This window comes from Mustela lutreola, chromosome 9 (assembly GCF_030435805.1).
Source record: "Mustela lutreola isolate mMusLut2 chromosome 9, mMusLut2.pri, whole genome shotgun sequence".
NCBI lineage: Eukaryota > Metazoa > Chordata > Mammalia > Carnivora > Mustelidae > Mustela > Mustela lutreola.
The window spans coordinates 92,027,266-92,294,045 of NC_081298.1; the positions used below are offsets into that span (position 1 = coordinate 92,027,266).

Genomic DNA, 266,780 nt, shown 5'->3' on the forward strand with positions numbered 1-266,780 from the left:
TCTTTTATTATTCCATTTATGTCTCCATGTAACATCTAGAAGGAAAAGTAGGTTTCAGGAAGTAACAATGTTGGCATTGGAAACCAACCAACCAGCCAGCCAGCCAACCAACCAACCAACCAACCAACCGTTCTTTGAAACTTAAAAGCACAAAACTAGGCTTGGTACTATAAAAGGCACTCATGGAACCCTTCAATCATAGGAAGATCTGACTTAAGAAATAATACAAAATATAAATCATTTACTTTTATTAGGTCCATTTTAATAAAGTGTATAAGAGTTTACAACTCAAAACAATTACTCATAAAAACTATCTGATACATAAGATAGATCACACGAAGAGTGCAATAACATAAATCCAATAGTCTGCAAATAAGAGGTATCACAAAAACTGTTAAGATTGACTTTATAAATGTCTTTTTCCCTTCCTTTCCCATGTTCACAGCCCTTAAGATTGTGTGCACGTACTGTTTCCTGGGGTCTGATGACCGCAGTATTCCTTATAGCTGGGTTGACTCCCTCATTCAGTCAACTCAAAATGTCTTGTCAGCAGAGTTCACCTCTTTTCCATGGAAGGAGCATTGTCCTTGGCCATCATTTGGTTTCTGTGCCCTAACAAATGACAGCATTTTCTCTTTCAAAGGAACATCTTGCAGGCCTTGTGCTGTTCTGGTCACTACTGCCAGTCCAACACCACACATGAGCCAGGGATTCAGGTCAAACCCTACTGAGTTACATCCTTGTGGATGAGAAGAGCATGCTTAATGCGGAAACAGGCTAAGGCAATGGCTGACTTTGCCCACCTTTATCTAGAACTCCAGTTCTCTGAGTTGTTGGCAAATGGGGCTGAATTCACTCAAGCCAAATGCCTACTGTTACCACTTGGTATTCTTTGGATGCCTTCATAAGGAGGTTTTAACACCATGGCAGAAAGCATGAGGACATGAACACACACACACACACACACACACACACACACACACACTCCCTCTCCATTCACAATCCTCAAACAGGAGTCTTTGATAGACCCAGAGAATACAACTGTTTTGCCATTTCAGAGTGAAAAAGCTACAATGTCTTCGCTCACTCCCAAAGTCTCACTTTATAACTGACATTGCTAAAAACCATTTCTGCAAAAAAACCACAAAAGCCATTTCTGCAATTCCTTGCCAAAAGGAATCAAACAGATCCCTTTAACACGTATATACAATTCTCGCATAATGCAATGGAGAGAACTTTGACTTGATTTCAAGAACATTACTATAAACTCTTGAACAGTGTCACCCATATTGAGACTGCTGGGAAGCAGCTCGGACTAAATTTCTTACATAATTACAAGTTCTGGGAATACTAAACTAAGCCGCCGGTGTGCTGGTTAACAGTTAGGTATTTTTACAAGTTATTCCAGAGTCCTTTCATACCTAAACTTACCCCTGCATTCTGGGGCACATTGGGCCTGGGTTAGATCATGATGGAGAGATGCCTTTGGGTTGTGTCTCCAGGGTAAGGCTGGACTTCTGCCAACTTTTCTTCATCTGTTCTTCTGGTCCATAAGAAATGGGGATGGTGAGCCATTTCAGTCATATTTGGAATTATTCCAGTGTGGTGAGATTACCATAGGTTAAGCTGAAACTTGGGCAGAAACTGTTTACAATAACAAGGCACATAAAAATTGACACGATCGTCCAGTTGTACCTCTCATCATTCATTTATGGGTAGGGTTGTAGTAGGGGAATGTTAAATGAGGAAATGAAGTGGGAGCAGGAACAAGGAAGGTGAGCCAGAAAGACCTGCAGGAGTAGAGAAGCAGCAGAAAAGAGCTGTGTCTGGCAGTGTTTTAGTGATGGGATGTTGGAGACCACATGAGAGGCCTGTTTCCCAATAAAGGTCAAAGTACAAATGAGGCAGGGAGGACCAGGAAGTGGGAGAACAAGGCGGCACCTGGGGAATCAAGACACTGCCAGTGTGGGTTCTCACATCTAAACTGAGGCAGCTAGTTGTTTTCAGCAACCTGCAAGACTTGTTCTGTAGCAGAAGAAAACAGGAACAATTCCCAACCAGATAACACTTTTTTTTTTTTTTTTTTTAATTTTCAAGCATCTTGAAACCTTTAAGTGAACTTCACAAGTCTGCAAGGGCTCTGATGGTTTAAAAAAACAAAACAAAAAACAAGTAGCTGTTGACTAAAGCACAGAAAAATGAAGAATTTAAAGTACATGATTCCATTTAAAATCCTCATGTTTACTCCATCAGGCAGGATTGGATTAGAACCCAGGGGTGACTGGGCATTTAAAGTGCTTCTACCTCTAGAAGCTGCAGTCTTTCCAGCAGCAATCCTATGTACCTTTTATCAAAATGATCCGAGTTTCAAATTTCTCAGATAAGACTGCATCTATGCGGCCAGCAGCTATTCCAGAGTTGATTGGTATGTGTTCTCCAATTTCAATTCCAAAGACACAGCAGATAATAACATTTTTCCTTATTAAAAGCACTCAATTTGACTCCATTTTAAGTTGTATCCTTCCTGCTAGAGAATGAGTTGGATCTCACCCTTCTGCAGTTTCCTATAAAATCCTATTTGATAAAATGCAAACATATTATATGACATATGTTCTGATGATTTTTCTTTATCAGTGTGATTGAATTTGTATTGTCAGGTCACTCTGGAGATTACATTTAAGGAAAACTGAAATCTGCTCTTTATGAGTCGCTGAAATGTCCACCCGATAGTTTGAAGTACTGATGGAACTGTACTCTAAAACTTACTAAATAAATAGTGGGCCAAAAAGATGCTGGTATTTTTCTCGAAAATTTCAAGAAATGTTGGTTGCCAAATTAAACTCAGACCTAACACAGGCACGTGGACATGTACACACATCTACGCATACCAAATTTTCAACTCAATAATTATGGAGCCCAAAATGACATTGAATTTATGACCTAGATTCACTGAGGTCCTGCCCAGCATCTGCTTCTGCATCAAGTTTTTGTTCATTCCATCTCCCAATCTAACAAGGACTGGGAGCCTAACAGGCCATATGTGAGCTCAAGGTGAGTATTTTCCACTACACATAATATAACTTCATTAATTCAATAGTGCCTGTTAGTCATTTAACACAGATTCTTTAAAAGAGTTCATCAGTGCATGTTGTGGGTTCAACACTTTGTATCTAAAATAGATTCTGGCTCATTGCCCTCCACTGAAATGAAAAGTCACAAGTTCTTGCATTTCCTATCAGATGTGTAAAGCAAGTAACATATAAAAGTAAAAGGTGTAGTAGCATTTTGCTGACTATATATCTTCTTTTTCTCTGTAATGTTAACCTGTTGCAGTATTACTTGTTGGAAACATGCATTTGCTACTAATTCAAAGCACCCTGAGCGCTCCTAATTCCCTTAACACTAAATTTTCTAGAATTCCAGATTCAGAATGGCCTCTGGCAGGAATATTTTATCTTTAAATGATGCATTTACCCTATATGATCCAAAGATCAGTGCAGAATTTACTAGTTATTGGCTGACAATTAATGTAATATAGTCAAAAGTTTTCATGCATCAGTCAGTAAGAACACAAGCAATTTGCATGGATTTACGTTTACTTCTATTCAAAGAATGTACTTAGAGTATCTACCCATCATACCTCTCCAGTGAGAATAAAAAAGGGTTACAAGCCCATGCCTGACAAATGATTCAATGATGTGATAAAATCACCATGATTTTACTGATTTTACCTCAAGAGCTAAAATGGCTGCTTGATCAGTTAGAAGTGATTAAATAACCAAAGGAAAGACATTTTGCAAGGCTGTTACAGAGGTGATCCTGAATATTTGATAGAGGGAATGAGAATGACCTTCCACTTGAAGAGTTCCTGACTCGGGGTGAGAACTCTCCCTGAATATTCTTATCCTCTTAGCTCCTGCATTGGAGGGCTTTACTTGATAATGGCCAAGGGAAGAGGCTGGGATGCAAAGTTCCATATGCATTAGCCCGAATTATTTATTCAACTGGAGAGAGGATTTTGCATCCATCGTTACACAAAAGAAATCAGAAATCATCAAGGGGAGAAAAGCAGAGTCTTAGAAGGGACATTTAACATTCATCAAAGTGAAAGACTGGAGTGGTTGAAACCTCAGGTGTAAAGCCATCGCCAGTAGCCCTGATCCAGTGCCAAGTACTTTTCTTTTCACCTGGATGTTTGAAATAGGTGGAGACCAAACTAGAAAATGTCTTGAGAAGTTGCTGTTCATATTCTACCCCCAAGATTCCTGAATTTCAAATCTAAAGTATACGACACCTATTCAACTGCAATAGAGTTTGGCATTCTGGCTTGATTCTTGGATGAATTTCCAACTCTTAAATCATTCATCTGTTTTGGTAAGCAATTCTCACAACTTCTCCAGCTAATGGAGACATCACTGACATCGATTACAAGTCAATGGAAGATTTTAGGTTGAAACACGGTGGAGCAGCTCTTTCCAGTAAGTTGAACTTCCTCAGCACAGATCTTCCCATTGAGACAAAAGTTTCACCTTAAGGCACTAATAATAACGGGTATGGAAAGAGCCGGGAATGAGTCAGATCTTTCCAGAAATAGATGACATTTCAAAAACACAAGTCAGTCACCTATCTGGCCTACTTTAACATCTACAGAGGACAGGAAATTGAAAGATTTTCAGGGACAATTGATTAAGCTCTTTTCTCTCCAACTGATTTACATGTCTCAGATTTATTTTTCCTCAAGAGGCAGTGGAGAAAGGTAGCAAGGAATCAGAAAATACAAACAAGTATGCAACTCTAATTTGTAGTCTCATGATTAATTCTAGGAGGACAGCCTAGAGTGCTCAGAGCTAAGGTTTTTAAGTACTTTAAAATATTACTAAGACCACATACCCAATAGTTCAAATTGGGACTAGATGCTCTTTTCTATTGTTCTGAGAGGAAAAAAAAATCGTAATTCTTTAAAGCCATGTACATGGAATTTGTTAAGAGCAAATAGCAAATTCTGGAGGAAAACATCAGCAGGATTCTCCGACACCTTCCAATGGATTTGATTTTGCCACAAGACAGAACTAAATAAAAACAGGGCTCAAATCAGTTAGGTCAGGAGACAAATGCCAGTAAATGAGTGGTTGTGGAGGTAGGCATAGTGAGACAGGATTTACCTACAGGAAAAACGCTCCCTGTGCGCGCGCCAAAACACACACGCACACATGCATACCTGTGCACTCAAGAGTGATTTTAAAAGCATGGGTGTGGGAAGGCTCAATACTGTTCAACATGAGCACAGATATCTCATCTGTTCGAGTTTCTCCATAGGAAAGGATCTGATGCAGGTCACACACCCACAAACACTCGTGTGTGAGAGGCTAGCCCGGCTCGCAAAGACTCAGAAATGGATCCAGAGAATCCTTTGTAGAGCTGCTGGTTTTACAGGAATGATTAGTATCTGCAGGATTACACTTCCTCTTCATTTGCAGGATTTTCATCTTGGATTTCTTTCCATAAATATCCCTTTACAAGAGCATTAAGTCGAGTCCTGAAGGAACTAATCTTGAGTCCTCAACGGACAAGACTCAGAGCAGGAAGTGCAGGAAAAAAAAAAAAATCGCAGTAACATGGCCCCTCTGGGGTTGGGATGAAGTTATTTCTGGATTTAAACAGTCTTGGGGCCAAAAGAGACAGCAGAGATGTGGGTGGAGGTGGAGATGGAAATGCCTGGAAGTCCAGAAATCAATACAAACAAAAGAAGTGAGCATAACTTAAAGGGGTTTCAACTGAGTATCACTGCCACGGAGTTCGTTGCCCGCAGGAATCCTGCTCGGACGCGGGGAACGGAGAGATAATAACTGGTGCACTTCTTCTGAGACAGGCTCAGCTGGGAGTGATGTGATGAGTACTGAGGGTGTGGTAGAGACAGAGGCTTGAAGGCTCAGGTAGCGCTCCTAAGGTTTCTGCTTGCCTGATTTGGAAGGAAAGGGTGCTAAAGCAAATGGATCCACCGCTGGCAACTCCGTAGTCCTGGAGGAAAGGGATGTGATGGAAACAGAGCCAGCTATGGACTGTCTGTTGGTCTGGGAAACAATTTTGTAGGCAGCAATGGGCTGGGCTTCTGGACTTGGCTCATCTTCTGGGCTATAGTGACGGGAATATTTGGATAAAGACTGGGGGCGGAATGGTTTGCCAGCCACTGGGCCTGAGATAGCTTCTTTCTGGGGCTGAGTTCCTTTGTTTCTGTCATTAGGATGGCCCCCAGATTCCAGGCAGGATCCCCTGGGAGAGATGCTGTCAAGATGGTCTGCCGCTTGCACAGAATGGGAGGGAAGGTTAGATTGCTGGACAAAAGCAGCCGCGGGATACTGAGCTCGGACAGGGGCATACACTGCTCTCTCAAGGCCTGGGAGCAGAGGGACATCATCAGTCTGACTGAGGAGACTGGCCTGCACAGGCAACTCCTGGGGGGCACTCTGGGCAACTGTTAACTCCTCCACGTTCTTCTTCTTGGTAAAAGGAGCTCTCAAGAATACGTCCGATTCCTCTGGCTGGGAAGGAGCCATGCTGCCCTTGGAGACAAACGGGGCTTTGGAGAAAATATCCAGGTCATCAGCTGGAACCCTTGAGCTCCTGAAAGGGGCTGTAGCAAAAACATCTGGCTCCCCGAGACCGTCTGTGGCTGGCTGTGGGAGGGCTTGGAACTGGTTCTTTCGGCCACCCTGGCCTGCCTTTGCTTGCTCAGTAGAGACTTCATGCTGAGCGAATGGAAGAGCTCCCCCCAGCTTCCCCTGGGGAGGCTTGCAGCTCTCGTCCTCTTCTTCGGACTCCATGAGGAGAGGTCGAGACCCACTGCAGTCCAGCATGTCCCCCTCGAGATCAGTCCCTTCCTCTTCACTGCTGTGGAATGAACTGTTGCTTGAAGGGCCATCTCGGGCCAAGTAGTCCGATTCTAAATTGTTCTGTGTTTTCGTGCCAGGTACTCTGGAGGGATCTGGATACAGGGGAAGGCCTTTAATGCCTGCTGAGTCTTTAAAGTGCTCTACAGTTATTACAGGACAGGGATTGGGCTCTCTCTGGAGACCTAGAAAAGCACAGAACGCAGAATTAATGCACAGATCAGATCAGCTCTCCTCGGAACACTTAAAATGGTCAACCCATGGCAGAAACATCGTGGGACCAAATAAACAAAGGTTGAAATGGAAAAGGAAAAACAGAAAAATAAAAGTCAGGCAAGGAAACGGCACACAAACTGGAATACAAGCAGTCACTGTCTCACATTTTGAACATGATAGGCACAATGTACAGGAAAGGAGATGAAGATGTTAGGCACACAGACATTCAGCATAACTACACGAGGCTCCTACTCGCGGGGCCAGGCACAGCCACCTGCTCTACCTGGCGCTGGCTCAGGATGGAATGAAAACAAACCCGGTTGCTCAGTTCCACATATACCATGGAAGTTCTGGATTATGCAGAAATACTGTCTGGGGACAAATGCAACTGAGTATCTGACAAGTGGTTGTCTGCTCCACACTGCCTGTTTCTGAGAACAGATTCTCAATCCCAAACCACACCCCCATCCCTAACCCCAAGAGCAGCAGAGCACGGCTGCTTGATAAATGCAAGATTTATACCAGAAGCACTAGTCAAAGAGCACAGGAGTGCCCCAAATGCCAACACTGAAGGTGCCTTCTAAGGGGAGGAGACATAATAAAAAATCATATTAAATAAGTCACCTTCAGCTGGAGTTGGTGCGGAATTTTGTTTTCAGTCTTTTCAGTTAGGGAAGATCTCCTCTGCTTAAATGAATCTATTATACAGTTCTTTAAACAGAAGGAGTAAAATACATGGGTTAACTGCAGAAATATTTGCAAACGCTAATACACTAGTCTACTTCTAGCTAGATGGACGTGCTTCAGGGTGCTCTGGCTTTTAAAATCAAATAGACAAATTATCAGAATGCAAGAGAGCTTACCTTCCAAGAAATATTAGCAGGTTAGAAGTATGTCATTGGGCACATGTTAGCAAGAGGGCAGGAAAAAGGCATATGTAACTAAGCAAGAAGAATCCAGAGAAAGGGTGGTTGGGGGTAAAGAGAGCATTTCATCATGGGTTTCCCAACCCACCAGGCATTTGGTACCGTGGTTTGGATTCTGTAGATGCCCTGGAACCTCTGTACTGAGGTAATTCCATCAACCCCTCCCCATGTTTCCCTCTCCCCTTCCAGGCAAATCATTAGCTAGTAGAAACTTCTGTTAATGATTATCCCCTACCAAGGTTTCTGCTTGAATTAAGCACACAGAACACAGCAGAAGCGGCATCAAAATCAGTTTATTGGGAAACCAGTCACTTAGAGACATTACATTGTAAAGAGATGTTAGAGAGAGATTGGAACATTTTAGAAGATCCTGTACAAAAATACTATGTTTCTCGGAATCCTAGAACTTTTTAGCAATGCTTCTTTTTAAACAGCTCTGATCTTAAATACAGTTTCCAGAAACAAACAAACAAAGGTGGGTGTCCCCCTCATTTTCTGAGTTTGAATGCATTCAGTGAATTTTCAGTTAGGAGTCTTTAAGTGAAATTCCGTACTGGTGCCAAACAGCTTTCTGAGTAGTGTTTGAAGAATATGATTTTGAAGAGGATACTTTTTTTTTTTCTTGGCATTGCGGCTTTGGTATGTGCACCCACGTGGCGATAGGAAAGCGTTAGTCAGCTGTTAGGAAGCAAATGGAACATCTTCTCTCTTGCAGTATATGTGCATAATCCTAAGACATAATCCTAAGCTCTCAGGCCAGTATAATATTAGTTCTACCACTGTGATTCTTAGGTGGTGATTTCTGGGAGGAAATTCAAATGAAAAGGGGCAAAGAGGTTTTCCAAAATAAGATTTGCCAAGCAAAGGGGCATGGAAGCTCCCCTCCCGCAAGACTCCTTGAACCACGTTCTAACACAGACTCAGCTAGACAAAGTTTTCAGTTGCCAAAACTAAGTCACAATTTCTCATCTGCCAAAACTACCCCTAGGGCTGTCATTATCAAACTGGTTCTGTGGGAGTGCAAAATATCTTTTAGGGGAAACATGGTAAATTTAGTCAAGCCAATGACCAATTCTGGCACCATACTGATCAATAATGAAAACCGGACACTAGTTTGACTGGAGTCAGTGCTTTTGAATTCAGCCTGATCTGTTTGTGTGCAGAGAATGCCAAAAAGCAGCTGCCTACAGAATCGGGGGCACTCTGGATGCCTGCAATGTTGGGTTACATTTTGAGAACTATCAGGTACCAAGTGGAGGGGACCATATCCAGAGCTGGACAGGCCAGAAGAATGTGCTTACCCTATCTAAATTACTTAAAAAGTGGGTTCTTGGACAACTGGAAACCTGCCAAATTAGCATATTCTAGGACCCTGATGATAACAGGAAAACCATACCTAAAATTTCGAGAACTTTCAAAACCTCACAAGCCCAGTCACAAAAACCCTGTGACATTGAGTTTGAAGGGGAAACTTGTTTCCTGTTCTTCAAAACAAGGCCAGACCTGTTTCTATTTTTCAGCATGAATCTGCCTCCTAAGGGTTAGAAAACTACATTTAAATGATTTTCCTGAGAAGGCCAAGTCTCTTAACCTCTTTCCTCTTTTTTGAGAAGGTGTACTGTGACTACAGCAGAGAGCAACCACTCTTTGCTGCTCTCCCAAGCTGGGCAAGAATGCCAGTGGGTTTGGAAGAAACACAGACATCCATACACCCTCAGCACAAGACACAAAGGAGTCAAGGAGAGATCCTAAATAACTTACAAGCAGAAGATGGACATTAAATCTTGTTGGCAATTAGAGGTCTTTTTTGGAATACGAGTATGTATGTTCTTATAAGGAAAGCATGTATTTTCAAAGTGAACAATCCTTGTATATGAAAATGGCCTTACCCTATCAGGTAAATGTGTTTGAAACAGTCTGACTACTAGCAAAGAAGGATTTGCACTACTTTAAACCCATGTCTTGGCCCCATTCCTCTGGCAACCAACAGCACGCACAGCAGATGCCCCAGGACCACACAGCTCAGTGAAGCCAGCTAGTTGTTCCTGAGGAGCGGAGGCCTGCAATCCAGGCTCTGGTTTCACAGGCTGCACAAGGGTCTTTCTTATCATGAAGCCTCAAGTAGGGCATTTGGTTCTAATCCCCTCAAACTGGGTTAGGTCTCTTTTCATTCTGGTTTAGTGCATTAAACTAAATAAGAAGGCAGGACACCCTTCTTTTTCTTCCTGTCATGGAGGACTGTGTGCAAGATTAAGGGTCTGCACACTTTTTTAGGAGTTCTAAGAGTCTATTTCAAGGCTCCAAATTCATGCAGATTCAGTCAGAGTTCATGTGCTTGACAGAGCAGGAAAGGGGTCCCCAAAACTCTTGGATGACCTGTTCACTAACAGCCTGTTAACTTTCAAAGCAATCCTAAGTGCTGAGTGATTCAGGGTGCGTCTACTCTGGGGATTTTATCTGATGGACATAGTGAAGGGGTCATCAGAGCGCTTTCAAAAAAATCAGAATCTGGGTGCCTGGGTGGCTCAGTGGGTTAAAGCCTCTGCCTTCAGCTCAGGTCATGATCCCAGGGTCCTGGGATCGAGCCCCACATCGGGCTCTCTGCTCAGCAGGGTGCCTGCTTCTTCTTCTCTCTCTGCCTGCCTCTCTGCCTACCTATGATCTCTGTCTGTCAAATAAATAAATAAAATTAAAAAAAAAAATCAGAATCTGAAGACTTAAATTCCAGGCTGGACATTCTTTAGTGCAATATATCTTGCACAGCCAGAATTTTACTTTCCCCCATATTGTAAACTGAAATAACAGTTACAAGCAGTATCGAAGACCTACTTCTTGCCCCAAACTGAAAATGAAGACTTGGGAGTACTGAGAAACCTTCACATATATCTGGCAAATAGAAAGCAAACTGTCCCTTCTCAAGAATGTCAGAAATGCAGCACCAATTGAAATTCACACTCTCGGAGCCGAATCAGGGAATTAAGAGATGGACATCAAATTAATAATTGCCATGACCTTCAGCTTAGATGATAAAATTAAGGGTTTGGTTCTACCCTATGCTATGCAGTGGTTATTAAAGCCCAGGACTGGGGAACAGGGATTTGGTAGGAGCCAATGCAGGCCAGTGATGCTGCGCCTCTCAAGGCAATGGAGCAATTAGAGAGATTTCTCCCTGGGCATCAAACTGCTGTTGCCAGCATCAAACGTTCAATTAAACTGGCCTGGGTATATGAAGGATCAAATTAGAGGAGGGCAGCTGCAAATCTGTGCTCAATTTGCAACCCCGAGTCTAGTCACACCAAATACAGGCTCACAGGGTTTTTTTTCTCTCTGACAGCGAGGGGAAACCTCAGTAGCCGCACTCAGTAAGTCACTCAACAATGGGTTCAAGTCCTTTTCGCACAAGTGCGTTTTCAGATGAGGAAAGCGGCAGTTACTGTAAGTTATTTACATCTGTGAACATCAGGCTCCTGTTTGAACAGATAAGTCTTTATTCCCCTGTATGTTTACATAATAAATTGTTTACAGACCTTTTTTTAAAACACAATACTTGCGTAGCAATGTTTAAATTTCATATTTTTACTGTAGAAGGGAGCTTCGCGTACCTCTGTTTGCTCTGTCTTCTTGGGGAGGACATGGTAAAGACCTGTGGTAAGTACGCATCCACGTGACGAGGCGATGTGCAGTAGGGGGAGGGAATACTCACAGGAAAGAGAGGAAAGTCAGGACACTACATCCAACTGGGGACCCGGAAAGTGTCTTCCGTTCAAGCAACCGTTCAAGCAACTGCCACCGTTTGGTAACTCTGCCTAAGTCAGCATTACCCAAAGAACCTCCCTCCTCCACCTTAGTGAAAGGAAACCCAGGATAAACAAAGAAATATCTTGTTACAGATTATCTGAAAGGGAGGCCATCTGGGATTCATTTTGACTCAAGAAACCCAAGTATATCCAACTTCAGGAATATGACTAGGGTGGAAAATGAAAAGACTAACATTGTGTTGGTAAAATTATAGTCTCTAGAGAGGAATAAAAGATAGCTTTGTATAATCTGGAGGGTTTCAGTAAAGATTTCATTTTAAATATCCCTCTGATAGTTTCTCTGTTCTGGCTGGCAGCCTCTAATTTGCTTAATTTTGTACGTTGGGCAATCTTGTCATTTTTTTTGTTCCCAAACTCTAAGTTAGTGGCTACATGATCCTGATAATGTTACAGCCAGAGAAAGTTAAAGACTTCTGGAAATTTAGACAAACATCATCGTGGGAGACTTGACTTTGGCCCAAGGTATCTACAGTATGAATTTATGCAGCTGAACTCAGATCCCTCCACACTTCTGGGCTGAGGTCAATCCCAAAGGTCTCCTCCTTCCTCTAAAATTGCTGAAGGCAGACTGTTCCTGACCTGGAGAAAACTGTGTTAGTTCACATCAAAATGATCAATTACCTGCCAGGACAGCAGGAAAGAAAAGTATTATAAGCAAAACTAAAATTTCACCTTGAGAAAAACAGGTTCTTTTCTTGAGTATGTTCCCCTGTAATTATTAGCAATCCAAGTTCTATAAATCTAATACAGGAAGAGCCAAGTTCAATATCAAATGACACTGAACAAAGTGACAACCTCTTTTAGAGGTTATTTTAAAATCTGCATCTTTCCATTTTCTAAACCACCAAAGACAGGTGAAATTATGGCAGTTCCCTTATTCAGAATATTAAGGAAATTAAGACTGATTGTTGTCACTTTCCACTATAAGGTCCTCTCTGGGAATTTTCTGTGGATTATTTTTTTTACTGTCCTCAATAGTAACCATGTTTCATGGCGGGGAGTGATTTTGCTTTTTGGAAACAGCTAAATGTGACCCAGAATCAAGAGTTATGGGAAAAGATTAATAAGACAGAGAACATACTTCTGGCTGCTAAAAGCAATACTAATTAGATAGTAATTCAATGGATTTTCTTATACCTTATTACTGTCCTTGACAGTGTTTCTAAGGACGGGGGTGGTTTCAGAATTAACTTAAATGAAGCCAACACCGTTAGAGTAGTATTAGCTTCCCAAGTAAAACCAGATGCCTTTGAGGGGGAACAACACTCACTGAGCGGCCAAAATTCTGACAGGTCTGCTAAAGAAATCATTAATTATGACTGTAGCTAAAACTGTCCATTTAAACCTTATCTCCTCTGAGTCCTGTGTTTTTACAAATATAGGGACTTAAATTTGGTGATCTAGTTATTTGAATGCTGTAAGGGGGAAAAAAAAAAACTTGTGATGTGTTCTGGTATAGTTACCACTCTTGCACAGTTGGATTAAAGCAAATCAGAAACATATGCTTATAGTATCTGCCCATTTTTAAGTGCCAAATCACTGATTATATATTTTTAAAGAATTGTAGTCTTCTGATACTGTTTTGTTGGAATAGGTAGGGCCATTAAAAAACAAAACAAAATGATACTTAGATACTTAAAAAAGAAAAAATCTATGTCCCAAACTGTCCAATAATGTAGGCTTCTATTCGGATAACCAAGGAAGAGCCACTCCAGTAGTAAAGAGCTATTATAATTCTCTAAAATGTAAATGCTGCTCCAGTAACACTAAGAACTACAGAAGGGAACTTAAGAACATCAGGATTATACAGATCCTTCATAGTCCTTCCCAAGCATCATAATATGTAGGTAGAATGCTAGAACTCCACAAACTTAAAGACATCCAGTCTAAACTCATCACCATATACCTAAGGAACGACCGCTCTTAGAACTGGAGCACCTGCTGACAGCTACTTGGCCGGTAACTGGCAAAGGTCAGGGAGTGATCCCAGGGGGCCTGTCCTGCCCAGGCCTCTTCTCCCACGGCTCAGCCTTACATCCCACACCTGTGAGATGAAGTGGACGGACTATAGGTTGGTCTCTCTTAACTCACTTGTGGCTCAGTCTAGAGTTTCGTGTGTCTCCCAATTATCAGACGCTGTCGTGTCTCTAGTGTCCTATCAATAAACCCTTTTAGCTCAGGGATGAAGCTATAAACTAACGGAGGTCCCATTTACCGAGTCACTCACATGGATTCCTAACTTAACAGAAAAATAGTTCTCCCCTTTGGGGTCCTATTCCTAAAGAATAAACCCAAGATGATTTCATGTCATTATTTCCCTCAGACTTCCTCCATCCAGTCTAGTCTGTTCATTTTCATTAACAGTCTCCATTAAGCTTTCATGAGCCAGATGACTAGGGAATACCTCTCAATGTGATTATGGGTAATACAAGAAAGGAACAATTTAGAGATACCAAATTTCTAAACTGTACTCTTCACTTCTTCAATTAAATCGAGAAACTAGATGTTCCATTATATTTCTAACATGTATATGTGTGAACAAAAATCAAATTGGAAAATATAGGCATAAAACATTGTTCTTATTTAAAAATAAACATTTCCTTCGTTAGTTTATACATTCTTTCTATGTCCAGGAAAAAGAATACAGTTTCGATCTTCAGTAATATTCCTGTCCATAAAGGGGCAAACCGAGTCCCATTTTCACTGCTGTCCAATCATGGAGAGCTCTTCAAGGACATCTTTTTTTATCTTCAGCAGGAAGGTTGTGCCTCCCTCAATTTTGGAAATGATCCATTATCCTAATAGAGGGTTTTACTTAGCTCATCTAGTTTCAGCTGGCACAGGAAGTATTTAAAGTCAGAAGGAAGACTGAAAGATTCAGACTTTTCCTCTGATGCCTTTCAAAGGCTGTTCTCACATTTCTGGGGTCAAAGCTTGACCTCCAAAGTGCCGTGTTTTGTAGGCCGTTGTTACCTGCTCAACTTTCTTCCCCACCCCCCTTAAAGTGCACGTGTGGAAAAAGGAACAAAAGTACTAGATAGAGAAACAAACAAATGAGCGTGGAATTTTATTTGTACAAATCTGATCAATTAAGAGTTTCCCCTTCTGATCATGGAAAGTGGCACTCAAGGAAGAGAACCACAACCGGCTTCTCCGTGCCCACCTCATTTCTAAAGGGCAATTTTATAAAATTGCTTTCTATGGGAGAAAAAAAAAAGACACTCCAACGAGTAAGGACATATACAGAGGGTGACCATGAGGCATGTTGTCATGTCAGTGCAGGGTCCTTTATTCATTTTATGAACAATATTCTAAGGTTAGTGAGGAACTACGCTTTGTTTTGCTTTTTAATCTAGGAAGCCAAGGAAAACCACCTGGACATATTTCACTGGCTGCATCCTTCGATTCAAACATCAGAGAGAAAGAAAGGTAAGTAGCCAGAATCAAATTGTGTCTACCTTATCAGCACACTTATTTCTGATTATCTGAAAATAAACAACATGCTTATTCTACAAAGACAGAGGACCTGCTGAAAGCTTATAGCAACACACAAGTCTACTCAAAATGATTCCATATGTTACACTGTAGGATTGCTGTGTAGTTATACAAGGGAAAGAGATCAAAACCCTGTACAGACACCTGATATCAGACTTGAAACGCCAAGTGGAAACAGAACTATTCAGCGTCTTCATTTATACACAATTTACAATATTTGATTCAAAATAAAAATCACAAGAAAAATACATCTGTTTCTGCTACAATTCCTTCCCCTCCCCCATCCACCCCCCAGTGAAAAGTCTTCTAATAAAAGGTATCATATTACCACCATTGTCTCATTTTGGTCTAATTCTGAGATCCCGGCTCGGGACAGTTAACATAAAAAGGAATGGCAATACTTGGGTTTTATATAACGTACACATTTTATCCAAGGATCTCAAGTACTTGCAGTCACGTCTCCAGATCTGAGAAATCACGGTTCAATGGAAGCCAGAATGCTGGATGAATGCTGGGCAGGTTGCATGGGGTGTAAAATCCCCTGCCTAAGTCTACGATCAAACAAGGTCGGAGCTGGTGGGCTAGAGCTGGGCTCAATTGCTCTTTTCAAACACATCCCATCCGTCAGTCAGTTTTACTCTCTCTTAAGTCACACACCCATCTCCAGGCTACTGCCCAGAGTCAAGACCAACTGAAGCAGCCAGGTTCTCATGATATAATGCAGCAGCGTAAAAAGCAAAAACAGAGAAACACATTCATCAGCATCTGGCCAAAGGAGACAGGGGCTAGGAGGATTGGTCTGGGAGGCCATTCCTAGCAAGAATGAGACAGGGTGTCAATTCACTAGTTTCAGTTACAGTTAAGCTTTGGGTGGAGTTGATTCCAGCAGAGAAGCTCATGGCATCTAGCGCTTGATTTAAGATAATGCTATTGAAGAAGGGTAATGAGAAAACACAGCAAACTAACAGGAGGAATTGGCCAAGGAATATCTGGAGGGCCAAAGTGATTTTCTTTCCTTATCGTTTCTACAGGAGAAGGCAAGGGGTAGGAGATAAGGGCTAGAGGGCCCTTTATTCGTAGATTTTTAAAAAAATCCTTTTTTCTTATAACTCCGTAATGAAAACGTGTATTACGGTGGGAAGGTTACAGAATTGCCTCTGCTACTGGGTCCCGGCTACAGGTCTATGAGCTGATCCACCAACAGTAAAGACCTGGCTAGGTTGGGAAGACTGGACTCAGAGCTCCCACTGCTGTTTCTAGAGTGCCCACCTGGAAGTGGAAAGATAGGAATTCAGTACAAAACACAGAGGGTTAGGGTTTAGATGTGCAGAGCAAGCAAAGGAGAAACCAAACCAAACCAAACCAAACCCTAGAGAAGCAACAGTTTACATTTGCAAACTCTTACATGTTGATTTTTAAACATACAAGCTAGGTATCCACCACCTCCCACCAAAACTCCAGGCATACCATACTAGAGGCAGAACACCTTGCAAAGAGGATGCTATTTTCAAATGAATAGACATTCTGCCTGAGAACTGCTGGCTGGACCCTAACTTCCTGATAACATCAAATCATCTCCCTGACAAAGTAAAAATCCACAGTTTTTGCTTTGAGGAGAAATTAGTTACTAAGACCACTGCAATAGAAATGGGCTTTAAGAAATATATAGATGGTCCCATGGCCATTCAGGGTCTCATGGCACATTGAAATGATTTTAACCCATCAGAGAGGATAAAGGATGCTTCACAAATGTCCAAAAGATGCAAATGGTATCTAAGCAGCATCCTTCATCTCTTTGGGAAGAATATTTATTACAGATTATTCTAATCATGCTCAAGAAATGTTCCATGCTTTTTAAAAAATATATGCCTTCTGGTTTTCACTAAGTTTCCACTTTATTTTTCTCTTGATAACTTTGTAAAAACCAGATTTTGGTCAAAGTATTAAATACATTCCTTCTAACGAAATACCGTGGCCAAGGTTTAAGATAACTGTATCTCTGTCTATCCCTGTATCTCTATCTTATGCTGCTTCAGCCCCACGGCCTGCCATTATCCCAGTTTCCTTTGTTAAGTGCAGGCGCTTTTTTCCCCTCTTGGAGATTACATTCCTATTTTGTAGTGAGCTGTGATGTCCAGCTCTTCTCTTTTCCACATCCTCTCTTTCTTACCTTGTGGGTTTTTGGTTATCAATACAGGAATAGGGTCAAACTCATCTTCTGCCACCTTGTCCGAGCCCTCAGGGACATCAAAACCTGAGATGAGATTACTATCTTCTGCAGCTTAATACAGAATGCAAGTACACAAGCAGAAACAACAGAGGTAGAGATTAGCAAATGAGAGAACATGTAAGGGCACCAAGTTCCCCAACTATACAATTGCTGTTGTTTTTGAAGGTGAAAATGCTTATTTTCATGACTTGAAATAAAAGTAGCAAAACTGGAAAATAGGGAAACAGAAAAAAAATGGTTTCGAGCTGGCCATGTTCAGACTTTCATAAATGGTCAGGGAGAAGGGTTAGAGGATGAATTCTCCACTACCGTTTTAAAACCACTCATTGTAGTTAGTGTGAGGGATCTCTTCAGTGCCAGTAATTCACAAAGGCCCAGCAATTAGTCATTTACCTTCCTTATTAAGCAAACAGAGGCCTGACTAACAAACAATACTCAAGAAACTCAAAGCCAGGGGCAGGGGGTAGGTAATTAGTAGCTCTTGAAGAAGCAACTGCTACCTACACTATATGTTAATTAATTGAATTTTAAGTTAAAAAAAAAAAAAAGAAGAAGCAACTGCTGTATACAGGGCAAATAAAATACTTCTGAAAGGACTTGCTGCCCCGTGACTTTCCATCAACTCTGATGCCTCAGGGAACGCTGGGGCCCAGGATCACATGCCCTGGGATTTCAAGTGTAAGTTTGTTAGAATATTCTCCTCCATTCTAAGATTACCCTACGGGCAAGTGCTAGCTGAGCATCTATTTTGCAAGTTATGTTTCTCTGTAATTACATATCGCAGCTGACATACTCCTGTGCCAGACATAATTGGTTAAACACACACTCTATAAAAACATAATCATTTTAATGCCATCAAGGGTAAAAACAAAAACTCAGCTATTACCGCCATAAACCATAAACTAATTATTTTCAGACTTCTTGGGGAGGCTTCCTTCTCGAATTTCTTTCAGAATAAACTTACATTGTTCCTTTTCCATACATTTGCTCCTTCCAGAAAACCAACTTCACTACCCCCAGTAGAGAAAGAAGTTTAGTGAACGCCTGCATCCCGTGCCTGTCACTTTTATAAACAGCTCACTGAAGGGAACTCATTTCAAGCTACTTCTGTCCAGCAGCCTTTCAAACTGGTATCAACCCAGGACTAAGAAATGAAAATGGCAGATGAGAAAGAGAAATCCAGTAATCAGTCATGACTCAAAATTTAAACCTTTGCTAAGTTCAGTCTTTGAAGACTGACTTTTGAGGACTTAATGCCTGCTGCTTTATTAAGCAATCACTACCCAAAAACTTGGAATCAGATTTAATGAACAATTTTAAGGTTCTAAGGCTAACAAGCGTATTAATGACAATAGTCAGTCAGTGGACAGTCAACTGAACCGTCTACTTGTGCTGAATGCGAAGGCACAGAGCTCTGCCTTTCACGGAGAACAGGGACTATATGCTGTCCCCATGACAGCCGGAATGCAATGGCTCCACCAATCCATTGTCTAAGCCTTATGAGGCACTCTTCCCAAGAGGGATTTTAACAGAGAGGCTAAGTACAAACTCGGGTTTCCTACATGAAGGAGGGGGTGAGACCACTTCACTGGCAAAGACTTTCGGTAAGGAAAATTCTCAGGACTCATTCAGTTCTCCTTGAAGGACACATGAGAGCCCGAGGACAGGAAAGCATTTTACCTTTATGGGCTGGAGCAGAGATCGCTATGGGGGCAAACTCTTCCAGAAGGTCAGTAGTAGGGTTAGAAAGCAGGGAGCCATCAATCAGGGAATCTTCCCCGGTGAGAGAATCTGAGTCCAGATTGACAGCATCGCAGGTCAGTGATGGCATTAAATGGCACACACAATATCATGAGATTAGAGTTTAGGCTTGAAGTTACTGCATTTACATGTCATACGTACAAGCCAAGGCGGGAGAAAGAAAACCACAAGTAACACGTTAAGCCCCCAGCATTTTCATTGATAGAAACATGTACTTCTAGATTCCTCTTAACATCAACAACATCAAATATGGAATAATTCTTTGCTCAGAGGTTGCTGGGTCAGCAAATATGTGATCTGGATGCCAAGAACCCTTCAGCAACTCAGTTCTCAGCAAATGCCACTTGGGGGAAAAAGGACTTTGCCACTAAAGAGTTTCATTTAAACTTTCCCTAAACAATCGGGGGAAAAGGTACAACAGGGTGAAGTATTGAAGCTGACTTGGAGGGGGTTGTCCCTGGCTTATCATCAGCAGAATATGACACGTTAAATAGCATTTTCTAAACCTCAACCAGATCCCCATTCAAAATAAAGTAATCTTGCTTCTTAACAGTATTCTTTCAATTTGAATTGCTTCTCTGAATATATGATTTTACTTTTAGGTAAGGAACAGAGAGAAGGCAAAATGCAGAGCTCAAACATTTTAACATACAAATTGTTCTCTGGGGAAGTTTTGGACAGGTCAACTAAGCAAGAGGCAAAGGAACCATCTCGCCTTCTTTGTTCATCTCCCCCACTCCCTTGAGTTTATTTTCATAGTTCCCAGACTTCCAATTGTTTTCTGTCCCAAGGTAGGAAATCAGACACTTTTACCAAGGTAACTCTATGGGCTCGATAAAAATGCAGGCTATCAACTCTGGATTTATGGACAGTAAAGGATTCTATTAAGAGAGAAGTTTGAAATTAGGGTAAAAACAATGCCGGACCAGGGAAGATTTCAACTCTGCCTACAATTTAACAGCAAACCATCCATATAAGCTAAAAAACACTGGGCTGGGAATAGAACGTCCACATCCAGAGGGTGAGCTCCACGAAGTTACTGACACCACTCACTGGAAAGTGGCTCAGAAACCTTGGAGGAGTCCAGTCATCCCTGCAGCTCAGCAGAACTTTTTAGGCAAGGGGGTGCAGGGAACCTGACACCAGTGAAAAGAATCTTAAATAAGGAAATACCGTAACCAGAGAAAGTCCAAGGACCACTCTACAGAGAACATGGCTCCAAAAATACTCTGCTCTTCGGCTTGGAATGGTATCACTCAACTTCTAGAAGCTAGGGCTGTACCCCCATTCTAGGGGCATCTGATCATTCTAGGGGCAACTGACTAGGCTGCAAAAGAAGAGGGTCACCTGCTGCAGGTGGAAAGGCTGACCGCGAGGGCCACCACAGTGAACGGTCCCCGCAGCTGCAGAGAGACCGGACTGACCTGTGCGGTTCGAGGCCACAGATTCCGTCTGAGATGGAAGGCGCTGGGGCACTGGGGGCTCCAGTCCTGGTATGAGACTCTCAACAGCAACATCGGCCTTTTCTTTTGTAACAGAGCATTAAGAAAGGAGAACAGAGGGTAAGGGAAGAGGAGTCAAAAGGTTCTTTAGACAATTCTGTGGAGGCTTTCTTCTACGGGGCTCTCAAGTGCCAGTCTCGGGCAAGATGGGCAGCCCAAGAAGTTACTGTCTGTCTGCTGTCTGGGCTTCCCTGATTGAGCATGCATGCGCAGGGTTAACTGCTCTGATGAGTCCTGGTGAGTCTTGGTTTTTACAGATAAATGTAGAACATGGGCCACCTAGCAGATTTCTTCCGTGTCAGAAGACACAGGCTGAAAGGCACCATAATATCTTATGGTAATTTTGCTTTTCTTAAGGGATGAACCTGGGGACAGACGTCCTCTGTGCCTTGCAAAGGCCACAAGTCCATCTCAAATCCCACTCCCTGCTGTAGCGGGGAGGTCTTTCACGTTGTCTGATATCCCGCAGCTGGAGGCTTCCTCTCTCTCTTGGCTCATGGCCTTTCTGAGTTTGAGGACTATGGACCCCAGAGTACAGGGACCTTGACATCTTGTACATCTCGCCTGCCCTGCTGTAGGAGCACAGGGCAACAGCAGACTGAGCGGACCAAGCCCCTTGCCTGGATTGTACTCGTGGGGCTTCACCACTGGGCAAGTGTTTCCTGTTACCGCTGGGCTAGTGCTGCCTGTTACAGATACGTGGCACATACAGGCCTTCTAAAGAAGAATCTGCTAAAGGTAAGGTCCCAGGGCGAAACCAACTTCCTTCACGAAGCTTTTGTAACTAACGGTGTATTTTTTCCATTCCTCCTCATTCAAAAACAAGTCCCTCTAGACATCTCAGGCAAAGCAAACGTAACTGTGGTGTCCCAGGAAGGCAGAGAAAACTCTTCCTTTGGGGTGATAGCAAAAAAGACTAAAGGAGGCTTTGTGGCACTTTCCACTCCTCAGAAGGGCTATCCCCTGGGGATCTGCTAACCAGTTAGTGATCGTTCTTGAAACAGACACATATATCATGCAGGACTGAAGAAACAGAGACAACGACTTTACCAATTACAGCATCGGAAGTGCTACCAAAAGGGTCTGTCATAGGCAAGAGGTCAGGGAGCAGGAGAGAAGTATCAGGAGATTTGAGTCCCTCAATTAGTTTTTCTAGGTTGGGCAGAGAGGCAAAGAGAAAGCAAAAATGCGGTGAGATATTAAAGCAAGTTGATCATTTACCATTTTCTATACAAACACATTTTGGGGTCAAACTTTTGTACCCATTCATCATAAAAACAAAGACGGTTAGTATCTTTTACTATTAATTAAAAATAAGCTTCCAAAGTTCAAAATTTAAAAGTGATGATTTCCCCAGGTGAAGTAATCACTTTGTAAGTCATTCAAGATACTGCCCTAAGTTTGTTTGTCTTAAAATCTGAGGTGTAAGTATTTACCCAAAGGGTACAACAATACCGATTTGAAGGGATACATGCACCTTTTATAGCAGCAACAGCCAAACTATGGAAAGAGCCTAAATGTCCATCAACTGATGAATGGATAAAGAAGATGTGGTCCATACATATGTATACAATAAAATATTACTCAGCCATCAAAAAGAATTAAATCTTGCTATTTGCAACACCATGGATGGACCTAGAGGGTATCATGCTAAATGAAATAAGTCAGTCAGAGAAAGAGAAATACCATAGGATTTCACTCACGTGGAATTTAAGATACAAAACAGATGAACATGGGGGGGAAAAAAGAGAAAGAGGCAGATCATAAAACAGACTCTTAACTATCCAGAATGAACTTGGGAGATCGCTAGAAGGGAGAAGGAGGGGAGGGGGAAGGGCAAAATGTGTGTTGGGTATTAAAGAGGACATGTGCTGTGATGAACACTGGGTGTTGTGTATAAGTGAGGAATCCCTAAATTCTACACCTGAAACTAATATTAGACTGTATGTTAACTAACTGGAATTAAAATAAAAAGTTGAAAAAAATTTGAGGTACAATTTACACTGAATAAAAGCCACCAATTTCAAGTGTACAATTTGCTGAGTTTTGATAAATGCACACATTCATGTAAGCACCACTGAAATGATGTGGCACATCTCCATTATCCCCCAAATTACCCTCATACCTATTCTAGTCAGTGCCATCCTGCTACCCCCAGACCCTGGCAACAACTGATCTACTTTCTGTCCCTACAGTTTTGCCTTTTCTAGAATTTCCTATAAAGGGAACCATACAGTAGGTACTCTCTTCTGTCTGATGTCTTTCATTTTTTTTTTTAAAGATTTTATTTATTTATTTAACAGACAGAGATCACAAGTAGGCAGGGAGGCAGGCAGAGAGAGAGTGGGGAAGCAGGCTCCTTGCTGAGCAGAGAGCCTGATGAAGGGCTCTATCCCAGGACCCTGGGATCATGACCTGAGCCGAAGGCAGAGGCTTTAACCCACTGAGCCACCAAGGCACCCCTGATGTCTTTCATTTAACATAATGCTTTTGAGGTCCTTACCTGTCATGGCATAGTAGTGTGTTTGTTTTGTTGTTGTTTTTGTTTTGTTTTTTATTGTGTTATGTTAGTTACCACATAATACATTAGTTTTGGATGTAGTGTTCCAACATTCATCCCTTACTTGTAACACCCAGTGCTCCATGCAATCTGTGCCCTCCTTAATACCCATCACCAGGCTCACCCATTCCCCCACCCCCCTCCCGTCTAAAATCCTCTGTTTTTTGGAGTCCACAGTCCCTCTCATATATCATCTCCCCCTCCGATACCCCCCTTCACTTTTCCTTTTCTTCTCCTAATGTTCTCCATGCTATTATTCCTTATGCTCCACAAGTAAGTGAAACCATACGATAATTGACTTTCTCTGCTTGATTTCTTTCACTTAGCATAATCTCCTCCAGTCCCATCCATGTTGATGCAAAAGTTGGGTAGTCATCCTTTATGATGGCTGTGTAATATTCCACTGTATATATGGACCACATCTTCTTTATCCATTCGTCTGCTGAAGGCTATCCTGGCTCTTTCAACAGTTTGGCAATTATGGACATTGCTGCAAAGTTTGTTCAGTTTTATTGCTGTGTAGTGTTTCAGTGTATGAATGTACCATATTTTGTTGAATCATTCACCAGTTGATAAGACATTTGGTTGTTTCTAGTTTTTAGCTATTAAAATAAAGCTGCCATAAACATATGCAATAAGTCTTTATGCATTCATATCCCTTCCTGGGCTTAGTTTCGAAAAAAAATTTTTGGACTTGCATTTAGAAATGCTGTGTAACTCAGCAAGTGAATCAAAATATGTCTAAGTTAACTTCAACAATCATTTATTGTCTGCCAACTGAGAGCCTGTGACAAGCTGGTACACTTATCATTCTATGGTCAAATCTCATGAAATGCACTTAAACCTGAAGAGGGATTACTTCTGATGTTTTCTGGCTGGGAAACAAAAGGACAGAAGAAGCCGCCAGATTTGTCATACCTGATAACTTACTGTATGGTAAGTGCACACATTAAGATTTCTTCATGATTTTTTCAGCCTTGATCCATCAACAAGTCTCTATTTATCTTCAACTTATTAAAGGTAGAGAGCATTACTTGAAACAAAATCCAGAATCACAGAATCTTACACAAAGAAGGGAATTAAGAGCTCAACCTCCTTTTACTTGTAAAGAGGTTGAGGCCACATAAACTCTTTAACTTTCCCAGTTAAAGCCTGCCGACATTCTTTTTTCTATCACAGAAATAACATGCCATTAAGGTAAAACTAAAATAAAAATGTCTGAGAAAAGGAAGTGACTTAAAGTTCAAATAGGTGTACAGAACATTTTAATGAATCTGCATTCTTCTAGGCCATCAGGAATCAAGATAAATAAAGACAAAATTGGTATTTGTTGAGGGACTGAAACCAAATCATGGATTTTAATGTCTTGGCAAGATAATTTGCTTTGGTACAAGTAACACACTGCAGAAAAAGATTTTTATATGTGATATCAATTTACCATCTTTGGATGTGGATATCTTTGAGTTAAATGACAATCTGCTAACTTTCTCTCATTTACGCCTGGTATTTAAATTGAAGAAAGGAAGAGAGAGGAAAAGAAGCTTCTCAACAGCAGGGTGGGGGGAGAAACCCCAGAGTACTGACCAAATATCCAAGTGTGATCACATCAGCATTAATCTTGCATCATGCATAACATCTTATTAGCAGAAAAGATGGTTAAAAATGTGACAGTTTTTAGCATACAAGCAAAAAGAAGATGGTCTTCTTGAAAAGTCTGATTCTTCATTATGCTGAACACTAGCTTCTGTTTTACTCTGAAAAAAGCTTCTTTCATGTGCAGGAAAGTAATTATTTGCTTCTTTCACTTTTAGCACTCACACAATCACAATCTCAAAGCAATGGATAGAAAGTAACCACTCCCAAAGTACCTGCTTATCTTTCAAACAGTAGTTTGTTTCCATGATAAAGCCTGGGCTAGCCAAATGCAGAGTATGAATTCTAGCCTCTCCAGCGAGAGGTTATGACCATGGGGTCGGTCCTCGAACTTCTGCCCGCCCTTCCTCAACTGTACAACGGACATACCTCCTACCCCATTTCTGTACTGGTCTTTCAAGTATCATCTCTTCTGCTCCTTTCCCGATCCTCCCTGCCACATTGGGAACCATCTGGACCACTTTGCACTTACTTCTCTTGCAGTCCTTACAAAGGACTGAAGACAGGGAAGGTATCTTCTTAGTTTCTGTATCCCCAGTTCTCAGATTTTCCTCTCGTATCCTATGTCACATCTCTGCTTCATTAGGGAGGTGGGGAGGAAGAGGGGGTCAACCAGAAAGTCAGGTACTTCAGTAAGAACTGAATATTTTTATTAGCGATTAGAAAAAGGTAACATGAGGGGGTTAAAAAAAAAAGTTCTTGTGTACACGTGCGTGTGTGCGTGCGTGTGGTGAGACAGACAGGGTGGGGATGGGGTAAGTTGCCCAATTTAGGGGGCTTATCTTCTGACCGAACCTCAAGTAACAGGCAATTCACACAGCTAGTCTGTATGGTCACTGCTGCTCGAGTATCCTCGAATACTGACACGTGGGAGGGAGGAGCAGGGACAGGTTAGGAGCAGACAGAGAACTAGGAGTGAGAGCACAGACGGAGTGTGCAACCCCACTCCGCCATACCTAGTGCTTTCGAGAGGACAGAAGACTCTCAGCGACTCTGTGTGGGTGTCCAGCAGCCATTCTAACTACAGTTATCACTTCTCTTTGTAAAGTTCAATGTCAAGCATTTTCATCCATTATTCACAAAAAGACCTGGGTTTGGGAATACAGATGGAGTTGAGAAGAATGGAGACAGAGACCGTGTGACTTGCCCAAAGTCATAGATGGGACATGGTAGAGTTCGGACTTGACTTCACAGTTTCCTCCACATGCTGCCTACAGGGTTTGCCTATGTTCATCGACATGGGAGAACAGGTTTTCACAGAGTCATGGCTCCCTACACAACGGCCAAATTAGCAAAGACACGTTGGCCCTGGGAGGAGCCTCAGATCTTACTCAATTAGCCTTCTCGATTACAGATGAAGGAATCAGTTCCAGAAAGGCAAAGCCACCTGCCTGAGAGCTTATAGCAGGTAAACCAGAGAGCTAATTAGGATAAGGACCCCAACCTTCTACATACTAGAGATTCAGTCTTCTGTCTGAACTAAGGCTTTGGTTGCTTTAGAAAGTGAAGGCTCTTAGAAGAAGTCACATCCCAAGCTATTTCTGCTCATTTTTGATCACTTTAAGTGAAGAACCAGAGAATAGGGTATAATGGGCTGCACAAGGAAGGCTACAGGAGGCTGAGAGTTTCTAAATCACGGCCAGCAGGCCTTCCATGTGCAGCATGGGCCGCCCTCGATATGACTCATGTTAGGAATTCTATCTGCTCTCTGAGAGTTACAGAAAGATGCTCTGAGAGACCATGTGTCATGAAGGGGGTGGATGGGGACCAGCAGTGCCGAGAAGAGGGTGGTGAATTTAGGAACATGTGCAGGAAGTGTTTTTTAAGATCCCAAACCTCAAGTAAGTTCTCCCTGGGCATTTCACGATTTGTTGACATCTAATGAGGCCACAGATGCCTGGGATTAGAGTGAGAATGGGCAGAGTTTCAGGTTTTACCCACATGTCTTGCTATGAGATCAGGAAAGGCAGAATTCTTTGAATAACGTGAAATGTGAGAGGAGGCAGCGTGGTCTAATAGAAAGAAATCCCCAGTCAGGTGCCCAACTGACTGAGCCACCCTGGTGCCTCTTGGAATAATTTTTTAGAAAAGGCAAGAATGTAAACAAGCAGGATCTGAGTGGGTCCGCGCTGCCTTAGATGTTCATCAAGCATGAGGTGGTGAGGTTTTCCCCCTTTCCAAGGGGATGGCAGACATTGCAGCATCTCACTGTTTCATAAATGGCTCTTCTTGGATTCATCATCATGATGGACTTTTACAAAATCTGTATTTAATGGTAAATTTATAACTCTTCTTTTAGAATTGTCTGCTTCTGTTTTCCTGTTAGTGGTATTTTCTTATCATATCTCTGTTACTAGACTCGGTTCTTTCTCAAGTCTCTAAGGTTCCCAAATAAAAACGAGTCTGGTTAGGAGCATGGAAAAACACTGAAATCATGGGGAGAGGACTGAGAAGGCAGACCCCTGGAGCAAAGTGGATGTGGAAGGAGTTAGCCTGGGCACTAGAGACTGAGAGTGCACTTACAGGAAAGGACTGGAGCACTTAGGTGGCTCAGCTGGTTACGCGTCAGCCTTTGACCCAGGTCATGACCCCAGGGTCCTGGGATGGAGTTCTACAACAGGCTTGCTACTCAGCAGGAAGTCTGCTTCTCTCTCTGCCCGTCACCCCAGCTTATACTCTCTCTCTCAAAAATAAAAATAAATATAATCTTCTTAAAAAAATATAAAGGAGGGCAGCTGGGTGGCTGAGTCGGTTACAGGTCTGCCTTTAGTTCAGGTCATGATCCTGGAGTTCTGGGATCAAGTCCCACATTGGGCTCCCTTCTCAGAGGGCTCTGCTTCTCCCTCTGCCCCTCACCCCACTCTAGTACTCTCTCTGTCTCTCAAATAAATTAATAAAATATTCTTAAAAATTAAAAAATAAAAATAAATTTTAAAACTAAGGGAGAAGATTGTTAGTACTTTGAAAAATTAAGAGGGGACTTGGAAAAATGATCTTTTGAGCACCCCTCTCTCCTCTCAAGCATAAGTCAAGTGGCACTGGGGACTAGGGAAGAGAGGAAGAGGTAGGAATTAGTCCATTCCAGAGTCTTCTCTTATGTTTCTCTCACAACTTATTGAAAATATGCATAGGCAAGAAGGTAATAAATCCTTTGTAAACCTGTCTAAGGTTAGATAATCAAAACTGCTTCCTGATTTGAGACTGGGATATACTGCAAGTTGTGAGTTTTCTCTCTTTCAAAATATCAAAAGAGAGGATAGGTATCTGCTTATTACATAGGTTAAGAAGGGGAAGGCTTCGCTCAAGGAACATTCCAGACTTCATCAGGAATAAGACCATGAGGAGTAGAGCAACTTGGACTAACAAACATGGAAGAGCTTGATGCCAGCCCCATCAAAAGAGATGGTCTCATTGCTACAGCTTTGCGGCTTTGGGAATTTACATCTTATCTGAAGTCTTGTGATGAGAGATGCTGTTTTTAAAATCTAGTCACTTTAAATAGTTCCTATCTTTAAGAAACCAGACACTAAACTGTCTGTAACATCTGCAAGCTGGAAGCCAAATCAACCACCATTCCCCATCCCAACTTCATTTCAGGGAACTGAATGCAGAAAGAGAAACTTTCCAGAACAAAGACACAAAGGTGCTCAACCTTGGACTTTTCAATATCCCAAACCAGCAGCTGGAAGTGAGGAAGACACCAGCCAAAGAGTTCTGGGAGGAAAGCCTATCTTGACAACAAACCAGTAAGAAAACACATCTTCTCTTGCCTACTTTCTAAGAGACAATGAAGTGCCATAAACCAGGAGGCACAGTTTTTCGAAGCTGTTGATTCTAGGAAGCAGCTCTCATGGGGCAACTAATGCATTCTTGCTTAGTCTTGTGGAACATTGATGTTGAGAGATCAGCGTTAAGGAGTTGCTCTGAAAATCTCTCCTTCAAACTCTTGTCCTCTGTTAGAGGAAAAGTAAAAAGATGTAGTTGCTATGGAAAATAATACAATGATTCCTCAACAAAAAACAGAATTACCATAGGATCTAACAATTCCGTTTCTGGATATATAACCCCCCAAAGTCTTGGATCTTGAAGAGACATTTGCATACCCATGTTGCTGAAGCATTATTCACAAGAGCCAAAATATGGAAGCAACCCACGTGGCCAACAGGTAAATGGATAAACAAAATGTGGTTATGTATACAGTGGAATATTACTCAGCCTTAAAAAGGAAGGCAACTCTGACACAGGCTTCAACATAAATGAACCATGAGGACATTAATTTAAGTGAAATGAGCCAGTGATAACATGACAGATACCATATGAGTCCACCCACGTGAGGGTATGCAGAGCAGTCAAATTCATAGAGACAGAGGGTAGAACAGGGGCTGCCAGGAGCTGCAGGAAGGAGAGTTTTACTGTTTAACAGGTAGAGAGTTTCGGTTTTGCAAGATAAAAAAGTTTTGTGGATGGATGGTAATGGTTGCAAAAAAACAGTGTGAATGCACCAGTGCCACTTTAAATATGGTAAATTTTGTGTTATATACATTTTACCATTTAAAAAAAAAACCAGGGACGCCTGGGTGGCTCAGTGGGTTAAGCCACTGTCTTTGGCTCGGGTCGTGATCCCAGGGTCCTGGGATCGAGCCCCAAATCGGGCTCTCTGCTCAGCGGGGAGCCTGCTTCCTCCTCTCTCTCTGCCTGCCTCTCTGCCTGCTTGTCATCTCTCTCTGTCAAATAAATAAATAAAATCTTTAATAAAAAAAATAATAATAAAAAACAAACAAACAAAAAACCAAAAGATTAAATTGTTCAGCCAATGTTCAGGGAGAATTCCCTATTCTCTTCTACCATGCTTTAAATTTGGTACCACCTATAGTTTATCTGTTCTTTGACACAAATAGAAGGCAATATAAATGAATACACATAGCACATGGGCATCAGTGAACTACTTGGCGACTCACCAGAGGCGGCTTCATTTGGCAGCTCTATGAGCACATAAATGCTCACAGCTGTGATTCCATATATATATATATATATATATATGAGAGATTTCCTAAGAAAATTTGTTTTGTGATGCTTTGGACAATAGAAATGCTCCTTTAAGAAAACCCAAACAAATTCAATTATTCAGTCCTCTTTACCCACAGTTTAATAATCATTATATCAAGAAAGTCTACTTCAATGGCTCTTGGTTGTGCAAAGGTCAAAGGTTCTAGAGCGAGTTTAATTTCTGTTAGAGGGAAATATCACTGCCTAAGACTTTATCGTTAAGTAGGACTGTCCCACAGGGAATAAGGACACAGAACCAAAGATATTACACCATTTCCTATCTTTACACTAACTTAAAGTTTACAAAGCAATTCCAAATACAATGCTTTCATCTGAACTTCACAGGCCACTCCATGGGGTAGGTTTTAATGGCACCAATTTTGAGGGGAACACAGAGTTTAAGTGATTTGATCAAAATCACCAAGCTACTATACAGGTAGAACGTAGGTCTTTTAAGTTCAAACCCATTTTTGTATTTCCCTAAACCTCAAATTTAGCTCTCCAGTTGAAGGCCTTGCTGATCTCCAGACAAGAAAACTTTTGCTGCTGGGTGCCCAATGGCCACAAAAAGGAGTGTACACAGCAGTGCCTGTCACAGTAGCCCCCGGGCCTCACCTATCCCCCCAAGAAGATGAGATACTACTTGATATACCTACCAGTCAGTATTCTTTGTAGGATCAAAGGAAATTACACGTGAGAACATTTTATTATTTTTTTTTAAGATTTTTTTTTTTTTTAAATTTATTTGAAAGAGAGAGAGAGCATGAGAGGGGAGAAGGTCAGAGAGAGAAGCAGACTCCCCATGGAACTGGGAGCTCAATGCGGGACTCGATCCCGGGACTCCAGGATCATGACTTGAGCCAAAGGCAGTTGCTTAACCAACTGAGCCACACGGGTGCTCCCGTGAGAACATTTTAAAAGCATAAAATAAAATGTTAAAGTCATTAAAAGGCATATAGCGGTCAGGAAACTAAATTTACATGACTCACAATCAGGAAGGTGGAGTGTGGAGGTAAGAATATATGCAAAACAAACAAACAAATGGACCAAAGAGATGGACTGGTCCCCACAGTGGGCTGGGGGTAGTGACAAACTGGGGGTACTTTAGTGGGGCAGGAGGTGGGTTGTGGGGGGGGGGGGGACAAACTGGCCATTGTCCCAGAGACAATGCTGAGGTCTCAGAGACTCTACACTCTCGGGCCTTTCTTCAGTCAGACATTTCAAGATGGCCAGGAAGCATGTAGGGCAATCTTATCTCTATCCCATCCACATCCTTGGATAAGGAGGCTATGGAATTGAATGGTGTATAGGCTGAATGTTACAGTACACGCAACAGTCAGACACAGCGGCAACACACCTTGCTCAGTCCAAATTCTGGAGGGCTCCAGGAAGGGTTGGAGCTGAAGGATTTGTTAAGCCCAGCTACTACTTCCACTCTGGGTTGGCAGCCTCATGATACTGTGGGCTATACCTTCATTTACTCGTCCTCAAAGACTGGTTGGGAGGCCTGGCTGGGAGTTGGCAGGGGCACGGAGGGAAGGCTATGGAGCCCGTTGTCTGGTATTTGGGAGCTGGAGACAGAAATGGAGAGCAGTGGGGGCACCGTGAGCCTTTCAGTCTCACATTTTACTTTGCTCATTCATCCATAATCTGCAAATATTTATTGAGTGCCAACTCTAAGTGTTCTTAGTACTGGCAAAGCAATGCTGGATCAGAGAGCAAGGTCCTTCCTTCAGGACACTGACATCCTGGTGGGAAAAGACAGAAAATGAACTAAGTACTTACAATGTCATAGTAAGTGCTTTGAAGAAAAAGGCCAGGAAGTGTGACTAAGAGTGCTGTAGGAACACAATGGGCCTGAGAAGATAGCATTTAAGCAGAGACCCAAATGTCAGATGACAAGAAGGAAAAGAGATAGAGGAAAGCTTCCTGGGCAGAGTTACCAGCAAATGCAAAGGCCCTGAGGTGGGAACAAGCCTCACCTGCTGGAGGAAAGACTCAAGAATAGAATACTGTGAGCTCAGGTTAGAGGGGTAGCCAGAGAGCTAACCAGATTAGTTAGGGCCTTTCAGGTCATGATAAGAAGTCTGGATTTTATGCTCAGTGATATGAAAATTCACTGCGGCACAAAGGAGTGACATGTCTAATTTATGTTTTCAGATGAGTCTGGCCTGATAGATCATAAAGCAGGTAAGAAACCCCTGAAATTCTCTATTAGTATCTTCCATTTTAATACATTTCCCATTAAAACCAAGAGGGACCATGGCTTAATTGGTATTGAAGTATACACCAGTATCACTTTAACAGGAATCCCCAGAATGAGAGAAATATGGACGATCAGGAGACAGGAAAGATGACAATAGGGAGGGAGGATGACAGCCATCTACGTCTGGTGCCTCCCAGGCTCATCTTCACAACCCTTCACAACTTATCCCTACAATCAGGAGCTGATATCCTGAGACACCTGGCGAGTGTGCCTGGTTCCTCATCCCTGATCTGAAGGGCACCTGTGAGAGCAGCAGAGGACAGCCACTCGCCTGCGGACCCTCATCTTCTGGCCTGTGCCAAGAGGCCACCCTTCCAGCTTCCACAGCTCTTGGGCTATCTGGGAAAGAGCAAGGCAAGAACCCTGAGGGGTGTCTGTTTGCAGCCTGTACCCTTACAGTGTTCTGCTAAAAACTGGCTTGTCTAGGTCCTGCCAGGCATACCTGAACGATACATGAGAGAAAAGGGCCTCTCCTTGATTCCTTTCTTCTCCTTCGTTTAACTATCCAATGCTGAATCACTCCTCAGTGACCTTAGGTATTTATTTCTGACTTACATCCAGGTCCAGCAAGCTATAAAGTTACGCAATACTCCCAGATCGAGGCAAGTTTTTGCTTCCCCTAAGGAGGGTCAACAAATTGCCTAAAGAAATAAAAACCATCATGGTACCCCTGCCGCAGTCTGTCTTACTAAGTAGATGGTACAAGGATCACAGTCACTTCCCATCTTGAGTTAGTCAAATACCTTAACATTCTGGGAGAGATGAAGAACCAAACAGATCCTATTAGTTTAAAACCAAGAATAGGCAGGGTTAAGAATGGAAAAAAAAAAAGAAAGAAAGAAAGAAAAAGAAAAACTATCAGGAACAAAATGGCGGCTAGATGCTTCTAGAGCGTTGGATCTATTTGCTTTTTCAAAAGGACTGATAGAGAAGAGAAAGAGTAGCTTCTGTGTCTCACATCACACTCCCTCACTCCACCCCCAAAAGGATGGGAAGGAGAGTAGGGAGAAAATCACTGGCATCCATGAACCCCGAAGAGAACGCATCCAACCATTGTTTCAAAAGCTATTTCAATCAGAACACACTAACAATTTCTTACTTATTTTTTAGACTGCTCACTTAAAAAACAGGATATACGAGGCCTAAAGGCATATTCAAACTCATACAGTCCAAATCAGTTCACTGATGAAGAGTCAAGCCCTGAAGGTTTTCAGATAGTACAAGTACCAGGAAGGGAACCTGAGTCTCCTCACTCAGGTTCCCTTTAACTTTTATTTATAAAATGAAAGCACATTATAGGAAAACAGGAACTGCACAAGAAATCAGCAGTAATCCAATCATCATACTAACCACTATTAGCATTTTGTTCCTTCTGTCACATGCTTATAGGTGTCCCCAAACATGTTATAATCCTATTAGACTAATGTTCCCTCTAATACACAGGCTGTTTTCATAATCAAAAAATATATAACAGCACCTATTACTGGGGCTTGGAATTCACGTCCTTTTTATGGAGTTTTTAAACAACTCTCATGAGACCTTGGGACATAAGAATCAAGCTGCTTAACCTCAGATCAGCTCTATTTACCTACCTGGTGCGTCAGGTACTTGAAGAGGAATGAAAGGATCAGAAACACTTAGAAGTGGGAGGCTAGAATCCACAGTCTGCCCACCCTTCCTTTTTTCAGCTGGAGTTGGTTGGAGGGGAAGAAAGGGTCAAGGAGAGAACAAAAGAGAAAAGCAGAAAACATCAAGTAAATCTAGATGAATTTAGCATCTAGTAACCCAACAGCTCAAATTATAGAGTAAATCTGAACTCAAAGGCAGCGTAAAGAGGGATGAGTGACTATAATCCAGTGTAATGGCAAAATATGTGTAAGAGATACAATCCGGTCCCTACAACATACTCAGCGATGCAATGTATGGTAACACTAGTTTACTCCTACACCTGAGTCCACTTCTTCCTTGTGTGGAAGCCTGCAGTGATCTCTTTCAGAATTCCTATAGTAACTATTGTCTGTATCACACACTACGGCACGTAAACACTGTCTGCTCTGTAATCGAACACAGACATATAGGTGCTTCAGTGTGTCCTCTACCATCCGGGGGTCACTGTATCACCGAATGTCTGTTACAGCGCTAGGCAGACAGACACAGACAGAAACAGAAATAGGAGTCTTGTCTGTTGTAAGGTTAGACAAGCCCTAACTTCTCGACTACATCTAACATCAGTGACACTGATTCTATACTTGGCATACTTGCTGATGTACAGGAATCTAAACACGTGGAATATCAGGGCTTGAAGGGGTCTTAGGATTCTCTAGCACAGTTTTCTTATTTTACGGAAAAGAAAATGAAGCCCAGAAGTTAAGAGGATAGCCAGAGGTATCTGACCTCTGAGGTCAGAACCCAGACTTGCTGGTTTTCTATTTACCCATTCTTTACATTGTATTTTAATACTCATTTGTTCTTTAGTTGAAATCTCATTTTACCTTCTACAGATTTTAAAAAAACTTTTTATTTTTAAATAATTATGAGATCACAGCAATCTGCTCTACATAGAGTCCTGGGAACCTTTGACCAGCTTCCCCCCATGGTGAGATCTTTTCCCCCTACAGGACAGTTATCGCTGACACTGTTACAATACTGTTAACTAGACTTTATCCAGTTTTCACAGGCACTCATGTGTGTGTGTGCAGTTCTTTGCAACCAGATCCTATGTATAGGTTAGCACAAGCACCACCATGACAATGACACAGAACTATTCCATCAAACCAAAGAACACCCCTGTTGTTCTCCTTTATAATCGTACCCACTCCTTACTCCAGTCTCTACTCCTTGGGAATCCACTTATTTGTTCTCAATCTCTACAATTTGTCATTTTGAGAAGGTTATTTATTAAAGTGGGTTTTTAATGAAGCTTCTTTAAAGATAGATGGAGGAAGAGAAGGGTAAAATCACTGCTCTTAAAATCTCGAAAATATTTTTCAAACGAGACACAATGAAATACATTAAAAGGAAAAGAAAGAATCATAAAACTGGATATATTCATTTTTACAGAAATAAAATTACGGACATAAATATTGTAAAATGTTGACAATGTTTTCCTCTCTGAGTGGGTGGGATTGTGAGTTCTCTTATCTTGTTTCTTTGGGCTTTTAGTCATTTTCCCAAAATTACACAAAAGATGATTACACAAAAAAATATTTAAAATAAAGATGTACAATGTCAAGTTTTAAATGTCTATTCCAACATGTGGACATAGTTCATCAACATTTTTGCAGCTTTTACCATAAAATGTTTAAAATAACCCTTCTGTCATCCTCTGTGACTCACTGCCACATTTCCTGTTTATTTCCTTCCTTGGTTGATCAGAAGGTTTAAAATCAGTGAACAGTCTGAGCTTGATTAGAAAACTCCTAGAAAATGAAGCTATCCTACACTTCATACAAATGAGGACATATTAATTTCTGGGATTTGGATGTGATTTTCTTTCATTTATAAAAAATAAAAGTGTTGCACACACAAAAGTTTATACCACAAACAAGAAAGAAGGAAAAATACCAAATGTCTGTTTAAAAAAAGGCTGGATAAGATGAAAAAAAATCTGCAGATGTTTTATAATGTTCAAAAAAGTGTCATGTCACTGATTTACAAAGACTCTTGGGATGTGGAATGACTACAGCTTCTGAGTTGGGCTGCTCAGGTACAACTCTCTATTCTGTCGTTCTCCAGTTGTGACCTCGGCAGGTCACTTAACCTCTCAAGGGCTGTTTTTTGTTTTTTGGTGGTTTTTTTTTTTTTTTTTTTTAAGATTTTTTTTTTTTATTTATTTGAGAGAGGGGGAGAGAAAGAGCACAAGGTGGTGAGGGGCAGAGGGAGAAGCAGACACCCTGCCGAGCAGGGAGCTGGATGTGGGGAATGTGGGCTCCATCCTAGCATCCTGAGGTCATGACCTGAGCCAAAGGCAGACGCTTAACCAACTGAGCACCCAGGCACCCCTTGAGGGCTGTTTTACGGACCACCTGAGATAATGCATAAAAAAGCACTTAACCAGTGGGTTAATATTATTAGCATGTAGCAAGAGCTCAGTGTATGTTCACTGTCATAACTCTACTCAAGCATAAAGGGGGAGAAGAGGCTGAAACAAAAATAAAAACTGTTTTAAGAAGAGTTACAGGGGCACGCGGACAGTGTAGTCATTTGAGTGTTGGACTCCTGGTTTCCACTTGATCTTAGCCAAAAAGCTGAGAAACGATGGACTCCTGGTTTCTTTTCAGGTCCTGGTCTTAGGTTCATGGGATAGAGCCCTGTATTAGGCTCTGTGCTCGGTGTGGAGTCTGCTTAAGGTGCTCTATTCCTCTCTCTCCCTTTACCCCTCCCCCTCTCACTCTTTCTCTAAAATAAATAAAGAGGGCGCCTGGGTGGCTTAGTGGGTTTAAAGTCTCTGCCTTCGGCTCAGGTCATGATCCCAGGACCCTGGGATTGTGCCCCACATCAGGCTCACTGCTCAGCAGGGAGCCTGCTTCCCCCCATCTCTGCCTGCCTCTCTGCCTACTTGTGATCTCTGTCTGTCAAATAAATAAATAAAATAAATAAATAAATCCTTAAAAAACCATATAGACAACAAAACACGTGATAAGTAGGAATTATAAGTACTGAAACTGGGAATGTATTGAAAATGTGTAGGGACCTCTGTTAACACTGGTGAATCCAATTAAATTAGTAACAGTGAGATTATCATATCAAGACTTATATGAAGACTTATAGGATACGGTTAAAATTTCAGGTTTTTTCTGAGAAGGGAAACACAAACCTATTAGAAAGCACTCTTAATCAACAGTGTAATCCTCAAAGGTCAGGGTGGGATGGGCAATGAAAGAGAGAAGCAAAGTGAATACTGAAATATCTGTGGCAAGACTTCTAAGCAGATTATAATGAGCCTCTCTCCCCATTTTCATGCTGATTGAAAATCACGGTTATAATAGCAAAAAAACCTCTAAATACTTTCAGTACATTTTTAAGAAGAAATTTTTAAAATTTTACTGTGTTCCTCTTAGTATTGACATAGCAATTTAGAAATACGCTCCAAAAGCCTTAGAAGACACGTATCTTTTTTTTTTTTTAAGATTTTATTTATTTATTTATTTGACACAGAGAGAGAGATCAAAGCAGGCAGAGAGGCAGGCAGAGAGAGAGAGAGAGAGAGAGAGAGAGGGAAGCAGGCTCCCTGCTGAGCAGAGAGCCCGATGTGGGACTTGATCCCAGGACCCGAGATCACGACCTGAGCCAAAGGCAGCGGCTTAACCCACTGAGCCACCTAGGCGCCCCGAAGACACGTATCTTTTGATTTAACAAATAATCTAGAGGTTACCTTAAAGAAACTATAAAGGATATCATATAATGACAGCCAAAGTTCCAATAAGAAATAAATTTATGACATTAGAAAAAGTACTAACATATCTAAGGAAGGCAGGAAGAAAAAATATATAAGGTTAAAATCAGAAATTAATAAAATTAAAAAGATCAATTTTAGAAGCATATCAAATTCCTATCTACAAGGATTATTTATACTCAAAACCTCATATCGGTTGCTGAGGGAATTTTAACAGGAAAACACTGAAACCAAATTAATGTTTTAAAAAAAAGAGGTTACTTAGATACATTATGACAAATCCATATGAAGCCATTTAATGCAGATCTTTTATAATTTATCTTTTAAGAGCTTCTTTAATGACGTGGGAAATGTGCCAGACTTAGTAAGCAAGAAAATTTGTTTTTAAAATAGGACTATAAAGATGTACATTAAGGTCTTAAGCCGAGTCCAAAAACTATGTACAAAACCGTGGTCATTTATTTTCGTGGAGAAGATCTCTAAACTTTCATTACATTCAGGAAGATATATGTGACCCTAAAAAGGTTAAATGTCACTAACAGACACCAAATGATACTCCTGTGCTACTTCTTAATTGTGAGATTACGGGGATTTTAACTTCCTTCTCTATACTTTTCTATAAATTGCTAACCTTTAGTGTACCCGAGGGGCTCAGTTGGTTAAATTACTAACTTTTGTGTAATAAATATGTATAATTTTCTCTCATTTTTAAGAAATTTTAGTTGAAATATAGTTGACTATGTATCATTTTTATTAATAAAGGAGAAAATTAGTTTTTTACTATTGCTTCTTTAATTTAAAAAAAGGTCTAAATTAAAAAGATATCTCTCTCTCCCTGTAAACACACACGCACACACCCAGAAACGGCTCAGAAAAATCTTGGATAGAGGATAGAACATCTAGTTAGAATTCTTCAAGCTGTTCCAAAGATCTAAGCAATTATAAGAGATTAGCAGTGATGTTCTTAAGTTCAGAAATATTTGCTTAAAGTATGTGTGTGAATTAGAGAGAATAAACACTGTATATTATTGACATGTCATTCCGTCATTTTGATTCAGAATGATTCTAGATATTTCTTTTTCCCCACCTTTTATGTTGGAAATCTTCTGAATAAGAGAAAATATACGTTAGCACCAAGATCTGGGGCTCATTGGTGTGCCACAGCTATCTGTGGGATGGAAACTATGGAGACAACAACTGTGAGCTCCGTGTTTCAGGTATTGGCTATACTAACCGGTTCCAGCAGAAAACGAAGGAGTGGCAAAAGCATCACTTTGAATCGGTTGAAAGCCTGGGATCAAACTCTCAGCAGAGCCTCCAAGCTTCTCAGGATGTTTGCCTGGAGGGACAAAACACCACCGAGTTCATTCCAGCAGAACCCCATGATGCACATACACAGGCAGGAGGTGGAGGGCACCTTCTGAACTGACTTCTCGACTGGACTCGTTTTACTGCCTCAAGGCAATAGCTCAGCCTGCATTCACAGGCCCTTGTCTAATCACTGCAGTAACTGAGACAACAGCTGAGAAAAGGAAAGAAGTTTTAAGAATCAAAGACAGCACATGGGTTTTGCAAGATGGAAGGAGTTCCGGAGATTGGGTACCCAACGATGTGTGTATAGCTAACACTACTGAACTGTTCACTTGACAATGGTTCAAAAGTTCATGTTTATGTTATGTTTACTTATCATAATTTTTAAAAGTATTTTATTTATTTATCTGAGAGAGAGAGAGAGAGAGAATGAGTGGGGCGGGGGGTGGGCAGAAAAAGAAGGAGAACCATGCTCCCAGCTCAGTAGGAAGCCCAACAAGGGGCTTGATCCCAGGACCCAGGGATCATGACCTGAGCGTAAGACAGATGCTTAACCCACTAAGCCACCCAGGCATCCCTGTATATTTGTCGCAATTAAATTTTTTTTCAAATAAATGAATAAAAAAAGCAACCAAAGAGATGGCTGGAGCTAACACCCAAAAGTTCAAGGACATTACTCAGGCAGAATGCCTCTAGTCCTTACTTTGAATCTATTTGTTTTTATAAAATACTATTGATATTGAGTTTGCCAATGTTTTCCATGTTGGAAACAGTTGAGAGGAGAGCACATGAGAAGGGGTTGTGGGGGAAACAGCAGGAGATGTGACAAGGGATAGGCACAATGGCAGCAGTTTAACGTGGCAGAAGAGAGACTGGAAATTATGAAAAATAGACATAAGAACTTTAATACCTGGGAGCGTCTTAAGTGCAAAAATACTAGCGTTTTCAACACCCACAAACGTATTTGTTTATTCTAGAACAATAACTGGCATACATACCAATGAAATAATTTGATGGTAAGATAGTTGTCTGTCAGAGTTAAATCCTATATCCTATCTTGTGTTTAAAATAAGAAAGTAATATACATTTTTAAAAGATATCTATGAAATAAAGTTAAAAGAGATTAACATAAGTTAAAAGAGTAAAGTTAAGAAAGATATGGCTGAAGTTCATATCATTCACTCAGTTCTGATCATTCCTTTACCCTGTGTTCTTGTCTAATGCCAAGGTATTCTTTTTGAAGAATTTTCCCAGGGCGTGCTTTTGTTTTCCAAAGTGTGTGTGTGGTGTCTGTGTATACAAGTCCCACCTTCCAAAACAGACTGTGGGGGGTTTTTGTTTGTTTTGTTTTGTTTTAAGAAGGCTCCACACCCAGTGAGGAGTCCAGTGCAGGGCTTGAACTCATGACCCTGAGATCAAGACCTGAACTGAGATCAAGAGTTGGACACTTAACCTACCAGTGCTCCTTGACTCTGGGTTTTTGAGAGTAGAAATGGTACCTTCTATTTGATCACCTCTTCACAGTCCATCAACAGTACTACAGAACTCTGACCACAGTCAAAGATTCTAAGTTCATGTGAGGGCACACTCTCTCCTGCGTAAGCAGTTGCAGCCTTCTGGGACAATAAACACACACAGGACAAGAAAACCAACACACTCCTCCAAGGAACAACCATGCTGGTCAGCAGCATCCTGGTTTATGCCACCAAATCTTTCCTAAAAGCGTCCCACTCTCCTACCACCACCCACAACAGGCCAGGAGTTCCTATGGATGAAAAGATGTCAGTGCTCTGGTAAACATTCAAAGCAGTTTTCACTTAAACTTCAGATCAAGACTTTGAGGGGAGGAAAGACCTAACTACATTTTCAAACACATACTCCTCTAAAGTCAGGGTTTAAGAATCACAGCAGGGCACCCCTTGCTCACCTTCCCCCAGCTTGGCAAAGTCCTTGTTCAGCAGTTCCTCAGCTGTGAGTTTGGAGAAATTGTCATCATCGAAGGGATTCCACGTAGAACCTTCCGAAGCATTATAAACGTTTTGCTGGGAGGTCCGAGGAGAGCCTGATGGAGTGGTGGTTGCAGACCTATGTAGGTTCCCACCCCCACGAAATGAAAAGAGTTGAAAAAGGGTTAATCTACTTTCTCTTTGTTTTGAGATCAAATTGTTTTCTGAGTCAAACCATTCTTCTCTGCAATAGTTTTCTGAAAGGGCTTTCCATGGCAACTGGACAGTTTCCACAGATAACTTTTATCACCGTCTGAAATAAATGTCTCCCTTTCCTTCATGATCCACTGTCTCCCATACTTCTTTAACCTCTTGCTTAGATTTTTGGTCCCTCCTCTGCCAGTCCTTTCACAATCCAGAATCCCAAAGCGACCTGTTCCGAGGCTTGTGCCTCCTGTGGCCCCCGCCATAACATCCACAATGACTGCCCCCAGGCTGGCTGGGACTGAAACCTTTTCAGGCTGCCTCCCATCTGTCAGGATCTAGCACACAGAGAATGAAGGGCTGCCGTGAGCCGTCACCATCAAAGTTAAGGAGAAATAAAGACAGTTAGCAATATCTTGTGTTTCTGGGTAACATTGCCTAATTTTCTTCTAAAGTCTCTCTTGATGCCGTTTGCATTTAACTAACGACTTCAAGAGTTTTAACTTTAGACTCCATGGTTCCAAGAAAGCTGAGGTTCCAAAACTGCATTCACCTAGTAAGCACTCACTGCAATCTACTTTACTTCAGGCACAGAGCCCATCACTAGATTTACAATGGTTAAGACATGGTCCTCATCTTGGAGGAATCTGCAGGCTAGGTCAGCTGGATATACAAATAAATAATAATAATATAATGGGATACATCTCCAAAAAGGTTGAGACAATTTATATATGACACCCAAGGGGTCAGAGAAAAGTGAACCTCTGACATCGATCTTGATGAATAAATAAGCATTTCCTAGGTGGACAAGGAGAGCAGTAGTTCAGGGAGAGGGCACAGGATGAACAATGTGGCCACAAAGACAGAGAATGACACATCCACCAATGTGATACAACAGTCTTTGGTCTGTTAACCAATGAGTTCAGATATTATCCCACTGGCAATGGGGAGCCAAGGCAAGATCTTTATCATGGAGAGGGTTGGTCAGACTAAGATTTTAAAAAAATACTCTGTGAAACATAGAATGGATGAGAGAATGGAAATAGTAAAGCAAGTAAATTATTTCTGAAGATCAGTATGGTCTATGCACTACAGGCAAATTCAGTTTCTGAATGAACAGACACAGACGTACCTTTTACATATATATACCCGTGCCCCTCTACATACAGATTCAGGGAATTACACAGCAGTGGCCCACAGGAGCCCTAGCCCACAGAAGTGAAAAAGAGAAAGGGGAAGCACCACATACTTGGACTTATTGAGGCTGGCTTCAGCTGCAGCTGCCTGGAGCAGCTGGGTGGATTTGCTGGCAGGGACCCCAAAGACAGCACTGTGGGTCACGTCACTGAGAATCCGCCTGTGCCCAGCACGCTGGGTTTTGGGGGATGAGGGAGGAGTGAGAGATCCGAGTTTCTGCCCCTGGACGGTAGGAGGTGGGGTTGTTTGAACCTTTGGCTGTTGTCTTACTGGGGCTTGAATCTGCTACGAAAAAAAAAGAAATGGCAAGTGTTTCAAAAAGACAGGAAAGGAAAAACAAACAGACAAGCATAATAAAAAATGGCACATGACAGCTAACACAGGACTCAAGTGGCTGAATTTACCAAGAGCACCAAGAAAGAAAAAAAGCAGTTTTGGACAATCTGAGCTCTAATGGTGGGACTGACAGCATGGTATTTATCTGATGCTTAGACATCAATTTCCATCTTCATCAGCAATCCTCTAGAGAGCAGCCATACACAATACAGCCCAGATCATAAGGCTGCAGAAGCTAGTCCTCATTCCAAAAACCAAGAATGTATCCTACAGGACCACTTTCTGCTTCTGGGGTCATTCAGGAACTCATTCAGAAAGCCTCCAAAGAGCATGCTACCACCACAGTCAGAAGCCAATGAAGGCACAGCTCCAGCTAAAACACATTTGAGCTGAATAATTTCTGCCAAGAGATCCCTGAGTCTGACAGAGCTCAGACTACTGGGTAGGAATAAGTTTGAATTCCATTGTGATTCATAAATGGTAGTGTTTTTGTTTTGTTATTAAGGCTTTTTATTTCACTATTAAGTGGGTCTACAAGATTTTCTTTCTGTGGCTCCCCTGAGAAAATGTACAGGCTTGGAGCAGAGGGATTAACTTGTTCCCACCTTTAGTTTGGAAATGGCACAGAAGAACCAGGTAGAGAATATAGTAAGAAATAAGAAAAAATTTGAAAAGCCCTTGATGATAATTGATCTAGTAACACAAGGACTCTTCAGAAGGCAGAACAAACTGTCACCACAGAAAAACAAAGAGGAACATCCTTGTGGCCACGTGGTTAGACCTCAGGCATCAGACACAATATACAACGTGCTACGTCAAGAAGATGAACAAAAAATAGCACTAAGAAGGCTACCTAATGCTTTAATTCTTTCAGTCCAGAGACAAAATGATTCAGAACGTTAGACTCAGGTATTGAACTATCCCTTCCTTCCAGTTCCTAGTTTCAGACTAAGATGCCCCTCCATGCTGCAGCTCAGCCCTCACATTCAGTGCCATCACAGGTAATCCTGAGAGAGAAGGGAAACCAGAGGGGCCAGCTATTTGGGTCAGGATGCTGACAGCCTGAGATTTTGTCCCCTTATTGACGCAGACTCTGAATTTGACTGAGGCAGGTTTATATGCACGTATGAGTACACAAGCACTCACCAACTGAATGACACAAAACAAGCCTCTAACATCAGTCAGGTTAAGGTCAGAGGGAAAAGCAGCTGACAGATCTCTGAGGGAGAAGCAGTCTGTTCTGGGAAGACCAGAGCTCTGGTTCCACAACTTCCAGTGGCCCAGGGGTGTACCTTCAACAGCCAACCTAGAACCAGTACCCACAGAGACCACCATGGCTTTATGGACTGAACAGCCAACCTAGAACTAGTACCCACAGAGACCACCATGGCTTTATGGACTGAACAAGAGTCTAAGACAGTCATGGCTTTGAGAAGGATATACTTCACTGCTGAGTTCCTTTATTTTGAAGAGTCCAGACTACTTGGAGAACATTTCCCTTCTTCTTACCTATCCCCATAGGCAGCATAGTGAAGAACAGACACTTCAGGAGGACACCTTACGCTATCACAGCTATCTACTAATACAAAACCACTCCAATCCATTCAGCTACTCCTCACAACAGCCCCATCAGGCAGGCAGTTTTATTTCCATTTCAAATCTAAGAATACGAGAGACAAAGGGACCTTAGCACAGATTCCAACTCCCTCATTTCAGAGGAGCTGAGACCAAGGCCCCCTGAGGTTAAGGGCTCGCTCAAGGTCATAGAGTCAACTGGGGACAGAATCCACGTCTCCTGATTACTGCTCAGGACTCTCTTTTCTTCATCATCTATGTCTCCTCCAAAGATGGGATTAGGAAGGGGAAGGGGGGAACAGACAAAGCATAGTGGAGGGAGAATCAAAGTAGACTAAGATGTCTGTCTTGCTAGAGATTGGTTTTTTTTAATTTTTTATTTTTTATAAACATATATTTTAAAGAACAAAAATATGTAATTATAAAAGGAGTACACTCAGATCCAGGAATGCAACAATATACACAAAAGGGGGGGAAAAAACACCCAGACTTCTATCCCACTATCCTAATACAACTGTTTTTATCTTTTTGGAATCTTCTATTTAAGTCCCTTTCAAGTACATACTTTTCCCATAATTTCAACATTCTCTCATGACCGTTTCACATTGTTGTACAGATGCTATAACCATGATTTGTAGTGGCTGCACAGTTGGCTTCTTGAACAATTAGGTTACTCTGATTCTTTTGGCTGTTACTAATAAGTCTATAATAAACATTATGGCATATTGCCATTTTCCTTTTGTGGATCATTACTTTAGGATGGCTGCAGAGTATTCTTTTTTTAAAAGATTTTATTTATTTGACAGAGAGAGAGAGATAGCAAGAGAGGGAATACAAGCCGGGAAAGTGGGAGAGGGAGAAGCAGGCTTCCCGCCAAGCAGGCAGCTGGATGAGGGGCTCGATCCCAGCCACCCAGGGGCACCCAGAGTATTCTTTACAATCACTCACTTGCTCCTCTAGTTAAGTCCTGACAAGGGTCAACAGAGAAAGGGATGGGTAAAATCTGGGAAGTTCTCTGACTCCTGGCAGAAGCAAGTTCTGCTCCTTGCTCTTTCTCTATCCCCTCAACCAACTACCCCAGAGCGAAGTGCTCAAGGTACGTTTTTAGCCAAGGAACATCGAGAAGGCTTATAATTCATTCCTGAGAGAGGGACAGTGAGGGGAACATCATAAGAAATGTAGTCAGTTACTGTTGATCATTTTGTCCTCCTGGATGATCACTTGTTATTATTAGCCTTAAACACAGATCAGGATTCTTTTGTTCTTTCCTTAGCTCTGCTATCAGTCTGTGTGTCTTGGGTAATCCCTTTCTAGCCTGGGTCTAGTTTCCAGTTCCAGTAAATGAGGGGAATAAACTAGATAATTACAATCTCAACTGCCTACATCATATAATAATTTTATATTTTTAGATTTTATTTACTTATTTGACAGAGAGACACAGTGAGAGGGGGAACGCAAGTGGGGGGAGTGGGAAAGGGAGAAGCAGGTTTCCCGCTGAGCAGGGAGCCCAATGCAGGGCTCTTGATCCCAGAACCCTGCGATCATGACCTGAGCCGAAGGCAGACACATAATGACTGAGCCACCCAGGCGCCCCTATAATAATTTTTTTAAAAACCCCATTAACGGGCGCCTGGGTGGCTCAGTGGGTTGGGCCGCTGCCTTTGGCTCAGGTCATGATCTCAGGGTCCTGGGATCGAGTCCCTCATCGGGCTCTCTGCTCAGCGGGGAGCCTGCTTCCTCCTCTCTCTCTCTGCCTGCCTCTCTGCCTACTTGTAATCTCTCTCTGTCAAATAAATAAATAAAATCTTAAAAAAAAAAACAAAACTCCATTATCAAGAAGAACTGCAGTTCGTCTTAAAAATACAGAAAGTGGCTGTCTACCACACGCCTGCAGGGAAGAATGAGTTGTTTCAGAAACAGAGGTGTAAAGACACTGACACAAACTAAGCTGAGGCTCAAAGAAGACAATCTATTTACAGCAATGCTTCCTTTTGAAAGCATGGTTTTCCAGTTTAAGATGGGTGACAAAACTCTATTAGAAATCAATCCTCAGAAGACGATTTCTTACTTTTCCTTCATTTGTCTAGTACCTGGACTTCCCTGGGAATGAGAGTAGCTGTGATACTCTATTGACTGGATATATACGATGCCTTTTCCTATCACTAGAATATTTTCTTCACGATCACTCAGAAATATGTGAGTACAGAATTAAGAGCACTTGGTAGAGGCAAAACACATTGTGCCTGAGGTTGCTGAAGCTGTAAAGATCAATTAAGAGAGGAGGAAGGAGTTCTGACGCTGTAGTCAGCCCGTATCTAGAAGCGGACGTGCCCAATTTCTCAACCAACAAGATGGCTCCCGCAGTACTCAGGTACCCAGAGGATTGGGTCATGGTAAATGGTAAATGGTCCCAGCAAGGAGGCCCCTCAAGGCCGCTACATGGTAGACTTAGATGAGGTCATGTTGCCGAAGACCAAGAATAAGTAAAGCCCTATCAGGTGTCAGGGGAGGCCACGCAAACCTCCAGAGACTGGAGAGGCCACAGTGGTCAAACCCCCCCCTTCAAGGGAAAGGATTTCCTCTGATCCTATCTGGGTCCTTGACTGACCTACACGCACCAACAGAGACAGCAAACAGCTCTTTCTGCCAGTCTAATTTTAGACTGATAAATAAGAATGTTTCTCTTCATCAGTAGCCTAGAATCGTTTTTGTTAAACCTCTTACCTTCTACAGAATACATCCTCCTGACCTCAGGCATAACAAGAGAACAAAAATCAAGTATTTTAACCACAAGCCTGGGGCAGCCGCCTCTCCCTAACGCAGGGGCCCCGCCCTGTGGCGGGCCCCGCCCGCTGCGCTCTCCTGCTCCGGGACTCTGGGACTTGGAGCTCTGGCCGGCTCTTACCGCCGGCTCCGCGGGCGCCTGCGGGGCTGCGGCGGGGGGCGCCTGGGGCTGCTGTCCCGCTGCCGCCACCGCCGCCCCGGTCTTCTGCTGCAAGGCGGCCTGCTGAGTCAGCAGCTGTTGTTGGTGCAAGCTCGAGGCCAGCTGCTGCTGCTGCTGCGGCTGCGGCTGGTAGAAGTTCTGCATCAGCTGCGGCTGAGAGCTTCCTTGCGACACCACCGGGAACTGGGGGATGGCTGGTTGCTGGGCGGCTGCGTGTACTGCCTGAAACTGAGCAGGAGAAGTGGAAAAAAGGACGAGGAGAACAGAGTGTCTCAGAACGGTATTCCACAAAAGACCAACGTCTCAGGAATAACCGAGCCCAGTCTGAAGCCAAAGGCAAGGGCAGGCAGAAGTCTCTTAGCTTGGCCTCAACTTAGGAGGGGGACCCCAGGGCATTAAAATTAACCCCACAGCACCTGACACTGCCAGGCTGCATCGAGGGCTCTGGGCCACCTCCTGGCTTTGGGGAGTTTCTCTGGCAAGTCTAAGGCATCCCTTTGACTGTGCATCTTCTGACTCCCCGTGCTGGGGTGGAAGGGAAGCTAATAAACGATCTCCCAATCTCAGAAGTAATCCTGCTTGTAAAGGGATTTGTTAGCAGCCAAGATTAAAATGCTTTGCTCCATGAAGAGGATGAAGCAGGGACGACACTGAAAATAACCTAAATGCTAAGCCAGCTATAAAGAGTCTGTTCGAGCCCTGCTGAAAATTATTTCCCTATAGCTCTATCTTACTAATTGTCCCATCTTTAAACATTCAAAATGTTCAGTATCCTCTAGCACACTTACTGGTATTTTATCTTGTGTCTATAACCGATTCTTTCAAGTTATATTCTCTTATAAACTGCAAATGGCTAGGGATACTTCTTATCCATTTGTCTATTCCACACTGCTAAGGGCTACCCCCCCCCCCCACGCACGCACGCACGCACCCACGCGCCTGGGCGGGCCCAGAGAAGGGCCTAAGAGAAACGCCTACAAAAGTCAAGAACTTGCCTTTGAGCATCCCAAACACTGTTACTTAGTTGTAGAGTTAGGGGATTGGATAAGGTTTGCCTCCTGGGGCAAAAGTTAAAGGGTTAGCAAAGAAGCCGATGTCAACAAGTAGCTGCCTATTTATAACTGCAAAATGCTGGAAATGACCAAATGTTTATCAACAGGGGACACTGATTGAATAAACCATGCTATGTATCCTTAAAATAGAATGCTCTCAAGTTGTAAACAGGCATGAGGGCTCCCTCTATATTATGGGATGGAGAGAACAGAATTCTGTAACTTTGAAACTCTGTAAATGTTTTATATTTTCATTCAACAAAATTAACCCAAAATTTGGCAATAACTACAAATCAAAATCAAAATCAAACAAATAAATCTGTGTATCAAATTGATTCCAGAAAATAATGAGCAAAACATTTTAAGAATGAAAAGGACAAAGAAATCTTTAACTGGGGCACCTGGGTGGCTCAGTTGGTTAAGTCTCTGCCTTCAGCTCAGGTCATGATCCCGGATTTCCAGGACTGAGTCCAGCATCAGGCTCCCTGCTCAACGGGGAGTCGGCTTCTCCCTCTGAACCTCTCTCCTCTCCTGCACAAGCACTCTCTCTCAAATAAATAAATAAAATCTTTATAAAGAGAGAGAGAGAAATCTCAAACTGTTTCCAGTACTCGTGTTGGCACTATTATCTTGAAATTATAAAGCAATTAAGTGATTATGTTAATGTTGTTAGGAATCAAGATCTTCAGATCAGAAAAATACAAATATAAAATCCAAGAAGTTAAGCAAAAATCCTATAATTACAATTCTGAATTAGGAATATAAATTTGCATTTATTGTGTATATTCTGTTAACAAAACAAAAGAAACAAAATATATTTCCCAAGTATCCCCTCAAAAGACCTAAAAACAATAACTGACCCATTGGCAAAGGAGTATCCTTAGCATCAAAATGTGGTCTCTAAATATCATTTTTAAAAGGAAAGGGAGCTCCTTCAGAGAGATGGCTGTATCCAGGTCAAGGGCAGAGTGAGACTGGAATGACCTGTTACAATAAAGAGCGAGGAAACCATTAAAGATGGCTGGGTCACCACCAAAGGACCCAGGAACCGGCTTGAAGAGACTTCTACTGGTCAAAGCTGGGTCAATTTAGGCATCAAAATAAAATTTTAAAAACAGCAATGTCTGGAAACTAAATATGTTTAAATCCCTGAATTCATGACACTAAAATAAAACAAATCAAAAACCTCTGTTCATCTTTAGATGACACTAGCAACAAACCCACTCTGAAAACTGGTAAATACAGGCAAAAACTCAAGCATTTTTTCCTTCCTTTTCTATATAAACAGTATGTCAGGGTCATCAAATAGTTGAGAAAAATTCTACTCAGAAAAATTCCAGCCCCTAAGTGAAGAGGGAATGTTAGAATATCACCATGTTTTCATGCCTGATGAGTGAATGGACTGAGGAAATGATTAGCAATTGCTGCTAAACTGATCTGGAACATTGAATGAATGGATCAGACAGACAATACCAAACTCACGGACTGATTTTAATATTGATAAAAGAGAGCGACAACCAGACCCTATACACCTCCTGAAGAGATGCAAGTGGAAGAACAAAGAACTATCCAACTGAACCAAATTCTGAGCAAGCCTCAAAAAATCACCAGTTTACCAGATCAGAAAAATACAAATATAAAATCCAAGGAGTTAAGCAAAAATCCTATAATTACAATTCTGAATTAGGAATATAAATTTGCATTTATTGTGTACATTCTGTTAACAAAACAAAAGAAACAAAATATATTTCCCAAGTATTCCAAGGGGATGGAAGAACATATATGGCCGCAGGGACGCAATTAGCCAAATTCCAGAAGGTGGAAAATTCTACAGGACAACTGACCCAGTTTCTTCAAAAAATTAAATGGCAAAGCGAAAAAAAAGGGAGAGGGCATTATGAATAAAAGGGGACTTGAGGGTGCCTGGGTGGCTCAGTGGGTTAAGCCGCTGCCTTCGGCTCAGGTCATGATCTCAGGGTCCTGGGATCGAGTCCCGCATCGGGCTCTCTGCTCAGCAGGGAGCCTGCTTCCTCCTCTCTCTCTCTCTGCCTGCCTCTCTGCCTACTTGTGATCTCCGTCTGTCAAATAAATAAATAAAATCTTTAAAAAAAAAAAAAAAAAAAAAGGGGGACTTGAAAGATATGTCAATCATTATAAAATGAATTATGCTCATAGTAAAAAATGTAGAAAAACTATGAAAAGATAATGGAAGAAAAAAGATTTGCATCTAAACATAACATGTGGGCCTTGTTTGGAACTTGATTCGAACAAGCCAAGTGAAATTAGGAGACATCAGGAAGTTAAACATTACTGGGTATTTTTTAAGAAGAAGAAATGATTATTTTTAGTATGGTATTGATGCAATTGTGTTAGAGGAAAAAAAAAGACAGAGAGCTAGAGAGAAGAGAAAAGGAGCCCCTTAAAACAGCTCCCTTGGTGAGGCTCCTCCATCAGCTGAAGAATTCCCCAAGAAAGGGGTGTGAGTGGCCCCATGATGCATCCGCTATGCACAGCTTTCTGGTATTTTGTTCTGGAAGAAGCAATGATGCGATGTCTAGTGGCTCCCTGTCTTCCTGGTGCTTCTCAAGAAAGATGCCTACGTCTCCTGGGCCTGTCCAGCCTCAGTTGGGTCAAGCAAGGGTCAGACTGAACGCTTTACCTGTTGAGCCTGGGCTTGCTGCTGCTGCTGCTGCTGCTGCTGCTGCTGCTGGTAAAACGTGCCCGCGGGCTGCTGGGGAGGTGGCGGCTGCTGCTGGGGAGGTGGCTGCTGCTGCGGCTGCTGCTGCTGCGGCTGCTGCGGTTGCTGCTGCGGTTGCTGCTGCTGCTGCAGCTGGGGCTGCTGCTTGAGGAAGAGTTGCTGCTGGTGCTGGGGCGTGGCCTGGGCCGCAGTGGGCAGAGCCTGGGCTGGAGTGGGCTGCGCCTGCTGTGGGGTGGGTGGAGCCTGCGGCTGCTTGGGCTGAGACTGTGGTAGAGGCTGGCTGGGTGGGGGCTGAGTTTTTGGTTGGGGAACACTGGCTAAAAGGCCAGGCTGATTGCTGGATCCTGTAATGAGAATAAACTCCATATAAGGGCTCCAAACTCTTCCAGACAAAAATGGTTTGCTTTCTCTTGCCAAAGAAATGGAGGGGGGGGGTGGTGATAAGTAGACAGATAATCCCAAAATCCATGTGCCTCTGTCTTTGCATCTTCTTGCTAAACTATGTGCTTAGTGTTTTTCAAAACAAGGTTCAGGGACAAGGTTCAATGCTTGCCTCCTTCAGAAAGCCTTCCCTTATTCACCATACCATCTGTCAATTACTCCTTTAGTCACCACCCAAGTCCATATTCAACTGGCCTTTGACGCTAGTGTATTCAAATACAATCTTTGCACTTAAAAGCTTCGGGACAAAAGCCTTCTTTGATATTTTACATGTATCTACATATATACATGTATGTAAGTTACACGAACCCAGTCTAGATGCCTGCCTATGAGTAGATGACCACCAAATTCACCAAAAGCAGCTTCCTGGTAGGGAAGTGATGACTAAACTCTGTTACTGGATAATTTAAGTCCTCTAAACTAAATCACCTCATTAGAACCAGAATACCAAAACATGGAGTGGAAACAGATACTCTAAGTAGACAGAACATTAAAGAAACAACGCCTCTGTGTCAAAAAAGAAGAGTCTTGTTTCTTTCAAGGCCAAGAGAAGAATATGAAATAAACATGAAATCATGGGATGAATGGACCAAGCCAGAAAATCAGGGTCAAGACTAGAAAAAATAGAGGTATCATGCTTCAGTGGTCTTGGAGGTCCCCTGCAGAATTCAGTGAGAGGACTCCCTTTTTATCAGCTACGTGCCATATAATTTCAGTGCGCGCTTACCCCCTGTTCCTCAAGGCAAACCATTATTCCTCATGTGCCTCTGGATTCCATTTCTGAAGCAAAAGTAATCTTCCCGAGACTTCCATTACTGACCGGGATAACCAAGACGTGTACCAAATTTCAAACCGAGTTACTGACCTGCAGCCTGGGGTGGGGGCTGAACCGTGGCCCTCTTTCGAGGTGTCAGGGCTGGCTGGATGGGAAGGATCCCTGGGTTTGGCTGAGTCTGCCCAGCCTTAGGCCTCTGCCGGGGTGCAATTGAAGTCTCTGTTGTGGGAATGGGATCTGTCAGTCTAGAAAAGGAAGGGAGGGGGGACAAAGATTTACATTAACGTGGGGAGAGTGGGAGAGGAGCAGACAGAGCACTTGATGGACTGGCTTTCCCCTCCACACTCATCCAAACCTTCCAGACTGGCTTAATCGACATTTGTCAAAGGGTATTCCACAGGATGTTATGTGTTACTCGATGTTATAAAACAAGGGTTGGTGGGAAAGAAATTTAACACACTAATCAATATACATCAAGTCGATTTCTTTCAGCAGAACTTTTCATGGGTCCATGTGCCTGGAGAACTTTGAAGAGAGTCCTATACCTGAACTTGGAATCCTTCGACCTACTAATTCCTAGGATTTCCCAGAATATACTTTGGGTGATAATGGAAAGGGGTTTGAAACAGGTGTTTTTCAGATATAGAAGGAACTCAAACTTGGTTAGAACTAGTTATCAAAATGGTCTCTCTATCATTAAAAAAAGCATATAAACGAGTGACTCCAATAAGGCAACTAGAAGGAATGAGTAAATAATTCAAGATAGAGGATTTGGGGACTATGACAGGGATCTATTTCCTCAATATACATGTACCTCTTCTTCCCAGGGGAAGAACTTCTAATTACTGTATACCTTAAATTTATTAATTTTTAATTTTTAACTATTTTTAGTTAAATTTTTAACTACTGGACACCTTAAATTTATACAATGTTATATACAAAATATATTCCAATTAAAAAATTTAGCTAGACTTCACCCAGAGTAAAAATCACATTGTCCAGCCTCTCTTATAATCAGGTGTGGCTATGTGTCGAAGTTCTGGCCTTACATGGGAAATCAAATTGTCACATGGCAGTTTCCATGGTATGCCATTTGTCTCTCTTCTTTGGCTACTCCTTCATCTGTTGCTTGGAACAGGAAGTTACCGTTTCGGTCTATGAGGTCATAGCTACAATCGTAGGGAAGGTAGAGTGATAAGCTTGAAGAAGCCTGGGTGTGGGGCAGAACTGCCAAACCAACCATGGACTACTTACCTCCAGTCTATCTTTTATGAGCCACAGTCATTTTGAATGTTACAGCCAAATCTAATTCAAATTAACACAGGGAGGACTGCTGGGTGGTCTTATTCCTTGTGATAGGGTAAAAATTCAGGGATAACTTCTGTTCATTTAGAGTAGTTCAGACAGCTGGCTGCCATCTAACTCAGAACAGAGTAGTGGTCTTTTGAAAATACACATTGGGGAGTGTAACTGAAGTTATGGCCAAAACAAATGAGCTTCACGACTATTCCCAAAATATGTCCGGTACATTCTCCACGAAATGTAAGACAGGAAGCAAAGCAGCAGGTCCCATGTGCCTTCCCCATGACATATCTCCAAGGGATGTCCACTGGGGATCCTGAGGCTTTCCTTTGCAATCCTGCTAGAGGGATGCTCTTGTGTAGGGTAGAGAACTTATAATATAAAAGCTATCATATTTGGGGAGGCTATAATCTGGGGAAGGAAGGTAGAAAAGAAAACAGGCCAAATGTTGGAGAAGAAAGGTAGAAGAATAATACAGCCAACAGTGAGAAAGTCCAACAGATGTCTGTCGTAACCAAAAGTTAATTAAGAATCTCCACACTGGATGGATTTCTCTCTCTCTCTCTTCTTTAAAGATTTATTTATTTGATAGAGAAAGAGAGTGAAAGAGAGCGCGAGGAAGGGCAGAGAGAGAGAATCTCAAGCAGACTCTGTGCTGAGTATGGAGCCCAACACAGGACTTGATCCCACGACCCTGAGATCATGACCTGAGCCGAAATCAAGAGTCGGACACTCAACCAACTGAGCCACCCAGGAGCCCCTTGATGGATGTGTCTTAAGGGTAAAATCTTAGAGATAAAAGGATTTGGGGTCAGAGAAAACTATATTTGAGCTTGCTTCCTGACTGACTGTGTGATGATAGGTATGCCATTTGACCTCTTCTTGCTTTGGGTCCCTTCTGTAGGAGATGGAGAAAATAATACATCATGAAGCAGATGTGAATATCAAATGCATCAACGACTGTGAAACCATTTTTATAAACTGCAGAGTGCTCAAAATGTTAGTCTGAATGGCCCTCAATATGCTCTGAAAAAATATCTTTAAGCAGGAGATCTGGCTCTAAGTTGTCCCATCTATGTGTTTGTGTGCAAATCATTCAATGCATAGAACAGAGTAAGAACCCAATATGGATGCTAGAATTCTGGGCTCTTTTTTACTAACCACATATTGATTGATTACCTTGGGCAACCTATAATTCTGAATCTGTTTCCTCATCTGTAAAATGAGAACAATAATGGTTCATAGATCTACTTCAAGGAAAATAAAGTCATCTTATTTATATAAAGGGCCTTATACGGTATCTGCTATACACGATGCCTTAAAGAAGAGTGGTTACTTTAATAACAGAGTCAGAAAGAAAAACTTAACTTCTTGGGACTGGGGAGCAAATATGGTAATGCAAATGAAATCAATGTAAATTACAGATAGGACACCTTAGCCCCAAATCTCTGGGCTGTAAGGCCTATGTATTCTTGAGCATTCTGGATCCATACAAACAGTTTCACAGTCACTAATGTTCACATGTGCCTTATGATACAGGTATGCTTTTCTTCATTTGACACAACACAGCACCACTCAGAGCGGTACCGGTCATTGTCACTGTTATAAATGCGGGCCTTTGTGGGGCTGGATCCTTGCTTAGCCTCAGTACCTTCCATATTTGGGTCTAGAGCAATATGGGCATAAACCCGAATACTCAGCTAATGAGTTCAACCCCAAAAGCAATTTCCAGAGGTGAGCACGGCCAACTTCAGTAAGGAACAGACTACAAAGTAACATTGTTATTGATTATTGAAAATAACACTGTTATTAATATTGTTTGCTGAATTCGTGAAAAATAAGTCTTCTTAACTTTTGGAGCCACATCAGTGTTTACATTTATTCCATAAACATTTAAGAATGTTTTAAAATGTATAAAATTTAAAATGTACAAAACATAAAATGTGTAAAATTATTTTACCGTTCTATTAAAATTCACATATTCCCATCTAGGGTACTGGGTTGACAGTCTGTGACTCATGTTTCCTTGCCACAGGAACATGGCAGAAAAAAGAGGTATACACATCTCTATGACTACCCTCGGAACCTGCCATTTGGAAGCACGGAGACCAAGAGGCTGTGCCCCGGAGACCTGCGGCTTGGAAGGGGTCCAAAGGCTACGTGCCCCCCAGCTGCTGTGCTACTGAAATCCACTGCCATGCTCGCTCTGAGGCTATGCTTCCCACGGGCTGCTCCCAGCCTCTGACCCCAAACATAGGGGGATTAAAGTAGGCCGGTTCCTGGGATATGGGGCTCCTCTGATGGCTGCCTTTGGCTTGAGGATTCCCTGACATCTTTGGTGAACCTTCCGTAAACTGTCTGGTAGTTTCTAGGTCACTTCTACCTACCCTTCCTTCCTCTCTCTGAATCAGACTTACATCGCCTTCTGACAGTTCTTCCGGCCTTCTCTGGCTGCTTCTCTGTTTTCCCTCCTGGTCAAATAAAATCCTAGCTTCTTCAGTCCTCTCTTGGCACCTGCTTCTTGGAAGACCCCATGTTACCTGGAAGGTGATTACCTAAGATCCACAAGCTCTTTTGCTGTTCACCGAGTCTGTGCCTTGACCAGCACTCTTTTGAGGTGGTCAGGGCCACAGAAAGTAAGGAGGAAAGGGAGGTGAAGGACTAGAGTAGAGAACCAGGCTACATGAAGGCCAGGACCTCTGTTTAGGATGTTCTTTTTGGCAATATTTTAAGTCAGCTGTTGCTTCTTCTCTGAATGCTCCTGTGCTTGTACAGCAAAAGAAACAGCTGTGGAGTTCTTGGTTCTCTTTCAAATGTAGATGGTTGCGTTTCCTTATATTCCTCCTTGTACTCCCAGGAAAAGACAGAGCTCGCTCTCCAGCTCTGCGCAGCCTCTGGCCATGGGAGCAAACCGATAACCAAGCACCTTCCCCTGCCACTGTGGTCACTGGCACAGGACCTGTGCACACTTGGGCGGTTCTTACCTGGCCTTTGGCTGGGTCTTTTTTGCAGCTGCCTCACTGGCTTTCACTGGCTCAGGAAGCTTTGCAGGAATGGGAGAGTTCTATAGAATTGAAAGGAAACCACAAAAGGACATTGCAGATTTCTTTGTGAATGAATACCAGCATGACTAGGCCAACAGAAATACGTGTCCGGGATTTTCCAGCGTGGCTTCCAGGCCCTGATGTCTAGTAGAGGGAAGTGAAGTTAACCAAGGGTAGAGCCCACTAGTCTCCGCCCCCTTCAGGGAGGCACCTTATCAGAGAAGAGGACAGAGCAGCCAGAGTCAGGTGTGCTCCTCCTCCACCGCTCCCAACCTTCTGGACCCTTCGTTTCCTACCACACAGCTTGGAGGTAGTGTTGAGAATGGAATGGGAAAGAGATAACGGTAACCTGATAGTTGTATCAGTAAATAGTAAACCCATACTATTTAAGCTATGAGCTAGACCTGACAGAAGTCAGTGCTGACTAGCAGCACATCCAGCTGGGATTCATTCCATCTTCTGTCTTGAACGTTGGGAGAAAACCAGAGCCATGAACCATGTGAAACGGTTGCAGCACTGGGACTGTCCCAGTGCATGAGGCACCCGTTGACCCACAAGGCCAGCAGAACTCCTACTCCCTGGATTGTGCACTGGCCACCTAATACAGGGTCCAACTCTGGAGGGAGCACTCCTATCCCCAACCACAAGACAACTGCTTAGCACTGCTGAGTGAGTACCAAATGGCTTGAGACTCATGAAGCTGACTTTTAAAAAACCAGTTACCAATCTGAATGCTTCTAATTATACTTCAGGTTATTTAACTTAATGAATGGGAAAGTGGGGCAGCAAAAGAAAAAAAAGGTAATGTTAGGCTCCGTACAAGATTCCTCATTTTAATCTGGAAAGCTGATAAATGGAATACTAGTCATAGTAAATGGTCAGGCTTTTAGGAGGGATCTTCCATTTCCTTCATGTGTCTAGGTGGGGAGAATTTCTGCTAGGATATCTCTCCTTGCTTCTCTTCCTTTCTCCAAGCATACCTCTCCCAAGGGAGAAGCGTAACTTATTTGATAGGACTGGGAGAAAAAAGTGAGCTCACCTGGCTCACCTGTGCCCTTTCTCCTTTGAGAAGCTGTCCCTACAAAATCAGGCGCTCCCTGCTCCATCATGTGGATCTAAAGTTGGGGAGCCTGACTGGTCAAGCTTCGTTCTCTAATTCAATCTTTTTTTTTTTTTAATTTATTTGACACAACAGAGATCACAACTTGGCAGAGAGGCAGGCAGAGAGGGGGAGGCAGACTCTCTGCTCAGCAGGGAGCCTGATGCGGGGCTCAATCCCAGGACCCTGGGATCATGACCTGAGCTGAAGGCAGAGGCTAAACCCACTGAGCCACCCAGGTGCCCCCTCTGATTCAATCTTATTAGCAATACAGTCAACACTCTGAGTTCCATCTGAATGATTCTCATATCTGATTCCAAAAGTGGGAGTGAAAGAGGAGTGTTATTTATTAGTACCTTTAAGCTCCAACAGTGACATCATGATTGATGTTCACGATTGGGAAAGTTCACGATTGGGAAAACTGGGAAGACAATTTCAGATTAGAACTTATCTACTATGGCATGCATTAGTAAAATATTTAAGGAAGCTGGATCACACAGGAAAAATATGCTAAGACTGTAAAAAGGGGGTTTGTAAGCACTGTACTCTGAAAACTGTTGAGTGCAGAGTTTAGGATTACTAAATGTAGAAAACATTCCTATGGCCTGATGTGTGTGAGGAGGGTAGCGGGAAAGGAAGGACGGTAAGTTATAGATGGTGGAGAATAGAAGCAGAATCAAGAAAGCTCTGCTGCAGGAAAGGAGAAAAGGGTCAAAGGGCTTATGTTCCAGTAGGTATGGGAGCAAATTCAGAGACCCACCTCAGGAAGACAGCCTGCCTTACCACTGCTAGGGAAACACAACAGGCACATAGCTCATAGTGAAATGTGGAAATTAACAGGACAGTAGGTTGGTCAATCTTCACCCAAAGTACTCAACTCAATCCCTAGGGATGATTTTTTTTTTTTTTTTTTTTTGGTGTAACACCTTAGTTTATTAACTAAATTCTATGGGAAAACTGGATTTTCTTTATAGTAATTGCTTCACAGTTAGCTTTGCTTGCATGCCCCCTACCACACAAAACAAGGGACATCTATATTCATTAAAAGCTGGTTTACGATCCAGGAATTTTAAATGACAATTTGATAATATTTACTTCCCCCTAAAAAGCACCTTTCACATACCTGTACATTAGGAATTGGGCATTCTTTCTTGAGTAGTTTAAATGAGAAGTAGGACACCTGGTAAATATCTGGCCTTTTATCCGGGTCTGGTTCCAACATATACCCTAAGACAAACATATGTGAACATATTTAATAATACCCTAATACTTATTACATTAGCTAGGAAACATAATTTCTCTGTTATCATTTTTTTTTCATTTTTATTTCTCATAAAAGTCAAACAGTGTAATTAGCTTTTTCCCTCCCCTCTCAGAAACCAAAGTTCTAACTTCCCTAAAACTTTTAATATATACAAGAAAGTAACAAAGTTTCTGAACTGAAACAAAGATACTTGAAGTTCACATTCTGTGGCTTGGACAACAGAGACTCAAGCAAGCTCTCATTATTAAAGTAACCACCTTCATATTCTGGTACCTATGAAGTTATGAGCTTCTGGCTTCCTTATCTTGCTAAACAAATGATTATCCTTGATATTTATAATCAAAACTTATTTTTTTTCACTTTCTTTCTTTCTTTTTTTTTAGTAATCTCTACCCCCAACATGGAGCTAGAACTTGTGACCCTGATGATAAAGAGGCACATGTCCACCAACTGAGCCATCCAAACACCCCTCAAAACTCAGATTTTAAAAAACTAACTTATTACTCCTTTGTTGGGGATATTAGCTGGTTTCCATTCTAAAAGAAATTACAAAATGATAAATATATCTCTACTTTTACATATTCTATACGACATTTGTTTATTTCCAGATCCTTTAAGCTTCCACCCTTTCTGAAGCTGGAAAAATCCCCAGGAAAAACATCTTTGTGAAGACACACAAACATACACATGCATACATACAAACAACAATGCAAGGTCTTACTGTTTAAGGAACCAAATGAATGGTCTGAACACTAAGGCTGAAGAGGCTGCAGTCTTGTGAAGGCCTTGCAGAAGAAGCAGGGTTTGGGGGCGCCAGGGTGGCGAAGCTGGTTGAGAGTTCAACTCTTGATTTTTGCCTCAGGTCATGATTTCAGGGCTGTGAGACTGAGCCCCGCGTCCAGCTCCTGGCTCAGCTGGGGCTCTGCTTGAGATTCTCTCTCCATCTCCCTCTGCCCAACCCTAGTCCCCAGCTCGAGTACTTTCTCTCTCTCTCTCAAATAAAGTAATTAAAAAAAAAGAAAGGAAGGAAGAAAGAAAACGCAGGATTTGGGCTTGAAGGCAGGAAAGAATTAAGTCGGTCAGGGGAGAGAGGGAAAAAAGATATTCTTGGTGAAGGAATAGTCTGGGCAAAAATGTACTTGGGTAAAAGGCAAGGGAAGGCTCTGTTGTGAGGAAATGCAGGTGCCAGAGGGACAGAGAGAAATTTCCTTGTCAGAGAACACAGGGAAATAAGGCTGGCTGGGTGGGGTGGAACCAGAGTATGAAGGGTCTTAAATGCCATGCTAAGAAGCTGGGCCCTCCTGTGGGACCATGGGCGAACAAGGAAGTTTAATATGGGGACTTGCTAGGGGGCCGCTGTGTAAGACCGATCTCACCGTGAGGCGGTGCTGGACTGACGGACTGAGTAGAGAGGCTAGTGGCCACCCCACCCTACAGGCACACGCTGACCCAGTGTGTATATACTGTGGTGACAGGGATGAGAACAGAGAGAATGTGATGGCAATAGGAGAGACTCCCAAGAATGAGCACTGCCTAGAAAACGCCTGACTATACTCTCTTGTGAGCCAAGTCCAAAGAAAACCTTAAGTTTCCATTATCCCAGCTTGAATGGTGACACCACTGATAGAAACTGAAAAAAGAGGGGAACTATGTATCGGGAGTAATTGGGCAAGAACAATAAATTTAATTTTAGACCTGTGACTTTAGGTTGACTATGGAAACTTCAAGCAGTTTGTAAAGAAATAGGTCAGAGTTTGGGAAAGATATCAGTGTTACAGACACTAGTGAAGAGTTATTTTTCCTAATATGAATGGCTGTACAAATGTTAACAAATGTAGTCCCTAAAATCCTACCATTCTAGCACCAGATGTGGCCATTTCCTATATATCTTTCCAGTCTCACTTAGGTAGCTCCAGTTCTAGAATAGATACACAGTAGTCCCTCCTTATCTGGTGTGGGAGAGGGGGGAGGGACAAGTTCCGAGACCCCCAGTAGGAGCCTGACACCGCAGATAGTACTGACTCCAAGAGATACTGTTTCCTCCTATACACACATAAGTATGATAAAGCTCAATTTATAAATTAGGTACAGTATGATATCAACTAACAATAATAATAAAATAAAGTATTTATAACTATATGCTACAATAAAAGTTAGGGGAATGTGGTCTCTCCCTCTCTCTCAAAACATCTCATCACACTGTACTCACCCTTCTTGTGATGACGTAAAAGCATAAATGCCTGTGTGATGAGATGTCATGAGGGAATGACACAGGCATGGTGACATAAGATTAGGCTACTACTGACCCAACTATACATGGGAAGTAGGATCGTCTGCTTCCCAGTGTGGTCAGCAGTGGGTAGCTAAAACCGCAGAAAGCAAATCCGCGGATCAGGAGGGACTACTCTCCTGCTTTACCTCTGAAAACCATCCAACAACCATTAAATGCCACACTCTGTCTCTTTAAATTACCCCCCCACCAACACACACACACTTTTTGTTTCATAAACAGAGGAAGTGGATTGATGAAATTGGCCCAGTGGAATGGATAGTTGCCTAAAAGCTGTAACTACGTTACCCTGGGTAAGTCACCTATACTTTCTCAGCTTTGGCTTCCTTATTTGTATAATGGGGATAATTAAATTTACTATATGAGATTTTAAAGAATTAAATAAGGTACAAGGAGGCCCTCAACAACTGTCAGATGCTCTACCCATATCTCCTTCTATTTTTTTCAATGCAACCCCACCCGGGACCCAAACGGGGCCCCAAACCATCCCAGGACTTATACCCCATCATGGTTAAAATTTAGATGCTAAATCCCCTGACCAATGTGAAAAGATGATAAACTATCTCTCTTTCACATTTAAGTACAAGTGCTTGTGCAAAGATTACTCGTTCTACCATCTGGTTAATGAACTGGCACATATGCTCGCTAGGATGATGCAGAAGAGTGGGGCATCTAAAAAAAACACTTTAAACCAAGCACCGAGTTTAAATGCTTGTTATCAAAATCCAGTGATTAACCTAAAGAGAGAAAAAAAAAATCTTGTTCCACAGAGTTATACAGTCTTAATTATGTATTCACTCCAGCCAACGCATGGCAATCATTTCAATTTGAGTTGCTTCCAGTTTTGCAAGGATGAATTTCTTATCACTTGATAAGAGTCAGCTGGACTCTTTCATATCGACTGCAAGAGAACAGAGCAGTTCTGTGCCGCTCAGAGCACAGTTGGGATTTCTGCTCAAGTGCAAAAGAGCTTAGATTTCTGGTAAAAAGTCCTATGACTCTAACTAACACTGTTTTATGTCATCTTTGAGTGACCAACCATTACCGGATGACTCATCTTTGTTGCATCCAACCTGTCCCTCCTGCAATCCAGTCCCTCTGTCCCCCAGTTCATTCCTGGAGATTAGAGGTAAACACATGAAACGAGAAACTTTAAATACTTACTAATTAGGCAGTGCATGTCTTGGGAATATCGAGAGTTATCAGGAATTGTGAAGTTTCCATCACAAATTGCCACCTGACTCTCTCCAAATGGCAAAGTGAAGTAGCATAATTTATACAACAAACATCCGAGAGCCTAAAAAAATAAAGCAGATTGCTACAAGTGGTTTATTTACCATAACTGCCGATGGGTCTACTGAGAGATACTGGCCTCGTCCACATTTACAAGCAGATACAAACACTCTGTACTATTAACCTATCAGAAACTTGAATTTATAACTCAACACCACTATTTAGCTGCTGACGTACATTATTTCGACCATCATTACCAAACTGTGTTCCAATAAGGAACAAGCATTTCAGCTGTTTTGCTCTTAAGAATTAGTAATGCATATATGAAAACCACCTAAATAAAGGGCAGGTCACCTGAATAATTTTCACAGAACTCTAAAGTCATTTCCTTTGACATCCTTCATGAGGCAGTGGCTGGTCACCTGGAGTGAAGAATAACCCTGAGGGTCAGGAGACAGTGACATGGTACAGTGGCCACTCTCGCTATGGCACTGTCTGCATTAAACTTGGGGGTTTATGGTCAAGACTGCTGGTATCTGAGGTGCGGATAGGTTAGTTGACACCTACCCAAATGTCTGCCTTCGTAGTGATGATTTTGCCACTGTACAGGTTGACCATTTCTGGTGCTCGATAGGACAGCGTTGTGTATCTACAATCAAGAGATTTGTTTTTTGTTAAATATGTCAATGCTATAATTAAAAACCAGGGGTAGCAGAAATAACTTTTTATTTTTTTCTTTTTTTGCATTTTAAGTATTTTTTTCCATTTTATTTTATTTTATTTCTTTTCAGTGTTCCAACATTCATTGTTTATGCACCACACCCAGAAATAACTTTTTAAAAACACATACATTAAATTTAAAAAGTCTAGTTCCCTGCAAGCAATCCGCAGAAGAGAGCATGAAATACCAGTGCAGATAAAATGAAAAGCTGTCCTTGGTCTATCCCCAAGGCCCTCTAGAAGCAGTCCTTCTATCCGATAGCACGAGGAGACCCAGACACTGAGGCACTTCAATAAACACTAAAAGCAACTCTTCTTGGGTCCTCCAATGATAAAATCTCCTACAAATCCTTGTTGTCTAATAGTGTATTTATACTGTATTCTCTGATTCCTTTTTAAAAACGGCAATTCCCCTTGATTTGGCTCAACTCAGACATGTCATACAGGCTGAGACACTGGAGAAGGGCAGAACGGGGTGGGAGGGGGTGCTGGAAGAGGGATGAAGCAACAGTCTTCCTCTTATCTCTGGCTCAAGTAAAGACAATATAAGCTCAGCTTCAAAGTGGAGTGTTTGATGTTACCAAGCACATGACTCTGCTGCTCAAGTCTCCAAAGCCCAGAGGGCACCATGGTTCAGCTGTCCACCAGCACCATGGACCAAAGTCTTCCTGCCCCAGCTTGGCTGCTGGGGATGAAGCAGGAAAGGAGACTGAAGATCAGGACAGAGGTGTGCAGACGAGACTGCTGGTTTATTATTGGTATTAGTGAATGTTGTTGCCTGTGAAAAACCTAACACTCTGGACATGAAGGGGAAGATGGTTCAGGTTCCTACTGGAGCCAGAAACCTAAAGATGCTTTTTCTCATCCAAGTCACTGATTCAGTATCTGTAGAGACTTCATAGCCCTACTTACCATTAACTCCACTAGACTGGTGGGCTCCTTATGAGCAAGAAGGAGTACACAGCAGTGCAGGCTTCAGTGGAAAGTACATCCAACTGACTGATAATGTCCAAGCTGTTGTGATTCCACTTGAAAACATCACAGTCCTTCTACAGTTTGTGAACCATGCAGCTTTTTAAGGACTATGTGACGTAAGTCAAAATATGTATATACAGTGATCACTGGGCCACTGATAAAGTACTGTATGATTCCTTCATTTTACTCTACTGATAAATGCTTATGGATCCCTTCCACATTCTCCACTTATAATCAGACACCCCAACTTCCAACATGATGACCTGAGACAAGGGGCACCAAAACCAGCACCATGGTCTTCCCACCCTGACCTTTTCATTCATAAGCTCAAAGTACGGGTGCAGATCTGGTCATGAACAAAACTCCAAGAAAGGAGGAAAAGCTTACTTCTTAATTTCGTCTTCTACTGCATTGACTCCCTCAGTTTGTGGATTCTGGAATTTGTTGGTGGCACTTCCAAAGTCACATAGGACGTAGTGGCCTCGGTCGTGCAAGAGGATATTTTCAACCTGAAAAACATTTCCCCACCACCCATTCCAAAGTATTATTTAGTGATGCATATGAAAATCTGGTTCAGAGTCATATAAATATTTTACCGCTGATAATCCTATTAATATGCACAGGAAAGTTATTCCCCTCTAAGTATCTTGAGAGGGGTCATCCCAAGTGAACAAAAAAGCAAAGCGTAGTAACAGGGTGAAATGACAATAGAGGGGACAAGCTGAGGAATTCCACAATGCGCAAGCAAGAGTCCCATTTTCCTAGATTTCCAGCCCCATTTCTCACCTCTGCAGAAACAGTCCTAATACTTTCTTTCTTTTTTTTTTTTTTTTAAAGATTTTATTTATTTGACAGACAGAAATCACAAGTAGGCAGAGAGGCAGGCACGGGGGGCGGGGAAGCAGGCTCCCTGCTGAGCAGAGAGCCCAATGTGGGGTTCAATCCCAGGACCCTGGGATCATGACCTGATCCGAAGGCAGAGACTTAACCCACTGAGCCACCCAGGCACCCCTAGTCCTAATACTTTCAAGCCTGCGTATCTTTCCTCATGTTCTTCTTTCAGGCTAGAATGTTCTCTGTGATCCCACCTTCTTACCCAACTATCAATATCCCATTCATCTTTCCAAATCCAGTTCAAATGGCACCTCATGTTTGAAGCCTTCCTCAAGGACCCACTGAGACAAATGTCACTCCTTCCCCCCGGTGCTTCAGCACCTCATTCTTCCTGATGTCGATTATTTCACTGGGCCTTATACACACATATATCAATTTCTTTACCACACTACATTAGGATTTCTGAAATAATAAATATTTGCTATATTTTAGCTACTTCTCAAAGTGATTAAAGGCCTGTGGGCAAATGTGCAGTTTTCTTATTAAAGTATTATTTTTTTATAGATGAATTACTTGGACAGTGGGTTAGCAGTTCCAAGTAGAAGGGACCTCTGGTATCAAAGGACTATGCTAATGAAAGAATAACTTCAAGATGGTGGGCGCATCTGTACTCAAGATGTACTGAGTAACTAACTGTTGGTATAGGTGAACTGAGCTGACTAGTGTGTTGGAGGACAGACCTGGCTCATGTGGGCAGTAAAATGGCAGCCAAAACATCTTGTTGGGCCAGCAAGTCTGTAGTCTCCATTGTCTTTTGTTATCAGCCTTCCAAGGACTGATTACCTTTAGAAAACAAAGGCAAGAGTAGACTACAAACTCCTTCAAGACAAGCACCATCTCTCTCTCTCTCTCTCTCTCTTTTTTTAAAGATTTTATTTATTTATTTGACAGGCAGAGATCACAAGTAGGCAGAGAGGCAGGCAGAGAGAGGAGGAAGCAGGCTCCCTGCCGAGCAGAGAGCCTGATGTGGGGCTCAATCCCAGGACCCTGAGATCATGACCTGAGCCAAAGGCAGAGGCTTTAACCCACTGAGCCACCCAGACGCCCCAAGACAAGAACCATCTCTTAATCCTGTTTGTAGTCTTCTCTACCAGGGCCTAACATAGTGCTTGCTATAGAAAATGCTGGTTGAATGGAAACACACTTAACACCGTGTTTGTGTGTGTGTCCGTCTGTCAGAAGCGAGACAAAAAGCCATCAAATGCCCGGGCCATACCACTACTACTCTTCCTTTAAAAAAAAAAAAAAAAAAAAAAAAAAAAGGTCAATTGTGAAAGTCTCTTGTTCCCATACTTGTTTCTATACTTGCTTTAGTTCTTCTGAGAATTACATTATATATTACAAAAATGTTCACTGTACATTCTGTACCAGCTAAATCTACTACCTAAAGCCTTTGCTGCAAACTGATTCTTTTGTTTATTGTTTTTTACTCCTATCGAGTCTCCCGCTTGTGTTGTTATCAAGGGTTTTGTTATTGTTACTGTTAACTCACTTTCCTTGGAATTCATCTGTGGGAAGCCTTGGATGCCTAGGTTTAAAATCTCTTTTTCTTCCTGAGAGGATGCCCTTTTGTACCTGGGGTACCATTAACCTATAATCACTTGAATCTAGAATCTTGACCTTGGGATTTTTAGCCACATAGGCAGGGTGAACTACGGCCACCAGCTCTCGTGGATATGTTCTTGGTCCCCAGAGACAAGGCTGAGGTAAGGAAATATTTCTATCACCTATAGCTTTTTATAAAGCTCATCAGTTTAACTTATTTACACAAAGTGACACAGTCATGTTATCCTGAACATATATTCACTTTAGGAATCTAAAATAATTCCAACAACGCAATACTAACACTCGCAATCTAATTCCGAGGTTATAGATTGGCTACCACTTATGGAGATTTTACTATTATGAGTAATACTGTGCTCAGCACCTCACATGAGATTATCCTCATAATAATATAATAATATCCCTGTTGTACAGATGCAGAGGGTGAGGCTCCCAGTGATGAAGCTGGGAAGTAAACTTAGGCAATTTAATTCTAGAGAAAGGTAATTAATTACTTTCCTGTAGGGGCAGGAAGCAAGTTAGAAGCAGAGCGTTACTCAGGGTCCTCAGCCATAATACCCTCCAACCGTGGTGGGTGGTGAGTATGCCCTGTGTACTGGAGACATGCTTAAGGACAGGGTTGCCTTAGTCCCTTACGTTCAGAAATGCCCCATAAAAGGAATTGAGTCAATGAGGAACCAGGTGACTAATTACTAGCCAGGCTGCTTGCTCAGTGTCTCTTTAAGCATTCCCTGCATTGCCTGCTTTGTTCTTTTATTCAACAGCTCCATTTGTCAAATCGTAGCCATTCTATGAGGCCTTGCTCGAGTTCTAACTCCTCAGTACAATCTTCCACAGCCTGGCTATAAAATCTGTAGAACTTACTGTCCACGAGGGATTGCTGAAGGAAGATGTTCAGACCAAGTTAAGCCACGCCCATTCCTTGCTTATCCCCTAGTCCATGGGTGCTGCATTTGAGCTCCATTGGAGAGCCGAGCCCTTGTGACAGACAATATGACTGATAAGCCTAAAATATTTACTATCTGGTCCTTGGCAGGAAAGTTTGTCAACCCCTGTCTGTAATCATACTATGCCCATGTGTGTACTACAATACCCAGGTAGGATTTCACATGCCACGTACCCTTCGATCCCTTATTCAGTATCCCTTAGTAGCAATCTTCCTTCCCCGCCTTCCCCACATCACGGGAAACACGCATCTCCTACTGTACATGCACTGCCCCTTCAAAATTACTGTCTATACTGCCAACGCTACAATGTATAATCAGGGGACCAAGAAGTTAACTCACTTCAAAACACAAACAAGGTAGTTCCAGAGACCAAAGTCACTGGGTTAGAGGGAGGAGGTAAACCAAGTAAAGACAGAATGATGATGCGGCACACTGGAGTTTTTGTTCTGTTTTTATTTCCCTCAACCACCACTTTTAAAAACTAGGTTTGTGTTTCTGGTTAGAACTCTGATTCTGAGTGGCAGAACTCAGCATTACACTCTATCAACCTGGTCCCCACCTCAGCTTGCCTCCTTCTCATAAAGATAACATCATACAAACCTATGTTCGCAGAAAAAACAGTTAAAAATGAAGGGTGTATACAAAAGTGGACACAAAGCCAAAACTATCAACGTAGGGGAAAGCCTTATCAATATCGGAGAAATGCTAAGGCAGGGGTACCTGGGTGGCTCAGTCTGTTAAGTGTCTGCCTTCAGCTCAGGTCATGATGCCAGAGTCCTGGGACTGAGCCCTGCATTGGGCTCCCTGCTCTGTGAGGTGTCTGCTTCTCCCCCTCCCTCTGACCCTCACCCTGCTCTTGTGCTCTCTCTCACTCTCTCTCTCTCTCCCAATAAATAAATACAATTTTTTTGAAAAAAGAAAGAAATGCTAATGCAGGTAAGAATGGTAAAGGTCCGCTCTGGCCACTTTGCCAGCTTGCTGGGAGGGTCATGAGGTGGCAAAGGTGAACTTACTTGGCAGCGGCCACCACACCAGCTTCCGCACCCTCTGCACGTTCTCAGTCTGACCCTGTGACTTGGGAAACCTGCAGAAACCTCCAAGTTCAAGCTGGCCACTGCCCTTCATCACCAGCACCACCACCACCACCACCAACACACTGGACACAGAGCCTGGCATGTGACAACCACACTGGACTTGGAGGTCACAGGACCTCAGGGACTAATCAGATGTCTGACCTCAGACAAACCTTTAAGCCTTGTCGGACTTGTTTCTCATCGGCAAAGTCAAGCTAATAATATTTCTATCGCTGCTGTTATGAAGCAAGTAAGAGAATGTGCATGAAAGCAAACTGTAAATCTCCTAAGAAGTTATGACCACTCATTTAATAGAGAAATACACACATTCGAACTCCTACTATATGCCAAGGAGGTTCTGGGGGTAAGGCTGTGAACAAATCAAGGTTCACCTGCTCACGGAGCTTAGAGTCCAGCAGAAGAGAATAAGAAAGTAGGTATAATTGCCAGGTGGTGATAAATGTTATGGGAAAAACCCCCACAGGTTAAACACATGTGAAGTGAAGAGGGATGCTACTGCAAACAGCACATTTGGAAAGGTCACCGCGATGAGGTGAGCAGAGGCACCTGAATGGAGGGAGAAGGTGGCTCCCGGAGGACAGCCTGCAGGACGGCACTGAGATGGCAGCAGGCTTGAGGCACCTAAGGCACACAGACAGGCCACCACGGCTGGGACATCACTGTGCTAGGCACTGGAGTAACAAAGAACATCGAAGACAAGGGGGCTGGAAGGTCTCCAGATGAGTGCCCTTAGGAATGGGGAGATAAAGCCGGGCCTTGGGTTAGTGAAGTACTCCAGTAGCTGAAAGTCGTAAGAGAAGCAAAGGCACAGAGACAAGAATGACGACAGTAACAACACAACTAACAACACTCCCTATGAGCCACGTGATGCGCCCTGCACTTTCACCTACACAATTTCATGAGACTCTTACATAGCCTTATTGTCCCCAGTTAACAGATGAGAAAACCGAGTCCAGTTACCTAACATGCCTTGCGTCACAAGGCTGGTAGGGCAGGACGTGGGCTCGGGCTGCCTGACCGCTGAGGCTCACCCTCCCCACTGCACTGATGGGCATTATGCAGGTACGGAATGTGGGCAGCTCAGATGGGCAATCTTGGAGGGAGCAGGAGAGACCACCAGAGCAGCTGACAAACGGCAGACTAGGGAAGGCCCCTTCGGGAGCCACAGCAGCAGATGAAAAGAGATGTTTGAGAAAGGTTAGCCAGTGACAGGGGAGAAGGGGGAAAGTGAGAGCAGGTGCCATCGTCCAGGGGGAAGTAACTAAGGCCAGGGCTAGAGTAGGGCCCAGAGGGATTCAGTGAGACCTGGAAGGTAGAAAACCAACTGGCCCTTCATATGTCATCTTCTGGAAGCTCCAGAGAATTTGCAGAGTGACTTTGTTTTTGGCCAAGTCCCTTGAGATGTTCACCTGACACTGGTTACAATCCTAAGGTCTTCTAGCTCTTTGCAAGTTTAATAGTACTGACCTTACTTCCCAACCTATTGGCTTAATAGGGTTATTGAAGTCATCACTCCCAAACTCTGCTCACAGCTTTAGCTAAAAGGTCTGGAAGGCCCCTCCTACTGACCCTTCATTTTGACATTATTCCAAGCAGATAAGGCATTCAGGCATTTCGGTCACAGAATTTATTACCACTAGAAATTCTGGAGAATTTGATAAATGTAGGGTTTCAAACTTTTGATTCTAAAAATGGTCTAAGAATCTTCATCCTACTGTACTTCGTGAAATCAAAATCTCTTTTCTGACAAAAGAGGAGACATTCATGATTTTTTCAGTCTGAATGCACTTATTAACTCTTAGCCCTTTCTTCCCCTTTCTTAAGTGCCTAGACAAACAGCACAGTATAACAGAGCAAAACCAACCAAATAAAAACCAAGATGGGAGTTAAAGACCCGTGGCCTTTGCTCTGGTTTGATCACAGAATTAGCTATGCAGGTGACAGCGTTTCTGGGCAGAGGCTTCCTCACTGATAACAGGAGAAGGCTTGCTTAGGTAACCTTCCCAGCTCTATGAACCCATGATCTGCAGTGATCTCTTTATTTCCTCAGAGAGGGAAAAATTAAAACAAAACAAAACAGGGAAGTGATGAAAATGTTAAAATAATGTATTTGAGGAAAGACCTCCAATGAAGAACAGAGCTTCTATCATGCTATTTTTAGAATGTGAGCTGCTTAAGGACGGGGACCACTTTCAACTTACTTCCTACACAGACATTGAAGGAGAGACCGCACGTGTGGTGGGCAGGGTAAGAGGGGGCTTGCCTCAATTCTGGATGGGAACAATGAATCCCCACGCAGGGCAACCCAACAAGCGGATCCACAACTGGCCTGGCCTGTGCTCTTTTTCATGTCCTACCGACTTATATTCAAGTTGAGGCCACCTCACCAGACGTAAATCCTGCTCAGAGAGGCACCTTAAGACCAGTAACTGGCACTCTCTCTCTGGCCAACAGGGGAATAAAGAACTTCTTGGCTCTGGCTACTACTGGCACTGTAGCGGCTAGACGTGGAGCTCCAAGTGTCCCAGACTATAGGATGGCAAACAAGGAGGTACACAGGGACTCTACAGTTGCGCCTCAGGAGTCTGGCAGTGTGGTCGGCAAATGGGATTGCCCACCAGGCACATTTTAGCAGAAATCAACAAAATCTCACTTGCTAATGAAAGCAGCTAAATGGCATGGAGTGGAGGATATATGAAATTTGGGAAAGCTTCCATCAAAACAACCAGGAGTCAATGACCAAAATCGACAGCAGGCGGGACTCTTCTGGAACAATTACAGCCGGGGCCTCCTCCCAGTGGGCCCCTATTTACATTCAACTATTTCCAAGGTAGAGGAGAAATGGCAAGTCTCCAGAGCTACGGGTGCCCACCTGGTGGTCCCCACTACGGATTCAGGCACAACTACAGAGTCCAATACTGTGTCGTCAGCACAGTATATGCTGTGTATATGTACTATATAATTGGAAAGGCCCGGTACAAGGAGAGAGTAATTAGCAGAATTAGCCGACTCTCAGGAGCACCGAGGAGGGCTGAGGGGCACAGGGCCGGGGGCAAGCGGGGGAAGAGAACACAGCAGCCACATGCTTCTCCTAACGTATCTCACAGACTGTTCGGTGCAGTGAAGAAAGAGTCTGGGACTCCCGCTGCCTGAGCCCAAGCACTGTCCTACCCCATTTCCCAGGGCTAGACCTTGAGCTCCGTGCTCTGGCTCCCGTCACTACCTCGCAGCAGCACTGTGAGCACCACAGGGCACTGCCATGCTGGGAGTATGTAAATTAGGGAGGTATTATCAACAGGTATGCAATGACTCACCAATGAGGCCTCATTTAATCCAGTTCAAATAAAAGATTTTGTTTAAGAACATGGGAACAGCACTCTCTACAAGGATGCTCAGTGGTCGCGTCTGCCTCCTCCTCTTGCCCTTACCTCCATGCCCCATCAGCCTACTGTGCCAGGGGTGTTCCTGGAGATGGACACTCACGCTGTTAAGCCTCCTTGTCCCCTTCTCTAGGAAGCCCGCGAGCTCTGCTCTCTGCCTAAAATGTCCTTCATCCTCTCCACGACCATGCATATCCCACCAGTCTGTGATGTCCCACTCTCTGACCATACAGTAAGCAGCTCGATTCTCCACTGTTCCACACTTTGTTCTAGAACCTTTGTACGTCACCTGTCTCTGTTTCAAATCTAAACATTTCATTTATATCCTCTCACCAACACTTCAAATATCTTGGGGGTAGGAACCATATTCTACCTGTAACACCTCCACAGAATTATGTACTTGTACCACGCTAGGCTCATAATAATTACTGAAACGTATTCTCCTTTTCTACTCGGAAAAAGGGCTGACTGCAGAAGGTCACTGGAGAAGGCTAGCTAAGGCTTCTGAAGGTATGTACTACCTTCTCATCAGCTAATTGCTTTAGTACAGAAATGCCAACATGCATGTACCACTTTACACCGACTGGGCTGGCTGAAATAAAAATGACAAGAAGAGCTGGTGAGGATGTGGAGAAACTGGAACCCTCATGTATTGCTGCTGGGATGTGAAATAGCACAGCCGCTCTGGAAAACAGTTTGGCCGTTCCTCTGAAAGTTAACTGCGGTTACTACATGACCCAACAATTACACCCCTAGATGCACACACAAGAGAACTGAAAACATACACCCACTTAAAACTCGCAACAGATGTTCATACACCTGAAGTAGAAACAATTCAAATGTCCATCCACTGAGGACTAGATGAACAAGACATGGTCTCGCCACACTATGACGATCATGCCATGAAAACGAACGAGGTACCGTTACATATTGCAACACAGATGAACTCTGACACCATGGTTAGGTGAAAGAAGTCAGATCCAAGAGGCCACTTACTGTATGAGCCATTTATGTGACATGCGCAGACCGGGCAACAGAAAGCAAATTAGCGGTTGCCCAGGGATGGGGGTGGGAGGTGGGAATGAAGAGTGATTGCTGATGGATGCAGGGTTTCCTTTGGGGAGACAAAATGTTTTAGAATTATATGATGGTGATGGTTGTACAGCTCTGTAAACAGAGTAAAAACCACTAAATTGTATACTTTAAAAGGGTGAATTTTATGGTTATGAATTATATCTGAATTTTTTAAAAAACAGAAAAACAAAAAACAAAACTAAAAACCTTGACACAGAAATGCTAGTAGGCTGCTATGATCCTCAGACTTGAGAATATACAAAAGCCACATGGGGTGATTGTTAAGTTCTGCATTCCCGGGCTTCCCTGACACCGCCACACAAGTCATGGCCCAACGGGTTCCATGTGGAATCCGGTAGCCTGCATTTAACAAGCACACCAGGGGATGCTGATCCTAGTTACGAGCCATGAAGCAGGTTTCTCAAAACACAGGTATAATGAAAAGAAACTATAATTTAGAATCAGAAGAACAGGATTCACTTTCGGAACCTGCTCCTTTCTAGTTATATGACCTCAGTCAAGTCACGTAACTGATCTACTCCTGAGTTGCCCTAACTGTAAACGTAAAGAAGAACATCTTCCTCCAACAGCGTGCGTGCGTGCGTGTGTGTGTGTGTGTGTGTGAAGTGTCTGGTAGTATACACAGCACACAGTTGGTGTGCCATACACACTGGTGAATCCCTGTCAGTGCCAAGTCCATTCGACAAACATTGTCAAGTGACTATATAATCAGAAAAGCCCAGTACAAGGAGGTAGTAATTAGCAGAACAAATTTTTAAAATAATCACTTACTGGATTTTGCAAAATATGAAACAGACGTTAAAAACCAAGCATCGGGATGCCTGGGTGGCTCAGTTGGTTAAGCAGCTGCCTTCAGCTCAGGTCATGATCCCAGCGTTCTGGGATCGAGTCCTACATCGGGCTCCTTGCTCAGCAAGGAGCCTGCTACTCCCTCTGCCTCTACCTGCCACTCTGTCTGCCTGTGCTCACTCTCTCTCTCTGATAAATAAATAAATAAATAATCTTTAAAACAAAAACAAAAAACCAAGCATCACTGTTTGCACACTATTGAAATTAGTCTATCATTTTCCATGCCCCTGACCGTAAATTTGGGACTCCATCAGGAAAAACAAAAACATGTATTTAGTCAGTTGATGACTATAAAGGATCTCTAAAGGCTACCTGGGTAATAAAAGTCATACCTGTACTCTACTTTCTTTTTTTTCTTTGTGTCTTCTCTTACCAAGCAAAATGGAAGAAATAGGAGGTTACCACGCATGTTCTGTCACATCCCCCAAGTGTCTCTCTGTTCCCCGGGCCTATGGGAAATAGCCTGTGGGAAGGACTTAAGCAAACAGTGGGTTACCTTCAGGTCACGGTGGATGATAGGAGTCTTGCACTGATGCAGGCGGGCAACGGCTTCGCAGGTGTCACAAAATATCTGGAGCACTTCATTCTCTGTAAAACCTGTTTGTAGGCGCTGGTTCATCAGGTTGACCACCTGGCCTCCTGCGAGGGGGCACAGAGCAAGCAGGAGGTTAGCAACATTCTGACTCACCACTCATCCAAGACAATGAAAAGGCTGTCCACAGAAGAACGACCTGGACAAAGGTCACTGGCTGAGCCATGACTGCAACCCAAGTGTCTTGATTCCCAGACCCAGACTCATCTTCTTACAATCCAGGGCCTCCTCTGATGCAGCAAAACCCATTTATTTTATAAAGTACTCCAGATGTGAGCTACCTTCGTGACATCTTGAAGATCAGTAGAACGATGGTCTGGTCCTGCTCTAGCCACTTGATAACGCTGTCCCTGTTTGTATGGGATGAGGCCACAGGTTCAACCTGCTGTATTCTTTAATAAGAATCAGACTACATAAGAGACCCCAGAAGCAGGAAGAAGACAGCTTTCTGGTCTGCAGTTTAGGAATGGCTTGGTCTCTCTAGTCTCACTCACAACTTGCTGCCGAAAATGCAGATATACTCCACCAATATTTCATCTCCAGGACCAGAAGACTGATGACCTCACTTACAAAATTATTCAGATCCCTAGATGCTCCCACTGCCTTGTCTCGAAACATTTTACCATCCAAAAAGGAATGGACAAGAGGAAACAAACTGCCAAGTTCAAATTTGGTAGTATCTTATAAAATTGGCTTAGGGTTATTAGAGAATTGGCGGAAATTATCAGTTAACATTACATTTTGGGGATTAACCACATATTTGATTTATAGACAGCATCTTTAAAGGCAAGGAAAATTCAGTGGAAGTATGGATGATTATAAAACAGGGCACCAAACATTGAGGCAGTGACCCAAGCTTGTAAGTGGCAGTTGCTCAAGCCAAAAGAGCCAGACCTCCAAACTGGTTGTATGAAAGGCAGTCAACTCTGAATCAAGTCATGCTACAGTCTGTATGTCCCAAGATAAAGGCTGCTTGAAACTCCAAGCTTTCAACTACTTAACTCCACTGTTCACAGCGGCGTCATTTGAGTATAGCCTTACTGGCAATTACAGCTTGCAAGCAAGGAGAGGAAAGGTCATTTCCATTAGACGAAAAGAATTATTTTCCCCCATAACACAAGGACGGAGGTGTGGGTGGGGAAGAGAACACATGAGAGAGGGAGTGGGAAGGCTGAATCCTTTCTGCGGTCCATCTGGAGTTGGGACTTTATTCTGTGCCTTCATTGCTTGTTTTAAAGCATCACAGATAACACATTCCTCCTCACCCTCATACATTCTCTTTCACATACAAGCACCAAACCTGCCTAAAGCTAACAACAGAGGAGTTTTGTATTATCAACCACTTTAAATCGTTTGCCATAAAATAACCAAGAGGTGACAGCAGGCTCTGTATCTTTCAGTCTCACAGTCTGCACATCTTTAAAACCACAACAACAGACATTAGGGCACAGAGCACATTCACTGAAATGAGCCCCGTGCCCTTGACAATCAAAGTGCCAGACAATGGGAGCTCAAGGTCTGGGTTATACACTTACCCCTACAGAAGTCCATCAGAATGAGCACTTCCCACACATCCCCACTGCTCACGTTGTTGATACTGGAGTCAATGTAACCGACAATGTTCTTGTGCCCTGACAGGTCTCTCTAGAAAGAAGAGTTGAGAAATATAGTATTAGATACAGACACCAGTAGGGACAGAAGGACCGCGTCGGTTCCCTTAGCAAAGATAATTTAAATACAGATAACCTTAACCGCAAAGGTAAGACTGCAGAGGAGGGTCAAGAGCAGGTTTCCAGTGGTCTCTGAGATTCATGGCCAGCTCTTCAGTCAACAGTTCTATAGCCCTACTAAAGTGCAAAGCGCTCCTGAACGAGATTCTGGAAGCATATGCACACAGGGTGCCTACGTGCTTGTTCTCTCAGTGCTCCCTGTAAGTCGGGAGCAAAGACGCCCATCTCCAAAAGTTCTGCAGAGAGTACGAGTCAGACAGTATGAATTATTTAAACATGTGAATTTTTAATTCAGAAAAAAGAAACTGGTGGGGTTTTTTTCCCTGGCTGTAGGTACACAAGTGGATGCAACATGACTTTTAAATTGTTTGTACTGTTTTTCTCCCTTTAGGAAATGTATGAAAAGAATAACCGCTTTACAACGTTCTGAATGGTCGATGGTGGCATCCCAACCTAAACATTTTGCTCATAATTAAGCCTTTCAAGTCAACCAGATGGAATATAAGATGGGTCCTGTTTCTAGCTCTCTGGTTGGAACTGCATATGCTCTCTCGGGGCTGCTTACGGAATTCACTGAGCCAGCAAATGTTGATGGAGCACCTCCTGTGTGTCAGGACCCATTCAGGCACCAGAGGCTGCCTCACACCTTGCTATCCTTATTTTAGCATCCCTAGAGGCAAATCTTTGTAACGATGATGTTTAAAATCCAATGTCATTAAGAAGAAAAAGTGAGCAAGCTGGGTAGAAGGATTTTGTACAAATTAAAGATTAAAAAAAAACGAGTTTTAATAAATTGTTTGAATTTAAAAAGGGGGAGGATAGTGGAAATGTAAGTGGTTGAGTCACCAGACAAACATGACGGTTCAGGCCATAAAAACAGTAACTACCACTGCACAAACTGGAGATCTGGCTGCTTAGAGTGACATATAAAGTCTCTTTTAATCTAAAATTATATACCAAAACAAGAAGTCTCATGGTATCAAATGAATATACCTGAACCCTGAGCATCAAAGTTAAAAGTCATTAGAACTTTCCTCTGAGTGAGGGAGTGAGAACGACTGCTGCTTCAGAAAGGTAGACAAAAATAGAAATGGGACGGCTGGCACTGACAGTGGGGAGTCACTGGAGCCCCATACAAGAACAGTTTCAGAGAAGGGATGGGATGGGGGGAGGGAGAAATGGACTTGCAAAGAGTTGAGCACGTTAAGAGCTGGCGAGTATAGAGGAGTCTTCTGGAACATTTTGTGCTCCAGAGAGGAACAGCATTGCCAGAAGGAATCCTCGGGATGAGAGAGAACTGAGCATGGGAGAGTGTAAGGAGCCAGGAGCAGAAACCTTCAGCACAGAGGAGAGGACAAAGGATAACTGATGGAACCTAGTCCTGCAGGAAGAGGGGGTGGGGACTGAGGGCACCATTAAAGGGACTGGTCTTAGAAAGAGGAACAGGAAGGAAACGAAATTAGATATGCATATTCGTTTATAGCTGGAGAGGGGGAACTTCAGTGAGTTCAGTTCTATTGTTCTGTTTTTGGTAGAGAGCAAGACCATGTTTGCAGTATAAGGGAATGAGAAAGCAGCTTGATGAGAGAAATAAAAGGCTTATAGCAACCACTTTGGATGACAGACAAAGGAGATGATGAGGCAGAAAAAGCCGTCTCTCAAGTTCTGCACAACAGAACGTGATTTCAGGGTTCATGTTGTAGAGCCCCATTCTTCCTCCTGCTTTTTACTCTCATCATCAACTCTTCAAAAACTTTATTTCATTTACACAGTCAAGGAAGGAGGAAGAACTGGAGAGGAGTTCTGAAGCCAAAATAGAGCAGAAGATCATGTTCTCCAAATGTTCACAGGAGGAATGAAAGACTAATGTTTCCACATTAGTAATTTGTCTACATTTAACTGTTTGAAAAAGAATCTGCAATGTCACCTCTGATTTGCCTCACCCCAAGAGGAATAATAAAGACTGAGGAAGGAAAAAAAAAAAGCATTTGGTAGAGCCAAGAGGAGGTCAAGAGCTATTAGAAGACCCAAACTGGATAATGAACATCTGCAGATGGCATCCTAGAACAGTTGCCAACCCGTTTGCTGATCAGTTCAAGTCCAAATTCCCGTTCATTTTGTCTTCTGCAGAGTTCCTGAGAGACAACCAAGCAGAAAAGATCTCCTCTTCGGAGGGAGCCCATGGCACTCACTTTTAACGACCTGATAACGCAGCAATATCTCAGATTTTAGAGTAACATCTCACTAGTCTGCAACTGATAGAGAAGATCGATTTGAATGGCTGTGAAATGCAGAGAAGACCAAGAGGAAAACTTACTGCAAAGGGAAACTGACTCACATGGAGGGTGCCCTGCCCCGTTCGTAGCACCAATAGGCCAGAGGAGGCCCAAGTATTCCCTGGCTTTGGTTAAAAGCCCAGTTCCAGACTTGGAAAACAGAAATGGACACAGAGGTATGGGACAGCACCCACACAGTTTTGGAGCTCAATTCCTCAGGAAAAGGCAGGATATAAGGAGGATGCCTTGATGCCCTTGGCTACAACTCTTATTTGGGGTACACGGAGATAAAAATCAATATTTTTGAGTGTAAGTCAAAGCGTGATTTTAAGGGGAGTGGGAAAAGTTCAGTTAAATTATTGATCAGATCAGTTTATATTACATGATTTAAAGAGTGGTAAGTCTAAGGAGTGTGTATTGTCCTTTTAAACTTTATATTTAGATCACCATTACAGAGGACTAATAAAGTACTGACATAAACATGCTATTAGAAGACCTGCTTTATTAAGTAGATATTTTAAATGATTTGTAGTGGCCTTATTAATACATTTAACTGTTTGAGATGCTAAAAAACTTTCTTCATAAATCCATGCGAAAGCTGCCATTTGAAAATCATGCCTTTAGCTTTGCGCAGTGGCAGCATTGTCGTCAATGAGGTTTATCCGAGGTGCGATTATTGCTAATTGAAAATCATGCCTTCAACTCAGATCTTATAGTTTATCACAAATCTCAAGTTTATCTGGGGCCCTAATTAATGATGCTTGTAGCACAAAACAGTATTCTATCCTTATGCTCAAAATTCCTATAGCAGGAGGATTCAATCCCCAAGTAAGTACATCTATAAAAACCTTCATATTAAGCTCAGGAAAACAAAGAAGATAGCATTCTAAAGAGCATATCAGTAACATGCGACTCACCTCCAGACAGTAAAAATGAGTATGGTATATAACTAATTTCCCTATTTATTTGCTCAGGTCACCCTTCCTTGGAATGTCAGCATGATATCTGCAAATTCCCAGTACTGACAGAGCTTGTATTTGCAAAGATTAAGTTCCCAAAAAGATAATTTACCTGCTTTGACCCTCCAATCAAATATTCAACATTTTCTGCTTTTTATGACTCAGCACTGTTCCTACTTCTGGGATCACACCATGGTTCCACAGAGCTTTTTAAGCAAATTTCAGCTTCTTTTTAACTTAAAGGTGAAGGAATCCAGTTCTAAGGCCTGAAATTTGTTTATTTCTCCTACTGGATGCTTTTTTTTTAAAAGTTAGGTTTTGTTTTGTTTTGTTTTTTTAAAGATTTTATTTATTTATTTGATAGAGAGAGAAATTACAAGTGGGCAGAGAGGCTGGGGTGGGGGGGAGCAGGCTGCCTGCTGAGCAGAGAGGCCAATGCAGGGCTCAATCCCAGGACCCTGAGATCTTGATCTGAGCTGAAGGCAGAGGCCTAATCCACTGAGCCACCCAGGCATCCCTCTCCTACTGGATGCTTTGTAAAAGTCTACTGCCTTACTTTTCTTTGCTCCTTTTCCCCTCAATCACTCTAAATTTCCTTTAAAACTCTCTTCAAGGAGTTATTCACAGGCCCAGGAAAACATCAAGTCCAGCACAGTAATAAAAAGAAACACTTCTTTTTTTTTTTTTTTTTTTTTTTTAAGATTTTATTTATTTATTTATTTGACAGACAGAGATCACAGGTAGGCAGAGAGGCAGGCAGAGAGTGAGGAGGAAGCAGGCTCCCTACTAAGCAGGGAGCCTGATGCGGGGCTTGATCCCAGGACCTGGGATCATGACCTGAGCTGAAGGTAGAGGCTTTAACCCACTGAGCCATCCAGGCGCCCCAAAAAAGAAATACTTTGAGATCTAGGCTAGTCCTGTTATTCTATGAAGGCCAAGGTATTTGGGCTTCTGCTTACATAAGAAGTCCCAAATTCGATTCTCGTGCCCACACTCACACTGACTCTCCCGTTCCTGAGTCTTACTCACTAGTTAATCCTAGTTAGTGAGTAAGTGAATACTTAGTGAGTTAGTTAGTGACTAGATCTTTTTTTTTTTTTTTAAAGATTTCTATTTATTTATTTGACAGACAGAGAGAGATCACAAGTAGGCAGAGAGAGAGAGAGAGAGAGGAGGAAGCAGGCTTCCTGCTGAGCAGAGAGCCCGATGCGGGGCTTGATCCCAGGACCCTGAGATCATGACCTGCGCCAAAGGCAGAGGATTAACCCACTGAGCCACCCAGGCGCCCCAGTTAGTGACTAGATCTTTAAAGTCATCTAAAATCTGATTTAGAACAGTGCTGCTCAAACTTTAACAGGCATATGAATCACCAGGAGATCTTGTTTAAAAGCAGATTCCAAGCCAGTAGCTCTAGGAAAGGGCCCCAAATCCTGCTCCTCAGTGGCACTTAAAGTAGCAAAGACCTAGAACAGTGCCACTCAAAATGTGGCCCACAGATGTGTGCTGCTTAGTAAATTGTTACCAGTGCAGAAGAAGAGAAGAAGCTTGCTCCTGGACATCAATCAATTTAGTAACAAAGCAAACTTATTTCTTTTCCTAGTGATATTTTACCTATGAGGAATACAGTTCCTTGATTTACATTCTGGCACAACATGCTCTGAATAGCACCCATATGCTTACAGCCAACTGATTTTTGAAAATGGTGCCCCAAAAAAATACAATGAGGGAAAAGTAAGTCTTTTAAAAAAATGATGCTGGGACTGTAAGGGCCTAGTTAGCCAGAGTGATTCCATCTGGCTGAACAGTGATTTTGTTTATACAGTAAAACTTAAACTGACCCTGCTCCCCCACCCCCAGGGAACTTACTTAAAAACAAGTCCTGGAAACCAGTCCCAGGTAACAAAGCCCAAATACAAGGGTAGGTCAGGCCAGTTGGAGGTATCCAATCAGTGGGGGCGCATACTGTCTCCCTAGCTACCAAGGAGTATGGGCCCTGCCCTTTGGGCATCTTTTGGGCGCCAATTCTGACCAAGGTGATAGGCTAGTTCAAATATCTACTATAGGGTAAACTGTAATTCAATTGGTCACTTATGTGTGACCTAGCATGATTGTGCAGCTTTCTCTGTGTGTTACAATCTCATTGGCCACCTGTGCATGGCCAGGCCCAACCACATGGCCTTTGCCCTTAAAAGCTAGTCTGTAAGGCAGAGAGGAGTCGCCTCTTTGCAAGAGATGGCCCTGAAAGGTCGGTTTGATTCTCGACGCTAGGCGCAAAATAAAGCTTTGTTTGACCTTTGCTTTGTAACAGTCTCGTTCCTTTAATCATGGACCCATTATTGGGGGACCTTTCAGGACAACTAGATTATCTACATGCAAAAGAATAAATTAGATCCCTACCTCATACCATTCACAAAAGTTAATTCAAACTGGATCAAAGATCTAAAAACTCCCCAAAGAAAATATGCACACAAATCTTCACGGTGTTCGATTAGGTAATAGTTCTTAGATCTTAGATATACCACCTGAAGCACAAGCAATCGAAGGGAAAAAAACAGATAAACTACACTTCATCAAAATTTAAAAATTTAGCACTTCAAAAGACACTAATAAGAAAATGAAAGACAATGCAAAGAATGGGGAAAAAATAATTACAAACCATACACCTGATAAAGATCCAGTATCCAAGCTATATAAAGAACCCTTAAATTCAACAATAAAAAGACAACATAATGTAAAAATTGGCAAAGAATGTGAATGGACATTTCTCCAAAGAGCATATAAAACTGGCTGATAAGCACATGAAAAGATGCCCAATGCATTAATCACTTGGAAAATGTAAATAAAAACCACAATGAAGTATCACTCCAAACCACAAGGATGGCTATAATCAAAAAATAGAAACAATAAAAAATGTTGCCAAGGATGTGGAGACTGGAACCTTCATACATTGCTGGAAGAATATAAAATAGTGAAGATCCTGTGGAAAACAGTTTGGCATTTTTTCCAAAAGCAGAGTCACCACTTGATGCAGCAATTTCATCCTGTGTATATACCCAAGGGAAATGAAACACCATGTTCACACAAAAACTTGTACACAAATGTCCTTCGCAGCACTATTCATAATGCCAAAAACCGGAAACAACCGAAATGCCCCTTAGGATAAACAAAATGTGATACACACACACACACACACACACACACACACACACACACACACGGAGTATTATGCAGCCGTGAAAAGGGAAAAGGTACTCACACATGCTATCACATGGATAAAGAAGGCACCCATCCGTGCTAAGCATGGTTAAACCATAAATATTATGCAAAGTGAAAGAAGTCATAACAGTCCATATATTAGATTATTCTATTTATATGAAATGTCCCAAACATATACCAGAAAGTGGACTATGCTTGCCAAAGACTGTGGCAAGGTGAGTATGAGGAGTGTCTGCTAACAGGGATGGGTCTCCTTCAGAGATGATGAAAAAAAAAAGTTCTGGAATTAGATACAAGGTGATGGGTAAATGACCCTGTGAATATACTAAAAACCACTGAATTATATTTAAAAGGGTGAATTTTTATCTCAATTTACAAAGAAAAGTAGCATGACAAGCTAGGGAAAAAATAAACACGCAAGAGGGAGAAAGAAAAGGAAAACAAGGTTCTCCGAGCAGCACTCATCCAGAGTAGTCAGGCAGCTCAAAATGTAATCTCTGCTAGAGCCTTTTGAGAAGCAGTTTTCTTACAATAATGTCACTTCTTTGGACCCTCAGCCCGACTGCAGACAGCTTGTATTGTTGATGAGTTCTTCCCTACATCCAACTGGAAACTTCCAGCTCTTGTTCCTAGACTGTCCCCTTCAGAGCAAAAAGAGCAAGTCTTCTTTTTTCACTTTCTAAACAACTGAAATATTATTATTTAGACTGTAAATTTTTTCTTCTCTAGGTTAAATATACCTATGTTCATAAACAAGTTTTTTTTAGTTGCATCACCACTTAAATGCTTCGCTTTGTCTGTATCCCTTTGACAAGAATGGCCCCAGGAAATGAATGGAATACTCCAGGTGTGGTCTGACTCGTGCACAGCAGACCAGCATCATCACCTACTCTTCATTTTATTAACATAGCTAAAAATGGCATTTTTATCCTTTTGGCAGCTGCATTACACTACACATTCATATTGAGTTAATTGACCGCTAAAATACTAGCCTTTTTCCATTTTACACTGCTTTAAATCTCTGCCTTCCCAGACCTATACTTTTAAAGTTGTTAAAATAAAAATTCAAGTGTATGACCTTGCCTTGTTATTTCATCTCATTAGAATCAGTCCATTGCTCCAATTCATAAGGATCATTTTGGATCCCGATTCTATTACCCAATGTAGTGGTTATATTTTCCAACTTTATATTAGGTACATAATTGATAAGTGTGTCTTCTCTTTAACCAAGTTATTTGCTGAATGTAAAATAACATAAAACTAATGGTAAGCTGCGGGGCTGTTTTCAAAAAAAAGCTTTCTCCAAATTAATATCAAACCACTGGTCAGGAACCTTTATACACAGTAGCTATTACTCCTGGAATCCAGCCTAGACTCTCCAACTTGCTCACAGACCTCTGGTGAGTGTCCTTACCCAAATGACACAATTTTTAAGAGACTGGACTTAGTGCACTCCCCTGAGCTTCCCAACCAGAAACCCTCCCAAAAAGGCCATGATGTTGATATCACATGGTCTGCTCTTACGCAACCTGAAGGTTCTTTGGATCCCTGCTTCAAATAAGTAATACACTAACATTCAAAAAGAAAAAGGAAATTATTTTCTACTCCAGTACTCATCCTCATAAGGAACCCTCCCTGTTTCTTTCCCATTCTCCCATTCACCCTCCCTCCCTATCTCTCGCATCCTTTCAGCGTTTTGTTCAGGCAAATCCAAACAGTATATATTATGCATTATGTACAAACACACATATCTTTTCTTACACAAAAAAACAGCTTCAAAGCATCTTTTAAAATAATCTGTTCCAGATTCTTGTCCCCCATCAATCCTGATGTCCCTACTGTGCACAATCTACCCTCCTTCTCATTTAGGAATATGGAAACATTTTCTTGCCTCAAATCTTCTGAGATCTCTTCTGCTGAAAGCAAGGCTTCAAATGTCACTGGTGGCAGCTCACTGTCCTCACTATCAAGCTCACCGCAGATGGAATCCATCTGGGCCAGGAGATGTGAACACAGAACAACACTTGGTACATCTTGGGCTTCAGTTCTTACCCCTTTAAGTCTGAAGCTAATTCATCTTTTCCTGCCTTTGGGTAAAGGAATCTGAACTCCAAAACCCAGCTTCCAATTGTCTGCCAGAAACCCAAATCCCTTTGGTTCCATTAGGGCACATGTCCCAAATGTTATTGAAGGCCTCCTACCAAACCCTGGTAAATGGTACACGGCATTTGTCAAAATAAAATGTCTCTGTTGAAACCACTAACCATTCTTGAGTTTGGGTGCGTGCAACACGCACATCCTCACTCTGCTGTCAGTGCAGAGAGGATGCTGCTTCTCCAACCACTAACACACAAGCCTTAGCCCGTTATAAAGCATGTTGCCTCCTCCAATTCCTTTCACAATTTTGACACTGTTTGAGAGAGGTAGGGTTAGGGTATGGCCTCTATCTGAACAGAAGTCTGAGCCTAGGAGGGCTAAAAACATTCTAGAGGGCTTTTGATTAAAATGGTAAGAAAAAAATTTTTTAAGTAAGTTGAATACTTCCTTTTATTGCTGCTTCCTTCTAAAGTCTTACTAAATGATGTAAAGAGTTTGTTTTTTAAAAAGCACAAACTAGGGGTGCCTGGATGTCTCAGTGGGTTAAAGCCTCTGCCTTCGGCTCAGGTCATAATCCCAGAGTCCTGGGATCGAGTCCAGCATCAGGGTCTCTGCTCGGCAGGGAGCCTGCCTCCCCTCTCTCTCTCTGCCTACTTGTGATCTTTGTCTGTCAAATAAATAAATAAAATCTTTAAGGAAAAAAAAAAGCACAAACTGAAGACGACTTCCATTTCCGGGAAAATGGAGTCAAGGTGCTTTTGCTTATTCTCCCTTCTAAGTACAACTAAATATAAATACTCTGGACACTAGAATAGATTTTAAAAAGCATAATAAGAAGAATCTGATATGTGGACAGAAAACAGCCTAGCTAGAAACTTTAGAGCCCGAGGAATAAAATGATGGTGAGCTGCCCGAGTTTTCTTTTTGTCCCATATATCCCAGACTAGAAACTGAAGCAACTGGTGAGTTAAAAACACCAATAAAAGCTTGCTTTCTCTAGCCAAAGCCAGGAAAATGCAGCCTGGAAAGAGAGAAACTCACAGACACTAACTACTCTATTCCAGCCAAAAATCACAGAAAAAAACTGCAGCCCCTCCCTGCAGACACGCCAGCAAAAGCCAAGGGGGGGGGGGCCAGACTTCCACCTTCACATACACACTATATCTACGTATATAACGTAGTCTTGTATAACTAATATATGTAACATTAATTAGAATATTTAAAAGCTATACAAAGAAATGGTCAACAAATACAGGAAAAGATGCTCAACATCACTAAGCATCAGGAAAGTGCAAATCAAAATCACAAGAAAGTAACACTTCATGCCTGTTCGGATGCCATTATTCAACAAACACACACACACAGACAATAACAAATGCCAGAAAGGATCCCTTGTGCGCTGTTGGTAGTAATATAAATTGGTACAGACACCAGTGGAAAACAAAAAATTAAACACAGAATTACCATATTACCATATACCCAGCAATCCCACTTCTTGGTATATATCCGAAAGAATTAAAAGCAGGATCTTGAAGAGATATTTGCGCATCCGTGTTCACAATAACAAAGGTGTAGAAGCAACCTAAATGTCCACTGATGGATTAATGGCTAAAGAAAATGTGGCATATATTTATAATGGAAAAGGACTCGACCTTTAAAAAGAGAGAAATCTTGTCATTTCTACAATATGGATGAACCATGAGAATATTATGTAAGTGAAATAGGCCAGTCATAGAAGGACAAATACTGTATGATTCCACTTACATGAGGTACATAAAACAGCTACATACACTTTGCCAACAGTTAAAAACACTGTGCACTTAAAAATGGTTAAGATGGTAAACTTTTAAGTTATTGGTTTTGACCACAATAGAAAAATTATTTTTAAAACATAGAGTAAAATTAACATAAAAATTTAAGTATTGGCTTAAAAACAAAATGAAAGCTTCAAAGTTGAAATAATAGTTGCTTAGTTGATAATCTATGCAATATATTCAAATGAGCTGAACATTTTTACCCACACAAACCCTGCACACAGATGTTTATAACGACTTTTATTCATAGTTGCTAAAACTTGGAAGCAACCAAGACGTTCTTCAATAGACGAATGGATAAATTGTGAAACATCCATACAATGGACTATTATTCTGCTCTACAAAGAAATGAGCTATCAAGCCATGAAAAGACATGGAAGAAACTTAAATGCATATTAAGTAAAAGAAGCCAATCTGAAAAGGCTACACACAGAATGACTGCAACTATATGATGTCCTAAATAAAGGCAAAACTATGGAGACAATAAAATAAAAATCAGTGGTTATCAGCGGTTGGGCAATTTGGTGGGATTAACAGGCAGAGCACAGGCAATGTCTGGGGCAGTGAAACTATTCCATACACTATAATGGTAGACACATTTTATACCTTTGTCAAAATCCATAACACAATACCAAACTCAATGTGTAATACCAAATTAACCTAAAATAAACTATGAACTCTAGGTGATAATGATATGTCAATGTGTCAACTCTCACCTCAAGTATCTAGGAAAAAAAGAACAAAATAAACAAAATAAGCAGAAAGAAAGAAATAATAAAGAAGTATAAAAATAAAAACCAATGAAATAAAAAATGGAAAAATAAAGAAAAATCAATTAAACAAAGCAATGGGTCTTTGAAAACATCAAGCAGCAAACCTCTAGCAATACCAACAAAGAAAAAAAGAAATAAGATACAAATTATCAATATTAGGAATGAATCGGAATTTTTTTTTTAAAGATTTTATTTATTCATTTGACAGAGAGAGATCACAAGCAGGCAGGCAGAAAGGCAGGCAGAGACAAGGCTCCCTGCTGAGCGGAAAGCCTGATGCAGGACTCGATCCCAGGACTCTGAGATCATGACCTGAGCCGAAGGCAGCAGCTTAACCCACTGAGCTACCCAGGTGCCCCTGAATCTGGATTTTTATCACAGACCCGGAACATATTAAGGGATAATACAAGAATATCAGTAACAGAGAACTCTACATGCATAAATTGGACTTAAATGAAACGGACCAATTCCACAAAAATACAAACTATTACAACACACCTAATATAAAGGATAAATTAAATAGCCTTATAAGTATTAAGGAAACTGATTTTATAAATTAATAACTGCCAAAAAAGAAATTCCCAGGCCCAGATGGTTTCACTGGAGAATTCTAACAAATGCTTAATTGAAGAACAAACACCAATTCTACAAAATCTTTTCCAGAAAACAGAGAGGAGGGAACACTTCCCAACTCCCAACTCGTACTATAAAGCCAGAACTACCCTAATACCAAAATCAGAAAAAGCTTAATAAAACTCCCAAAACTACAGGCCATTAACCCTCACTATAGCTGTAAAAATCCAAAATATTAACAAATAGAATTCAAAAATAAAGAAAAATAATTATAGACCATGACCAAGTGGGGATTACTACAAGGATGCAAGTTTGGTTCAATATTTGAAAATCAGTCAATATAATCCACCATATTAAAGCTAAAGAAAAAGAAATATCACATGAGCATATCACTCGATGCAGAGAAAAAATATCTGACAAACTTCAACACCCATTCATGTTTAAAAACTCTTAGAACAATAGGAACGGAGGGAAACTTCCTCAAATTTATTTTTTTAATTCATTTTAAAAAACCACAATTAAACTTATGGTTAATAGTGAAAGTATTCTTTCTTCCTAAGATTGGAAAGAAGGCAAGGATGTCCACTCACCATTCTTATTCAACACATAGTACTGCAAATTCTAGCCAATGCAAGAAGACTAGAAAAGGAAATTAAAAGGATACAGATCAGAAAGGAAGAAATAAAACTGCCTCTCTTTGCAGGTAACACAATGGTCTATATAGAAAATCCTAAGGAATATAGAAAAAAAATTATAGAACTAGGGGTGCCTGGGGGGCTCAGTTGGTTGAGTGGCTGCCTTCCATTCAGGTCATGATCCTGGAATCCCAGGACTGAATCCCACATCAGGCTCCCTCCTCAGTGGGGAGTCTGCTTCTCCCTCTAACCTTCCCCCCTGTCATGCTCTCTCTCTCTCTCATTCTTTCTCTCCCAAATAAATAAAATCTTTTTTAAAAAATTCCAAAACTAGTAAACAAATTTAGCAAGCTACAGCATAAAAGGTAAACACAGAAAAATCATTTGTTTGGGGCACCTGGGTGACTCAGTCAGTTAAGCGTCCAACTCTTGATTTCAGCTTAGGTCATGCTTTCGGGGTTGTGGGATTGAGCCCCGTGTTGGGCTCTGTGCTCAGTCAAGAGTATGCTTGAGATTCTCTCTCCCTCTGCCCTTCCCCCCCACACACACTGGTACTCTCTAAAATGAATGAATGAATGAGTAAAAATCAATTGGTTTTCTATATACTAGCAATAAACACATGGACACCAAAATCAAAAATCCAATACCATTTATAACCATTCAAAACAAAACCAAAAAGCTATGTCAAAATCTAAGAACATGTACAAAGCCTCCTTAACGCTCATGAAAAAAATCAAAGATAGAAATAAACGGAGAGATGCACCATGTTCATTTATTGGAAAACTAAACAGAAAATATGTCAATTCTCCCCCAAATTCATATATGACTTTAATGGAATTCCTATCAAAATATTTGCAAGACATTCTGTAGATAAGGATTATTCTAAAATTTATGTGAAAAGACAAAAAAATGAGAATAAGTAAAATAATTTTAGGGGAAAAAAAAGTAGGAGGAATCAGACTTTTTATAAAACTACAATAATCAAGGTTGTGTGGTATTTGGTAGAGATAAAGGCATATAGATTAATGGGAACAGAACAGAGGAGGGTTGGGGCACCTGGGTGGCTCAGTCATTAACCATCTGCCTTCAGCTCAGGTCATGATCCTAGAGTCCTGGGTTTGAGCCCCACATCTGGCTCCCTGCTCAGCAGTAAGCCCACTTCTCCGTCTCCCACTCCTCACGCCCCAGCTTATGTTCCCTTTCTCGCTGTGTCTCTATCAAATAAATCAATAAAATCTTTAAGAAAAAAAAGAAAGGGGTGGCTCAGTGGGTTAAGCCTCTGCCTTCAGCTCAGGTCATGGTTCCAGGGTCCTGGGATCGAGCCCCGCATCGGGCTCTCTGCTCTGCGGGGAGTCTGCTTCCTCCTCTCTCTCTGCCTGCCTCTCTGCCTACTTGTGATCTCTGTCTGTCAAATAAATAAATAAAATCTTTAAAAAAAAAAAAAAAGAAAGAAAGAGGACGTTCTAAAGATGGACCCTCACAAATATGCCTGACTAATTTCTGACAAACATATTCAATGGAAGAAAGACAGCCTTTTCAACAAAGGTTGCTGGAACAAAGAAGCAAAAAATAAACCTCAATAAAGGTCTCGCACCTTATATAACATTAACACAAAATGGACCACAGACTTAAATGTAAAACGTAAGACTATAAAAATTTTAAGAAAAAAAGACAAAATCTTCAGAATCAAGGGGCAGGCAGAGTTCTTAGAAATGACACCAGAAACATGTTCCACAAAAAGAAAAAATAGATTAAACTGGATTTCATCAAAGTTAAAAACAAAACAAAAACAAACAGAAAGGTCTTAGGAATTAAAAAGCCTGATGAATAAAAAATTCAACAGGGTGCTTGGAATGTAAAGCTGAGGAAATCTGCCAGAAAGTAGAGAGGGGGAAAAAAAAGAAAGAAAAAGAAAAGAGGAAAACACAAAATATTAGAAAATCAACTCAGGAGAACCAACATCCAAAATAACAGCAATTTCAGACAAAAGGAAGACAGAAAAGGAAATCACCAAATGACACAGGCCAAAATTCCTCACAATGCAAGGATAGGAGTCTCTTGATTACATGGGGACACCATTTATTAATAAATAATAAATGTACACAGCAAGGTATATCATCAAGGTATTTCAGAACACTGTAAACAAAGGGGAAACATTAATTTCTAGGGGGGAAAAATGGGTCACACCCAAAGAGCCGATATTAGAATGACTTCGAACTTCCTATGCACAACAATGAAAGCTAAAATACATGGTACAGCCGTGCTTTCAAATACCTGAATGAAATGATTTCTGAGCCAGAATTTTATACACAAGGTTTCATATGTGTGAGCATAAAATAAAGACACTTCCAGTCTTTTAAGATCTCAAGAATTTACCTACTATGCATAAGGAAGCTACCACAGGATAAGCTCCACCAAAATGAGGAAGTAAAGCAAAAAAACGGAGTCAGGCAATCAAACAAAAATGTGAGGCAAAGGGATAACTAAGAAATTCCAAGATAAGACTGTAAATTGGGCCTAGAGAGCAACCGAACCAGATTTCACTGAGTTAGGAGACTAAGATTTCTTGAAGATAAAATGGACAGAACACATAAATGTTTTTAAAAGTTTTGTTTTTTTTTTTTCTTTAAATGATTTCTACAGCCTAAGGAGAGTTTGGGGTTAAACTGCTGAAAAGTACACAGGAAAGACAGACCTAAAAATTGAAAAAGATCATTAATTCCAGTGAAAACAGAGTTATACAGAAAAGCAATAGTAATCCTAGTCCACCAGAAGACTCTGCAAGAACAGTGTTTTCATACACGTAAAAACTAATACTACTGTGACTAACATATTGCCAAAACTTCTTGCAGCAGAAAGGGAAGTGAGCATGATTGCAGGTATCTGGGGAGAAGGGTGTACAGGGGATGAGAGAGAGCTAAATTTTTGCTTTCCATACTATATATTGCCTAAAATGGAGAAAAAAAAAATCAGGAACTAGCAAGATCAGCATGTTATTCTGAAACATATCAAATGAATCAACCAAAAGTGGTTGTCTCTGGGACGTTGCAGTGACAGAAGAGGGCCCCTCAGGGAAGTGCTTGAAGTTTTTGGGAAAAAGCTTAGTTCTCAAAACGGAACCAAATCTTCCACAGCTAATACACAGCTGGACCAGAACGTGAACTCATGTAACCGAGTTCCCGATCGGATGTGTTGATTTGTGACCTCGTAAGGGGCCTATGTCCTCCTAGTTCCACACCCGCCTAGCACAGAGCCAGCCCTCAAACATGTTTCTGAACCAATGGGAGAAAGTTAAAGAATGGGATTACTTTCATAATATCAGAAAATGAATGAGAAGGGCATTCCAGGCAGAGGAAACAGCAGAAGCAAAGACAGGAAAGGGAGTGTGTGTGAGAGAGCTCAGCAAGGCAGGGACAACAGGAGGAGGGGCAAAGAGAAGCAGCCAGAAAACCCAGTGGCTGCTGGCGGGAGATGCAGTGAGGCTGGTTGTCCCGAGCTCTGTGGAGGGGCGCGGGCGCACACTGATGCTTTGAGGATGGATCTGGGGGCCCTATGTATTTGAGCCTTGGGGTTTTTTGTTACTGTTTTGCAATGATGATGACAACACTTATTTCTTTCAGCAAATGGTTTCTTCTCAAATGGTTTCAGCTTTTTGGAATCTAAAGTAGTATGAGGCTCTCTAAAATCCTGAGGTCTTTTTCAGTTCACCCAACTGCCGTACAGGCTGGTTACGCTAAGTGATGGCCGAAGGGCCAACTCCACAGCGGAGAACAGGAAAGCAAAGCCTCGTGGAATCCCTACAATGCCACCTTCACTCATTTTATCGGACCTCTTTTTGTTCTTTACAAGAGCATGAAAATCCCGGGCATAAAGGAATCATCTCTAGGTGAATATCTGGATCAGATGTTACCATTATTCATACATTCATTTCATCCAAAAAGTCTATTAAGTACAGCTGACACTTGAAAAACGGGCGTTTGAACAGCATGAATCTAGTGTATTAATTCACTTAAATATGGTACAGTTCTGTAAATGTTACTTTCCTTATGATTTTTTTTCTTTTTTTTTAAGTAGGCTCCAAGTGGGGCTTGAACTCACAGCACTGAGATTAAGACCTAAACTGAGATCGAGAGTCAAACACTTAACCCACTGACCCATCCAGGTGCCCCTCCTCATGATTTTCTTAATATTTTCTTTCCTTTAGCTTCCTTTATTTCAAGAACACCGTGTATAATACATACAACATATGAAATGTGCATTGACTGTTTATGTTACTGGTAAGACTCGCAGTCAACAGCAGGCTGCTACTAGTTAAGTTTTGGGGGTGCTGAAAGTAATATGAGGATTTTCAACTCTTCTGGGGTCAACTCCCCAGCCCCTGTATTGTTCAGGGATCAAGCTGGCTGCTGAAATATAAAGGTTCTGATTTTTTATTTTATTTTTAAATTTTTTTTAAAGATGGACCTTCTTTATTTTTTTTCAAAGATTTTATTTATTTATTTGATAGACAGAGATCACAAGTGGGCAGAGAGGCAGGCAGAGAGAGAAGGGGGGAAGCAGGCTTCCCACTGAGCAAAGAGCCTGATGTGGGGCTTGATCCCAGGACCCTGAGATCATGACCTGAGCTGAAGGCAAAGGTTTAACCCACTGAGCCACCCAGGCACTCGGGTCCTGATTTTTTAAAAAACTTACCTTCTGATGGCAGAATTACTTATAAGATAAAAAGATAAGCAATATAATTGGTGTAAACAAAAGTCTTATGGAAACAGAAAGGAATAAAAGACGATCTAAGGGGGCCCCTGGGTGGCTCAGTCAGTTAAGCCTCTGACTCTTGATTTCAGCTCAGGTCATGATCTTAGGGTTGTAAGATTGAGCCTGTGTCGGGTGTGGAGCCTGCTTAAGACTTTCCTTCTCCCTTTCTCACTGCTCCTCCCCCTCACACTTGATCTCTCTCTTAAAAAAAAAAAAAAAAAAAGACTATTTAAGTTTTTTAATGTGTAATATCAAATAGAAGTGAAAGTAAGAGATTATCAAATTCCCACATACCCACCGATCTGCTTCGATCATAACCCTATGCCAACTCTCTCTTCTAAATCTACTCATTAACTTTAAGACATCATGTTATTTTATCCACAAATATTGCAGCATATATCTCTGACAGGGACTCTTTCTTTAAACACAGTATGAATCTGAATTGTGAAAACAAAGTTTTTAAGATGTGAGGTATAATTTACATATAGTAATAATGCACAGATCTTAAGGTGTTCAGTTGAATTCTAACACTTGTATAGCCCTGTATAACCACTACCCACTACCCAAAACAAGATATAGAATGTTTCTATGGCCCAGAAAGTTCCCACACACCTTCTTCTAGTCAATTTCCCACACTCAGATGACCACTTCCTGATTTCTGTTCCCACAGATCACTTTTGCCCAGTCTTGGACTTCTATAAATGAAATCATAGAGTATGTATGAATAAGAAGTTTCTAGTCCAAGAAAAGGAAAAACCATCTCTGGAGGACAGAACTACACATATAATATACAAAGGTATATTCACAGAATGCTGAGAAGCTCAAGAGGGATAAAAACCAGGATTGGGAGTAGACAAGTCTAGAAGAGGAGGCTCAATGGAGAGCTAGGGTTTCTGGATTCAATACCATAGTTAGTTCTGGGAATGAAGTCATGAAATAAACTTAGCCCGATGCACAAGCATTTCTCTGACCTTAAAAGTTGGCCAATTCTCTTAGTACCCTCTTTCCTCCTCAACCTCCAGCTAATGGTGACCAAGACGGCAGAAGCAAGCTCTACCCCCAAGCCTCTTCACTAGCGTCTTCTGCTGAGGCTCCTCTGACATCTCAGGGAAGGAACAAGCCTCCCCAAACCCCCCATCACCCTTCTTAGGAGAGGGCACATTTTCAACAAGGAATCCCAAGTCTCAGAGGCAGCCTTACCATTATCTGGATTTCTCTCTTGCACACCTGGAGATCATGCTCATTGTTGACAAACATGCGTTTCAAGGCACATTTCATTCCATTGCTTGTCCTCACCAGAAACACGATGGCAAATCCACCTGTGAGGGAAACACACATACAAGCTCTTTGAGTCATATTCAAAAAGCCGGTCAGACAACCACAGTGGCTGCAGCTTTGTGCTGTCACCGTTAATCGTACTGATGCCATCATCAGCTGGGCCTAAGGGCTGGCCTGGCCTAGAAGGCACTCTTGGATTCAAGGGTCTCAGGGATATTACCATGGGATTGGGTGGCAAGAGTCAGAAAAACTGCTGAACACCTCTGTCAGGAAAAGAGAATAATACTAATTATCTTGCAATAAACCTGCCAATAAACAGATGAACAAACAGATGGAAGAAAAAAGAAATATATTCCAACCACTGTCCTAAGCACTTTGAGTTCTTATTAAATTCTTACTAAAATCCTGTGAGGCTGGGTATTATTTTTCCCTTAAGGACAATGACTAGCTAGAGAAAACAGAGGCTCAAAGAGATTAGATTCAACCAAGAACTTAAAAAAAAATTAATTCAGCACTTAACCAGAGAAGCTTGGAAATTATTTTAATAATTGTATAATAACAGTTGTCAGATTCAAGATGCTTTCTCTTCCTTCTCAACCCTTCTCACTCCTCCCCCAACTTAGATCGACAATTGACCTTGAGGATTTCTCCTGCTTTTCCTGCCTTATGGGCTACTGAGAAGACACAAAATATAGGTATCAAAGTGTTCCTCAACACAGCAGACACCAGGAAAGTATAACTCAATTAGTGGGCAGATGTTTTAACACCCACATCAAACCTTTCTCTTAAAGACCAAATTTCATTAAAAAATTTTTTTATATAACTAACAGAAATCTTCAAATGCTCTGGATTGGTTACACCTTAGCATTCCTTAGATTCTTAGAACTCCCTCCTTCTATCTCATTCCCCAAACACTGTAGGAGGTATTTAGTGCCATTGTTAACAGAGGTTATAGAAAGATACAGTGCCATATATCTTTATCCATTCATCTGTTGATGGACATCTAGGTTCTTTCCATAGTTGGGCTATTGTAGACATTGCTGCTATAAACATTCGGGTGCACGTGCCCCTTTGGATAAAGAAGATGTGGTGTATATATACACAATGGAATACTATGCAGCCATCAAAAAATGAAATCTTGCCATTTGTGACGACGTGAATGGAACTAGAGGGTATCATGCTTAGCGAAATAAGTCAATCAGAGAAAGACAACTATCACATGATCTCCCTGATATGAGGAAGTAGAGATGCAACATGGGGGGTTAAGGGGGTAGGAGAATAATAAATGAAACAAGATGGGATTGGGAGGGAGACAAACCATAAGTGACTCTTAATCTCACAAAACAAACTGAGGGTTGCTGGGGGGAGGGGGGGAGGGAGAAGGAGGGTGGGGTTATGGACATTGGGAGAGTATGTGCTATGGTGAGTGCTGTGAAGTGTGTAAAACTGGCGATTCACAGACCTGTACCCCTGGGGATAAAAACATATTATATGTTTCTAAAAAATAAAAAATAAAAAGGAAGATAAGTGCTGCAAAGCTGTCAAAGCTGAAGGCTTTGGGATAAGCATTAGTAAGACTGGGCACTTAGTCCATCTGTCTGCTCATAGACCATCATAATTTATCTTGAACCATCCCACGTATTGACTCTGGGTAGCAGCAGCAACAACAACAACAAAGTTTCGAGGGTAGTCTTTGCACACAGGTGATCCCTGATTGGATGGAGACAGGCACAGAGGGAAGTCACCAGTGTGGGAAGTTGAGCGGAGGCTCTGGTGTAGTGCTGAAGCTAACAGCCACATGCAAAACTCAGAGAGAGCAAAAGCAGTGACTCTCTAGATCATGAGGCAGAAGACTGGAGTCCTGTTGCATCTCCCCCTATCTCCTCTGAGGCCCAGCGGCACCTGAGCACCTGTCTGTTGATGCCGGGGGCCATTTCCTGGTGTAGACACTCAATGTGCATTCTTTCCCAAGTCTCCTTGTCTAGGTTTCTGCAGCTTGTAACCAAAGAGTGCCTCAATCGGAAAGGATTCTTGCGTGTCTTCATCCGATACACACATTAATTCTGTGTTTACAAAAATGTTAATGGGCTCATGTTGACAGGGTCTACCAGACTTCATGTTTGTTTACAAAAATGTTAATGGGCGCATGTTGACAGGGTCTACCAGACTTCATGTTTGTACATTTCCTATCATAGCTTCCTTCTTCAGGAGTCAAGTGAACATTCGCCGTGACGTGTTTAATTTCCACAGTCATCTTGAATCTTTGTATCTCAGTAACATTTCCCATTTTCTCGTAATACTTTACAGTCCACTCACACTGCTCAACTGTCAACTTTAATTCTAGAAATTCACTTTAAAAACTTGTTTACAACACTACCATGTACTGACAAGTAGAGGTGTTATGACATACAGACACAATCTCCATTTTAAGACGCGTATTTTTTCACATTCAATTTTTAGGATATCAGAATTTTTCTTGCGATAAATATGTACATTGAATGCAGTAGTTGATCTTCTTTTTCCCAAAAAGCTATTAAATTCATGATGTAGGGGCGCCTGGGTGGCTCAGTGGGTTAAAGCCTCTGCCTTCGGCTCAGGTCATGATCCCGGGGTCCTAGGATGGAGCCCCGCATAGGGCTCTCTGCTCAGCGGGGAGCCTGCTTCCCCCCCTCTCTCTGCCTGCCTCTCTGCCTACTTGTGATCTATGTCTGTCATATAAGTAAATAAAATCTTTTAAATAATTAATTAATTAATTAATTAATTATGTATCTTATTTCCAATCAGAATCAGAAATGCTAATATAAATTATTAAATGTCTATATGTATTCATAATTATTTTGTGGACAGCCCAAGTAGTCATTTTATAAATATTTCAATGTGTAAAGAGATTATTTATTTATTTATTTGAGATAGAGTGTGAGAGAGAGCACAAGCAGGGCAGAGGGAAAAGGAGAAGCAGGCTCCCCCGCTAAGCAGAGGCCCTGATGCGGGGCTCGCTGCCAGGACCCTGGGATCATGACTTAAGCTGAAAGCTGACACCTAACTGACTCAGCCACCCAGGCACTCCAGGTATTTCAATTTTTTTTTTTTTTTTTTTAAATCACAGGTCTACAGACTTTGTATCAACAGTGCTCCTAGAGAGAGTTAATCTTAGCATTTGCTTTATGAAGAGATGAACTGAGTGAGGCTTAGGAGTCCCATGGCTAATTATGCAGAACCTGTCATTCCGCTGACTGTCCAAACAACACTCTTTCCACTTTATTCATCTCAGAGAAAGTCTGTGTAACAGCTCCTTTAGATACTAAGGAGACACCACAGTGCTGCAGAACCTGAGGTGGGAAGGGCCATTTCTACAGTTCTGCGACGCACGGAACCACCAGAGGACAGGGCAGTCCTTTTGGAAGCAGGCTAATGATGCAGCAATCCAAGATAACTGCCACCAGATGGGAGCAGTGTAGTTTTCTTTGCCAGGTAGCAAGATGACCTTTCCAGCTGAAACTGAAGAAATGTGGCAGATGTCTACGTCACAATCCAGGCAAGCACAAAGGGTTGAGATGAGCCAGCCAAGATTATCCAAGCCCGTGACCATCACAGATCTGAAGGTAAAGCAATGAACCTGTGTGACTAACACAGATGGAACCACATGATTTAGCTTCTATGCCCACAAAAGGGCTTATTTGCAGGTGACAAGCATGTTAAGTCAAAGCTCCTTGATCAAATTCAAAGGCTGCTAGGATGTGTCAGTTTAAAGATGCTGGTTGCTAGCACTGTGCAGTCGACCAACTAGAGATGTACATTACTTGGTTCAAAAGAAGAGGCGACACAGCACTGCTCGAGGTATTGCTCAAGCATAGAACCCAGTACAGATCAGGGGACAAAGATTCTCGGCCATGGCTAAACAGAACCCAGGCTGTTACACAAGAAGGTAACTATACGCCTGTCAGCAGAGATGCATATTTCAGATTGAGCTGCATCCCCAAACCTTGATGAAATGGAAAAACCTAACACTGAGCTGGAGACAGTTTGGACAGAGGTAAGAAAAGCTAACATGCAGGACAGCCTGTGCCAATCTGCCCACTGGAATCTGTGCCAGTCCCTCGGCCTACTTGCATTCTTTTCTGAAACGCTAAGATATTCCCTATGGTTGTGTTGGGATCCACTTTGAGGAGAAATTCATGAATTTATGGAATCACAAAGGGACAAAGGATTCATTCCATGGTGTGAGGTAATCAACTGAAACAGCCATGATAAATTTTGACACAGACACACTTTAGCCCCTTAAATATGTCAGAACATTCTTTTATTCCCACAAAGAAACATGTGTTCTCCCACTTTCCCTAAAATATATAGCACTCTTGGGTATATCTCCTCCTCACTCTTTTTTATTTTGGCTTAAAAAAAATTTTTTTTTAAGATATTTATTTATTTATTTGACAGACAGAGATCACAGATAGGCAGAGAGGCAGGCAGAGAGAGAGAGGAGGAAGCAGGCTCCCTGCCAAGCAGAGAGCCCGATGTGGGGCTCAATCCCAGGACCCCGGGATAATGACCTGAGCGAAAGGCAGAGGCTTTAACCCACTGAGTGACCCAGGCTCCCCACCAAAAATTTTTTCTATTAAAAAAGTATTATTAGTTTCAGGTAGAATTTAGTGGATTCACCACTTACATATGACACCCAGTGCTCATCCCAAGTGCCCTCCTTAATGCCCATCACTCAGCTACCCCATCCCCCACCCACTCCCCTCCAGCAACCTCAGTTTATTCCCGATGGTTAAAGAGTTTCTTATGGTTTGCCTCCCTGTTTTCATCTTATTTTATTTTTCCTTCCCTTTCCCTATGTTCATCTGTTTCTTAAATTCCACACATAAGTGAAATCATATAATAATTGTCTTTCTTTGACTTATTCTGCTTAGCATAATACCCTCTTATTCCACCCATGTCATTGCAAATGGTTAAGATTTCATTCTTTTTGATGGCCGAGTAATAGTCCATTGTATGTGTGTAAGAGTGTGTGTGTGTGTGTGTGTATCTCACCTCTCTTTTATCCATTCATCTGTCGAGAGACATCAGGGCTCTTTCCATAGTTTGACTATTGTGGATATTGCTGCTATAAACATTGGGGTATGGGTGCCCCTTTGAATCACTGTTTGTATCCTTTGGATAAATGCCTAGTGATGCAACTGCTTGGTCACGGGGTAGCTCCTCGTACTTTTTAATGATGTGAATGGGTACTTATCACTCACTACGAGATTAGAGATTTTTGTCTCCTCAGTTCCCCTCTGTATAATAGCTCCTAACATACATCAGGCACTCAAAAATTAATTAACTTCCTTCTGATCGTTACTACAGAGAATAGAAAAGTCTACAGAAGGTGGTGGAAGACCACGGAAAACTAAAGCAATGGCTCACATATAGGAACAGACACTACATAACTCCAGATAATTAGTGCCATAAGAATATGGACCCAGGTCTGCTAGTTCCTAAAGATAACCTGGGAACTCAAAACTGTATGTGAAATATCCACTTGTAAACACTGGTGACAATCACATTTTAAACTAACACTGGACAGGCTGACACCACAGAGCTAAAGGAAACACATCTGAAAGGCTGAGTCTCTGAGCGTAGTTTCCTCTGTCTATCTAGTCTAACCTCTCATCTTACTAATGGCCAGGGGAGAAAAGTCCCACAGCCAGTGGTATACAAAGTCGGGGGGGATGTGTGTGGAGGAATATATATATATATATATATATTCCTACACTGGTTATCACAGTTCTTGCCTCTCTTCCCTAAAGAGGAATTTATGGAATTTGCCCCTACCCAGCATCTGTATTTGACTTTATACTTTTTCAAAAGCATTTCAAAATACATTACTTCATTTATGTTTTCACAATAACTGAATGAGGCAGATGAATTACCCAATGTCCTCATTTTCCTGATAGGAAAGAAATAGAGATTAAGCTCTTTTTACAAAAATACACAAAGCTGGTTAGTGGTAGAGTGCAAACTAGGTCCCTGGTCTTTGTAAATGCTTTGAACTAACTTTACATACAATACAATGTACCCTTCGAAGTGCAGAGTTTGATGAGTTTTCACACCTTTATACTCTCTTTCAACCATGACTTCCATCGGTCCATCACTATGAACAGTTCCTTGTACCTCTGCGTAGGCAACCACCCCCTGCCTACTATCTTATGTAACTTTTGATCTGCGATCAGTCCTGTGGATTAGTTTTGCTTGCTCCAGAATAAATGGAATCAAACAGTATGTACTATTCTGTCTGCTTCTTCTGTATAATATTTCTGAGATTCACTCTCATTGTTAAATTTATTAGTAGTTTGGGATTTTTTAAATTGCAGACTAATATTGCATTATATAGACATTCTCCACAATTAGTTTAACCATTCATCTGTTAAAGAATATTTCCACTATTTCTACTTTGGGCTGTTATAAATTAAATGTTCATACAGAAGTCCATTTTTTGTAGACATAAGTATTTATTTCTCTTGGGTAAATAACTAGGAATGGAATTGCTGGGACATATGGTTAAGTGTATATTCTAAATCCAGAATATCTTCTTGAAATCAAGGGCATAAGATCCAAAGGCCAATAGGGAGCAGACAGATCATGCAAAGGAGGGAAACAGTCCAGGTATCACAAAATGTCTAGACAGGGACCAGTGACACAGACTCGCTGTGTCTACGTGATGGGGACCACATCAACCAGAAAGGGCACGCCCCATGCTCATAGGCAGCCACTCCTCAAATCCAGCCCATCACTGCCAAGAAGGAATGTGGGCTGAGGGTTGCCAAGTTTTTTGACTTCCAAGAGAAGCTAGAGTTTTCTGTGAAATCTCCTGGTTTTTATTTTTTATTATATATTTTTTTAAGTAGGCTCCACATCCAGCAAGGAGCCCAAGGCAGGGCTTGAACACACAACCCTGAGATCAAGATCTGGGCTAAGCTCAAGAGTCGTACACATAACCAGCTGTTACACATAACCAGGTGCCCCAAAATCTCCTGATTTTTAAATTCAGGCAACAAACTTTAAAAACAAAACAAAACAAAAAAAAACACCTCTTCAAACCTGTGCAGTTAAGGAAATCTATTTCCAGGTTGGGATTGAGCTAGAGAACGCTGCTTTGTCTTTGAGAGCCTTGTGAGGTAAGCAGGGCATGTATAACAATCTCCATTTCGCCAGCTGGGAAACTGAGGCACTGAGAAGAGCCTAGATGGCCTTAGTCCTGCCACTTAGCAGCAGGGCCAGGACTAGAATACAGGTGTGCCAGTTCCTGGCCCTCACCTTGGTCCACTCTTTTCCTGCCCCCATCTGCTCCCGTTAGCAGTAAAGCATGCACAGCTCTACTACCGGGGGAGGTAATAAAAGACACAGCAACAGGCAGGGGGCCTCTCCAGCCGACCAGGTGGGAGCTTGGGTGCACGGCCCGCAGTGTCTGCGAGCTCCCACAGACAGTGACAACCAAGAGGCCGACAAACACCCACCTACTGTATGCTCACATCGAGGGCAACTTCGCCAAAAGTTGGAGAAGGAACAAAAATTTTCAAAGCTCTGTCACAGATGGCAAGGAGCACAACATAGATTTTACAGGAGAAAAGGTCAATCTGCATCATTTGTCAACACTGATTTCAGTGGGAACTTAGAGTTTGTTGTTTTCTTTTTTTTTTTTAACCTCAATTTCTCCTTATTTGCCTCAAATTAAAAATCCACCATGTGCGAGCTCCTTCTGTGGAACATGTTTAAGCAGTCCCTTCCTCAGGCAGAAAGAACACCCAGATGGGGGAAGACTAGAAATATTCAACTTTCTCCCCCCATCTCCCCCCAAGAAGTGGAACCATGGGCACAAAGTCAGAGACTGGCAAACTCAGGCAGTGGTGCTGAAACACCAACCCAACCCAGTAAGTCCACAGCCCAGGCTGAATGTGGGGCAGACGGCAACGGATGGGCTCTTCCTTTCCAGCCCTGGGACAACTGGAGAGCAGCCCCAGCTCGGGGGCTTCTATGAAGGGGTTTGGCAGAAGTCTCTTTAAAAAAGAGAGAGAGAGACATTTCCAGGAAAGGCACCTGACTGCTTGGGACAAAAGGTTAGAGTTTAAGAAATGGAGCTGGCTCACACACCCCAGAGGCGTGGGAAGAAGCCCGCGCACAGAACCAGAGCCAGGGCACCCCGGGCCGCGTCCGCCAGTAGCTTAGGCCAAGCAAAAGAGGCTTCCCCGAGCTCCCGGGCCCACCACTGCTGTCTCGTTCCCATGGGCTTTAGCAAAGGAGAGAGAAAGGGTAAGACACAACAGTAGGGCCGTGTTCTTTGTTCACTTAAATCCACCGAGCAGCTTTCCTGGGTCACACAGAGCCATTTTCTATTCTCTCTACTACAGCCAGGGTGATGATCTTTTAAAAACAGAATGTGAGGATCATTCAGCTGCGTGGAGCCCCTCAGTGGCTTGCTGCCCCTCTGTGAATAAAGCTCCGAATGCTGGCGATGGCCTGCAAGACCGTACGTGACGGGACGCGACCTTTCGGCAGCCTCACTCCTGCACCCCAGCCTGCCACGGCTCTCTGTGGTCCAGCCCCAGCTGCGTTCTTTCTTTCTCAATGTTGCTTATACTCCACTCTCCCTAAGGATTTCAGTGCATGCTACTCCTTTTGCCCTATGCACCCTTGGTCTGACCAGCTCCTACAAGGCATCCTTTGGGTTTCAGGCTGTTCCTTTGATGAGGCTTCCTTGATTGCCCCTGGCCCTACCCCCTTCTGATTTAAGTTAAATCCCTTGTTATACACAGCACCCTCCACTTTTCCTTTGGGACACAGCAGGAGTGTAATTAAATACTTAGGTAGGTAATTCCTGGTCTGATGCCTTCTTCCCCTGAACCCTGTAAAGTGCACAAGATCAGGGACAATGACTGACTCTGCCACCCAGCACCGTGCCTACTGCATAAAAGGCACTCAGTGTTTGTGACACAATGTGTCTGCCCAACACCAAAATAGATACCCACCCCCCACCCCAGAAAAAAACCCCAAACAACAGAAAACACGACACAGTCCCAGGCTTTCAGATTAAACTCTAGTTTGGGATAGAAGGGACACATTTTGAGAAAAGGGCCCCGGGGATAAGGGGGTCTACCCCTACAGAGAAAAAAGCCCTGAGCACTCAGCCTCGCACTACAGAGGGCTGCAGGAGACGAGAGCCAACTGGACAGTCACATGGGCAAGCGTGCTCACGGGGCGGCATCGTGGAGAGCTGCAGAGAAATCTCTGTGCTGTCACACAATGACACTTTCTCTATGTGCCACTCCTTCTTTTAAAAATAACACTTGAGCTGGAAATGAAAACCCTCTTTGATGGAGAAGGAAAAGAAATCAAACAACCCCATGCTCCATCCTGCAGCATCCCTCCCCTGAAGAAGTGGAGAGCCTCTTGGGCCTGAACTGTCTCAGTCTCTGGTGCCAGCAATCTTCTGATAAGTGGTGTGCAAACAGACAGAGTGGCTGAGGTTAGTTCTGTCAGCCCCCGACTGCAGACATCCAAGCTCTGGTGTGTCTCTGCACCAAGCCTAGATGTGTGTTACTGGTCCACACTCTCCGAAGGAGAACTGGGGTTTTGGCAAAGGCAAAGGATGGCTGACAGTCTCTCAGCTCCCAACTGTTAGTTCTAGAGCATTCCATCTTCACTTCACGCTAAGGCCTTTTGTCTGAGGTTCAGGATTTCTGGATGTATGACCCATCACTGCCATATGCCATTTCCAAGGTGTGGTCCCTCCCCCGGACTTGTGCACCAGTTCACCATTTCCTTCCCCTCCCAATTCCTGCCATCACCAAGCTAATTTCACTTTGAGTCTTAACAATTCTATCCCTTCAATTTCTCCAGGATCCATCCTCTCCACCCCATCCCTGGTGCTCCTGCACACTCTCCTCTTTTCTTACCAGGAGAACTAAAATACAGTCCTTCGTTTCTGTGCCCTGAATCTCTTTCTCTTCTAGAACTTCTATCTAATAATTCCTCTATTAGTTCCCCAACTCATACCTAATAACTCCTCTTCCCCAATTCATATCTAATAACTTCTTTTTTTTTTTAAGATTTTATTCATTTATTTGACACAGAGAGAGAGAGAGAGATCACAAGTAGGCAGAGAGGTGGGGTGGGGGGGAGCAGGCTCCCCGCTGAGCAGAGAGCCCGATGCGGGGCTCAATCCCAGGACCCTGAGATCATGACCTGAGCCGAAGGCAAAGGCTTAACCTGCTGAGCTACCCAAGCGCCCCTCTAATAACTCCTCTTAAAAGCATTTATTGGTTCCCCAAATTCCTTACACAGCACTATGTAGGAACCTTTATATCTTCCATTTTATTATGAAAAATTTCAAACACACAGTCGAGACGATCATACTTCAAATAGCCACACACCCACCACCTAGAGTCTACAATGTTAACATTCTGGTACACTTGTTTTATCACATTTACATCATCATCTATGCAAATATAAACTCATCTTATTTTTTTTTAACTTTTTTTTTTCTTACAATTTTATTTGTTAGTTTGACAGAGAGAGAGCACAAGCAAAGGGAGTGGGAGAGGGAGAAGCAGGCTTCCCATAGAGGAGGGAGCCCAATGTGGGGCTCAATCTCAGGACCCTGAGATCATGACCTGAGCCAAAGGCAGATGTAACAAGTGAGCCACCCAGGCGCCCTAAACTCATCTTATTTTTTACCCATTTCCAAGTAAGGTACAGACCTCGGTGTACTTTATCCTAGAGGCTTTAGCATGCATTTCTTTAACTTGTGTCCAGAGTTCATGGTTCTTTTGGGGGGCAGGGAAGGAGGGCAGAAATGAAATCTATTTACAGTGAAATGTACAAATCTTAAGTTTATTATTGGATGAGTTTTGATAATTATATACTCTCAATGCAACCCAGACCCCTACCAAAATATCAGACCTTTCCATCATTCAGAAAATTCCCTCCTACCCCTTTGCAGAAAATCCAACCCTTGTATCCCCCACCTTGAGACAACCACTGTTCTGACTTTTTCATCTATTGCTGGGTTTGTGGGCTTTAGAACTTCATATAAATGGAATCATACACTATAGGCTTTGTTGTATGTAAGGATCTTTCACTCACCATAATAGCTATATTCTTGAGTGTATTAGTATATCATTCTTATTACTAATCTATTTATGCTTTCTTTTACAGAGAGACATTGAGTTAATTCCAATCTAGAGATATTATAAAGGAAGCTCTATATGCATTCTTGTACAAGTCTTTTGTATCATAAAATAAATATTTCTTTCGGGTCAACAACTAAAACCCAAGAGTGTAAGTGCTGAGCCATCAAGCAGGTATATATTTAATTTTATAAGAAACTGCCAGACCTTTTCCCAAAGTGCTTATACCATTTTACACCCCCACCAACAACATATGACATATAATTAAAAGACAGCTCTGCCTCCTCCAGCTCTAGCTCCCAACGATCCCTCCTCCTCCCCCACCAAGCTTTCAGAACTTGAACTTTTCTGCAGCTTTATCCCTGTGAGAAGGTTCACCTGTGCTATTCCCTCCGCCTAGAATATCCCGTCCCAATCTTCTGCTCAACAGAAGTTCACCCTTTCTGTGAAGTCCTCCCTTTTCCTAACCATCACCCCCAGGCTTTCATATTGCCACACATTTGGCCATTACTTGCACTGTCACACTTCCCACAATGTGTTGTGATTATGTGCGATATGTTGATCTCTTCACTAGGCAGGCTGAGGTGAAGAGGGAGTGCTTGTCTGCCTTGGTAGCAAGAATGCTTGTTATGTTTTCATATTTTATGACATACTATGTAATACTTTACAAAGTGTTTTTTTTTTACATAAAGTATACTATTTATACTTTATGATACTTGAATGTCCTCACTGAACACTAGTTTAAGGACTCTGAATACTGAAATCACAGAGATTCAGTGTGGCTAGGAGATGGCGGGCACTTGAGAAATGGGTCACCAAAGGAGATTAAAATGTCAGGAACCTCTTATTCCTCTTGGAATCCTCAGGGCTAGCACAGTGCTTGGTACAAGACAGATGATGAACGGAGGTCTCCTAAATAGCAAATCCAATAATGTTGTTTCTGTGCTTATAATTCTCTGCTAGCTCTCAACCAGCTGTAAGATCAAAATCCCGTCTTACAATTATCATATGATCTCTCTGATAAGAGGAATTTGAGAGGCAGGGCGGGGGTTTGTGGGGGGGCAGGGAAGGAGAAAATGAAACAAGATGGGATCAGGAGGGAGACAAACCATAAGAGACTCTTAATCTCACAAAACAAACTGAGGGTTGCTGGGAGGTTGGGGTTAGGGACAGGATGGTTGCGTTATGGACACTGGGGAGGGTATGTGCTATGGTGAGTGCTGTGAAGTCTGTAAGCCTGATGATTCACAGACCTGTACCCCTGCGGCTAATAGTACATTATATATTAATAAAAAATAAAATTAAAAAAAAAATCCCCATCTTAATGTGGTATACAAGGCCCATCATAATCAGCAGCCCACAGTGAACTGAGCTGTCTGGCAGTATCCTCTGTTGCCTCCACGCTCTTTCCTTACATTCTCTATCTGGAATCCCTCTCTTCTGTTTCATTAGTAAGCTGTGGCTCTAAATACAAGTGTACTCAAACCAGAACTCCTTTGTGAACTTTCACCTCACAGAATGCCCATCCCCACGTTCTTTTCTTACCCTAATTATATCCCACCTGCGTGCAAACCAGTCTGTCTCACTAGGGCTATATTCTTTCAGAAAACAAAGACTTTACTTTATGATTATACACTGCAAACAACACAGTGGTCTAGCTTACCACACTTTTCACCCCATGCTGAAATAATGATCACATATGTTGTTATCAAGTGACCCCCATCTCTTAGCCACACTGAACTGGACCAGGAGTAGGCAGCTAGTGCACATTCTCCCTTGAGAGTCTGAGCAAGAAAATGGCTTCCAGTCAAGGAATGAAGACGTTGAGGGAATAAAAGATATAATACAGGAATATAGTTAATGGTGCTATAGGGTGACAGATGTTAGCTACACGTGTGGTCAGCCTAGCATAATATACAGACTTGCTGAATCACTATGTTATATACATCTGAAACTAATGTAACATTGTGTGTCAGCTATTCTTCAATTAAAAAAGAAAAAGGAGCAGGAAAATGAGCCGACACTTAGAAGAAGCTGCAGTACAAGACTATGTGGCTCCAAGGGGAGAGGTACAGACAAAAGAGCCATCTGAAAACTTTCCAATAGTCACAAAATCCAGCTTTGCTTCCTACTGTTGGGTTCTGGAAGGTTCCACCACATTTATCCAATAAATTCCTTTCTACTTAATCTAATTTTATTTAAAGTTCTGTTCCTTGACCCTGATGACCCTAAGAAACCTTGTACCAATATGATTATAGAATACATGAGCTCTGGGACACCTGTGGCTCAGCTGGTTAAGCTGCGGCCTTCAGCTTGGGTCATGATCCTGAGGTCCTGGGATCAAGTCCCGCATTGGGCTCTTTGCTCAGCAGCGAGCCTGCTTCTCTCTCTGCCTCTGCCTGCTTATGCGCTCGCATGCTCTCTCTCTCTCTCTCTGACAAATAGACAAATAAATAAATAAATAAATAAAATCTTAAAAAAAAAAAAAAAGAATACATGAGCTCTGATACAATCTAGGCTTCAATAATTTTTTTTTAAAGATTTTATTCATTTATTTGACAGAGATCACAAGTAGGCAGAGAGGCAGGCAGAGAGAGAGGGGTGGAAGCAGGCTCCCTGCTGAGAGACCCTGAAGCAGGCCTCGATCCCAGGACCCTGAGATCACGACCTGAGCCAAAGGCAGAGGCTTAACCCACTGAGCCACCTAGGCGCCCTAGGCTTCAATAATTTTAGCCAGTAGAGGTTCCTTTAACAAAAAGTGTCCAGAACAGAATGTTAAAACTGAGTATTAAAAATTGCACTTGAAGAGTGAGAATTTTTCAGTTAAAAACTAGCTTTACATTAAAATAGAATCTGCAATCATACACAAAGATCTATGGCAGAAAATGGTCAAAATCTATTTGGGAAAGGACAGTCATAAGGAATCTGAACAGGGGAACATGGTCTGCATCATAACCTTTGCTGGGCTCACAGATCAGAGTCAGTAAGGGGGGGAATCCTCAACACCAGAACACTATCTGGTAAAGCCTGGAAGATGGTTTTCACCTGGGATTATCAGAAACAATCATAAAGAGGAGGACTTAGCTCCCCAGTGAGAGGAAGCAGAGAGGGTGGATGGAATCTTTCGTACCAAGTGAAAAAAGAGCTCAGGCATGGGCAAACCTAAGGAGGCTGTTAAGTCTCCAAAAGGATCAGGCATACACCCGCAATGACGGGGAAAACTTCCTCTGGTTGGCTGTACAACCAGGGTCGGGCCTAGGAAGAGCAGAGTGAGGCACTTGCCACGGGCACAAAAAGTCAGTATTACTGATGCTTTCCTTTTGACTCAGGCTGCAGTATAGCTGGGCACAGCAATGTTAAACTGATCCTGTTTCATTTTGTTTTGTTTTGAAGTTTTTTTAAAGACCACAAGTGGGAGGCAGGGGTGGGGGGCAGGTAGAAAGAGAGGGAGAAAGAATTTTAAGCAGGCTTCAGGCCCAGCACAGAACTTGACATGGGGCTCCCTCTCACAACCCTGAGATCAGGACCTGAGCTGAAATCAAGAGTTGAGGCTCCCCAAACTGATTCTGTATTTTAAGCTCTGATATTTTGTTCATTGTGGCTTTTTGTATTCATTTTTATTTTTAAAATATTGCATAAAAACATTATTAAGGTTGATTACTGAATTTTAGGGTGCCCTTTAAATTCTGCACTTGAGGTAAATCCCCCACTCTAGTCTCGGCTCTACGTGAAACTGCTGTCCGCACTGGAGAGAAACCTGCCCAGGCACTGGTGTCCATACTGCTCTTGCCCTCTACTCCGTGGCAGACCTGAGAGGACAAGACACATGTGAGGGCGGGTAGGACGGCACAGAAACTCAGTGAGTAACTCTAAAGGAAGTGGAGGCTGGGCAACAGGAAGAGACACAGAACTGTGGAGTCCTTTTCTGGCTTTCTGTGGCAACTACAGTGACGCAGTAAAGCTCCAGGAACGGCCCACTCCCAAGTCTTCCTGGACACAGCAGAGATCAGACTTGACTCAGGCACCAAACAGACATAAAGAAACCAAATTCCACTGAAGCTGGGATCAAGTATTAACAACCCAGATACCAGGGACACCTCACGTGGCTCAGCTGGTTAAGCATCTGCCTTTGGCTTAGGTCATTATCTCAGAGTCCTGGAAGGGAGTGGCACATCGGGCTCCCTGCTCTGAGAGAAGCTTGCTTCTCCCTCTGCCTGCCTCTCTCCCTGCTTTGTTCTCTCTCTCTCTCTCTTTCTCTGAAAATACATAAAATCTTTTAAAAAATTTAAAAAACCAGCCCAGATACCAAATGAGTATAAGTTCAACAACTAGATTGATAATAAATGAGTATCAACCCCAACAGAGAAATGTAAGTTAGGAAGAAAGGTGGGTCTTCCAATAGTAAGAAGCTTCTAGCACTCAAAAAAGGGTTGAAGAAAGAAGCTACAGGGTCAGTGCAGAGCCTATGGAAAAAGTATCTGAAGCTTGTTGAGGAAACTGCTCACTCTCAAGAGCCTAGACAAGGCACTGGGAAAAACCAAGATGTCAGAGGGTTCTAAGAGGTTTATGCCAAACAAGGAAGAGAAGTAGATCTGAGGAACAGAGGATCCCACCTAACTTGGAAGAAAAAGAGAACAACTGGAACCAACTATCCAGTATTATGGTTAAGGCTATAAATAAAGTTGAGGAGATGGATGTATAGCTATTAAAATATTGAACATTTTAAAAATTCTAAAATGTACACAATAGAGCAAAAAAAAAAAAAAAAGAAAGAAAGAAAAACAAGATACAAAGCCTTGTTAGGAGCACAATTACATGAAAAAGCACATGTGTAGTGAAAAGCCTAGAAGAAAATACAACAAAATGCTATGACTAAAATGTGCAAAAACGCAAAAACTTTCAAAGACTAAATTGCCTATGCATGATGGGATTATAGATGACTGCTTTTTCCTTATCCTTTTCTGTATTTTCCAAGTTTTTTTAAAGATTTATTTATTCAGGGACATCACCGTGGCTCAGTCAGTTAAGCGTCTGCCTTTGGCTCAGGTGGTGATCCCAGTGTCCTGGGTTTGAGCCCTGCATCTGGCTCCTTGCACAGCAGGGAACCTGCTTTTCCCTCTGCCTATCGCTCCCCCTGCTTGTGTGCTCTTTGACAAATAAATAAATAAAATCTTTTTTAAAAAATTATGTATTCATTTTTTGAGAGGTATGAAGAAGGAGAGGGACAGAGAGAATCCTTAAGCAAACTTTGTTGAGTGTGCCACCCAATGCAGGGCTCCATCCTAGAATCATGACCTAGGCCGAAAATAAGAGTCACACACTTAACCAACTGAGCCACCCAGGGACCCCTCCAAATTTTTTATAATGACCATATATTATCTTTCTTAAGTTATAATTAAAAAAAAAAAAAAAAACAAAAACCTCTTTTAGTTGTTTTAAAAAAAAAACAACAATTTTTTTTTTCTTTAAAGAAAAACCCACCCTCCAAACCTGGGGTGTGTGTTAAGAAGCTAAGTCTTCAAAAAGGACCAGAAACACACCAGCACCAACCAAGGTACTAAGTTACATGTGGAGAAAATTTCCTCTGCTTTTGATGTAAAACAAGGGCTGGGAATAGGGTGTGGGGAATGAGGTATCTGGACACAAAATTTAAGGGAGTGCCAAAAACTCAGTCATCAAAGTAAATACAATATTAACATATTTTGTAAATGAGCATCAATGTAAAAATTTCATGAATAAATTTTAATTTTTTTCACATTTCAATTTTTCAACTAAGACAAGATTTGTATTTATTTTCCTTTAGCCTCAGGCTCCAATATGGCTGGGCACAACATTCTTACTGATCCTGTCTTTATTTAAAAGTCTGATATCTTGTTTGCCATAGATACTTTGCATTAATCTGTTTCTATACTTGGGGAGACTGGGTGGCTTGTTTAGTTGAGCATTCAACTCTTCATTTAGACTCAGGTCATGATCTCAGGGTCATGAGTTCAAGCTCCCCGCTCAGTAAGGAGTCGGCTTGAGAGTCTCTCTCCCTCGCACTGTGCCCTTCCCCCAACTCAAATAAATAAAACCTTTTTTTTTTTTTTTAAGATTTTTTTTTTTAATTTGTCAGAGAGAGAACACAAGCAGAGGGAGTGGGAGAGGGAGAAGAAGGCTCCCCATGGAGCAGGGAGCCCAATGCAGGCCTTGATCCCAGAACCCTGGGATCATAACCTGAGCCAAAGGCAGAGGCTTAACGACTGAGTCACCCAGGGGCCCCAAATGAAACCTTTCAAAAAAAGTTTGTAATGCTTATGGTTACCATAATTCTCTGGAAAATGTCTGAGCCCCTCCACTGTGGTCAGGGTACTGAGGTGCACCAGTGCTTGCCTGGTCTGATGGCAGTACTAAGCATGAATGAAAGAGTGGAGACGGCCTTGAAAGAGCCCCATGCACTCTCCCAGGCTCCCCTAACCCAGCTCTAAGCCCAGACTTTCTCTCCAGCAATTTTCTGGGATCAAAACAGAAAACTCCTTTCTATTAAGAAAATACACCATACACTATGACTGACACCCTGGTCAACCATAAAAGAAGCATCAGTCCTTAACAGAATCCCACTTTAAAAATGTGCATGTTAACAACTATGCTTGAGTTTAATGGCAGCATGGACACATGATATACACATAAACATCCAGGAAGCAAGGGAGTGACAGCTCAATTAACCATGCTTATGAGAAGTTTATAAAGGCCTGGGTCCTCATGGTGACAAGAAGAGGTACATATATCTATATAAAAATGGCCTCTCTAGAGCTCAAGAGCTCAAGAGATCAAGTCAATGATCACAGAAGCACCATCAATCAGGACTGCAGTCTGAATCACTCCTCTAGGAAGAACACAAATACAATGTGAATATAAGGAAAAGAAAGAGATGCACAATGTAATGCCATGGGGCCTATTCTCCATCAAACTTTCACATATCCCAGCCACTTCACAGCACATCTGTTTTGGACACATCCAAAAATAGCACTACTGAGATTCAGCTCTGTGCCAAGCAACTTGCACATGCATCATCCAACTGCATCTTCATGACAATCCCGCGAGGCAAGTACTATTATACCCGTTTATCCAATGGGGAACCACAGATTCATTCTGCAAGCAGCAGATCTCCCAACACCCAGGCACATGCCCAATGCCCTGAACCTGTGCCTCGCACACTCTTTTCCTTTTTTTTTTTTTCCTCTTCCAAGATTTTATTTATTTATTTCACAGACGGAGATCACAAGTAGGCAGAGAGGCAGGCAGAGAGAGAGGGGGAAGCAGGCTCCCCGCTGAGCAGAGAGCCCCACGTGGGGCTCGATCCCAGGACCCTGGGACCATGACCCGAGCCGAAGGCAGAGGCTTTAACCCACTGAGCCACCCAGGTGCCCCTCTCACACTCATTTCCTAAAGTCCACCTACCAGTCTTCCAAAGGCTCCCCCAGCTTGTTCTACTGTGATTTTTCTCATTGTCCATTCAGAAAATCAAGTCTCATTTCACCGATAAAGAAAAGCAGGACACAGCAAAGCATTCACTAAACTTTCCATTATCAGACCTCTGGTACTATGCACTTAGGAGTGGGCCACTGTGGGACGCCTGGGTGGCTCAGTCATTGGAAGTCTGCCTTGGGCTCAGGTCATGATCCCAGGGTCCTGGGATGGAGCCCTGCGTCATGCTCCCTGTTCATCAGGGAGTCCGCTTCTCCCTCTCCTACTCCTCCTGCTTATGTTCCCTCTCTTGCTATCTCTCTCTGTCAAATAAATTAAAAATCTTAAAGAAAAAAAGGAGGGGGGCACCTGGGTGGCTCAGTTGGTTAGGCATCTGCCTCTGGCTTGGGTTGTGATCCCGGGGTCCTGGGATCAAGCCCTGCATTGGGCTCCCTGCTCAGCTGAAAGCCTGATTCTCCCTCTCCCTCTGCCTGTTGCTCTGCCTACTTGTGCTATCTCTCTGACAATAAATAAAATCTTTTTTTTAAAAAGGTGGGGGGGCACTCTGCTGTCCTGGGGACCCAGGCTCCTCTGTGGAATTTACTCCCCAACTGGGAGAAACAGTGCCCTAACACTCCAATGGGGCTCCATTCTAGGTATATCCGCCCCCACCCCATCACAAGGAGAGCTGAGTGACAACAGGGAAGAGTGCCAAGTGGCAACTATGCGCCAGCTTTCAGCAAATCATCCCCTACCTTCCAGCACGATGGAGAGATCACTTCCCTGGGCTGTCGCAGAAGCAGACTGTGGGAGGGATTTCAGCTGCAAAGCTTCAGTTACATTCCTTCCTTCTTGGCCCTAAACCCTCTTCTCTTGCCTTCTGTATTCATTCTAACAGGAGGAGGCCCTACGATCTACCAAAGAAGGCCAGGTAATGGCAAGAGACCCCTCCTTATCCCTACTGCATTGGTTCCCACAGGAGGCAGAAGAGACCCAGATGGAGCAGCCATTAGCATTTGCTTGGGGGCTACATTTTAGGTCAGGGAGGGAATGCAGATGGTGAAGATACTCATCTTATTCTTAAATTCTACTTCTGCTCACTAGCCTTGAGTATCTTTTTCACCTTCTGTCCTCACTAAGGCACCCTGGGGAATTCAGGCTCCCTGGGCATTGTGGTCTCAGCTGGAGGGGAAGGCCTGTGTTGGGAGAGGAACTCCTTGCACTTCTTCCCTCCCCCTGCCAGAGCCCTAGAGGGGAACAGGGTGCCTTACTTCTCAGCTTTTAAGCAATAACTAACTATGGCAAAGTCAAGGGTTTGGGGTTTGGGATGAAGTAAAAAGCAATTAGCGTTAGACAGAATCAGACCACATGTATATCCCAACAGGGCTATGTTAGTAAGGGTATGTGGGGTTGTGGGAATGATTTTCAGTGAAATTCTGAACAGAAAGATGCCTCTAGACTTATCTCTGAATGCTGAATATTAAGAGATGCTGACTGCTTTGAGCCTTCTTCATTGCAATTAGTGATTCAATCCTAAGGAAACCAGAGACTCCAGTGTTGAGCACGTCTACAACCTGGATCAGATGAATTCAAGTGCAAAGAGATCCTATTCCCAGGTGAACCACCTTCTCCCCAACTCCCACTGATCTATGCAGCACAGACACCCACTTTCATTTCTAAAATTATTGGCAGGGTCTGGGATACCTGGATGACTCAGTTGGTTATGTGTCTGCCTTCAGCTCAGGTCATGATCCCAGGGGTCCTGGGATCCAGTCCTGCATCGGGCTCCCTGTTCAGTAGGGAGCCTGCTTCTCCCACTTTCTCTGCCTGCTGCTCTGCCTGCTTGTGCTGTCAAATAAATAAATAAAATCTTTAAAAAAAAAAATTATTCACAGGGTCAAAAGCATCATTTAAAAAAAATCTCAACACTGAAAGGGGCCTCAACTCCTCCCTTTTCACCTCCCCGAACTACCAGGAGTTCTAGAGTCCCAGAAAAGTCCTGAACCCTGCTAGTGTCCTTGACTTTCACACCCTCCCTCTTCCACGTTCCCTCCGTCAGCCAGCCTGCCTCCATCCATCTTCCTGTCTCTGAAGCCCATCGCTCCCTTTTTTAGGACTTCACTCCAGAAACTGTGCCTCCTCTCCTGTATTTCCAATGACTCCTCCCTACTGCCTCTTTCCCATGAGTATTTAAACATGCTCTAGGTCTCTCTGATCTTAAAAAGAAAAAAGCAGAAGCAGTCTCTTCACCCTTTTCTTGATCTACCTAGCTACCATCCCTTTCCTCTCTTTTCCAACCAGACCATTTTAATGGCCTAATACTCCTCTCTCTCTGCACATTCTATCTCCCGGTCATTCAAAGCCTCCAGTAATCTGGTCTCTGCCCTCTGCACGGCCCTCTCCGGGGCTTAGTCCAGTAGGTTGCTTTTCAGGTGCTATGTCACATGTCAGCCACGTGACACTTTTCACTGGTGACACTCCTGAATCAGGTACTCTTTCCACTGGGCTCCCAAAGGAAAGGCCATTACCTGCTCAGTCTTCCTCCTACATTTACAATCTACATCTACATCTACATCTACATCTCTGTCCACGTCTTAATCTCCTTTAGAATCCCTCATCTTCGTCCTGCTTCGTCCTGCTAGTGTTTCTTCAGGGTTCAGTCCTGAGTCATCTCTATTTGCTTTATAAATGCTCCCTGGGCAAGCTCACCCATTAAGCATCCTTTAATTACATTCATAATATTGACAACTCTCCCCAGAGGTCCAGACCCATACATTTTTGACCTATTCAATTAACCTGGCAGACATTTCCACCTGTAATTTTCACAGGTACTCCCAAGTCAACACATTTAAAACTGAAATCGAGCCCCATCTGCCCCCGCTTCATACCTCCCAAGGCTCCTCTCCTGTGTAACCTGTCACTGTGAATGTGAACACCCCACCCCATTTTCTGTCTTCAACAACTCCCATTCCCCAATATCCAACAAATTACCAGAGCTTACTGATTTTTCTCCATCTCTCTCAAATCTGCTTATTTCTTCTCACACTCACTGCCATTACCTTATTTCAAACCATCCTCATTTTCCCCTAGAGTGCTAGAATTTATGACTGTACTGTCAGAAAAGCTGTGGGGTATCTGCCTAACTCAGTGATTCGCCTTCCTCTGGATATTCCCTCTCGTGCAGTCATGTCTAAATAATACCTTCCCCTCTACCTTGTCAGAGCTCGTGGAACCAGCGGACCCAAGCTTGGATCAGCCAGATTCTTCCTCCCACGTAAGTGGAATTTGGTGTAAGTATGGGCAGGCAACTTAAACTATAAATAAAAGTGGGAGGTATACAGCAACCATACAGAGCCACGCGAATGAACAGGTTAGGTCCACATGTAAGAAAGAAAAGACCAACAACAGAAGCAGAAAAAAGCAGAGATATAAGAGAGACAGAGAGAGAGAAACTCTTGAAGGCCTTTTTGTTTCTGATCTCAGCCCCTTCCTGAGGGTCAGCGGCACTTCCTCTCCCAAGTTCCATGACAGACTCCGCCCTGTCTTATCATTTTCCTTTTATACACGGCTGGTTTGAGTACGTAACTGTGATGTGCCTAGGGAAAGTCTTGATTAATACTTTTGGATTAACTCACTCTTACCCATTGGGTCTCAGCTTCCCCATTCGTAAAAGTAGAAGATAGAATTAGATAAACTCTGTGAGGGCAGTAAACATTAACATGCTGCAATTTTCAAGTAGAATATGCATTATTTCTATATTCAGTCTATGTGCAAAATCACAGTCAAATGAATATTTTAAGATTGTGCTTTTTAATAATCAAGTTTTTAAAAGATGTAGAGTTGTTGTCCTTTTAAGATTTATTTATTTATTGGGGGCCCTGGGTGGCTCAGTGGGTTCAAGCCTCTGCCTTCAGCTCAGGTCATGATCCCAGAGTCCTGGGATCGAGCCCTGCATCGGGCTCTGTGCTCGGCAGGAAGTCCGCCTCCACCCTCTCTCTGCTTACTTGTGATTTCTGTCTGTCAAATAAATAAATAAAATCTTAAAAAAAAAAATTTATTTATTTAAGGAGGGTGGGGCAGAGGGAGGAGAGAATCCTAAAGCAGACTCCCCTCTGAGCACTGAGCCTGACCCAGGGCTCCATCCCAGGACCCTGTGATCATGACCTAAGCAGAAATCAAGAGTCGGACTCTGAGCCACCCAGGTGTCCCTAAAAGACGTGGAGTTTAAAAACAAAGAGAGTGCCTGTTTTAATGCAAAGAAAGTGTTTTATTCATATCAATTTTCAATCTATTTATCATAAGTATACATTTTTAAATTGTTTCCTTTTTTAAAGCCCTAAATTAAAACATTTCTCTGCCCTTCAGTAGAGCTCCTCTGACACTCTGCAGGTAAGCCAGTGCATTTTCAAATGGCCCAATTCAGAACATATTTAGAGAATGCTTTCACTATTCATGCTTATATCATTGCTGAAAAAAATAGATTCACCTTACAATGCCACACTGAACATAATGCACTAAGTGTTCTAAAAACACCTGAAAGCTTTCATCCTCCCAAGAGGCTCTAGATAAATTCTTAAGCCACTTATTAAGTATCCAATATACAAAGTACATGTTGTATCACTGATAAAGTAGTTGGTAAATAAACTATATGCTGACAAAGAGTGTGATCCCGTAGGCCTGGGTAGGGCCTTGACATCTTTTTTTTTTTAAGCCTCCCAGGTAATATGTATCATGTGCCATTTTGGGGAGACACTGTCCCAGAATCAGAGCCATTTCAGATCTTTTTGAAATAAAAAGTAGAAACTGCAGCATACTAGGAACACTTAGAATATAACCAGAGTATCTCTCTATGTTAATAATGTGTGTGTGTGTGTGTGAGAGAGAGAGAGAGAGAGACTAACTTAAATGAAGCCTACTGGTGGTTTTAAGGGTAAGAGAAATGGTAAGGAAGTCTGACCAGGTTAGCTGTCTTTGTTAAGGAAAGGAAGCTCATGACTGCAAATTCCTATTCTGAAAAGATGTACCACAGGTAAAAACAAAATGTACCATAATCCACATTTTAAATAGCTATTCAAGATCCTACAGAGACACTTCTTTGCCAGATGTCTGCTCTAGTTCAAGTTTGAATGCTAGGAAAGTCAAACAAAAGAAAAGGCTGTCCCAAAGCTGTTTCAGAAACAGGGTTCAGGGACACCTCGGTGGCTCAGCTGGTTAAGCGTCTGCCTGCAGCTCAGCTCATAGTCCCAGGTTCCTGGGATCAAGTCCCACATGGGGCTCCTTGCTCAGCAGGGAGCCTGCTTCTCCCTCTGTTTGCCACTCCCCTTGTTTGTGCTCTCTGACAAATAAATAAAATCTTTAAAAAAGAAAGAAAGAAAGAAAGAAAGAGAAAGAAAGAAAGAAAGAAACAAACAAACAAACAAGGTTCAACAAGAAGTGGTGGTCAAAGGGAAGATAAGAGGCAGGCTTAGGTGTGGAAATAAAGCTTTCTGCTCAAGAGTTTTGGCAAACTCCTGCAAAAAGAATGCTGATGTCTAGCACCTTCAAAGTCTTCCCTGCTGCTCTGATAACTTTGCTGCAGTTGACACCAGTGAGAGAGCCCACATCATGTCCAAAGGGTTCTGTCCATAGACTGTGCTTGAATACATGCCCACGGCAGTCATGTTTGACTGCCACTGCCACACAACTGGCCACATTTCAAGTAAATTCCCACGTGAGAGATACCGAGAAGCAACCCAAAGAACAGGCTAAGAGTCAGGAGACCTAGTTCTTGTCCAAGTTCCACAAATGACAAGCTATGACCACACTTTTCTGGGCGTCCATTCCCTATATGTAAAATAAAACTGTGGCACTGGATTAAAAGGACAGAAAAACGTCTGACATTTGGGGCAAGGTATCTGCCATATTTTGTTGATTCTTTAGGGATATGAATCACATCAAATAACCTCCTAAATTTGACGCAGGACTTCGAATTATAATTCTTTAAAAGACAATATTGCTTTCATACTGGAGGGTATCAGTTGGGCAGTAGAAGAACATAAATTTTAAAGAGCTCTCTGATAGGAGGGAGTAGGGGTAGGAATTGGCAAAACATTGTTCCCTTTGGGATGCTCACTGCAATCACTTGCTGATTATCCTGATATAGGCACATTTTTAAAACCTGAAGGCAAAGAGATTTTCTGTTAAGAATTCTCCTAAAGGGACAATTGGGTGGCTCAGTCATTTAAGTGTTTGCCTTTGGCTCGGGTCAGGATCCCAGGGTCCTGGCATCTAGTCCTGCATCAGGCTCCTTATTCAGGGGTGAGCCTGCTTCTCCCTCTGCCTGTAGCTCCCCCAGCTTATGCCATCATGACCTGAGGCGGGGGGCACCCAGGTCATGATCCCGGTGTCCTGGGATCAAGCCCCATATCGGGCTCTCTGCTCAGCAGGGAGCCTGCTTCCCCCTTCTCTCTGCCTGCCTCTCTGCCTACTTGTGATATCTGTCTGTCAAATAAATAAATAAAATCTTTTTTAAAAATTCTCTTAAAGAATGTTTAGAAACATTTTTAAAAACAAAACAAAAAAGTTTGATATTTTCCATGAAAGTCACTCCCTATATGTCTAGAGTACAAGCAGTGTGTCACTATCCTGGGTCTCAGCCTCATGGCGCACAGTTCACAGCCTCCTTTCCAGCTGAGCACAATACCCACTGCAAGTCCAAAGACACACTCCCTTCACCTGCCACCTTCCTGCTATCTGTATTTCTTCACTGATTCTCGGACTGCGTCCCTTCAGAGGCACTAACTCCTCAGGTGCTCTGATACAGTGGTTTGCATTTCAGTTCTAAATCGACTCATCATATTTTTCCAGGATCCCGAATTTAATATTTTCACCTCCAGTACAAACCACCCACTGAAAAAACAAAGTGGATATTCCATGCTTTCTCCTAAACGGAGAAAAATGTCTCAGTTGGTTCTCCAGCTAGATGTGGGGTCTCTGACCACATCCTGACAGTCGCCTTCACCTGACTGTCCCTCCTCCCATACGTGGAATCTCTTCTACAGAATAATCAACCTTCTATCAGTGTTCTTCATGCTAAGGGATAACATCTGCTTAGGAGCCCTTGGAGGCGGCTTCTACTCCCTCCCCCAACAACCTACCAACCTCCTCCAAGAAAGGCATTAGTATTTCTAGTGTTGTTGACCTACCACATACACACACACACACACACACTCACACACACACGCGTACACACAGCTCCCTGAACAATCTAGCATGCTCCTTGAAAAACACAATCACGGAATCCTAATCAGGCAGGCGTGACTCCTAAGCAGATGGCAGGCCTGATAATTAGGTCATTACATAATACCTCTCCTCTAACCAGCTTCTCTACTTCACTCAGAGACCCTGGGTTGATGAGCTTTACACTGTGGTTGCTTTAATTATAATTAGCTCTTGAGAACACAGTCATACCACGTTTTGATAAAGGAAAAGAAACCAGGTAAGAGAAATGCGGGAGGGGTAAAAGTCAAACACTGCTTTTAGCTTCAGCTTTGAGTAGTCCAGACTTGTATGGAGAACTCTTTGTCGTGGTACTGGTCTCCCAACCTGTCACATAGACTCACACCAATCCCCAGATGCACTGGTTCCATCACAAGACTCACATAGACACGTTACAGCACATGATTCAACTTCTACAGGATACTCCATCACATTTAGGTGGCATGTCAGGCTCTCAACAACTCATTGCCAAGCTAAAGACTGCACAAGATGGTGTCCAGACACACACAGCAACTACTACTCTCAGTAAGACCCCAGGTCAGCATCAAATCAGGCTTAGTCTTTGATCTCCCAAGACCTCCAATTCTAGGCACTCAGAGATCTAATTTACACCCCTCTCCATCCCCAAGAAATCGGAAGCCTTGTACCCTACTCACAATGCAGCTTCCCAGCACTAGTTTAGCTTCTCCTGGAGTTAGCCGCAATCCAGAAATGACTGCTCTCTTCAAACAAAATCAAAACTGCTGTTCTTGGGGTGCCTGGGTGGCTCAGTTGGTAAAGTAGCTGCCTTAGGCTCAGTCCCTGATGTCAGGGTCCTGGGATGGAGCCCTGCATCGGGCTCCCTGATCAGCGAGGAGCCTGCTTCTCCCTTTCCCTCTGCTCGTGCTTGTTCTCTCTCTCTCTCTCTCTCTCTGTCTGAAATAAATAAATAAAAATCTTAAAAAGAAAGAAAGAAAGAAAGAAACCTGCTGTTCTTCGCAATCTGTTAGTTTAAAGGAAACTGGGGTCTCATACCTGATACTTATATGGATAGCCTACAGTTTACAACAATCATTCACATATACATTCTCATTTCCTCATTACAATAAGCCTGAATTATCATTTTGGAAACTCAAAAACCTAGAGACAGAGGCACCTGGGTGGCACAATCAGTTAAGTGTCTGACCCTTGGTTTCAGCTCTGGTTATGATCTCGGGGTCATGAGATTGAGCTGAACATGGAATCTGCTGGAGATTCTGTCTCTCCCTCTGCCCCTTTCCACCCTTACTCACTCACTCTCTCTCTCTAAAATAGATAAATCTTGGGGCGCTTGGGTGGCTCAGCTGTTAAGTGTCTGCTTTCAGCTCAGGTCATGATCCCAGGGTCCTGGGATCGAGCCCCGAATTGGGCTCCCTGCTCAGTGGGAAGCCTGCTTCTCCTTCTCCCACTGTCCCTGCTTGGGTTCCCTCTCTCGCTGTGTCTGTCTCTAGCAAATAAATAAATAAAATCTTTTAATAAATAAATAATGAGATAAAAATAGATAAATCTTATTTTTTAAAAAAAGGCATACCCGGATAAGGAATACCAAAAAAGGCAGATACATAAAAATTCAAGCAATACGGGCATTGGGTGGCTCAGTTGGTTAAGCAGCTGCTTTCAGCTCGGGTCATGATCCCAGAGTCCTGGGATTGAGCCCCACGTTGGGCTCCCTGCTCAGTGGGGAGCCTGCCTCTCCCCTGCCTGCCGTTACCCCTGCTTGTGCTTGCTCTCTGTCTCTCTCTGTGTGTCAAATAAATAAAATCTTTTTAAAAATTCAAGCTATAATATGAGATTAAAAGAAAAGACTATTCCATTAAAAGGAGTAATTAGTGATCTCCAGTTGGCATAATGTATAATGGGAGATATTTCTGAGATGAAGGCCCATCCCCCCAGACCACTTCCAGCTTCCCAAGGCCCTCGGCTTAGCATTTATGCTTTGGTCACACCGCTAACAGCAAGTTCTAACACTGGCCTGGGAGAGAGGCTTTGTTGCCCCCTGGTTCTGATGGGCTGGCATATGGACTCAGTGCCCTACCTCACCGCAATCCCAGACTCTGATACCTAATGCTACCCTGTCTGGAGTCCTGTCCCAATTACTTAATCCCTCCTGGACTGTTAAATCAAAGCCTTGATTTCTTTAAATTTTTTTTTTTTTTTTTAAATTTATTTGACAGACAGAGATCACAGGTAGACAGAGAGGCAGGCAGAGAGAGAGGAAGGAAAGCAGGCTCCCTGCTGAGCAGAGAGCCCGATGTGGGGCTCGATCCCAGAACCCTGGGATCATGACCTGAGCCGAAAGCAGAGGCTTTAACCCACTGAGCCACCCAGGCGCCCCTCAAAGCCTTGATTTCTAAAACCTATCAAGGATATCAGAAATCAAATTGAGAGCCACTTATCCAAAAAGTAGGTTTGGACTAGAGCAAAAAGCTTTACATATGATGTGGCATGCGGTCTAAGGAAAAGAGCATGGCCTTTAGGTCGGAAGGTTCTATGGCTGGATTTCTAGCAACAAAACTTACTTGTTTACATAACCCTGACAAAGTTACTTAACTTCTGTAAGGCATAGTTATCAACCTTATTTTGCAGGTGCAGAAACTTTCTCCCCCAAGGCTACTAAGAAGCATTAAACAAAAAAATGCACAGAAAGGGGACTCGCACAGTGCTGGGCACACACTGCTTTCCTCCTTCCCTCTGCAGTGACTGGGAGGAATGGCTCCCTGCCCTTTGCTGTGCTCACTGTCCTGAGAGGTCTGAGAAAAACTCTGAAAAATACGCAGCCCACAAGAATACTGTAGGATGAGTCGGATGACAGTGAACTAATTAGAAAGCAGAGCAAAGAGATCTCCATGCCACCAAAAGGGCAGGTTTTGTCCAAGCATCACATTCCTAAAATAATCACTGTGTAGCCTTTCAGGTGTCTTCCAGGTGAGACACCTAAAAATGAACCAAGAACAAAGCAGTCAATTAAAAAGCTGTGGGCCTGTGAACCTACAGCAAAACGGATGGTGAAATATCAGGCTGGTAATGAGGCAGAAAGGCAGGCAGGAGACTTCTAGAACAGGGAGCCATGGGCTTTGGGGGCAACTTACACAGCTTGGAGGGATCTCAAAGAGGACCTGGCAATGACAACTTTCAGAAGGCATTATAACACCAATGAAGTCAGGAAACCTAGATTCCAATTGTGGCACTGAACTCACAAACTACATGTGGCCTTTTGCTAAAAACTCTTCAAAGGCAGGGAAAGTGTTTTTTTTCTTTGCATTTTTGGGAATCATCTAAAATAACAAATAGGCAATGCTGGGTAAGCGCTATCCTGAATGAAGAACTATCTGGCTTCTGCGCTCTCTGGGCTTCAATTTCCCCTCACAAGAAGGCTGGACACATTATCTCCAGGGCCACTGAAGGACTCACACCCATCTCATCGTTCTCTCTATGTAAACATTTGTCAATCCCAACGGCACATTACAACCACCTCAGAAGTCCCAGCCTTACATCCAGAACCCACGGAGATTCAGAATCCTCAGGGTGGCGTGTTTGTTTTTGGTTTCTGGTGTTGTGTGTGTGTGTGTGTGTGTTTCTGAAATCTCCAGACATGATCCTAAAAGACAAAAGTGATCTGGAATAGCTGGTGTTGGAAACTAATGGACCCTGCTTTCAAATGCGGCCATCTTTATGAAATGAGGGAATGGAGACTGAGTCCTTCCCGTCGCCTGTCTTTCTGCCAGAATCAGCAGTTTCCATTTTCACAAGCAAGCCTGCCTCATTCTAAGGAGCCACGCTTTGGAGTTAGAGCTGGAGGCAAAGCCCAGTACAAGCACTCCACCATAACGTCACCTCAGCCTCTCTGTAAAGTGAGGAACGACCAGCTACTTTCCCTGAGGTGTTAATCAAGATTATAGGGGAGACAGCATCATGAAGCACCTGGCACGTATGTAACCGCAGAAGCAACCAACAAATGTTCGCTCCCACCTCTCCTCACTCCTTCCTTCCTAAGTAATGTCCATTAGGTGCGTGTCTGACATGGCCTGCCGCCTTCAGTAAAACTCTGGTTACAGGAGCTCTGCTGACACAGACTTTGCTCCAATTTCAATATTGTCATGAGCATCAGCTTCTCCATCCCTTACATTAAGAGGGAAGAGTAAACCCATCTTCTTCTTAACTAATGACTCTCGATACGTTATAATGGTTTGTTGTCAGTAAGAGACAGCTTCAGATGATACAAGTATCCAGAAATCCTATTGCCTGAATGGTCCAAATGAGCCTAGTCTTGGATGGCTGTGACATCCGAGCATCTGTGAAACCCTTCCTTGGTGCTGAGCTGTGTAATTTTATGATTCCTCAGTTCTGATACTTGTTTTATGCTTGCTACCACAGCTGTAGGCTTTTTTTTTTCCCCACACAAGCTTTTATGATGCTTCCATTAAACAGGCTAGTTTTATTGAGTTCTTCCACATTATTTATTTTTATCAAATGGCACACCTGATCTGTAGATCAAGGTTTACTGTTGTTAGTGCTATACCAGTCCATTATGTAGAAGAATATTTTATAAAGAGCTCAATCCGAATCTCCAACAGAATAAATGAAAGAACAGATACCCAAAAAGGCAGCTTCTGGTTTTCCATTGCTTTTTAGATGTCTTTTAGAAAAGGTGGACTCAGTCTTGAGAGAATATATGAACCAATACATTCATATGCGATGCATGGGGGGGTGGTTAGTCTCATAACCTAATCACAAAGCCACCACTAGTGTCATCTGGAGCTAAGGATCAGAACACAGATGAGAAACGAGGGTTTTCACTGAATGCCTTGGTCAAGGTCAGGGGGCACAGATATATCAGGTTGGACAGGAATTAAATAGTTCTTAGACTAGTTAACACTAAGTGGAGACCTGTCAAAGTGAGTAAATCAAAGAGGGCCCAGACAATTCGCTGACTGTACGCCGGACATAGCAGATGATAACAATTGTTGGACTCTGAACCTGCCTAATGGTCAAGCACTGAGGTACAGAAATGAGACCTAGAAAGAAAATCAGCAGAAAAAAGAAACCTAGGGGATGTGAAGAGAAGAGATACACAGCATTCCAAATCAAAGAAGGTAAGGAGTGCTGGGTCTGAGAAGCTAAGTGTCCTTGAAAGAAGCACTGTCTAGGCATGACCTGCCTCAGGCATTCAAGCACAGATAAGGGAGCCCCTGGACTGGGTCATTCACGCACAGGAAGCTAGCAGCTCCAGGCTGGTTTCACGGTAGCTTCCATTTGATCTCACAGAAGAAAGACAAGCAATGGGATTAATGTTAAAAAAAAAAAAAGGTCCAATTGGTTCTGATAAAATAACCTATAGAAACTAGCTCTGCCAGGCCATGGGAGTTAAGTCAAAAATCGTTGTATGGCTGCTCAGTGCATGGGACAATCAACGACGGAGTTCAGACATGGAGACAAGCTGTGAGCTCCATCCTCATATACCAGCAGACCCATACTCTGTGGTTTCCATGCTGGTTGAGGCATACTAACTTCCTGGTCACTGCAGGGCATACTGGAGCCTGTCCCTGAAACACTCGGTTTTAGCTGGCATTATCACAAAGCTCTATCAGTAGCAGCAGAAACGCTAAGGATTAAAGCAGAGGACGTTGGGGACTTTGGTCAGCAAATGTGTCTGAGAACAGGAAAGAGCACACCTTCCAAGAAGGCTTTATGGAGAAGCTGTTGTGTGATCACAGTCTGAATACCCACCCCCAGACTGCTATTCCGCAGTGCCTGTCCTTCCTGGAGGACAGAGCTAGGGCAGGAGTGATTCAGCATAAGCCATCCAAACTAACCGTGTACACAGCCTACTTAATACAGCAGGCTTAGATGGCTCAATACTTTAAATGGCAACACTAAGATTCTGCCCCTTGCAAACACAATGGCAAATCAAAACCAGTTTTTAGGTTTAAACAGTTTCTCTAGTTAGGAATCCGAGTATCTAAGGGGTACTCTCCTGGGCTTAACCAGCTATTAACCAGATAACTCTGGGTAAGTCTCAACTTCTCTAAATCTCCATTTTCACCGTTGTAAATGGGAGTTATTCTATCTATTCTAACACTCTTTCTAACAATCATAAAGTTAGTAGGAAGATCAAATGAGATAAAGCATAAAGGGGATTTAATATTGCATAAAAATGGGATGTCCCTTCCAATCCCCACTCCTACCTTCCTGAAAAAAAAATTCACAGTTTTGTTGGGAGAGATAAAACATGAAACAATGAGCAAAAAATATAAGCCTATGGAAAGACATATGTTAGCTGGAACTGCTAGGGAAAGTTGTGGGTTTTTTTATGTTTTTTTTCGTTTTTTTAAAGATTTTATTTATCTGACAGACAGAGATCTGTAGGCAGAGAGGCAGGCAGAGAGAGAGGAAAGGAAGCAGGCTCCCTGCTGGGCAGAGAGCCCAATGTGGGGCTCGATCCTAGGACCCTGGGATCATGACCTGAGCCGAAGTTAGAGGCTTTAACCCACTGAGCCACCCAGGCGCCCCTAGGGAAAGATTTTTTGAGACAAATGAAACTTAGAATGGATTCTGATGTGTTGGTAAAGATTGGGAAAGACAATCCATTTTGTATGCCCAGATTTTATAGAGCATTTACTTAAATTGTAGTTCAAATATTTATACGTAAGAGGTTATCATTATAAATATCACTGCAATTTTATTACTCTCAATGACTTTGAGAAATAGGTAGATTTAAGGCATAAGGTAGATAAAGAACTCAATTCAGAAGGTCACAGCAGCGAAGCAAAAAATGAAGTCCAATTCAGCAACTTATGTTACCTGGCTCAATTAAAGCATGAAAATAATTGGAAATCAATCAAAACTAGTAAGGTCTACTGATTGCCCACAATGCCATTCTGATCCCACATGAGAGATCCTGATGTGTGCCACCAGAGTACAGAAGTATCATTCCTACAATCTCACAGTGAACCAGGGCAGGAGAAATAAGACTACGTCTGAGGAAGAAGTCTGCGTAAATGACTTATAAATCATTTTATTCTGGAACCAAGAAGGTTAGAATTGGTTCCATATTTCAAACCACAATGACCACAGACAGTCTAATGGGGCTTAAATAGGAAAGTTGGGGCAAGATGTCGTCAAGAGATCTGCTGATAACTTTCCTAACATTTTATTAATAGCTCCCAGTTATACTCTCCTGGTTCTGCTATCCCACACCAGGGTCAGTAAGAGAAGATGAGGAAGTGAGGCAGAAGAACCGAGTGATTTGTGGAATCCACAAACTGGGACAAAGGAAGCCTATTTATTCTTCCAAATTTCCTGTTTCTCTGATCTCTGGACTAGAATACAATTCTCAAGAAATGGTCCATAATCTCCTGTCCTGCAGTGTTTCTTGTTAGATAGTGCCTAAACCCAATGCAAGGTCTGTCACACCAAGGCTCGTTTCTCAAGAGAGGGCCATTTTGCCCCCCAGAGGAGACACTTGGTAATGTCTGCAGACATTTTTGGTTTGGCAGGGGGCTGTGGGAGGGGGGTAGGGCGGGTGGCAGGACTACTGGAATCAAGTGGGTAGAGGCCAGGAATGCTGCTAACATCCTACAATGCACAGGACAGGACCCCACAGCAAAAAAACTATGCAGTCCTAAATATCAATAGTGTCAAGATTGCAAAACCCTGCTCTAGGCAATGACCTATAACATATATATCCTAAAATCACAAAGCCATACCACGTTAACGTGTAAATGTTGACAATGTGCCGAGCAGATGGTGACTACAAGAATTAAATATAATACCTTTAAAAAAATTCGTCATAGAATTTCTACAATGTGTAACATAAACAGGTGCACTGAAATGCTTTTAAAGGGTTTTATGAACTTGTGAAACTGTCATGGCGGCAAACTTAGAGAATTTGTTTAACCTTCAGAAGTTTGTATTTAATTGATAATGAGCCTACAGATATTTAACTAACAACTCAGAAACACTCAATAGGCTTATTAAACCTATTTTGGAAGTTGAAGTCAATGAAATTCAGTCAGAAGAAAAACTGAAGAGAGAAATACTGAAAATGTTCAGATCAAACTTCCATTACTTACAGATGATATAACTATCTCCTCGGAAAACTCAATTACATAAAAAATAACTAAAAAAGTTAAGTAAGAAAACGAATTATAAAACCAACAAACAAGAAAAATCTACTGCTTTCCAAAATTAAGAAACTGACAATCCAAGAACAGAAACTTTCATACATTGCTAGCAATAATGTAAAACTATACAACTTTATAAAAGACTATTTTTCCAAAGATAAATGTACACATACCCTACGGGCCAGCAATCCTGCTCCTAGAAAAATGAAACAAACATCCACATGTAGACTTGCATGAAAATATTAACAACCAAAATTGAAAAAATTCAACTGTCTTTCAAAAGGCAAATGGAGGGACACGTGGGTGACTCAGCTGGTTAAGTGTCTGCTCTTGGCTCAGGTCATGATCCCAGGATCCTAGGATTGAGTCCCACATCCCACACCTTGCTCAGCCAGGAACCTGCTTCTCCCTCTGCCTGCTGTTTCTTGCTTATTCCCTCTCTCTCTCTTTCTGACAAATAAGTAAAAATAAAATATATTTTTTTGAAGGCAAATGGATAGGAGTGCCTGTGTGGTACAGTTGGTTAAGCCCTCAATTCTTGGTTTCAGCTCAGGTTGTGATCTCGGGGTCCTGAGATCAAGTCCTGCATCGCGTTCCACACTTAGCATGGAGTCTGCTTGAGATTCTCTCTCCCTCTCCCTCAGCTCTTCCTTCCTCTCCCTCTCCATGTCAAATTCTCAAATAAAAAAATAAATCTTAAAAAAAAGGTGAAAGGATAAATAAACTGTGGAGTGTCTATATAATGAAATACTACACAGAAATAAAAAGGTATGAACTACATTTATACAGATATTAAGTTCATTGATGAACCTCAAAACAAAATGTATAAAAGTAACCAGAGAGGGAAAAAATATATATATGAGTACATGCTAAACACCTCAACTAAAATGTAGAAATTGTCAGACTGGAAAAAAAATAAAGATCCAACTATGTGCTGCCTCTAAGAAACCTACTTTAAATATAAAGATACAGGTAAGTTTAAGGATGGGAAAAAAATGATATGCTAACACTAATCAAAAGAAATTTGGAGAGACTATATTAATATGAGACAAAGCAGATTTCAGAGAAAAGCATATTACAGGGTCATTTCATAATCATAAAGAAGTCATCAACAGAACATACTCTTAAATGTCTACCTAATAACAGAACTTCAAAATACATGAAGCAAAAATGAACAGAACTGCAAGGAGAAAGGGACAATCGATAATAAAATCTATAATAATAGTCAAAGATTCTAATGTTCTCCCTCAATAATTAATAAACAGAAAATCAATATGATACAAAAGATTTGAACAACACTACCAACCAACTTGACCTAATTGATGTTTATAGAACACTCCACTTAACAACAGAATACATTCTTTTCAAGTACCCACAGAAGACCAAGACATGCCATAATCTACGGCCACAAAACAATCCTCAATAAATTTAAAAGGATTTAAATCAAAGTATGTTCTCTAACATGATCTTAAATGGAACTAAATTAGAAATCAATAACAGAAGGATCTCTGGGGAAAGCCACATGTATTTGTAAACTAAATAAAACAGTTCTAAATAACCTATGGGTCAAACACAAAATCAAAAAAGGAAATACAAAGTATTCTGAACTGAATAAAAATTAAAACTAAAATTTCTATAGGTTAATTTTGTTAGGAGCTAAATTATTCTAAAATTCATCTAGGGAAAAAAAGATACACTAGAATACTGAAATTATCAAATGGCGGGTGGGGATAGAGGGAAGCTGGTCCTACCAGGCATTAAAAATTTTTAAACATATAATTTAGATATGAAATTATAAAATGTGGTTTTTTTAACAACTAACAGAAAAATGCAAAGACTTCAAGAATATGTTAGAATTTAATATATATGGTAATTATCCAATAAAAACTGCTGGTACTAGTCACTGGGGTTGGGGGGTGGGGAGGAAGAGGAAGGAGAATTCAAGTCAATTCCCCCTAACACTCAAATACCAAAATAAACTCTACATTGACTAATTAGGGGTCACAAACTCAAATGTCCTTAAGGATCATATAGGTAAAACAAAATGTTCAAATCTAAATACGTGAGGTATAAGAAAACTGGGAGTTGTGAGGACTGGGGCAAATCAGAAGATAACCCCAACTTTTAAAAACACTATACTTGGGTCGGGGCGGGGGGGGGTCAACAAAAAATCCCCACCCTCTTCTAGAGGTAAAATTCAGGCTATTAAATAAAAATGTTTTCCATTTCTCTTTTTAAGATTTTATTTATTTATTTAAGAGAGAGGGACTGATCACAAGTAGGCAGAGAGGCAGGCAGACAGAGAGAGGGAGGCAAGCAGGCTCCCTGCTGAGCAGAGAGCCTGATGGGGGACAGGCAGGGGGTGGGGGGGTGGGGGGGGGGCTCGATCCCAGGACCCTGAGATCATGACCAGAGCCAAAGACAGACGCTTAACCCACTGAGCCACCCAGGTGCCCCATCAATTTCCGATTTAAATGTAAAAACTGAAACGACAACAGTACTAAAAGAAAGTTAAAGTGGTACTAGAACCTTAAAGTAGAAAAAAGCTTCCTATAAACATAATATGAAAGGAGCAGCCAAAATTTTATGGATTTTTCCCTCATTAAAATTTGGAACTTACAGGGTGCCTGGGTGACTGAGTGGGTGAAGCATCTGCCTACGGTTCAGAACCTGTCTCAGGGTCCTGGGATGGAGACCCACCTGGGGCTCCCTGCTCAGCGAGGAGTCTGCTTCTTCTCCCTCTGCCCCTACCACTGTTCCTGCTTTCTCTCTTTTGCTTTCTCTCTCTCAAATAAATGAATAAATAAATATCTTTTTAAAACAAAATTTGGAACTTACATGTGGCAAACAAAACACATCAAAAAAGTTAAAGACAACTGAAAAATTTTTTACCATAAAAAAGCTACACAAAAACCAATACATCCAAACCTGAGAATTTGGGTTATGAGAATCAGACTCACTTAACACTTCTTCAAACTATGAGACTTCTTCTTCATGAGGACTGATTCAGATCTTGTATACTCCCTGAGCAGATGTCTTAGAACCAAAGTTCCTATGCTTATGCACTGAATATGTTAAGTTCTTCTTGTAAAGAACCAACAATTTGTTAGTTTATAAACCATAATCATCTCATGCATCACACTCCCTAAAATGCATTTTTTTTCTAACTGACTACTTTAGCTTTTACTGCCTTGTTAGCATTATTTTTTGCATTAAAGATAGAATTACATAAACATTGATTTAGAAGAATTATAACATCAAATATTGGCAGGAATACAATGAAAGGGCACTTAAATACAGTGACAGAAATGCACTTTGACAATATACATTGGAAGCCTTTAGAAAATACACATCCATTAATCTAACAATACTCCTGGAACTTTATCCTGATGAAATGTGGAGTTACTACATGTTACTAAAAAAAAAGAAGAAGAAGAAATGTGGAGTTATGTATATTTAAAGGTGCTTTATGCAGTGTTAATAACCAAAACTCGAAATAACCAAAAATGTCAAATACTTGACAATGAGAAATTAACTAGATTATGGCGTATGCACACCTCTTTAAAATGAACATCTATACTCGAATATGGGAAAATGTTCACACAAATTGTTGAGCAAAGAAAAGCAGGCTTCACAGTGTTAATACAGCTAATATTACTGAACTGTAACACTAAAAAACAGTTAAGAGGGTAAATTTTAGATTATGTGTTTTTTTTTTTTTTCTAAAGATTTTATTTATTTATTTGTCAGAGAGAGAGCGAGCGAGAGCAAGCACAGGCAGACAGAGTGGCAGGCAGAGTCAGAGGGAGAAGCAGGCTCCCCGCAGAGCAAGGAGCCAGATGTGGGACTCGATCCCAGGACGCTGGGATCATGACCTGAGCCGAAGGCAGCTGCTTAACCAACTGAGCCACCCAGGCGTCCCTAGATTATGTGTTTTTTACCACAATTTTTAAAAGAAAAAAGAGAACAAAAGCAGGCCTCAAGTTGTCACACACAAATGTGGCATACATACCTATCATATAATCTATACATATATTTCCTATATAATACAGAAATATATGTTATTATAGGTATTTCCATTTATATACAGAAAAAGGCTAGAGAGCTATACTAATATGCTGAGTAGTTAAATCTATGGATCATAAGATGTGGTCTGTTTTTAATATTTTTTCTTTTATGTCTCTGAATATTTACAATCAATATGAATTAGTTATGGTAAAAGTTTTCCAGATATGCTATTATTCACATCAAGATGTTTCCAAATTGTACACTGGATACAATTCTACCTTTTATCGTTAACTGGTGAAATCACTACAAATATTAATTTCCTGTTCTATACTCAACACTGGACTGCCCACAGAAGCTACTGGAATGTGTAATACTACTTCTCTCACTCATTAAGTAGCCCAGACTGTAATGCTTTTAACTCTTCTGTCAGCTTTTATGCTTTTATCTCTTACTCAGTGGCTCCTGTCATTTCTCACTCCTACCAGGATGCTTTCTCTATTTTAATTTACTGCTTTTAATTTAGTAGTAAACCTAAAGTTTAAGAGCTCATTAATAAAAAAAGAGAAAGAATAAAAAGACCAAGGGAGGGCACAGAGTCTCTCCTAAGATACAAATTAGAGGAGGCTTTTGTGAGAGATTTCTGACACCCAAAATATTTATTTTGGGAAAGGGAGGAAGGCAGTGGTATATTTCTTTCTTTCTTTTTTTTTTTTTTAAGATTTATTTACTTATTTATTTGACAGAGATCACAAGTAGGCAGAGAGGCAGACAGAGAGAGAGAGAAGGAAGCAGGCTCCCTGCTGAGCAGAAAGCCTGATGACCCTGAGATCACTACCCGAGCCCAAGGCAGAGGCTTTAACCCACTGAGCCACCAGGCACCCCAGCAGTGGTATATTTCTAAAGTTTAATCTGTTTTAGCCCAGCCACTCAACAGTCCTCTACCATGGCATGCACACCCAGTGACATTCACAAATAAGACATATGCTCCTGAACATCTAGGGGGCTCATGTAAGGGCTAGTTCAAGTTTGAACATCCTGTGGGCTATATGTAAAAGGGTAAAAGCTATACCTCCACACCACCTCCACACCACCCTTTGGCACTCAAGAAAAGTCAAACCTTGAGTGGGAGTCAGGTTATTGAGGGGATAACCTTAAATTTATTCAGATGCCTATATATGAGGGTGTTTCAAAATAAACTATTTAAAATACAGTGTTTTATATTTAACAACATGACAGGGTGGTAACACCATGGCAGAGAGCTGTTTTCAAGGCCATGGCTATCAGGAATGTGAATGCTGAATACCATGTCCAATTAATCATATCTTACCTCGCTGGTGTCTCATGAACAGAAGTCACTAGCTTTACCCAAAAGGACTCTGGTGAGGTCAGAAACCTACAAATGCTAAGACACTGTGCTCTAAAAAGGGGCGAGGTAACCTGCTGAGTAAATGTGTATGTTTAAGGAGGGAGGGCCGCTTCCTCATTACCAATATTGACCTAAAGAAACCAACTTTCTTTGTTTCAACATGCAGTCTAACCTCTAGTTCAACTACAAAGCTGGAAGGCACCATAACTGGAGACCAGAAGCGGAGATGTGGCTATTACAAATGCTATTAGGAATGCAAACCAGCACAGAGACAACAAGCATGTGCCTTCCTGAATGTTCCTGGTGCGAGAAATCCACCAAAGGGAAGTCCCACCATCCTACTTCTCAGCTTCTGGTTGAGACATGTACTAGAAAGGATGGATTCCTATCCTTTGGGGGGAGGCTGCACATTCTTACACAATGTGCCTTTTCTCACAATATCCTTCCCTACCAATCTTATCATTTGGGGCTCATTTTCTCCAAGAAGTCTGCCTGGGTTATTTTTTGCTTCACTCACCTCTCTTCTAACTGTAAGAACTGGTAATTAACTACATAGCACCTGGCATTTTTAATGATTTTTAAGATTTTAAATTTTAAATGATTTTACTTATTTATTTGAGAGAGGAGAGAGGTCAGCAGGAGAAGTAGACTCCCCGCGGAGCAGGGAGTCCGATATAGGACTTGATCCCAGGACTCCAGGACCACGACCGGAGCCAAAGGCAGTCGCCCAACCAACTGAGCCACCCAGGCACCCCAGCACCTGGTATTTTAAAAATTTCTTCCTATTAGGCTTCATATCATGTGCTGGATTCTAACATACTAAAAACCGGCTCCTATGACTCATACAAGAGCAGCCTTAGCACAGCACAGAATATGTAACTGGGGCTCAGAAGACAGTTATCTGATGAGAAAGGTCCGGTAGTCAGAAACAATGCTCGTTCACAAGTGATTCAACACATAAGCATTTTACTCTGGCCTACAACTGACAGCATCTTAATGAGCAGCAAAGATAAGGGGTCAAAAACCGAATACAGCCATAGGCCAAAGACCCAAAGGGCAATTGTGACCAAATAAACTAGATGGATGCATCTTGGGCCTTGGGTAACCAAATCGGGAGCCTAAAGTTCATAGGTTCCAGCCAATCACTATTCTCAAGAGTGTGACTAAAGTTAAATTAACATATATAAAGACAAAATTCAAAGACCAAAGGCTGTGGTTTAAAAAAAAAATGTGGCTGTTCACAATGGCGAAACTATGGAAAGAGCCTAGATGTCCATCAACACATGAACGGATAAAGAAGATCACACACACACACACACACACACAGAATATTATGCAGCCATCAAAAAAAAAAAAAAAACGCTTGGCATTTGCAACAACATGGATGGAACTATAGAGGGTGTTATGCTGAGCGAAATAAGTCAATCAGAGAAAGACAATTATCACATGATCTCTCTGATATGAGGAATTTGAGAAACAAGAAAGAGAATCATAGGGGAAGGGAGGGGAAAAATTAAACAAGACGAAGCCAGAGGGAAACAAACCCTAAGAGACTCTTAATCTCAGGAAACAAACTGAGCGCTGCTGGAGGGGAGGTGGGTGGGAGCGATGGGGTAGCTGGGTGATGGACACTGGGGAGGGTATGTGCTATGGGGAGTGCTGTGAATTGTGTAAGACTGATGATGCACAGGCCTGTACCCCTGAAACCAATAATATATTATATGTTAATTTAAAAAGGGACCTTTTTCTAAGGGATAAGTCATAAGAAGTAAAACAAAGAAGCCTACTATATTAAAAAAAAATGTGGCTAATCTGCCTAATAATACTGACTTTAGCTCCAAGGGAAGCAAGTCTGTATTCGCTTTGAGCATCCTTGCTTGTTGCCTCAAAAGATACTTTGCGGGCGCCTGGGTGGCTCAGTGGGTTAAGCCGCTGCCTTCGGCTCAGGTCATGATCTCAGGGTCCTGGGATCGAGTCCTGCATCGGGCTCTCTGCTCAGCAGGGAGCCTGCTTCCCCCCCCTCTCTCTCTGCCTGCCTCTCTGCCTGCTTGTGATTTCTCTCTCTGTCAAATAAATAAAATAAATAACTAAAATCTTAAAAAAAAAAAAAAAAAAGATACTTTGCATGCTAAAAATTACTGAGTGAAAGTTTGGTGAGGAACAGGTTATTTATAATCTTAAAGTATTATATTACAAAATACTTAGTAATTATACAGAAAAAAAAAAAAAAAAAACCAGTACTTCACAGTAGAGAAGCCTGGCACATAGCATTTTTCCAGGTGATTAAAGTTGATCACCAGTGATAGGACAAACAGACATCACATGTCTCTTGACTGGATGCACTGAGAGATACAATGACACTGTGGTATTCCAGCCAAAAACACATAAACTGTATCTAACCTGTATCTAATCATGGAAACATCAGACTTAACCAAATTAAGGGCCATCTTACAAAAAGGAACTGATCTGTACTCTAAAAAAATCACGGTCATGAAAGACAAAGCAAGATTAAGGAGCTGGTCCAGATTAAAAAAGATTTAAGAGACAGGAAAACTAAATATAATGTTTCATCCTGAATTAGCTCCTGGACTAGGGGGAACTGTTTTCCTTTTGCTATAAAGGACACTGGTGGGACAACGGGTAAAATCTGAATAATTATGTACCAGTATTATAGCAGTTAATCTTCTGATTCTGACAACTGAATAATGGTGTTTTTTGTTTTTTGGTTTTTTTTAAGAAAGTAAACATTGAAGTACTTAGAGGAAAAGGGACACTGTATTCTGTAACTGGAAAAAAATGTGTATATAAGTAGAATGAAAAGCAAATGCAGCAAAACCTTAGCTTTTGCTAAGGGTAAAGGGTACATGGGAATTTTTGTACTATTTTTAAACTGTTTCTATGATTCTGAATTGTTTCAAAACCTGAGGAAGAAAGAAGAAAAGGAAGGAAGAGAGGGAGGGAGGGAACAGGGAGGAAGGAAGGAGGGAAGGAAGGAGAGACCAAAGGGAGGGAGGGAGGGACACAGATACACAGGCAGGTATGGTGTGTTTCAGACCCGGCTTTCTGATCACAGAGATCCAGGTGCCAAGACTGGTGTTTCTTGTTTGACATGGGAAGCCGTGATGAACTGGATGAGCACAGACCTTTGGAGCTACACAGATCTGGGTGCTAATCACTGTGCCTCGCATAAACTAAGCTCAAAATAAATGATTGTATTTATTATTTCAATAATAACAATATTGAAAGTACAGCCATATTATCAAAACTCTGGCATTAAATATAGGAAAAAGAAAACCACAGATTACCCATTTATAAATAAAGATGCAGAGATGTTCAATAAAAGGGTGGCAAATAGAATCTGGCAGTATATTAAAATAATAGACCAAAAATCAAGCTCTTTCAGAAAGGGATAGATGGATGAATGAATATCATGAAATTCATTAAAATAATCAGCTATAGGAGTAGCTGATTTATTTAAGTATTTGAACATCTTTTCAAGATTTTTAAAAAATATTTTATTTATTTATTTGACAGAGAGACAGCAAGAGAGGGAACACAAGCAGGGGGAGTGGGAGAGGGAAGCAGGCTCCCCACTGAGCAGGGAGCCTGATGCGGGGCTCGATCCGAGGACCCTGGGATCATGACCTGAGCCGAAGGCAGAGGCTTAACGACTGAGCCACCCAGGCTCCCCTCTTTTCCCGATTTTTAAGTGTTTATTTTTCCACTGGGAATATTTGTAACTTTTCTGATCATAAAAGTAATTATGATTACTGCAAAATTTTTCAAATAATGCAAAAGTAAGTAGAGCAGAAAGTTTCCTGACTAGTCCATGATAATGTGGATTAAGTCCTTCCAATATGTGGAAATATATTTATAGGTAGATAGATAGCAAGCCACTGAGCAAGAAAAAGAAAGAGGAGAGAAAGACAGTACCCCATTCTGAGAATAAAAGTCAGACTTTGTGCCTAACCAATTACCCTATTAGAACCAGGGGCTCTCAAAAAGCACATGGCCCGAAAAAAATGCCCCAGGTCATGGGTCTCCCTTTCCACCGTCCTCCCCCTTCCTGCCTGACCAGTCCCCATCCCTCCAGATGGTAGCAGTCCACCTGGAAGTCACTTCAGAGAAGCTCTCAACACAAATAGGTCCTCAGCACTCAGATCCTAGCCATCCTCTGTTACCAATGTGTTCTGTGTAGAAAGACAGGAGGAGGAAAAAAGTGTTGCTGGTTTTTTTTTTCCATTTAAAAAGAGAACATTTACATTTAAAAGTACAGATGGAAAAATTAAAAGAAATAAGGCGCTCTTGTATAGTCGACCCAAACTAAAATCATCTTCATCACCATCTGCTTTGGGGGCTACAGAGTGTAAAAAGTGTATTGTTCAGAGTACACTTGTGTTTCAATTCTCTGGTGTTTCAGGGGCAGGCTGTAGTTTTTTAGAATACAGACAACACGTGTTATCATTCGAGTAATGGACAGAACAGGAAGCGGGCAGGCAAGCGGAAACCCAATTCACTGATGCTATTCTCTATCTGTGACCAGAAAATAAGACATTTCCCAATAATAAAAAACCCAGCACCCAGCAGGAAGCATGCCCACTCCCAATTCCAAATAACTTGCTCTGCAAAAGGTGAAGAGTCTTCTGGAACCAGGGAACTTAAAGAGTCTGACCTCATCCCTTCAGAACAACCAGAGCTCAAGGTTACAGTAACTTAACTCCCCAGTATTATTTTGACTAACTTCATAAAAACAAAAGCTGCCACTGATACACTTCAATGCCCAGTCACTGCACCAGAGAAGCAGATATTAAAAATTAATCCAACTGGCAAAGCACCATTCAATGTCAGGCAGTTCTACCTATGAGAAAGAGCTCTGAGTAGGCCTGGACTGAAGGCTGATCTTTCACTGTGAGAAACTTCTACAATTTAGATCATGGCCTCTTTCTTTCCTGCTGTGTCTAATTCTGGTTGGTTGGCTCTGCTGTGGCTGAGCAATCAAACTTCCATCTGGCCTCTCTACCTTCTCAGTTCTTCTACTCTCTGCCACCACCCAATTCCTTCCCTAGGGCTCACCACCTCCAAAAGCAGGTTGCTAACTCACCTTCCCGTTGTGCCCTTCTACAGTAGTTGTGGCAAAATTTACATACTAGCAAAGCGTCGGCCATCACCTCTCTCCTGGAGTAGATATTGATGGGAGTGGGATTTCTCTAGACGGGGGAAAAGAAAGGGATGGTCCAGGCCGGGAGCAGACTTAGAAAACACACAGAGTGGTCCAATGTGTTTGCAGCTTGACGTCTCCTCCGTCTCCACCTCTAGGGCCTGCCTCTCCCAAGCACTGCACACCAGCTCTCAGGTGTGGTTCTTCAGATACCACAAACCTAACTATTTCAACCCAAACCTATCTCCTCCTCTACTCTCAATCTTGGCTAACAGAGCCGCCATGGATTCAGTTAAACTCAAAACCTCAGTCATCTGAGACTCTTCCCTCTCTGTCCAAACAGAGTACACCCACAACTGGCATCGATACTATTCCTAAATGGTCGTGAAGCTGCATCCCCACTCTCAGTTCCTACTACCACTAGTTGTAGCTGCATCTTTCACCCAGTGAAAAACCGCAGAGCCCAGTGTGTGCTACCCAAACTACCCCCCCCCCCGGATCTGCTCAGTCGCCTGTGTCACTACAAGATAGCAGTTTGCGTATTTCCCATGTTCTCCTGGTGCTCTGCAGCTATCTTTACCAGTATGAAACCAGCATGCAGTATGAGCATGATTTAAAACATGTCTGGCTCCTCCCCTCAACAAATTCCTCAAAGGCAAGTGCCATGTTTTACAGCTTCTCCCGCATCTTACGTAGTATCTCAACAAAGCACTTCACAATAAAATATTATTAAATAAACAAAAACTCTAGTTAGCCTCTCTGCTCCAGCCTCTCCATCAAGTTTTCCTTCTTATGCATTTTTTCTAACTTTTTATTTCAAAATAATTACAGATTCATGGGAAGTTGGAAAAATAGTACAGAGAGGACCCATGGAGTCTTCATCCAGTTTCCCCCAATGGCAACATCCTTACATAACTAGAGTACAATATCAAACCCAGGAAATTGACGCTGATACAACCCTTAGACCTTACTCAGATTTTACCATATATGCACACGTACGAGTAGATCTGGCTTTATGTAAACTTACCACGTGTATAGGCTCATGTAACCACCACCTCAATCAAGACAGGGAATGGTTCCATCACTACAATGATTCTTGTGCCTCTTTACAGCCAACTCATCCTCCTCCTTCCCCTCCCCTCACCCCACCTTCGGCACCAACCCTCATTCCTGACAATCATTAATATGTTCTCTGTCTCCATAACTGACATTCTTCCCAGTTTCCTACTGCCTACAGGATAAAGTTTGCAGATCTCAGCATGGCCTTCTAGTGTTCCAGCACATTCCTTACCTCCGCTTTCATGAACTCACTATTCTAGCAAGAGAAGACAATGAATTCCCTAGGAACATGCTTCATACTTTCCTGCCTTTGTATCTTTGCTTATGCTGTTCCTAAGCCTATACATTCCCTCCCTGGTTTTTCCACTCAGAAAAACCATCTCTAAAGACTCAGCTCAAATGTCATATTTATAAAAAGCTCTTCCTGACCTCCAACATCCCAAAGCAATTGACTTTTCCCTTCTCTGTGATCCCTCTGTTACAGCACTCAGAGCAAAGAACTGTTGTATGTCTGTATCTTCCCCACTTTACCACAACCCAGCAAACACAGGGGTATGTATTATTCATTTCTGTCTTCACAAGACCCAGTGGTTTGGTTTCAAAAGACTTTCACAAATCCTTCCTTTGTGCTATTGGTCACTAGCTGCATTTAGTGCTGGAGATAAAAAAATAAATATGCTTATGGGAGCGAATGAGTTGCTACCCCAGTGCTTGGCTCCCTGAAGCTGTACACCAGAAACTTCTGAAATGAGTGCATCTTGAAAATCTGCAGGTCACTTGAAAACACTTTTAAGACACAATGACCTAGAGGGCGCCTGGGTGGCTCAGTGGGTTAAGCCTCTGCCTTCAGCTCAGGTCATGATCTCAGGATCCTGGAATCGAGCCCTGCATAGAGCCCCACATCGGGCTCTCTGCTCAGCAGGGAGCCTGCTTCCCCTTCTCTCTGTGCCTGCCTCTCTGCCTACTTGTGATCTCTGTCAAATAAATAAATAAAATCTTTCAAAAAAAAAAAAAAAAAAGACACAATGATCTAGAGTAGAACTGTATCACCCATGGATCCTGATGCTGCTGAGTGACACAGAAGCCACCAATCACTGATGATTCAATAAATGCGTACTGAGTGACAACTACATGTCAGGTACTTTTCAAGGTACTGGGTACACAGCAGTCAACAAAACTGACAAAAATACCTGTCCTCATAGAGTTTTCTCTTCAAGTGCAGGGAGATAGGAAATAAAATACATATATAAATTCAGAAGTAGATTATAGATTGTGGTATGGAGTGTTTTAGAGAAACACAAAACAAGAAGGTTGACATGGGGTTATGTATGTTGAGGGGAAGGTCGACAATTTTAAATCAATGATCAGGGGAGGACTCCCTGAAATGATATTTAAACAAAACCATAAAGGAGATGAGGGAGCATGCCACAGGGCTACTTGGGAGGAAGACTATCCCAGACAGAGGGAAAAGCAGGCAGAAGCACATTGAACATATTCAAGGTCTAGCAAGAAGGCTCATGAGTATTAGGAAATGAGCTCAGAAAGGTAGAGGATTAGGGAGTGGGGGAGAGGGTGAAGGAGGGGAGATCATGCAGGGCCTTGCGTGACACAGAAGGACTTTGCCTTGATTACTAATGACACTTTATTTAACTCTTTATCGTTTTCTACCTTTATGTCTTTCCCATGTTATCGGGCTACTCTTTCCTACTCCCACAGCACCCAAACAGCACTCAGAGGCAAAATAATTTATCAAACACAGAAAGCTGACTACTCCCAGCTACCGGGCTGCAAAACACACTGAACATGGCCATCAAAAGGTGCGAATGCATTATCAAAGCCTTTTAGATTAGAGTTATACTAAAATCAACCCATTTCTAACTTCAGTAATTCTTCTTTAAAATATTGATTTTTCCCAGCATACCTTGGTGGCTCCTCCTAATCTCAGCTCAACTCAGGTCTTGATGTCAGGGTCCTGAGTTCAAGCCTGCATTGGGCTCCATGCAGGGCATGGAGTCTACTTTAAAAAAAAAAAAAAAAAAAATTGTTTTTCCCTGAATCATCAGAGTGATACAGGAGAAGCTCTCTCTTCTATGATTTAATTAGGCCAATGAGTGAAGTCATTAATGGTGTGGGTATAGCAGAGACTAGTCCATGACCACGCATCTGTTGTGAGCATTTTTACAGAAGGAATGGGGGGAGCCTCTTAATTTCATCAGGTGGATTAGTTGAGAGAACTTGTATCTCACAAAACATCTGGGCGAGATGGTAACAGGACAGGTGTCTCCTGCCCCCAGTTTCCTACAAAAATAGAGAGAAACCTGTATCCAAGCTAGAAACCAGGGAAAAAGCCATCTCTCCTGCTCAGAACTTTGAGGAATTTCTGCTAGACATATTCAAGATGGAGTAGGACGAAATGAGGGCTAGCAAGCTTCTATGGAGAAACAAGTATTCTGGCAATAAATGTGGGCAGCAGCAGCAGAAAACACAATAGTGCAAGCATGGCACACAGAGCTGCTAAGCATTGGTCAAAGCCAACACCAAAGGACTCTTCTTAGAGTCTTGGGCCAGCAGTAGCCCACCCACCTCTTGCCCAGGCCACCCAGTCTGGCAAAGGGAGAGGCACTGAAGAGCTGGTCCTGGCATGGGCAGCCCCAACATAAATTCAATCAACCTAAAATTTCCCCTTGTTTCTTCAATTGGGTATGAAGAAGTCAGACAGACACTAAGTTATCTCTGTAAGAATCCGTCTCTCATGAGATTATAGGGATGGTTGCAAAACTCTGTTTGGAATAAGATTTAAGGAATCTGTGTAACTATGATACTCAAGTAAGCTGCTACTTAAAAAGGAATTTCTACACCAGGAGAGAATGGTAACCAAAACTCTGAATGCCAACTTAAATAATAATAGAGGAAAGGAACACCAAATTGAGGACTACGGAAAATCAAATTAGTAAAGTAAAACTTAAATTCCTCAAGAACTCAGAGGAAAAGTTAAAAGAAGATAAAATGAGGTGGAGATTCATTTTAAAAGTACAGAACAGGGAAAAAACACAGCCTGGGCTCAACAAAAAACTGTGAAAACTAACAAATTCATTAAAGTCGCAGGATACAACCAACATGCAAAAATCAGCTGCAGTTCTATACACTAGTAATGAGCAATCCAAAACGCATAATAAGAAAACTACGCTGTTTATGACAGCCTCAAAAAGATAAAGTCCTTAGGAATAAACTACACCTAAACAGTCCAGGAGATTAAAGACTTATATTCTGAAAATGACAAAACAGTTCTGAAGAAAATTAAAGATACAATTAAATGGAAAGACATTCCATGTATGTGGATTGGAAGACTTAATACTATCCTCCAATAGATTTTCACAGGGGAAAGTCAGTATTACCAAAGCAATCTATAGATACAATGCAACCCTCATCAAAATCCCAGTGAAACAGAGAGATCCATCCTAAATTTCATAAGAAACCTCAAGAGATTCTGAATAGCCAAAATAACCTTCAAAAAGAACAAAGTTGGAGGTCTCACACTTTCTGATTTCAAACTTGCTACAAAAGTACGGTAATCAAGAGAGTATGATACTGGCATAAAGACATATATAGAGATCAATGAAATAGATCAGGAAGTCCAGAAATAAATTTTCACATATGTAGTCAAATAATTTTTCGACAAGGGTGTCAAGACAATTCAAGGAGGAAATGACAGACTTTTCAACAAATGGTGTTGGTAAAACTGGAATCAGAAGGGAAAGAAAGAAAGAAAGAAAGAAAGATAGATGGAGGCCCTTATAATATACATAAAAATTAATTCAAAATAGAACAAAGATCTAAACATAAGAGATCAAACTATAAAACTCTTAGAAGAAATCATGAAGGAAAAGCCTCATGAAAATGGATTGGGCATTGATATCCTGGATATGACATCAAACGCACAAAAGGAAAGATAAATGGGATTACATCAAAATTAAAAGTTTTTATTTTTATTTCATTTTATTTTTGTATCCAATGACACTATCAGCAGAATGAAAAGGGAACCCTCAGAATGGGACATAAATTTATCTGATTAGCAGTGAATATCCAGAATATATAAAGTACTCCTACAACCCAACAACAACAAAAAAACAAAAACTCTATTAAAAAATGGATGAGACTTTAATAGACATCTCTCCAAAGAAGATCTACAAATGGTTAATAAGGCACATGAGAAGATGCTCAATATCACTAATCTTTTGGAAACTGAGAATCAAAACACAATGACCTACTACTTCACACCCAGTGGGATGGCCATTAAGAAACACCACACACACACACACAGAATGACAAGTATTAGCAAGGATGTGGAGAAACTGGAACCCTGTGCATTATTGGTGGGAATGTAAATGGTGTAGCTGTTATGAAAAGCAGTACGATGATTCCTCAAAAAATTAAACACAGAATTATGTTTAATACCAACCCACTTCTGGGTATTTACCACAAAAAAGTAAAAGCAAGGACTAGAACAGATACTTGTACACCCATACTCACAGTGGCCTTATTCACAACAGTCAAAAGAGAAGCAAGCCAAGAGTCCACCAACAGATAAATGGATAAACAAAATATAAGTATGTACAACATACATACAAGGAAATTCTGACACATGCTACAACATGGATAAAACTTGAAGACATTATGCTAAGTAAAAGAAGCCAGACACAAAAGGACCAATACTGTACGATTCCACTTCTAAGTGGTACCTAAAGCTGTCAAACACAAACAGACAGAAAGCAGAATGGCAGCTGCCAGGGGCTATGGAGGCAAATAGAAGTTAGTACTTAATAAGTCCAGAGGTCAGTTGTGGAGACAATGATGGCAACAGTTGTACCACAAAGGGAATATACTTAATGCCACATAAATGCACACTAAAAATGGTTAAAATGATTTTACAGTATATAATTTTTACAACTGAAGGGGGGGGAACAAAATGCCTTGGGCTTAGGGTCAGCAGTTCCTTTACCCATAGATAACTCTGTGGCCTCAAGCAAGTTGCTTAATCTCTCTCAGCTATAAAATGAGGCAATATCAGTACCTACTCCATAGGGCTGAGATAATCCCAGTGAAGCAGTGAATCAGTACCTACTCCAAACGGCTGAGATAATCCCAGTAAAGCACAGAAACACTAAAAGTTAGCTCCTATCATCATCATTATTATTATTATTAAGACGACTAACATTATGAGGGGGGCACAGCTGGCTCCCAGAACCTTGGCCACAAAAGGACTGTAACTATATTTCTGAATCACTACCTAGGGAAGGATGCTTTCATTTTTGCTTGCTATTTTACTGATGAAGATCCTTCTATCCTTGGCCCCTTCACCTTTCAAACCTTCTAGGACTGAACTACATCCTGCGTAATTTTTACTCAGCCAAGTCCCAATGTAGCCTCAGGAGACAGGACGTTCCTTGGAAAAATTAAGAACTGGCACCTTCATCCTACAGCAGAAGATATGATCCAGTTTATAAAAAGCAGCGCAATGATGATCTCCAAGCTAGGCAAAGATTTCAGATCCCTTGTGTCCTCCACTCTACCTACAATGTCAGCTTTATAGATTTGCCAGTGTTTTTGTTAATTTGAAGGGTTATTTGGAGAAGTGCTGACTAGGACCTTTGGAAAAGGAGTGTTATCATCCTTAGGGGAGATGTGCATCTTACCATATATGACAGCCCAAGGCATAGGATGGGGCAGGGGGTTGGGGGTGGGGAGGTGGAGAATCAAACAGAAGTGAGTGATTCAAAGTTTCAGGAGACCCATCCGCTCCCCAAGTCCAATGGCTCCTGTAAGAAAAGTACTCTTGTCAAGGAAAGTGAGATGCAAATATATGAAGGCACATGCCTTGTGCAGTCCCAATAGCTCCGAGAATCACATCCTAAATCACATGGCCAAGATCAAGACCCTAGGAAGGAAGAAGGTCACTGCAAGGCTCTAGCACCATCACTTGCTGAGTCAGTTCAGAAGATAAGAAGCAAAGAGTTAAGCTTTAAAATCACTAACACACATACTTTTGTTCCACTTACCATTCATGATGAGGAGACCATTTCAAAGGAAAGCAAAATACAAGAGAAAACACCTGGCAAGGAAAGAAAAAGGGAAAAAGGAAGGGCTCATGGAAGGAAGCCAGACATAGGGTCACAAGGAGATGACAGGCTGAATGGATGTGAGGCAAGGTCTAAACACCTACCCAGGCCCAGTAAGGCTGCCACAGTCCTTTCCTCTGGCAGACCTGGCATTGCAAGCTGAGCACTTTCAAGAAGGGTAACAACAATACTGCAGCAAAATATACCCCTTGCCAGCCCATCTTGTCTCCTTCTCTCCCAATCAGGAAAAAGAGGCTTTCCTGCACCCCAGAACCTGTCTCCTTCACCTTATACTGGGATGAATGGTGATCCATGTCCGAACACCAGAAACCTATAAATGTGACCTTATTTGGAAAAAGGGTCTTGGCAATGTAATTAAGGGTCTCAAAATGAGATCATCCTGGATTATACAAGTAGGCTCTAAGTCCAATGACAAGTGTCCTTACACCAAGATATTCAGAGGAAAGACAAAGAGAAGAGAAGGTCATGTCACCACGGGGGGGGGGGGGGGGGCGGGGGGGGCGGGCAGAGACTGGAGTGATTCAACTTCTCTGTTGTGGTCATTTGTCAAAGTAGCCCTAAAAAAAAATAATATGACCCCAAGCATGGGAGAAAAAAAAGACACTTTGCTGTACTCCTATCTCATAGGCACTATCAAAAGTCTTTCTTCTGGGGACTCTTTACTTACATAGGCTACCAAGGAAATTTCAGGTCCATTGGTACTGTGCTTTGCATGTGGACTTGGACCTCAGCTTAGCCACGTCCCAGGGACTTCAGAGAAAGAAGCTCCACACGTCAGAAGGGTTCAGTTCTGCCAGGCACCCAGCCCACCTCATCTCACTTGGACTCTGATCCTTACAGGAGACACAGGTCGGGGGTGAGAGGGGAGGTATGCAGTTTTGCTTTCAAACCAATTCAAAAGCAAATATGATTGTCCCATCTACATGGCTCAAAAAATAAGAGAGACCACAATGGAAGATGTTTTAAGAACCAGCCTGGGGAGTTTCAAAAGGAATCTGAAACACGGGACTCTCCCAGTGGACTACAGGACAGGGACAAATGCCACAGCCCCAGTCCTCCTCACTGCTAGGTCTTGTATTTCTTTTCATTTATTTCTTTCCCTGTGTCCTTCACACTATGACTATGTCCTTATATGAAAGGAACTACACACACAGTGGACACCAAAAAATTGTGACAGTCAAGCCTGATGTCATAACTACAGCTCCTAAATGTTTTGCTACAATCAGTGCCAGGATTTGACAACCTAGTGGTGGGAGTTCAGTAATGTCTGCCTCCTTAGGGCCTATAGCTGTTCTGCTCATCATAATTTAAGCAATGTTTGCCCTCATGAGTAGGGCCTCAAAATATATTGGTCGAGTAAGATAAAATATTAAAATGGTAAATTTTATGTTATGTATATTTTACCACAATAAAAAAAATTTTTTAAACCACAATGAGATCTTACTTCACACCTACTAAAGTGGCTATTATCAAAAAATAAAATAACAAGTGTTGGCAAGCCTGTGGAGTAATTGGAACCCTCGTGCCTTATTGGAAGGAATGCAAAATTATTCAGCCACTGTGGAAAACAATCTGGAAGTCCCTTGGAAAGCTAAATTTAGAATTATCATATGACCCAGCAATTCCACTCCTGGGTATATACCCAAAATAACTGAAAAAGAATTTTGTTTTTCAAACAAAAGCCTGTACACATATCTTCACAGCTACATTATTCACAATAGCCAAATGTAGAAAACAACCCAAATACCCATCAATGGATAAACAAAATGAGATAGATCTCATAATTTTGAGGAATATTACAGCAATGGAATATTATTCAGGCATAAAAATACATAAAACATAAATACAAAAAACATAAAAAATACATAAAACATACATACCACAACATGAATGAACCTCAAAATTATTATGCTAAGTGAAAGAAGCCAGTCCCAAAAGACAGTCACATATTGCCTGATTCCATTTATATGAAGTATCTAGAAGAGGTAAATCCATTGAGACGGAAAGCTAATTGGTGGCTTCCAGTGGCTGGGGAAGGAGGACATGGAGAATAACTACTTAATGGGAACAAGTTTCCTTTTAGAGTGCTGGGAAAATACTTTGGAACCAGACAGAGGAGGTGGTTGTGCAACCTTGTGAATGTTCTAAATGCAAAGGAACTCTTCACTTTTAAATGACTGTGTTATATTATTTCACTTCAATTAAAAAATAAAAAGGTGAAATAAATCCAACTTTGCCATCTAACCATAGAATTCAAAGTGAATAATTCATATAAAAACATTTGTTTTAATGACTTAGCTAGCCCTCAAGGCTTCTTAACCCAAGCACTATTGACTTTGGGCTGAGTGAATAACTTCCTGTTGCGAGGGGGTGCTCTAGACACTGCAGGATCAGCTCGCTAGCATCCCTGGCCTCTACCCATTTGATGCCAGTAGCACATACATACCACTCGCCAAGTTGTGACAACATAAAATGTCCCCAGACATTGCCAAATGTCCCTTGGCAGGCAAAAGAGCCCCCGATTAAGAACCACTAGTCTAAATGGAAAAAGGGCTCTCCCAGCAATTACTAAGAATTTCTTCTTTTTCAATCCCTGTCAACCTGCCAGTGTGACTCACTGTTTCCTGCCAACCCTACCAGGCACAAATGACCTATCTATGAACTTCTGGCACCTGATTATAATGTCCTTTCTTCTAATCCTGAGTTCCTCCAAACGACTCCAAGTGCCCTAGATATGCTGCTTTCTGCCTGCCAGGCCAGAGATTACCCAGTACCCCTCACAGGTTCCCAGTGCCAGGCTGCTGGTCCCCATGAGCACCCATGGGACAGAGGAGCATCCTGAAGGTACAGGTCAGGAGAAAAGCAAACCTACCAGTTTTACAAGTAGGACAGAACTTTCCTGTGTCTAGGCCCTCATCCCCCAATCTCAGTATCTAATTAAAGAACAATGAAAGTCCCACCCATCATCCCATCCCCAAACAGGCTAACAGGTGAAATGAGAAGTTGAAAGACCCTATCCCTGGAAATAGGAATAAATTTTCAAGAATTTCAATTCTACCTACCTTTGGGGGACACAATCAATTGAGGCCTAGTTGTTCTGACATTAATATTTCAGAAAGCCCCCAAACCTTGAAGGAGAAATGGATTCTAATTCCATCTGAACCTGTGTAGCCCCGGACAGGTCATTTAGTCCTCTGGGCACAGTTTTCTCCTTTGCAAAATATGTGAGTCAGGCTGTTTGAATTCTAAGTTTAATGCACTAATTCAATACCTACACAAGTATCTACTTATTAAGCATATATGAAAGGTGAGTGGAAATCTAACCACACCCTTTAGGAGCCCAAGCTGGGTCAGGGGTAGGTGGAGAACAGCTGAGATGACAAAGAGATAAATGAACACGCTTTAGATGGAACAAAAGGTAAAGAGGGATGTGCCAAGAGCTTGAGTGTATGAAAGAACAAATACTGGGAACAACTAATCACATGTAAAATAAGTCAACAGGTGCTCCCAGGACCACCCCTGATTTGTGCAGGAGGTAGAGTGAGGAGCTTGAATAATCAGGGGGTGTGGAGGAGGCAGCATTTAACGAGACTTCTCAGCTATTCTGGTCCTTGAGCAACCGGAAATATGCAATATACCATGTCTAACTCACAAATTGAGAATTTTTGTTGACAAAGACCTTTTCCTTTACCCAGAGGCGGATAAAGACTCGGGGAGAAGTGGTCCTTCATCTCTCAGCAACCTCTGAGGCAAAGGCTCCCGTAAGAGTTAATCATTAGTCCAGTGTGACAAAAGGGAACCAAGAGGCAACCAACCTGATTGATTGGCAGGGCCTGAAAGTTAAAGGTGAGCAGAAAGTCCCAACGATCTAAAAAGGCAAAAGGTAAATTCAAAACTACATACTGAGGATACCTCTACAGTGACCATGACAGGTCTTTTTCTTCTCAAAGCCAAGACCCAAGGGAGAATTTTTTAAAATTTACATATATACACTTAAATACAAGTCAATATATAATATATAAATATATAAAATATAAAAATATATAATATATAAATCTATAAAATATAATATATAAAATATAAAATATAAGGAAAGTTTATTCTTTTTAATAATAAAAGGAAACACAAAGCTGTCAAATAAATGCCATAAACAACAACTTAGCTCCCTAATCTTGCCAAAAGATATGTCATTCAAATTGCTCTGGCCTGTTTCTCCACTGGGCAACAGGGCTTGCTTGCATCACCAGTCCTCTCGTGCCAGATTTTCCTACACCTCGCCAACCTCAGGGCAGGAGGTCAGAATATTCTTTGCTCTCTTAAATTAATTCCAGATCATTACTGCTTCCACATTCTATTCTTATATTAAAAAAAAAATCCCTGCCCCTCTGAGTTCATGCCACCTGGCTCCCATGGCTTCCACTCTGCCTTGCCTTTTACCTCCAACCTCCCACTCGTTTTCCCAAATTCACTGAAGACTCTGGCATCCTCCCTTCCTCTGTGCCATAACTCTTGCCACCATCCTGGATGGTTTCAAAATCTACAAGGAGGATTTACTCCTATACTTTAGCCCCTACATTTCTTCAGTACAAAGACCTTTGGTCTTTTCAAACACCTACATCCATGGCCACACCTTAGTCCTTGTCAACACAAGTCTTAAATGTCAATTGTTCACTTTCTGACATATCTTCCAACCCTTGTGGTCTCTCACGCCTTCACTCTGGTCTGATCTATTCTTCAAACTCATCTGTCCTCCAGGCTCTTTCCGTTTTCTCCTGTCAATCAAACTACTCTTTAGATGATCTTCTTTCCTGATTTTTGCCCCATGGTTGACAGCATAGACTGCTCCTTTGATTCCTCTGCACTTCTCACTTTGCATCACATCTACCCAATCCAGAATCAATGCTAAATCCACCTACGTGGCTCCTAACCCCAATCTCCAAGTTCTACCAGAGAAAAACCACGCAATCTTACAAAACCATATCACTATCAATTCATGGTCTTCATCCTGGCCTGCGTCTTTTAGTTGTCCTTGAATAGTTCCCACTCCTATTTCTCTTAATGACTAACCTAAATCCTCAGAAGTCACCTCAGCCCCATACTCACCACTACCCTCAGCAGACAGCCCTGCCTCCTTATTCCAGAAAAGTGAGGGCATCTGTCATGACTACATTCAAATTCCCATCTCCTCCACCCAACCCCAGCCTTTCCACTACAAACTGAATTACGTCCATGCTGATTCATTTACCCCCGCTCCTGACTCTGAGAAGGAAATGTCCTCCTCCTTTTCCAAGGACCAGCCTTAATCCCATTCATTCATTCACCAATTTAATCAATAAATCTTTACCAAGCCCATCCTGTGACAGCCTGTGAACAAAACAAAAAAGCTCATGAAGCTTATATTCTAATGAAGGGAGACAATCAACAAATAAATAAGTAAATTAGAGCATATAGACAGGGAAAAGGAATAAGGAGAGCTGGGGGAAATGGAAGGTTATAATTTTTAATGGAATAGTCAAAGAAGTACTCTCTGAGAAAGTGGAATTTAAGCAAAACAGGTGAAGGAGAACAAGCTTTGGGGCCACCCAGAGGAAGACTCCTGTAGGTAGAAGGAACAATGAATTCAAAAACCCAGAAGCAGGGGCATGAATTTACCCTGCTTTAACTGGCTATGAGCTAGAGCTACGAGGAGGCCAGGGTAGACAGTGCAATAACCAAAGAGGAGAGTAGTAAAACAGCAGAGGGGAAGTGACCATGGGCTAGAGAAAAGCACTTTCTAGAGCCACCTCACGATTTGTAGTTTTACTTTCAGTGAGATGGGCAGTCACTAGCATCTTTCTAAACTGAGGAGTCACATGAAATGATTTGCATTTTAAAGGATCATTCTGGCTACACTGAGGAGATTAGACTGAGGCACTCAGGGAGAAGTAGAGCCCCTGAAGAAGCAGCTCCTGTAATCCAGGCCCATGACCCTTGACCCAAGGAGACAGCAGGTGAGGAGGTTAGAAGTGGTTGGGTTTGGGGATATACTGTGAATGGCAAACAGAGTTTCCTGACTAGCTAGATGAGAAGAAAGAGGTTTGGGGCCTGGGAATGTGAAAGGACCAATGGCTCACGGGAGGAAATGTTTTTGACCTGAGTTACTGAAAGGATAGAGTTGAAATTTTAAAAAAATTAAGATGTCATCTCCTCCAGACTCTTCTGGAACCTCATTCGAATAGGCAACTGCCCTTACTTTTAACTTCTCTCTCTCCCCTCTGCCTCCTGGTGCCTTCCTATTAGCCTAATCACATAATCAAACATCTCCTGATCAAGCTACCATACAATCTGTCCTTTTCTTTTCTTATCCACATTTTTGAAAAATAGTACAACCTTTGGGGCCCCCACCATCAATTCACTACTCTTCTGAAGTAGTAGTGCTTTTTTGGAGGCCAATGCCTTACCACTCTCCAAACCAGAAGATATTCTCCAGTCTTTATCCTACCTGACCAGTCTGGGGCATCGAATCCTCTTTCAGACTCTGATTTCTTATGTCTATAGGGTTCCATGTGTGCAAGACACTGCAGTCTACTGATTCTCCTCAAAGCTCTCTGGATATTTTTTCTGTCTCCTTAAAGGACTTTCCTTACCAAGCTGTCATTTAAACCTTCCTAAACCTCAATTCTATTCTCAGCCCATTGATCTTCTGACTCTTGGCTTTTCAAACCTGAGTACAAGAATCTCCACATGGACAACTCCAAAAAAATCAATTTCTAATATTCAACTTCCCTAGGTACTCCTTCTTAAAAATGATTTTGCCCAAGTTCACCAAAGCCCTTATCCCACTTTACCAGAAATAAATAAGCAAGCAGAATTGGTAAAAGGCACACCTTCACCCAGTTCTCACTGTGGTGCATCCCCCAGAGTGTGAAAAACACCAAAGCTCTACATATAAAATCCATAGGGTTTCTTATATTTCTCTAACATATTCCTGTAAAGAATACACCACGGTGTTAGAAATGTGATGTACTGGGGGCCTGGGGAGCTCAGCCGATTGAGTGTCCAACTCCTGATTTCTGCTCAGGTCATGATCTCAGGGTTGTGGAATCAAGCCCTGTATCAGGCTTGGTGCTGGGCATGGAGTCTGCTTGAGATTCTCTCTCCCTCAGCCCCTCTCAAAGAAAGAAAGAAAGAAAGAAAGAAAGAAAGAAAAAAAAAAGAAAGAAAGAAAGAAAGAAAGAAAGAAAGAAAGGGGGGTGGAGGAAGGAAGGGGGGAGGAGATGTCCAAGTCCATGCTGGGATGTTCTGAATTCAGGTATATCATAGAGTAGTAGGAGTAATGATAATTTTAACACACCCTAAATTAGATGAGCAGAAGCCCCAGCAGAAGCTCAGCTAAGTCCCCGTCAACCTACAGAATCATAAGAAATTATAACTGTTGTGGTTTTAAGCCCCTGGGGTTGTAGGTAGTTTGTTAAAGAACAGCAGAAAACCCAAACACACCCAAATACAGTGCAAACTGATCATATCAAACCCATCATCTTCCTCATTAAACCTGTATCTTCCCTCTTTCCACCCTCCCTCTCTCCCTGAATAATACAGCTCAGCTAATGGCACTTCTCTCTCATGTACCCAGGCACTCAAACTAGAAGCCTGGAATCACGCTTGGTTCCACATCTCTCTTTCAACCTCTAAATCCAATCAAGCACCAAGTCCTGACTATATGAAACTCCTAAATATTTGTCTGCATTCTTCTCTGTTCCTGTTAGTGTTCTGCCACTTAGACCCTCTCTGCCTTTAACCTGGATCATGGCAACAACCTCCCAGAGGCTCTACACTCAGCTCCTTCCGGGCATTCTCCACAAATCTCTGTAAATCTTCTCATGGCATCCCCTCCTAAAACTCTCAATGGATTCCCTATTGCTCAGAAGATGAGACTCACAGGGTCTCTGTGATCTAGGCCCTGTATTTCTCCTCAGGCCTTTCCAAGCATAACCTCAGACAGAAATCATAAAGGAAAAGACTGACATATTTGATTGCAAAAGAATCAAAAATATCTCAAAAACCCCACTTTAACAGAAAGTAAATGACAAAACAGGGGGGAAAGGCTGCAATGTAGATGTGTGTGTGAAAGGGTTAACATTTTAAATATGTGAAGAACTTCTGCAAATTGTTAAGGAAGATGAACACTCTAATAGGAATATGAGCAAAGAAACATTAAAAAAAAAAAAAAAAAAAGCACCACAGAAGGAATATAAAGGACAAATAAAAAGACATACATACAGACGGAAAGAAACAAAGAGAATATGTCCAACCACACTTCTGAGGCACCTGGATGGCTCAGTGAGTTAAGCAACCGAGTCCTGATTTTGGCTCAGTCATGCTCTCAGGGTCAGGCTCCTCGCTCAGCAGGGAGTCTGCTTGAGATCCTCTCTGTCCCTCCTCCTATCCCCCGCCTTACCCCCCATACCCAGTGCACTCTCTCTGTCAAATAAAAAAGTAAATCTTAAAGTAAAAAAAAAAAAAAAAAAGATACACTTCTTATGAAAGTATGTATCGGTTTAATCTTTCTGGAGGCTATTTTATAATACATATCAGAAGTTAAAATATGCATATCGTTTGATCCAACCATTTCACTTTCAGAAATTTATTCTAAGGAAGTGATAGAACAAGTACCCAAAGGTTTGAAAAATACTCGTTGTGGTTGTTTCATAATAGCTATAAATAACCTAAATGTCTAATAGGAGACTGGCTAAATAAATCATGACACATCCACACAATGGACTAAAACTGATGATGCAGACATTTAACACAAAAAGATAGTTAGGGTGTACTGCTAAGTGAGAAAGCAGATTACAGAGGATGATGTGCAGTAAATCCTTTTTTTTTTTATAAAAATATACAAGTCTGGAAGGCACACCAAAACATTAACAATGGTGAACAACAGGATTTTGAATAATATTTTCTTTTTTATTAAAGACTTTTTTTTTTTTTAAACTAATCTCTACACCCCATGTGGGGCTCAAACTTGCAACCCAAAGACCAAGAGTCACAGGCTCCACCAACTGAGCCAGCTGGGTGCCCCCCTATTTTCTCTCTTTGTCTAATTTTCTCTTCTAATTATTCTACTATCTCCACAGAGTAACCTGTATAAAAAAATATTTTATGAGGGATGTCTGCCTGGCTCAGTTGGAAGAGGATGCGACTCTTGATCTTAGAGTTATGAGTTCGAGCCTCACATGGGGTGCAGAAATTATTTAAATTTTAAAAATTTTAAATATATTTTATGACATCATGATTGTTTTCTTCCACATCAACTACACGTCATACAAGGAACTGGCATTCATTTCATTGTTTCAAGTCTTCCAGCCCCCAACACCAAACACCAGTAGAGAGTCTACAGCAGGGCCCTTACTGAGATACAAACATACACAGCATTGAACAGTGAGTTATAATCCTGGAAACTTCTCTGTGGTTTCAAATAAATGGTAATTGAAAGACTGAGATAGTATTGTAACAGTGCCTAGAACACTGCTTTACACTTAAAGTGTGGAGAAGGGCCTTGTGTGTTTGAGGAGGGTAGGTGGGAGACAGGACGAGAAGGGATAGAAAGTGAGAAGGAAAACGGAAATAGGGTAAGTCCCTACAGCACTGATACTCAACTTTTCAGACAAATGCTTCTAAGCACATTTAATTAATAAGAACTATCAAATGGTGGGACACCTGGGTGGCTCAGTGGGTTAAAGCCTCTGCCTTCGGCTCAGGTTATGGTCTCAGGGTCCTGGGATCGAGCCCCGCATCGGGTTCTCTCTGCTCAGCGGGGAGCCTGCTTCACCCTCCCCTCTGCCTGCCTCTCTACTTGTGATCTCTCTCTGTCAAATAAATAAATTAAAAAAAAAAAAAAAAGAACTATCAAATGGTAACTCGTTTATCTCTTTAGAACTCAACCTTTCTGGAACATGAGGCATAAAAACTAATTTCTGTGCCAACGGGAGACAAAGCCCATGCTCAGCAGCACCTGTAGTTTAATCACAGACAGGACCCTCCAACTCTCACTCACAGCCTCTTCACTGGGGCACGCGGTTCTAATAGGCTTAGTCATCTGGTTTCCGGGTCCACTGCAGATTAAAAACGACAAATTAGAGAGGCACTAATTCAGGAAGGCACATGGATAGCAGCGAGAAGTCAGGAGGGACAGTCTCCAAAGAAAGGAACCAAAAAACACAATAAGGCACAAACATAAAATTCTGTAAGCAGTGTAAGCCAGGAGCAGTTTATTCAGGAGCAAATGGTCTTGCCCATATCAAGCAAGCAAAGATCCTAATAGACCTAATAACAATGCATTTGAGAAATAAAAGAATGGTGAGGTGTCAGACTTGGAAAGTAATGTCACCATCATGTCATCCTTGTTTTACAAACAAGGACCCGGATGGACAGGGTGGGGAAGTAAGCTGTCCACAGTATAGGGCATGGTGGTCACCAGACATGTTCTGAGCAGGTGTATTTTCTACCTATACCATGCTGACTGTGTTATATAATCTAGAAGACAGGAAATATATCATTTGTCTCAGAAAGAGTCCTATCCAAAATAGTATACTTTCAAAACTCTTAAACCCTCAGGGGTTGGGAACACCTGTCTTCCCATGATGAGTCATCTCAAATGGGCTTTCCAAATGATCAGGCCACTCCTCTATTCAGCCTGTCGGCCCTTTTCTTCAAAAACTTTAGCAATTTCTCCCCATCCTCCTTACTTTCTATAAACCCCAATTCAACTTCCACCCAATAGCATTCGCTAGAAAACAAAAGCCAGGAGGGGTGGGGAAAAAAAAGAAAAAACAAAAAAAAAAGGAAGAAAAAACAAACAAAAGCCATGAGGCAAGAACTCCCTCAACCCGTCAAACCCTATAAATTTCTATCTTCTGTACCCATTCTTTTTCCTGTGTCCTTCCAGGTCAGTGAATGAAGTGCCTTTTCTCTTGTCCGAAGTCCTCTCCTGTACCTGAGTTTAGGATTCTTTTTTTTTTTTTTTTTTTTTCTCTTCTGTGTTTTTTTTTTTTTTTTTTTTTTTAATTTTTTTATCTGAGTTTAGGATTCTATCCATGACCTGTCACCAACTCCTCAGTCCTATTCCATCAATAATTTCCCCTGTACTATATTCCCAACCCCTTCCTTACTACTGGCTATTTCTTCCCTGTTTAACGTACTCAAGATGCTCTTCCACCATTAAAAATAATGAATTCCTCTGTGACTCAGCGTCCAACTGACTTTCCATTCACTCATATCACCGCTTTCTGACTCCACTCCACACCACTGCTCCACTTAAACTGCTCTAACAAAGCTCATAAGTAATCTCCATATTTCCAAAGCCAAGAAACACCCTTTCATTCTTATCATGACCTTTCTGATTTCTAACACCCCAAAGAATCTACACTTTCCTCCTTTTAAACCTACTTAGTATTCATTTCTATCACTTAGTATCTCCTGGTTCTACATCTGTATCTCCAATCATTTTGCCTCCTTCATCTGTTCATTCATTCCTTCAAGTGGTTGTCCCTGAGCCCCTCAGATTTGCTAGACACTACACAGGGCACTGGGAATATACAATGAATAAGTAAGTCAAGGTCTCTGCTTTCACAAAGGTGATATTCCTGGGGAGGGAGATAAACAATAAGCAAGAAATCAGTTGATACAGGCTACCTGGCAAAATAAAACATGGTAAGTTCCTTATATTGGTTGGTGAAGGAAGTTCTCTCTGAGGTAAGATTTAATTGAGGTCTGAATGACAAGAAGTCAGCCATGGAGAGATCAGGAAGAAGAACATTGCAGGCATTAAAGACCTAAATATGAGACCTGAAACCATAAAACTCCTAGAAGAAAACATGGGCAGTAATTTCTTTGACATCAGTTGCAGCAATATTTTTTTCTAGATAAGTCTCCTAAGGCAAGGGAAACACAAGCAAAAATAAACTATTGGGACTACACCAAAATAAAAAGCTTTTGTGTTGTTTTGTACAAAACGAAAAGACAACCTACTAAATTAGAGAAGATATTTGCAAATGATGTATCTGCTAATGAGTTAATATCCAAAATATATAAAGATCTTCTATAACTCAACACCAAAAGACCCCAAATCCAAGTAAAAAAATGAGCAGAGGATCTGAATAAACATTTTTCCAAAGACAACACACAGATGGCCAAGAAACACATGAAAAGGTACTTAAAAAAAAAAAAAGCTCAATATCACTAATCATCAGGAAAATGCAAATCAAAACAAAACCACAATGAGATATTATCTTAGACCTGTCAGAATGGCTAAAATAATAATAAAAAAATAACAAATAACAAATGCTGGCGAGGATATGGAGAAAAAGAAACCTCTGTGCACTGTTGGCAGGAATGTAAATTGGTGCAGCCACTGTGAAAAAAAGAATGGAGGGTCCTCAAAAAATTAAAAAAAAAAATGCCCTATGATCCAGTAATTCTACTAGTAGGTGTTTACTCAAAGAAAACAAAAATATTAATTCAAAAAGATATACGCACCCCTATTCATCGCAACATTATTTATAACAGCTAAGATATGGAAGCAACCCTAAGGTCCATCAACAGATAAATGGATAAAGATGTGGTATATATATATAATGTAATATGATTCCACCGCAGAAAAAATGCAACAACATTTGCAATAACACAGATGGACCTAGAGGGTATTATGCTAAGTGAAATAAGTCAGACAGAGAAAGACAAATACTGCCTGATCTCACTTACAAGGGGAATCTGAAAAACAAAACAAATGAACAAAGAAACCAACAAAAGAACAGACTCTTAAATACAAAGAGCAAGCTGGTAGTTGCCAGGCAGGTGGGGGGGGGGGGGGGTTAAATAGATAAAGGGGATCAAGAGGTACAAACTTCCAGTTATAAAATAAATCACAAAGATGAGAAGTGCAGCATAGAAAATATAGCCAATAATATGCTAGGTGACAGGTGGCAACTACACTTACTGTGATGAGCACTTAGTAATGTACAGAATTGTTGAATCACAATGTTGTACACCTGAAACTAATATAACACTGTAATTACGTTATACTTCAAAAAAAATTACTTAACTTTAAAAATAGATTTTAACATATTTTTCTATACAAGTACCTACCCCCTTCCTTCCCTCTCATTTTATTTCCTTCCTTCCTTTGCATTTCCTTTGTTCTTTTTTTTTTTCCTAGCGTCCTTCATTTCTTCCTATCTTTAAAAGAAAAAAAAAAAAGACATTCCAGGCAAAAGAACCAGCCATGCCTAAGATACCAAAGAGGAAACAACGTTCAGTGCTTGAAAGAGATGAAGGGGAATCGCTGTGGCTGAAGAGCACGGAGGATTGGATTTTGGTGGAGAAAGAGAGAAGCCTTCAAAGGGGTTTGCAGGTCCGAGTGAGGAGTTTGGATTGTACTCCAGGTGTGCTTCTCTTCCTCTACCTACCCATAGTCCGCTTCTCTCTTCCACATGGTCTCCCTGTGAGATCTCATTCCATTTCACTTTTCATTAGTATCATGTGGTTACAGGACAACAATCACCAAACCTTTCTCTAAAATCCAGGCCAGCCCTACCCTCCAATGTCCTAAACCGTACCCACCCTTGGATTTTCACTAGTGCTTTACTCTAAAAAGTCCCAAACTAAAGTCATTCTCTTTCCCTCACACACTGTTCTTTCTTCATTTTGTTAACACCATTATCAACCCAGTCACTTAAGCCAGATGCCCAAGCTTCAACCTAGCTTCCTCTCACCTCCAACATCTAATTACCAACATCAATTTTTCAAGTTTAAAGGAGAGATAGGGAGGAGGGTAAATGGAAAAGGAATGGAAATCTTTTGCCTCCACTAATAATGACACTTCCCAATGCAGCTCATACATATAAGCCAAGGTTAACAACCCATCTCAGGAATGTTGTCTTAGTCCCAGCTACACAAGTCTATATAACACCCCAACCTAACCAACCCATGCCACTGTCCCTCTCAGTCTCAAGAGAGACTACAGAACTTAAAAATCATGTCTTTTAGTTAGAAGATATCCCTGAGACTACCCAGTGATCTCCATATTTATACAAGGAAAAACACACAGAAGGTTAAGTCGTGTGTCCCAGATCACTGAGAGAGACTACACAATCTATTTCGCTTACTTTGTATAGTTATTTGTTCATATGAGCTAAACCTTGAACCAGAACTTGCATATATAGACGTGGGCATTATTTAATCATATCCCCTTAAAATCACTCCAAAATTGCTGCGTAAGCCATTTAAATGACCCATTTTATATTACTAACATAACATATTAATAATCTAAAACTATGTTTTTAAAAGAAGAATACTTCATTTTCTGAGAAAGTCTACATTATCCCAAATTAACTTTTTTTTAAGTGAATTCTCATGATAGGTCAGAGAGCCACCAAGATCTGATCTTTCAACAAGGTCACAGAACTCACAGGGCAAACCACTGGGCAAGAGTTACTGATGATCCCCCTTTTCACTGCTTCTCTCTGAAAGTAACAAGAACAGGGAGAAATAAGTGCCTATCTATGTTCTAAGAGCTACATACAGTGATCAATTTTAGGTACCACCTCTCTAGACTCAATTTATAACCAAGCTGCTGAGCTGTATTTATGAACATTTTAAAAACAAGATTCTCAGGCACCTGGGTGGCACAGTCGGTTAAACACCCAGCTCTTGGTTTCAGCTCGGATCATGATTTTGGGGTCTGGGGTTGAACCCTGCATCAGGCTCCAAACTCAGGGTGGTGTCTGCTTGAGATTCTCTCTCTCCTTCTCTCTTTGCCCTTCCTGCTTGTGGTGTTTCTCTCTCTAAATAAATAAATAAATATTTCAAAAACAAAACAAAACCATATTCTCTCTGATCAACTTAAGTCTCGTTGTCCTCCCTTCCCTCAACTCCTGAAGATTACAATATACCTCTTAAGAGGGTATACCACCACTCCCCTTTCTCTTTGGGTACCTCTTTTCCTAGCTAGACCTGGGGTTAGTCTGTGCTTTTTCAAATTATATATTCCTTTCCCATGTCCTTTGCATGCTCACTACGCTAAATATAAGTTGAAAATCACTGTCCTAATTTACTGCAGGCCAACAACCACCACAAGCTAGAAAATTAATGCATGCCTCGCTTAAAGACAAATTTTAGTTACTTCTGAGTTTTTGATACTTGACCTAACCTTCTCCATCTTCACAATATAGACAAATAGTTCGAGTTCCTTTATGTAATTAAGATACTTATCTTTGCATCTCTACTTCTGAGATTGATCGAATTAGGTACCCATAATTGAATATAATCAATAAAGAGATTTCCAAGATTTTCTGGAAGGTGCTCTACTTTGCTTTGAATTTTTGTTATTTTTCAACTTTGCCAAAAACCTACAAGATTTGTTCGCTCTTATCATTTTAATAAGGTCAACACTTCAGATCTATTATACTACTGGAATAGGAATAGAGAGGTCTGTATATATCACATTCCTTTGGCCTGTAGTGCCTACCCGGTAAATCTGAATTAGTATTGATTTACTATATTATTTCTTCAGTTAATTTATTCTCCAGTACGTACTGTTGCATTCCTAAACTGGATACAAAATAAATCTAAGGTTTACATCCTGCTTCCTAAGGATTATCTAACACTTTAAAGTAGTTACAAATGAAATAGATAAATAGGAAAACAAAACTTTGAGATTATGAACCCAAAGCGCCAACAAAAGCAACAAGAATGACAAGCAACCATAGGACAACAGGATAGACTGGGAAGTACAGAGGTTAGGTAGGATTCAGGTAGGTGGGCAGGGCAGGGGAGTGGATCCCAGGTAGAGGGAGCACTGTGGTAAAGCACTGGAAAGAACTAAATCCATGGTACAAGGGGAGAAGGAGGGCACAGGCCTGAATGAAGCAGATAACTTGTGTTAGAGCATTTGGGTTGAAGAATTTGAAGCTGGATAGGCAGCTGGGATCAGGCGTTCCTCAGGGGCAGAGAGGCCCTTCATACTAATAATAACATCAAAGGTTGGGGAAATTTTCCAACACACAGGTGGCTTTCAAGCAGGAAAAAAAAAATCAAAACCACAATATTTCTTTGAGATTCCTTCTCTTCTCCTTATTCCTCATCTTTATCTATCTATCTATCTACAGAGTATAGCATTCATTTAAAAAATTTGAGTTCCTTTATAAAGTTAAGATACTTTTTTTTTTAAGATTTTATTTATTTATTTGACACAGAGAGAGAGAGATCACAAGTAGGCAGAGAGGCAGGCAGGCAGAAAGAGAGAGAGGCAAGGCTCCCTGCTGAGCAGAGAGCCCGATGCAGGGCTCGATCCCACGACTCTGAGATCATTACCTGAGCCGAAGGCAGAGGCTCAACCCACTGAGCCACCCAGGTGCCCCAATACCTTTTTTTTTTTTTAAGGTTTTATTTATTTGCCAGAGAGAGACACAACGAGAGAGGGAACACAAGCAGGGGGAGTGGGAGAGGGAGAAGCAGGCTTCTTCCTTCCTCACTGAGCAGGGAGCCCGATGTGGGGCTCAATACCAGAACCCTGGGATCATGACCTAAGCCGAAGGCACATGCTTAAAGACTGAGCCACCTGGGGCGCCTGGGTGGCTCAGTGGGTTGAGCCGCTGCCTTCGGCTCAGGTCATGATCTCAGGGTCCTGGGATCGAGTCCCGCATCGGGCTCTCTGCTCAGCAGGGAGTCTGCTTCCTCCTCTCTCTCTCTGCCTGCCTCTCTGCCTACTTGTGATCTCTCTCTGTCAAATAAATAAATAAAATCTTTAAAAAAAAAAAAAAAAAAAAAAAAAAAAATAAAGACTGAGCCACCAAGTGCCCCTAGCTAAGATACTTAAAACTCGCATTTCTACTTTTGAGATTGATAGATAATATGTGTGTATGTATGTGTGTGTATATATATTTCTCCAAGACACTAACTTCACCAGGTTATACACGCAGCAAAACAAATATTGCCTGATAAAAACAAAATTCATGCACTCACATACTAAGTTACCATTTATAGACCGCTAACTATATGCTAGGCATTATGCTAAGCACTTTGCATAATTTCATCTAATCCTTACAACCACCTACAGTATTATCCATATTTTATAAATGAAGCCGGATCTTCATTGACCAACATCACAGGTCTAGGATTCAGGCCAAGGGCTGCCTAGTTCCAACTCCCATGCTTTTAAACCACTGCACATGGGACTAACCTCAGAAGTCTTCTAAGGAGAACATCACAGTGCTTCCATTTTTCTGGGGCACAGGGGACAGATAGCAGGTTTTCCTCAATCACTGCTGAGTTACCCCTTCTGCTCAAACCAAGATTATACATAGCCAAAAGGTCAGATGGAATTATTTCTCCCAGCACTGCCAAATCCCCACCACTGAGATGTTCAGGCTTCTAAAAACGGTAGAGAACAAAGGTCTGAGGAACAGAGCAAAGCAAGGGAAACTAAACAAATCTAACAACCCAGTAAGATAATCAGCACTTCCTGAACCAACAAGATTCACTGACCAGGGAAAATGATGAGTTGGGGGAACAGCAGGAGACTTGCCACCTCTGTAAATGTTGCTCAAGCCCCAATCCTCCAAGAGAGGCCCAACAGATGAGGCCAGAGTCCTCTTTTTTTTCGTGTTCCGAAGGGTAATAGTCTCTATTTTGTTCTCAAAGTCATGCTCTGTACCAGAGGGACAATAATCTCTCTCTCATCCTAAAGATCCCAGTACAATAGCTGTAAGCATCCTCAAAAACAGGCAGCAACAAAATGACACGGCATCATATTGCTTTTTCCAGGATTCAAGTCCTAGATGAAAGGCATCATTATTTACGATCATTATAATTACAAATGATAATCTAACATCAATGCTATGCTTGGCCTTCTATGATGATAATATAGGGATGCCATAAACTCTTTCATCCAATTATCTCTCGGCTCTTCAGAAATCAGGAATAACAAAGCTTCTGCTGGCATTGCCATCCACTGTCTGCCAAGGATAACTCATAACCCAAGGAGAAAACTGACCAGTTTAGGCTGATTCACTCACAGCAGGTCCTGAGTGAAACTCCAGATTTTCACTCTTTCAACTTTGTTCCGACTTAAGGAATTCTCTCTCTGCCAAGGTGAAAGCGTCACTCAGAAGGACTCCTCTTCCCTAACAATTGTTCATAACTCAACAAGAAGAACGGAGATTGTTTAAAGTATACATAATACTCTAAAAATAAAGACAGCAGTCTAGCAATACTAAAGATACTGGAAGGGGGGTAAGGAGGCACAAAATGCTGCAGCCCGAACTGGGTTTTTTTTTTTTTACTTTGGGTATAAGCACAGAACATATGATTTATTTATGTAGGCAATTTTGTTCCTCAAAAGAAACCAAAAATGTTGCAATACTCACTTCAATTTTGCTAAGAATATAACATATGCAAACGTGCAGAACTAGACATGTTCCCAAAAACAAGGTTACTCGACGAAGGGGTTCCAGAGAAAACTCTGTTAAGAACAATCCACCTTCAGTGTTTCCTAACCATTTCCTCACTGGTCTCCTTCCCCTCGACACCTCCAGAATTGAGACTACACCACACACCTTTTTGGAGGGTGCCTTTGTTTCATATCCATTGCTCACATTATGTCAACAAGGAGGGCAGGAGCCAATCTTCCATTATTTCTATGTATGCCACAGCATCACAGAGCTGAAAATACTGTAGATGCTCAGTTATCCTTGTGGCTCCTGGCTGGCAGGCCAAGCTGTCTCTTCTGCGCTGTGCATTACACATAACTACGCCCTCCCGTTTCATGGTCATAACAGCCCTACAGAGGCAGGAAGGACAGTTACTACAAATGAGGAACCAGTGGCTCACACTGGTTGAATGAGTTCCCAAAGCCACACCAGCAGATAGTAGTCAAAAAACTTGAACCCAATATCCCTAATTGCAAGTGCTAGACTCTTCCTGAAAATTCTTTATGCAAAGGATTATCAACATCTTCTCTCACAACATTCTGATTTTTAATAACTCGTCCCAACTGAACCTTCCTATAAGCAATTCATGTCAGAAAATGCTTTCACAATACTTTTGGGTTGCTCAGATAGGAGCAATGAGAATACAAGGAGAATTGTTTCAAGTTCATACTCCATGTTCAGTCAGCAGTAGAGTACAGTGACAACGTCCTCGGCCAGAGCCTACGAAGACTTACCATTCTATCTCCTGTAGTTCACTGGTTCACTTCTGGAAGGAGACATGTTATATAGAAAAGACATGAAGATTTTTAACCATAACAGGTTAAACAGAAAGACTGTTGGCTCACTGATTCTGAGAAAATGAATTTAAAAACCAAATGATTCGCCTAAAGTCAGATGAGACCCTTCTGAGCCATCCCTGACTCCTCTCTCTTTCCCCAATAACAGTCAACACGTCATGTCTGTGCCACCTTGGCACAACTGACATTTTGGGCTGGGGAAGTCTTTGTTGTGGTGGGGAGGGAGGGCTATTAGGTATGCTTAGCAGCATCCTTGGCCTATACCCCCTAGATGCCAGTATTACCTCCCACCCTGTAACAATCAAAAATGTCTCCAGACATTACTAAATGTCACCTGGAGGTAACTGCTCCTGGTTGAGAATCACTGGTCTCGATCAGTAGTCTCCAAAGAGAGGTACACAAAACAGTCCACTGGGAAGGCAAATATATGGATGAGACTCTCCACTTATATTATCATCTTAAAAAATAAGACTTTCTCTTTATTAATACTTACTAGACGGCCCAACACTAGTGTTCCCATCCAGTCTCTATGTCAGCCTGGGTCTCATACGAATCTAAAGGAATAAGCAAAGCATGGAAGCTCCGTAGCGCAGGCTGAGGTGGAATGAAATGTACTACAGTTCATGTGCTTGGTTAAGTAGATTTACCGATCACATTTGTTTGAAGTGAATTAACCCTCACAAAGCAAACAAGGGGCTTAAAAAGATTCCTGCAAAGATACCTTAGATTAAAGACCGCATACACAAACAACAAAAATATGGCAGTGCCTCATTTCTATTTGGGTGTACTTTTAAGATTTTATTTACTTATTTGATAGAGAGAGTGCACGCAAGTGAGTGCATGCACAAGCAAGGGCAGCAGCAGGCAGAAGGGAAGGGAGAAGCAGGCTCTCCGCTGAGCAGAGAGCCAGATGGGCTCCATCCCACCTGACCTGAAGGCAGAAGCTTAACCTACTGAGCCACCTAGGCATCCTTCCTGGTGTAGTTTTTGTTTTGTTTTGTTTTGTTTTATTTATTTGTTCCTGGTGTAATTTTCATCAGTCACATTACAATATAGAAACAAGATATGACAAGAAATGCACCAAAACCTATCCAGAGAGCTTAAAATACACATTTGCATCTCTTATCATAAATGATTAACTTCATTTTAAGTATATACTGTGCCTTCAGATATTAGCTAATGAAAGCAGGACATGCGCATAATGTATAAACAAAAAGGCATACATCCAATAAAGGGATTAAATGTTTAACTGAGAACAGGAGACCTCACTGGTCTCCTTCCCCTCAACACCTTCAGAATTGAGAGACTACACCACACACTCTTTTGGAGGGTGCCTTTGTTTCATGTGCATTGCTCACATTATGTCAACAAGAGGGCAGGAGCCAATCTTCCATTATTTCTCTAAATAATGCCATTTAGACAGTGCCACTCCATGCAAAAAGTTTAGCGAACATTGCTCTAAACCAACACCGACAGAACTTTTTATGATGATGAAATATTTTCTATCTGTGCTGTCCAAAATTGTAGGTCCTAACCACGTGTGGCTATTAAGCAAATTAAAAGTGGCTAGTGTGCCTACAGAATCAAAGTTGAATTTTAATTTTGGTAACTTAAATTTAAACAGCCATATGTGGCTGTGGCTACTTCACGGGACAGCACAGCCCTGGACCATTGGTAGATTATGTTATCTCGAAACAAAAAGCTCCCAGCAGGCAATGCACTTTCCTGCTTTTTGTCTTTGGCCATGGTATTCTCTCTGCTTTGAATGTTCTCTCAACCTTGTCCATCTAGTAATAAATTCTTATTCTTGAAGGCCTACCTCAAATAACACCTTTCTTTAGCTTTCCTAACTACTCCTGACCCCACAGAATTAACTGCTGCCTCAGGTCTGTTGCCCTCCCCCTTTTATAACCTTCCACTCCCATACTTAGAGCTACTGGCTCGGGCATCTGAAGTTCTGGCATTGGGAGTTCCTCAAGGCAGTGTCTTATTTATCACTGGCTGATGTCCAGGATATCGTGAGTGCTCAGTAATGGTTACTGGATACGGCAATGAATGGACCAACAAACCCTGATCACCCTGTTTAGACTGCAATGCTTCTTCCACCATAACAAAAAAAAAAAAAAAAAAAAAAAAAAAAGCTCCAGAAAAGCAGACCAAAGGCTACTCTTTGCTACTTCACAGTGCCAGATGCTACTTCAATAGACAATACCATTTCTATTATTACCACTGTTTGGCTCTTTCAGATGCAGATGTCACAGTTATTTCTTAAGCAGGCTTGAAAAGCATTTAGCCTTTGAAGAGCACAAAATGAAGGTACTTGGTGGTGTGAGCCCCTCTCTGAGGGTCACCTTTCAAATACTGCCATGACTGCTCTGATGCAGTCATGGCTCACGGATCCCGGATTAATGTTTATCAAGCTTTTCCTGGGTACTCTACATGCAGCTTTAGCTGCTCAGGTACAAGTGGACGCTTCCCCTTATCTCCTCCCACTCAAAACCCACGTGAAACTGTTTCTCTTCATCATCTTGCATTGAATGAGTATGACTTTGTTAGAAAGACCAAAGGCAAGGCTTTGACCATGCAATTGCTTATTCTGGATTTCATTTCTGAATTCTAGATTTGGCTATATTTAGCAAAGCTAAAACCGTCATCGTGCCCGAAGCCAGGAAGAAGACACCATTCACAAGCCACCCCCTGAAAATCTGCAGTTGCCACTAAAAAACCAGACTTTCCAGCAGGCAAAGACATCTGAGGTGGGAGGGATCAAATTGGTGTTTGCGTCAGAGAAGACCTCAGGTGCTCAGAACCAACCTCTCTGCCTGGCACTTAAGCTCTCCATAATCTTATTGCCTCTTTTTTTCTCTCCAACCTACCCTCTGCTCTGGTCACACATCCTCACTCTCTCCCCCATCCACTCCTTTCTGTAACACTGGTCATCCCACTCCCTCACCTGCTTCTCCTTAAAGCTGCTTGCCTCTCACTGAAACTTCCAGACAGCTCCCCTGCCCCCAAACACTACCCGCCCCACCATTGCCCCACAATTAGCATAGGGCTGAGGCACAGAGGGTAGAAGGGCAAGCTGAGAGCTAATCAGTAGTTACTGGAAAGACCCAGGGCTACCAAAGAAAGTGAGCAGCAATTCAACAGCCAGGGAACAAACGTAAAAGAATTCCCTCTACCATTCCATGTCCTTCTTTCCTTGCTTCTTCTTTCTGGAAAGGAAATTCGTACTAATCCAGACGATACCACTAGTCAGTATCTCTGAATCATACTGTTTCACCACTATACACTTGCATATTCTAACTCTCTCTGCTGGGAAGGCCTTGGGTAACCCTCATCTGGACCATCTGCTGGGCAATTTCCATTCCTGTTCAAACCACACTTCATCTATAAACCCTGGCCTCCAGGCCCTTTCCCTTTATCACCTCATGACATCTTTTTATCATCTACTATACACCAAGGGCCATGCCAAGTGCTAGACCCTGATCTTAGGGTTATTTCTTGGTCTATGAGCTCCTTAAGAGCCAGGCCCATGACCTATTCATCTTAGTAATTCTGGAATCTAATGCAGTGCCTGTCACAAAGAAAGCCTAACGAACATTCACTAAATGAACACATGTGCATATCAATACCAACAGAAAGTAATCATATGCTACGTGTGTGTGTACACAGACATACATACATGTATACATATTTGTCTTAGGTGTTTAAACCTCACTACCTTGTGATATTGGTAGAAAAACTTTTAAGTTTACTAGTACAAAAACTCACTTAGTAGTTCTCATTAAGTCTAAACCTAGATTTCCTCAGTGGAAGTAAGGAAACTACTCTGATGGGGCACATGCTCCATCTTATATAGGACTGATGCAGTTCTGGAAAGTGGCCTTGGACACAGCAGGTATTCAACAAACATTTACTGTTTAAACCTTAGACATAAGGCCTCATATAGCTAAGGACAAATAACAAAAGCACAGCTCTTTAGTCCTTCTCTGAGCATTGCTCGAATTTTCCCATTGAGCTCATTCCAGAAGCTTAACCAAATCTTCCCTTGATATCACACACCTATGACCTCAGACATGATTAGGAAGTCATCGTGGCATCCTCATGAGGAAGCTAGAGAAGATACCCACGTCTATACCCAGCCTGGAGTAGCCATATCCCCTGAACTCATGGTCTAGAGTCTTCATTTCCCCCAAACAAACCCCAGTGCCCAGTGAACAGTCAGTGAAAGCAGGCAAGCAGAGCTGATACTGATGGAGGATGGCAGCCCACACATTCTCCTGTCTTACTCCAGCACCTCTCTCTTGCACTCCTCACTATAAAGCTTAGACTGATACCCATTTTAGAGAATTAGGGATGACAGGTGGGATGTGGTGCTGTGTTTAAAACGCACCCAAACCTCCCCAAACCATCTGGTCATTGCCCTGGCAACTCAATGCACAACTGTCATCATCCTTGGACAACTCTGGCTGGGACTGGTGGTTAGGTCCACGCCTGGGGACTCAAAGAGAAAAAGGTGCAGGAAGGAACATGGTCACCTGAAATATGTTGACCCTTTAAGGAGCTAGTGAGGCTTCCACAGAAAAATATCTGACTCTGTCCACCCACCATGGGGAAAAGGATTGCTGCAGATTGCTATAGCCAAACCAACCTCCACATTCCCCCCCACTCCCCCTTAACTATATATAGGATAAAATCTTGCTGGCAAATAATGTCTACCACTCATTGAACACCTGAAAAATAATTTCACATTCATTGCCTCATTCGATCTTTGTGACCACGCCAAAGGAGAGGGGTTCTCGATCTTTAGCTTTCATCAGAATCTCTCCAGAAATCTGCTCAAGCCCCACCCTTGTGGTTTACAGGGTGAGGCCTAATTTGCATCTCTAACGAGCTTCCCTATGATGCTGATGCTCCTGATCCAGGACTCCATGCTTTAAGAACCACTGCCACAGAGAAACAGGAGAATCTCAGGAGAGATTTGAAATGTCTTATCCAAGGTTTCACAGCTAGGAAAGGACAGATGCAGAATTCGAACCCCGATCTGCCTGACTGTATAGAGCCAGTGCTGGTAACCATGGTATACTGTACGTGTGAATATGTACCTTCGTCTTATCAAATGCACTGGCAGTTCCTTTAAGGCAGGCATCACCCTTTAGATCTCCCTATTATGCCTCTCAGAACTTAGTAGTACCTTTATTTAGTAGTGGTACCTTTATTTAGTAAATGCTACATAAATAATTCATATACAGGCTCCTACATAGCTATATACCTCTAAGAGCCACAAATTCAAACTCACTTATAGTCAAAGAATATAAAGACAGCAGTATCACCAGACCCAGTTTTACAGGAGACTCTCTCTTGCTGCTCTGAGTCTTGGTCCATGCTATCTCCACACCTGCATAACTCCTACTCATTCTCTGGTCAGTCACTTCCCGCAGAAAGCAATTCTTGGATCTCTAAAACTAAGGGCCACTGCACCCTAAGCTTGTCTCCACGACAGCACATATCACTCTATTCTAACAGGCTGTTTTCCATCTCTCAGCATAGTCTGTAAACTATAGCATCTAGTTTTACGTCATATCCCCAGGGCCTAGCACTGTGCCTGGCACATCATAAATATGCTACAACTGCTTGATGAATGAATAAACGAATGCAGAGCTGCAAGTCCTTAATTCCATATAAAAACATCACAATGCATGATGTGCAGTTCTCAGGGATGAATTCCAGGGAAGAGGAAGATAGCCGAGATAACAAAGACCAACTTTGCCTTTTCTCTCACCATCATTCAGTCCCTGAGAACAGGCACTGCTTAGGGTAGCACCAACTACAATGAGACAATATTCCAGCTGAACAAAATGCTCCTGGGCTATAGGGTCAGCAGAAGCCATTCAAAGAGAAGGAAAGAGCTCTGTGCCCCTTCATTCCTCCTGATTTCTCTCTCACATACTTCTCCATTTCTCCATCCCACTGCAGTTAAGGGCTTTGGCACAGGGATGAAAGACACAGATCAGACTCAAGGGTGCAGATCTGGCAGCAGGCACAGAATCATCTCCCATCCTGCACCAAAGCCCACAAGGAAAGATCCAGAGGGACAGTGACTCAGGCCCCGGATTAAGTCCAGCTAGAGCAGTGCTAAGAATGGAAAACAGCAAGAATTTCACAAGGACATTAATTGTCAGATATTTTTTTTGTTAAGCGTTTTTAAAGTAAAGGCTTTCACCTTAACCCCAGAAAAATGGGCCCAAGTTGAACCCAGTACTTGGACAAGCTGAGAGCCAAAGACAGCTGCTGCTTCATCTCAACCCACATGCCTGCAACAATCACCATGACAGGCATCTCCCAGGCCCAGGTTAGGACCTTTGCTTCAACCTGAGCTTGCAAAAAGGCTCCTTCTCGGGACGCCTGGGTGGCTCAGTTGGTTAAGCGGCTGCCTTCGGCTCAGGTCATGATCCCAGCGTCCTAGGATCGAGTCCCACATCAGGCTCCTTGCTTGGTGGGGAGCCTGCTTCTCCCTCTGCCTCTGCCTGCCACTCTGTCTGCCTGTGCTTTCTCTCGCTTCTCTCTCTATGACAAATAAATAAATAAAATCTTTAAAAAAAAAAAAAAAAAAAAAGGCTCCTTCTCCAACTTATAAACTGTCCACCCCAAAACCACCATGTTGACCTAACAGAAGCCTCTCCCTTCCCCCCCCATCCCCTCTCAGCAATAACACAACCTACAGTAGGTTGACCCCATCCAATTAGTTTGAATAGCTTCATCCCTAGGAAACTGCTGCTTTTATTAAAAATAAAAGCACACAAGGCAGGCAATGGGCTGTGAAAAGTAGGAGTCTGGCATAATTATGAAGGTCGAGGTTAAGGTTACCAAAAGATACAGGCAAAGATTTCCAGAAAGCCTGGGGGATAAAAATATATATTTACATATCTATAGATACACAAATGAACACACATGGAGAGAATTTACACAGCAGATCTAAATATCTTTTCCAATTGAGGAAAAACAAAAATCAGATGCCACTCTCAAGTAATTCTTTCGGCTAAAAAATAAAAATAAAAACTAAAACAGGAGGCAGAGGGGCCTAGTAGACCGGTTTCAAAATAACCACATTCATCTCGTGTAATTTCTGTTATCTTGGCTACATCCTGGGGACCTGATTATAGTTCGGTCAGGAAACAAAACTAGTCAAATCCACTAAGAGCCTTGGCTCTTAGAAAAACATATTCCCATTCTCTGAAAATCCTCTCTTCCTCCAATGCCTGCTCCTGGGAGTGGGAAAGTTGGGTAGAAGGAGAAACCCCTCTCTCTTCTTAAAGCTACTCCACCTCCACCCTTCAGCCCTCACATCACAATTTCAAGTTTAAGAAAGATGACAAGCCCAGCACCCTCTTTGATGTGAAGCTTTACACTTTCACACATACGTTTTCTCATCTGATCCTTATAATTCACTGAGGCAGACAAGAATTGGCTTGCCAATTTTTAAAGAAATAAAATGAAAGGCCACCGAGGTAAACAATTTCCAGCAACGTTCTTCCACCCCACAAGCCCTGTCACTTCCAAATCTCAGTTTTAAATTTCTCAAGGACAATGATTCACTGAGCAAGGGGAGGGGGAAGGGAGGGTCAATTGGTCAAAACCCATTCATACACTGAACAACTAGAAACCAGTCTTGCTGCATCAGCATAAGATTTTAATTCACCGCACACTGCAAGAGTCCCATCATACCTTCCGCCAACACCTCGTCCACAGTGACCTGCTGTCGCCCAATGCCAAAGACCCTTCCGATGTAGCCACTGCCCAGGCCCGAGGTGCTGCCCCCACCTCCGCTGGAGCCGGAGCCCAGGCCAGAGCCGCCCTGCTCTCGCCGGGAGTCGAAAAACTTCTTCATCTTGCGAATAGGAAGCAGTAAAGCAAAATACCGACGGTTTCTGGAATTTTTTTTTTTTTTTTTTTTTTTTAAAAGAAAACAAGAGATCCAAGGATTTCTTCTCAGATTTCAGCTCGGAGAGGAGCCACCCGAATCCGGCCGTGGGGGTGGGGGCTGAGGGAGGATGCCTATAGGAATATGCGTGTCAATCGCGCCGCGGTCCCCTCCTCCTCAAGAGAGCGATTCGTGTAAGTTTAAACCTGTGATGACAGAAGAGAGAGAGGATGAATCAGTAACACACTTACGAATTCAACCGCTGAGTCCTAGAGAGAGCGAAAGCCATCATCCCGGGGAAACGCTCCGTGCATTTACCTAGCAAGAAAAACCCTGGGGCTGAAAACCCGGCAGAGCCCGGGACCCCTGTGCCCGCGGCTCGGAAAAAGGAAGGATTCGGCCGCCTCGGCCAGCGCCGACCGAGCCCGGCACTGCCTCCCCCTCCTCCCGGGTCTCCCCGCCGCCCCAAAAGGCAGCATCCCGGCGGCACCCACTTGAGACGGCTCGGCGGCTGGCTCCCAGCTACCAGCCCTGCAACATTGTCACGGCCGCCGGGCCGGCCTGCGACGCGGAGAAGAGGCGGCGCTGCAGCGAGAGCCGGGGCCGCGTTCGGCGCCCGCCCGCCAGCCAGCTGATCCCCGGAGCGCCCAGCGGAGACTGACCCGCCGCCCCTCCCCCGCGCGCGCTCCCGCCCGGCTCCATCCACCCAACCAGGAAGTGAACCGCCGCCGGAAGTGCCTCTCGGGACGCCGCGGCGACGGGCCGAAGCCCTCCTGTTGCTGCCGCTCAGTCGCGACAAACGAAAAGGAGTCGTTGGAGAGAAGGGGACCCGGGAGGGGGGGGTTCTCAGTGTGGAAAGAGTTTTGGAAAAGAACTTTTATCGCCCGGTCCGCATGGCACCATGGGAAAGGTAGTTCGGTGAAACCCAGCGGCTGGACTACAACTCCCAGGATGCCCCTGAAGGAGCGGGCGAGGTGGCTGCGGTGGCCTCCTTGGCCTCTAAGGTGGTTAGTGGGGTGGTGCATTTGTGGGGATTCGGTTATTTAAACACATCCGGTAGAGAGACTGCCAGGGACTCGGAAACTGCTGCATGTTCCACCCTTTTGAGGCCATCTTATTTGCGGCTTGACCTCCCTGCACAAGGGATTCTGGGGGTTGTTGTTTCCAAAAGGATCGAGGCTGACACCTGAAGGACGCGGCTTAACCTCTTAGCCCCTAGCCTGTCCTGCGGGGCTCACCGACGTCACCTGGGCAGAAAGTGGAAGACGGGGTGATCGGGAGAATTTCACTGGCAGTTGGTACAAGGCCACACCCGAACGCCAACCCGAAATGAAATCTGTGCCCTTCTGCCCGCAACCTCAAAAGCTGTTTTTGCTCCAGTTGTTATTGAGAACTGCTCAGCGGTCAGCTCTGAGCTAGGCGCTGTGAGAAAGCTTAACAAGACAGTGTTTCGTCTGAGAATCTATAGGCGAGACTCAAACCGAGAAACTTAAGGGGAGTGTGCAGGGCAAATTCTAGGGTACCAGCAGATCCAAATCGCTGGCTCTGATCCCAAACTTCGGGGCTGGGCTGCTGACAGTGACGCTAAATTCTTCCACCTTTGCTGATGTGTGGGTGGGCCTGACCTTCACAGATCTTCCCTCACACAAGAACCCAAGGCTGATCTTCTGTTATTTCTTTTTCACTTCAAGATTTCCTCCTTGATGTTTAACATACAGATATCGCCTGAGTGCCCAAGTCCACTAGGTGGACAACGTGATTTTCATCTGCCAAATTTAGAAGATTTGGAAGGCCGGTTAGTACCCTTCTCCTTCCCTAGATTTCCTAATGGATGATGCTGAAAGTAGTTCCAAATCCCTGCCCCCGCTTCCCAAAAAATCCATGATTTTTCTAACCACCCGAATATAGGTTATTTCTCACCTCCACCCGCTCTGCCTAATTCTGCGACAGCACTCTTGGCTTGTAATTCATCCCAGAACTTTTTCAATAGGCATTTGAGGAGAGGACGAAGAGGTATTCCAGGGGCGGGGGGGAATGGGGGGGAAAAAAAGGTTCTTGCCTTCTCTAATCTTAATGTTGAACTGAGCGAGCGGTGACTGCCGCTTCTCCTTCCTCTTTTCCGTCCTCCTCTCTTCCTTCTCCTTTCCTCCTCCTCCCCTTCCCCTCCCCCATCCTCCTCCTCCTCCTTCTTCCCCTCCCCCTCCTTTTTTCAAGTAGTGCCTTTGTAGTTAAGCTTCCTATGTAGAGACAGCATTTTTTCTTCCAGAGGGAGTCAATGTTGTCACCTCAGTTCACGAATTCATGCAGCCACCTCCAGGGTGGAATGCAGCACCTGCCAGAACCTTCCCTCAAAGAAAGCCCACAGAGGCATGTTCTCTGCACTTTCCTTAAAAGGCTAGATTTTGTCTTGAGGAAGTTTGGAATAGACTTGAAAATAGACGGGAAAGTTCATTTGGAATTAGATTCATTGACCTCCATCTTTAACTACATCTATTGATCTTGACTGATTTTTTTGAAGAGGTTCTGTTGGGTCCCAGAATCTGTTCCGATCTCAGGTTTTACTTCTCTAGACATTCCGGTTACCAGACTAGACCAGGCTTATGCAAATCCCAAGTCTCACTTCTGAGGAACAAAAACTTGTTTTTATCTGATAGGATTAAGGCAGCTAACAAGCATCCACGTGATGCTTTGAGGAGGTTTCTTTATAAAGAAGCAAAAGAGAAAAAACATTAGAACACTGGGTTTCTTGCTTTCCATTCTTTCAGAAATTAATAACAATTATAATGACAAAGCTCCAGTTTTTGATCCTTTACATATAGTCATTACTTGTTCCTCATAACAGCCCTATGAAATAAGCTAATATTAATTGTACCTCATTTTTTAGATGAGGGCTCTGAAGCATAGAGGTAAATGAGTTGCTCAAAGTCACACAGATAGTGACTAGCAAAGACAGCCCTTAAACCCAGACTCTTTGGCTTTAAAGCCCAGTGTTTAACTAGCTACACTGAATTGTCTACTCTCAAAGAACAAATACAGGGGCGCCTGGGTGGCTCAGTGGGTTAAGCCGCTGCCTTCGGCTCAGGTCATGATCTCAGGGTCCTGGGATCGAGTCCCACATCGGGCTCTCTGCTCAGCAGTGAGCCTGCTTCCTCCTCTCTCTCTCTGCCTGCCTCTCTGCCTACTTGTGATCTCTCTCTGTCAAATAAATAAATAAAATCTTTAAAAATTAAAAAAAAAAAAAAAAGAACAAATACAAACTGATTAAAGTACTAGAAAACAGTTAAAAACATATCTGCAAGCAGTAGGGGACCAGGAGACAGAAATCTCTGCTACTCCATTGCTCTGCCCTAAGCCCCTTAGGTTTCTGAACCTATTTTCTCAGCCATAAAACCAGTGCTCTCTTACAACTCTTAATAATTTTCTTGGGGCGCCTGGGTGGCTCAGTTGGTTAAGCAACTTGCCTTTGGCTTAGGTCATGATCCTAGAGTCCTGGGATTGAGTCCTGCTGCGGGCTCCCTGTCAGGCAAGGAATCTGCTGCTCCCTACAACCCTCCTCATGCTCTCTCTCATTCTCTCTCTCTCAAATAAATAAAAATTAAAAATATATAATAATTTTCTTGTTCCTGAGTGCAAAATAATCACAGATCAGCCACCATAAACCCAAAACTCCTACCACACTTACTTTCTGTGTAATTTGTCCCACCCTTCATCTCGTTCTTATTCAACTTTTCTTGTATATTGTCACCTCAAGTACTCAAAGTCAGCGAACAGTCTTCTACTTACCTCTTTGAGCATTCAGTCCAGTAGTATATATAGTATGTGTCCTTACCAGTACTTAAATAAGGCAAATTATTGACTTCAAATTAAAATGTGACATAGAAGAGAGAAATCTGATTAAGGTAGAAAAATTGATTTTAAGTATTCTGAACTAGGTAAGCTTTTGGATTTAGTCTAGGAGATACTGTGGATAAATACCTAATAAAAGAGAAGGGGAGGGCACCTGGATGGCTCAGTATGTTAAGCTGCTGACTCTTGATTTGGGCTCAGGTTATGAGTTGTGAGGTGGGGCTCTGCGCTCGGCATGGAGCCTGCTTAAGATTCTCTTTTTCCCTTTGCTCATCTTCCCCCACCTAAAAAAAAAAAAAGAGAGAGAGAGAGAGAGAGAAGGGGAAAAGAAAGTGACATTTAATGTATATTTTCCATATGCCAGTTACTGTATTAAGCACATAACATAATATCTTGTTTAATCCACCTGTATGCATCTCTGCAAAGTAGATACTCTTACCTATTAAAGTAAATACTGTTTTATTGTTTTCCCCAATTTCATAGGTAAAGCGTAAAAATTTTGTTAGTAGCAGAGGGATGTGCATGATTTGTTAGGTTAGGAGAAAATGGCCTTGTCGTGTGGCGAACTCATGTCACAATAAACCCAGTTACGGCAATGTGTGGTGCATCCTTAGAGGAAATCAAAGGGAAGAGGACCAACATTAATTAGCTACCTTAACTAAGGCCCACACTTTGTTGGATATTTAATCATATCATTCAGTCTTCACAATACACCTCTGAGGGGCACATTACTCTTAAATTTGTCAATCCAGAAACAGACCAAGCAGCATTAATGTATGTCAACTATTGCTACACAGAGCTTGGAAAGGGCGGAGGCAGAATCAAAACCTGACTGACCTCAAAACCCTCGTCATTTTCACTACACCATGTGGCCATTCTATACTGCCACTTTTTAGTCCAATGGAATTTATTAGAAATACAGATTACCAGGCTGCACTCAGCTCATTAACTATTTGTTCACTAAATAGTGAACTAACCAAAAGTATCACTTAAGGGGAAAAGCCATATACTTTTTTCTTCACTTTTGGTTTAATTTAAAAAAAACTTTTTTAGGGCGCCTGGGTGGCTCAGTGGGTTAAGCCGCTGCCTTCGGCTCAGGTCATGATCTCAGGGTCCTGGGATCGAGTCCTGCATCGGGCTCTCTGCTCAGCAGGGAGCCTGCTTCCTCCTCTCTCTCTGCCTGCCTCTCTGCCTACTTGTGTTCTGTCAAATAAATAAAAATAAAAATAATCTTAAAAAAAAAAATTAAAAAAATAAAAATAAAAAAACTTTTTTAAATTTAAATACTTTTCCTGCTCTTCTAAGGTATATTGACATATTTATCATAGTTGTATTTTCTCCAACACTAAAATAATGGTACACAGGGATACAGTTTTCATTTGCAGCAATTCTTTAGTTAGTGCTTAAAAAGACAGCCGAGGGATAAAAATGAATAAAATATAATCCTTCCAAGGAATTTAAAATATCCTGTAAAATTAAGTGTCTCAAACAACAGAGGAAAGTTAAAATGAGAAGAAAAGCACAATCGTAGTAAAAAAATCTAGAACATATTTAGGTAGGGGCGGGCCCGCAAGCCCCTTTTACCAACCATCCAGGTAATTCTGATTCATATTCAAGCTTGAGAATCACTGTTTAGCAGAAGGGAAATTATAACAACCATTTTCCTTCTCTAACAAGAATATGTACTGTTTTTGTTTTCTGGTTAGAAATTACGTAATCATTGAATGTAGTATAAAGGATAAAAGTCAACTCAGAACAAAAATCACTCAGAGGTAATGGCTATTGACCTTTTTTTTTTTTTTTTTTTTTTTTTAGCATTGACCATTTTCATGAAGTTCAGCCTAACCAAGTGAGCCACCTAAGTGCCCTCAGTCCTTTTTTTAAAAATTCAGTTTATTTAAACAAACAGGTAAAAAAAAATACCGCCTGTCTCTGGCACCCATCAATCTGTTCTCTGTACCTAGAAGCTTAATATATATATATTTTTTAGATTATACATGTAAGAGAGATCATATGGTATTTGACTTTGTCTGACTTACTGCACTTAGTGTGATGCCTTCTAGATCCATCCATGTTGTTACAAAAGACAAGATCTCATTCTTTTCTATGACTGAATTCCATTGTATATATATATACCACAATTCCTTTACCCAGTCATCCACTGATGGATACTTAGCTTGTTTCCATATCTTGGCTATTGTAAATAATGCTGTAATGAACATGGGGATGTAGATATCTGTTTGAGTTAGTGGCTTTCTCACCTTTAGATAAATACGAGAGGTTAAATTGCTGGATCATATGGTATTTTTATTTTTAATTTTTTTGAGGAACCAGCATACTATTTTCCATAGTGTCTACACCAGTTTACATTCCCACTAGCAGGTCACAAGAGTTCCCTTTTCTCCACACCCTCACCCACATTTCTTATTTCTTGTCTTTTTGATACTAGACGTTCTAATAGTGATGTCTCATGGTTGTGATTGGCATTTCCCTAAGAGTAATAATATAAAGCATCTTATTATGTACCTATTGGTCATCTGTATATTTTTGTTTGTTTGTTTGGAAAAGTATCTGTTCACATCTTCTGCCCATCTTTTAACTGGATTGTTCGAGGGTTTTTTTGCTGTTGAGTAATATGAGTTATGTTTCAGATATTAGTCCAGTATCAGACATGTTATTTAGAAATATTTTACCCATTCAGTAGGTTGCCTTTTCATCCTCTTGATGGTTTTCTTTGCTGTGCAGAAGCTTTTCAGTTTGGTGTTTATGTTTGTTCTTGTTGCTTTTGGTGTCAGGTTTCAAAAAATCATCTCCAAGACTTATGTCATGGAGCTTACTACCAATGTTTTCTTATAGTTTTATGGTTTCAGGTTCTAGTCTTTAATTCATTTTGAGGTGATTTTTGTGTACAATGCAAGATACTGGCCCAGTTTTATTCTTATGCACATGGCTGTCCAGTTTTCCCAACATCATTTATTAAAGAGACTATTTTTTTTCCCTTTGCATGCTCTTGGCTTCTTTGTCTTCAACTAATTGACCATATTTGCAGGGGTTTATTTCTGAGGTTCCTGTTCTGTTCCATTGATACATTTGTTTTGGCTGAGTACCATACTGTTTTAATTAGGATAGCTTTGTGACATAGTTTGAAATTAGGGAGCATTATGCTTCTTTCTCAAGAGTGCTTTGGCTATTTGGGGTCTTTTATGGTTCCATACAAATGCTGGGATTTTTTTTGCTCTGCTTTTGTGAAATATGCCATTGGTGGTTTGTTAGGGATTGCACTAAGTCTGTAGATTGCTTTGGGTAGTACAGACATTTTCACCAATATTAATTCTTCCAATCCATGAGCATGGAATATCTTTCCATTTATTTCAGCTATTTTGATCAATTTACTTTTAGCATTTTTTTCAGGATATAAATACAGGGGTTTTTTGTTTTGTTTTTCTGTTTTTACTATAGTAGATCCCATTGCATATTTGGTACATTCTTTAATGTTTTTTTCATTTAATAATTTCCCACTTCATTATATATTCTCTAGAAACATTATTTTTAATGGATACTTAATAATCAGTTCTTTACTGCTGAATATTTTATTGTTTCATTTTAAAATGCTACTGCTTTAGATATGCATTATGTATATTTACATTACATTTACATGTATGTTATTTACATGTATATATTTAATTGTTTCCTCCAGGAAAGTTAAACTGATTTGCTCTCCACTCTTGATTCAGTTAACATATTTATTAAACATCTACCATGGGTTACACACCAGAAATTTTTATTGCAATGAACAAAATAGATATACTCTTTGTTCTCAAGGAGCTTTTGGTCTTAAGACATTCAATCTGGGCACCTGGGTGGGTCAGCCGGTTAAGCGTCCAACTCTTGATTTTAGCTCAGGTCATGATCTCAGGGTTGTAAGAATGGCTCTGGTGTGCTCAGTGTGGAGCCTGCTTAAGTTTTTCTTCCTCGGCCCCTCCCTCCTTGTGTGTGTTCTCTCTTTCTAAAAAACAAACAAGCAAACAAAAAACTCTGAATTTGTACAGTTAAAAGAGAAATCCATCCCATTTGAGAGGTAGAGATGGTGCTCATGGTTTTAAATTGCCATTGTTTAACTTAGTGAGCTTGGGTACTTTTTATTGACAGGGACTCTCTCCTGAGTCAAACTTGAGCCAGTCTCCTCTGAGTCCTCTTTTGGACTAGATCTTCACCTTGGGCTCTGTGCTTGGTCCACTTAATCTGGTCTTAGCAAGAATCCTGCTGAGTCAGTTTAGCAAAAATCCTCCACCCTTGATACCTGATCACTTTTTGATATCTGATCAAATATCTCATACCCCCAACTCTCCATATGTTATCTCCTTGGCCTGCCTTCAGTGAGAATCCTACTGAGTAAATCTAGCAAGAATCCCCCTAGCTTGATGTTTCTCCTCTCAGGAATTCTCTCTTCACTGACCCCCACCCTTGGCTATAAATCTCCTACCATCCTGGTTGTATTTGGACTTGAGCTCCATCCTTCTCCCCTAGTACAAAACCCTCATTGCAACTGCAATAGTTCTTTTTAAATAAAATTTTCCTGTCTTTGGCAAGTGTCATGAAAATTTTTTTCTTTAACATCATGCTCATTACTTCATTCATTAGTTATTTAGTTAAATACCTGTCACATGCCAAAACTGTGCTAGCGTTACACGATTTCTTTGACCTTGGTGCCTGCGGTTTTTGGTCTTGCTTCTTTGTTTTGGTCTTGCTTCTTCAAAGAACCAAGAGGTAAACCAGATAAAGAGTGGCACAGGGAAGATATGGAACAGAATAAACAAGGTTTCTCCTTGTAAGAGAGTTTACACTGGGGTCTGGGTGAGGACAACACAATAAATAAGCAAACAAGTCAAGGAAAATGTTAGATAGTGATGAATGCAATACGGATAATTAGACTAGGGTGATGTGATAGAGTACTTGTGTGACTACTTTACGTTGGATGTTCAACTCTTTATGTACTAATAACATTAATTAAAACCATTATCACATAAATGGAAAGCCCTTTTTCCCAATTTGGTCTTTGGGCCTTTTTTTTTTTTTTTTAAGATTTTGTTTATTTATTTATTTGACACAGAGAGAGAGCGCATGAGAAAGGGAACATAAGCAGGGAGAGGGAGAAGCAGGCTTCCCCAGGGGCAGGGAGCCCAATGCGGGGCTCGATCCCAGGACTCGTGGGATCATGAACTAAGCCAAAGGCAGATGTTTAACCTACTGAGCCTCCCAGGTACCCCTGGGCACTTTTTTTTTTTTTTTTTGATGACTTATTTTTAAAACTATTTTTCTAGTTATGATAATACATAATCATTTTGTAAAATTTGGAAATATAGAAAAGCAGAAAAAAGGAAATAAAAATAATTGATCTTATTATTCACTAGAAAACCCCACAACAGTTAGAAGGATATCCTTCCTATCATTTTCAGTGTGCATGTATATTACCAACGAACGTCTGTGTTATAGTTTTAGTTTATAAAGAATATACTGCATTACAGCCTGTCCTATGTGCAAGGACCTCTAAGAGGCATTGAAAATTTTTCAAATGATTAGAATAATAAGCAAAAATAGACATGAGACTTACAGATTTTAAAAATCATACATTTTTCCAAAAAATCATAAATTTTTCAGTTTAGCTTGGGTAGAGTAGGCAAGAAGATGGTTAGGATATAAACATTAATCAAATAAATGTAAAATTTGATGACAGAAGTTTTATCTCATTAACCACAATATCCTCAGCACATAAAATAGTGCTGGGGAGCCAGTGGTTTATTTTCATTCATTTGTATTTTTCATTCTTTCATGAGTATAAAAATATTCTCTCCGTTATTATATCCATTTCCCTTTCTAATTTTGTGTACTTATTTTTTTCTCCCATTTAATTTGGCCAGACCAACTGTTGTCTGTATTTTCAAAGAAACTGCTATTAGGTTTTTAAAAACTTTGGAGATTTTTCTAATTCATTATTTTCTGCCTTTATTTATATTTTGTTTTTCCTTTGGCTTCACTTTGCTTTATTTTGTTATGGTTCTAATTATTCAGACAGATATTTGGTTGATTTGCTTTTTTCTTATTTCAAAGTAAAACCATTTAAAGCTAAGACTTTCACTCAGTCAATATAGATCAATATAGATTTCACATGTCGCAGAAGTTTTCACTTTTCTCTACCCATTCTTTAGAATTCTAATTACAATAAATAAATAAATACTCTAACTACATTTTACAACGTTTAGTCCCTCTTTGTCCCAAGCTTATTTAATGTCCTGTTTACTCTTTTGTCTTCTTGTTTTGTTTTTAAGAGCTTAGACTAGCATTTAGACTAGATCCTATAACTTTATGTTAGCTGTTACTATTATGAAATTGTTTTTTTCTTTCAATAATAATTTTTCACATTTGAATTATAAAAATATACTGATTAAGTTCTTTGTTTGCCTTATTTCAATGCCTCTAGAGAGTTCTTTTATACAATGATCTTTGAATTTTGGGGGTCTTCTCTCAAACAGGTGGAATATATCATCAAGCAGTTTGTTTCTACAAAGATAGAATGATATGCCTCTAAAACATATCTGTGTGAATGTGTCTTTGTTGCCTTTACAAGTTAAAGAGAAGATATACTGGTTAATTACAGAATTCCTGGATGTATTTTTTTTCCTTCAAATCTTTAGAAATTTCCCCAGTGTCCTCTAATATTTATTTTTGAGGAAAAGTCTAAAACCTTCCCTATTTTTGTTCCTTTGTAGTAAATTTTACTGTGGGATTCTTTACCCTTAAAATTCAAAACTTACAAGGGTGGGTCTACACAATAGTTTCTTTTATTTATTTATGTATTTATTTATTTAGATTTTATTCATTTATTTGACAGAGAGAGAGAATGCACAAGCGGGTGGAACAGGAAAGGGAGAAGCAGACTCTCCACTTGGCAGGGAGCCCGATTTGGGGCTAGATCCCAGGACCCTGAAATCATGACATGAGCTGAAGGCAGACACTTAACCGAATGAGCCACCCAGGTGCCCCTCAGTCCCATCTTTCTATACAAATCTTTCTAGGAGTCTTCTGACTACACAGCTACTATACACAGCTGACGTCCTATGATTTCCCTTCACCATCATCTTTCCCTCCTCCTATGTTGGAACCTCTGTTTTCTGTATCCCATCTTTCTTATTTTGTTAAGAATAACCCTCTTAGTTTGATAAGAATTATCCTCAGTACCTTCTCTAGAAGAGTGTACAGAAGGAAAATTTTTGGAAAAATACCATGTCTGACATGTTTTTATTCTACTCTAATACTTGATTATTTGGTTAGTATACAATTCTAGAATAGAAATAATTTTTTGCAGAATTTTTAAGGCATTGCTCTATTATCTTCTAGCTTTCAGAGTTATTCTTAGGCAGTATAAAGTCATTCTGATAATGGACTCTTTGTATGTGAATCTTTCTCTCTCTCTCTTTTTTTTTTTCTCTCTCTCTCTCTGTTTATAGGATATTCTATTTGTCCCCAGTATTATCCTAGAAATACAGATCCTGCAGTTCTGGAAATTTTTCTTAAATTATCTCACTGATGATCCTTACCCATCTGTTTTCTTCTAATTTTTCTTTGGGACTTTTCTCTTCTATTTTCCCTCTCTCTGTTTAAAAAAAAAAACACGTTTTTTGTTTATTGGGTAGACTCTTTCTCACCTTTATCTTCCAATTCTTCTACTGAATATTCGAAATATTTATCATATTTTTAATTTCAGGAAATTATTCTTCAGTCATTTCTTTTTATATGATTCTGTTCTTATTTCACGAATATAATATCCCCTTCAGGATTAATGACTTTTTTTTGTTTGTTTTCCTTACATGGTCTCTCTTCCATCAAGCTGCCCTTTTCTATTTATTTGGCTGACTTGGTCTTTTTGTCTCCTATCAAGACTTTCCTTAACTAATCTGACAATCCTTGGCTGTGTATTCAGATTTAAGGCTGGGGATTTGAATAGATGACTAGAAACTGAGTGCTTAAATAGGATTGGTTGACTGTGAGCACTGCTATAGGGTAAACCTCTGAACTTTGTTTCTTTTTTTTTTAACTCTACTTTTTTTTTTTTTTTTTTTTTTTTTTTTTTTTTTAAGATTTTATTTACTTCAGAGAAAGAGTGAGAAAAGGAGAGAGATTACAAGCCGGGGAAGGGTGGAGGGAGAAACAGACTCCCCACTGAGCAGGGAGCCCAATGTGGGGCTCTATCCCAGGACCTTAGGATCCTGACCTGAGCCAAAGGCAGACACTTAACTGACTAAGCCACCCAGGTGCCCTTGAAGTTCGATTCTTTAGACCTAAGCTGGTCAGATTTCTCCAGAAAAGATGCTTTTCATGTATTGCCTGGAGGTGAAGACCAAGTCATCTATGTTGGAGATCGATCCCGATTAGGGGAGAGACCAGCGGGTGCTGGCATGCAGTGTGCAATTCCTTAATCTTCTCAGCATTGATGCTGTATTTTAGTTTCCCAGAGAAGAGATCCTCTCTTTTTTACTCTGTTCAGAGAAAAACCTTTAGTCTTTTGCCGGGGCTGGAGAGGGCAGTCACCTGGCCACTCAGACTCAGGGAGGAAATCTGGATTGCTTCTTAAATTTTCAATCAGTTCTTCGTTTGGCATCTTTTGCAACCAACTCCTGAGCATTTTGGAGACTCAGTAGTACATGGGGTTTACTTTCAGCTTTCTCCCCGGTCTGCTAAATATTTACTACTCTTTTATTCTCCCTCTTCCAAAAGTTTAGTGCAGCTTTCCCCTGTAGTTTTTTTTTTTTTCCCTTGCCTTTGTGGATTGATCCCCCTAAAAGCTGATATTTTCTTTCTTTCTTTCTTTCTTTCTTTCTTTCTTTCTTTCTTTCTTTCTGCTCATATTTTCTTTGGAACAACTATGTACATGTCAGATCTTTATTCTTTGTCCTTTGAGTCTGTGACGTCCTCTCTCATCATCCTCATGCCTTTCTCATTTCCTCTACTTTGTCAAGTTTGCCCTGCATACCATTCAGCTTTTTATTGTATCTAATGGAGCTTTAGATTCTGCATTTTAGTTTCCTTACAAATGCCCCTTGCCTTATCTACCTTCCTTTGACTCTTCTCTACCTGACTCCCAGTTCCCCCTTTTCATCTTTTTTTTTTTTAAAGAATTTATTTATTTTTTTATTTGTCATAGAGAGAGAAGCGAGAGCAAGCACAGGCAGACAGAGAGGCAAGCAGAGGCAGAGGGAGAAGCAGGCTCCCCACCAAGCAAGGAGCCCGATGTGGGACTCGATCCCAGGACGCTGGGATCATGACCTGCGCGGAAGGCAGCCGCCTAACCAACTGAGCCGCCCAGGCGTCCCCCGCCTTTTCATCTTCATTTGTGTCTCATCTATCTCTTCTGTGTGTGTGTGTGCACTTTTTTGAATTTTTATTGCAAATATAAAGTAGATGCTTTTTAAAGAAATTGCTTTTGGTAAATCTTGTTCAAAAGGTAGCCTTCTTTGACATCTTGAGTGCTGTTTTGCTTTTTCGTGCTATAGAATCTTTTCATAAATCTACTTGAGGTTTTTTTTTTTTTTCTATTTAATTATCCCAGATAAGCAGTGTTGCTTTGAGTCTCAATATTTTTCTGAGTCACTTTAGGAATTTCAGTGGGTTGTTGGGTGAAGCTAGTGGTCATCTAGGCAGATGCTTTCTTAAGTTGGGACTCAGCCTTTTCACTTTGGAAGTTTGTTGTATTGACTGAAATGGACACTTTAAAGAATTGAACTAAGATATACTTGCTATAAGTAATGTAAAATGTAAACTGAGGCTCCTGAAATGGTCAGAGAGAGCAGTATGAATGTTGTTGGCCCATCCTTAGTGAGGCACGTGTTCTTGGGATCTTTTTTTAAAATAATTTTTAAATTTTTTATTAACATATAATATATGATTAGCCCCAGGGGTACAGGTCTGTGAATCATCAGGCTTACACACTTCACAGCACTCACCATAGCACATACCCTCCTCCTTGGGATCTTTTTGTCATCAGTCCATATCCTCTTAGCTGCCATCAGTCCATTTCCTCTTAGTTGGATTTTGAAGGTGTGTGGTGTATGTCTAGGGAACAACAAGGAAGCTACCCTTCATCCACATGAGTGTTAAATCTAGGACTTTGGGTCTAAATACTTTACCACTGTTTGCCTGAACAAGCACTCATCAAATACTCACAATAAGAATATATTCCTAGAAGTCTTATTCTGACTGCTTAGAATTGTGATACTCAAAGTAGTCTGTAGATTAGTGTCAGCCCTTCAACTCTTCCTTACGGGTTCACATTGAGATAAGGACATAAACTGAAAACAAATATTTATAATATTATACATTCCATATAATTTACAGTACAATTGAAACACTTTGGAGATGAAAGGAAATAATGATTCTGCACCCCTAATTCTAGTATTCCAGTATTTCCCCACACCACTGATTCTCTGACACCAGCTGGGTATCCTGCAATTTTCCTCAATTCTAGTATTACCTACCAGGAGATAGCATCAGGTCCCTCAGGCTAAGGGCTCAGTCCTACAAGACTGCCCACCCCTTTAGATGCTAATCACAAACCCATTTTGCCCCCTGGGCTTCCTACTGACTGGTTATAAATCGGAGGTTACAATGACCCCCTCCTTAGGTTCCATTAATATGCTAGATGGGTTCACAGAACTCAGAGAAACATTTTACTTATGAGATAATCAGTTTATTATCAATGGGTGTAACTGAGGAACAGCCAGATGGAAGAGATATATAGGGCAGGTACTTGGGAAGGGGCACTGAGCTTCCTTCCGCTCTCTCCCAGCCACTCTCATGGCATCTTCACATGTTTGCCAATACAGAAGCTCTCCAAACCCCTTCCTTTTGGGTTTTTATGGAGGTTTTATTATATAGGCATGGTTGATTAAATCATTGAGCATTGGGAATTATTCAACCTCTAGCCCTGACCCATCCCAGGAGGTAGGGGGAGGAGAACACTGAAAGTCCCAACCCTTCAGTCACATGGTTGGTTCCCCTAGCAACCAGCCCCAATCCTTAGGTACTTTCCAAAAGTCATTTTACTGACGTAAACTCAGGTGTGGTTGAAAAAAGGTTTATTATGAATAAAGACATCTTTATCACTCTTTTTATTTCTCTATTTTTTATCTTTTTTTTATCTTAAGCAAATCTATTTTCAGTGTGGAGCCCTATGGAGGCTCAATCTCAGGTTCCTGAGATAATGACCTGTGCACACTTAACTGACTAAGCCTCTCAGGTGGCCAACATGTCTATCACTCTTATCACTTAAGAAATTACAAGGGTTTGGGGCACCTGAGTGGCTCAGTGGGTTAAGCCTCTGCCTTCGGCTCAGGTCATGATCTCAGGGTCCTGGGATCAAGCCCCACATCGGGCTCTATGCTCCTCAGGGAGCCTGATTCCTCCTCTCTCTATGCCTGCCTCTCTGCCTACTTGTGATCTCTGTCAAGTAAATAAATAAAATCTTTTAAAAAAAAGAAAGAAAGAAAGGAATTTCAAGGGTTTTAAGAGCTCTGTGACTGAAGCAGGGAGGAAGACCAAACATATATTTCTTATTATAAATCACAATATCACAGGGTGCTATTAATAGTTATGCCAGAACAATAGACAACAACCATATCTTCCAGGCAAACTGGAACATGGTTACTTCATCCTTAGAATTTACTAGAGATAGAGCCCTGTGGACTCACCTATCAAATTACCTCCTAAATCTTCTTTTTCCTGAGTGTAATATACCCTAATTCCCAAATCCCAGGCCCCACATACTGATAAGATAGCTCCGCAATTACAATTGAACCCTTTGTGCCTACCACTTCCAAACCATTCCTGGAAGCTGACATAATTAGACACTGTGTCTTGACCACTTGGCCCAAGTCAAGACTTAAACCAGGGACTGTCTTTCCCCGAAAGGGTATCTTTGAGGGCCAGGCTCCAGTCTTCAGCCATACCTCAATGAGGAGTCTTAAAATATCACTTATGGCTATGACCTTTGAATAAACTGCATTGACCTCAATTCAAGTGCCTCTCAGCAAATATTTTCCAAGGAGTTCCTTTTGCCAGTGGCCTTGATTTAATAAGAGGGCAGAGATTACAGTACATTGACATCTATAGTCTTTCAGCTAGGCCTTCAGGAAATACCATACATTACTTGGGAATTATTATGGTGGTCTTCAAATCTTTTCACTGACATAATCACTAAGTTCATTTTTTTTGACTCTGTATTCCTTCATACATTTTTTAAAGCTGACCATTTTGGTTTTTTTGAAAAGTAATCTGTATACCCAACGTGGGGTTTGAACTCACCCCCGCAAGATCAAGAGTCACATGCTCTACAGACTGAGCCAGCCAGGTACCCCTCCCCTCATACATTTTTAAGTTGACATATAAAAATTTTCATCATAAGTTTAAATAATTACAAAGGATATCATTTATGGCACCTTAAATATACTGTCATTTAAAAATAAAACTGTTCAAGGGTACCTGGGTGGTTAAATCTCTGCCTTCAACTCAGGTCATGATTCCAGGGTCCTAGGATGGAGTCCCATGTCAGGCTCCCTGCTCTGGGGGCGGGGAATGGGGGGGGAGGTGGGCAGGGAGTGGAGGGTGTCTACTTTTCCCTCTCCTACTACCTGTACCCCATGCTTGTGCTCTCTATCTCTCTCTCTATCAAATAAACAAAACCTTTTAAAAAATAAAAATAAAACTGCTCTTCACTCTTTCCAATGTGTTCAATGGAGACTAAATACCACACATGCGATGGAATGAAAGTATTCACTAGCATCTATTTTAAAATACTTAGATTCTTCTACAGCTAGGAATTTCACATTATCCCTTTTTCTTCTAGAACACATATTTCTAATTCCCCCACAGAATTTTATCTTGAAGCAATGGAATTATGTGCTTGAAATTTTTTCATTGAGTGTATCATTGTATTTCTCTACAACAAATTAACCTTAAGTTTTAATTTCCTGTTAAGTGTTTAAAAAATTCCTTCTGGTTGACTCGTTGTTTATCAAGACAATTATTTGCTTTCTACAGTTGATTGAAACAACAAACATGATACAAATTTTGATAAATTGAGAAAAAGCAAAAGTATATTGGGAAGGCATTTCTTCACAAGGTGAATGGGCTTTTTAAAATTTGCCTGTTTTTTATTTTTATAGATGCAAGTACTGGGAAAACTTTCTTCAAACATAAATGGTTGGGACCTGAAGGAGTTTTCCTTTAGTCCTATCACTTATCCTTTGCGCTCCTAAGATACACGCAAAAATAAAATAAAATGAAATAAAATAACATAGAAGGATCTACTCAAAAATTACTTTTAACAATATATCAACTTTAACTTAATTAATCCTCTTATATTCGATCAAAAGCAGAAAATTGAAAACTACCACTTGCAGAAATGTGTTATCCCAGTACTGGAACCATCTTCTTCCTCTACTTCTGGGAAATATATATAAAAGGTCTTACCAAGATTTAGCACAGGACCGCTGTTCTTTCCCTTAAAACTATCTCGTTTAACCCAATATTCTCAAATAAGGGTTAAGAAAATAGAAGTAATATTGGGCGCCTGGGTGGCTCAGTGGGTTAAGCCGCTGTGTTCCGCTCAGGTCACGATCTCGGGGTCCTGGGATCGAGTCCCGCATCGGGCTCTCTGCTCAGCAGGGAGCCTGCTTCCCTCTCTCTCTGCCTCTCTGTCTACTGTGATCTCTCTCTGTCAAATAAATAAATAAAATTAAAAAAAATAGAAGTAATATTAATTTCAAAGCATCTTTGCCAATATAATATTTCTTAATAAAATGCTATTTTTATAAGGTAATTTAAATATATTTTTGTCAAAACTGTGGAGATAGATTAACTTATGGAACTGGCACATAATCTGATTTATTTAATAAAGTCAGTCCTCTCTGTCAAACCACCAGGTAAATCAAACTTACTTTATGAGAAAAATCTAGTTTCTTTTCCCCCAACTTTGTTTTCAATACAAATATGTGGTTAAGGGTGCTTGGGTGGCTCAGTGGGTTAAGCGTCTGCCTTCAGCTCAGGTCATGATCCCATGGTCCTGGGATCGAGCCACACATTAGGCTCTCTGCTCAGCGGGGAGCCTGCTTCCCTTCCTCTCTCTCTGCTTGCCTCTCTGCCTACTTCTGTCAAATAAATAAATAAAATCTTAAAAAATATACATATAGATAGATCTGGGGTGTCTGGGTGGCGCAGTCAGTTGAGCATCCAACTCTTGATTTAGGCTCAGGTCATAATCTCAGATTGTGAGAATGAGCCCGGCATAGGGCACTGTGCTGGGTATGGGGCCTGTTTGAGATTCTCTCTCTCTCCTTCTCTTTCTGCCCCTACCTTCATTCTCTCCCTATCTAAAATAATAATAATAATAATAGTAGTAGTAGTAGTAGTAGTAATATAGATCTACTCTAACTGGCTTTTATGTTTTATGTTATGAAACAAGATGAAAAGAATATGCTATTTCTTTGTTAACTATTTTGAAATAATGAACTAAAATGTTTGCTAAAGTTATAAATAAGTTATTTAGTAAGCAAGGATTATGATAAAAGGTACTGCATTTTTTTTTATTAAAATTGTGGAATGTATGAAATACATGCTTTGGCCTTTTAGAATAAGAATCATGTATAAAAATCAGAAATAGCCCTGTTAACTCTTTCGATATGTTCAAACTTTCCTTGTGTGTTTAATAAAAGAGAAAGGTACAAACTAAAAACTCATTGACCTGGCAACTAGCATATACTTTAATTTTCTGTTTTTAATAGGAAAATAGAAAATATTAAGCATTTAGTTGGATGAAATATATGTTTCACTATATTATTTATAAAATAGATTTTAATTTTATGGAATCACATGGAATTTTTTTAAAATTAAGCAAACTTTTTCATCAAAAGTCATATAGTAGTAATACCAGAAAACACTCAACTTACATTTAAAAGAGTCAATGTGACAAGCTTGTCCTGCTTATTCAGTGTGAAGATGCCTTTCTTTCCAGCTAATGATGTGTCCTAAGGATGATTATTAAGAGTAACCTAAAAGAATTGCTTATGTCTAAAAAGTTTCTTATAGCCCTCAATATTTTTCACCAACACTTTCTTTGTTCTTCCCTCATGGGACTCCTCCTAAAATGCGATGCCTCCTTTGACAATGGTGGGGTGTGGATAGAAGAGGCAGAGTCATTTTTAAAAATTGGTATTATTCCCCCATAAGAGAATTAAGTATAAGATACAGAGCCTTAAAGAATGGTTTTAGTGACTTGATTAGTAATTAAAAGATGCTTCCTAGAAACCAGTATTTCCTATTGTCCTTTTGTCTGGCTGTCTGGAGGGTTTTGCCCAGGGAAGTAAATGGTAACAGGTATGCTTTCCTTTCTGTAAAGTGAGTGAGTGCAATTTCAAAAGGGATGGTGGGAGAGGGTCAACACACACCTTTAACACAGACAGGGCAATTTCAGGATATAATTCATATGAAAATAGAAACATCTTGAGTTAATTCCCCAACATTATATGCCGATGACCCCCTTGGATTACAATGTATGCATTCTCCCCCAACCTTCCCACACAGTTAATTGTGCTCCCAAGACATTTTTCAAAAAATTTAGAAAGGGGGCACCTGGGTGGCTCAGTGGGTTAAGCCTCTACCTTCGGCTTGGGTCAAGATCCCAGGGTCCTGGGGAGCCTGCTTCCCTTCCTCTCTCTCTGCCTGCCTCTCTGCCTACTTGTGATCTCTGTCTGTCAAATAAATAAGTAAAATCTTTTTTAAAAAATTTAGAAAGTAATAGGTGGCAGTGTTTCTGGAAACGTGGAGCGTCTCCCATTACAAATACTTAGAATTGCTGGATGAGATATAAGGAAAAGTCTTTAAATATACAGCTGAACTTGCAAAAAAGGACAAATCTGCAGATAATGGAAAGGAAGCAGGAGCTCAAATCTGAGGGAAAAATCTCCAACTACCATTGCAGTTTCTGGGGGTAGGAAGGGGTGGAGGAAGTTGCCATAAGCTAGGGACTGAGATTTTTTTTTTTTTTTAAGATTTTATTTATTTGACAGAGAGAAATTACAAGTACACTGAGAGGCAGGCAGAGAGAGAGAGAGAAGGAAGCAGGCTCCCTGCTGAGCAGAGAGCCCGACGCGGGACTCGATCCCAGGACCCTGAGATCATGACCTGAGCCGAAGGCAGCGGCTTAACCCACTGAGCCACCAGGCGCCCCCAGGGACTGAGATTTTTAAGGCATATTCAAGAATAAAGGATATGGTCTTAGACTTGCTCCAGATGGTAACTTGGAACAGAAATCTCTATGAGAAGCTAGAACTCTCAGAGGGCAGCACCCTTAGTGAAAGGGTAGTAAAAAAAAGAAAATTTCTCTAGCATGGGGAAATGACCAGAAAATATATATTTCTTTGTGCCTTCATTGGGTAAGAAACCATTTTTCCACTGAAACATTGAAAACCTGGACCTTGGCTTTGGCTTTGACTTAACAGTACCCTTATAGTCAGAAATCCCTAAATTAAGAAATTAGCAGATTGATCCCAGGACAGTAAAAAAAAAACCCCAAGGCACTTATAGGACCAAATAAATGTAAAACCATTCTGGAAGGATGCTCCTTCACCTCAGGTCACCCAAGCAAAAAAAAGTTTTATAAGGGACCCCTGGGTGGCTCAGTTGGTTGAGCAGCTGCCTTCGGCGCAGGTCATGATCCCAGCATCCTGGGATCGAGTCCCATATCGGGCTCCTTGCTCCGCAGGGAGCCTGCTTCTCCCTCTGACTCTGCCTTCCACTCTGTCTGCCTGTGCTCGCTCTCACTCTCTCTCTCTCTCTCTCTTACAAATAAATAAATAAAATCTTAAAAAAAAACATTTTATAATAAAAAAGCATAAAATTCAAAAAGAAATCAGCCATGAGCTTAGTCAGGAGACATTAAACAAAAGGATTAGAGCCCTCAAATCTTGAAATATTAGACTGATAGTGTAGAGGAGAATATAACATGAATATGCTTAAAATTAATTTAGACTTAAAAGGAGAGATCAAAACCCTAAGATTAAGGGAAAGACCTTCTGAAGAAACAACAGATGGATGTAGGGAAACACAAAAAGGAAAAATTTAGAAATGGAAGATGTAATCCCAGAAGGTTAAAACAAATGGTTAAATAGCAGTTTAGACACAATTGAAGAGAAAGTACTAATTATTTTTTAAAAGATTTTTTTTTATTTATTTGACAGATCAGAAGTAGAGAGGCAGGCAGAGAGAGAGAGGAGGAAGCAGGCTCCCCGCTGAGCATAGAATCCAATGCAGGGCTCGATCCCAGGACCCTGAGACCATGACCTGAGCCGAAGGCAGAAGCTTTAACCCACTGAGCCACCCAGGCATCCCGAGAAAGTACTGATTAACTAGAAGCTAAATCTGAGACTTGTACACAGAAGGCAGAAAAAAAAGAGATTAATAAATATGGATGAAAAGTTGAGACATGAAGAAAAGGAACATCCTTATTTTTTATTTATTTTTATTTAATTTCATTTAATATAACATATAGTGTATTTAGTTTCAGAGGTAGAGTTCAGTGATTTATCAGTCTTCTGTAACACCCAGTGCTCATTACATCCCATGCCCTCCTTAATGTTCATCACCCAGTTACCCCATCCACCCCTGTCTCCTAGCAACCCTCAGTTAGTTTCCTCTAGTTAAGAGTCTCTCATGGTTTGTTTCCCCCTATGATTTCTTTCCATTCCGTTTTCCCTCCCTTCCCCTATGATCCTTTCTTTTGTTTCTTAAATTCCACATGTGAGTGAGAGCATATGACAATTATCTTTCTCTGATTGACTTAACCCGCTTAGCATAATACCCTCTAGTTCCTTCCACGTCATTGCAAATGGCAAGATTTCATTTCTCTTTTGATGGCTGCATAGTATTCCATATATATATACCACATCTTCTTTTTTTGTTTGTTTGTTTATTTGACAGACAGAGATTACAAGTAGACAGAGAGGCAGGCAGAGAGAGAGAGAGAGGGAAGCAGGCTCCCTGCTGAGCAGAGAGCTCGATGCGGGACTCGATCCCAGGACTCTGGGATCATGACCTGAGCCGAAGGCAGCGGCTTAACCCACTGAGCCACCCAGGCGCCCCTATACCACATCTTCTTTATCCATTCATCTGTTGATGGACATCTGGGTTCTTTCCATAGTTTGGCTATTGTGGACATTGCTGCTATAAACATTGGGGTGCAGGTGTCCCTTCAGATCATTACATTTTTTTTTTTTAAGATTTATTTATTTATTTGACAGAGAGAGAGAGAGATCACAAGTAGGCAGAGAGGCAGGCAGAGAGAGATGAAGGGAAGCAGGCTCCCTGCTGAGCAGAGAGCCCGATGTGGGACTCGATCCCAGGACCCTGAGATCATGACCTGAGCCGAAGGCAGCGGCTTAACCCACTGAGCCACCCAGGCGCCCAGATCATTACATTTTTATCTTGGGGGAAATCTGTAGTAGTGCAATTGCTGTAGGGTAGCTCTATTTTTAACTTTTTGAAGAACCTGCTACTGTTTTCCACAGTGGCTGCACCAGCTTACATTCCCACCAACAATGTAAGAGGGTTCCCCTTTCTCCACATCCTCACCAACATCTGTAGTTTCCTGACTTGTAGCCATTCTGACTGGTGTGAGGTGGTATTTCATTGTGGTTTTGATTTGCATTTCCTGGATGCCCAGTGATGTTGAGCTTTTTTTCATGTATCTGTTGGCCATTTGGATGTCTTCTTTGGAGAAATGTCTGCTCATGTCCTCTGCCCATTTTTTTATTGGATTATTTGTTCTTTGAGTGCTGAGTTTGATAAATTCTTTATAGATTTTGGATACTAGCCCTTCATCTGATAAGATATTTGCAAATATCTTCTCCCATTCTGTCAGTTTTCTTTTGGTTTTGTCAACTCTTTGCTTTGCTTTGCAAAAACTTCTTGATGAAGTCACAATAGTTCAGTTTTGCCTGTCTTTGCCTTGCCTTTGGAGACGTGTCTAGCAAGAAGTTGCTGCAGCTGAGGTTGAAGAGGTTGCTGCCTGTGTTCTCCTCTAGGATTTTGATGGATTCCTGTCTCACATTTAGGTCTTTCATTCATCTTGAGTCTAATTTTGTGTATGGTGTAAGGAAATGGTCCAGTTTCATTCTTCTGCATGTGGCTGTCCGATTTTCCCAACACCATTTGTTGAAGAGACTGTCTTTTCTCCATTGGATAATCTTCCCTACTTTGTCAAAGATTGGTTGGCCATAGATTTGAGGATCCATTTCTGGGTTCTATATTCTGTTCCAAGGACAACTTAATTTTAAAATGTGCATATGGGGACGCCTTGGTGGCTTAGTCGGTTGAGTGTCCGATTCTTGATTTCGGCTCAGGTCATGATCTCAGGATGGTGGGACTGAGTCCCACATCAGACTGTGCACTGAGAGTGAAGCCTGCTTAAGAGTCTCTCTCCCTCTCCCTCTCCCTTTACCCCTCCCCCCAGTGCTGTGTATGTCTCTCTCCCTAAGATAAATAAATAAATCTTAAAAATAAAAAAATAAAATATGCATAAGGTCTGAATTGTTATTTCTTCAAGTAAAACTAATAAAACTAATAACTTCAAATGACTAATAAATACATAAAATGTGTTAACATCATTAGTTATTAGGGAAATGCAAATAAAATCACGAAGTGATACCACTTCACACCTATTAGAATGGCTGTAATAAATGAGACAAACAATAACAAGTGTTGCCAAAGACTTGGAGGAATTAGGGGCACCTGGGTGGCCCAGTCAGTTGAGGGCCTGCCTTCAGCTCGCGTCATGATCCCAGGGTCCTGTGATTGAGCCCCATATCAGGTTCCCTGCTTGGCGGAGAGCCTGCTTCTCCCTTTCCCTCTGCCTGCCTCTCTGCCTACTTGTGCTTTCTCTCTCTCATTCTCTCTCCCTCTCTCTCTGTCAAATAAATAAATAAAATCTTAAAAAAAAAAAAAAAAGGACATGGAGGACTTAGAACCCTCATCCACTGCTGGTAGGAATGTAAAATGTACAGCCAGTGGAAAAGCAGTCTGGCAGTTACTCAAAAGGTTAAACATAGCATTACCATATAACAGCAATTCCACTCCTACTTATAGACTCAAGAGAAATAAAAGTAAAATAAATGCATCTGTACACAAAAATATACATGAATGTTCATAGAAGCATTATTCTGTATTATAGTATAATACAGAATATATTCAACATATATTCAACATATATGATAATAACATGTTTAATATATACCATAGTATATATTATAGTACCTAACAATATATAACTATATAATGTATACTATATGTAGTATTAGAGTAAATATTATATAAATTAGAATATATTAGTATATTATATTATCCAAAATGTGGAAACAACTCAATATCCGTCATCTGATGAATGAATAAGTAAAACAGAGTATAATCCACACAATGGAATATTACTCAGCCATAAAAAGGAATGCAGTATTGACATACACCACAACATGGATGAACCAAGGCATTATGCTAATTAAGTGAAGCTGGTCACAAAGGACTACATATTGATTCAATTTATGTGAAATATTGAGAAGAAGGAAATCTGGAGAGGCAGAAGGTAGATTAGAAGTTTCCTAGGGCTGGGCGCCTGGGTGGCTCAGTGGGTTAAGCCGCTGCCTTCGGCTCAGGTCATGATCTCAGGGTCCAGGGATCCAGTCCCACATCGGGCTTTCTGCTCATCAGGGAGCCTGCTTCCCTCTCTCTCTGCCTGCCTCTCTGTCTACTGTGATCTCTGTCTGTCAAATAAACAAATAAAATCTTAAAAAAAAAAAAAAAAAAAGAAGTTTCCTAGGGCTGCAGTAACTAGAGATGATGTTTGGGAGGAAGTGGGGAGTGGCTGCTAATTAGATTTCTATTAAGAAATAAATTTCTATTAAAAAAGATTTCTGGGGGGGCGCCTGGGTGGCTCAGTGGGTTAAGCCTCTACCTTTGGCTCAGGTCATGATCCCAGGGGCCTGGGATAGAGTCCCGCATGGGGCTCTCTGCTCAGCAGGGAGCCTGCTTCTCCTCATCTCTCTCTCTGTCTGTCTCTCTTCCTATTTGTGATCTCTCTCTGTCAAATAAATAAATAAAATCTTTAAAAAAAAAAAAAAAAGATTTCTGGGGGCGCCTGGGTGGCTCAGTGGGTTAAGCCTCTACCTTCGGCTCAGGTCATGATCTCAGAGTCCTGGGATCGAGTCCCGCATCGGCCTCTCTGCTCAGCAGGGAGTCTGCTTCTCTCTCTCTCTCTGCTTGTCTCTCCGTCTACTTGTGATCTCTGTCTGTCAAAAAAAAAAAAAAAAAAGATTTCTGTTAAGAAATGCTGCTAAAGGGGCACCTGAGTGGCTCGTGGGTTAAGCCTCTGCCTTCGGCTCAGGTCATGATCCCAGGGTCCTGGGATCGAGCCCCAGGTCGGGCTATCTGCTCAGCGGGGAGCCTGCTTCTCCCTCTCTCTCTTCCTGCCTCTCTGCCTACTTGTGATCTCTGTCTGTCAAATAAAATCTTAAAAAAAAAAAGAAAGAAAGAAAGAAAGAAAATCCTGCTAACAGGATTTCTTTTTGGAGTGATGAAATATTCTAAAGCTAGTTGTGGTAATGGTTGCTCAACTCTGCAATATACTAAAACCCACCAAATTGTACATTTTAAATAGGTGAACTGTGTGCTATGGGAATACTTCAGTGCAGCTTCTGGAAAAAGAAGTCCTATAAAAGTGTTACAGACTAAGATTTAGTCTCACTGAGGAAGTATTCCAGCCTATCCTTAGAGAAGGGGATAGAATATTCTGTAGTATGATGTCTGGGGATGCTGTGGCAAAATTTATATAAACCCTTTTTTGTCTCTTGATTTTCTCCTCTCTACACAGCTTATTCATTTTTCTTTTCAGTTATCCATTGGCACAATAATCTGATGACAAACCACCTGAAGACTTACTCTCACCGCTCACAAGTCCACGGTAGCTGAGTTCATTGTCTGATCTTGTACTGACCTTGGCTGGACTCTCCCACATGTTGGAAGTTGGCTGGCTATTATCTGGACTAGAATGGTCTCTGCATTTCTTCACTTGTTTCTTACGTCCCTCAAATGCACAAGCTGGGGCAAGTTCTCAGGCTGGGGCAGAGATTCAAAAGTGAACAAGCTCGGTGCACAAAAAGAGCAAGCAGAAATGCACAGGTGCTTTTCAAGTCCCTGCTTGTTCACATCTGTTAACATTCCATCTGCTTGGGTAAATTACATGGCTGAACCCATAGTCAGAGGGAGAGGGGCTTACTAAGTTACAAGGTAAAGGATATGGAGACAAGGAGCCCATAACTGGGACCATTGGTATAATACAGAGTTGTGTTTATAAGTTTTTTTTTTTAAATTTTATTTATTTATTTGACAGAGAGATCACAAGTAGGCAGAGAAGCAGGCAGAAAGACAGGAGGAAGCAGGATCCCCACTCAGCAGAGAGCCCGATGTGGGGCTCCCTCCCAGGACCCTGAGTCATAACCTGAGCTGAAGGCAGAGGCTTAACCAGCTGAGCCACCCAAGCACCCCGTGTTTACAAGTTTTTGCTTATCTGATTAATAAACTCAACATAGTTTATTTTATATTGTAAATTTAGTCTTGAAGTAAAGAATTACCTCTTGAAGTAGGTAATCTAGAAGTAAAATTTCTTCTATTATATGTTACTGTGGAAGTATAAGAAACAAAGAAATGATAGCCAAGAAAAATGAGCATAAAAAATATGATCATTTTCCCTACTTAGAGAAATGGTCTTTCTTTTTTTCCCAAGATTTTATTTATTTCTTTGACAGGGAGACAGAGAGAGAGGGCACAAGTAGGCAGAGCAGCAGGCAGAGGGAGAGGGAGAATCAGGCTCTCTGCTGAGCAGGGAGCATGATATAGGGCTCGATCCCAGGACCTTGAGATCATGACCCACGCTGAAGGCAGCGACTTAACCAACTGAGCCAGCCAGGTGCCCCCGAAATGGTCTTTCTTGATGTACATTCTTCCAGGGCTCTTCCTCTTTCTCCAGTAAAAGGTGTATATTCATTATAAATTTTCTCAAGAAATTAAAATTAAATATTTAATTTTTTATTAAATATGCACTTTATTTTTTCTCCCTCAAGCTCTTTTTTGTCAAAGAGCTTATTGCACAAAACAAAAGAATTACCAAACAACGTTAAAAATTGTTTATTATCACCATAAAATGAGTGGCAAAATCACTAGGACAAGAGCGTCCAGTCTACTTTCTGTATACTCTGCTACAGTACTGTTCAGCTTCTATTCCCTGTGTGTAGTCCATGTAAGTTCATCTCGAATTTCCCACACTTCCCACTGACTGGTGGCCCAGCAGGCCTGGCACTGCTGTATGGTATACCAAATAATCATCGGGGGCCAGCGACATCTAATAATTCTCCACCACTCCAAGATCACAAAGAGTTCACTGTCCTTGCCTTATTTGCTCAGTAAGTGCCCAGCATGTTGTTCTTGAAAGGGAATTCATAAGTCTCTTGACTCTGGAAAGGGTTGGAGAAAGACATACAGATTATTGCTGCTTATATTTCAATTTTAACCCTGAGTTACAGCGAGAATTCTGTTCGCTGCCTCTGTGTCTCACAGGCTTGAGATGGCAGAAGCTAAAACACAAAGTGGAGGTTTGCAAACTCATTCCAGCGTATTGTAATGCAACTATTAATAATGATATGTGGTTTTTAAAAAATGACAAATCTGAGACAAGTGACAAACTAGATGGCAGCTGGACCATAGTAAGCCTGAAGCATCATTGCTCTAATGATAAAGCTGTAGAAATTAAGACAATGTAGTATGGGCACAGGGATGGACAATCAGACCATTGGCAGAATCAAGAGACCAGAAACTGACCTACAGATAAATGGATGCCTGGTGTATGATAGATCTGTAGGGGAAGAGTAGATGGTACTGAAAATTTTGGTTATCTATGGGGGAGAAATAAACATCTATGGGGGAGAAATAAACATGATTACCTTACACCAATCATAAAGTTAAATTTAGAATGGACTCAAATGCGAAGGGCAAATGTTTAAAATATTTAGAAAAAAAATGAGTAGACTTTGGGCTGGGAAAGAATTCCTTAAATGAGACACAAAGAAAAAAATTTAAGGAAAAAAATTAATAACTTTAACTACATTAAAATCAATAACTTCTGTTCATAAAAAGACACCATAGAGTAAAAAGACAAGCTACATACTCAAGATAGTTTCAACTCAAGTAACAGAGGTTTAGGATCCAGAATATGTAAAGAATTCTTATGAGTCAATAAGAAAAAGACAACACAAATAGGAAAATGCAATGACAAAACATTTAAAATAGAAATTATCAATCAGGACACAAATAGATGATTGACCTCTTTCATAATCAGGGGCATGCAACACAAAACCATAGGAAGATATTTTGTCACCACTATCAGATTGGCACAAAATTAAGACGTCAGAAACCACCAAGTGTTGACAAAGGTGTAGAGCAGCTAGACTCACTGTTTTTGAGACTGACAAGTTTAAAAACATTTTGATATTTTCTGCTAAAGATGCACAAACATTATGACTCAGTGATTCCATTCTTATGATTATATGTCCTAGAGAAACTTTTGCACATGCTTACCATAAGACATGTGGAAATTGATCTTTAAGTATCGTTTGTAATAACAAAAACAATTGGAAGCAACCTGTTGTCTATAGATTGGAGATGAAGAGTGGAATATTCATGAACTGTAGCTATATGGATGAACATGGTTGAATATAAAACATACTACTGAGCAAAAACAAACAAACAAACAAACAAATCTCCATGAAATAAATAACAGTTTAATTTCATTTTTATAAATATATATATATTTCAAAAACAGCAAAATCAAAAAATATTTTTATGAATACCTACATGTATAAAAATAGTCTAAAAGTAGTTAATAGTTAAAATACTTGTGAATGATAGCACCCCTTTCAGAATAATAGTTACTCATAGGGATAGAAGGAAGGAAATGGATTTGGGAAGAAATTACTAGTGTTTCAACTGTGTTATTACTTTATTTCTTTTTTAAAAATCTAAAACAATTAAGGGAACATGCAAAGATTTGATAAAGCTGTAGTAGATATGTTACTCGATGTGTTATATTTTTTCTATGCAATCAATTGGTATACATAATAGAAATGTTTTCCAAAGACAAAAAGGCAAAGGATAGAAGCTTTTCTCTCTCCTTTGCTCAGCCTAGCACCAAACATGACTGAGCTGGGAGGACCCTCCTGGGATTCCCCCTCCTTGCAGACTAAGACATAAGGGTGGACTGCATCTGGTCTACCTTGATATTCCTTGCTCCCAATTTTCCCAAGGGTAGCCAGTGGGGCTTAAGGGCTGGAGGGAAACTGGCTCTCCACCATGCTTTTTGCACTTTGCACCTGGCATAAAGGAAGTGTCCAAGATGTATTTGTTGAGTTGACCCAAGCCATTGTCAGCACTTCTGTGAGCTGCTGGTAGGACGTGAAAATAGCTACATGAAGAAGTGGTGTTCACTAGCGTCTGTCAAGTTGCCTACCTCTGCCAGCACTCTAGCTAACATTCTCTGGGAAACCTGGCCTATTTGCAGGAGGCTGACAGCAGGTATTCAGAATTTTTAGGATTTGGGCTTAATTTCAGATAAGCAAGACAGTCTGGGCTCTACGCCAATGAGAAGCAGATTCTTCTGTCTTTTCCTGCCTTTTTAATATTTCCAGCCAAGTTCTTACACCCATATAAAACTTCCTTGTTCAGAAAGTCATCTGAGTAACTGGCAGAGCACTATCTCAGAGTTTTCTATTTTTATCCCTGTGTGTAATCAATGGGAACATAGTGTGACAGAAATGGAGAATTATGAATTGATAAGAACAAACTATTGACACTTGTTTTTGTTCCTGGGCAAGCTACCCAAGGAAAATGTACCTAATGTGCAGAAGTATAATGGACATTTTATGGGTCAGCCTTTCTACAAATAAACCCAGTGATTTTTGTGTCTATTTTTGGAAGGAAAAAATACATATGCTCTCAACATTCAAACCGGTTAGGCTTGGAAAAACTTTTCCCAAGAGCTGAGTTTTTAGAAACATTAAGATATAAGATACTATCAGCCCTTTCTCCTCTGAATTATTAACCTGTGACTTCAGTATCTGTTTTCTGCCGTCCTCTTACAATCAAAACTATTTTTCTCCAACTTGATAGCACTATGGATGGTTTTTAATTTTTTTTTTATTTCTCTAAAAAATTGTAAAGATTTTATTTATTTATTTGACAGAGCGCATGGACAGGGGGAGCAGCAGGCAGAGGGAGAAGGAGAAGCAGGCTCCCTACTGAGCAGAGAGCCCGATGTGGGGCTCTATCCCAGGACCCTCAGATCATGACCTGAGCCCAAGGCAGATGCTTAACTGACTGAGATACCCAGGAACCCCTACCGATAATTTTTTAAATTGCATTTCAAAAATTATACCACTCTAAAAATAAGCTATTTTTATTTTCCATGGTCTTCCTATCCAGTCTTTTCCATACAAAGGAATTCCTTTTACCTAATGGAAACACAGCATATAGCTTTGTCTATTTCGTTTAGGTGTGTAATGTGACTTCAAAATAAAATGGCACTCGAGTCTCATGACTTTATACATGCTGACAATATCCTATCAATATACACTCACCTAAGATAGATAAAAATGTGTATATTTGTATGTATCTGTATGCATTTTATTATATGTAAATATTATCTCCATTTTAAAAACACTGGAATTTTTTTTTTCAGTTGACTCTTTTTGCAACTAGCAGTGTTCTCAACCAAGGGAGAGAAGAGACTTATTTAGGGCTTAAAACTGAATAAAGTTGAAGTACTTAGAATAGTCCATCATGGCGGTAGAAAGTAGATTGGTGGTTACCAGGAACTGGGAGGTGAGGGGAAATGGGGAGCTATTGTTTTTGTTTGTTTGTTTGTTTGTTTTTAAAGATTTTATTTATTAATTTGACAGAGAGAAATCACAAGTAGATGGAGAGGCAGCCAGAGAGAGAGAGAGGGAAGCAGGCTCCCTGCTGAGCAGAGAGCCCGATGCGGGACTTGATCCCAGGACCCTGAGATTATGACCTGAGCCGAAGGCAGCGGCTTAACCCACTGAGCCACCCAGGTGCCCCTGGGGAGCTATTGTTTAATGGGAGTTTCAGTTTGGGAAGATGGAAAAGTTCTGCAGGTTGATGGTGGTGATGGTCATAGAACCATGTGAATGCAGTTAATGCCTCTGAACTCTAAAATGGCTAACATGGTAAGTTGTATGTTTGCATTTTTTACTGCAGTAAAGAATTGAAAAAAAAAAAAAAAGTTAATTACTAAGTAGTAACATCTGCTGCCACACTGTCATTTTGAAAATCTGATAATATGTAAATAATACATTGATGTGAAAATGCATTGAGTTTCAGAATGGTAGTTCAGAAATGAATGAAGAAATTTCACCTCTAAATTAAAAATTAAACTTAACAGATGTGATTTGTAGATTAATGAGAATAGAAGGAGACTTTGAAATTGTGGGAGGCCCAGAATCGCTAATTTGTTCACTTGTTCAAAATGTAGTCTGTTCAGGCCTGCCATAATGAAATGCCAGAGTCCAGGTGCCTTGTAAACAATATAAATTTGTATCTCACAGTCCCAGAGGCTGGAAGTCAGACACCAGGGTCTGACAGGGTCTGACCAACATGGTCAAGCGAGGGTTCTCTTCTGGGTCACAAATTTCTCATTGTGTCTTCAGATGGCAGATACTAGCAGCAGCTCTGAGGGATCTCATCTATAAGGTACTAATCCAGGCACCTGGGTGGCTCAGTGGATTAAACATCTGCCTTCAGTTCGGGTCATGAACCCAGGGTCCTGGGATCGAGTCCTACATTGGCCTCCCTGCTCAGTGTGGAGTCTGCTTCTCTCTCTGCCCCTCCCCCTGCTCGTGTGCTCTCTCTCTCTCTCTCAAAAATAAATAAATAGATAATCTTTTATATATAGATAGATACACACACACACACATACACATACACACACACATATATATGGCACTAATTACATTCCCCAGGGTTCTGCCCTCATGACCTAATCACCTCCCAAAGGCCCCACCTCCAAATACCATCACATTGCAGGTTAGGATTTCAGTGTATGAATTTTGGGGGGACACAAACATTCAGTCTGTAGCAAAGTCTCACACGTAGTGAACAGCAGATATGTGAAAATCCAGGCAATTTTTCCTAAATAGTAAAAAATGATTAATATTTTTAATACTGTATGGTTTCAGATTTTTTTTTAAAGATTTTATTTATTTATTTGCCAGAGAGAGAGAGATCACAAGTAGGCAGAGAGGCAGGCAGAGAGAGAGGAGGAAGCAGGCTCCCTGCAGAGCAGAAAGCCCGATGTGGGGCTCGATCCCAGGACCCTGAGACCATGACCTGAGCCGAAGGCAGAGGCTTTAACCCACTGAGCCACGCAGGTGCCCCTGGTTTCAGATTTTTTAATGTTATATTTTATTGTGTTTGAATTCATATTTAAATTCATTAAATATGTATTAGTTTCCATATTTTTTAGAAAAGTATATTTCTGGCTATATGAAAATATATGATCCTTGTAGAAAATTTAGAAAATAAGAAAAGTGAATAAAAATTTTAAATCACCTGTACTCCCACCTCTAATAGGTACTTGTTAATATTTTGGTGTTTCCCCCACCCCAGGCTATTTTGTATATGCAGCTGAAATGCTATACATAAAGTTTTGTGCCCTCTTTTTTTTTCTTTAAAGATTTTATTTATTTATTTGACAGACAGATATCACAAGTAGGCAGAGGGGCAGGCAGAGAGAATGGGGGAAGCAGGCTTCCTGCCAAGCAGAGAGCTCGGTGTGGGGCTCGGTCCCAGGACCTGAGTCATGACCTGAGCTGAAAACAGCGGCTTAACCCACTGAGCCACACAGGTGCCGTGCACGTTCTTTTTTTTTTTTTTTTTTTTTTTAAGATTTTATTTATTTGAGAGAATGAGAGAGAGAGAGAGTTTAAGAGGGGAGAGAGTCCATGGGAGAAGCAGACACCCCACTGAGCAGGGAGCCCGATGCAGGACTTGATCTCAGGACTCCAGGATCATAACCTGAGCTGAAGGCAGTCCCTCAACCAACTGAGCCACCCAGGCACCCTATAAATACAGTTTTAAATGTCTTTAGAGTATTCTAACTTATGGCTGTATCATACTTTGCTTAATCATTCTTTTATTGTTGGACATTTAAGCCATTTACAATTTTTATTTATAAATAATATGATTTGCTTCTTTATGTATAAAGATTTTATCTACGTATCAAGTTGTTATTTAGGTGAGAGTCCTAGAAGTAGGCTTACTAAGAAAAGATTATAAATATATTTTTTTAAGATTTTATTTTATTTATTTGACAGAGAGAGATCACAAGTAGGCATAGAGGCAGGCAGAGAGAGAGAGAGGAGGAAGCAGGCTCCCTGCTGAGCAGAGAGCCCGATGCGGGACTCGATCCCAGGACCCTGAGATCATAACCTGAGCCGAAGGCAGTGGCTTAACCCACTGAGCCACCCAGGCGCCCAAGATTATAAATATTTTTAAGACACTTGGTTTATGTTGAGCTATAATTTACTTTTAAGCCATGTTAAGTGTTATTTGTAAATCATTAGTTGCCTATTTTTTTTTAGTATCTTTTTTTTTTTTAATTTATTTGACAGAGAGACATCACAAGTAGGCAGAGAGGCAGGCAGAGAGAGAGAAGCAGGTTCCCTGCTGAGCAGAGAGCCCGATGTGGGACTCGATCCCAGGACCCTGAGATCATGACCTGAGCCGAAGGCAGCGGCTTAACCCACTGAGCCACCCAGGCGCCCCAGTTGCCTATTTTTTTATTGCGAATTACTGTCCTTACTAGTTTATATTAGCTCTTTATGTATTAGTATGTTAATCCTTTAGCATATTTACTATAGCTATTTTGCAGGTGGTTTCTTATTTTTAAATTTCTTTTATGATATTTTACATATCTATATTGTCGAAACTATTGAGTTTTACTTTGTAATTCATACTTGCTTTTTAAAATGTTTAATTTTGTTAATGGCTCAGTAATAATAAAGTTACATCTTATAGGTCTGACACTCACTGTTTCCATACACTATTTCAAGCTTTTGCAGTAGGAACAACCAAACCAGATTCTTGTGCAAATGTGTTACTTTACATAACTTTGTATTTTTTATATAACAGTTCTTTTGAAGCTTAAAAAAGTTCCTTCTCAACAACCTATATTTTCATCCATATGGAATTGACTAAGTATATGGAACAAACAAAACACAGTGGAAAACTAAGGAGTCCTTAAAAAGTCATGCAATATAGCTGTATTTAGTGATACATAAAGATGTTAATGACATTACTGAGAAGGAAGGAAGAATATAATGTAGGAAATAAAGAACATGCCACTCATTTAAAATTAAACTACATACATACATGTATGTATACATGTATACATATATATATATAATTTGCCAGCTTTCATTTCTAGATTATGAATCTTCAGGTAATTTTTATTATCTTCTTTGTGTTTTTTCTGATTTGTTTCAATATTTCACAATAAGCATGAATCATTTTTACTAAAACAACCAATTTGTTTTTTTTTTTTGTTTTTTTTTTTTAAGATTTTATTTATTTATTTGACAGAGAGAAATCACAAGTAGACGGAGAGGCAGGCAGAGAGAGAGAGAGAGGGAAGCAGGCTCCCTGCCGAGCAGAGAGCCCGATGCGGGACTCGATCCCAGGAGCCTGAGATCATGACCTGAGCCGAAGGCAGCGGCTTAACCCACTGAGCCACCCAGGCGCCCCACCAATTTGTTTTTTAAAAGCACAAACAAAACTTTTTTCACATACAGAGAGACAATTATATTTGCCTATTTTTTTCCTGGTCTTTAAGTATGTAGACAAATAAGTAACATTTTCCTTAACATCTGAGCAATTTCTAGAAAGGTGTATATATTTCTACACATAGGTCAAATATATACACATCTCAATAAAAACAACTTCCAAGAAACTTAGGACTTCTAAATATTGGATAAAAGTTCTGACTGAAAAGAACTCTTCCAAGACCTTCCTACTGCATAACTCTCTGAGTGATGTCATACTAACTTCTTCCTGCATCTGGGAATGTTTCCAGTGGCTACACGTGGGAACTTCCCGTTTTTGTTCTAAGTGAGTGATGTTTACTGGAAATGAAGGTGCACTAGCAAGATCTCAGTTCAGATAGCTTTGTGGGGGCAGGAAAGAAGGATTGTGAGATGAATTAGGCCCAAAACTTTTACTTTCTCCCATGTCATTATCTTGTTTTGATAGGTTGACTTATTTTTGTTTTGAAATTACCGCTTGTGAAAAACCTAGGAGGAATGATATGGGCTGTCTTCCTCTCCCCTCCCAACTCCACCACCACCATCCTTCCCTACCAAGACTCTCAACTCAAATCCTTCTTCCCTATCCCTCTATACAAAATCTGTACCCTCACATCAAGTATCGAGAGTAGATGGTGGTGGCCAAGAACCCACAGATAAGATAGTTGTACATTTCTCTTAGATCTGAAAGGGACTTACAACAATAATTATATGTGAACAAGAAAGGCAAAGGGATTTGGCCATGACTGAACAGTTGATAAACGTTAGAACAAAGTGGAAAACCTAGCTTTCACATTCTTAGTTCAGGGCCTCTGGGTTAAAACTCATAAACATTATTAACATTTTTTGGAACTGTGCATAAGGGCAACTTAGAGAGTTCCATGTAAAAGAATGCAGTGTAACAAGAGTTGATTATATTAAGAGGTTGTTTTATGTTAAAGATCAGCTCAGTAAAATTAAAGAAGAAAAGCACTTAAATATACTGAATTCTTCCCTATTTGCAGGTCCTCTTAATTGTGATTTTGTGATATCAGAGATATCTATAGTTTTGGGGGTATTTGGTCAAAAAACTTAGATGGGAAATTCTCCAGACCAATTAATTAAAAATTTCAAGACTAATATACACAATGCTACACTTTAGGAGATGGGGAGCTTGTTGCAAATTCAAACAAGGATGTGATTTCCCAACTTCTGAAATGTCATGAATCTCTTACCAAGTATCTATCCTACTGTCAAAATGCCATTACCTGTGCTGGGATATCCATGGGACACAGCTGTAAGTATCAGAAAAACTAAAGCTCCAAAATGCTCAAGTTATTCCCAAATGACAATTTTCTGTTATGATTGCCATTTGGGTCTTCCATTCCTTTTAGCTAAGTTTGAGGAATAACTTCAAGTAAAGAACAGAACTTGCAGCTTGGGGCCCACTGTCAATGGGGAAATATAGAGAAAACAAGAGTTCTTCCATTTTCTTTTGTTTCTGACTTTCAGGGCAAGAACATTTCTTCTCCACATGGAATGAGTAAGGTGATGAGGAATAGAAAAATAGAATGAACCTTAGAAAGGGAAGATGAAAGCCCAAGATGGAGTCACAATATGTGAAAAAGTCCAGAGCTGTTCCAAGTAAGTTCCAGCCCCCAACCTCGAAGAATAATGTCTTTAGGCCCTGAGAAAAAGTTATTATGGGATCACCAAACAATTATTTATTTATTATTTGGGGCATCATGGAGAATACAAGAGGTATCAGAAGACTAGAGACAGTGGAATATTCTAATTTTCAGAAAGAGAAGCCAGAGCTAGAAAAATTTTAGACACTTGTCTTGGGCAATCTTGGGCAAGACTCTAGAAAGGGTTACTAGAAGAACAGTTTCAGGCAGGAAGTGAAGCAGGAATGATTAAGACCCAGAATGGATTCACTAAGGACAAGCCAAGACTGGTTTATCAACTTCCTTCTTTGACAAGGTTATGAGCCCTGTAGGTCTGGGAAAGCCCTTACCTAGAGAGTTGTCTTGTCATTGGTTAGATATTTAATGGGCTTTTTCATTATATTCTTTTGGAAAAGAGGAAGAAATATGAATTGTCAGACTCCAGCGTACTGAATGAATTAGTAACCAGTTGATTATATATACAAGATGATAGCTAATGAATTGATACCAAACTACAAAGGGAGTATATAAATGATGAGTCCTAAGGCTGTGTCCTTCATCCGCCCCTCATAAATGCTTTCATAATAAATACACAGAAGGTATGCTCATCAAATTTATATGTAACCTAAAGTTAGAGTTATGGTGAATATTTGGATGACGGAATGAGAGTCAGTGATTTGAATCTACAAGGATGCATTTAAAAGCAATTAATATAAGGTCTTAAGGAACTCATCATGGCAGTAGGAATGGCTTCTACTTGTTTTAGCAGTAGCTAAGACCTTTAGCCCCATCTGAGTCAGAAATGTAATGTGGTTGCCAAAAAACCTCTAAGATTTTAGGCTGTGTCGGGTGGTATGGTGGTAAAAGTGACCCAGTTGGCTCTTGGGAGGGAAAAAGCACCTTGATTTAGACAGTTGCCAGTTTCTGTCCTGTTATGACTTCCATCATGGCCAATTTCAAGCTACCAACATGAGGTCACTGAACACAGTTTGGAAGAGATTCGTAGCAGCGCACCCTTTTATAGTATTCTCAGTACACAAATACAGTAACTGTAAATAAGCTCAAGAGAAGACATAATAGTAATAGGTTATAAAATAATTAGGATGTAATATGTTTTAAGTCTTTATTACCTTTGTGGGTTTTTCCTTTTGTTTTTCAAAGCTTTTATTTAAATGCAAGTTAGTTAACATATAACACAGTATTGTTTCAGAAATGGAATTTTGTGATATTTAGCCCATCCCCTCCAGCAACCCTCAGTTTGTTCTCTTTAGTTAAGAATCTCTTATGGTTTGCCTCTCTCTCTGTTTTTATCTTTTTTTAATCTTTCCTTCCCTACCCCTATGTTCTTTTAGTTTTTTAAAAACATTTTATTTATTTATTTGTCAAAGAGAGCACAAGCAGAAGGAGAAGCAGGCAGAGGAAGAAGCAGGCTCCCTACTGAGCAGGGAACCCATCGTGGAACTCGATCCCAGACCCGAGCCAAAGGCAGAGACTTAAGGAGCCACCCAGGAGTCCCTGTTCAATTGTTTTGTTTCTTAAATTTATTAGCTTTTTTAAAATAAAATATATGCAATTTTAAGTTTATGTAATTTAATTTTTAATTATTGGCTGAGTTTAGCAATTGGCTCAAAGAATTCTTGAAAATTTAACACTCAGCTCTTGGAACTTTGTGTACCCAGGCTCCAGCCCGTGGTAACAAGAAATGCGTAACTGGCACAAGGGAGGCGATAGCCCTGTTGTTCTCTGCCATTGTCAGGCCACACCCAGATCACTTCATTCCAGAACACATAACTACAAGCCAAACTGTTCTGAAAATCAGAGCAGAGCAGCCAGGATGGCAGGGGACCAAAGTCATGGGTCTGGAACAGTGGACAGAATTAGGGGTGGAGCTCAAAGTCCCCATGTAGGGCGTTAGGGTGGGAGGAACAGGTGAATGCTTGTTTTCAAGTATCTGAGGGACTGTTGTGTGAGGGAGGTCTGGGCCTAGAATTTATGGGTAAAAGAAAGATGCAGGGAGACATTTCTGCTCAATATAACAAAGAATAAGTAAATAAATAGATGAATGAGTGAATGAATGAATGAATGAATGAAATATACAAGAAAAAACTTTCAGAGCTGTCACAGGGAATGGGTTGAGGGTAACCCTGCAGAAAGTGGACAACAAACTTCAGGATGATCTCAGGGTCGTGAGATCCAGCCCTGCGTGGGGCTCTGCACTCAGCCCAGAGTCTGCTAGAAGATTGTCTCTCCTTCTTCCTCTGTCCCCCCCCCACCCCCAAATAAATAAATAAATAAAGTAAATAAATAAATAAATAAAATCTTTTTTTTTTTTTTTTAAAGAAGGGTGAGGGGCACCTGGGTGGCTCAGTGGGTTAAAGCCTCTGCGTTTGGCTCAGGTCATGATCCCAGGGTCCTGGTATCGAGCCCCGCATCGGGCCCTCTGCTGGGCAGGGAGCCTGCTTCCTCCTCTCTCTCTCTCTCTGCCTACTTGTGATCTCTGTCTGTCAAATAAATAAAATCTTAAAAAAAGAAAAAAAGAAGAAGAAGAAGGGTGGTACAGAGTACTTTATTTTTATTTTTTAAATAAAAGATTTTATTTATTTATTTGACAGAGAGAGAGAGAGAGCACAAGCAGGGAGAGTGGCAGGCAGAGGCAAAGGGAGAAGCAGTCTCTCCCCTGAGCAGGCAGCCCAATGTGGGACTCGATCCCAGGACCCTGGGATCATGACCTGACTCAAAGGCAGATGCTCAACCAACTGAGCCACCCAGGCGCCCTGTACAGTGCACTTTAAAAAGCCTTTTTGTGGGATGCCTGGGTGGCTCAGTTGGTTAAGCAGCTACCTTCGGCTCAGGTCATGATCCCAGCATCCTGGGATCGAGTCCCACATCGGGCTCCTTGCTCGGCAGGGAGTCTGCTTCTCCCTCTGCCTCTGCCTGCCATTCTGTCTGCCTGTGTTCACGCTCTCTCTCTGACAAATAAATTTAAAAAATAAATAAATAAATAAAAAGCCTTTTTGCAAAGGAAAATCAAATACTATAAAGTAGAAAGAATAATATCATGAATTACATCACTGTGCTTCTACAATTATCAGTTTGCATCTGATCTTTATAATCTCTGCCCACATCCCCCCCTGGATTGTTGAGGAAAAAAAAACTCTGACATCACCTCACAGCTTCCATGAATACTTTGGTATATTCTGTAAAATATAAGGACTCTGAAAATATACCCAATGATACCTTTATCACACTTAAGAAATTACTACTGATTGCCTAATATCATCTAAAATCCAGTCAGTGTTTAAATTTTCTGCATCGTCACATGAATTTTTTTACTTGAATTTGCTCAAATAGGGATTTAACTAAGGTCCACACATTGCAATTGGTTGATGTGTTTCTTTCTCTTTCTCTCTCTTTTTTTTTTTAATATTTTATTTATTTATTTGACAGAGATCACAAGGAGGAAGAGATGCAGGCAGAGAGAGAGGGGAAAGCAAGCTCTCTGCTGAGCAGAGAGCCCAATGTGGGGCTCGATCCCAGAACCTTAGATCATGACCTGAGCCAAAGGCAGAGGCTTTAATCCACTGAGCCACCCAGGTGCCCCAGTTGATGTATTTCTTAAGTGTCTTTCAATCCATAGGTTTTTCCTTTCATTCTTTTTTCTGCCTTTCTATTTATTCACTGAAGGTGCTGAGTCATCTGTCCTTGAGAATTTTCCAGTCTGGGTTTTTCTGACCACATCATCATGATGTGTTTAACATGTTCCTCTGTTCTCTATATTTCCTGTGATTAGATCCATGTTTGATTTGGAGGGGCAGGAATGCTTCATGGTGGTATTGTGTATTTCTCATTAGGCAACAATGTCTGGCTCGGGTCTAGGTCCATTAATTCATTAGGCATTGCAAATGGTGATACTCCAATTCTATCACTCCTTCATTTATTAGCTGAAATACTTCTATAAGAAGAAATATCTTTTCCTCAACTATTTCTACCCTGAAATACAGGTTATACAGGAAATGTAAGATGAATATTATTTGCTCATTTTCAAAATGACGAATTGGTTTCCTGGCATCTGCCAAAGTTGACCAGTGAGGTATTTCATTTTTTTTCATGTGTCCGTGGTGTAGTTATTTCCCGACTTGCTTTATTTTTTTTTTATTTTAATTCCAGTATACTTAACATCCAGTATTACATTACTCTCAGGTGTACAACAATTCCATACTTTTCTTAGTGCTCATTATGATAGGTGTACTCTTGTTTTTTTCTATTTTATTTATTTATTTGACAGAGAGAGAGAGCACAAGCAGGGGGAGTGCGAGGCAGAGGGAGAGGCAGGCTTCCTCAGTGAGCAGGGAGCCTGACTCATGACCGGAGCCAAAGGCAGATGCTTAATCCACTGAGCCACCCAAACACTCAATAAGTGTACTTTTAATCCCCTTTATCTATATCATCCATCCCCCCCAACCCCCCCACCTTCCATCTTCCTGGAAGTTGGTATTTGATTTTGTTTTACGTATCATTATGAACTCATGGATTTTTTTTAAATGTATTTCAAACCATTGCTATTCTTTTTTTTTTTTTTTAAGACTTTATTTACTTATTTGACAGAGAGATCACAAGTAGGCAGAGAGGCAGGCACGGGGGAGGGGAAAGCAGGCTCCCCGCTGAGCAGAGAGCCTGATGCGGAGCTCTGTCCCAGGACCCTGAGATCATGACTCAAGCCGAAGGCAGAGGCTTTAACCCACTGAGCCACCCAGGCACCCCAATCCATTGCTATTCTTATTAATAATCGACTTGTAATAATACTAGTAATTTTCTTGATTTCCAGCATGACAAGATTCCTTATTTTCTAGGGGCGCCTGGGTGGCTCAGTGGGTTAAGCCGCTGCCTTCGGCTCGGGTCATGATCTCGGGGTCCTGGGATCGAGTCCCGCGTCGGGCTCTCTGCTCAGCGGGGAGCCTGCTTCCCTCTCTCTCTCTCTGCCTGCCTCTCCATCTACTTGTGATTTCTGTCAAATAAATAAATAAAATCTTTAAAAAAAAAAAAGATTCCTTATTTTCTAGATTTATTTCATATATTTTCTGCCTCAGCTCTGAAATCAGCCATTTCTCCAAGGTCTCCAGTTCTTTCTAATGGGAAATGAGATTCAGAGACAATACTCTGGGCCCTCGGGTTGTCAGGCCACTGAGTTGATTATAATCTCCAGGCCATTTCAGTAGAAAGAGTTAGGAAATAATTTTCTTCTCCTCCCCTTCCTCTCCTCCTCCTTTTTCAAGAGAAAATACATATAGTGAGTTCATAGGACACTTTCAAAAAGGACTACAAAATGCTTTCTGAAAGACATCAGCACACTTATGTGCTTTATTTCACAGTAAACATGCAACTGTCTTAGATTCACTGGTCCAATACTACTAGCAGTAATAGGATTACTGAAATCCAACTAATATTGTTATATAGTAATTTTCATTTTTAGGGCTTAACATAACAATGGAAATCAAAAGCCACTAAAGTAGATTCTTTCCATGTGGTTATTCCACAGATGCAGAGTATGTATTTCAGTTCCTTTGTTTCATTTTGATTTTGGTTTTTAGAAATCACTTTTTAATTTTTTAAAGAAAATTATAAAATTATGTAAAATATTTACAAGAGTCTAAAGACAAACATACAATCCCAGCTGTGTTCAGAGGCGTGTGTCTTCTACTCCAGTCCTTTCCATTTTGCTCTTCTTCCACATAGATGATCTTTTTTTTTAAAGATTTTATTTACTTATTTGACAGACAGAGATCACAAGTAGGCAGAGGCAGGCAGAGAGAGAGAAGGTGAAGCAGGTTCGCCGCTAAGCAGAGAGCCTGATGCAGGGCTCTATCCCAGGACCCCGGGATCATGACCTGAGCCGAAGGCAGAGGCTTTAACCCACTGAGCCATCCAGGCGCCCCTAGATGATTTTTTTTTTTAAAAACCAGAATTTTTGGGCGCCTGGGTGGCTCAGTGGGTTAAAGCCTCTGCCTTCAGCTCAGGTCGTGATCCCAGGGTCCTGGGATCGAGCCCCACATCGGGCTCTCTGCTCCACAGGGAGCCTGCTTCCTCCTCTCTCTCTGCCTGCCTCTCCACCTACCTGTGATCTCTGTCTGTCAAATAAATAAATAAAATCTTTAAAAAAAAACAAAACAGGATTTATGGTTTATTCTTTCACTGAAAAAAAAAAAAAAGCAAATGCTTTCATAGATTGAATACTTCCTTCTTAGATAAAACAGGAGTCATCTCTAGATACTTTTTTCTACCTTGTTTTGTTTTTACGAACTGTATGTTCCCAGGATTGCTTCTTACAGTCCTCATTTGTTTTTATAGCTGTGTAGTACTCCACTGTGGGAATCGAGCACAGGGTTTGTGACTTGAATGTTCGACACATTTAATCAAAATAAAAATTTAAGGCATTATACCATGGAGCATGGTCTGTGGAGGTATAATTGGGGCACCCTTTGAAATTTGCCCTCAGTTTGTCTCTCCCACCTGTTTAAAAGTCCTGCCCTGTTTGTCCAGTTCCAATACCCTTTTCCCTGGGACACTCTATAGCTTGAGCAAATGTCCTATATTTTTCAAACAATTCTCTCAGGCATCTAAATTAAGCCTTTTTTTTTGGTCCATCCCCTTAAAACCCCGCTCTCTTTGAGGTGGCAATGCATGCTGAGAAGTTCATTTAAAAATAACTCCTGCAAAAGCTTTACCCACCTAATGAGTCACCTCTCCTGGGTGACATGAGGCCTTGACTTCAGGTGCACATATCAGGACATCACTGGTGGCTTTATTAAGCACCGTGTTTTAGTTGACAGTGCTTCAGTATTGCGTATAAAACAAACAAAGCAACTCACAATTGAAATTATCCTGGGATCTTGCTGGACACAAACATCCCGAAGTAACAAATAAACAGTAATAATGGTAAATCATATGTACATAGGGGTGCTGGGGATGGAGGATGTGGCAGCAGTTTTTCTTGCCTTTTAATATTGCAAGGTGTTTGTTTGTTTGTTTGTTTGCCTTATGTGGGTGACAGAAATACAAATTTTGCCAATACTCTGCCCAGGAGAACCACCATTTCCTAGGATAGTCCTTGCACTGAAAAACAGATGACCTACTGCAGAATAAAGATTAGAGTTTATTCTAGAGACAGAAGAGAAAAGGGAACCAGAATAAAAAGTATAGGCTCGGGGCACCTGGGTGGCTCAGTGGGTTAAGCCGCTGCCTTTGGCTCGGGTCATGGTCTCAGGGTCCTGGGATCGAGTCCTGCATCGGGCTCTCTGCTCAGCTGGGAGCCTGCTTCCCTCTCTCTCTCTCTCTGCCTGCCTCTCTGCCTACTTGTGATCTCTGTCAGATAAATAAATAAAATTTAAAAAAAAAGTATAGGCTCAAAGTTAAAATGTGAGAAACCTCAATAATTTTGCACACACACACACACACGCACGTGCACATGCACGCACACTACTATAACTTATTTCATCAGAACCAGCCACCATCCCCTGGAAGATGCCACTGAAATCCAGAGAGCTGTAGAATGCAATCTGGAAAGGCCTGGGGTGGAGAGTCTGGAGTAACTCTCCTGAGCTGTCCAGATCTCACACTAGAAGGACAAAAGTTAGCAGAATGGGAACAGAGCAGGGCCAGAGCTGCTTGGCCACTGTGGTTGGGTTCTCTGGCATATGCAGACCTTGAAGAGAAATTAGATTAGTTACTATCTACTAACTTACTTTTCTTCAGGAGAGCCCAGATTATTATCTCAGACGGAACCAGTATGAGGAGATTTAACATATCAACGTCCTGAATTTAAAAATCTAAATTTGAGGGTGGGTATCTGGGTGGTTCAGTCAGTTAAGCATCTGTCTTTCTTTCAGGTCACAATCCCAGAGTTCCGGGATTGAGTCCCACATTGGGCTCCTCGCCCCAGAGGGAGTCAGCTTCTCCCTCTGCCTGCCACTCCCCCTGCTTGTGCTCTTTCTCTCTCTGACAAATAAATAAATAAATAAAATCTTTAAAAATAAATAAATAAAAATACAAATTTGGGCATGATAATTTGCTTTTGCATTATGCAATTTACTACAACATTTATAAAGTCAAGGAATTTAGACCTAGAAATGTCTCAAAAATTTTGTGCTTTAGGCCTCTAAGCGTTTATACATTCTGTGCAGTTAGCTTAGAATTCCCTATCTTCATATCTTCTCATCCTAATGAACTCCTGCTCATTCCTTAACACCCAGCTCAGTGATACTTCCTCTCTATACTCCCATAACACTTAGTATATATCTCTTATAACAGTATCGTATTGTATTACAATTATTTGTCTATTTCTTGTTTTCTACTATGAGTTCTTTTGGAAGAGGAGCCTGTTCTTTACACCTTAGTGCCTGGCCAAGGACCTGACATAAAAAACATTGCATATTTATTAAGTGATATTAGAGACTAACTTAGGACCAAGTAACCCTCTAAGTGTAAGAAGCTGAAACCCAAAGTTTCTTTAAATTCAGTAATGCAGTAAGTATCTGCTGAGCAACTACCATGCGCCTAGTTGTCTAAGGCCGAATGTCTTCCGTGTATTTTAAATGTGATTCAAAGTATGCTTAATTTCTCTTTGTCCACAGATCAAAAGGTAAATGCTAGGACCTTATAAGTCCTCAGAGAAAGGTTAAATTATATTCAGAATTGGTATACATCAACATACTATATTCTAAGTGAGCATCACCCAGAAACACTGTCTTCAGCCTTAATTGTGTGTGTGTGTGTGTGTGTGTGTGTGTGTGTGTGTGAGAGAGCGCAAGTTGAATGCCCAATTTAATTTGGGAAACACTGGGTTAAATTAAGTAGTTTCTTCCCTAAACTTTCAACATACGTAATAGTGATTAGTTAAATCTCCAAGAACCGCATCTAATTTGTAGTGCTTCACAAATTCTTGCCCAGGAACCACCCCCCTCTGTTGTTGCGCTTATTAATGTACTCCAGAAGTGGTGTTCTGAGAAGCACCTGGACATGTTTTTGGAAAAGTGTTCACCCATACTTAGTGAGGACTTCAAAGGGAAATAGGAACTAGACTCTAAGGGCTGATGATAAAGCTGTAGGGTAGAGGGAGAAGGTAGCTGGAAGAGAAGGGAAGGTTTGGAGAAGAGGAAATGTCAAGGAGATGGGAGAGCCATGGTGTCTATCTGTGGGGGCAGGAGAGGAAAGAAATTCAGTGGCACAAAGCAGGTGACCAGGTGATTTCATCAAATTTGTGAAACTCACACCGCAGGGAACTGCTGGACAGAATTCGGATTGGTTTTAACAAGGGGTTGTAGCAACGGGGAGCAAAAGTAGATGGAAGCAGAGCCAGGGAACAGGACTGGCTCCCTAATTTGCAAGGCCCAGGGCAAAATGTGGGGCCCTTGTTTTTATTTTAAGAATTTCACGAGGCGGGACGCCTGGGTGGCTCAGTTGGTTGAGCGGCTGCCTTCGGCTCAGGTCATGATCCCAGCGTCCTGGGATCGAGTCCCACATCAGGATCCTTGCTCCGCGGGGAGCCTGCTTCTCTCTCTGACTCTGCCTTCCACTCTGTCTGCCTGTGCTCGCTCTCACTCGCTCTCTCTCTGACAAATAAATAAATAAAATCTTTAAAAAAAGAAAAAAAAGAATTTCACGAGGGGCACCTGGGTGGCTCAGTGGTATACAGTTCCCTCTTCACTTTCTCTGCCTGCCTCTCTGCCTACTTGTGATCTATCTGAAATAGATAAATAAAAAATCCTAAAAAAAAAAAAAAAGAATTTCAGGAAAGAAATTCTATATATACAATGGAATTTTACTCAGCCATCAAAACGAATGAAATCTTGCCATTTGCAATGGCATGGATGGAACTGGGGGATATGATGCTAAGCGAAATAGGTCAGAGAAAGACAAATACTGTATGATTTTACTCATGTGTAAAATTCAAGAAACAAAGGGAAGGAAAAATAAAGTAAGATGAACATCGAGAGGGAAGCAAACTATAAGAGACACTGAACTCTAGGAAACAAACTGAGGGTTGCTAGAGGGGAGGGAGGGCTATGGGGATGGGGTAACTGGGTGATGGGCATTGAGGAGGGGCATGTGGTGCCATGAGAACTGGGTGTTATATGCACTGATGAATCATTACATTCTACCTCTGAGACTAATAAAATAAAAATTAACAGAAAAAAGAGAATTTCATGACATGACAGCCACAGCAGGGAGTTATAAGAGCAGGGCCTGTCTCAGTATGGAGCCTATGCAACTGTACAGGTTGCCCAACTACTAAGCTGACCCTGTCTGAGCGTTATCACTAGTCCTGTGACCCTCATTTGAATCCTATGGCTAATGGGGCCCGGAAAAACCAGGTTACACTTGTGTTCTATAGGAGGTAGGTTTCCTTCTCTCCAGATACTCAATTATCCTAGAAACCCTATCTACCAGCCATACTGGGTAAGCTTAACTTTGCTGCAAGATAAATATGTACACATTAAATTTCAGGAACATATTTAATGCAAAAATCCACGCACATCCAAGATATTCCCATATATAGTTCTCACATGACAAACAATATCCCTTTCTCTCATGCCAAGAATAAAGGCAGCCTTGCAGCTGCATAGCAGAAATGTAGAACCTTTGACTTTGTCCCGGGGTTAAATACCAGGATTTAGTTGGTGCTGAGACAGCACTCAGCACCGTGCTGAGTTCTCTCAAAATGCAAAACAAACTCAGGTGGAAAATCTGGGCAAGCAATGTCATTTGCTATTTTGGGAGGTGGGGGAGAGAAAGAAAGTTGTGGAAAGTGTTATAACAAACAGCACAGAGCAGCACACCAAGAGTGTGAAATAAAACAACACCCGCATGCTCTCCTTGTTGACTGGATGGAAGCCATGAAGTTACGTAGAAACCATCCCCGGGGGGCGCCTGGGTGGCTCAGTGGGTTAAGCCTCTGCCTTCGGCTCGGGTCATGATCCCAGGGGCCTGGGATCGAGTCCCGCATCGGGCTCTCTGCTCAGCGGGGAGCCTGCTTCTCCTCATCTCTCTCTCTGTCTGTCTCTCTGCCTATTTGTGATCTTTCTCTCTGTCAAATAAATAAATAAAATATTTAAAAAAAAAAAAAAGAAACCATCCCCGGAGAGCTGGCGTCCTCTCGTGAGCAGCCACTGGCCTCTCAAACAATGGAATGAAAGCATGACTCACCTCGCCCTGTAAGATTAATCTCCAGCTAACCAGAAATCCTACCTCTGCGGTTATTCAAAATGTCCACTGGGGAAACAGTGAACACAAGGGGGTATGAGACCAGACCCCCTAGAGAGCCATGTCACACTGAGGATTTTGGAGCTGAAGAGCTGCTCTTCATCTCCCCCATCCATCTCCTTCACAGCTGCCTTCTACCTGCCTCTCCCTACTTTCTCTGCAGAGAGCTTTGGTTGGCTAAGAGGACAGGCTTGAGTGGAATAAGCCATGGGATGCAGTTAGTGGGAGAGGAGAACGAGTACCAGAGGACCTGGGAGCCAGGGGTGCCACCTACAGAGAGGATGGATGCTATGGACAAACTGAGTTGTAGGCTCTGACCCAGTCGAGTGGGGCACGACTGGGTATTGGGCAAGTATGACTGTTTATTACCCATAATACAGACGATCCCAGACTTAGGATGGTTCACAAATGACTTTTTTTTTTTAAGATTTTATTTATTTATTTGACAGAGAGAGATCACAGTAGACAGAGAGGCAGGCAGAGAGAGAGAGAGAAGGGGAAGCAGGCTCCCCGCTGAGCAGAGAGCTGGATGCGGGACTCCATCCCAGGACCCTGAGATCATGACCTGAGCTGAAGGCAGCGGCTTAACCCACTGAGCCACCCAGGTGCCCCCACAAATGACTTTTTTTAAAGACTTAATTCATTTATTTGAGAGAATGCAGAGGGGAGGGGCAGAGGGAGAGGGAGAAGCAGAGTTCCCGCTGAGCAGGGAGGCAGATGTGAGACTCAACCCCAAAACCCTGAGGACATGACCCGAGGCGAAGGCAGAGGCTTAACGTACTGAGCACCCAGGCTCCCCTCAAGGAACGAATTTTTGTTTTCAATTTTACCGTGGTGCAAAAGTGGTACACAGTCTGTAGAAACTGAATTTTGTAGAAATTCTGAATTTTGAACTTAGATCTTTTCCTGGGCTAATGATGGGCAGTAGGGTCCTCTCTCATGACACTGGGCAGTAGCAGCGAGACGCAGCTCCCAGTAGCAACACAGTCACAAGGGTCAACAACCCATATGCTTACCACCATTCCGTACCCAAACAACCATCCTGTGGTTCACTTTCAGTACATTATTCAATAAATTTCACGAGATATTCAATACTTGATTATAAAATGGGCTTTGTGTTGGGTAATTTGCCCAACTGTAGGCCGAGAGGGTTCTGAGAGGTTGTAAGGGCTCTGAACATATTTAAGTTGGACTAAGCTATGATGTTGAGTAGGTTACATGTATTAAATGCATTTAAACTTAGGATATTTTCAGTTTATGATGGGTTTTACTGGGACATAACCCCACCACAAGTTGTGGAAGGTCTGCACATGGAAGGACCTGAAGCCCAAAGAGATCAAGAGAATAGGTGGTCATAGTGCAATCAGCTCTAATCCTTGTCTCTCTACGACTCATGCTCTTGCTGCCATATTGAGTTTATCCAGGGTGTGAAGTTCTTGGCTGAGACTTGAACTAGTAGTGAGAAGGAGGGTGGGGAGGGGTGGAGGAGAGTCAGGGGATCCAAAGTTCACCTTCATTATAGAATTACACAGGAAATTGATGTCCACGCTGGGACTAAACTTTGGTCTGTGGGCTCAAGGGTCCAGAACTCTTTACTCTGCTCACCCTGAGAAGGGAGTGAAGGACCAAAGACAAAAACCATCTGTGAGAAGTTAGAGGACACCCAGACACAAACAGCTCCAGGCTTACCAGTTGTGGCAAACATGACACTACAAAAAAACGAGAGAGGAGAAGAGTTGCAGGGTCGAGGTGCTGGGGGAACAAAGGGTTAGAACTGCCGCTTAGAGGCTTTCAAAGCAAGAGCATCAATCATGACCAAGAAAAACGTATTTTTTAGAGAAGCATTGAACTTTCAGTACACGCTGTGTGTACCAGGAACAAGGGGAGCTACAAAAAGTTCGAGGCAGCAGATCCAAAGACATCCCGACACAGCATCTAAGAGCCACACGCGAGGCAGTGGTTGAATTTAGGCAGGGAAGTGAGCATCCTGGAGGAATGGAAGGAGAGAAGGAAAAACAGAAGAAAGGTGTAGACAGTCAAAGTAACATTTAACGTTATGATTTGGAAATTTGACCTTTTCAATAAGGATGGTTAGAGAAGAGACTCAAATGGCAATACATCTTGTAAGCCATATGCCAAGGCTCAGGATCTGAGTACAAAATGTTACATTTCCTTTATACTTAGAAAAAGCAAAAATGAATACATTCCAATGGGGGAAAAAAATCCTAAGCACTACCAAAAGGTTTGACATGACGTCTCACTCACAGCCATCAATACTCCTTGCTCCGTTATTAATAATTTATTTGTAACTGCAGCAAAACATTTTATGGTTCTACAAAAATTATCATGAAGATGCACAGAGCGCACAGATTTTTAAAAATGTGTCCACGTGGGCCATGCGATACATACTCTGTGGACCTCTGTTGCCTTGATTCCTCAGTAACCTATTTCAGAACTCAGTTCACCTTTTCAAAATCTGCAGGGATGTTGTATCATTTCACCATCATTTATTTAGCCAACTTAACTATTGTTGGACATTTGGGTTGTTTTGAAGTTTTTGTTGTTACAACGGGAACCAAATACCTGGCATATTTTCACTTTCTAACATAAGGTAAATGTTTGTAAGTGGAACTGCTGAGTCAAGGGGTATGTGTTTTTCCCCCCATTTTTTAAACTTACGATAAAATAGACATAATACAGAATTTACTGTCTTAAAGACTAAATTTATATAGTTCAGTTCAGTAGTATTAAGTACATTCATATTTTCCAGCAACCATCACCATCATCTGTTTCCAGAACTCTTTCCATCTTGCAAAGCTGAAGCTCTTTACCCATCAAAAGGTGACTCTCGTCCATAACACACTGATGTTTGCCAGAGGGAAGGGGGCGAAATGGGTGAGTGGGGAATGGGAGATACAGATTTCCAATACGAAATGAATAGGATGAAAGCCCACCACAGGGAATATAGTCAAAGTTTTTTTTTTTTTTTTTTAAGATTTTATTTATTTATTTGACAGATCACAAGTAGGCAGAGAGGCAGGCAGAGAGAGGGGGGAAGCAGGCTTCCCGCTGAGCAGAGAGCCCGATGTGGAGCTTGATCCCAGGACCCTGGGATTATGACTGGAGCCAAAGGCAGAGGCTTTAACCCACTGAGCCACCCAGGCACCCCTAGTCAAAGTTTTATGATCACATTGCATGGTGACAGATGGGAGCTACGCTTGTGAGCGCAGCATAAAAGAGAGAGAAGCTGAATCACTATGTTGTACACCTGAAACAAGCATAACATTGGGTGTCAACTCTACTTCAGTAAAAGCAACCAACAAACAAAGCGACAACTCTACACCCCCATGCCTCCAGCCCCTAGCAATCACCATTCTACTTTCGCTCTCTATGATTTTGACTATTCTAGGTACCTCATCTAAATGGAATCATACAGCACTTGTCCTTTTGTGCCTGACTTCTTTCACTTAGCGTCCTGTCTCCAGGGTTCATCCATGTTGTCCCATATGTCAGAATTTCCTTCATTTCTAGGACTGAATAATATTCCATTGTATGCACAATGGTTTATATTTTTAACATGTTGACATATATTATGAAATTATCTTTTTAATAGGTAGTACCAACCTACACTCCTACCATAGTAAACAGTCCAGCTGTCTCCCTCCTTTACCAATATTGCTTTTTATCAAACCTCTTCAGTTTTCTAGGTGGAAAATGACATCTTATTACTGCTTTTCTTTGCATGCATGAGTGCAGTTGACTTGATTATCTTTTCACAAGTTTACTGACTATTTTGTTTCCTTTGCATTGTTCTGCCTGTTATTGAAATTTTCACCTACTTTTTTCATTTGGGTTGTCTTTTTCTTAGTGATTTTTTTTTTAAAGATTTTATTTATTTGACAGACAAGATCACAAGTAGGCAGAGAAGCAGGCAGAGAGAGAGGAGGAAGCAGGCTCCCTGCTGAGCAGAGAGCCCGATGCGGGACTCGATCCCAGGACCCTGGGATCATGACCTGAGCCGAAGGCAGAGGCTTTAACCCACTGAGCCACCCAGGCGACCCTCTTAGTGATTTTTATGAGCTCTTTATAAATTAAGGAATTAGTCCTTTTAATATCTTATGCTGCAAATATTTGTTTTCAGTTCATCTTTGAAATTTATATATAGATTTTTTTCTTGCTATTTATTTTTTACTTTCTATTATGGAAAAATCAAACATTAAAAAGCAAAGAGAAGAGTATCCCATGTACTCATTACCAAACTTCACCCTCTAAATTATTTTGAAGCAGATCCCAGACATTATCTCATTTCATCACAAGAATTTCAGTATGTATCTCTAAAGATAAAACCTTTTAAAAAGGCACTATAATACTATTTTCACATATATGTGGCTTTTTAACATAAAAACTGATTTCTGGGGATGCCTGGGTGGCTCAGTTGGTTAAGCAGCTGCCTTCGGCTCAGGTCATGATCCCAGCGTTCTGGGATCGAGTCCCACATCGGGCTCCTTGCCCTCCGCAGGGAGCCTGCTTCTCCCTCTGACTCTGCCTTCCACTCTGTCTGCCTATGCTCGCTCTCGCTCACTCTCTCTCTGACAAATAAATAAATAAAATCTTTAAAAAAAAAAAACTGATTTCTGTGCAAATGCATCAGTCATTTTCCATTTGACTTCTGGGTTTTGTGTCACGCTAAGTAATGTCTTTATGAAAAAATTATAAATGAACTCATCTATATTTTCTTCTAGCATTTTTTTAAAACTAAAAAACCATTTAGTAAGTTTAAAAGGATTATCCAGGGTGTGCAGAGTCCTAAGGTCTTGGGAAAAGGCAGAGTAGTGGAATAGAGACAAAAGAGGTTGATCCCTTTTCTACCTTTGTCACCTACAAATGATAACATCTGCTTCTCAAAAACACCCTTCCAGACCCAGTTCCAGGGTCTGAGCTAACAACCGGGGACAGAGTCGCCCTCTGGACTCTCAGCCTCTGGGTTCTTTCCTGTTCTTCTTTTTCTTCTTCTCCAAATAGGAGTTTTATTGAAGTATAATTGACATACTAGTAAGTTTACAGTTTAAACGTGTACAATGCAGTGGTTTTTCGTGTTTCCAAAGTTGTGCAACTGTTGTCACTAATTTTAGAGCTTTTTCTTTACCCCCAAAGAAACCTTGTATATATCAGGCATCATTCCCCATTTCCCTGTCTCCCCAACCCCTGGCAAATCAGCAATCTACTTTCTGTCTCTACGGATTCCTAGGACATTTCCTATAAATAGAATCATATAATATGTGGCCTTTTGTATCTGGCTTCTTTATTGCTAATACCTTTATAGCTCCATTTTAACATTTTATTACTTTCCTTTGGGAATTTACTTTGATGAAAGTAGTGGGATTATACAGCTTAACTTTTTCCTCAAATAGTCCCAACACTGTTTAAAAGATAATCCATCTTTCCTCTCATGGACTAGAAATGTCACCATTATCATCTACTAAAATCTCATGTGTATTTCAGTCTATTTCTGGATTTTCTATTTCATTGATCTGTTTAAATTTTTTTCTAGAACCCAACTTTTTAATTCTTGTACATTTAAAATGCATTTAAATAACTACTCTAACCACCCTCTTCCCAATATCTTTCTGTTCAGATTTTTTATTTCTGAAGATAAACCCAATGTTGGGTTTTTTTTTTTTTTTTTTTTTTTTAAGTTTAAAATCGTTTTGGGGCACCTGGATGGCTTGGTGGTTTAAGCCTCTGTGTTCAGCTCAGGTCATGATCTCAGGGTCCTGGGATCCAGCCCCACATTGGGCTCTCTGCTCAGTGGGGAGCCTGCTTCCCCCTCTCTCTCCACCTGCCTCTCTGCCTACTTATGATCTCTCTCTCTGTGTTAAATAAATAAATAAAATCTTTTAAAAAATAAAAAATAAAATTGTTTTGATATTTTGATTGAGATCACATTGAGTTTAGAGATTAATTTAGCAAAAATTTTTTTTTTTTTTTTTTTTTTAAAGATTTTTTTTTTTTTTTTTATTTATTTATTTGACAGAGAGAGATCACAAGTAGGCAGAGAGGCAGGCAGAGAGAGAGAGGAGGAAGCAGGCTCCCTGCTGAGCAGAGAGCCCGATGCGGGACTCGATCCCAGGACCCCGAGACCATGACCTGAGCCGAAGGCAGCGGCCCAACCCACTGAGCCACCCAGGCGCCCCAATTTAGCAAAAATTAATACCCCATCTTAGAGATATCACATTGTCTTTACTCGGGTCCTGCCTATTTCTAGTTAAGTTGATCTTCAGGTAAATTGATGGTAGTATTGCTCTTACAAACGAGATCTTTTCTCCCATTGTATTTGCTAACAATGTATCAATTTTGCATATTAATTGTACAAAAGGGAACTGACCACTTTAATAAATCCTTGTATAATTTCTGTTCCAGTTAGCTCTTGCTGCATAACAAAACCACCCCCAAATTTAGTAGCTTCAAATAACAAGCATGTGTCATTTCTCACATCTCTGTGGGCCAGCTGGTTGGTCTTCTGGTCTAGGCCAGCTGAAGTTATCTCTTTAGTCAATTGACACCTTAGCTAGCATGGCTTGTCCAGGATGGCCTCACTGATATGTATTTAGTAGTTGGTTCTGTGTCAGCTGGGGCTGTGGGGTGACTTAGCCTCATGTCTCTCACCATTCAGCAGGCTGATGTGGGCTCCATTCAAGAGTAGTGGTTTCACCAGAGATAAAAATGTAATGATCTGAAGAGGCACATACACCCCAATGTTTATAGTAGAGATGGCCACTATAGTCAAACTATGGAAAGAGCTGAGATGTCCATAGACAGAAGAATGGATAAAGAAGATGTGGTGTATAGATAGATAGATAGATAGATAGATGCACACACAGTGGAATATTACTCAGCCATCAGAAAGGAAGATTACTTACCCTTTACATTGATATGGAACTGGAGGGTATTATGCTGAGTGAAATAAGTCAATCGGGGAAAGACAATTATCATATGGTTTCACTCATATGTGGAATATAAGAAACAATGCAGAGGATCATAGGGAAGGGAGGAAAAACAGAACAGAAAGAAATCAGAGAGGGAGATGAACCATGAGAGATTCTTAACTATAGGAAACAAACTGAGGGTTGCTGGAAGGGGGAAAGGGGATGGGGCAATTGGATGATGGGCATTAAGGAGGGCATGTGATGTGATGAGCATTGGGTGTTATATGCAACTGGTGAATTACCAAACTCTGCATCTGAAACTAATGATGTACTATATGTTCGCTAACTGAATTTAAATTTTTAAAAAAGAATAGTGGTTTTGAATTCCTAAAAATGGTTTAAAAAGAGGGCAAGTTACATTGCAATGGACTTGCAATATTTTGCAAGTTTCTGCTTGCATCATGTTTACTAATGTCCCATTATCCTAAGTCAATGGTCCAACTCAGATTCAAAGTGTGGAGAAATACACTCCATCTCTGAGAAGAGCTGCAAAATTGTGTGCCCATTCTTGAAATTTTCCAAAACTTTCTAGGATTTCCTTGGCCTAATCTCTTCAGGTTTCTAGTTATTCTTTTTTTTTTTTTCTTTTTAACTAAACTCCATGCCCAATGTGGGGTTTGAACTCACAACCCTGAGATCAAGGGTCAAATGCTCTACTGACTGAGCCAGCCAGGGGCCCCTCTGGTTATTCTTTGTTACCATTTCAAATAATAAATTTTTCTTACCTTAAGTGGTACTTTCCTCAGGGCTCCTGGGTAGCTCAGTCAGTTAGACTCTTGGTTTCAGCTCAGGTCGTGATCTCAGAATCATGAGATGGAGCCACACATCAGGCTCCACACTGAGCTGGAACCTGCTTAAGATGCTCTCTCTCGGGCGCCTGGGTGGCTCAGTGGGTTAAGCCACTGCCTTCGGCTCAGGTCATGATCTCAGGGTCTTGGGATTGAGTCCCATATCGGGCTCTCTGCTCAGCAGGGAGCCTGCTTCCTCCTCTCTCTCTGCCTGTCTCTCTGCCTGCTTGTGATCTCTGTCTGTCAAATAAATAAATAAAATCTTTAAAAAAAAAAAAAAGAAGATGCTCTCTCTCCCTCCCACTCACTTGCTCTCTCTTTCTTTATTAAAGAAAAAAACAAAGGTACTTTACCTCTTAAATTATTTCCTTGCTTAGTTATACTGGTTAGGATTTTCAGAACCTTATTAAGGTATGATATCTTCTTCCTTACTTTGATGGAAATTAAAGTATGATGCCAGATTTTTATGATGGCAAAAAAAAAAAATCTAGCTATTCCTAGGATACTAAGATGTTCTGGTTTTTGTTTTGATTTCAGTTAGTTTGTTTAATCAGGAAAGGATGTTCAATTTTGCTAAGTGGCATTTCATCCTGAGATGATTGTATTTTTTTCTCCTTTGATCTATTAATATTGAGACATATTGGGGCACCTGGGTGGCTCAATGGGTTAAAGCCTCTGCCTTTGGCTCAGGTCATGATTCCAAGGTCTTGGGATCAAGCCGCGCATCGGGTGCTCTGCTCAGCAGGGACCCTGCTTCCACCTCTCTCTCTCTCTGCCTACTTGTGATATTTGCCAAATAAATAAACAAAATCTTAAAAAAAAACATCGGAACATATTAAAACAAACCCCTATAATAAACCATACTTGCATTTCTAGCACGACACTTGCTTGAAGTGTATTTTTCATTACAGCTGTTGCAGAAAAATTATGTTTCCGTGGATCTGCCTATTCTGGAAATTTCATAAATGGAATCATACAATTTGTGGCTTTTGTGTATGGTTTCTTTCACTTAGCATAATGTTTTCAAGGTTCCATGTATCAGTGCATCATTCTTTTTCATGGCTGAATAATATCTCCCAGATGGGAATTTTACCCCCTTTATGTATGGTATGGATGTATACTTCTGTGTCTTCTACTGAGTGAGTGAGCATATCATCTTCCTCTTTTATTTTGCCTTTCCAGTGAATTGCATTCTAGATATGCCTGTGTTGAAACATCTTTTCATTCCTGGGATAAATCTTGCATGGGCATAGTTATTATTCTGTTAATGAATTGCAAAATTTGACTTACTAGTACTGTTGACTCTTGAACAACAAGGGAATAAAGGTTGGCAAGCCCTGTGCAGTTGAAAATCTGCACATAATTTTTGACTCCCCAAAATTTTAATTAATTACTAATATAGCTTACTGTTAACTGGAAACCTTGCCAATAACCTAAGCAGTCTATTAACACATTGTGAATGTTGTATGTATTATATATTGTATTCCCTCAATAAAGTAAGGTAGAGAAAAGAAAATTTGATTAAGAAAATCATAAGGAGGGACGCCTGGGTGGCTCAGTTGGTTGGACGACTGCCTTCAGCTCAGGTCATGATCCCGGAGTCCCGGGATCGAGTCCCGCATCGGGCTCCCAGCTCCATGGGGAGTCTGCTTCTCTCTCTGACCTTCTCCTTGTTAATGCTCTCTCTCTCTCAAGTAAATAAATAAAATCTTTAAAAAAAAAAAAAAGAAAATCATAAGGAAAATAAAATACATTTACTGTACTGTATGTATATTTATTGAAAACAATTCCTGTATAAGTGGACCCATGCAGCTCAAACCCATGTTGGTCAAGGGTCAACTTACTTTATTAGAACCCTGGAATCTTTTTATAAGTGAGCTTAACTTGTGTTTTTAATTTCTTCTGCTTTTTAAATTTGGTTTTGCTTTTTTTTTAATTTGGTTCTAGCATAGGAATTGTTGTAGCAAATATGAAATATTTGTTCCTTCAAAGTTTGTTAGAATCTAAGCATAGAATCACAGGATCTGGCTCCTCTTAGGAAGTGGATCTTTGGCTACCATCTTCTTCTTCTTTTTTTTTTTTTAAAGATTTTATCTATTTATTTGACAGAGAGAGATCACAAGTAGATGGAGAGGCAGGCAGAGAGAGAGAGGGGGAAGCAGGCTCCCCGCTGAGCAGAGAGCCCGATGCGGGACTCGATCCCAGGACCCTAAGATCATGACCTGAGCCGAAGGCAACAGCTTAACCCACTAAGCCACCCAGGCGCCCCTGGCTACCATCTTCTAAGGTTATTGGCTTACTTGATTTTTTTATATCTTCTTGGTCCCATCTAATACACAAACAGTAAAATTTACAAAACAATTTGGTGACATTTCACAAAGTAACAACCAGGTCAAGAGTTACAGAATTGTCAACATTCCAGAAGTCCCCAAAGTGATTGCTCCTAATCACTACTTTTCTTTTCAAAGATAATTATTACCTTAACTTCTGTGATAACTATTTTCTTTATAGTTTTATCTCCTAAGCATGGAACCCTAAATAGTAATTTTGTTCCTGTATTTCAGTTTATATAAAATGGAATTATGCCATATATATTCCTGTGGATCTGGCCTCTTTTATTCAACAATATGTTTTTAAGATTCACACAGGTTATTAGGTGCAGCTCTTGTTCTTCTTTTACTTTGCTTAATAGCATTCTATTGTATGAATATACCACTACTTCTATATTCATTCTTCTGTTGATGGACTTTGAGGCCGTTTCCAGTTTGAGAGGATTACAAATAGAGCTGCTATGATCATTCTTGTACATGTCTTGTAGACAATATGTACATGTATTTTTGTTGGGTATATTTCCTATAAACGATATGGGTATTTATAAGTTACATAAGTTATATATAACTTATGTATATATATTATATATATTAAGTTATAGATAACTTCAATTTTATTAGATACTTTCAAGAATTTTCTGAAGTGTCCTACTAATCTACACTCCTCTAGCAGTGTATGAGTGTATTTCTTGTCCATATTCTTACCAACACTTCATAGGATTGGTCTTCTAATTTTAACCATTCTGGTGGGTATATAATGGTGTCTGGTTATGGTTTTTATTTGCATTACCCTGATTATTAGTGATTAAGTATATTTCCATATGTCTATTATCCACTGGATATCCATTTTTTCCCAAAAAAAGTATCTGTTCCAATGTTTTGCCAACTTTTCTTTTGGGTTGGCTGTCATCTTCTTAATGGTTTGTAGAATTTCTTTCTTTCTTTCTTTTTTTTTTTTTTAAAGATTTTATTTATTTATTTGACAGAGAGAAATCACAAGTAGATGGAGAGGCAGGCAGAGAGAGAGAGAGAGAAGCAGGCTCCCTGCCGAGCAGAGAGCCCAATGCGGGACTCGATCCCAGGACCCTGAGATCATGACCTGAGCCGAAGGCAGCGGCTTAACCCACTGAGCCACCCAGGCGCCCGGTTTGTAGAATTTCTGTATGTATTCGATACTTGAACTATCTATCGGTAGGTGATAGGTGTTGCAAATATCTTCTCCATATTCCATTTCTTTTAATGAATTGAAGTTCTTAATACTAAAATTACATTTAAATGTTAAATAAATGTCAAATTTATCCATCTTTTTCTCTATGATTAGTTCTTTTGTGTTCTATTTTAAAAAGTCTTTCCACAGGGGCGCCTGGGTGGCTCAGTGGGTTAAAGCCTCTGCCTTCGGCTCAGGTCATGATCCCAGGGTCCTGGGATCGAGTCCCGCATCGGGCTCTCTGCTCAGCGGGGAGTCTGCTTCTCCCTCTCTCTCTCTGCCTGTTGCTCTGCCTACTTGTGATCTCTGTCAAGTAAATAAATAAAATCTTAAAAAATAAAACAAAACTTTCCACAGTGCCTGGGTGGCACAGTTGGTTGAATGTCTGACTCTCAATTTTGGCTCAGGTCATGATCTCAGGGTTGTGATATTGAGCCCCATGTAGGGCTCTGCATTGAATGTGGAGCCTGCTTAGGATTCTCTCTCCCTCCCTCTCTCCCCCCCAACCACACCCACCACTCTCACACACTAATGCACTCTCTCTCTAAAAAAAAATAATAATAATAATACTTAATTAATTTTAAAAATCTTTCCTTTTAATGAGATTTTAAATTTTAAAATACTCAAATTTTATCAATCTTTTTCTTTATGGCTAGTACTTAGTAATCTTTTCCTATCTAAAGTCATGAAGGTTTTGTTTTATATTGCCCTCTAGAAGCTTTATTTTGCCTTTTACATTTTTAAAAAATATTGTACTTATTTATTTATTTGACAAAGAGAGAGCGAGTACAAGCAGGGGAAACAGTGGAGGGAGACGGAGAAGCAGCCTTCCAGCTGAGCAGAGAGCCTTATGTGGGGTTTGATCTCAGGACCCTGAGGCAGACACTTAACTGACTGAGCCACCCAAGCACCCCTTACCTTTTACATTTTTGTCTATAATACCTCTAGAATGAATTTTTATGTATGGTGTAAGGTAAGGGTCATGCTTCCCCTCATTATTATCCAATTGTCCCAGCACCATGTATTGGAAAAATTACCTTTCTTGACTGCTTTGTGGTGCCTTTTTATTTTTATTTTTTGCAGTGCCTTTTTTGTCATAAATAAAACACCTATATGCACATGGATCTCTTTCCAGATTTATATTCTATTCCACTGGTCAATATGTCCATCCTTGTGCCAAAATTATTTATAGTCCATGTAAATATCCAATAGAGGAAGTCCTCCCACTTTGTTCTTCTCCACCATTGTGTGGGTTATTCTTGGCCCTTTGCATTTCCATTTTATCAAGCTTCAAAGAAGAAAATCTTGGTTAGATTTTGTTGGCTAACAAATTAAAAAAAAAAAAAAAAGCAACAACCCTCTGCTGGCTCTTCTGAGTAATCATTTGAATGCTATTTCTTGGTTTCACGGATGACTCACCAGCCAACATATATACTGTGCCTGCCTTGGGTAAAGTAATTGACCACGTTCAAAAATATCTCTGCTATCAGCTGAATCACTGACCTTCTCAAGATATTTTACCTTAGGAAATTGCCTTCTTCTGAGAGTAATCCTTACAAGGACCTCTGATTTCCTTCCTCTTGATAAACCCAGGAGTAAATGTACTTTCTTTCCAATCTTCCTAAGATAACAAATAACTTCAGAACTAGAAATAAAAATGAGTAAAAGGTTACAAATTATTTGTGGTCTAAGACTTCACAGGTGCAAAATGTATCTACAGAGTTCTGATTCCAAGTCTGACCTTTCTCAGTCTGGAGACCTGTTTGCTTCCATTCTCCCTTCTTTCCTCCCTCTCCTCTTTCCCCCCTGTCTGTCCTCTTCTTAGCTCCAGTATCTTCTTCAACCCAAGCATTTTCTCTTTCCTCACACGGCTTTCCTTCCAGCTCTCTGAGTCCGTGTGTCTTTGGTTTCATTCTCTATTGACTGAAACACAGATATTCTCTCTTCTTTTTTTTTTTTTTTTTAAAGATTTTATTTATTTATTTGACAGAGATCACAAGTAGGCAGAGAGGCAGGCAGAGAGAGAGGAAGGGAAGCAGCTCCCCGCTGAGCAGAGAGCCCAATGGGGGACTCGATCCCAGGACTCTGGGATCATGACCTGAGCCGAAGGCAGAGGCTTTAACCCGCTGAGCCACCCAGGTGCCCCAGATATTCTCTCTTCTAAGTATTAAAGTCATGTCTGACTTCTCAAGGTCTTCCTAAGTCATTGAACACAAACTACGGAGCTTTTGTGTATCTTACAGCACATACTTGGGGGGGGGAAGTTCCTCAGAAAGCGATATGGCAGCCTTGCTAGGTACTTGACAGTTCTGAATCCCATTTTAGACAGAAAGAAAACTGCCTGGAGTTCAAGGACAGAGCTGGAATTATAGTTCAAAGCTTTTGGGTGGCCTGTTAAGGAAGTAACAAACTCACTCGATGGCTAATGGTATCACAAATCATGCCACAGTTCAGGTGAACTTGTAAAGGAAGCATTAACCACTGCTTTAACCATGTACTTTTTTATGACATGCTTTTCCTTTTTTAACTAAGATAGGACTACTCTGTAAATCTTGAAAATGTAGAAAAAGTGGGCGCCTGGGTTGCTCTGTTGGTTAAGCGTCTGCCTTTGGCTCAGGTTATGATCCCAGGCTCCTGGGATTGAGTCCTGTATCAGGCTCCCTGCTGAGCAAGGAGCCTGCTTGTCTCTCTGCCTGCCATTCCCCTACTTGTGTTATCTCTCTCTCTGATAAATAAATAAATAGAAATCTTAAAAAAAAAAAAAAAAGGTGGGGGGAGGGGCACTTGGGTGGCTCAGTGGGTTAAAGCCTCTGCCTTCAGTTCAGGTCATGATCCCAGGGTCCTGGGATTAAGCCCCACATCAGGCTCTCTGCTGAGCAGGGAGCCTGCTTCCCTTCCTCTCTCTGCCTGCCTCTCTGCCTACCTGTGGTCTCTGTCAAATAAATAAATAAAATCTTTTAAAAAATAACAATGGGACGCCTGGGTGGCTCAGTTGGTTAAACAGCTGTCTTCTGCTCGGGTCACGATCCCAGGACTGGGATTGAGTCCCACATCAGGCTCCTTGCTCCGCAGGGAGCTTGCTTCTCCCTCTGACTCTCTGCCTGCCACTCTTTCTGTCTGCGCTTGCTCTCGCTCTCTCTCTCTCTCTGACAAATAAATAAGTAAAATCTTAAAAAAAAAAAAAAGCTAATGCACTCTTATAAAAAAATAAAAATAAATAAAAAGAATAAAAAGAAAAAGAAAAAATATAGAAAAGTGTAGAAAATTTAAAACCCAGCTGTAATCTTACCTCTTAAATATTATCATTCTTATTATTCGGCATATGTTTCCAGGCTTTTTTAATGCATGGCTGATATTATACAAAATTTTATTTTCTACTTAAAAATATATCAAAAGCAGGTTTCCAAATCTTTAAATTTTTAATATTAAGTGACTGCAAAATATTCCTTTGAATCATAAGGGCAGTTTCCCTTTTATTAGATTGTAACTTGTTTTCAATTTCATCATAATTGTAAATAACATTGATAGGAAAACCTTATTCATGATTCTGAATTTCAGGTTATTTCAATAGGCAAAATACATATCTGATAAAGGACTTATATCCAGAAAATGTAAAGAACTCATACAAGGGGCGCCTGGGTGGCTCAGTGGTTTGGGCTGCTGCCTTCGGCTCGGGTCATGATCTCAGGGTCCTGGGATCGAGCCCCACATCAGGCTCTCTGCTCCTCAGGAAGCCTGCTTCTCTCTCTCTCTCTCTCTCTGCCTGCCTCTCTGCCTACTTGTGATCTCTGTCTGTCAAATAAATAAATAAAATCTTTAAAAAAAAGAAAAAGAACTCATACAAAATCAATCATAGGAAAACAAACACCCCAATGTTTAAATGGGCAACAAATGTGGACAGTTCACCAAAGAAGTTATATGTACGGCAAATAAGCACACTCTGAAAATACGTTCAACATTATTCATCTGGGAAATATAAATTAAAAGGACAATGAAATAACACTACACATCCACAAAAATGGCTAAAATTTTAAAAACTGACAGTACAAAGCATTGACAATGATATGAAGCAACTGGAAGTTTCATACATTGCTGGTGGGAATGAAAATGATGCACCCTCTTTGGAAAACCATTTATTCATGTTTTACAAGGTTAAACTATACTTGTTATCCAACCCAACAATTCTTTTCCTAGAAATGGAACTTCCCAAGGGGAGTGAAAATGGAACTTCCCAAGGGGAGTGAAAATAAATGTCCACACAAAGACCCATATGTGAACATTCACTTAATTCATAAGTCCAAAGTGAAAACAGTGCAAATATCCATCAACAGGTGAATGCATAAACAAACAACTGTGATGTTTCTGTACAGTGCAGTATCTCTCAGCAACAAAAATGAATGACCAATACATGCAACAATATAGACAAACCTCAAAAGCAATAGGCTGAGAAAAGAAGCCAGACACAAAAAACTACCTACCATTTAATTCCATTTACATGACATCCTAGAAAAGGCAAACTCTGGTGATAGAAAGAAAACTTTCTGGAGGGACGAAACTATTTTATGTCTTGATTATAGTAGTGGTTACATGACTGCATACATTTGTTTAAAATGCATTAAACTATACACTTAAAATGGGTGAAGTTTTTGTTGTATGTAAATTATATCTCGATGAAGCAGATTTTAAAAATAAGGAATGACTCTGAGTTACTTTTTTTTTTTTTTTTTTTTTTAATTGGGCAGCTGACCTAAAGTGGAACCTGAGAACAGTTGGGGCAATTCAGAAAGAAGTAGAACTTGAGAGCAGTGAATGGTGTCAGGATAATGACTTCTGGTTTTGGAAGTGTTAATGAGGTTGAGTTAATAAGGGCACAGAGAAAGGAAAAAGACCTATAGAAATGAGAAGGAAAAAAATGTGAATTCAGTAAAAAAGGAAAAAAGAGAACATGAAATTGAGAAAAGGAAAGACTTGATTTTTGTATGTGGGCTTTTTTGTGTTGCTTATTTTTTATCTCAATTTATTTTCATTTCTTTATTCTTTATTCTGTTGGTCTTTCCTTTTCCTGAGGTGTGTGTGTTGGGGGGGGGGGGGTTGCTACACACCAGGTGTTACCATTCTGTGCTTCCAAAGTCTGTCTCCCTCTAAACTGACCACACACATGCATTACTATATACACATACACACGTGTACACATGCACACATACACACACCCCAACAATACAACCAAATGAGAACAGTAGAAGGAAAAAGTAAACCAAGAAAACAAGAAGGTAAAGAAATTTGGCACCTGCCTAACACGCCTTAATAGGGAGGGTTCACTCTTGGTCCTTCAGATTCTATGGAGAAGAGCAATACAAAAAATGTACCGGGCTATTTAAACCAGCTTTCTAGTTTTTTAAACTCTGAGTAAGAAAATAGCTTTAAAGATCCATTGGGACCCGGGCCAAAGACTTTTCCTTTGGGTTTGTGGTAAATAATTGAAGGTTAATAGTGGCTTTTTTCTTTTAGACTGGGGGAGGCAACAACACCATCATGATCCTAATTGAATCCAACTGGGAAACTAGAAAAATGTAACAAATTTGCAATGGTTAAAACATTCTGAGCCTTTTCATCTGTATCCATAAAAGGCAATGAAGCTATATTTTTATTTCCATCCTATGAATGCAGAAGTTGAAATTCAGAAAAGCCAAGGGATCTACCAACTCCCTCACAAAGAAAACCAAAAGACAGATGTTATGGAGCAGGATCTCCAGTCTGGCATTTTGCAAAGGTCTTTTTTTTTTTTTTTTTTTTTTGGAGAGAGAGAGAGATTGCGGAGGGGTGGAGAGAATCTGAAGCAGGTTCCATGCCTAATGCCTAGCACAGAGCATGACGCAGAGTTCTATCTCATGACCCTGAGATCATGACCTGGGTTGAAATCAAAAGTCAGATGCTTAACTGACTGAACTACCCAGGCGCCCCAGGCATTTTGTTTTTAGATGTGTCTGGAAGAGGCAGACAGAAGAGCTCCTTGGGCTATTGAGGCCTGAGTTCTGCATGAATTATCAGGTTATCATGTAGATCTATCCATATTTCTGTAGACCACTACCACCATGCAATACAGTAGCTCAGAGAAAGTGAGGGCAGGACTCAAGGGCCCATTCTCTGAGAGAAGTAAAGAACCGAGTGGCCTGGCTTCTGCCCTGAAAACCGACCAGGATACTTCTCATTCCAATTTTACTCCACTTCATACAACACCGCACAGTTAGTGTGCAGGCTGGGCGGGGAACCCAAATTCTGTCTGACTTTAAAGCCTTGCTCTTAGCCGCCATACTCTGTGGCCACCTATTCTTTTCTAATATATATGAGGTAAAAAGGGGGGAAAAAAAAAGGAGAGGAAGGACAGTAGGAGGACACCCCCTACTTCCATTTCATTTGTTTCCATGAAGAACTTCCCAGTCTGCTTTTTAGGAGGGAAGCACTGCTTGTACTCTCTCCTGCCCCTTGGCTCATTCTCCCCAAGGAAGCAGCCATTTACCTGAAGGAGATTGGGAAAAGGTCACTCTTACAGGCAGTGGTATGCAGATAAATGTTTAGCAACTAGCTTTGGGACAGGAGTGGAGCCCCGACTGGTAGGACTTGTAGCTTATCCTCCATTGTTTCCACTCCTTCCCTGAAGGCATCACGGGTATCCCCTCTCCTCCTGAGGCAACTAGCTCTTTAAGGAGTTTAGGACTTAAGAGTTTAGCCTTTCTCACGTGCACACCCCCCCCCCCCAAACATTAAAAGAAAGCTTCAGTGGCTTTTGCTTTCTATCCTACAGCCCAGACTTCATCTAACAAAGGAATACAAGGGCCTGGCTGCTTGCCTTGACTAAAAGAAAGGAATATTTTAATATAGAATGAACAAGACCCCGCTTTAGAGAACTTATATTTTCCACTGCTCTGTCTTCCACTAAAGAATGGAGTATAGGAGGCCTTCAATCCTCATCTTTGTCCCAAATGAGGTCCCAGTGACAGCAGTGCCTGGTGGATGACATCTTTCCAAGTTTTTTTAAACATCTGGGCCTAGATTCTGAGCATGTTTCCGACCTGGGCTGAGGTCAGGCTGGATACGTGAGAACATTGTGATTGGCAGCCCGCCTCAAATCCCATAGACTGGGAACATTCTGCTTCCAGGGGGAAGGGAGGGTGCTGTGAGAACCAAAGGCACTCGCCGCAGGACTTCAGATATAAATGAGTTGGTAGACTATGAGCCCCTACTCTTGACCATCAAAGCAGGAGGAAGCATAAGAAGACTGGACGCTAGGGCTGAAGTAAAGGCATGTGACTGAGCCCTCTCCCAACGCGCGAGCCTTCTCCAGAGCCAGCCTGCTGTCCATACTGTGTCCACTGCTGGGCCCACTGCCACCCCTGTGGGCACAGGCTTTGTTGAATATTAATATTTTATCTCCTGGGACTCAAGCAGAGTTGAAAGGCTGGCTGGGCTACCACTGAACTTCTATGCTGTCCACTTAGTTCATATGCACGGGAGAGGGTTTACACGGGGCCAGATCCCAGAACTGGGAGGGCAACCATGGCTCAGCCTGGGCCCAACCAATAGCCAGGCGTTCATGTGCAGAGGTGCCCGGATCAGTTGGTAGGAAGCTGGGCCTGCTCCAGGCCTAGGCTCAGAACTAGAGCCCTTGGATTTCCCATGGCTTGTTCGCAGCGCCCCCTGGTGGCCTTTTTTTGGTTAATCTTGCGTCTTTGGATCTCTGGTAATGGGTTCCCTGAAATCTAATTCAGGGCCCCTGGGATAACACAGTAAAATCAAGTAATAGATATGAAGGTGCTTTGGAGAGTCAAAAAAAAAAAAAAAAAAGACCATGTAAATGCAATGAAACCCCCCCGTGTCAAGTAAATAAAATCTTTTAAAAATATGCAGTGAACTACTATTATAAAGCCAAGATTGAGAAAAACAGAACTAAATGACTTCCTTTCTTAAAAGATTTTATTTATTTATTTATTTGTTTGTCAGAGAGAGAGAGAACACAAACGGAGAGTGGCAGGCAGAGGGAGAAGCAGGCTCCCCACCAAGCAAGGAACCCTATATGGGATTCGATTCCAGGACCCTGGGATCATGACCCAAGCTGAAAGCAGCCGCTTAACAGACTGAGCCACCCAGGGATCCCCCTAAATGACTTTTTTATCCTCAAAACTTGTCTCATCCTGCATGCCTTTTCGCTCATATTTTGGATGGAAATGAGTAGTAATGGGCTGAATTCCGTCCCCTCAAAATTCACATGTTGAAGTCCTGACCTCTGTATTTGGAGATAGGGGGTGACTAAGTTAAAATGAGGTCATTAGGGTGGGTCAGAGTTCAATATGACATATGACAAGTGTCCTTACAAAAAGAGGTAGTCATGACACAGAAACACAGAGGAAAGACCCTGTGGAGACAGAGAGAAGGCAGCCATCTATGAGCCAAAGAGAAAATCTTCAGATGAAATCCACCCTGTCGACGTCTTGATCTCAGACTTTTAGCCTCCGGGACAATAAAGCATAAATTTCTGTTGTTCAAGCGATGTAGTCTGTGGTGCTTGTTAGAGCAACCCTAGCAAGTGGATACACCAGTACCTGAGCCCAGCTATTGTAACTGAATTTTACTGTGCCTAAAACAAGGCTGCCTAAAGTAATTCATGGTCTAGAAGGAGGAGCTAGGCAAAGAGACGATTGAATGTTACGAGTATTATTAATACTGGTACCATCTGTGGCCCAGATACTTGACCTCTATTGTCTTTAATTCTCACAGCTATCCTAAAATATTGTATAGATTAGAAGGTAAAGGCACAACAAGGATTAAAACTTTCTCAAGGTCACATAGTCATTATAAAGCCAATCATTGAACTTATGTCTGACTCAGAAATCTGTTTTGTCCCCCATTTGTCCCTCTGCCTCTGCACAGAGGACAACAGGAACATGAAAGGAGTGGGAAGGAGGGATGAGAAGGTGGTTGTAGTAGACATCGGTGCTCTACTCTCTTTTCCTGATAACAGTGCTCTCTTTTATTGAAGAAGGGTTGGCCAACAAAAGGAGTACACCCCACCCCCAGGTTAAGAACCAAATCCTGGCCATTTATACATTTTTCCCTCCAGCCACAGGTCAATGGCTGGGTACTTGTCTACAGCCAAGGTAATCTTAGATTCTCCCATGATTGTTATAAGCTGAACCAGGGGAAGAAGACTTCATTCTCCCCTGGGGTAAACAAAGTATATGTAAGCCTGGAACTCCCCTGACCACATTTTTCCCTTCACAAGAATGAAATCAACTCATAATAAGAAGCCAAAATTCCTGTGTGTGTGTGTGTTTGTGTGTGTGTGTGTGTGTGTAGACAGAGACAGAGAGAGAGATAACAGAATCATTTAAGTGCTGGATCCAGCCATTCCTGAGGCTGCCTTCATCCAGTCCTTCCTTATATGAGTTAATACATCCCCTTTTATCTGAAGCTAGTTTGTGTTGGGTTTCTGTTCCTCAAAATCAAGAGTCCTGAGAAATATAATACCAGTCAAAATTTTTTTTCATAGATGAAGTGACACAGGAAAGAAGGGGATGTACCAGAAAGACAAGAGCAGAAGAGTAAGAGAGGCTGAAGCGTGTAGTAGCAGCTACGCTCGGAATTACAAGCAGCTCAGTATGGCTAGAGCTAAGACATGTGGGACTGCTAGAGAAGTGGGCAAGAGCTACATTAGCAAAGGCCTGAGTGCCCTGCTAAGATAATTCGGCCTTTACATGAAGTCAGTGAGGAGCTGCCCAAGAGTTTGAAGGAGTGATGTGACATGATCAAACTTGGGTTTGATCATACTTGCTGAAGTAGGTAACTCAGGAGATGAATCTAGAACACAACAGGAGGCAGTTTCAACAGCAGTAGTGCAATTGCTGTTGAATCCAGGTGAGAGATCCTGGTGGAAATGGTTTCCAAATTCTTGGCTGAGCCATTGGCTGGAGGGGAGGACAGGGACAAGAATAATATTTTGGTCATTTCAAGGTTGAAGTGTTTGTGAGACATTTAAGTGGAATTGTTCCAGTCGGTAAATTAAAGGGGGTGTCTGAGTGGAGATTTTTTTTTTAAGATTTTATTTATTTATTTATTTATTTATTGATTTGAGAGAGGGAGGGAGGGAGGGAAGAAGGGAGGGAAGGAACATGAGCAGGGGGAGAGACAGAGGGACAAGGAGACTCCTCACTGAGCAGGGAGCCAGCTGCAGGCTCTATCCCAGGGCCAAACCATCCAGGCTCCCCCTGAGTGGAAATTTAAGAAAAAATTTTTGAGTCATTAATGCAACCATTTACTGCCTGCCTACTACTGGCCAGGCACTGTGCTGAGACTAATACAGTCAAATCTCTGCTCCCCCAGGATTACACTCTGGCAAAGACAGAACAGATAATAAACAAGTAAACAAAGAAACAAGGTGACATTAAGAGTCTCTTATGGTTTATCTCCCTCCCGAGCCCATCTTGTTTCATTTATTCTTTTCCAACCCCCCAAACTCCCCCATGTTGCATCACCACTTCCTCATATCAGGGAGATCATATGATAGTTGTCTTTCTCCGATTGACTTATTTTGCTAAGCATAATACCCTCTAGTTCCATCCACGTCGTTGCAAATGGCAAGATTTCATTTCTTTTGATGGCTGCATAATATTCCATTGTATATATATACCACCTCTTCTTTATCCATTCATCTGTTGATGGACATCTAGGTTCTTTCCATAGTTTGGCTATTGTGGACATTGCTGCTATAAACATTCGGGTGCACGTGCCCCTTTGGATCACTACGTTTGTATCTTTAAGGTAAATACCCAGTAGTGCGATTGCTGGGTCGTAAGGGTGCTGGGGGTGGGAGGGTGGGAGAGGGTGGTGGGGTTATGGACAGTGGGGAGGGTATGTGCTATGGTGAGTGCTGTGAAGTGTGTAAACCTGGCGACTCACAGACCTGTACTCCTGGGGCTAATAATACATTATATGTTTACAAAAATTTTTTATTTATTCATTTGATGGAAAGAGATCACAAGTAGGCTGAGAGGCAGGCAGAGAGAGAGCGGAGGAAGCAGGCTCCCTGCTGAGCAGAGAGCCCGATACGGGGCTCGATCCCAGGACCCTGGGATCACGACCCGAGCCGAAGGCAGAGGCTTTAACCCATTGAGCCACCCAGGCGCCCTACAAAATTTTTTTTAATTAAAAAATAAAAAAGAAACAAGGTAAGTGCTTGATAGACAATAAAGCAGCTCCATAAGGTAGAGGCCTCAGAGTAGCGGGCCACTATTAGTTTGGGTGGCTGGCTGGTATACCCTGCTTGTGCTCTCTTTCCCTTACTCTCTCTCACAGATAAATCAATCAGTCAATCTTTTTTTTTTTTTTTTTAAACAAAGTTCCATCCGTTTTATGAAGTTGCCTTCTTTGCCAGTCCATGCCCTTGAAGCTAACCATGACAACTCCAAGGCTGGTGCTTGGGAGACGCCCACCAGCGCTCCTTTGTTCTTACCCAAGCGCCTTTCATCCCACATGCACAAAGTCCATCCTGGCATCCACTCTGGCAGGCCCGGTTCACTGACACAGGCAGTGGCTTTTGATCATTTTCCCTGAATCATACCTAAGGGCAACAAAGGCCTCAGTTTACAGAACATCAGCCAAAATTATTTTCTGAGTCAAGAGGTCTTACTTTGAGTTGAAGAAAACATACCTGATGCCTGGTCCTTCTATTTTCCTGGAATTGCCGGGAGCTGCACCTTCTGTTATATCTGTTTTCTCTTTTATTCCATGCATCTGACTAAAACTTAGTTTTTCTTCAAGAACCTTGAAGCCATGTAGCTTTCCACATACACCAGGCCTGTTACCCAAGCCAATTGGCTTTTCTCCCTAGAACACTCTTCAAATGAAAGTGCAACATAAAATTCTGACTATATAGTATAACTTATTTCCTTTTTTTAGGGCCCTTGGTTTGATGGCATAATTTACATTACACTTCAAGGTGTGATTTTTTTAGATGTACAGTTGTGAGTTTTAATAACTGTGTATACCAGTGTATCTACTACCTCAGAAAATATTTTCAATCCTAGTAAAAAGACAACCTAATTTTTAAACAGGCAAAGGACTTGAACAAACATTTCCCCACAAGAGATTAGACAAATGACCAATAAACTCAACATTGTTACTTTTTAGGAAAATGCAAATCAAAACCATTTGAGATGCTACTCCACATACACACATACCACTAGAATAAAAGAAGTGGAAAATAACAAATGTTGGCTAGGATGTGGAGAAAATGGAACCTTTGCACCCTGCTGTTAGGACAACGAAATGTTGCAGCTGCTGTGGAAAACAATTTGGCAGTTCCTCAAAAAGTTAAACAGAAGGGCCCCTGGGTGGCTCAGTGGGTTAAAGTCTCTGCCTTTGGCTCAGGTCGTGATCCCAGGGTCCTGGGATCGAGCCCTGCATTGGGCTCTCTGCTCTGCAGGGAGTCTGCTTCCACCTCTCTCTCTCTGCCTGCCTCTCTGCTTACTTGTGATCTCTGTCTGTCAAATAAATAAAAATAATAAATAAATAAATAAATAATCTTTAAAAAAGTTAAACAGAGAGTTACAACATGGCCTAGCAATTCCACTCCTAGGTCTATACCCAAAAGAACTGAAAACATCTGTCCATACAAAAACTTGCACGTAAATGTTCACAGGAGCATTCACATCAGCCACAAAGTGGAAACAATCCCAATGTCCATAATCTGAGGAATGAATAAATAAAATGTGACATATCTATATAATGGAGTATTACTCAGCCATAAAAAGGAACAAAGTTAAAAAAAAGGGGGGCGGGACGAAGTATTTATTCATACTACGAAATGGGTGATCCTTGAAAACAATATGCTAAACCAAAAAAGCCAGAAGCAATATGCTAAACCAAAAAAGCCACATATCATAATATCAAATTTATATGAAATGCCTACAATAAGCAAATCTATGGAGACAGAACATGAATAAGTGGTTCAACCAGTGGGAAAAGGAAGAAATGGGGGATGACTGCTAATGGGTAAGGGGTCTCTTTTTTAGGGATGATGAAAATGTTCTGGAATTAGATAGTGGCAGTGGCTACATGACCTTGTGGCTATACTAAAAACCATTTAGAGGTGCCTGGCTGGCTCAGTCGGTTAAGTGTCTGCCTCTTGATTTTGGCTTAGATCATGATCTCAGGGTCATGAGACCAAGCCCTGTGTGGAGCTTGGCTAAGGTTTTCTCTCTCCCTTTCCCTCTGCCCCTCCCCCCACCTCCCTAAAAAGAAAAAGAAAACCCCAAAACCCCATTTAATTGTACACTTTACAAACTTATTTATTTGTCAGAGAGAGCGAGCGAGAGCGAGCACAGGCAGAGTGGAAGGCAGAGTCAGAGGGAGAAGCAGGCTCCCTGCGGAGCAAGGAGCCCGATGTGGGACTCAATCCCAGGACGCTGGGATCATGACCTGAGCCAAAGGCAGCTGCTTAACCAACTGAGCCACCCAGGCGTCCCCTCTACAAAGGAGATTTTTATGGCATGTGAATTATATATCAGTTTAAAAAGGTTAAATTTGGGGGGCACCTTGGTGACTCAGTCAGTTGAGCATCTGACTCTTGATTTCGGCTCAAGTTGTCGTGCTAGGGTTGTGGAATCAAGCCCTGAGTCATGCTCCACACTCAGCACAGAGTCTGCTTAAGATTCTCTCTTTCTCCTTCTGCCCCTCTCCCCACTCTTGCTCTCTCTCTCTCTCTCTGTCTCTCTAAATAAATAAAATCTCTAAAAATAAATAAATAAAAAGTTAATATTTTTGCACTTCAAAAGACATCATTAAAATGCAAATACAATGTAGATTTGGAGAAAATATTTGCAAATCGTATATCTGATAAAGGGCTAGTATCCAGAACACACAAATAACTCCTACAACATAATAAGACAAATAATCCAATAAAAAGTCAAAAGACTTGAGTAGACATTTCATCAGAGACGAAATCCAAATGGCTAACAAGCATACACAGAAATCTTCAACATCATTAATCACTAAGGAAATGAAAGTTAGTAAGACAGAAAACCACAGGGGCACCTGGGTGGCTCAGTGGGTAAAGCCGCTGCTCAGGTCATGATCTCAGGGTCCTGGTATCCAGTCCCGCATCGGGCTCTCTGCTTAGCAGGGAGCCGGCTTCCTCCTCTCTCTCTCTCTGCCTGCCTCTCTGCCTACTTGTGATCTCTCTCTGTCAAATAAATAAATAAATAATCTTTAAAAAAAAAAAAAAAGAAAGAAAGAAAAGACAGAGAACCACAGACTCACGAGAATGCCTATGAGCAAAAAGACTGAAAATAAGTACTGGTGAGACTGTAGAGCAATTGGAACCCTCAGACATTCCTAGAGAATATAAAATGAGAGTTACTTGGGAAAAGTTTGGCAGTTCCTTAAGTTAAATATAAATAAAACCTAGCAATTCCACTTCTATGTATGTATCCAAGAGAAATGAAAATACGTGCCCAAAGAAACACTGGTCACAGATATTCACAGCAGTATTGTTCATAATAGCCTCAAATTGGAAACAACTGTCCATCAAGGGATGAATAAACAGTGTGGTTTATCTATACAATAATATAGATCTTAGCAATAAAAAGGAAGAAATTACTGTTCCATGCAACAAATGCATGAACTTCAAAAATATCATGCTAAGGAAAGAAGACAACGTATTGCATGATTCCATTTATATGAAATTTCTACAAAAGGCAGAACCATAGAGACAGAAAGCAAATCAGTGGTTGCCTGAAGTTGATGGCAAGAGTAGGAACCAATCATATGGACAAGAGGGAACTTTTGAGGTTGCTAGAAGTGTTCTACAAGTGGATTATGATGATGATGGCTTCCCAACAGTATAAGTTTACTTCAAAAACAATGAACTGTTAAAAGAACCACCACCACCCTAACAACAACAAAAACAAGGAAATGGACACAGGAAATCTTTGGGATAAAGGTAATATTTTCTTTCTTGGCTTGGATGGTAGATGGTTATTTGGGTGTGTTCATTTGATAATAATCTATTCCCTTATATATGTATTTGTCAAATGTATGATATATTCTTTTTACTGTATACATGTCATTCTTTAAGAAAGTTTAAAATAAAAAATTAACCATTCAGACAGTCTAAGCGATTTATTGATGAAAGAAAAATCAGGGTGAAGTTCAATGTATTGCCAAGGGCTGCTGGGCCTGATTTGTGCTCTCATAAACCACCAAGACTACCCTTTCTACCCATAAATTAGCAGTAACACATTTTCCACCCATGGTGTCTATCTATTCTTCTCTCAAGGATTATCTCACTACATTTTTTGGTTTATATCCATACCTGTTCTGAATCCTGTAAGATCAGAGGTGAGGCAGATGCTTCTTACACAGATTTGTTTTTTTATTTTTTAGATATTACTTGTAGACTGTAGAAGGGGCACCTCTTATGTGCACAGCAAGGTGTATTTTTACACATGTATACACTTGGGTAAGCATTACCTTGATAGAGAATATTTCCAACACTCCAGAAGCTTCTTTGTGCCCCTCAGAAGATCCCAGCAAGTGTAAGCACTGGATAGTCAGACCCACCATGCATAACATCCTGACTCCTGTCCTCACAGATTATTTTGCCTGTTTCTGAACTTCATATATGGGTCTAGATATATGTGTGTCTGATGTCTTTCATTCAACATTATGTCTGTGAGACTCATCTGTGCTGCTGTACTGTACCAGTCATTCCCTCGTCTTCCTTATTGTGGGATTCTTTCACTTTTCTTTTTCTTTTCTCTTTTCTTTTTCTTTTTCACTCCTATTGTGGGATTCTTTACCTTTTTAAAAAAGGTTTTATTTATTTATTCATTGGAGAGTGATAGAGAGCGGAGAAGGCACAGAGGGAGAGGGACAAGCAGACTCCATGCTGAGCATAGAGCCCAACATAGGACTCAATCCACCACTCTGAAATCAAGACCTGAGCCAAAATCAAGAGTCAGACGTTTAACCAACTGAGCCACCTAGGCCCCCTCACAATTTACTTCTGATGGACATTACCCTTTTCTAGTTTTTGGCTTCACAAATAAAAGTGTGCATATATTTTGGTGGATATAAGCACTTACTTCTGTTGTCACCTATTGATATTTTACACTGTTTTATTTATTTTATTTTATTCACTAGGTTTTAATAAAGTAAGGTGTGACATCCAGACCCGAGTAGGTCCAGGCATTTGTACTTACAGTTCCTGATCTCTACCATGCAAGGGAAACACCCAAAGGCTATGAATGCTGGTAATTTTGGAAACAGAAAATAATATCCATTTCATGTCTATAGGAGATCTAAACAAGAAGGAGCCTGTGAAGACCCCAGCGCAAACTAGAGCGCTGTCATGTCTTTTCCCAGCTAGTATCCACTAGTTTCACTAGTGAGTGAGCCCGGCCTTCTATACTATAATTACTAATGGTCTTAGAGAACTAAGGAATTCTCAAAGAACTATACACTATTCATAGATTATATAAAGGATCTATTGCAATTAATAGTTTTTTCCTGCAGAGTGATAAGAGGAGAAAAGAGGAGGGACCAAGAAAATAGGTTTTATCATGACTCTGAGGTATTGGTCAGTTCTAGAAAAAATTGTAAAGTAGGTTAGGTGCCTTTAAAGACCCCCCCCCCCCGCAACCAGGCTTTTCTCTTCTTTGGAATATCTTCTTCCCTGTGAGGCCCACCTTCCAAAGCCGAGGTCCTGATACTGCCCTGGACTTGGTACCTCATTAAACCTCCTCATCTTAGGTGATACGTAAACTCTGAATCTGCCTACAAACCTACAGCACACACCCTTGGTGCTTGGCTTTCTACCAGGTGACAGGCAATCTGAGAAACTTACATCATCTATGTGATCCCTTCTGTCTAGGATGTTTTAGTAGGCGTCATCTAGGAAGAAAACTGCAATTAAAAGGAGCTGTGTTAATGGTAGAAAATCTGGCTGGGGATAAGCTCTCCTGGGAACCACAGGGCTATGTCTCTAGCTAGCTAGGTCAGGCATGGCTCAGCAGGTTCTGCATTTCATTGAAGATGTATGATTTGGAAAGTCCCTTGGTTATTTGGCTTCTGGAGTCCTTTCTCACCATAGGACTCCTCTGTGGGAGGACAGAGCTCATCAATCACATTCCCCAAATGTCAGGCTTCTGCTGTGTGACCCCAGAAGAACCTTGCTTCTCATCTATGTAATAGAAGCAAGGTCTCTACATTTGCTGGATACAAGTGTGAATTGTGGGCCACAGGTCCTCCCTGATGGTTAGAGTCCCCAAGAAAGGCGATTGTTGGGAGGCAAATTGCAGTATAAATGTCACCCCCATCCTCTGACTGTTGCCATTGCACACTTCCTTCTTCTCTTTCTTACAGTCTCTTAAGAGACTCTTGGGGGATGGAATTCACCAGCCAGAAACTAAACTATATTTAACTTTCTCAATTAGATGCTATTTCAGCTATGTTAAACCAGTACTTGAGATGCTAAGCCAGAACTTGAGAGCCCCGGAAAGGGATCCTAGAATCATTCAGGCTCACATTTGTAGAATTATTACTTTCACTTTCGAGAACCTGCCAAACCTTCATTTAACTATAAAGCTTTAGATCTGCTGCCCTCTTTGCCTGAAATTCCCTCTTTTTCAGCAGGCCTATCCAACACACACACAGACACACACACAGAAAGAGGGAGAGAGAGCAAGAGGGCTGAGTGGCTTCTGCTTGTCCCTCAGGACTCAAATTAGACATTATCCCTTTAGTAAAGTTTTCTGATATCCCAAGTCTGAGCTAGCTTCCCTTTCCCCCACACATGTGTACAGTTTTCTAATCATTGATGGATTTTCCAATCTTAACTAATTGGCAATAAATGACCAATAGATATTAGTGTCCCTGAATGAATAAATGAGTTATTATGGCTACTGTTGTACTTGGATTCTCGTTCAGACTAAGAATGAGCCTCCTCCCCAAATAACCAACCAGCCCAGAGAATACTTTTTGAAAATGTAATGCAATTATATTCACTTCACTTCACTTCAGAATTTGCTTCATATACTCAAGGCTTGGCCCTAGAGGATTGGAGAGCGGAAAATAGCAATACTGATTACAATCTCAGCCTTCAAGAAGCTTTCCATCTTTTTGAGGATGTCACTAGTGTTGGCCTCCTCCCTACACCACTTCTGATACTCTCCCCTCCCTCACCCCAGCAGTGCCTGCTGACCATTCTCACATAGACTTCTCCCATTGCCCACATTCAAAGGCTCATGGGTGAAAGAGTACATCATGGAACTTCAGAGGTTCAGCCTGACTGAAATAAAGTGCATTCCTGGCGGGGAGGAGCATAGGTGATGGGAAGAGATGAGGCCAGGAGGCTCAGCGGGGGTCAGATCCTGAAGGACCTCCTGATCATGCAAAGTCATTTATCCTGATGTCAAGGAGCAGCCGTGGGAGGGTTTTGAGCAGAGAAGTAACTTGCTGAGATTTATGTTTTAAAAAGACTCTTCTTGCTGCAGTGTGAAAAATTAACCAGAGGACGGTGAAACTGGAGGCAGGAAGTCCGCTTGGCAATCAATGACATGCTGTCAATCCTGCTGTACTGTACACGAGAATCCCCTAGGGAGCCTGAAAGATAAATATCAAGAAGTGGGACCGAGATACCACTTTTTTTCCTTCCAGCTTCCCAGTCATTCTCATGTGCAGCCAGTGCCCAGAACCATGGCAGTGGAGCTACCAGAAGATGTCCAGCAGGGCTGGAGAATAGAGGACCATGGACCAAGGCAGGAGAAACATGCGGGGAGATAGAGCTAAGGGTCCTGTGCCCTGTGGGTTGTGGCCAACCTGGCCCATTTTCTCAGATTCACCCTCAGTTTGCCCAACTGGTTTTTGAATTTAAATCACTTGTGCAGAGGATTTTGGGGCACTGAAACTATTCTGCATGATGCAACAATAGTGGATATATGTCATTAGCCATTTTTCCAAACCCTTAGAATGTACAACCCTCAGAGGGAACCTGAATGTAAACTTTGGACTCTGGGTGATATTGCTGTGTCTGTGCAGGTTCATCAGCTGGGACAAATTCACCACTCTGGTTCAGGAATGGTGAGAGTAGGGAGGCTGTGCATGAGTGAGGACAGGAAGGAAATGAGAAATCTCTATGCTTTCCTCTCAATTTTGCTGTGAACCTAAAACTGCTCTAAAATGTTGTCGTCTGTTGGGCACCACGTCTGTTAAGCGTCAGACTCAATTTCGGCTCAGGTCATGCTCTCAGGTTTGGGCGATGGAGCCCTGCTTCCGGCTCCGCACTCAGCAAGGAGTCTAATTGAGATTCTGTCCCCCCCTGCTTGCAGGTGCACTCTCTCTAGGATAAATAAATCAATCTTTTAAGAAAGTGAAATCTATTTTAAAAATATGTAAAATTCACACAAAATATCCAAATTTCTGCTTCTCTAAAAAGTTTGAATATCTGGGCACACTGGATCTGCATGCCCCCAGGGTAGCAAACCAAGGCGTGGTTGCCCACTTTAGTTGGCACGCTACAACGTCCCCGCAGTGCCTGCCACTCTGTCACTTTCCACAACTGCAGGTCAGAGTCAATGCAGTGTCATCTCACTCCCCACCAGTTCACTCATTTAACTGTGTAGGGCCTATCAGAACTGGAGCTGAGAAGTTAAGAGCCAGACTCTATTGGGTGGGTAAACTTGGTAAGGACTTTTTTTTTTTTTTTAAACCTTGGAGCAGTATGAAGCCCTTGAAAGGTTTTTTACAGAGCAATAACACGATCACATCTACAAGGTTCAATGGTCAGTCTGGATCGTTCAAATTCCAAGTACAGGAACTATTGAATGAAGACAAATCAAGATACCTCAGCTTCCCATGCTCTTTTACAGGAAACTTTATTACATTCCTGTAATCAATTTTCAGTAAGAGTGGATCATTTTCACCAGTGATTTGTCCAAAATAATAAGATCGGATGAAAACAGAGTTGAGCTAGAAGGCAAAAGATCTGGATTTGAATGCTTAGTGACTTTGACACTGATCTGCTCACCTTTGCTGTCCTCCTCTGGAAAATGGAAATAATACAATCAGCTATGTACTTCCAGGGTCATTGTAAATCAAAGTAAAAAAAAAAAAATGATAATGCTTTGTAAACTGCCAGGTGATCCATTAATGTAAAGAATTATCATAACTCATTTATTTATCAAACTCATACCCCTTCCTACTGTGTTTGGTCTTTGCTACATCTGGGGATATAAAAATGAATGGGACGATTCCTCGGGGTCTATAGTCTATTGGAACTAGCAGTGATATAAAGAGGTAATCATATGTATATACCCAAAAGAGTTAAAAACAAAGATTCGAATATGTGCTTCTGTGACAATGTTCAGAGCAGCATTCTGTACAATAAGCAAAAGTAGAAACAACTCAAGTATTCATCAATAGATGAATGGATGATCAAAATGTTGTCGGTACATACAAAGGAATCTTATTCGGCTGTGAAAAAGAATGAAGTTCTGATACATAGGTAAACCTTGAAAACATGCTAAGTAAGACACAAAAGAACAAAAGACACAAAAGGTGTATGATTTGTACTTGTATGAAGCATCTAGAATAGGCATAGAGATAGAAAGGAGGTGAGAAGTTACCAGGGATTGGAGGTGAGTGTGGGACTGGAGACTTATTGCTTAATGGGCACAGAGTTTCCACTTGGGGTGGTAAAAAGATTTTGGAAATAGTAATGATGGTGGTACAACATTGCATATTTAATGTCACTGAATTGCACACTTAAAGTAGTTAAAATGGCAAGTTTGTGTTATATATATTTTAGTACAATAACAAGGAATGAATGAATAAATGAATAAATAAGTCAGAGTTCAACTGAAGACATCAGAAGAACATCAGAGTAGACTTCAAGAGAGTGTAAGAAAAGAAATAATAAAAATAAACGTAAGAATGAATGAAATAGAAAACAACCAATAAAGTCAAGAAACCAAAACATGGTTCAGAGGGAGGGGGAGCTGATAAAATAATAAACATAAGCAAATAAAATAGAAATAATTCTACTGTGATAAATGCTAAAAAGAGATGCAGTATGAAGAAAGTCCTAATTGCAGGGTGAAGTAGGAGAAGGCTATAGAAAGATGAACACTAACTCATGAAAGGAGAATAGAGGTGTTCCAGGGCATGGAACCCAGCTGCGGTTTGTGTGTGTGTGTGTGTGTGTGTGTGTGTGTGTGTGTTTATGTCTGCTGGGCAGACAGACTGGTCACCACTGTATTCCCTTCCTAGCCCAGTATCTCAAACCAGGGTGTTTAATAAAAGTTTGCTAAATAATAAATGTCTCCCTGCTATATTCTACAATGTGTCCATGGATTTTAAAGTATAACATTTCCTAAAAGTGTCACATTTAAAGTGTAACATTTCCTAAGCCCTTTATCCATCACTTTTGGATCTATGCAATTCCGTGCTATAATCTTTCATGACAAAGCAATGTGATGCTATTCTCCTCAGAGGCTCCTAATCTTTTCTGTGTTTCATCTGAAGTGAGGCCTTCAACACCTAGACCTGAATAGAAAGCTAAAATTGACAGTGACTGTCGAAAAGAAAACTGAAATTCAAGTCCCAAGTATCTTAAGGATACATATGATGGTGGGATGTGCCTATCTCCTGCCCCAGTTTTTAGGTACCGGTGTTTGCTTTGGGCATTTGAGGTGCCAGGAGAAAGTAATGTTGCTGCATGGGGGCTGCAGTGTGTGGTTGTGCAGGTTGCCCACTGCACAAGAGCTCCTGGCAGAGGTAGGGAGGAGGACTGAAATACAGCCTACTTTCCACTTACCAAGCCGTACACTCTGGGGCTTTGTCCACCCTTATGAAAGCAGCTTTTTTTTTTTTTTTAATTTGGCATAGATGTGTCAGTGAGTATGGGCAAATTGTAGCCCTGTTGTCCTTGGCTGTCATGACTAATGAGGCCCTGGTGGAGAGAAGAAGGGTCAATGCCTGAGAGTCTCCCATCTGTCCTTCCAAAAGAGCTCCCTCAATGCTCTTCAGCTTCTAAGCATCTTTTCCGAAGATCTTTTCAAGACCTTTGGTGGATGACTAACCCATCACTGGCAGTCCACAGATGGAGAATTTTCTTCTGCCAGGAGACCTTCAGAGTTTTGTAAAAAGGCGAAACTAAACTCGCTCACCCCATGCAGCTTTTGGCTCTATGACTGTGCCGCCTGTCCTGCCACTAGATGGCAGGCTCCCCCAGATACTGGAAGCCGACTTTCCCGAAGACTTTAAACTGGGGAAGCAGGAAGCGGAATGCAGAGCTGCCTGTGCAGAAAGAACTTTAGTTTAATTCTAGCTTTCTTGATATGTGATTTGGAAATATATTCTCATTCCATCATGCAATTTCATTAAATTGAATAACAGTTTTACAGCACTCATTAAGAGCTAGTTCTTCTCTTGTTCATCTGATTCTGTTTTAACCATCAGATGTTTAAATTCAGGAGACACTGTTCAAGCTACAGAGAGCTCAGCTCCCTGAGAACTAGTACTTCTGGAAAATGCTAGAAGGCCTTATTAATAACATAATCAGAGGCGGGGGGAGCCTGGGTGGCACAGTTGGTTAAGTGTTGACTTTGGCTCAGGTCATGATTTCAGGGTCCTGGGATCTGCGATCTACCCACTGTGAGCAAGTTGGGCTCCGAGCTCAGTGGGGGTCTGCTTGTCTCTCTCCCTCGTCCTCTATCCCTCCCCCAGCCCATGCTCTCTCTCTCTCTCTCTCTCTCATATAAATAAATAAAATCTTGAAAAGAAAAACAAACCATAATGGGGGTATTTGTTAAATTCTAACTCCAGGCAACCAATAGCCATTAATGATTTTTGACATTATTCTTTTTAGTTTATATTACACTTGAAGGTACAATTTTTAAGTGTACAGTTCAGTGGGTTGTAATAAATGCACACACCCGTGTAACCACCACCCCAATTAGGACACAGAACCTTTCCATCACAATGGAAAGTTCTCTTGTCTGCCTTCAAGTCGATGTCAATGACCTGAAGAAGGCTCAAGACCTGGAGGAGTACAGAGTGGGGTTGAGCAGAGAGTCTGTGTGACCTGGACGATAACACGCACTCTCAGAGGCTAAATACAACTCATAATTACAGCCTTGTGCTTTTGTGTTTTCCTGGTAAAATCAAGCAACCATTTATTTTTAAGAAAGAAATGACATTAAAAAAAATGAAATGACATTTTAAGTATAGTTCCTTTTACCCAGCATTTTAGTAACATGATTTTCTTCCAAATATGAAAATGCACAAAGTTCTCAAAAATATGTTTAGTCATTGCTTCACGATTTGGTTCTCATGAAGTTCTTTTCCTTTGCCGTTGTTAGGCTGTCACTGAGAAAATGATTAAGTGAGACCATCGCTTTGTTTTGAAAATACTTTTTCCTGAAGAACCAATCAAAGCATTCTTCAGTCCAGGAGATGAATTCATTTGTCAGCCAGTACGAGGCTTGCCTTTATTACTCTGCTAGAGAAATGCAGTGACTTCTACTAAAAGATTTCTTTATTGTTGACTTCTTACAGAAGCATAACGCACATGCAGAAAAGTGCACAGCTCAATGAATTTGCATTAAAATGAACACACCCATAATCAAGTAACTGACTACCCCCTAGAAGGCCTTCTAGTCACTCCAGAGGTAAGCGTTACCTTGACTTCTGAGATCATAGCTGAGGGGCGCGCAGGTGGCTCAGTCCATTTACCTGTCTGCCTTCAGTTCAGGTCATGATCCCGGGGCCCTAGGATTGAGCCCCACTTCGGGCTCCCTGCTCAGTGGGGATTCTGCTTCTTCTTCTTTCTCTGCCACTCATGCTCTCTTACTTGCTCACTCATTCTTTCTCTCAAATGAATAAATAAAATTTTTATAAGAACATAGATTAATCTTATCAGCTTTTCAACTTTCCATAATAGAATCGCGTATTCGGTGCTGTTTTATGCCTGGCTTCCACCACTCAGTGCTTTATTTGAGAAAGACATGCATATTGTTGAGCTGTAATTTGTTCTTTCTCTTACTGTGCAGTGTTCCCTTGTGTTTCCATTCTACTGTTTATTTCTCCGATGTTCCATACTGATGGACGTGTAAATTGTTTCCGGTTATTGGCTATTACAAATAAGCCTGCTATGAAAATTATTTAAAAATGTCTCTCAATGCACATTACTTACATATTGCTGGGATCTACATTTGTTCAGCTTGAGCTAATGCTGCCATAGTGTTTCCCAGTATGGTTGTACTAATTATACTCCTACCGACAATGCATGAGAATGGTAGTGCCTCCATTTTGACAACACTTGATATAACCAGTCTTTTTCATTTTACATATTCTGGTGTGCACAGAGATATCTCCCCAGGGCTTTAATGTGCTCTTCTTGATGACTAAAGTCGAGCACTTTTTTCATGCTATCTATTAGTTATTTGGATATTTTCTTTTACAAAGTGCCCATTCAAGTGTTTTGCCAATTTTCCGTAAATTTGTTAACATAAATTTTTAAGTGTCTTTCTTTTTAGCTTTCCATTATGAAACTATTTCAGACTTTTGAAAAAATAGTACCAAAAAAAACCCATATTCCCTTCATCTAACTTTCTATTTCCATCTCTTGCTTGACTATAATTCACTTATCAAAATCAAGAAATTAACATTACTCATCGACAGGCCTGATTAAAGTGTTATCAGTTGTCTCTCTAATGTCATTTTCCAGACCAGGATTCAATCCAGAATTACACATGGCCTTTGGTTGCCATGTTGTCTTGGTCTCCATTAATCTGGAATTGTTCTTTAGTCTTGGTCTTTAATGACTTTACCACTTTAGGAGAGTATCGACCAGTTATTTTGTAAAATACTCTCAGTTTGCATTTGTCTAATATTTAGGTTCAATTCAGGATTAAATTCAGGTTTATGCCTCTTTGAAGGAGCGATGTTGTATTCTCAGTGCATGAAGCAGGAGGAACATGATGTCAATATATCTTATCAGTGGTGATGTTAACTTTGATCTCTGGGTTATGCTGGTGTCTGGCAGGTGTCCTCACTATTTTTCCCTTCGTAGTTAGTAAATATCTAGTAATGCAGTAAGTACATACTCTGTTTCTTTTGCTCTACAATGTTTTTAATGTATACTATTCACTTACATCTTTTTCTAAAAGCTTTATTGTTTTTCCTTTCATGTGTGGATATACAATCCATCTGCAATTGATTCTCTTTTAGGTAAGTGTCAAGATTTATTATTTTCTTATATCATATCAAATTGACCTAGCACCATGTATGGAAAATCCATCATTTGTTACAAATCAGGTGACTATATGAAGGTCTCTTTCTGCCCTCTTTTGTTATGTTGGTTCATTTGTCTATCTTTTTGTGACTACTATACTGACTTAAGAGCTATATTATCAATTCTTGATATCTTTATATTTCTGTCTTTGATCCTTTTTCAAGATAGACTTGGCTATTTTTGGCCTTTTGCATTTCAGCTTAAATTTTAAAATCCATTTGTCCATTTCCACATATACCCCATAAACCTCTGATAGGGTGATTTGGATTGTGTTGAATCTATAGATATAGATCGTTTTGGAAGCATTACATGTTTATAATACTGAATCTTCAAATTATGAACATAGTACTTACCTCCATTTAATTAGACCTTTATTTCCCTTCATAATGTTTTATTGTTTTTAGTATAGTGGTCTTGCATAGCTTTCACTGATTTATTCCTAAATATTGGATGTTTAACAATTTTTAAACTATGGAACTACACGACAAGAGAATAGCATAGAGCAGTGGTTCTCAGTGGGAGGTAACTTTGCTTCCAGGACAACTTTGGCAGTGACTGGAGACATTTTTGTTTGTCACACTTGGGGTAGCACTGGTGACATATCTTGGGTGAAAGTCAGAGATGCTGTTAAACATCCTGTAATGCCCAGGTCAGTCTCCCACAGTGAAAAATTTTACAGCTGAAATGTCAGTAATACCACTCCCAAGAAACTTCAGTATAGAGTTAAGAATTTCAAAAACAAAAGTTACTTAATATAGTCATTATTTTTTATACAATGTTCAGTGGTTTTCGTATGTCATGCACATCATGATCTACAGTGACATTTTCATCACATTAAAAGTTATTCTTTCTGGGCACCTGGGTGGCTCAGTTGGTTAAGCGACTGCTTTGGCCTCAGGTCATGATCCTTGAGTTACAGGATCGAGTCCCACATCGGGCTACCTGCTTCTCCCACTGACCTCTCTCCTCTCATGCTCTCTCTCTCTCTCTTCCTAAAAAATAAATAAGAAAAATACTTTTTAAAAAAAGTTATTCTTTCCAACTAGGGTGTGAATAAAGCTTGGCATTTTCAGAATTTTATAAAAAAGGTGCTATAATTGTTGGGAGATAATTCTTCATGGGTTTTGGGTTTTCTGAGCAAAAGACATAGACCATTTTGTTAAAGGATCTTTGCATAAGAGACAGCATAAAGGAGAGGTTCCCCATAGAGAGTTGGAGATATCTCTCCCTGGAGATATCCCAGGGTAATAAAGCTAGAGACCTTGGCCTTCCTTCCCTGGAGATTGTTTGCTTACATTTAGTGTAATAAAAGATAATCTCTCTCTATGGGGGGATAGGCAGGTTTGTTAGCAGTCTCCTTATAAGATTAGGGGTTTCCTAGGTTCACTGTTCCTCAGCTGTGACACAGATCCACAGTATGCCTGGTATCCACCTCCAGTTGGATGCCCCATGGGACTTGGATGCCCCATGCGTCCTGCTATGCTGTGAGTAATAATGCTGCCTAAATCAGTTGGGGCTTGTTGTCTCTTTACTGGCTGAATCTATAGATTTCATCTCTTGGCTATTGTAAATAGTGCTGCAATGCACATGGGGTGCAAGTATCTTTTCAAATTAGAAAACACAGGTTTTTTTACATGAAAGTCCCTCTTACAAAGCTTTCACAGATTTTTTTTTTTTAAATAAGCCTAATACACTGCTGTGACTTGTAATTGGGATGCCCTATTATATAACTTCAGGAATTACTGGATTCTATGATGCCCCAATGAGTTTGTGCCTAAAGCAGCACTAGTTGCCTGGCAGAAAGATGGAGAAGAGGAGATGGGGTACTGCCATTCTTGTTGCAACAAGCCTTGTAGAACTCTTTACCTCTCAAAATCCTGTGTATTTGCAATTTTGATTAAAACAAATATAACTCTGTGCATTTGCAACGTTGATTAAAATAAAAGCTATATTTTTAAAACTGTGGTAGATGGGCTGAATAAAATGGACATAACTGAAAACGGAATGAATGAACATGTAAGATTAATCCTAAAGAGTCTCTCAAACTTAGAGGTAAAGGATTAAAGCAAAAACAAAACCAAAAAGAAACAAAAACAACCAATGAAAGAGAAGTTAAGTGACATGGAAGATAAGGTCAAAAGTTCCTACAGCATCAAACAAAAATTCCAGACCAAAAGAATGGAGATAATGGAAGAGAGAGAATCTAAAAGAAGAGCACTCTGATTCAGAAGAGTCAAGTCTTTGGAATGAACAGACCTAAGAATGCCAACCAGGACTAGAGAAACAGTTCCTACTCCTAAATGTGTAAAAAGGGGGGAAAACATCTTAAATTTTTCTAGTGAGAAAGACTAGATTACCTACAAAGGAATAAGAATCAGTTTAACATCGGATTTTTCTTTGATACCAGTGGATTCTAGGAGACAACAGAGAAATATCTTGAAGGATGGTGTCAAAGTTAGCTTCCTTTAGAGCCCCCAAACATGGCATTCATACACACATACACATATAATACACATATGAGATGGTAGCAAATACTATTGATTGAGGAAAGGAGTGATTGGTTAAGTTTTATTACTGAAGGTTGCCTGGGTGGCTCAGTCAGTTAAGCATCTGTCTTCAGCTCAGGTCATGATCCCAGGGTCCCGGGATGAGCCCCATGGTGGGCTCCCTGCTCAGCAGGGAATCTGATTCTCCCTCTCCCTGTGCCCATCCCCCTCCACTCATGCTCTGTTTCTCACTTTCTCTCTTTCAAATAAATAAATAAAATCTTTTAAAAAAGTTTTTTTTTTTTAAGATTTTATTTATTTATTTGACAGAGAGAAATCACAAGCAGATGGAGAGGCAGGCAGAGAGAGAGAGAGAGGGAAGCAGGCTCCCTGCTGAGCAGAGAGCCCAATGTGGGACTCGATCCCAGGACCCTGAGATCATGACCTGAGCCGAAGGCAGCGGCTTAACCCACTGAGCCACCCAGGCGCCCTAAAAAAGTTTTATTATTGAATTTTAACTTTATATAGCTGTTATCAGAAAAATAGCCAGTACTAATATAGAGTTTACAATGGACCAAGAACTTAAAAATTTACATATATTAAGTCAATTAATCCTTATTACACCTATGAGGTAGGTACTAGCATTATTCCCACTAATAGACGAGAAAACTGAGGCATAGAAACGATCAGTGACTTTCTTTCAGTCTCCAGCTAATAAATGATAGAGCTGAGATTCAAACCCTATTTTTTTTAAAGATATTATTTATTTATTTGAAAGATAGAGATCACAAGCAGGCAGAGAGGCAGGCAGAGGGAGAGGAGGAAGCAGGCTCCCTGCTAAGCAGAGAGCCCGATGTGGGGCTCTATCCCAGGACCCTGGGACCATGACCTGAGCCGAAGGCAGAGGCTTTAACCCATTGAGCCACTCATGCGCCCCAAACCCTATTTTTATTTTGGAATTTAATGAGGATTTTCTTGCAAATAAATATTCCGTTAGTTTTTGTAAATATTCAGTAGGCAATTGAAAAGAAGGTGCTTGGGGTACCTGGGTGGCTCAGTGGATTAAAGCCTCTACCTTCGGCTCGGGTCATGATCCCAGAGTCCTGGGATTGAGCCCCACATCAGGATCCCTGCTCTGCGGGAAGCCTGCTTCCTCCTCTTTCTCTGCCTGCTCCTCTGCCTACTTGTGATCTCTGTCTGTCAAATAAATAAATAAAACCTTAAAAAAAAAAGAAAAGAAGGTGCTTTCTCCGTAGAATATGGAGTCCAGTTTAGTTCATAACTATTAATTCTATGTCATTAAAATATTGTCTAGATTACTGATATGTTTTTTAGTCAAAGTTTTCTGTCAAAGTCATAGTAGAGACTGTTTAAAATTTATTTCTGCCAGGCACCTGGGTGACTCAGTCAGTTGGATGTCCAACTCTTGATTTCAGCTCAGGTCATGATCTCAGGGTCATGTGTAAGTCAAGCCTCCAGTCAGGCTCCATGCTCAGCAGGAAATCTGTCTAGGATTCTCTACCTCTACCTCTACCTTCCCCCTCCCTGCTCACATGCACTCGAGCTCTCCCTCTCTCTCTCTCCCCCTTCCCTCTCAAATAAATACATAAAATCCTTAAAAAAATTATTTTTGCTTCATATTGCAAAAAAATTTTTTTAAGTTTTTTTTTTGCCTTTTAGATGTTATGTTTTGTTTCTATGTTCCAGGATTTTTTCATAGTTCTATATACTTTTTTATGCTTACTCATCCTTGAATGTTTAAAGTTTTATGTATGCTTTCCATTTGTTCCCAAACAGGATGAGCTAATTCTTCTTGGCTCCCTGCCTGTCTATTTGGATGCTGTTATAATCCTCTTCTCATATCTTAAACTGAAGCATGGTTACCTTCTGGCCGCCTGAAAAGAATGCGGAATGATCCAGCTGGCAAGGAATGTCACCCCTGCAAGATTTTTTCCCAGTGTTTTACAAAGCCACTGTCCCAAAGGGCCAAAGGTTATTTAGCCTTTGTCCTTGCCTCCTTCCCAGTGAACAGCCAGACTCCATATCCATATCTGAGAGGAGTTTGCCATTCAGAGTAAAAATTCTCCCTTTTTGCCTTAGTCCACTTCAAGAAGCATTGGGAAAGGAGAGTCAGAAGACTGGGCTAACCCCTCACTCTTCTCTGGAAGGGTTCTGGTTGTCTATTGCTCTATAAAATAACCCCAGCAATCATTGACTATTGTCATCTCTCCTGATTCTGGTGAGCCACTGGGCTTAGCCAGGTGGTTCTTATGCGGGGTCTCTCAGCTGGCTTCCAGAGAAGATGAGGGAATCCTCTCAAAGCCTTTTCTATCCACATGTCCGGCAGGCACTGGGAAGTACTTGGGAAGTTCAAACTGCCAGGGTGGGAATAGCAGGGGCTTCTCTGCCTCTCTCTTTAGCCTCCTGGGCTCTGTCCATGTGCTCTGTGCAGCTTGGTGTCCTCAGGGAAGATCTGCTTGCTTCACACAGCCCTCGAGGCTCCACAGGCATTTTTTCTGAGCAAGAGAACTAGACGGAAGCTGTGTCAGCCTTGAGAGGGGTGCCTGGGTGGCTCAGTGGGTTAAGCTCCTGCCTTTGGCTCAGGTCATGATCCCAGAGCCTGGGATTGAGTCCTGCATTGGGCTTTCTGCTCAGCAGGGAGCCTGCTTCTCCCCAACTCTCTCTGTCTACTTGTGATCTCTGTCAAATAAATAAATAAATAAATAACGTCTTTTAAAAAAAAAAATAAAGACTCAGCCTTGAGAGCCACACAATGTGTCACTTTTCTTGGGCCAATACACTCTGTCACAGGAAGTTTGGCACAATTTTGTTGAATGACTGTATACCATCAATAGTAATACTTATTGACACCTACTGTCTGTGAGTATCTAACTGATAGAGCTGTTGTGAGGATTTATTGACTAAAACTGTATATCTAAAGTACCTGAAATAGTGACCGGCACATAGTAAGTGCTCATACAGATGTTAGCTATACTCTACAGTTACAGAGAATTAGAGATCAATAACAATAGTGTCCACTGAACAATCTTCCCTGCCATTCAGTTTCGATTGTCTATTCTACTATTCAATAACTTAAAAAAATATATTGGTTTACCTACTTGTTTCAATGGAACATACCATCTGAAAGCTTCCCAAGAAAAGATAGACAGAAGATCAACTTTTTGAAATCTTGCATGGCTGAAAATAACTTTATTTACCCCTATGCTTGACCAATAGCTTGAGTGGCTATGAGAATCTATGCTGGAAATAATTGTCTCTCAGAATTGTAAAGGCATTATTCCTTAGTTTCTCAGTTTGATGTGTTGCTGTGGAGAAATATGATGCCATTCTGGTTCTTGATCCTTTGTATTGTAAGGGTCAATGGCAGGTTGCTCCAAGATGGCTGCTTGGCACAAACATTATTTGGAGTTAAAAGCAATCAAAACCCGGGACGCCTGGGTGGCTCAGTTGGTTAAGCAGCTGCCTTCGGCTCAGGTCATGATCCCGGCGTCCTGGGATCGAGTCCCACATCGGGCTCCGCAGGGAGCCTGCTTCTCCCTCTGACTCTGCCTTCCACTCTGTCTGCCTGTGCTTGCTCTCGCTCGCTCTCTCTCTGACAAATAAATAAATAAAATCTTTAAAAAAAAAAAAAAAAAAAAAAAAGCAATCAAAACCCAGCTGCTTTGAGAAACACTCTTTACCTCTTCCCCAGCTGCCTGCCTATACTAGGAAGAAAGCTATCAACAGATTTCCTCTTTACTTGAGAGAATTACCTACATAATAGGGCAACTTTTGTTTTCCAAATATCTCCTCTCACCTTCCTGCTAATGGTCTTTCTCCCCTTTGTATCCTCAGACTCATACCTCTTCTTAGCTCCTGTAAGTGTCATCATGTAGCCTTCCTATCTTTGGAATTCTCATGTCTGTGTGGATTTCCTGTATGTATGCCATTAAATTTGACTTTCTCGTGTTAATCTGTCTCATGTTGATTTGATTCTTAGTCCAGCTCGAAGGACCTTGAAAGGCAGAAGAAATTCTACCCCTCCCCTTCAGTAACGCAACCTCATTTTTCCCTCTGGGTGCTTGTCAGATCTTCTCTGTTTCCCTGGTCTTCTGAAATGTTATCATGATATACCTTGATGAGATTCTGTTTTTGTCCATTGTGCTGGGTTCAATATGCATTTTCTTTTTTTTTTTTTTTTTTTTTTTTTTTTAAAGATTTTACTTATTTATTTGACATACAGAGAGCACAAGTAGGCAGAGACATAGGCAGAGAGAGAGGGGAAGAAGCAGGCTCCCCGCCGAGCAGAGAGCCCGATGCGGGGCTCAATCCCAGGACCCTGGGATCATGACCCGAGCCGAAGGCAGAGGCTTAACCCACTGAGCCACCCAGGCGCCCCTCAATATGCATTTTCAATTTGGAAACTTAACTTGTAAGTGTGGAGGCCGAGAAAAATCAAGGCCATGCCACCTCAGGTTTAGCCTTAGCATCAGTACAGCCATCTCAGACCCCTGTGCCCAAGGGCTGAACTTTCTCCTGCTATACTTTAGTTCTAAGGAACCCCACCCTACTTTAGTTCCAGGAAGCCCCACCCTACTTTAGGAAGCCCCACCCTGCTTTGGTTCCAGAGACCCCCACCCTGCTTTAGTAACAGGAACCCATAAATACCCCTGCCTTAACTAAGCTTGGGGTCCAAGTCCCTACTCCGCTGTGTGGGGTGTACTGGAGCCCAAGCTTAAGCTTGTCGAATAAACTCTAGTGTGATTGCGTTGGTGCTTGGCTCCTTGGTGGTCTTTCGGACGCAAAAACTCGGGCACAACAGTAAGCAGAAAGAATTAGGGGTCTTCAAAAAAAGACAGACATAAGTTTCTTGACATAAGAAACATCATTTCAGGCCCCTCCACTACCTTGTGAAAGAATGTTTAAGATCAAGGGGTGCCTGGGTGCCTGGGTGGCTCAGTGGGTTAAAGCCTCTGCCTTCAGTTCAGGTCATGATCCCAGGGTCCTAGGATCGAGCCCTCCTTTGGGCTCTCTGCTCAGCGGGGAGCTTGCTTCCCTGCCTCTCTGCCTATTATGATCTCTGTCTGTCAAAGAAATAATTTTTTTTTTTAAATCTTAAAAAAAAAAAAAAAAAAAGAATGTAAGATCAGTCACTCTTAGGCCAGTAGATGACCTAATCATATCAGGGACAATAAATCAGTGGTAAAACTCCCAGGGCTAATTCAAAAATGAAGACTGGCCTGTTGTAGTTCTCCTTTGCAGGATCTTAAACTTCTTTTTTTTTTTTTTTTAAGATTTTATTTATTTATTTGACAGAGAGACACAGTGAGAGAGGGAACACAAAAAGGGAAAGTGGAAGAGGGAGACGTAGGCTTCCCCACTGATGTGGGGCTCAATGACCTGGGATCATGACCTGAGCTGAAGGCAGCTGCTTAACGACTGAGCCACCCAGGGGTCCCTGGGTATTAAACTTCTTTGAGTGCTCAGATAACAGACCAACTGGAGACAGAAAACTGATGACGCTGACCTTTGCCAGCCAGCTCTTGTGATTTTGACCTGGACTCTCTTATCTTTTTTTTTTTTTTTTTTAATTTAAATTCAATTGGCCAACTTATAGTACATCATTAGCTTCAGATGTTGGACTCTATTGCCTTAAAATGACCTTTACCCCAAATCCCTGCCTAATTCCTCATTGCACAAACCCTTGCAGGAATATGTGTGAGCGCTTAACTTATAACATCCCCCACTGCTCGGGAGACACTACTGTGGGAAATATTCACCCGATGTTCTCTTTTACATGTTACAAGTAAAACCCTTTATTTTCATAGATCATGGATTGGTTGTGTCTTTTGTCTCAATACTCACCAAGAGGCAAAGCTGGTTTCAGGTAGCAATATCCTGTAGTTCTAAAAATATATAATTGGATTATTTAATTGATTTCTTCTCTATTTCCCAGATGTCTTGGGCTGGTTTTCAAATATTCTTATCTTTCTCTCCTTTTTGCCTGTTGTCTATACATCCTAGGATATTTCCTTAATTTTGTCTTCTTACCACTGTACTGAGTTTTTCATTTTGGCTATATATTTTTTTAAGATTTTACTACTTATCAGAGAGAGTAAGAGAGAGAGAACACAAGCAGGGGGAGTGGGAGAGAGAAAAACAGGCTTTCAACTGAGCAGGGAGTCTGATGCAGGGCTCGATCCCAGAATCCCGGGATCATGACCTGAGCCGAAGGCAGACACTTACCCGACTGAGCCGAAGGCAGACACTT

At 41.4% G+C, this 266,780-nt stretch overlaps 1 protein-coding gene and 1 pseudogene across 16 annotated transcripts; one reads left to right on the forward strand and one right to left on the reverse strand.

Moving 5' to 3' along the window:
- Positions 1-240: 240 nt before the first annotated feature.
- Positions 241-174,426, reverse strand: AAK1 (AP2 associated kinase 1). Of its 16 annotated transcripts, none has more exons than XM_059187879.1 (22): positions 174,101-174,425; positions 173,411-173,812; positions 94,601-94,719; positions 76,111-76,219; positions 74,480-74,622; positions 64,549-64,670; positions 63,034-63,115; positions 62,398-62,530; positions 58,803-58,906; positions 56,521-56,600; positions 52,325-52,479; positions 50,980-51,362; positions 47,230-47,496; positions 42,466-42,695; positions 40,994-41,151; positions 38,990-39,094; positions 33,953-34,048; positions 21,886-21,987; positions 20,758-20,859; positions 19,253-19,363; positions 17,513-17,623; positions 241-7,072 (listed from the first exon to the last, which is right to left on the reverse strand). In XM_059187879.1, the coding sequence occupies exons 2-22, from the start codon at positions 173,571-173,573 to the stop codon at positions 5,943-5,945; spliced, it is 4,005 nt and encodes a 1,334-aa protein (XP_059043862.1). In that variant the 5' UTR covers positions 173,574-173,812; positions 174,101-174,425; the 3' UTR covers positions 241-5,942. The 16 variants fall into 16 exon arrangements, with proteins under 16 accessions (XP_059043862.1, XP_059043861.1, XP_059043863.1 ...); XM_059187878.1 differs by having other exon boundaries at positions 42,466-42,698; XM_059187892.1 differs by lacking the exon at positions 241-7,072 and adding an exon at positions 8,304-16,611 and having other exon boundaries at positions 42,466-42,698; positions 174,101-174,421.
- LOC131808636 (U4 spliceosomal RNA) lies at positions 79,204-79,353 on the forward strand (annotated as a pseudogene).
- Positions 174,427-266,780: the final 92,354 nt, after the last annotated feature.

What these genes read in the sequence shown, in the direction of transcription:
- AAK1 (XM_059187878.1), bottom strand. Translation starts at nt 173,573, where the DNA reads ATGAAGAAGTTTTTCGACTCCCGGCGAGAGCAGGGCGGCTCTGGCCTG. An exon ending in AGAGAGAAATCCAGATAATG is followed by an intron (nt 76,220 to 94,600) that starts GTAAGGCTGCCT and finishes TCTTCTTTCTAG; the next exon opens with AGAGACCTGTCAGGGCACAA. An exon ending in TCATCCACCGTGACCTGAAG is followed by an intron (nt 64,671 to 74,479) that starts GTAACCCACTGT and finishes AATGTTTTTCAG; the next exon opens with GTTGAAAATATCCTCTTGCA.